A 288,358-nucleotide genomic window follows, 5' to 3' on the forward strand; every position below is an offset into this window, starting at 1 on the left:
AATTGGTGGCATTAGCTTGGTTCTACTCAAGTGGAAGGGATAGGGCATCAATATTAAAGACGAATACCAATTTAACAAGTTGTTTTAGTTCCACTGTCTATTATGTGCACATTTTCTGGAAATTCAGAACACATTGAAAATGTTTTTTTTCATTTTTAATTTTTTTTTAAAGGAACATTACATTGTTAATCTAATTTTGTCTTCTTGCAACCGATGGACAGTCTGCCATTGATTATTGGGTAAAAAGGAATAGAAAACCTTGGACAGTGGCATTAGAGTGACACTATAGAATGGCATTACTGTTATTAGAGAGTGGCCTATTTTTCCCTTTTACTGCATAATTAATCTTTTGAATTACATTTAAATATATTTTGTTGAGTTATTAAACTAAATCATGATTACTTATGGATCAGTGATCACCAGTAGTCACATAGAGATAAATCATATTTACACAGCATTCAAATGAGATAATTAAAAAAATATGAAAAAAAAATCAGACACTTTTCCAGCAACCAATATCCAGATAAGCAGGGATTATCATCAAACAAATAATCAAACAGAAAACAATATCCTAATCAGAAACTACCAAGGAGAACATCCCCCACCCATTAACACTGGCAGAGTAAGCTCTGTATATAAACAAGGAACAAATCCCATATTCACTCACATTAATGATGTCACCTAGTTTGGTAATGAAATGTTTGCAAGCAAACAAGCAATCTTATAAACCAAGCTCATACTCTAAGCTGCATATAATCTCTTGTATTTGGAAGACTGCCAGGATATAAAGAATAATATAAGGTTGGATCTATATTTAGCCATGCTTAAGGAGATTCATTGAAATCATGAACTGATATGTCATATTGATTTCACTGGATCATCTATCAGCCTGACTAGGTATAAATCTTCTCCACTATTTTTTCGTAGAAACTCAGAATTTATACCTCCAAATATGGATTTTGATAACACATAAAAGCAGCATACTCTTCTTTTCAGAGAAAAATACTTTTCCAGCTTGTTCAAAGCAAAATATATATGCATCTCTTCAAGAAGAGCATAAGCAGAATAGTTCAGTAAGCATTAATAATACGAAGCTAATTTTTCATTGTCTGAGCGAAAGAACATTGATGAAAAATCTATCTCAAAAACAACCTGTAGTAAATTACAATAGAAACTTCTCCCACTCACTTGCCTCATAAGGGAATATCCAAATGCTAAGAGATAAAATAGTGGAATATGTTAATTAGGAGTGAATAACCTGCAGCCCTTTTACCTATTGTGCAAATATTAGTTCCCCAACACAAACTCAGTTGCTATGACTGGAGAAGATTCCACAACGTTATAGAGCAATGTTTCTTAAGCTGAGCAACTTTAAAGTGTGTGGTGGACTTCAATTGCCCATGTTGCTGGGAATTCTGGGAGCTGAAGTCCACACATCTTAACAGAACAGAAGAACAGAATTGGAAAGGACCTTGGAAGTCTTCTAGTCCAACCTTGTGCTCGGGCAGGAAACCCTATACCATTTCAGACAAATGGTTGTCCAATCTCTTCTTTAAAATTTCCAGTGTTGGAGCATTCACAACTTCTGCAGGCAAGTCATTTAATTGTTCTAACTGTCCAGAAATTTCTCCTTAGTTCTATGCTGTTCTCTCCTTGATTAGTTTCCATCCATTGGTTCTTGTCCTGCTTTCAGGTGCTTTGGGAAATACTGTAGGTTGACTCCCTCTTCTTTGTGGCAACTGCTGTGTCAAATCACCAATATCAAACCTTACATCTAATATCCAGATCCATTTTCCTTTCCCCGTTATAACTACCCACTTTGCAGAATATTATGATCTGAACATTTCCAAGTCATTTCATCTTTTGATTTTTCTTCTTCTTCTGTTTCTCCTTATGCAATTCCTCATTCTATTTAGTGCAACTTTCCTTAATCTGGGGCTATGATTCCCATCCAGCATGAATTATGTTGATGAAGTTGTTGACAATGACAACCATGATTAACTTGCTGATAGTAATTGTTCGGTGACCTGTTAACCCCCTTTGCTGACGAAATGGACATTTCTCTTTCCTTCCTCTTTATTCTGATTTAAATCTTAACATAGGTTAATAATTCTTTGAAGTCAGTTTTCATCTGGTCCCAGAATAGCTACCATTAGTGAGATTAAATATTTATGAATGTAGGAAATACTTATCCCAATAAATACTTTTGATCATCTGGGTGGCTAAAATATATCATTCAGTCTCTATACCCAATGTACCCTAGGTACTTAGACAGAAGTGATGAATCAAGGACCTTAATTCTGACATTAATCCTCACTTGAAATAGGTAATACAAGATGTCTGCAATGCCTAATGCAGGAAGACTTTTTCCCCTGCTTTGTCAATTTCCTTTTAAAAGTCCTTATTTACTTTATTTTAAGGAGTAAATTCATTTTCGATCAAATCATACAATAAGATTGAGGAAGAAAGGGTTTTCAAAACATAGCTTTAATTTCTCTAGGAATATCTGATTAATTTGTTTGGAAAGAGGCATTAGACAACGTGGACCATTGATACAATCAGGCAGTTTTACAACCTACTTTTATAAATGTATACATGCAGTTGAGAGCAAATCACAACCAGCTCCTTTGAATTAACATTCAAAGCTTCCTTTTGAAGAATAGCATTTGAATACTCTTGGTGAGGGCATGTCATTATTTTGGGTTATCTTTAGAGGATCTAGGACAAGGGAAGATGGAAGTTCACATCTGAAGGATGCTAATTTGAGGAATCTTACAACATTATTCCCTTCTGACATTAAAGCTAATGCCATGTGTAGTCATCTAAAGAGCAAAAGTCTATGAGTCCGATTCCTAGTAGAGACTTTGAAATCCCAGAGTGACATTTAGCTACCTTCATTTGAAGAGTCCCAATAAAGACTAAACTAATCACAGGATGCTGCCTGGTATACCATCTACCTGACTGTATGAAATATTAGGTGCCAATGTCAGAATTTACATAACATTCCTCCTCCACTATTCTCTTCTGGATATGAGGTAGATTTGAGGAAGGGCTGCTCAAATTGTCAATGTGGCAGTTGCATGACTCTAATACCTACTTCACACATTCTTTCACTTGTGGATACTTAGAACTCCAGTATGCAGCCTATAGTCAAGGTCACTGCAGGGAGTTAATGTTGAATAGTCATAAAAGAAGAACGTAGTGTGTGTGTGTGTGTGTGTGTGTGTGTGTGTGTGTGTGTATGTGCATAGCTATAGTACAGTATATATTAGATTTAGTGGAATCATTCAGATGTCAGATTAGCATCCCTTATAATTGTTGATTCAAGCTCTAAAAACAAAGAAAAAGCTCCTGCAGATATAACCAAATATATTTCCTTGTTTTATTGATTTTACTGAACTACAGGTAGAAAAGAGAGAGGAGCATTAATTAATATATATTTATGTGTAACTAATAATTAAATTCCTATTATAGCATGGAAACAACGATAGATGGATAAATTGGCCTTCATTAAAAAGAGTGAAGACCCATTTTGTCCTTTGGTGGAAGTAATCAGTGAGAGACAAAACATCTGATGAATACAGTGGGATAAAGCAAGGGTTCACAATTTTAATGGGGAACTTTTGCAACAGCAGTTGAAAAATTCTGCAGTTCTGATTCAAGTGATTTGGCATTTGAGTCTTTCTTTCCACAGCAGGACACTCATACAATGTCAGTGCACTTTATGCAGTTTTTCCAAGGGAGTGGGGCCTGCCTCTTACAAATGAGACCTAAATTAGTTGTGATTTGAAGATGATTTTTAAAATTAAAATGTAAATCTAATGAACAGAAAATGAGCACACTTGATTCATGGATTAAACCTGTCTCCCTTGGGGCACATTAAAAATTATTTACTCAGAGTAGTATAGCTTATCAATAGCATGAGTAACCATTGCTTTATTAATTAGACCGCACCTTAAGTACTGCAACCAAATCTGCCTACTGCACCTTAGGAAGGGCAAAGCAGAACAAATTCAAAGAAGGACAATAAAGGTAATAATAGCTCTACAATCTTATTCCTGTGAGGTAAAAGAACTTGGAACAGGTAGCCTTGAGAAGAGAAGCTTAAAGAGAGATAGGATAGCATTCTTCAGTCACTGAGGCTATCACATAAGGCAGAGGTCTCCAAACTTGGCAATTTTAAGACTTGTGGACTTCAACTCCCAGAACTCTGGCAGTTGAAGTCCACAAGCCTTAAAGTTGCCAAATTTGAGGACCCTGACTTAAGGCCAAGAACTGTTCCCTGTCACCCTAGAGCAGGCGTCTCTAACCTTGGCAACTTTAAGACCTATGAACTTCAACTCCTAAAGCTGGTTGAGGAACTCTGGGAGTTGAAGTCCATAAGTCTTAAAGTTGCCAAGGTTGGAGACCCCCATCCTAAAGTACATAACACAGAATTTAAAATTAAGGGGCAAAGATGCTCACAGTCGAACAAGCTACCCAGAGAAGTGGTGGGATTCTCTTCACTTTTATTTTTAGTCCTGCACTGATCAGAAGGATTGAGTTTGATGGCCTTCCAACTTCGTTATTCCATGGTTCAGAATGAATATATTTCTGTCTTGGTCTTTGTGTTTCTGTTTTTATATTTATTTCAATCCAGTGTGATTTTAACTAGTTCAAAGCATCGTCTCCCTTAGTGGATTGTAAACAGACAAAAAAAAAAAAAAAGCTTTCTGGTTGGGAAGCTTTAGACTGAATGTTCCTGAAGGTGACCTGTTCTTCACAGGGTGTTTAATTTCAAAGAGGGCATCTGGAGACACAAGCACAGCCATCTAAAAAGTGTGCTTTGTGTAATCGTAATAGCTCAAATGATAAAACTTTCTTAGATGTTTCTTTCTTTACAGTGAAGCAAAAGTTAATAGTGTATTATACAATCTGTGTGGTATAATTCTTCAGTAGCCTCTATGTTTACACTGTTTTGAACTGTATCTGTTTACTTAATCACAAGGTTCTTTTAAGAAAAATGCTGTATACAGTGTAAAATGTATTAATGACATATTTGTTGAAACTTTGGTGATTCCCTTCTCCATAATTCTGAAACTGTGCCAGTGTTCCTGTAAGTTTCCCTGTGTATGTTTGTGTGTATGTGTGCAGGTGTGTGGGTTGTGCACATTATACAATTTATGAGAATTAGCAACTTAATTCTGAATGAAAAAGCTGGTTGTGTTTCTTAAAAGCTGCATCTGTTTAAGATTTTGTGAAATCTTGAAGCTTCATGTATGGTTGAGGATTAATGTATATGGACCAAGATATAGTAAGCTTCTATAAAAGTAAGGAGTGTTGTCTTTAATATGCATTTTTTTTAAAAAAAATCATAAAGATTAAAATGACTGTGCTTTGAAAGAAAATAAATGCTGAACAATATCCATGAATCTCACATCTGAAAATGTGGGGAAAGAATTGATTTATAAGTTTCTTGGGAAATTAAATTACATGGTTGTCATGCAGTTTGAAATTCATCTGTCTGGGTTCCGGCATGAAGACTGAGTTCAGGCCCCAGAAGGAAGATGGATAAATTCTGTAATATTTAAAACTCAAATCTATTAATATAACCACCAGTAAATCTTAGCCTTATTATTCTCCAAATCTGAATTTTATATTTATAAGGAAAAATGGGATATCAAATGGAATTTTTTTTAAAAAAAACCCGAAACCAAAACATTCTTTATTTTGTGGTTTGAGAGACTTTCTTGAATATTCAGAACTGATTGCACTAAACCAATGAAAATTAACCTATTCATTAATTGATACAGCTTTAATATATTGGTTTCACAATAATACTGATCAGCCACTCTTCACAAATAGGAATAGAAATTTGTCCACACCTTCTGTCTTGGGTGACTGAAAGCAGTCCCCCTTCAAAATGGGGTAAGCAGATTTAGGAACATTTTTATTTTATTTATTGATTAAATTAATATGCCACCCCTCTCATTTTCCTTACCTTTAACAATAATCAACTGAAATGCTACATAAAACTGATTTCCCCTGCATTCAGTATTTACTGATGCCTTTCAACAAATTTTACTGACAGAATAAGGTTGCAGTCCTACGTTTGTTACCTGGAACTGTCACAGATTGTATCCTGTGGGGCTAAAATAAGCTTCCATTGGATCATGCCCATAAACTATATTCACATACAAAGAATTCTCCAGCCCTTTGAAAACACACATACACACACAATTAGATATGTAAATATGAGCCCAGATGTATTGTCAAGCAAAAGCCTAAAACTGACACCTATAAATGTAATTTTTTCTTGAATTAATCATTTATTTTATGCTTTTTTTTTAAAAAAAATCCAATCTTTCTGTTCCCAAAGCACTCAAAGAAATAATTATTTAGAGGCAAGTTCCAGGGAAAAATTATTACTTACATTGTAAAGACAAAGGCAGAAAGAGTCTGTGTGCTGAGTCTAACTTCAACAAATTCTGTTCCAGAGTTTTGAAGAAGCATATGGATGTGTTATGCAGCATGCACTGAGGTATCCTGTGCATTGCATAAGCTAGAAAATCTGGGCTGCAATATTCTAGCCAGAAAGATTCATAAAAGGTTTCTTCTTTGCTGCTGTTCACTGGTCATCTAGTGGTGCAGAGGTAGTCCTTGACTTACAAGAATTCCTTTAGTGACCAAAGTTACACAACACTGAAAACAGTGACTTATGACATATTATCACTGCAGCATCCCCATGGTCATGTGATCAAAATTCAGACCCTTGGCAGTTGGTTCATGTTTATGATGGTTGCCAAGTGACGGGGGATTATGTCATTTTCCCCAAAGTCAATGGGAGGCCCGATTCACTAAACAACCACGTTGATTAATGTAACCACTGCAAGGATTGGTTTAAACAACAGTGGCAAGAAAGATGGTAAATGGGGCAAAAATTCCTTAGCAACTATCTTGCTTAGCAACGGACATGTTGGGCTCAATTATGGTCCTCAGTTGAGGACTACCTGCAGTCCAAATAAGGTAGCACGTGAGATAAGTACTCACCTTCTTCCCAATTGTGACAAGTACTGTATGTCTTGTATTGGCCTGACAAAATATACCATGACAAGGACTTACCCCATTTGAGTTAGATTTGCTAGGATGAACAAGCTCCAGGAAAATATAAGAAAATATACTAAGCCTTCTGTATCCTAGGTCTGCCCACTGCAATAATTATCCACCCAAGAAATGTCAAGCACAGCCTTGGGCTTCTCAAAGGTTGCCAGTCACTTCTCTGAGAGGAGCTGCGGTACTATATTTGTGGTGTGGCTTAATGTACCTTTCTCTCAATCTGCCATCACTTTCCCCATTGCTTAAACCAGAATATTTCCCATTCTGGGTACAAGCACTTTGTAAGTACAATAAGTTCCATCAAGACTTGGTCTCTGTAATGAACACATGTTATCAGGTTTAATGTGTTCCATTAAAATTAATGGAACATAGAAGTTGAATGTCTTGTGATGCTTTCAGTGGGACTTAATCCCAGTTAATTGGAGCTGGAGTAGAGTTGGATTTCTTTTCTAACAATAGAAAATCACAAACGTGATGGATTGTTTTGCAGGCCAAGATTCATTCTTACATTTCTCTAGCTACTAGTTGTGAGTTTTGATGTTCTCCTTGCTTCTTCAGAAAAATGGAAAACTTTCTCTAACAACTCCCTCTTTTCGCTAATGTATTCCAGTGACTTAATTTTATTTGGATGGAAATTGTGAATATGTTAACTTGGCTAAAATTGCAATGTGTACCAAAGGTTTACTAGGCTGCATTTTTTTTTTCAAATGTAGGTATTTTAATAAATATTGCATAAAGAAAATAAACAAACTGCCTACACTTCTGTATAGCAAATGTGAATTTTTATTACAAAAATATGTATGTAATGTAAAAAAAAAAAGACCAAATGTTTCTTTGTATTCAGTGAAACGTCAAATAAAGCCCTGGTAACCATGTTTTTGGTTTGATTATTTGGTAAATGTGTGGATACAACATGATTCTAAAATAAAATGTTTGTTGATACCTTTTTATGGCTTTTGCTTTAGTGAAATAGCTAGTTGGAAGACCATAAGAAAACAAATGAAAGACAGATAAGGCTTCTGGCTGAAATAGAGTACATTAGGTTATCAGTTTCACTCCAATGGCATCGGCTCTTTTAAGAGATGCAAATGTAAAAGGAATTACTCTAACTCAAATAAAAATGTATTCTGCTGCTTCACCAGGCAAGGGATGGCTGTGATCAGAGGATGGGTGATATGCTTGCAAGGTAATTGGAACTATGCAAAGCTTCCTGGAGGTGCTTTGCTGTGATGAATATTTCAGCACACACAGTACCGCTCAGAGCAAGGAAGCTATAAGAGCCAAGTGGTTATATTGGTTTGGTTTGGTTTGTTCTGCTCTGCTCTGCTCTGCTCTACTCTCTCAGCATTGTTTCCAGTTCTTCAAGCAGAAACCAATTAAGGTTTCTGAGCCAGAGGTGAAATGCTACTGATTTGGGTGAAACAGTAGTAAAAAAAAATGCTAATGTTTGGCCAAACCGGTATTTCCAATGATCAGCTGTGCCGTGCGATTTAGATTAGCTGAAAAGCAGGAAACTGTCAGATTTCTTGCTTTCTAGCTAATCTAAATCATGCAGCACAGCTGATCACCTCTCCTCGTTGTTGTATTTACCTCAGAAGGCTTCAAAATGCTTCTTTTTTTCAATGCCCAGGAGGCTTTCCTGAGGCCTAGTAGGCTAAAAATGGGGCACAGGGGTGCTGCGAAAGAAAAAAAGACTTTTGACACTCACCCAGTCACATGCCCACATAGCGATGTCCACCCAGTCACATGACCAGTTGGCCATGTCTGCCCAGTCACATGACCACTTGGCCATGCCCACCTAGTCACACCCACCTAGTCATGCCCACAGAACTGGTAGTAAAAAAATTTGAATCCCATCACTGTTCTGAGCTACATTTATGATAGCCTCTTCCCTTGAAGAGATGTTGCTAAGATCTCTTCAAAGGGCTTCTTATCTGATCTAGGTAGCCCCTCAAACAGAGGATTATCCAACTGAGCCCCATTCAATTTTACATCAATTTAATATAAAAGTGTAGCAATATTTTCAGCTTCTGGTTCCACATCAAGAAAATAATATCTGTTCTATTCTTATATTCTGTGACACAAAAATTGTGACGTTTTTGCACAATCTCATATGGCTCCACATTGATATGCAGGCAGCCACAGTTACCTTGCTTTTTCAGATCAAGTTTCATATGAGGAAGGATAGACATTCAACAGATGCATCTCCTAAATGATCTGACAGATCTCCATGGTGAATGCATATTGGACGAATATCTAGTGCTTTCCTCTATTGTTGCAATTGTGCAGGCAAAAGTTGTTGTACAGGTAGTCCTCAACCAGCAACCATAATTGGGATCAGAATCTCAGCAAAGTGGCCATGAAGAGAGTCACTCAACAGCTACAATTCCTAGGATCTCTAGGAATTGGTTTCTTCCAATTGTACAATTTGGAGAATGAGGCTTCCAAAAGTCCACAAGAGAGGGCTTCTTTTTCACAGACATTTTGCAAAAGAGGCTTCTGAACAATTTTGGGAATGGCACTCAGTTGGAGAATGGCACAAATTGGCCCTGTGTCACACCAACTGTGGCCATCTGTCAGCAACTGCAGAAAAACTGTAAGTGGGGAGCTTTGTGAGTACTGGTGGACCCTTTAACCAGCAGGAGGACTCCCAAGGTGTAAGATACAGATGAGCTGGAGGGAGAGCAGGGGTGGGATTCTACCAGTTCGCACCTGTTTTCTAGAACTGGTTGTTAACATTTTAAGCAGTTTGGAGAACCGGTTTTTAGAAGAAATTACTGGCCTAATCCTGTAAGGAAGGCAGGAAGGAAATATTCTGGTGTTGCTTACAGAATAACCTCTTGGTTAACTCTTATTACATTCCTGGCAGGCCTAGACTTCCTGTCTCAGGAACTTATCTGGAGTTTTTTTCCCTTCCTTTGCTGGTACTTTGCTTGTATGGAGTGACCATTCAAAGTTACAGTGGCACTGAAAAAAGTGACTTTCACACTTATGACTGTTGCAGCATCCCCACAGTCATGAGAGGCCAGGGGAGGAGATGCGTGCTTCGATGTGAGTGATGTTGAGTTGGCCACGCCCAGCCAATAACATGACCACCAAGCCATGTCCACCCAGTCACATGACCACCAAACCAGGCCTACCACCTAAGCCACACCCACAGAACTGGTTGTTAAAAAAATTTGAATCCCACCCCTGGGGGAGAGATAGCTAGGTGGTGGAAGTTCAGCACCCCAGCAGTTGTAACTGTGAGAAGTCTGCCAATCACTTGAATTTTTAATAAATGACCATGGAAAACTGCAAAGGTCATCATTTCAGGCAGAGGGTCATAAGTCCCATTGTTCAGCTCTGCTGTGATTCTGAATGGTCGTTCAGCAAGGACTACCCATATCTCTGTTAATGTTGGCCTGTCTCTGTAATTGTGGCTCCTTTGAACCAAGAAACAATGGCCAATGGAGATAACTATGAAGGAGTAGCCTTGATATTATTGGCACACTTTGCTTGCCATCAATCTCAGACACCTTTTTCATTCTTTATTTCAATTTTTAATTATTATTTAATACACTGCATTCAGAGGTGGTATTCAGCAAGTTCTGACCAGTTCTGGAGAACGAGTAGCGGAAATTTTTAGTAGTTCAGAGAACTGGCAAATACCACCTCTGACTGGAGATTTTACAGTAGCCTTCCCCTGCCACACCCACTAAACCACGCCCACAGTAAAAAAAATTGAATTCCACCACTGACTGCATTGAAAAAAAATGCAGATTTGTGACAAAGATAGTTGTAATGGTTTATGAAATAGCCTTCCTTGTAAATAACAATGACCTGCCTCTCTGGATTTGGGTTATTATAATGAAGAAGACAAGTTGCATTATCAGTTGCTACATGAAGAGTACATGACTCCATAGTAATCCATAAAAGAGGGCTCTCTTGCTGCAATAGATTGAAGATGTTAGAAAATATAAAATATTAGAAAAGCTCATTCTCTGATAGTATCAGTTTTCCAAGCGATGAAATCCATTTAAAAAAGAAAAGAGCAAAGTCCATCTTCCAAAACAATTTCTTTTATTTAGGAACGCATCAATTTGGCAAAGTCCATGGTAATTCTGGATCTGACACAACCTGGAATTACCCCAAATATCAGAAGTTAGAAACAGCCCCCAAAAGTCACATTCTCCAATAGAAATAATTCAACGTTGCTTGATGACATAAATCTCCACCTTAAGGGGCCTGAACACAGTTAGCTCATTATCCCACGGGAAGAAGAACCTAGCCTAAACAACTCTCCTTATCTCCACTTCTTCCTGCTTAGGAATGTGGGAAACTCAAAACCCTGCCCCCCATGACTGCCAAAGAGAAAGTAAGAAAAAGAATATATCCTAAGCCTAACTAAAATGGCTACACATACAACAATTTTGGGCTTTACAGTTAGCAAGAAAGATTGCTTTAAATAAATATTAAATATTTAAAATAGTAATTTGGAGCATATATGAAACCACTCCTCTACTTGTTGCAGAATACCTTATGCCACCAGACTGGAAATTCTAGACCTAGAAAACCTAGAACTATGCCGCCTTCGGTCCGATCTAAGAATAGTATATAAAATCATACATTGCAATGTCCTACCTGTCAATGAATACTTCAGCTTCAACCATAACAACACAAGAGCAAACAATAGATACAAACTCAAGGTTAATCGCACCAAACTTGATTGCAGGAAATACGACTTCAGCAACAGAGTGGTCAATGTTTGGAATACTCTACCTGACTGTGGTTTTTTTCCCCAAATCCCAAAAACTTTAACCTTAGACTGTCTACTATTGACCTCACCCCTTCCCTAAGAGGTCTGTAGGGGGCATGCATAAGAGCACCAATGTGCCTACTGTCCCTGTCCTATTGTTTCTTTTATATATATATATATTATTTTTCTTATATGTATCTATGTATTCATAACTATGTTTTTACTTATACCTATTATCTTGTAAGCAGCTGACAAATAAAAAAATAAAAATAAAATAAATAAAACTTTCTCCCTGCAAAGATTAAGGACCGACCTATGAAACACGATTGTCAAAAATAAAGTTTGTGTTCTGCTAATGCTATTTCTAATTAGCCCTTATTATAAAATCTCTTATAGTCAATAAGACAATTTTTCTCAACCTGGCACCCATTAGATATATTGATATTGCAAAGGATGGAAATTCTGAGAGTCAACATATTTAAAAGGTGCTGGGCGAGGAAAACTGGCTAGAAGGATTTTTAAAAATTATTATTTCATTATTTATGTATTGACTGCATTACTCTACTGCTTTTTGTCAAGGCTTCCTCACCAAAAATACTAAAGCTACAAAGGGCATTTAAAAAATAAGTGGTTCAAGACCATGCATGGAGTTGATGACATTTCATCCTGAATTTCTTCCTTATTCTCAGAGTACACTTCTTCCTTAAACTCAGAGTTTTATGTTCATTTATAGGCACACATCGTGACATTCATGTTTCATTGTCAATCTTGCTGTTTCTCCTCCTTAAAAAACGTAATAATTATAGAACTATTTCATAATCCATATTCTTTTTGTTCATAGATGTCATTGGGCAGTACAGTACAAATGTCATGGATGAATCATCTCTACATATACACATACCCTTTTACGCCTATAGACGTGCCCAAATTAATGGCAGGCACCATAGAATTCACCTAACCTTTCTGGTGGAAATGAAAGACTGAAAATCAACCATGTGGAAAACTCTGCAATCATTAAACAAAAATGTTTAGAAGCAAGAGAAGAAGAAAAAAACCTCCCTCCAACCAATTTGAGAATGATGTTTTACACATACATTTCCCACCTTCGGAAACACATATAGAAGCCTGCTGAACTTTATAGGTCATTGTGGAAAATGTAATTGAATTGTTTTCATTATTTGCTTTTGTCAAAGGCATGGGTCTTACTCTCCTGGTTGACTTCCGGAATTTATCATTTCAGACTATGCTTCCCCAAAAATAAAAAAGGCTCTTCTATAAGTTACAAAATGTGACAATTTCATTATGGCATTGATTCAAGCAATCTGAATGCAAATTAGCTGGGGTGACAAGAGGTGATGGCAACGGAATAAAATGGCACAGCTACCTCCTCTTCCCTTATCACAGGAAAGTTGATGGTGCTGCATATCAATGTGCCCTCTGAAACAATATTCAGCTGTGACTAAATTAATTAAAATCTGGTTTTCTAGCTCTGGGGATTAGGGCAGAAATTGATCATTGTCACACTTCATCCATGCCCAGCTCAGTGGAGGCTTGAAGTAATATTTAAGCTCTTAATTCTCAGCACCGGTGTTTTGCTATTTATATTTGGAGTAAATAGAAAAGGCAAATTTAGATGTCAGTCAGGAAGCTGCCTTATCTGAAGCCAAAACACCATTCTGAGTACACTATATTATAGTCTCCCAGAACAGATAACAATTTTTTTCCTGTCATTCTATCTACTGCTGTGAATTAATCCAGGAAAGAATATGGAGCAGGCCACTGCCACTGAACTATGGTTGTTTGATAAAGAAGTCGAGAAGGCTTCCAAGACTGATTAAGATGGGCATATAACCTATTTTGTAGGTTGGAGTCCTTGGTGCTCTCTGAGCTTAGTTAGTTGCTTGCTTGCAGATGTTTCATTGCACAACTAGGTAACAGTGCTAAGGAGTGTGAAATTTATTCCCTGTTTATATACCTTGCCCTGCCAGTGTTGGTAGGGGTGTGGTTTTGTCCTTTGTAGTTCCTTGATTAGGATATTGTTTTTTGTTTGATTTGCTTTCTTTGTTTATTTGCTATTAATTTTATTAAAGTTTACAAATACAAAGATAAAAGATCAATAAAAATAAGAAAAAAAGTGCAAAGAAATAGAAAAAAGAAGAAAAAGCAATGTCAGTACCTTAATAATTTCTCTAGTATTTCACTTTTTAAAAAGTCCCAATATCTCATCTCTTATCAGTAATCAAACTGTAAGAATTCATTATTCACTTTTAATCAACAAAAATCTATTAAGAGCTACCAGAAATAGTAACAAATGTATTTAATTAAAAAAAAATCCATTTTTAATCCAATTTATCACTTTCTCTAAGAAATGAAGCAAACGCTTATGAACAAGTCCTTGAAGCTTCGTCATTAAGTCAAAAAGAAACCATACCATAGATATTTTAACCCTGACTGGACTTTATAAATCTTCTGTTTACTTTTACAAACTTTGAGCTTTAATCCCATTAATCTCAGCTTCTATTTTGCAATAGAAAAGGAGCAAAAGGGATAGAAGTATGTATCTCCTGTGTAAGAGCTCCATTCTTTGTAGGCCTTGGCAAAGATCGGAAAAGTTGCGTAGCATTTTACAGGATGAAAAATAGGTACACAAAGAATGGGACCAAAATCCACTTTGGAATTTACTTTCTTATGCTTTGCGGGTAACACCCTTCATGCAGAAGAAACCACACACAGATGTAAGAGAGGATGATCTACAGGCTTTAGGACAACTCAAATTATGTCAACTGAATGAACAATTTAAACAATCATACAGATAGGAGGAATGCTTTAGGGCAGGGCTGTCAAACTCTATACCAGTGGGTCAGAGGCATCATGCGCTGGCCACACCCACGGCTGGTTTAGCGTAGGGGGAAAAAGTCCCAATACGTCAAGTGATCCTGCTGTGACAACGTGAGTTTGACACCCCTGCTTTAGGATATGATGGCTTCTCTAGTTTTACATATAGGAGCAACCTATAGTGCAGTGTTTTTGTATTGCAGCTGTTGATATTCTTTTTATTCTTTTATTTTTTTATTCAATAATTTTTATTGTTCTTTTCCAACTTTAAAGCATGTTAATCTTAATTTTAACAGTACTGTTAAAATTATTATACAAATTGTTATACAAACTAATCTCATTATTATACAAATTGCTATACAAACAAATCTCATGTAAATATCAACTTTTGTATATCTTTATATACATTTTTATATTTTTATCTGTAACTTTCTTATTTCCCTTTTTCTTTATTTCTCGTATTCAACCAATTATACTAATTATCCCAAATTTCATAATAGTCCAACTCTTCTTACTCTTTGTACTATTTCAATTTGAAGAGGTCAAAATCTATTTTCCCCTAAGGCAGCTCACTGTACAAAGTGAATTTTAGGCCACGTACTGACCAACAAAGGAATGAACTAAATGTCAGTTTACATTCAGCAGAACCAGTGATGATTCACCCATAGGAAAGCAATTGTTGAGATTTTTTGCAAGAATCAGCTTATTGCTTAAAACAGCTTCAAGTATTGCTGGCAACTTGTGAGTGTATAACAGCCCAGAAAATTAAAAGCATCCAATGAAGTGGGTTCATCTTTTGTCTTGGGTTAGGAACACAAATACAATGCTGAAATTAGAATACTGCCAGCCATAATAGCCTGAGAGTTTTTCTGTGTGGGTAATTTAATAAGGAACCAGAACCCTCAGCAACGAGAGAGGAAGAAAATTAAAGGTTTAAGGCCTTTTAATGGAGCATATAGACAGCATATAGACAGGACTTCAAATTCATTCTGTTTGGAGATAGGAATCTCTTCCACCTTCTTCTGCTAATGTTCCAATGTGGTCTGAATTGTAATTTGTTCCTCCAGTTCAGCAATTGAACCTTTCCTACTATAAGTGTCTGAAATGGAATTTTTAAAACCATGGTCAAAAGTGGTGGCAGGAGAGATTGTGACATATCATGGCTAGATCTTAATTTAACAGTCTATAATTTCTAAATCTCAGTTTACCCATTCTGGGTCTGTGACATAGAACAACAAGCACCAAGCCAGATTTATAAAGCCAAGGCTTTATATGGAATCATAATATTGTTCCATGTAGTATTACCTACACCAGAGTATTTTATTCTGGTGTCCTCTGAATGCAGTAGGATCCTACTCTCAAGAGTCCTAAACAATAATTTAGCAGTATTTAATGATTCAGGGTATTGGAATCCCCTGAACCCCAAGCTGGGTCTAGATACTGGCAATTTCCTTCCAGAATTATGGTCATCTGATATTCAGAAACTGGGCATTGCTTGAGACTAAAATTATGAGAAAAGTTGGCATACTATACTGCATTCTATTTTTTTTCCAAAACGTCTTTGATTTTTTTTGCACATACATATTGCAAAAATATGCCATGAAAACAGATGCTTACGGCACACTGTATACTCTGTATTTCACAGTTTTGGAAAACTAAAGCAAGGCTGGGGCTTGAGCAAAGATGCCAAAAATTGCTTACTTGGGCAACCCTAAAGTTATAATAAACCATAAATACATTTTGCTTTTAAATTATGAAAATGTTGTTATTTTGTTGGATCAAATTTTACATGGGGCAATTATGAACAATTAAATTCAAAATAAAGACCAACAAATTATTTGTTGGAATAATATTGTACCAATGACATAAATTGCCAATTGCATCAGTAGCATGACATGACTGATATAAATGAAATAATTAATGTTATTTGGCTCTACCATCATAATGGGATGCAAAAATACCTGGGATTATAGGGTTTGAGAGTTGCATCTTTTCAAACTCCATCTACTTAGATTTCTTGCATTCATAATGTCTGCTGTGGGGACTGAGCTATGCCCTATTCCACTATGAACTGACAGGTAGTTGGCTAGGCAGCTTAATTTTATATCAACCATGGCCTAATTAGAGTTTTCATGATTTTACCATTCTGTACCTTAAAGCTAAGCATAAACGGTGTTAGCCCTCAAGATCTATGCCTTACTTCCAGAATCAGCCCTTAATTGGAATTTAAAAGGATTCTTTAGTATAAAAGTAGGATGGCATCTTTTTAGAGAGGAATGTATTAATGAAAAAAATGTCTAAGAAATATTTGGTGTCCCAAAGAACTTCAGTTGGGAATGTGGTGTTACCAAGGAAACGCTGATGTTATGGAAATGGATTAAATTACTCTACAGGAGCATTTCCTATAGCCAACCCTTCCAAATTCCTATACTTATCAAAACTATATCCTTTTTTCAAGTATTACAGCCAATTACCAATGTGCAAAATAGCTTACATGTTTTATTTACTTTAGTGTGAATGTACATAGGACACAATCCAGATTGGCTTCCCTACACAAAATATAGGGAAAAACTGATTCCCCCCGCCCCCCCAGCCTCTTTGAAAAACTAATCTTCCACACAGGATTTGTGTTTTTATTTAAAGAACTGCACTGGCATCAGCAGATGTTTTAGAAAAAGCCTCTGGTTACATGTTAGTGCGTGTGTAGAAAGAGAATGAGGATTTTAATAAACAAAGACTGGGAGAGGAATTAACCTCCTTTCTCTTCAAAGTACAGAGGTCTTCATTCATTCCTCTTGAAGTAAACAAAAACAAGACATGGAGCTACGTATTAGAGATACCTTATAATTTGGCCCTTAAAATATGTGTTTGCCCTTTCTGATCATACAAAATGTGTGCTACACTGAGAGCGGTATGATTATAGCCCCATCCTCATTTCAGAAGGCAGAAAAAAATGCGGATTTGCAGAACCTGTTGGGCTCTAAAATTGCGTGAGAATGGGAATGTATTTTTAAGAATAGTTTTTGTTCGGTGTTGGTGAATGCTGACATGTCATCCAAAACATCCAAAACATACCAACTTTGACATGCATGTCATAGGTTTGCTATTACTGCTCTATATCATTACCCCAAAATGATTATCTTTACATATGTAGTACATATAAGAGTCAGTCTGGTGCAGTGGTTAAGGCACCAGGCAAAGAACTGGGAAACTGGAACTTCTAGTCCTACCTTAAACTATGGATTGCGTCTTACTGAAACTCGAAACTCCTTTAACGGGATGAACACCCTTTGAATGGCGTGGGAGTAGGAATGGATGTCCAGAGAAAAAATTGCAGACTACAGGAACCAGGACCTACTGAAGTGACCCTGAAGACACAGATAAACCTCCAAGTGCTTCAAGAACCCTCTAAAAGGATGCAGGTGTTCAGCTGTATGCAAGGAATTTAAATTCTTCCATTCCTCACTATCCTGTCAGAGCTGAAGAAGCTTTTTAGATGAGAAGCGAAACATCTTCAAAAAAGAAAAGCAAGAAAGTCCAGCTGTCTCCCGAAAAAGCGCCTTTGGGACATCCAAACTCCTTCATAGCCCCAATCAAGTTTTAGTCCCTCCAATTTTATTTTGTAAGATTTATTAAGCTTCTCTATGGATGAAATTAAAAAAAAAAAAACCCTCTTGATGGTTAGAAAATGTAGCATCAACAATTCCTAATATTTCCTGGGCCCATTAAAGTAAGGCTATCATTATAATGAGGTTTATGTGCTTGATGAAGTTACTTCCTAACCCGCCTTTGATAATGCCTACCTTCAAAGCAGCATGTGTGGGTCTCTGAAAGCAATTATATGCAATTAACGTAATTACATGAGACTATGTTGCCTCCAGTGCTCCAGATGCTGTCGTGGCTTGATGCTTCCTGATCCTGTTAATGGCACACACTGTTTCTTTCATGCCACTCTGAAAGGCCTGTTCAGATTATCAAAGAGAGGGACCCCCCCCAATTGTTTACACCCCCCCCCAATTGTTGCTTGAATCACCTCAGACACAGTAATCCTTTCTCTTTCTTAAAGGAAAAGGTCAGAAGGCTGTTGAATATCTGAACATCAAAAGTATGGATAAAACTGACTGGGCAGTCAATATGTTAGCATAAGAAAAAGAGCCTTTGAGGGTTTGTTCTATAAACAACAATTGGCTGGCTTCATATATAGAACATTAAAAAACAAACTGCAACTTATAAATGACGAAGCAGGCATGCTAAATTAAGCCAAATAAAACAAAATAGAACAAAGCGAAAGCATTCCATTCAGAGAACCATTGCTTTTTCCAGTGAGATGTGGCTGTTTCTTAGTCAATTGGGATTTTCTGTTTAATATATCTATAATCTGAACAGGTTGGGGTGTGGGGATTTTTTTAAATTTAAATTTTGTTCAATTTATGTAGTGGAAATTTTGAGTAGTTCGCAGAATTGGCAAATACTACCTCTGACTGGCCCCGCCCCCATCTATTCTCTGCCTCCCAAGTCCCAGATGATCAGCTGGGGCTTCTTTTGTTGCCCTGCACAGGAGAATGGAGCTGGAAAGCAGGTTAGTGGGGAAGGAATGGGATTTTACCATAACCTTCCCCTGGAGTGGGGTGGGAATGGAGATTTTACAATATCCTTCCCCTGCCATGCCCACCAACCCATGCCCACAGAACCGGTAGTAAAAAATTTTGAATCCACCACTGGTCAAAAAGCCACATTGTGGGGCACAACTGCATGATTAAAGCCCAACTCTTTGTATGTTTCAACCCTACATGTACATACAATGAGAAAAGCTTCTATCATGAGGTCATGTCTGCCATCTTGGCATTTTCCCCCCACCCACCTCACTTGCAGACATTCCTGGCCATTCACACCCGAATGGGAATTTAGTTATGTTCTCCCTCTGAGTTCTTTCAAGAAGAGAAATAACATATACAATAAGTACAGTTGTTACAGACTCAAAAATTGTCCCTGCACATTTGAAATAACCTTTGCTCTGGGAACAGCATTTTCCCCCTGACATTTCCCAAGTTTTGGAATGATACTGCTCTAAAATGTCTTTCATCTTGTTGCTAACCACTATTGTTATTTCTCCTTAGAGTATTTTCAGGCTTACAAAGGTGGTTGTGATTTGTCCTCATGCCGTGACATTTTCACACGCTGAATCCTGTATTTCAAGTTCTAGCTAGGCCATCTCCAACCTTTACAGAGAGCTCCCATTCGCAATGTGAGCTAAATTCTTTATTCATCTACTTCAAGGGTGTCAAACACATTGTCGTGGTGGCAAGTGACGTATTGGGACTTTCCCTCCTTCGCTAAACCAGGAATGGGCATGGCCAGTGTGTGACACATCTGGCCCATGGGCTGGGAGTTTGACAGCCCTGATCTAGCTCATTCTTTCCTCATCCAGATCATACAAATATGATGGACTTCAAATATAGAATTCCAAGACCCTATTTACAGTGTTTTAAAAAAAATCTTTACTAATGTTTTCTCAGACAAGCACTTTTGGTGTTGTTTTGTTCTCTGGTTCAGTTCTTGTGTCTTTAAGGGCAGCCAGGCACAGAAATGTAGTCATTGGTGACTTTATCTCCAGCTTAGCTCCATGCCAGGGGCAGATAACACCTGCTTTGTTTCCAGTTGCCCATTTCCAGACGAAGATACCACAAGAACTGATCCCCCCGCCTTCCTTCCTTTCTGTCCAGCAAATATTCAAATAAACAGGCCTATTTCACGTATTGCAATCATAAAAGGATGCATCAAGTCATTCCCATCATTTGTTTCAGCTGTTGCTTCTTGGCTCTTTCAGACCTGAGCTCCAGAAATCCAAAGAGATGACAGCAAGTCATTCACAATGTCCTTTGTGTCTTTGCTGCCACGCAGGGCTGTCCAGGCCTTTCTTGTCCAGACAAATTTTACAGTTAACTTTACTCCATTTTTTATGTGCCATAAAGGTGATGAGTCAAAAGAGATTTTGTAAATGGCAAATGGGAAGCCTTTCCGTTTTCAGAGAGAGAAGGCTTGAAAGGAGCTCAAATTGCCTGTAATTTTCCAAGATCTTTTCTCCCACTTCTACAGTGGGTACCAAATGTTCTACAGTCCAGGAATGGAAAAGAGAGCCAGGTGCCATAATGGGTTTCTAATTTTCTCCCACTGGAGTAATTATCCTTTAAAATGTTGGTTCTGCAGAAATGAGGATTTCTTAGAGTGTCTATCAGAAATCTTTGGGATACATTTATACCAGGGATGTCCAAACTTAACAACTCTAAGACCTGTGGACTTCAGCTCCCAGAATTCCCCAGGCACAGCTGGCTAGGAATTCTGGGAATTGAAGTCCACAGATCTTAAAGTTGCCAAGGTTGGACATTCCTGGTTTTTACATTCTTCTCAAGAGGCAAAACTAAAGGCCTGTTTTTCTGGTCTGCTGTGCTGGCACATGATGGATTTCCATGTCTAGCACCTGCCCTTGTTTAATGTCAAAAAACTGTTCTAGTAAGTCCTCACAGTGGATTAGTAAAGCAACTGGCCTAGGACTAGAACCCTTTTCAGCATGAGGACTCTTAAGCTTGTGATTCTCTGTCAGACCAATCTACCTCACATCATTAATAATCTTTTGGGGAGAGAATGAAAGCATCATGTATGAAAGCAGTCCCCCAAGTAAGACAAATATTAAATTGTTTTATCATAATAAATCAGTAATACTTCTACAAAAGTCCCAACAATTCGTCTTCAGACAGCGTTGGCTCTTTGGCTTTGTAACAGAGATGAGCACCACCCTCTAGAGCCAGAAATGAGTAGTACGTATGTGCAAGGGGAACCTTGACCTAGAGTGAAAACTCGGCTGCACCAGGAATGTGGTACTTGGGAGAGAAACTGTATTGGGTTTATCAAGAATACAGGTAATCCTAGACTTATGACCACAATTGAGCCCAACGTTTATGTCGCTCCTGTCAACTTTGGAAGTCATATTGACTTGGAAGTCAGCTACTCAATGCAAGAAGCCTCGTGAATAAAATACCTGAATTTTTCGTCTTACTAAATATGGCTAAATTCAACATTATATTTGTCTGTGAAACATTGAACATCTCAGGGAGAGATGCTCAACGCATCTCTCCTTGACTCCATTACCACAGTAAGAGACTATCATGTTTACCCATCAGATCGTGAAATTCGTAGAGGAGGTGGTGTTGCTATCTTCTATAAAAAGTCCTTACATCTAAAAAATATCCAAGTTACCCAGGAGCTTGCTCTTCCTGAGACCATCATCTGTGAACTATCCTTAAATATCACAGTTCGATTCTTACTATGTTACAGAGCACCTGATTATGATATCGAACATGTAAACAAGCTAAATACACTACTAACATGGGCAGCATCCTGCCCACACACTTTTATCTTTCTTGGTGATTTCAATCTACCTCATATTGACTGGACCCTAAATGAATGTACAACTGAACCCATACACGCAACCTTCTACAATGCTGTTACAAATCTGGGACTGGAACAACTAGTAACCAACAACACTAGACTAAACAACTGCCTCGATCTCATCTCCTGCAATAGTTTGAATTTAATTTACGGAATACAAACTAAAGAACCCTTTTCCAGCAGTGACCACAATATGATTGACTTTTGTCTCAACATATGCCCACACAAAAACCACCACAATGATGTAATCCCCAATTATAACTTCAAAAAAGGCAACTATGATCTTATAGACAACGATCTCTCATCCCTTGATTGGCAATCTCTATTCACTGGATGCAATATTGTTGAAGACCATTGCAACATATTTTTACTTGAAGTCAAAAGAGTCATCAAACTATATGTACCAACGACAACTCCCAAAACAACAACAACAAAAAAAAACAGATTACCCATAACAATAAGGAAACTTCAATCCAAAAAGAGATCACTCTGGCAGAAAAACAAATCTGGTCACGTTGCCAATTTCAAAAGCCGATACAAAAATTTATGCCACCAGATAAAGACTGAATGCACCAATTATCACATTAAACAAGAGGAAAACCTTCTAAGCACCAATTCCACCCATGCTTTTTACAATTTTGTAAACAACAAACTAAAAGACTCAAGGTCCATCCCACCCCTGATAGGACCTAATGGTAAAGACTGCAATGACGACACCATTAAAGTCAACATCTTTAACACATTCTTCGGCTCAGTATTTGTAAACAGCAATGGATCATGCCCAGTATTTCCTAGCTGAACCACAGATAACTACAATGATCTAATACATATCGATTTTACAGAAGACAATGTTGAAAAAGCACTTCGCAATCTAAAACCATCTCTATCTATTGGACCGGATGGAATATGTGCCTATGTCTTTAAAGAGCTACCCACTGCCATAGCCAAACCTCTAAGCATAATCTTTGAAAAATCTTTCAGAACCAGCTCCTTGCCTAACCTATGGTCACAAGCCACGGTCATCCCCATCTTCAAAAGGGAGACCCCAGCCTAGTTGAAAATTACAGATCAATCTCCTTCTGCTGCGTCACCTGTAAAGTCATGGCATCAATTATTAACCAATCCATTATCCTCCACTTAGAGACAAACAACCTACTCTCCAATAAACAATTTGGTTCCAGAAAAAAACTATCCTGTAATCTGCAACTCTTACACTGCAAAAACATATGGACTACACAACTCGATCAGGGCAAAGCAATGGACGCAATCTATATAGACTTCTGTAAAGCATTTGATTCAGTGGTACACGACAAACTACTCCTAAGAATAAAATCCTATGGTATCTCTGGACAACTGCATAACTGGATAGAAGCATTCCTGTCAAATAGACAAGAAATGGTCAAAATTGGGAGTGTCCTATCAAATTCTGTACCTGTCAATAGTGGTGTATTCCCAAGGCAGTGTTCTAGGACCAACTCTCTTCATACTCTACATAAATGACCTCTGTGATCATATTAAGAGCAACTGCATTCTTTTCGCTGATGAAGTAAAGCTGTTCAATACCACAGACAATACTGCTACCCTTCAAAAAGATCTTGACTATGTATCAGAATGGTCAAGCAAATGGCAACTTCAAATCTCAACAAATAAATGCTCTGTCTTGCATATTGGCAAAAAAAATCAGAAAATAAAATACAAGCTGAATAGTCAAGACCTTGTTGATGATCCAAGCTCTGTAAAGGACCTTGGAATATTCACCTCTAATGATCTAAGTGCTAGAGCCCACTGCAACTACATAGCCAAAAAGGCATTAAGAGTTGTTAACCTAATCCTACATAGCCTTTTCTCTGGTAATATCACACTACTAACTAGAGCATACAAAATATTTCCTAGACCAATACTCGAATACAGCTCATCAGTCTGGAACCCACATTACGTATCTGATATTAGCACAGTTGAGAAAGTCCAGAAATATTTCACAAGAAGAGTTCTCCACTCCTCTACTCATTGTAGAATACCTTATGCCACCAGACTTGAAATTCTAGAACTAGAAAACCTTGCATTATGACATCTTTGGTCTGATTTAAGCATGGTATATAAAATCATACATTGCAATGTCCTACCTGTCAATAAATACTTCAGCTTCAACCATAACAACACTAGAGCACACAATAGATACAAACTCAAGGTTAACCGCACCAAACTTAATTGCAGGAAATATGACTTCAATAACAGAGTGGTCAATGTCTGGAATACTCTACCCGACTCTGTAGTTTCTTCCCCAAACCTCAAAAACTTTAACCTTAGACTGTCTACTATTGACCTCACCCCTTTCCTAAAAGGTCTGTAGGGGGTGTGCATAAGCGCACCAACGTGCCTACCGTCCCTGTCCTATTGTTTCTTTTATTTTTCTTATATGTACCCATTTCATGTATTTATAACTATGTATACACTTATACTTATTATCTTGTAAGTTGTCAGTTGTAAACAATTGACAAATCAAATAAATAAATAAATAAATTTTACTGGACGTTTAGTGCCTAGGAATTTGGGAGGGGTGATTTCATAGAGAGGCAGAAGTTTAGACTCAACAACAGTCTTTCACAGGAAGTCAAGGCCAAGTTACCTTGTACCTGGAGAGGAGTATTTGGAGGAAGGTCTCCAGTTAGGATGACATTTCATTGGATCATGTGATGGACTGGTGGGTGCAGGGGAGGGATTTTTGATTTCTCTTTTGGGAAGGGAAAACCTGCAACTCTCAGATTTGGATTTTCCCAGATGTGCCAATTTGACAACTCTAATAAAATGGATCTTTGAGAAAATGCCTGTCTCTGAGTTTGTTAGTTGGAATGCTGACTGTAAAGTGATTTTTGTCCGATTTTATGACCTTTCTTGCCACAGTTGTTAAGTGAATCACAGCAGTTGTTAAGTTAGTAATATGGTTGTTAAGTGGATCTGGCTTCCCCATTGACTTTTCTGGTCAGAAGGTCACAAAAAGTGACTTTCACATGAATCCAGGACATTGCAACTGTCATGAGTCAGTTGACAAGCCTCTGAATTTTGATCACATTATCACGGGGATGCTACAACAGTCATAAGTGTGAAAAACAGCCGTAAGTTAATTTTTTTCAGTGCCATTGTATCTTCAAACAGCTGTTTGAGCTGTTGTAAGTCAAGGACTACCTGTAAATGAGTGAGCCCGAGTCAATATTGGAGAAATAGAGAACAGGGAAAATGCTTTGCTTTGCACGCTGCTTTCAGCCACTGATTTCCAAAGCAGCTGAGCCTCAGGATACAGAAATATATATCATACTGGTTTGCATTAGCGCTAAATGTAATGCAAAAGTTAATTAAACACAATGAAAATACAATCATTCAATCAATACAATTAAAATAAACGCAAAACTCCATTCTGTAATTATTTATTATTGAATCAAATATTTCAATTATTTCATTAGTTAAAGTCAATAATATGGTAAGACAATTGAAAGATAATTTGAGATGCTTGCTTGTGCTGTCCTGAATCTAAAGGTACATTAGAAACCGCTCAACTTTTCCCCCTTTTCCTTTGGCAGGAAAAATGGCTTTCCAAATAATTAGTATGCTGGCGCTCCCTAGTGGCAAAGCTTTCTTTAAATAACAAATATGAATTTTGTACACAAACAATATCATTCCAGGTATATTAATAGTTTTCTGTGTGATTGATCATTTTTATACATTTGAAAATTGCTGAATTTTAAATATAGAAAAGCCACCAGGCACTGACTGCCAGGTTATTTACAGTCCTTGATCTTTTAACTTCTGTTACAAACCATAGGCTTTTTTGGAGATAAGCAACGTGAAAGATTTATTTATAGACATACAGATAGTTCTTGACTTACAACTGTTTGTTTAACAATGGTTAGAGAAGTTAGAATGGCCTCAGAAAAAGTGACTTAACAAGCTAGTCCTCTCAGTTACGACTGTCTCACCATCCCCATGATCATGTAATCACAATTCAAACACTTGGCACCTGGGTCTTAGGGTTGCAGATCTTGTGGTCATGCATCACCCTTTTCAATCTTTCCAACAGTGTCCAACAAACAAAGTCAATTGAGGAAGTCTGAATTGCTTAACCACTCTGTGATTCAAGTTATGACCAGGTGATTTGTTAGCAACCACAACAATAAAATGGCTGTAAAATTGGGTAAGTTGCATGATGGATTGATTAACAACCACATTGCTTAGCAACCAAAATTCCAGTACCAGTTTATGGTCATAAATTAATGACCACCTATATCAGATTAGTGCTGCAAAAATCTGGATAACCTCTGCATAGACATAGACAGTAATATGTTATATACGTCTATGCTGCTACTCATATATTTTTGCAAGGCAGATCTGGTGGTCCTAATCTTCTTTACAATGCTACATATTTAGAGCTAATAAAAATAAATTTGGTAAATTGTGACAACTTGGGATGAAGTTTAGGAACCCTTTCTTGGTGTTCTGACCCAAACCCTTTTCCAATAAAACAAACATGAACCAAAGGGAACAGAAACCTTTTAATGATTCTTACTAATCCCTGGTTAAAAGGCTGCTGCAAACTAATTAACTTTGATAAGCACAAGCCTGGCCAAAACTGTGCAAGGCTGCCAAGAATAACAGATAAGAAATATTTTACAACACAAGAGTCTTCAAATACCAACTTAAGATACTGCAATGTCCATGAGGCTGGAGTTTCAAAATATTTTTTGCTTCCTACAAAGAATGTCCGATTCACAATTGGCTTTTATCTTCTTGAAGGAGGGGCCATTACCTTGCAGCCTTAGACCCGAGTTGCCCGTGTTGCTGCAGCTGCTCTTTCCTGTGAGCAATCCTGCGCGCAGGTGCACTTGGCATAGGCTCCTCGGGAACCTCCTCATCACTTCTGCCAACTCCCCACATTCTCTGAAGGCAGCAGTTCACTCCCTAATGATCCTGCCCCCTCACCTGAGTCCTCGCTCTCCTCAGCTGTCCGCACCTGCTGCCGCCTAACCACAGGACCTGGGGACATTTTTCTTGTTGTTTCCAGATTAGTAGGGATAAATATGTGACCCTCATTACTTAAAGTGTCTTTCTTTGAAAGAACATTTCATTCAACAAGTCACAGTTTATAACAATATGGAAAAAAAATTGTATTTTATCTTTTATCAATTTTTTAAAAATTAGTTTTAAGGCAGTAAAATAGAAAAGAACGCTCTTCAAAATTGAAGAAATTTTGTCTTTTATCATTTAAAAAATAATAATTTTAAGATAATGAAATAGAAAAAAACTTCCTTCAAAATTGAAGCAAATCCCATCTACTCAAAGATGTCTTTAAAGGATCTATTGTTTTGCCCCCTTCCTGATGTGATTCTTTTTTTCTATTCCATTTTTAAAGTAATACAAACCTGTGGAACATGGGGAAGCAGAATCACATCTGAAATGCTTAAATGAGGACTACTTGTTTTCCTTGGCACTAAATATATATTACCAAACCGTTTTCTTACAGGTGGACTCTAAATTTTCCTTTGACCCTTCCTTCTACATACTGTAATTCAGAAACTTCCCTGATAGTATGGTTTTCTGTGGATTGAGATTTTGTCTTTAAAAACAAATAAGTTCCACTCAATGTTAATAATCCTACTATAATATATTTTATTTTAGCCAAATTATGCTGAGAAATTCCATGCAACATATATGATCTTCCTTAGTCCAGAAAAATCTTTACAGATCATAGGTTGTCAAGATGATATTCCCTTCTCCTCCAGCCTCCTCCTCCTCCTCCTCCTCCTCCTCCTCCTCCTCCTCCTCCTCCTCCTCCTCCTCCTCCTCCTCCTCCTCCTCCTCCTTATCCTTCATTGCATTAAACTGATGTCAAAGAAAAGCATAGGAAAATACTAAACTACTCAAGTAGTCCTGAAATCACATAAGGAAAGATGGTTTTTTCCCTCTGAATATAAAATCTTGGCTTTTGCTTAGTTGCTATAGCAGGTTGCCACAGTAACAGCCATTATTAAACCCTATTAAACTATTTATTAGGAATAGGGCAGAGGGGGTGAAGGTTGGGAAGAGGTGGAAAGCAGTCTTTAAAAAGTAAAGATTATACAATTAAGGATAAGGTAACAAAATTCTGAGGATACTATCCCCAATGTTTCAAAGGCCGAGTTAAACATTCTTCAATAACACAGTTTTTTCTTTCAATGAAGTCATAGCATCGACTTCAATGGCACCCAAACCCTAGCTGCTATAGAAAACCCCAGCTACAGAATTAGCAGAGAAGCCACAGAGATTGAAAAAAGACCTGAAAGCATGAATAGAAGAGATGACTTCACCGGACTGTCAATTATCTGGAAGCCTGCACTCACAAACAAAAAAATCTCCACACCACAAGCCAAGCAAACACCTGGGCACAAACAGATCCCACCTGATACCTCCAGCTCAAACACACCCCAACTAGGCACCCAGATGAAACCCAGCTTCCTAATAAATGATAGCTGTCCTTTTACCCAAAGCCAAGCCACACTAAAAGCCTCCAATACAGGAAGCACAATGTTGCCAGCCAATCAAAAAATGCTACAAAACAGACAGAAGATATTAGAAACACCAATCAAGCTGAACACAGCAAGCTCCAAGACCAATAAACACAGACCAAGACTCCCAACCAATCAGGATGAAGAAAAAACTATTCTAACACAGCAGTAGGCTAGCACCAAATTTAAAACAGAAATAGCTGTCAAAGCCTGACTCACAGATGAACACAATACACAAGCCTGATGATGGCCGATGAGATTCTGCTGAATCTATTTTACATTATGAACCCACCATGATTGCTATTTCCAGTTTTGGAGACTGGCAGTGTTCCTACAGCATGCTAACCATAGTTTACTGAACTATGGGTTCCAGAATAAAACCATCTGCCAGGATTTGCGTAATAACACGCTGAGCCAGAAACATGCCAATCTCATATTTATCTAGGATGTTGTGAAAATTCAGTTTTTATGAAGCATGTAAACAAAGTGGAAGAGGGCAGAGGGGGTGGAAAGGATGTGGAAAGTAAATCTTGTGTGAAGAGATGGAGGAATTGTAATCGTAAATTACAATTTAATTTAATTGTAAATTTTAAAAAATGTAAATTCTTTTTTTCTTATATGTATCAATTTCATGTATTCATAACCATGCTTATACTTATACCTGTTATCTTATAATCGCTTGACAAAATAAATAAAAAATAATAAAAAATATATGTTCAATCTTGAAAGGAAACAATGACAAACCAGGAAATGATAGCATTTTTCAAACACCAGAAAGAATGTAGCAATCAAAAAGCCCATTGTCCCAGAATGCAGGGCACATAATAAAAGCCATGAGTTGTAAAAAGGAAGATTTTTCCCCCTACCCCAAACATTAGAAAAACTTGCTCCACCAGGAAAAAGTTTGACAGGAGAGCCATAAGCAATTACATAAGCAAATGATGATCTTACTTTTATTGGATGTTTTCAGCAGTGGATGGACAGCCATTGATTAATTTAGATTCCAGTAAAGGAGAATATTTGTGGCTCAGGATTGAAAGTGTTAGTGTCAGTGTTAGACTAGACTAGCACTGGTTATGTTATCTAGTTTGGGTAATGAAACATCTGCACTGAAACATCCAAGCTCAGAAAGGCATAAAAAGTGTGTTCAAATACCATGATTGTGTGATTCTATGAAACTACCCATAATCTATAGGAATAATTAATTTAGAATTATTCCCACTTCCTCTTCAATTAGATCCTAAGTGAGGATATTGAATTTTTAGAAAAGCATTTGGAATTTTCCTCCTCCTTAAATATACTGTACTGGGAATTCCAATGACTAAAGCTAACAACTCTCTAAATGTCTGTAGTATTTAAAAATCATTAAAAATTTCTAAGTTGCTGTCTGGAATGAATTTGTTCCTACTATTGAAATGCAGTTAAAGTCATATTGAGAACATTTGTTAACTGTAGAGGAGTGAATATTTAGATATCAGTAGTAACAAGATTGTTTTTCCAATGGAGACTCTAATTTTCTTATTTTTCTTAATGCTTTATTGAGACATTTCATTTTACAAATCAGTTTATAAGAATAGAATATCTTTTAAATATTTACATTAAAGCAATGAAAGTAAATCAGAATTTCCACCTAACTACTGTGTTTCTCACAAAATAAGGCCGGGCCTTATTTTTTTTTTGACTGCCGAAAAAAACAGCTAGGCCATCTTTTCAGGGGTGATTTAATTTCCTCCCCCACCTAGAGTGGCCCATATGCACATACCTCACCATGAGGCTGCTTCTATCGGCCGAAGCAAGCTCCCCGAAGGCAGAGTCCCCAGCCACTTCAGGGTTGCCTGTGTCCCCTTGCCATTAGGCAGTCTCTTTCGGGAGATGGAAGCTCCCCAAGGGCAATCACTAGCCACTTCGATTGGCTGGTAGAAGCGGCCTCAGGCGAGCGCACACACACACTCCTCTCGCCGCGAGGCCGCTTCCACCAGCCAATTGAAGTGGCTGGTGACTGCCCTTGGGGAGCTTCCATCGCCCGAAAGAGACTGCCTAAAGGCGAGGGGACATGGGCAGCCATGCCACACCCTGAAAGGGCTGGGGACTCTGTCTTCAGGGAGCTTCTATCAGCTATCGGGCTATTCTAGCCTAGGCTACCTGCAGGGCACTCCTAAAGGCAAGTTTTCTCCCCACCTGCCCTTCCCCCCCATTTCTCTTCACCTCGTGTAGTTCTAACGAACAGTGAGAAATGGCAGGGAAATGCATAGTTTAAATAGGCCTAAATTTTGGGGGAGGGGCTTAATTTCACCTCATGCCTAGAAATCATTCTGGGCCATCCTAATGGTGGAGGCTGTATTGTTGGAGAAACACAGTAGTTTTGAATATGCCCATGAGTTTAGAACAGGGGTGTCAAACTCAAGGCCTGGGGGTTGGATCTGGCCTGTGGGGTGCTTAGATATGGCCTGTGGGGCCACCCTAGAAACAGTAAAGGAGTGGCCCACAGTGGCAGTGCCTCTGCCAGTGAAAACAGAGCTCAGGAAGGTTCTGTGGGGCCCTCCTAAGCTCCGTTTTTGCTGGCAGAGGGTTGCAGGAGGCCATTGCAACTGAAAACGGAGCTCAGGAGCCCATTTTTGCTGGCACAGAGCTGGCACCACAGGCGCTCCCGATACAAGTGGTGTTGAGCTGGCCACACCCACCCTTCCCACTTAAAGCAAAAAATAGTTTTTTCAGTGATCAGAAATCTTTATTGTCCCCTTGGCTTTGATTTTCCAGTTTAATTACCTGCTAATGCCAAAGTGGGTTTTTCTGATTTCTCATTCATCTGCTGTCACCCTAAGGAAGGAGAGTGAGAAAAAAATAAACTTTCCCTTTTCACTTTCATTCGCTGCTTCCAGATCTTCTTTGGGAGCAATGTATCTTTTTTAAAAATTTAAATTCCAGGATATCTTGAATGTTGCTTCTTATCCCGGTCAGTTCTTTCACTTCTTAAAACTTTCACTTCTTAGCTTCCTCCTGCACACTCTTTTCCGGATGAGTGCTTCTTTGTGGCAGCCATTTCTGACCGCTGCTCTACTGCCTTCGGAAAAGGGAAGCCAGCTGAGGAGGGGAGGTGTGGCTCCCCTCAAGCCCTGCCGGGTCTCCCCTATCTTCAACCACCTCTACGGGGTGGCTTAGCCCCAAAGCCAGCTGGCTCGGGGCACTCCAGCAGCGAGTGCAAGCAGAAACCACGCACGATCGCAGATTCCTGCCACCGCCGAAGCCCTGCAAACCGGAACTCCCCATGGTTCTTATTCCTATGGCCAATTTGCTTTGACGGTTAGGAGATCAGCTTCTTGTAGACAATCTAAGCTTGCAATAAACCTTTATGTCCACTTGAACCAGTGGTGGGATTGAAATATTTTTACTACCAGATTTGTGGGCATGGCCTGATGGCTATGACCTGGCTTAGTGGGCATGTCTTGGTGGGCATTGCTTGGTGGGTGTAGCAGGGGAAGGATACTGTAAAATCTCCATTCCCTCCCCACTCCAGGGGAAGGATACTGTAAAATCTCCATTCCCACACCACTAACCTGATTTCCAGCTCCGTTCTCCTGTACAGGGCAACAAAAGAAGACCCAGCCGATCAGCTGGGACTCAGGAGGCAGAAAATAGATGGGGATGGAGCCAGTCAGAGATGGTATTTGCCGATTCTCTGAACTACTCAAAATTTCCACTACCGGAAACTGGTCAGAACTGGTCAGAACCTACTGAATACCACCTCTGATTTGAACTGCTTGGATCTCCTGATTTCTCTTGCTTCCTTTCATTGCATATTTTTTGTCTACAGTAATCTGTGTCAGGAGCTAGCAAAAAGAGGTGTTATTTTAAAAAAAATTACTCTTGGTGCCATTATCACAGATTCATAGGGAATCTTCTAGCACAGTTCCCTGCCCAGTGCAGAAATCTTTATACCATTCCAAATAAATGGAATGAAAAGCTCCAATGATCAAGCACTCAAGACTCCAGAAGGCAGGCTGTCCTACTGTTTTGCTGCTTGAATCCCAGCTTCAATGATTTCCTTTGCATCATGACCTCACTGAATAAATGAAATCATGATGTCAATCTTAGTATAGTATATAAAATCATACATTACAATGTTCGACCTGTCAGCTTCGATCATAACAACACAAGAGCACACAATAGATACAAACTCAAGGTTAACCGCACCAAACTTGATTGCAGGAAATACGACTTCAGCAATAGAGTGGTCAATGTCTGGAATACTCTACCTGACTCTGTGGTTTCTTCCCCAAACCCCAAAAACTTCAACCTTAGACCATCTACTATTGACCTCACCCCTTTCCTAAGAAGTCTGTAGGGGGCGTGCATAAGTGCACCAACATGCCTACCGTCCCTGTCCTATTGTTTCTTTTATTTTTATTATATGTATCCATGTATCATAACTATGTTTTTACTTATACTTATTATCTTGTAAGCAATTGACAAACCAAAAAAAAAAAAAATCTCTTGTTTCTCATAATTCTAAGCATACCAATAAAAATATAAGTGCCTGGGAAAAAGTTGTACCGAGAAACTTAGGATAAAATAATTTTATCTGATAACTAACATTGTAACTAATGGGGCGCAGTTGACATTTTCCTGTTTAGGGAACTTATAACATTAAAATTATTTTATCCTAAGGGTCTCTATGCTTAAATGGTTGGTAGTTAAAATAGGAGGCAACATGATGATTCTATGGTTCCACTGTAACAGCCATAAGAAGCTTTGTAGGTAACTATTATTTTTTTTAAAAAAATGGGCGATGAGACTGCTTCAAAATGAAGCACTTCCTTCCAAAGTCCTGAAGATCGATTTCAGTTGGACATGCTTCTACTGCCAGATTACATGCTTAGTTACAGTTTAATTGATTGTAAACAAAACCTTTGCGTTCACTCTCATAGTTTGAAGTCAACACTGCTCTTAGCTGGTACTGAATCTTTTTCAAGTAGCTGCCTGTGGTGAATGATTGTATTCAGACTGTGCTTCTATCCAAATAGAAAAGGTAAGTTTTAATACATTCATCTATACAGTTATAATGATTAAAGATACCTGTGGCATTTATTAAGTTTCTTCTAAAAGAGCTATCACCAAGAATGTGGTTGCTAAGAAAGATTAGACTTTGTCAGATGTGACATACTAATTTGAAAGCTGAGAAAGAATTGAGAAAAGTTGTAATTCTCATGTAACTAGTACTATAACTCGCCCTCCCTTTCCCTCTGCATCCCTGTCCCCCTATCTCTCTCTCTCTCTCTCTCTCCCTCCCTCCCTCCCTCCCTCCCTCTCTCTCTCTCTCTCTCTCTCTCTCTCTCATGTACATCCCGCAAAAGAGACATGCACATACTTAGAAGTATGGCACATTTGACCTCTGGAAATTATTTAGCTATTATGATTTCAAACCTGATTTTTCTCCGCATTGAAGATACTGGAAAGCAATACATAATAATAATGCTTTCTTCTTTATAATGGATGTATTCCTTTCTTAAAAAGGAATGAAGTCTTACCAGTTTTAGGGGATTTTTTTCCCTGTTGGTATCAAACCAAAAGTATTTATGCAAGCAATCTATCCATAAAGAGACACCATCTATTGTGTAATCCAATGAACAATAAATGAAACAATAACCTGTTGAATTTCCAGCAGCCAATAACAACAACAGCCTGTCTATCATGTACTTTCAAGTCTTATAAAATCTTAATCTTGATTCTTGGCTTTCTCTTAAAGGTCATCTAAAGTTGGTTATTTGTGTCTGCTACTCATTTAGTATCTTCTGTTCAATAATTATTGGAATAATTTGAAATAAGAAATTAAGCTTTGAAAAATGTGAATTATTACTTTTACAGTTCTTCCTAGCCCAGACAATTTAATTTTTTTCCATTTTAGGATATCTACCATTATATTTTTCCAAGTCTGCACATAATTATTCTTAAATTAATCTTTGTTTCATTTTGTTAAATAAATTATCTGACATTTAATCTCTGTTTCATGTTTAGAATAAATAAATATAAATTAGGTGGATTTGTCACAAACAAAAGGGTTGTAACTTTTCGATAGGAGGTTCATATTCCCTAATATTTTAGGGAAGAGAATTAAAAATAAAAACATATTTTACAGAAGCTGACCTATATCTGAAACATTTTAAAGAAAATTCACATGCTGGGCCTGTCTGAAAATTCTGAAATGATAGAAGCACATTGCTTTCTTACACTTGTTTTTCTTTTCTTTCTGCATTTTATATGAAAATGGTATAAGTTGCAGATATATCCCCAGTCAAGAATCCTGTCCTATGAATTTATGTCAAGGGAAAAATTGTTTGCACTTTGTGTTATTTTTGTTATTATTGTTGTCTTCACAATCGGTACAAGTCACAAAAACCACACTAAACAGTGGTTTCCTGGTGGAAGCAAAACACACGTTAGCAGAAGCAGAAAACCTTGATCCGCTGAACTTTCTACTGAAACAAATACTTCATTCTTCACCTTGTCCTCAGCTTCCACAAGCTTCATCAATGTTCTTTTTGCTCCTAACAAAGCAAATGGAAGCTGGAAAATTCCAGCAATATATCTCTTCCACATCACACAGTCGAAAATTATTTGATTAATGCATTCCAGTAAAGTTCATCCATGAGATTGTAACTGAGACCTGTCAGTCACAAATCTCTTCCTTCATGCCCCCACTTCCTTCTTCCACCCCTTCTAGTCTTCTCTGATATATAAATAGATAATGGGAGAAGGTTCCTGTCTGTCCAGGTATCCTAATTACTAAAAAGGAAAAACAAACTAGGTGGTATCAATTTGTTTATATAATAAATTATTATATTAAAGCTATGGATCTGAACTATAGGCCTGTCAATCATTCTGCCTTGTGGCTTAGGACCCATTGTCCCTCCTGCCATCTGCATTTACTTTTCCATCTATCCCAGTCGATGAAAGTGTTTCCAATATTCACCCTCTCAATGGCTAAGAAGATGTGGAACAGGAAGAGCCTTAAGTGTCTATCGAGCAGCTACTTGTTCAGCTCTTCAGATCCAATTTGTGCAAAAGAAACATCATTTTTTAAAGATTGCACTCCTTCAACTGTGGTAATGGCATTTTCCTGTAAAAAAAGAAGCAGGAGATTGCACTTAGTAAAATAAAATGCACACAAGCATGGTTATATTAATAAATATAACTTGCAAACATGCTTTATACTGGACAAATTTGCTTGCAAATTTGGGTATGTCAAAAAAAGAAGGCAATGTTAGTGTGTCAAAAGGACAAATGAGTCATGGTGGCACAGTGGTTATAGAGTGCAGTACTGCAGGCTACTTCTGCTGCCTGCTGCCTGCCTGCAATTTGGCAGTTCAAATCTCACTAGGCTCAAGGTTGATTCAGCCTTCCATCCTTCTGAGGTGGGTAAAGTGAGGACTCAAATTGTTGGGGGCAGGAGACTGACTCTGTAAACCGCTTAGAGAGGGCATTAAAGCACTGTAAAGCAGTATATAAGTCTAAATGCTATTGCTAAATATATATTCTACTAAAACTCTCATTGTCATGTCATTTAACTGCATAAAATATGGTGTATCGTATGGAAAGAATTTTTAACCAAGGTATTTCAAATAGGTTACTTTACAGCATGTGTCCAAAATCAAGGACCCATGGTCCCGAGGGAATAAAATTTGGGAACATTGTGGCTGCTTCAGTGCTACTGGCTGCTGCTGTATTGCTATGTACTGTTGTATTCGTGTGATCTTCATCTTTAATATTCTGTGAAGTTTCCCAGCCAGCCTCACAATCCCTCACTTCTTCCCCCATTCACTTAGCAGCACTCATTTACCTGCCTACTGGAAAGTGAAGGTAAGAGAGAAAGAAGGAATAAAGAAATAAAGGAAGAATGGGAGGGAAAAATAGAGAGGAAGGAACTCCTGTGTATCCTTCTGGCCTCTGCTACATTCCTGCATGCCTTCCCTGACCAGTGTGACATCTCTTGTGTGCCCCCATTCACACACAGGCACTCTTCTCAATCCAACCTGCTCTTCTGCATCTCCCATACTCCCATGCAACCCTCATGCATTCTTCTTAACCCATGCTGTTACCTCACCTCCTTCCCATGGGTTTATCATGCTCTCAGGGTCTGACTCTGTTCTGGGTACTCACTTGCCCCCCTCCCCAGCAATTCCTCCTGGGATCTCTGCACCTTGCTGAAGTGTGTGACTCATGATCAAGCAGCAAGATGCTGAACTCACTAGCAAGGTTTGACCACAGCTGTGAACCCTCAGCAGAGAGTGTGTTTAAGTTCCCATAGGAACAATTGGCCTCTTGCTAGAAGCAACTGTGGAATCTGGCTTCTCCCCTGTGATGCTTGGAATCTGATTATTTACAACCCCGGCTTGTTGACTAACAACAACTTCATCTCTCCCTTAACCTGGCATCTTAAATCTTTGGCTTGACTTTGGACTGCTCAATTTGGAAACTTGCCTTGCTCAGCTAAGTCTCATCTATGATTAATTGCTTTTTCCTGCCACTTGTTGTTGGGATTTGCAGAAGCAAGTCTAACACTCTGAATGCCTAGGAACTGTCTGTGTCTGGCTTCTGAAGGACTGCTAAAAGAAGCCAGGATAAGAAAGCAGCCTGTTTAACCAATGAAGCATCTGTTATACACACATGTTCCCCCTGCATATTCTATCCTAACCATACAACACTCTTTGTGCACCTTCCTGAGCTTTGCCACCACCTGCATGGTCTCCCCAACACATATGGCATTCCTAACATACACCCATACACCCTCCCCAATCCACATAGCAACCTCATGCACCCCATATAACAGGGCTCTTCAAACTTGACAGCTTTAAGACTTGTGGACTTCAACTCCTAGAATTCCTCCTCCAGTCATGTTAGCTCAGGGATTCTGGGAGTTGAAGTCCATAAGTCTTAAACTTGCCAAGTTTGAAGACCAGAGGTGGGATTCTACCAGTTTGCACCTATTCGCTAGAACTGGTTGTTTACATTCTAAGCAATTTGGAGAACGGTTGTTAGAAGAAATTACTGGCCTAATCCTGTAAGGAAGGCAGGAAGGAAATATTCTGGTGTTGCTTACAGAAACTGCCTCTCTGTTAACCCTTACTACATTCTTGGCAGGACTAGACTTCCTGTCTCAGGAACTTCTCTGGAGTTTTTTCCCCCTCCTTTGCTGGTACTTTGCTTGTGTGGAGTGACCATCAATGGCACTGAAAAAAGTGCCTTATGACCGTTTTTCACACTTACGACTGTTGCAGCATCCCCATAGTCTTGAGAGGCCAGGCGAGGAGATGCTTGCCTTGATGTGAGTGATATTGAGTTGCCACATCTAGCCAGTCACATGACCACCAAGCCACATCCACCCAGTCACATGACCACCAAGCCATACCCACCACCTAAGCCATGCCCATAGAACCGGTTGTTAAAAAAATGAATCCCACCCCTGTTGAAGACCCTGGCCATATAACATTCCTGACATGCATCCCCTGGCTCCACCCACCCACCCAGTAGCAACCACTTACCTGCCTGATCGCCTTGTACTTGCAGTCTCCTGCTGGCTCCCCCATTGACTTGCTCCCTGGAAACCTCCAACAAGCAAAATAAATGGGGAAGCATGCAGGAATTGGGAGGGAGGGAGGAAAATTTCTAATGCCTCCATTTAGCTTCCCACAAGGAAACTCAATGGGAAAGCTAGCAGGAATTTGGAAGTCATTCCCATTCCCACTTTGTTTTTGCCCATCTGTGATCATTGTGTTTCTCTGTTTATGTAATATTTCTGAAATGGGGTACAGGTTGACTGGTTGAATTTAAACCAAGAACCTGGAATACTAAAGTCCCCCTCTGATGGTTCCCTTTCAGAAATTAGAGTGCTTTGATAACTCCTTTGAGGCTAAAAAATGCTTTTAGTGCCCTGGGATTGTCCTGATGCTTGTGCTCAATGAGTCAGCAGTTTTACTATGATTTCTCTCCACAGTTATCACAGCTGGATGCAGTTTTAGACTGCTCCTTGGAATGCATGTTGCAGCACATTAGTTCTTCAGCTGCCACAGTGTTAAAACAGATATCAAACTGTTCTAACTCCACTTTGTTTGCCTGCACTTACAGGCTTCATTGACTTCTTTAGGATGGTAGCCATGAACAAAGCATATAATTGGCTGCTCCTCATCTCGCTGCTGGCTGCAATTGAGAATAGCGAGGGGTGCTACTGCGACCATTATCCCTGGACTGCCTGGTCTAGTTGTTCAAGGACCTGCAATTATGGGACTCAAAATAGATATAGGTAAGTGGGAAATATCATGGTGATGACAGCACTGATACATTATTATCATTCAATCATCTTAAAAGGATGTAAAAGGCCTCTGACTCTTCCCTACTTGGTTGCCTTCAAAAGTTGGATCAAAGGTACTTATCTCAGTTGGGAGTGATGGGTATTTCAATACAACACATGCAAGGAGAAGCCTGTTGTCAGGTTCCCAAACCCAAAACATAGGTGGCGATTCTTCACAGCTCGGTTATTTATTATTCCACATCTATAGCCAGAATCTTATCTAACTGAAGCACTTTACTATGTGCACATAGTAAATATTAAAGATGACATGCTTTCCAGTGCCTTGAAGTTCTGGATCATCTAATTGTACCCTAAACGGTAGCTGTACTTTGTCCTTTTCAGCATGTAGTTTCCATGGATCTTACTTTCCTTGGCTTAACAGATCCTTCTGCTCACAATAAAGCTTTTTTTAAAAAAAAATTCTAGGCAAATCCAAGTGGATGATTACTACCAAAAAAACTTCTGTGCACAAATTTGCACCACCCAGGAATCCAGAGCCTGTAACCAGCAGACGTGTCCAATCAACTGCCGGCTTGGAGACTTTGGTCCTTGGTCAGAATGTGATCCATGTGTTAAAAAACAAGTAAGTAAGGTCTAAGTTGGAAACCTGCCCCACTTTACATCGAGGGGGGCTGTGTGGAGAGAGTTTCATCCTTTAAATTCCTGGGAGTCTACCTCAGCGAAGATCTTACCTGGAAAATCATCACAACCCAGGTGGCCAGAAAGACCCAACAGAGACTCAATTTCCTTAGGATCTTGCAAAAGAATAAAGTGGAACAATGACTGATGACCTCCTTTTACCAGTCCACAATAGAAAGCATCCTCGTATATTGCATTACGGTGACAGCTGCAGATAGAAAGACATTACAGAAGATGGTGAGCACAGCACAAAACATCATGAGCTGTTCCTTGATACCCCTAGATGACATTGCTAGGGCTCACTGCCTTAGAAGAGTGAGGAAAATTCCCAGGGATAACTCATACCCCGGTCAGCACTTCTTCACTCTCCTACCATTGGGTAGGAGATATAGAAGCATAGCCAGCTGCACTAACAGGCTGAAGAACAGTTTCTACCCATGGGCTGTCAGACTCGGAAAATAACTTCATGTCAACATAGCATGATAGACTTGCGGGGCCTTCACGTTGTGCAACCAGGTCACATAGTGTAATAAGATTGGGACTGGGTTAGGGACTTCTGTTCTCACTGTGAGTTGTGTTGGGTGGAAGATGCACAAAGGGAGGCTCAGCCAATCTCACAATTGTACACAGTTGTACTCTGCCAATAAAGGTAATAATAATAATAATAATAAAAAATATAGATGGATATATAGAAAGGAAATTGATCTTGAGTGAGATATTCAGGAATCATTGCTCAGGGAACAGGAGCTTAGTATTTTTTTTTTAAGTTCAGAAGAGTGAGGTAACATTTGAAAGCACTCAGGAAGAGGCCTCCCTAATTCAATGGAATATAAAAAGGAGGAGAAGAAGGAAATAGAGCGCAATCGGATTTGCAAGATTCTGTCATTATATTCAACTTCAATAAAGATAGTTTCAGCCTTTGTTGACCAGGAGTTGGTCTTTGAATCTATAGGCCAGGGATGTCAAATTCAAGGCCCGCATGCTGGATCTGGCCTGTGGAGGTACTTAAATCCAGCCCATGGGGCCGGCCTGAAAATATCAAAAGACTGGCCCTCGGTGCCTCTGCTGGCCAAAACAGGCTACATGTGGCCAGCTTACGGCCTCCGTAGCCTCCTGCAGCACTCTGCTGGCCAAAATGGGAGGCCTCCAAAGGGGGCATTTTTGGCCAGCAGAGTGCTGCTGGAGGCCAGAGAATCTGAAAACAGGGTGCACGGGGACCTCAGAAGACTTACACGTGGCCTGTTTTTGGCAGGAGAAGTCTGATGAACACCATGGAGGGTGAAAATTAGGCACAGGAAGGCTGTGTGTGCCCCCATCCCCGTTTTGGCTGGTAAAGTATTGCAGGAGACTATTCAGGCTGAAAATGGGGCAAAGGGGGCCCCATGCAGCCCCCACACCCTGTTTGGGCTGGCAGGGTGCTGCAGGAGGTGTCCATCCCATCTCCCTGACACCTGACACCCTCTGCTGGCCCACAGAGGAAACTACAATGCTGATCTGGCCCTTGAAGAAATCCAGTTTGACACCCCTCCTATAGGCCATTTGGCAAGCAAATGACCAACTCATTTCAAGACCACAATGTCAGGAATGTTTTTCAGGTCCATCTCCCAAGAGCTCCCAAAACTCTGAAGGGAAGGAGCTCAGACAGGGAGCAGTATTGAAAGAAGTCTCAAAAGAGACTTTAAAGAAATCTCAATGGAGTATTGCCCCCATTACTCTTTATTTACATTCAGGTAACAATATACACTTGAAGGTGACTGCTAATTTCATAGATAAGATAAGAACATAGTACACCAGACTCTCCAAAGCTAACAGTGGTAGATCCAATAGATGAACAGATGTTGCTAGTAGGGCCATTGTTGCATTTTCTTGAACCAGTCCAGTCTTTCAAGTACCCATTGTCTTTGGAATTAAGTGGTTGCAGTTACAAATCCAGATGTGGACTGGGCACAAGGAACTATTTTAATCTCATCCCCAAAATAACATTGGTTGTCCCCATAACCCAATCCAGAACAGCAAGTAATCTATTTTCCCATGAAATACTCAGATTTTGCAGATGGGTTTGGAAAGGAAGAGGGAAATAGACCCAATGTCTGTTTCAGAAGTAGCCATCTCAGAAGTTTATTTGCCTTTCCAAATCACCATTGTCTGGACTAACATTTTGGTCTCCAGAAGAGATGGGATGGTCAGGGCAGCTGTATAAGCTCCTTAACCAGGTAAAATTAGGTGCACCATGATCTTTTATCCAAGTACTAAACAAGTCTAATCCTGTTAAAGGCTGGCTCTTGCATATACATGCTAGTCGTTTCCGACTCTAGAGGGTGGTGCTCATCTCTGTTACAAAGCTGAAGAGCCAGCGCTATCCAAAGATGTCTCCGTGGTCATGTGGCCGGCATGACTAAATGCCAAAGGTACACGGAACACCTTCCCACCAAAGTGGTCCCTATTCTTCTACTTGCATTTTTACATACTTTAGAACTGCTAGGTTTTGAACTGCTAGGTTGGCAGAAGCTGGGGCAAGCAACAGGAGCTCACTCCATTACGCAGCACTAGGGATTCGAACCGCCAAACTGCTGACCTTTCTGATCAATTTATTTATTTATTTTGAGGCCGGCCAAGATGGGTATGGTGCTTCCTTCCCTTCTGTAAAACTACTTGGAGAAAATACTCTCTGCCTCACTTATTTATTATCCTTCTGTTTTTCAGTTTCGTACCAGATCCTTTACCCAACTAGCTCAGTTTAAAGGTCAACCATGCAATGAACCTTTGGTGGAGTCACGACCGTGTTTTCCCACAAAACTTTGCAACATGGAGGAAACAAACTGTGGCAACAAATTCCATTGTGAAAACGGTAACTTAGTAGTCTCTTCCTTTTATGATTTTAATGCATTGAAAATACAAATAATATTACAAATAATATGCTTTTAAAAAAGATAATAGAAGTGTCTTTTTTATAAAAAGACACATTCAAGAAAATGAAAGATCTTATTTTAGCAGTTCAACAATTGTGAAGAACAAATGTAATGAAAATTAAAACAGAAAACCCAGCAAGGAATAAATGTTGGTTGTGCAAAGAACTGGAGAAGACTGTTGAACATTTGGCAAGTGGCTATTCAGACTATTTGGAAATAGTGACCATATTGATTCATTGGATGCTACTAAGAATTATAACCTACAAATAGCAGTTGCTGTAGACAGAAGGTTCAATGGAAAGAAGTAGAAAAAATAGATAAATATAAAGATCTTCTAATATAGCTGGAGCGAATGGTGAAAATGAAAGAAATAATGTGCCTATTGATATGGTTGGGGATATATCAAAAAATCTGGAAAAGTATTTAAGACACAATTCCGTGGAAATGGAGAGAAGCTCAACTCATCAGTTACAAAAAGTCTCGTTATTGGGTTCAGCACATATATTGTAGTATTTTAAAAGTATCAGATCCAGTCAGAAGTATCTTATAGACTAAGTGTAAATAGGAACAAATAATAATAATAATAACAATAATAGTAATTAAACTGGGGAAGATAACAAAATACAAAGACATAGAAATAGAACTGTGCCAAAGGCAGGCAAGGGTAATAATAATAATTGTGCCTTGGGTGCAGTCCCAAAACAACTGGTGCACCACTTGAACATCATAGGCATTGACAAATTGCAGAAGGCAGCTTTACTTGGAACAGCTTCCATCCTGTGGCGATATCTGTAACACCATCAAATATCCAGATCTGCCTATCCCAGGTCCTTGGTAAGGACTCAATAGGTAGACAAAAATGCCAAATCCAGTCTGAACATCTGCTTGACTGTGAGATTAATAATAATAATGATAATGATTGATAATGATAGTGATTGATTGTTGTAATGACAAGGCAGTCGAGGTGTTTGATCATGATCAACTGATTCATGATGAACTTTATTGGAATCTAGTCTTGCATTTATACACATTTTTAGTAATCCTCCAACATTGGTTAACTTTGGTTTCTGCTTGACTTTCGTTATTGTTCAGTATAGTAACTAACACAATTAGTGATCTCTAGTCAAAGTGCAACATATGTTTACTTCCTCTCTCTAATCCTCCTTTAGATGAGTAACTTTGTTTGCCTGAGTTGTATTTGCTTGGAAACATTCTTTTCTCTGAGGTTTGTCATCCAAGATAAAGACATTCAATTACAACTCTACAATTGATAATGATAATAATGATATAAAATAATAATATCAGAAACAGTCTTTGCAATTTAAAAATGTTGCTTAGTACATTAACATCATGTGTTGACTTTGGTGGCATGGAAGGCACTGTATCTCTACATATGCTGCTAAGCCAGAGTCCTTGGGCACAGCTACCTCAGGCTGGAGTCTGGAACTGGCAGGAAGTCCTCTATATATGGAGAAGCTTTCAATAGAGGAGGAACTTCTATCGGCCATAGCTGAGGGCCAATAGAAGCTCTTATTCTTTGACACTCTTGTCAAATTTTTGATCCCCTCCTTTGAAGTATGATATGCTTTTATGGTTCCCCTCACCACACACATTCTATATATTTTCAGTGATAGTTGTGGAGTTATCCCAAATTTTGCTGGCTCTCCAGATTTAACCAATAATAACAAAAAGGCTACATATGCAGAATATTTCTTTCCTGTATAATAATGTGGCCTTCATAGAAGCATTCATTCCTTATAGAGTTGTTTGTCTGCTTTTCTTTAAAAAAATGGCTTCTAATGCTTTTTCTTCTTCTTTTGTTGGCAAAAGGTCGCTGCATTAGCCAGAAGTTAAAGTGCAATGAAGAAAATGATTGTGAGGATAATTCAGACGAAAGAAACTGCCCACGTGTGCGACCCGTGTGTGCTAGAAAACATGAGAGCATTCCTGGTGTTAGCCTAATGGGCCTTGGGTAAGCCATGTTTAAAGTGCTCAAGGGAAAGAGGAATAAGAAGCAATAATTCAAAGGAATTAAAGGCATAAACTATGAAAAAGAAAAGGAAACACAACTAACACAAGTTTAAATAAAGACCATTCATTATACTGCTCCATGCTTTCCTGACTTTGCAAACCATCTGGGCTTTCTTAATATCCGTACATGGCTGCAGACATTACCATTTGTTCTATAGTTATACATTGAGATGCTCAATTTCATTTAGAACCAGTTATCCGAGAAGGAAAGAAGAAGGATTCTAGACAGACATTTAGAAAAGAACTTAAGATAGATAAGAACATGGAAAAAAGGAGGATCTAGTCTAGTTTTATCAAACTTGATGCCTTTCCAATATTTTGGACTACAGCTCCCATCAGCCTTGGACAGTGGGGCAAGTATAGTTAGGTATGTTAGGAGTTGTAAGCCAAATATTTGGAGGTCACCAGGATTCCTGTAAGTTATTAATGAATTTAATGAATCAGCTTTCGGTCTGTTTGCTATGTTACCACATAAGGGTGTGGCTTTATTTATTCTTCAGTGAAATACCATCTTGAACAGAAGTCCCTCCCCTGCTATGAATAATTAAGGAACTGATCCAGGATGCTTTCCATGACAGAATGCAAAACTTCTATTGTTTTCCCTTAGATATCATATTCTGGCAGGAACGCATCGAGGTGAAGTTCTCCATAATTCTTTCAATGGAGGCACTTGCAGACTTGTGAAGACTAGTGATTTGAGGAAAACATATCGTCTTCCTGCAAACTTAGAGTCTGTTTTCTTCCAGGTACCTACCCAAAGATATTTAGCATGTTGGCTGTAAGCATGGGCTTTACGTTTTGGCAGAATTTCATCTGCCATCATCAGGCTTGTGTATTGGGTTCGTCTTCGAACAAAGTACAAAAACAAAATACCCGAACAAAGCTGAATACCATGCATATCACACACACACACACACACACACACACACACACACACACACACACAGACACAGACACAGACACACACACAAATGCTTTACAATATGAATGCTAGGAGCATCTGCAGGACCTGGTCAAAAGAGTTAAAACAATGGCTATGACATTGCAATAGAAACTCTGCTTGTTTTTAATTTGCACTGAGCACATACACCAAGCAAATTCAAATGGCATTTTCAGATATCTTTTATCTGTTACAAGAACAGCAAATTCTTGCCCAAGGAGTCAAAATATTCTCTCTCTTGCTCTTCTGTGGGGTCTTCTTCAGAGAATAATTAGGACTGCAGAAAAAACAATTACTACCAACCTGCCTTCCATTGAGGACCTATATACTGCACGAGTCAAAAAGAGGTCTGTGAAAATAATTACAGGCCCTCTCACATCCTGGACATAAACTGTTTCAACTCCTACCCCCAAAATGACGCTATAGAACACTGCACACCAGAACAACCAGACACAAGGACAATTTTTTCCTGAATGCCATCACTCTGTTAAATAAATAATTCCCTCAACACTGTCCAACTATTTATGAAGTCTGCACTATTATTACTATTAACCTTCTCATCACTCCTTATCACCCCTCCCCTCCCACTTGTGACTGTATGACTGTAACTTTGTCATCTGTATCCTTACAATTTATATTGACTGTTTCCTAGTATGATTTGATTGCTTAGTGTACCCCATGACTATCATTAAGTGTTGTACCTTATGATTCTTGACTCTTGACGAATGTATCTTTTCTTTTATGTACACGGAGAGCATATGCACCAAGACAAATCCCTTGTGTGTCCAATCACACTTGGCCAATAAAGAATTCTATTCTATTCTATTCTATTCTATTCTATTCTATTCTATTCTATTCTATTCTATTCTATTCTATTCTATTCTATTCTATTCTATTCTATTCTATCAAAACAGCTACAGGCAACTTGCAAACCTTAGGATGGAAGCTCTCCATCTTATTTTGTGTGGCTCAGCCTACTTTCAAAAATCCTGGGTGAGGGACATTCAGCAAGAGAGTTTTGCCCTTGTACTGACAGCCTCTGGGAAACAGAATGAAAAGTAAAAAATGGAATGGGTTGTCCACAAGGAGGGAGAAAAAATGGAACTAGAGAAAGGAGATTATAATCATGCCAGGTTCGGCCTCAGTTTGAGTGGTGTGCAGGCAAGCAGGTAATGAAAAGGGCCAGCTCTTTGAAGTAGGCCAGATCAAGAAACTGACATTTATATTTACTGCTGATTTATTGTTATGGTCTGTCAAAAACCATCACTTCTCTTCTCAAGGACAACAAGGTCAAGGTGGAACTGTTCTGTGTCTCCTCACACTTCATACTTTTTCAGAGTTGAGCAACTTTCCACATCTGAATGGCTTGCCTTCAGATGCTGTGGGTGCCCCATCAATGGAGGCTTTCAAGAAGAAAATGAACATCCATTTGTCTAAAATGGTTTAGGGTTTCCTGCTTGAACAGAGGGTTGGACTAAGTGACCTCCAAGGTCCCTTCCAACTCTGTAATTCTGTGTTGTAACATTCCACATTTTTCACCTCTTCCTTAAGACCAAAGCTACATTTCTCCACAAAAGACACTTAAAAAAACCCACACAGTTGTGTGAATTAGAAACCCCAGCTATGGGGACTAGTATTGCCCTTTAAAGAAGTAAGATTCAGTCCTTTGTCAAACCAGCTTTCTGTAACTATATCTCTCTGTAGGTAGTGAATGAAGAAGATGATGTGGTTTCGGAATATTACAATGACTTAATCCCCTTGGAAAGCCATACTTCTCACAGTAGTTCTTTCTCTGGCTCTGGCAAAAAACGATCTGGGATCCCATTCCTGTTCTCCAAGAAGACCAAAGTTCATGTCACATCCTCTTCCTCCTTCAAGGAAGCAATACAAGCTTCAAAGAAAAAGGTATGGCTGTTTGCATTCTAGCTTTCGACTCCATTTGCAGAAGCTGATAAGTGAGAGACCAGGAAAAGTCAGTTGTTCATTAGCCTGTTCACACAGAAAACATTTCTGTATTGAATTTCCTGCTGCGTTGGGCGTGAGTGGCAAATGTTATTGCATGCCCGAAATGTCAAAGCCGATTGTTTTTAAATTGCATGAAAAGGCAGTTTGCTTGGCAAGGTGAGGGAAGAGAACCATTATTTTTCTTATCCAGGCTATTCATTTCTGTTTTAAAAATGAATTTAAAATATTTCAAAATGAGAATATTTTCTGTGGGTGACATCTGGCTTCTCAAATGCAGGACATCTTTAGAATTGTAGCCAAATAAGGCAGATCTCCTTTTGTATATAGTGATTACCAATGCCCACTAGATCATCTGATCATCTTATAGCACGGGTGTCAAATTTGCTGAGTCGTGTTGATGTCACGTGACATATCACGACGTTTTTGCCTTCATGGAGCTGAGGTGGGCATGGCCTGTGCGTGACACATCCATCTCACGGGGCGCCAGTGTGATGCCCCTGACAGACATTTTAGTGGGAAAATATAGCACTCGTAAAATTTAAAGTTGCGTGCTTTCTGAAAGCACCACTGCAGAGGTGGTATTAAGCAGGTTCTGACTAGTTCTGGTAGTGGAGATTTTGAGTACTTTGGAGAATCAGCAAATACCACCTCTGCCTGGAGATTTTACAGGATCCTTCCCCTGCCACGCCACCAAGTCACGCCCACAGAACCTGTTAGATCTGGGAGGACGGTTCAAGAACGGAGGCAAGACTCCAGATAGCAACAACAGCTCTTTATTTGTGACTTCAGATCTGAGCAACTAACCCCAGCGCTGCAGCAGCCTCTATATAGGGTTGGCTGAGGCTAGGCAGCCAATGAAGGCGATTTGAGCTTGCCGCTCTGGCAGGGCCAATCGCTGCAGCCCGCTTACTGGCCAATCGCATCAGTCTATGGCAACCAATCACGATCGGTTATCAGCGGGCTGATCAGATTTGCAGGCTACAAGCCTGCTAGTCTGGAACAGAACCGACAGTAAATTTTTTGAATCCCACCACTGCTCCAGGTGTAGATTACACACATTGTGGGCCATTCTATTTCCTGACTTGAGAGTGGGGTCAGAGGTAGGTAGACATCAGAAGTGGTATTCAGCAGGTTTTGACCAGTTCTGGAGAACTAGTAGCAGAAATTTTGAGTAGTTCAGAGAACTGGCAAATACCACCTCTGACTGGAGATTTTACAGTATCCTTCCCCTGCCATGCCCACCAAGCCACACCCACAGAACCGATAGTAAAATAATTTGAATCCCACCACTGTACCACTGCCCTGCAATCGGGATATGAGAAGGTAGATGTGTGGCCAGAAATGACTGCCCCATGTATTTGTTTGAAAAGTGCAGTAAAAAGCTTATCCAGGAAGAACTTATCCAAATGAAGAGTAGTGCCTTTGGTGAAGCAAGATACAGATAGTCCCTGACCTACAACTTTCAAATGAGGCACCAGTACACAGGTAGTCCTCAACTCACAACCACAACTGAGCCCAAAATTTCTTTTGCTAAGCAAGACAATTATTAAAGGAATTTTGCTCCATTTTATGACCTACCACAGTTGTTATGAAGTTAGTAACATGGTTGTTAAGTGAATCTGGCTTCACAGTTATGGCAGTTGCAGCATCCCCCATGGTCATATGATTAAAATACGGATGCTTGGCAACTGATTCATATTTATGATGCTTGCAGTGTCCTGGAGTTATATGATCACCTTGTGTGACCTTTTGACAAGCAAAGTCAAGAGGGAAGCCAGATTCACTTAGCAACCGTGTCACTAACTTAACAACTGCAGTGATTCACTTAACAACAGTGGCTAGAAAGGTCATAAAATGGAGCAAAACTCACATAACAACTGTCTTGCTTAACAACAGAAATATTTGGTCTCAATTGTAGTTGTAAGCTGAGGTCTACCTCAGTGGTGCTATTCGACTGGTTCTGCCAGGGTCTGGCGAGCCGGTAGGAGCAATGAGCAGCTGAGACCAAACTGGTTCTCTCCATTGCTCTGCTGTTGAGCCCGTCCTCCCACCAGGGCTCCCATACTCACTTTTATCTGCTGAATTTGAAGCGCAGCTGCTTTGCACGGCACAGAATAGTGCCATGTGGCAGCTGCTGAAGCGACCAGGAGAGTGCAGGCTTGCAGGAGGCAAGTTAGAACGCCTCTGCCCCTGAGCAAAGTGCATGTTTGGCACACACATACATGCAAAGTGTGTGCACGCGCGCACGCAAAGTGCACCCACCAAGCCACGCCCACCGAACCAGTGGCAACAATATTTGAATCCCACCACTGGTCTACCTGTACTATTATCTCAGGGGGCTTCACTTAACAACTATGGCAAGAAAGATCGTAAAATGGGGCAAAATCTACTTAATAAATGTCTTGCTTAATTGCGCATGTAAGTTGAGGACTACCTGTATTCAGATGCCTCATTTGAAAGCAAGGGACTTGATAGAATCTTTTGGTTATCATTTTCACCTTCCTTCCAATAAAGTTTATTGATGCTACACATGCTTCAGCATTTCTGCCTTTGTCTTAGTATTTATGTATGTGCAGAATACAATATGAATCCTCAGTGGCTAAAACTAAAAGCATATGCATATTACTTTCCAGAATGTTTATTTTGAACAAATCTGCTTAATGGCATTTCCAAGGAAGGCAAATAGGAGCATGATTTTTAATACCGTTTTCAGTTATAAGAACTGCTTTTATTACTGCAGAGATTATTAACAACAATAATAACATCCATATTTCATGGAGAAGTGTGGCCAAGAATTGTAAATTGAATTAAGTGTTAATAAAACCCTACACGAGTTATACGGGAGGACTGAATGTCCATGTACCAATATTATTTAAAACTTTAGGATTAAAAAATATTAAACTCTATCATTAAATGAAGCAGAGAATTTAAAAGGCAATTTTTCTCTAGCTTGGAGTGCCAATTTTATGTATTTATTTTAAATTTTATGTATTTATTTTACTTCATACGGAAAGGCTTCTAGTCATATAGCAATGATGTCACAGGCAGAAGCACAGCTAATATGTACACATATTTTTGTTTTGTTTTGTTTTCTGGGGAGTTTCAGGATAACTTAAAACATGATAGCCCACAGTGACATCCTAATGTATCTGTTTTAAAACTTAATTGGTCAAATAAAAGAAATATATTGTATTTCCTCAGACATAGAGTGTGCATATGTTTGTGTGTATGTGTGCATGTATTTAGAGGGGCACAAAAATGGATCCAGGGGGACTATGTGCTACCTAGATACAAATTGCTGACTTAAAGTTTCTCATTAATAAACTCATTTTTAAAAATATGGATGGAGCTGCTCATTTGGTTGGTTGTAACAGGTGATAAAGAGGTTCTAATTTTGGTTCGATAAAACCATAATCATTACCAATCATTGCATATTATGGATCTAGGAAAAAACATTTTAATCAGAGTCGCATCCATGTTTTCTCTTCTTCATTTTTAGGAGTCCAAATTTATTAGGATCCATAAAGTCATAGCGGTATCCAACTTCACCATGAAGGAATCAGACCTGCAGCCATCTAAGGTGTTCTTAGAGGCGCTTAATAGCTTGCCCCTGGAGTATAACTATCCCCTTTACAGCCGGATATTTGACGATTTTGGCACACATTACTACTCCTCTGGGTCACTGGGAGGCAGATATGACCTCCTTTATCAGTACAGCGCTGAGGAGCTGAGAAATTCAGGTATATGGGCTTCAGTACAAGGAGATGGAGCCCATTACTGGGCCAGTAACTATATTGGGAATAGAAAAGTTGCCTTATCCTTTCATCATGCAGCTGTAATTCATCCTTTTCTTTCCATGGGTCTTTTTTTTTTTTTTTTAGTAAGCAGGGGGTTGTACTAGAAGACCTCTAAGGTCCCTTCCAATTCTGTTATTCTGAGAGGATTAAAAGAGAAGGGAGTCAAAGATGCGTTTCCACCAAAAGTCTGAAAAACACTTCCAGTCTGGGAGAATGGAGGAAAAATGGAAGGCATGTAAAATGATAATATCTGTGAGGGGTCCTTGGTGGTCTCTGAGTTTGCTTGTTACCCGAACCAGGTAATATCATCAGTGCTAGTTGGGTAATAAAACATCTACAAGAAAACAACCAAGTTCAGAAAGCACCAAGGACCCCTCATTTCAACCCTGAGCTACAAAATTCTCCTTTATTGATAACATCTGTGTTGTTGGAAGCTTTCTCTGTGAGAAAGACCATTTGAAAAGGCAGATTTACATGACTGCCTCACAGACGGGTGGGCTGCTGGGGGTTTGCAGAGGTTCAGGAGAGCGCCTAGCTAAGATTCTGTGCAGTTCAGAGAACCCTCAAATCCCACTCCTGGCCGGCCCCGCCCCACCCCACCCCTGCCCCACCTCTCACAGGAGTTTTGGATGCAGGTAAGTGCAGGGTGCATGTGGAGGTTCGGGGAGGGCGAAAAATGGGCCTCCTGGAATTTCGGGAAGGCCGGAAATGGGCTTGTTTCCGGCTTCCAGAGAGCCTCTGGAGCCTGAGGAGGCCGTTTTCGCCCTCCTGGAAGCTTGAGGAAAGCCTCCAGAGCTCAGGGAGGGCAAAAACACCCCGCTGGCCACGGTGCAGGAGGCTGACTAGGCCACACCCACCATAGCCACACCCACCCAGCAACTGGGCAGAAAACCCTTTGCTAAAATTTTTGAAGCCCACCCCTGCTCACAGAGTGATCCTACTGGGATAGAGAAATGGTCCAGTCTTAGAGACCATGAGGACCCCAAACCCAACTGACGAGCAGAAATAAACAGAAAGAAATGTCTCCATTGCTTGGTTATTTTATTGTCTTTTACTACATTAAAATAATCACTGCATCCAGATGAACCGCAAATGGTACAAGTGCTTCTTATTAATATACCACATTTAAGAATAAAACAATGCATCCTACTTTTTCATCATTAAAAATATACACCGTGTAAGAGTAAAATTCATTAAAACAAATGTGCGGCATCTTTTACAGCAATTTACAAGTAACCAATTGAACCCAAAGTAATAATTCTATTAAAAGTTGCTTAGAAGACTTATACAAGAAATGGGAAACTGGAACAATAATATCCAACCAAGCCAGAAAAGTAAAACAGCCACAAATTTAAAAAAAGCTGCATGTGCAGATATAATTAAGAAGAATATGTCCTTTGGGTCTACAGCTCTTCCTATTCTAAATTGAACGGCCATTTTAATTTTTCAGTCTCGCTTCCTTATATGTCAAATGCATATAATTTAGATGAAGCGGTGGGAGGAGGAGGAGGAAGAAAGCAGGAATATTCATTTTTTTATATGCTAAAATATTCCAGAAATAATTTTCATTTCTTAAGGTTTAACACAGGCAGCATCACAAGAGTGTATCCGAACAGAAACAACCAGGCGTATCTTCGGTTTTAAAAAGAGGAAAGTGAGAACAAGCTGCACAAGCAACAGTATGGTTGCTCGCCATGAAGGTGATTATCAAGGAAAACATGACCCTTTGGGAACATAGGGTTACAATTTCAGTCCAACAGCTTCCAATGACAAATTATAAGAATGTTAACACCACTAGGATTTACTCAAACATTCGTGTGTCTCCTTTAATTTCTTGTTATCCTTCAGGGGGAAAGATCTAAAACTAGCACGAGCAATAGCATTCATATATCACTTCACAGTGCTTTACAGCCCTCTCTAAGCTGTTTACAGAATCATCCTATTGCCCCCAACAATTTGAGTCTTTATTTTACTGACCTTGGAAGGATGGAAGGCTGAGTCAACCTGAGGTGGTAAGGATTAAACTCCCGGCAGTGAGCTGATTTAGACTACAATACTGTATTTCAGGGGTGTCAAACTCTTTTTCATTGAGTAGCGCATCAGAGTTGTGTTTGACCTTGGGGGAGGGGGCATGGCCAGGGGGCGTGGCCAGCTTGACATCACTCATGTTAATCATGCCACTCATGCCTGTGGTGACCTGAGCACTCTGCCAGCAAAAACAGGTTTCCAAGCTCCATTTCCGGCTGCAACAGCCTCCTGCAACCCTCTGCCAGTGAAAACGGAGCTTGGGAGGCCACACAAGCTCCGTTTTTGCTGGCAGAAGCGCCTCAGGCTGGTCCTTTATTGTTTCCAGGGTGGCCCCGTGGACCAGATCTAGGCACCCTATGGGCTGGATCTGGCCCGTGGGCCTTGAGTTTGACACCCCTGCTGTATTCTAACTACTGCTGCACCATGGCTCCTAAATACAGATAATCTTTGACTTACAATCACAATTGAGACCAGAATTTCCATTGCTAGGTGGTTTTTTAAAGTCATACCTGATTTTATTCCCTTTTTGCTATGATTGTTAAGTGAATCACTGCATTTGTTAACTGAATCACAAAGCCATTAAGTAAATCCAGCTTCCCACATTAACTTTACTTGTTGGATGCCAACTGGGAAAGTCACAAATGACAATCAGGTGATCTCGGGATGCTGCAACCATTGTAAATATATGCCAATTGCCAAGTTTAGTTTAGTTTATTGTCATTGCACCTCATACAACGAAATCAAACATCATCTTCAGTGCACATCATGACCATGAAAATAAACACAAACACATATCCTTCACCCTTCACACATTGAACCAGAAACCCCTGACACCACACCAACACTGCACTATACAGCAAATCTTTTTTTTAAAAAGCACCTGAATCTTGATCACATGACCATGGAGATGCTGCAAAAGTCATAAGTGCAAGGACCAGTCATAATTTTTCAGTACTGGTGTAACTTTTAATCACTAAACTAATGATTATAATTCAAAGACTACTTGCAGAGCACAGAGGACTTGCTTCCTATAAGCCAGTCAAATCTATAGATAGTCAAAAGAAACATGCATATTTTGTTTGTCATGAAGAGAATAATTTCAAAAAGGGAAACTAACTGGAAGGGATGTTCAAAAGTTAGTTTTAAAAAAATGTTGATAGTGGCCACAATGGTGATCCAGGATATGCTTGTTTTATATGTGCATTGCACATCTTGACTTTTTCTTTAAAATCTATATTTGTTTCTGAAACATCTAACAAAGGAAGCACAGAAGCAAAATGCAAGTAATGTAAAATGAAAAGGCTCTATTCCAGGATCTGCAAATATTATGTACATTTTAATGAATTCCTGTGGGAGTCCAAAATATGAGATTTCCTAAAAATAGAAATTGGTTCCTCAGCTTCTAATACTCTGTTTCTGTTTTCAGAAAATCTTCCAGATGCTTTCAAAATGCTTGAGGGCTAGAAACTTGTGGTGAAAAGGGAGGGAAAGATGTTTATTTGCGGGCCATGTGTTAAACTCTGCAAACGACTGTGTTGAATGCATATAGCTTTGTTAACAGTTCTTAGTGATGCCAAAGCTGTTGTTTTACAAAGTCGGAATGGCTGTCGAAGAAGCTTGATAGCATAATACATCCTGCCTTTTTTGGTGCACCAATGGATAAATCCAGTCAAAAAATGCACAAAAAGGACATTGTTAGGTGAAGATGTTTTACTTTAACTCTTCCTGATTTCCAAGAGTGTCTTTGACAAAGTATTTTCTGTTTCTACTTCTGATGGTTGCTATGAACCTACCTGCTTATGTTGCTGCTCCAATCACATGCTTTGTTAAATTTGTCTTCCAGGTTCATTTCTGCAATCCTCAGAGAAGTCCATATCCTTCATCAAAGGTGGAAGATCCCAGTTTGCTGCAGCTCTTGCCTGGGAAAGACAAGGAGCTTTTCCTGAGCACACTATCTTTACCGATTGGCTGGAATCGATGAAGGACAATCCAAGTGTGATTGACTTTGAGGTAGCAATAAAGGAGAATATTTGTAGCTCAGGGTTGAAATGAGGGGGTCCTTGCTTGGTTTGTTTTCTTGCAGATGTTTCATTACCCAAACTAGATAGCAATAGCATGTAGAATTATATACTGCTTTGCAGGGCTTTACAGCCCTCTCTGAGCAGTTTACAGAGTCAGCATTTTGCCCCCAACAACCTGGGTCCTCATTTTACTGATCTTGGAAGGATGGAAGTCAACTTTGATCCGGTCAGAATCGAACTCCTGGAGTGAGCAGTGAGTTAGCCTGCAGTACTGCATTATAACCACTGCTGTCTCTCAGGGTGGCCTTCCATTTGTTTCTGAATGGAAGCTTTGAATCTTCTAAGAAAAATGGCAACATGAAAAGCATTTGTCATCCGCCTGTGAATATCAGGAATACAAAGTGAGATATTACTAATCAGATTGCCATAAAAATATAGGCATGGGTGAGATTCAAATTTTTTAACAACTGGTTCTGTAGGTGTGGCTATGTGGGCATGGCCACATGATGGGTGGGCGTGGCTTTTTTCCAGCAACCGCCCCTGGTTTTTTTTTGCCACATGGGCCTCAGGGAAGCCTCCTGGGGGGCATTTTTGCTCTCAGAAGGCTTCCCTTGGGCCCAAGAAGGAGTGCGGGGAGAGGGGTATGTGCTGCAGCACACACACCCCTGCGCACCCCCGTTTGCCTCCCAGGCCTTAGGGAAGCCTCCAGGGCGAAGTGGTAAGACAGCAAGGGGAATCCCAGCACAGCTGATCTTCGGAACAGCTGATCATCGGAAAGGGGAAAAAAAAACCTTAAGGAGTGACTGGGTAGGAGAGAACGCAGTCAGTGATGTTGGGCATATTTGCAATGTTGAACATATGTGATAAGGACTGATTGGTTGGGGAGGGGAGGGTAGGTGGAGAGGGGTGGGGCCAGCCTGGGGAATGATTTGCCGGTTCTCCAAACTGTGCAGAATGATAACAACTGGTTCTATAGAACCAGTCTGAACCAGTAGAATCCCACCCCTGAGTATAGGTAGTCCTTGTAGGAGGCATGGTGGCTCAGTGGTTAGAGTGCAGTACTGCAGGCTACTTCTGCTGACTGCCAGCTGCCTGCAATATGGCAGATCAAAACTCGCTAGGCTCAAAGTTAACTCAGCTTTCTATCCTTCCGAGGTGGGTAAAGTGAGGATCCAGATTATTGGGGGCAATATGCTGACTCTGTAGACTGCTTAGAGAGGGCTGTAAAGCCTTGTAAAGTGGTATATAATGTGTTTTTCACAAAATAAGGCCGGGCTCAGCAGGGCTCAGCTCAGAGAAGGATGCGGCACAGGCCGTTGCCTTGCCCTCCTGTCCATGGATGGGTGGGCGCTATCACTGCCTCGGGCGGCCTCTCCAGGTGGCCCCTTCAGGTTTGTGTTGGAGGGACTTGGGAAGGAAGCCAAGCTCAGGTAGGCCCGTCTCTTTCGGCGCACATCTGCAGCTTGCTTTCCCGGCTCTGCCCAGCCCACATGGCTCTGGTGTGGCCCTGACTGGATGAGCATAGGGTCCAGCAGGGAGGTGCTTGCTGCCTTGGCGAGAGCTCTGCTGCCGGGCAGGAGGGGCTGCCTGTCAGCTGCACTGGGCACCCCAGGCAAAGCTCTTCCTGCTCTGCCCGGCGCCAGGCAGGGATGGCAGCTGGGTGCTTCTCCCGGGGTGGGCCGATCCTGCTCTGCGGCCCTGGGAGATTCGCCTCCCCACATGGGGTTGGGCTGCCCTCTCGGGCAGGGGAGGCTTTGTCAAACCAGTAGTAGGGTGTCATTTTTAAAAGAATTGGCTTTGCCTTTGAAGGCGAAGGGAAGGTGGGGACAGGAGCGCCTGCAGCTGAGTGTCTCCGCTGGGCTCCGATTGCAGGGAGGAGCCCTGGCTGGCTGCGGGTGGCTGCACCAAACGCCGCAGCATTGCTCTAAATGCCACGGCAGCAAGGGAGAAGGGAAAGCAATGGTGGAGGAAGGTCTCCTGATACAAAGTGCCCCACCAATGCCAAAGTCAACACAGGCAGCACCATATCCGAGTATGCAACAAAACTACTTCCTAACAGCAAGCCCCACCACCACCACCATTCCCCCCCATTTTGCATGTTTAATATAGGCCTTAATTTGGGGGGAGGGGCTTAATTTGATTTGAACATGCTGGGCCTTCCTATTGGTGGAGGCCATATTGTTGGAGAAACACAGTAATTCTAAGTGCAATTATTATTACTATTGACATATGACCAGAATGGAGTCTGCCCATTATGACTATATGTCTTGATAGTAATAAAAGGATCAGCTACAAAAGAGCTTTGTATCATCAGCCTTTTTGCAGGAAATGGGATTGCCAGTGTCTGAAAATAAACCTCCTTTTTTGCAGCAGTCATTAAATGAACACCACTGTCATTAAACTAACCAATGGTTCACAATGGGCACAATTTTGCCAAAAACTGGAAGTACTAATTTTTGGCAAATTTGTTATAAAACACAGTCATGTCACTCTGGGACATTGCAAATGGCCATAAATTCTACAGTGTTTCCGAGCGCTCAAAGTTCAGTCATGTGATTGTGGAAAGGCACGACTGTTGGAACCTCAGAAATGGATCATAACTCCCATTTTTGGGGTTGATTGTAATTTCAAATGGGTGCTAAGAGACCAATTGTAATTCAGGACTACCTGCAATGAATAGCCTGGTAAGTTTTGCTGTTGAAGATTTCCCATTACGTTTCCCCGTCCAATCATTTCCCCCCCCCTACCAAAACAGCCAAGGAGCATTATATAGTTCTTGAGCACGTTCAACATTAATTGGGGTGTTTTGGAGACCTCACATTTTTTCTCCTACACATTTCTGCATTTCCAGCAGCTGTGGCTTTTCCTCATATTCCTTGACACTTTTGTTTGAGATCATAGTGGTTTGCTACTACCTCTGAAGATAAAAAGTTTGTGGGTGAATGACTATGATTTCCAGTTACTTTAAAAAGTCTGGGGGGGAGGGGAATTCACTTCCCTGGCCTGCTCTTTAATAGACATAATAGAAAAGAGGAAATTGATAGAAAGTAAATAGGAGAACAAGGAATTTCAAGCATTAATTTTCCATACAATTTTACAAAACAGAACCGATGAGACATTTAAAGCTTTTAGCCTTTCCCACTGTCAGTATATATAGAATTAAATTACTTTGACTGCAATTGTTTTGGGGAAACATTCATTGTATTACAACCTTTGATTGCTATGTGTTTTTCTGATATGATGTGGATCAACAGCTAGGGAATTTATTCTTCCCCTCCCCATTAAGTTCATTCACCATTTAAAAAAAGACACCAATACCATGCTTTACAAATCAAGGCAACCCTGATCTCATGAGGTTAAATAATTAGCCAACATTGCGGTTGATTGCAAGGTGGGGAATGCCCAGAACTTAAACAGCTTGCCAAATTCTGTGATACGATATAACCTCAGAAAGCAGGACATGCAAATCTATTGGTAGGAAATGTTAGCATTAGACATTGAACCAGGAAGTTATTTCTGACAAATCTTTTAATTTGAACATCTAATAGAGCCATAATATGTTTGGAAGTAATGTATCTTATAATCTATGTGCCTGCTGGACATAATACTATTGGAGGGTATGCCAAGTACTACATCTTATGCATTTCTGATTATCTGTAGGATGGTAGGGTTTTTTAAAATAAAAAATAAAAATGGAATTTGTGGCTTAAACAAATAGTTCATCTCTAATTTTTCTTTCAATTCAAGTAGTAGCAGACTTGTTTTCAGACACTGGCACTTCTATTTCATGCACAAAGGCCAATTGTGCAAAGCTGATTTGTGGCTTATCCCAGCTGGCAACAATCTGACACCTGTTATAGACATGTTGAACTGAAACTCTCAGAATGTCCATGTTAGGTTTGGGAAAAGAGAGGCTGAACCAGAGCATGAGTGCAACAATACTTTATTATACAATAAAGGGCTGATCGTGCTTGCCACGCCTGGGAGCTGGCTCGCAGCAATCAGCAACTGGTTGGACCCCGCAGCCTGCTTTTATAGCTGGCTGCTGGGGAGAACCAACCAATGAGGGAGGGGAAGAACGCCCACGCAAGGTGCATGGACCTGAGTGAGAACTCCTAGAGTTCTCAGGACATAACACCCCTTCCCCCAGATGCGAACACGCATAGTCTTTGAGGTAGGCCGGTGGTTTATGTTGGCGCCCGAACGGCGCAGCTCAGGAACGTTGTCTGTCCGTTCGGGGTCTGCCCGGGAAGACAGAGCCGGCAAAGTGTCACCAGTGTGCCCCTCGGTTCGGGCAAGCCCGGGGCTCATAGGGTTGGTCACTGGGGATGTGCTCCGTGAGACTGGATCGGGCTGGTCAACCGTCTGGGCGCCGCTGTCCGTGTTCGGGCTTTCGGGACCGGTTGTCGGTGTGAACTGGTCACCGGGCATGATGTGGATGTGGGGCTGAGGATGAGGCCTCCCTTCGTCTAGTGGCTCTGGATCCCTGCTGGTGAGGGTGCTGAGGCGCCTACGCAGTTGGTCTATGTGCCTTCTCCAGACACGGCCATCCTCCAGTCTGACCCGATACGACCGCGGCCCGGTGATAGCTACGATCTCACCCGGGATCCACAGGGGTCTCCAGCGAAGTTCCTCGCAAAAACTGGCTCCTGTAAGATAAAATGTCTAACCCCGATGTGGAAGTGAGGGGAGAGTCAGGGCAGTATTGTGGGTGAAGTCTGTCCAATACAGTCCTCAGACGCCTGCCCATCAGGAGCTCAGCTGGGGACTTATTGGTGACTGAACAAGGAGTTGAGTGCTGGCTCATCAGGAACTGCGAGAGTTTGTGGTGCCAGTCATCCTTACTGAATCTAGCCAGGGCTTCTTTGGTGGTCCTGACAGCCCTTTCCGCCAATCCGTTACTGGCAGGATGAAATGGGGCTGTGAAAATGTGGCGGATACCTAGGTTGGCAGCGAACGGCTGAACTCGGTCGATGCGACTGTGGGCCATTGTCGGAGACAATGGAGTCGGGTAGCCTGTGCGTTACGAACAGGCGTGTTAACACGTTGGTGATTGCTAGTGTGGTGGTCGTGGATAGCTGTGCTACGTCAATCCATTTGGAATAGGCGTCCACGACCACTAGGAACATCTTCCCATGCAAAGGGCCGGCCAGGTCGATGTGAATTCTGGACCAAGGAGCGCTGGCGCTTTCCCATCTAGTAGGGGTGGCAATGGGGGGAGCAGGACGGGATTCCTGGCAAATGCTGCAGGAACTTACCCAATTGACAACGTCCTCGTCGAAACCCGGCCACCACACGTAGCTGCGTGCTAATGCCTTCATTCTCACGATGCCAGGGTGTCCCTCGTGCAACGCTTCCAGAACTCGGGTACGCAGTGAGGCCGGGATGACCACTCGAGTGCCCCATAGTAGACAGCCCTGCAAACTGGACAACTCCTGCATGCGGGTCTTGAAAGGTGTGAATTTGTTATCAACATTGCCACCCGGCCACCCCTCCTCACCCAGTCGAGCACCTGGGCGAGCGTTTGGTCTGCCTTGGTTTTAGCAGCAATGTCCAGGGCAGTGATGGGTAGGTCCAACTGGGTGATCTCGAAAATGGCGTGGACAGGAGCAGGGTCTTCAGCTGGAGCCGGCAAGGGGCAGCGACTGAGAGCGCCAGCGTGGGACAGTGTTTTACCGGGCGGTGTATAAGTCTGTAGGAGTAGGCTGCTAGGAAGAGGGTCCACCTTGTCATCCTAGGGGAGAGGACTTGAGGGGTCTGTTTGTCCCGGCAGTAGGCCCAGGAGGGGCTTGTGGTCCGTGACCAGCTCGAAAAATGGCCAAAGAGAAATTCGTGAAATTTTTCACGGCTGCAACAGCTGCTAGGGCTTCCTTATCGATCTGGTTGTAATTGCGCTCCGTTGCAGAGAGCTTCCTTGAGAAAAAGGCGATGGGAGCCTCGGTGCCATTGGGAAGCCTGTGACTTAGTACCGCCCCAATTCCAAAAGGGGATGCGTCTGCTGCCAGCACTAAAGGGAGGTTAGGGTCGAATTGAATAAGTACCGCCTGACGTGAGTAGTGATTTGACGGCGTGAAAAGCATGGTCTTCTTTGTGCCCCCAGTGCCACGGTGACTTTTTATCCAGTAATCTGTGTAGGGGTTCAGCTACTGATGCTTTATGGGGCAAAAAGGATGCGTAAAAGTTCAATAGCCCCAAGAACGCCTGTAGTTCAGTTTTGGAGGTTGGAGTGGGTGCCTCGTGGATTGCCTTAACCTTGGACTCCAGGGGGTGAATGCCAGAGGCGTCAATTTTATAACCCAGAAAGTCCACCTGTCTAGTGGCAATGGCACATTTTTCTTTTTTCAACTTGAGGCCATGCTGTCTGAACCTCTCTAACACTGCTCGAACTCTCTGGAAGAGTTGGGGTCTGTCCCTGGCCGAGACTAAGATGTCGTCAAGTAGGGTACTACACCAGGAGGCCCTGCAAAATCCGGCTCCATGAGGATTGAAAAATACCTGGGGCAACACTTACGCCAAATTGAGACGCTTGCATGGAAGGCACCCCTGTGAGTGACAATTGTCTGGAGTTCCGCTGTTTGGTTATCAACAGGGAACTGCTGATATGCTTGAGACATGTCCAATTTAGCAAAAATGCTGCCTGGTTCAATGTGTGTAATAAATGCTGAATGACAGGCACAGGATAAGTGCTAACTTGTAGAAATTTATTGATTGTCGCCTTGTAGTCCGAGCAAATTCTCAGGCTACCATCTTTTTTGAGGGTGTGACAATGGGCGTCTCCCATTTGGCGAAATCTGTTGGCTCAATGACCCCTTGTTTTAACAGTTTATCCAATTCCGCATCTAGTTTTGGCGAATGGCGAATGGGACCCCTACGCGGTTTTAGCCTGATTGGGACTGCCTGGGGGTTGACTGAGAATGAGATGGGGTACCGTTATAACACCCCAGCTCATCGCTGAATACATCTGAGTAATCAGCGAATAAGGAGTCAGTGTCTGAGGTTGAGACAGCATGGACTCCTGTTAGCTCTAGGCCGAGATGGGGAAACCAATCGAGCCCCAATAAGGTGGGGAGATTGCCGTTAACTACCACTAGAGGTAGGTGACCTTAAAAGCTTTAAAACTGACAAGGAACTTGCCTCTGCCGATTACAGGAATGGTCCTCCCCTGGTAGTCCTTCAGGCTGAACTGGCACTTCTGGAGCCGGCTGGTTGATAGGCTGGGCTGGAGCCTCTTGAGGGTGTTCCACGAGATAATTGAGAGCGCTGACCCTGTGTCAACCTCCATGCGGCACGGTTTACCTTCTAAGTAAACGGAGAGAGAGATTTTACTAACAGTGTGGCAAGTGCGTTTGGCATGGTGGTGAGTGTGACAGTTCAATACTTGCCTCTGCGGTCCCGAGTGTGAGAAGGGGGGTGCCTTTGTGCTGAGCTTTGAGGGGCTTGGCAGACTCTCGCGATGTGTCCCCTTTTATGACAGTTATTGCAGGTGGCTCCTTTAAACTTGCAGGTGGCCCTCTGATGAGATCCCCACAGGCTAGGCACAGGGTGATGTGCTTGGGTGGACCGATGTTTTCTTGTTTGGCTCCTACCTGCGGCCGTCTGTCGTTGGAGAGGTGGTGGACGTCGTTATCATCACTGACGGTTTCCTCTACTACCACCTCTTCGGAGTGGACTGGAAGTGATGTCAGCTTGGCACTTGGGCCATGGATTTCGTGGCTGAGTGCGCTGCCAGCTCAGCTGCCAAGGCCTCCTCGACTGCTTGTGCGAGGTTGAGGTCTCTTTTTGCGAGAAGGCGCTTTGTAGGTGGAGGTCCTTGACCCGCAGACTAATTGATTGAGGAGCATGTCCTCCAGGTAGGTTCCAAACCCACAATGCAGTGCTGCTGTTCTGAGGGCGGCCATATACTGATTGATGGTCTCCTTTTCCGATTGCTTCCTCATACGGAAGGTGAATCTCCTGGCAATCTGTGAGGGCCTGGGAGAATAGTGGTTAGTGAGAATTTCAAGTAACTCAGACCACGGAACGTTTTCAACTCACGAGGGGCCACGAGGGCCGTGGCAGTATCGTAAAACGGTGGCTCCACAGTAGATCAGGAAATACGATTTTTCCGATGCTCTCCCGCATCCGCCAGGCCGATTGCATCGATATAATGATTAAAGCGGTTCTTATATGATTCCCACTTCTCCTCATCCGGTTTGAACGCTGGGAAGACTGGACTGGAATTCATGGTGCTGGGACGGTAGAACTACCTGTGGAAAAAATCTCTCTGGGGCAGCAGACAATGTTTTAGTGCCTGTGGCAGGCAAGTGATTTCAGCTCTGGAGAGGCTTTTCGCAGTCCTCTCTTTCTCTCTGGGTTAACCACGTTTGGCTGTTAGCCGTTGGCGGCGTTTGGGTTCGCGCCTGTGTGGGTGTCAGTGACTTGACTACAGCGCTGTGCTGTACCTTTAGGTTTGAAATTCAAATGGCAGCCGTTTGAATTTCGCGCCTAATACTGAGTGCTGCGGCTCGCAGCGCTTCACTTTCCCTGTAGCTGGGCTAACAAGCGGCTACAGACGCTTCTAACTATCGATTCTGACCGCTCTCTCTGGCTGCGGATCAGTGTTCGCTACTAATCGCTTGCTGGCGCTTTTCTGTCAGCGGATCAGCGTTTGCTCTTTTTGTTTGCTCTTTTTGTTTGCTGACCGCTCTCTCTGGCATGCGGATCAGCGTTGCTCTATCGCCGCCGATCGCCTCTCTGGCTGCGGATGGCGGCTAGTGACTCAGCGGTTGCATGGTGCTTCTGGTAGCCATCCCATCCTCGTCGCCAGTGTTAGGTTTGGGAAAAGAGAGGCTGAACCAGAGCATGAGTGCAACAATACTTTATTATACAATAAAGGGCTGATCGTGCTTGCCACGCCTGGGAACTGGCTTGCAGCAATCAGCAACTGGTTGGACCCGCAGCCTGCTTTTATAGCTGGCTGCTGGGGAGAACCAACCAATGAGGAGGGGAAGAATGCCCACGCAAGGTGCATGGACCTGAGTGAGAACTCCTAGAGTTCTCAGGACATAACAGTCCACCCATCATACTCAGCTGTGGCATATGTCAATTATAGTCAAATATGGTTGTTTCCTTTTACCAAATGGTCAACAAAATATTTGGCCTTGGCAAAAGGAATGCCAGTTATCTGTCTTCACCATCAATTGGCTTATGTTTCAAAGTCCAGGCTAGAAGAAGACTGGGCAATTCTAGGAGTTGAAGTCCATACACATCTTCAAGTTGCCATGGTTGAGAAATACTGGTCTAGAAAGCATTAGACTCTGAGACTCATTTTGATATTAAGTATAAAAGAAGTTAAACAATCTCTTATGGCTAGAATTGCAAACCCAGAGTAAGAAAAGGGCAACAACAGCATAGGATTGATTAAAATGAAAGGGAAGAAATGCAGAAATTAGACTAAAGAATCTCTGAGATTTGCTAACATTGAACTTTGTAATAAAGCACATAGAAAATACAGTTTTGTTTTGTTACGGCTCCCTGACCAAATACCATAATAATATTAATTGGCTGGATGAAGGAAACATTCAAGCAGTTAAGACCATAGGGGAGTCTTCTTCAACCTGATGCTTTTAAAAAGTTTCCGAACACAGTTTCTATTATCAATAATTATTTGTTCTGCTATCCAAGGTAGTCCTCGAGTTACAACTATAACATCTACCTGACCCATTAGAGTGAAGAGGCAGGGAATGTTGCGGGTCCCAATCCTGAGGGAGATACACCTGGTGGGACCCAGAAGAAGGGCCTTCTCCATGGTGGCTCCCTCTCTCTAGAATATCATTCCTCCAGAGATTAGAATGGCCCCCACTCTAGCACTTTTCCGAAAGGCACTGAAGACCTGATTTTGCCAGTGGGCCTGGGGAACACAGAGTGGGACAGAGCCCATCAAATGGCTAGTGTGATCTGCTGTTGTCGGGGTGGGGGATGGGAGTTGCTTTTGTTTTGTTTTGTTCTGTTTTCCCAAATTTTGTTCTATTGTACTTTACAAATTTATTGCCATGGGCGAATAGGCGGCAATATAAATTAAATGAATAAATAACTGAGATTGGCATTTTTAGTTGTAAGTCATGATGATTGTAAAATTGATAACCATGTGATCATCCCGATTTTATGACCCCTTCTTTGTGGGCAGTCAATACTGTGGTTATTAAGCAAACACCATGGTTGTTAAGTGAATAGTACAGTTGTTAAGGAAAGCCATTGTTTGCTATGGGCTGTTTTTTCCTGGAAATCCAAAGTAAATAATGGTTTTTGACAAAACTGATTTTAAATTGTGGTCATGTGACTACAGAGCATTGCAAATGGCAGGCTAGTTGCTAAGGGCTCAAAATATAGTCACATGACCATTGGTGGGGGGTGATATCAGAACATCAAAACCAGGCTAGAAGTCTGTTTTGAAGACTCGGTTATAATCAGATGATTCCAAGGTGAAGAATGCCCAGAATTTAAGCTTGCTAACTTCTATGACATTATATAATCTCAATGAAACAGAAAGCTGGACATTCAAAATTTGGGTAGGAAATGTTAGTATTAGATATTGAACTAGAAAGTTATTTCTGACATTTTTAAAATTTGAATATCTAATAAGTGGATCTTTAAAACTAGGTTGTAAGTTCCTTCAGAGGAATCTATTGTAACATTGAACAATTGCTAAGCAATCTATAAAATATCTGAAGTGCACCAGCTTCAAAAATTGTTGGTGAGAAAAAACAATGGTGGACCATTATTTTGAACCACAAGCCAAATCAACAGCACTGACTTTTCACAATCATTAGAACTAAGTTCTTGTAAAAATAAGGAAGAAGTGTAGTGATTTCTATAGCAGAAATCTGCAGAAATGACTCTTGGGTGATGACATCATGGCCTCATTTAGGTATTTCCACGATGAGGTCTGACCCAAGTATATGTTGCAGAATTGGAGTATGATACCATCGGGCAAGAGTCCCGTCCCTTCCCTTCTTGCAAATCCCTTTAAATTGTTCAGATTTTGCCTGTTAACAGATGCTTGCAGTGTAAAATTGTGTTAGAGTGGAATATTCATGGCTCTGTTGATGTCCACCTCTTCTGTTTATTAGCTGACTTCCATTCTGGAGCTGGTGAAGAACATTCCCTGTGCAGCAACTAAGCGTAGCAATCTCAGAAGAGCTCTTTCTGAGTATGCAGTGCAGTTTGACCCATGCCAATGTGCTCCATGCCCCAACAATGCCAAGGTAGTGCTGTCTGGAACAGAGTGCTTGTGTGTGTGCCGGGCTGGGACTTATGGTGATAATTGTGAAATACGGGCACCAGATTATCATTCAGGTACGTGAATTAATAGAGTAAGAATGCAAGTATTTCATTACATAGAGCTTTCCTAATCGTCTAGATTTCAGCATGAAATGTGTCTCCAGGCTGTTTCAACTTTTTTGCAAATCTGTTCTCCCTCTCCCTTTCCTTATAATTCTTCCTGCTCATATATTAGCCCCAGGTAAAGTTAGCAAGGATGAAACCGAGTGGAGATAATTAGGAATAAATAGACTGGAACTATTTTCTTTCAAGCATGCTAAAGAGAACAAGCCCTCCTTTTCTTCAACAGGGAATGAACAGTTTGACAAAGCATTAGCTGTTTCAGTGTATGCATTTCCATTCTTTGCATTAAGTAATTAAATCCTCCTTTCTTCAACTATTTATCATATTTCCTTTCCTTTCCTTCCTTTCCCTTCCCTCCCTCCCTTCTTTCCTCTTTTAAATGTGTGTTAGCAGAAATGCCTTAAAATGGAATCTCCTCATCTACAGAAACTATAGTAATAGCAATATATCAAGATGGGTAAAAACCAATCCCTTGACCATAATTTAATATGACTGAGAAGGGGTTCATCTCATGTTGAAACTTGGGCTGCACCTTATATGGAGTAGAAAGCATATTATTGAGCAATATCTAATTGCAGCAATTAGTTGGATGGTGCCATATGGAGATTTCTTACTCCATGGGTAGGCAATACCATTGGACATATAGGCTGAAATTGACAGAAGTTGTATCTGACAACATCTGGAAGGCATCAGTTGCTTACACCTCTGAAATATTCACCTATTTCTGGTTGGAAATGAACAGGCCAGGGAAAATCAGAATCAGTGGGTAAATAAAGCTTGAGAGCAACCATCATTTATAAGAAAGGAGTTAAAGATGAGGAGGAGGAATAGCTGGCAATGAGAATGAAAGAAATAAAAAACAAGTATTACAGATTTCCCCTTGATCTGGGGATGGTGTAATAATCTACTTTTCCATTTTGATCATAAAAAGGCCAGAAAAGCATCAAAGAAAAATTATATAAATTCCTGAAGCCAAAAGAACAATTTTGGGACAGAAGGATCTCCTTCTGCATCTGCCTCTTCTCACCAATGTATTGTATTAGTATCTTCGGGGAAAGTTTCAAAAGAAAAGTTGGAGGTTGCAGCAGTGCCACTGAAACCTTACCCCATTGTACATGTACAGTGTCAACAATAGCACTAGGAGTAGCACTTAGACATATATACCGCTTCACAGTGCTTTACAGCCCTCTCTAAATTGTTTGCAGAGTTAGCATCTTGACCAACAATCTGGGTCCTCATTTTACTGACCTCAGAAAGATGGAAGGCTGAGTCAACCTTGAGCCTGGTGAGATTTGAACTGCCAAATTGCAGGCAGCCGGCAGTCAGCAGAAATAGCCTGTAGTACTGCACTCTGACCATTGTGCCACTGTGGCTCATTTTCTAACAAGTTAGAAAAAGAACAGGATTCCAATGGTGCAACTGTGAACACTATCAAGCCTTTTTGTGATTCCCTCCCCACGGATGTGGGCAGCTGTGTATCATGAAAAGAAGATAGAAAAACCTAGAGGATGGGTTCCCAACCAGTGTCCAGGGACGACTGGTGCTCCACAAGCATTTTGGAGGGAATCAAAATGAAAATAAATATAAAGAATAAATTAATAATGTTAAATAAGTTTTTTTAAGAAGGCCCAATCCTCAGGGGATAAACATATTTTGTATTATTTTAGCTTTACCACTCATTTGGATGATCTCAGAGAATTTAGGTTTTTAAAAATAATATTTTTATTTAATTTGGAAATCTTGGTAGTATGATGTCTAAGTATAGGTGTCTTCTTGCTACTTCCCAAGTTGTCATATTAAGCTACTGATCATGAATCTTTGAGCTTGGTGTGTCAAAAATTCAGAAAATGTCTCACTTGACTCTGTTGGCATGTCATTCCCCTTACCTCCAAAATAAAAGAGAAACAATTCTTTATATATTTGTTTATTTTAAAAAATACAGTCCAATCATGTGTTTAATCCCCATAAAAAGATGTATTGATAAAATTTTCATGATGGGGTAGGATGTTTATTCTTTTCTTAATTAACAAAAGGATTACAAAAGCCATACAGTAAAAATATTCTATTTTCACTATATAATCTTTCCTTCATAATCTATTATTTCTCTGGTTTCCCATATCAGCTAAATATTCAAAAAAGATCTCATGAGAAAACCTTTTAAATAAAGGGTCTTGTTTTCCAAATCAGGAAGTATGGGGGGAAATGTTGTAAGAACATTGCTAAAAGAATCAAAATGGCAGCTTAGGCTTTGGTCTCATAATTAAAATAAGTCCCAGCATGTTTTATGTGCACACCTAATATAAGCCCTACCCCCAAAATAAGCTCTACTTATCGGCTATTAGCCCATTCCATCTGGTTGCTTATGGTACCATGGCCATGAGGTTAGGTGGGGGGTGGGGTGGAGCTGCCCCATGCACCCTGCACCGGCTTACCTCAGGGCCCTCACCTCCATGCCTCGACCCCTGCCTCATGGCAGCAGCACCAACAGCCATGTGCAGCAGGAGCTCATGTGGTCTGCCTGTTCATGGCCACAACAGAGCAGGAGGCTAAACAGTGTGCTGGTGCTGCAGCCATGAGGTGAGGCGGGTGTCAGGGCGTGGATGGTCTGGCTGCGGGGACCCTGAGGTAATCCGGTCCAGGACGCATGGGGTGCTCCACCTTCCTGCCTCACTTTGTGGCACCAGCATGTCGTTCAACTTCCTGCTCCATTCTATCCATGAGCAAACAGAAGAAGTGGGCCTCCCGTACATGGGAAATAAAAGACATCCCACCGAAAATAAGTCCTAGTGCTTAATTTGGGGCCCAAAGAAAATAAGACCCGGTCTTATTTTCAGGAAAACATGGAGGAAAGATGGCATCCTCCTTTACCTCAAACAAAATAGGACACAGAGAAGAATTCCAAGCCTGTGTAAAAATGAGATAGAAAAAGAGAAACCTCTTTTGTGGGGAAGAAAACTTTCAGGAATCTAGAGAGCAGATTTTAGCAACATATTTATATTTTGCCTTATCTGAGGTAGCCCAGTTGGTCGCTTCAGTGCAGTGATGATATGATTTGCTTTATCAAAGTGCTTTGCGTCTTTCTCAGGGGTGTCTTCTGCTCCTTGTAGGGGAGATGCTTTACTTTCTTCTTTAGAAGCTGGGAGCAACATTGCTCTTAAATCCCCTTCAAAGTGCTTTGCCTGAAACATCACAGCCTTGCTCATTTTAGCCCCTGGGCAAATGCAAGACAAGGGCTGTGGCTAATGTCTCGAGACAAGCAGGAATATTGGAAAACAGAGCACAGATAAAAAGGCATTCAACGTACTGGGAAATGCAAAGGAAGTTAAGCCAATGTGACTGAACAAAGCAGCAGGTAGAAGTGGGCTATGGGTGAATGATCTAAGAATGAAGATTTGTGACTTTCTGATTCCATCCATCCACATGACAGGATTTATGTTTGTCTTGGACCAACAGAGTTTTCAGATTGGCACACCTTCCCACAGTCTAACAAACTCCTTTTTGCCAAGGAGTAGATTGTACCAATTGAGTTTTCAAGGGGGCTGATCTGCCCACTGGCTAATCCGTGTTAGCCAAGATAGGGCTGAGAAGATTTGCAGAGAAACAGGCCCATCTGAGCTAGAGTTCCATGTTAGCTAGCAAATACATTGATCTGATAAGTCATTTTCTAAAGCTGTATTTTTAATAATGTAATTTTTATTAAAGCTTTTAAAAAGGTAAAAGCTAATACAAAATAATGTAAATTATTGTTTTTGCATTATAAAGTGAAAAAGAAAAAAAAGAAAGCAAAGAGACAACCAAAAAGTGCAAGAAAAAAAGAAAAAACTCTAGAAAAATACAAAAAGAAGAAAAAAAAATACAAAGCAGGGGTTTCTGATTCTTCACAATAATTATAAGCACAATTATACTTCAATCAGTGACTTCAAAGTTACATCACTGAAAGTCAGAATGAACTATAGGACGAATAGGGCTGTTTCCAGGTTATTTTGTCAGGTTAATGGACTACATCCTCTAGGGCAGGGGTCTTCAAACTTGACAGCTTTAAGACTTGTGGACTTCATTAATCTTCTCATTGGTTTATAACTATTATTCAATTAATAATATATTCGGATTAATAGAGTATTGTGAGTTATTTAGTGATTAAGGTGTGATAGCAAATGAAAATGTGATAAGTATCAGTTAGTCAGTTAGTACTGACTATTAGGACTTATCAAATTCGATCACAATGTAAAGAAGAATGTGTTATTTACATACTATTGTTTTGGTATTTTTAAATTTGTATGTTTTTAATTCTTGTAAATAAAGTTTATTGGAAAAAAAAAAGACTTGTGGGTTTCAACTCCCAGAATTCCTCCTCCAGTCATGTTAGCTCAGGAATTCTGGGAATTGAAGTCCACAAGTCTTAAACTTGCCAAGTTTGAAGACCCTCGCTCTAGGACAGAAGTGTCAAACTGAATTTCTTCAAGGGTGGATCCGTACTGTAGTGCTCCATAGGCTGGGGAAGCGGACATGGGATGTATGCCTCCTGCAGCACTTTGCTGGCCAAAATGGGGCATGGCTCTCTTGTGCCCCAATTTGGCCAGCAGAATGCTGCAGGAAGCCATCCAGGCTGAAAACAGAGCACCCCCCCACACACACACAGTCCCCCACTTGCCCCATTTTGGCTACCTTCGCTATTTCCAGGCCGGTCCCACAGGCCAGATTTAAGCACTCCGCCGGCCAGATCTGGCCCATCACTCTTTAATTTGATACCCCTGCTCTAGGACTATGACTAATGGAAGATCTCCAAACCTAAACTTGCTTCGGGACCATCAGTTCCTTATGTATTGTGAGAAGCCTCTTAATCCAGATGTTTTTTGAATCCTTTTCATGTATTCCAGTTGCGGTGGATGGTAATTGGAATTGCTGGGGTTCATGGAGTCCCTGTGATGGTTCCCATAAGAGGCGGAGAAGCCGCACCTGTAACAACCCCTCCCTTCAGAATGGAGGGAAGCCATGTGAAGGAGAACCAGAGGAACAAGAAGCATGCTATTTTTCCATATTTGTGGACAGGTAACACTATAATAGCCACAGGGTTTTAGAAAAAGTCTGTAGCTCTTTCTTTGCACATGCAATATCTTGGATTTAATCCTTCGCAATTTCAGATAAATCTGAGAAAAGATCTGTACTTAGTCATTGCCAGCCAGTTCTTTTGCTTCACTGGGGAAAACAACTAAAGGAAGCTAAAAGGAAAAGCCATAGAAAGCTACATCTATGAATTTAATTCCCATTCTCATTACAAGCTCAAAGCAAAAAGCTTTGTAGCAAGTCCAGAAATCTTTGATGAGCTTCCAAGCCAGACTAGTCAGCCTGTTACCCTCCACTGATCACAAGAATCTACAATTTTTCATTATAGACATACTGGTTAGGACTTATGGGAGTGCAGTTCCTATGGAAAGTATGTATTGCTTCTTCCTACTTTAAGCACTTTTGAAGAAGATTCCTTGGCATATATCAATTGTATGGCACGACTGAGACTTTTGACCACTTTTTGTTCCTTTTATTGATTTATTTGTTCTTTCATCTCCATCTTCTGAGACAGAACAGCCAGGATAATGATGTAAAAAGACTACTTTCGGTTCACTGTGAAGATCCTGTGATATGCAGAATTTCTTGATAACCATCTTAGATCCCGAATTGTCTCCCAGCAGAATTCATTGCTACTTTGTCCAAAGTGTCATGCAGTTCAAAATGAACTCAAATTGTTCAGGAGATCCTGTGGCTGATTTTGAAAGACCCCACATAAGTACAGAGAGTACTAATTTAAGAGCAATTATTCACAGCAATCTACTATGGTTGCCTTTTTTTTTTCTGGTCAGGAGTTCTGGGACAAGTATGTGGGGGCTGTATTGTGGAAGCATAAAAGGCTGAGTGTGCTACTTTCTGAGCTTTTTGTCCTCTTCTTTCTCTAATTTCCCCACTCTTTTCCCATTGTCATTTCGCACTATACTTTGGACCGAATCAGCAGTTCATGCTGAAGTGATGCCGGCATGGTAGGTCCAAATATTTCCTCCACCCTCTGTTTTAGGTTGGCCTTTAATTCCACTTCTCACAACATCAAGATAAGCTATAGCTTTGGTTTTAATTGGCACAGAACTATTCAGCATTCCAGGAAGAATTAGGGGATTCTTCCTACATTGGAGAGCCAGCTACGTATGCCATCCTGAAAGCCAAATCTGGCTCTAGGTTCTGCCTCAATGCACCTTCCCAATAAGCAACTGAGTCAGAAGAGCATTTAAAAGCAGTTTATTAGGGTACCCTGATAAAGTGGGGTCTCTGTGTAAAAGGGAGAGAGAACTTGGAGCTCCCTGTTTCCCTCCTTTTTATAGTTAATATAAAAAGTTTAAGAAAATGCAAGAGGAAAGTTGATTGGACAGAATAAAAGTAACCTCCCCTTTGCATAGGAAATCAGTTACATACAGTCAAATGGGTTACATATTTGTAACCCGTGTTCATTAAAATGAGGTCTGATGTCAGAAGGGGTGTAATTGTAAGGGAAAGGGTTGTTTAGAGTTCACACACAAAAGATAAACCAAACCTCAGGTTATACTAATAAACTTTTCTTATCTGGAGCTAGTCTCCAGCTTCTTTATCAGTTTAGGAATGTTAAAACCTAATAAACCTGAACATCATTTTAAAAGAGAGAAAATAAATCAAATTAAAATACAAGGTAACAAATTAGTTAGTTAAACAAATTTGTTAGTTAATATTTGTTAGTTAACAAATAACAAAACCCATGCCATTTGCCCCTCCATACAGACAACTCAGTACTCCTTAAACACCCCTCTGCCTTAAAATGTGGCACAATTCTGTGTCCAACAGCAGTGCTGAAGCCAAACTGGGTGTAGAATGGAAGCCACCCTGTCTTTGGCTTCAGGCAACGCCTGGTATGGTTACCTATGGTAAACTGGTCTCAATACCTTAGTAGAAAACTAATAACTAAACATGGGTCTTCACATGTTCCTACCATAAACTATGGTTTCTCCCTATCCACCAGAATCTGAAAAGATGGCTGTTTAACGATGCCTCATTCCACTGGGGTTTTTCCCCCCTTTTAGGGGAGCTGTATGTGTAAATGATGACGAAGCAACAAGGGAGGGGGACATTGCAGTTGAAGGACCTGAATCCGGATGCCTTAAACCAGATCCACCAGAACATGGATTTATCAGGGTAGGTGTTTTAGAACTTCTCAGCCAGCAACATCTGTGAAAGGCAAATGTGTTAAAAGCAGCAAACTGTGATGCAAACTCATCCCTTTTGAGCATTCATGCAATGTCAATACATCTACAGAAAGGGTATCTTGTGCAACATGATTTTCCATCCACCATCTTGCTGATTTTAATATTCTCAGTTTTTGTTTTCTTATGTTTCTTGGACATAGATACAAAGGATTAAGCAAATGTTCTAGCAAGGGATTAAGTCTTAAACACATCCCCTAGATGAACTGGTGTGCAATCAAGAGACCTTTCTGGATTCATGAAAAGAATTATGTCAATGTCATGACAAAGTATTTTATTGTTATATCAAGGAGCACCTTTACACAAATACATCCTGCACTGTTCCTAGATTAGAAGGCCCTGTTCATAGTCATGTATGCATTAGTAGTTTCCCTATAGAACTATTGCAATACACTATATATAGGCTGCCTTTGAAGACCATTTGGAAGCTTCAACTGGTCCACAACGCAGTGGCACATGCAGTATTGGATGCACCACAGGACAGCTATGTAACAACCTTGCTACATGAGCTGTACTGACTCCCAGTGGGCTTCATGGTGCAATTCAAGATGCAATCTTTAAATGGCATAGGATCAGTGGTGGGGTTGCCTATTTACAGTGGATTCTGTCCATCCCACCTGAACTGACAGGGTGAACATTCTCCAAGTCTTCTAGTGTCAACTGGTAGGTCCTAGAAATCATATATTATGGAACATTTATATGGCTTGACTGTTGGCTTTCCAGAAGGCTATGAAGATCCAAGCATTAGGACCAGTATAGAGTATATTAATGGAACCCGGTTGTGTTCCATTTTGTTATTGTTATTGGCAACAAAATATTTATGACCTTGACATGATTTTTCTTCATTGATTTCATTGTGTATTAAGTTTGATATTATGTTTACCACCCAAGTTCCATTGGCTAGATAGAAATCCATATAAATTTGTTAAATGAATGAAATTAATTCCTAAATAGAATTAATTCCTAACTCATGTTTAAGCCGGTATATCTTTCAGAGCCAGGCATTTGATATAAAATGGCCTTGCTGGAGTCCCTAGTAGCTATGATGCTATAATTGGGTTTACTTCACTGCCATTTTTGCTGTTTTAAGGAAAAGTACAAAATAATATTAAGATTCATTGTAACTAAAGTAATTATTTATTAAGCAACTAAGGTCAGAGAGACCCTGTTTCAAATCCAGATTCAGCCACAAAGCTCAGTGGGCTAGCCTTAGTCCAGCTATTCATTCTTGCAGTCTTACTGAATTTGAGAGTTGTTGTGGAGATAAAACAATGCAAACAAAAAACAAAAAAAACAACCCCTACAGATTTTTATAATTCTGTGAGAACTTCTGCTAATAGGTAGAATAAAGTGTTGTGACTCCGGAGTTGGAATCTGTTCCGTTGGCAGATGTGAGCTCAAGCGAAGAGGATATGGCAGTGAATTATGAGCCGGCACTGCTGAGCGATTTGGATTGTAGTCAGGATGAGGAAATGGATTTAACTAGGAGAGACGAACCTGATTTAATAGAGATGTCAGGACCTTCAACCTCTTCTGATTCTTCTCCTCTGGCTGAGCAACAGCCGGGAATAGCTAACCATGAACACATGCGAGAGTTTTCCAGTGAGGAGGAGAATTTGGAAAGATCCTGGTTAGATGTGAGAAATAGACGGAGGATGAGGCATCAATCTCAATTAGGGAGGAGGCGTCGAGCCAATGACTAATTAAGGAGATTAACACGCCCCCATAGAGGATAAAAGGAAACAGCGTGGCTGGCGAGCTTTGCCAGAAGCAAAGTGATTTATGGGAGTGAACACACGAAGAGAACTCTTTGAGGCTTTGGGATTTATAGCCACGTCAGGTTTGCCGGACAGAGTTTGGATTTATTGCTGAGGACTGAAAATACTTCAGCAGTCCTCTTGTGAGAGTTTGCTTTTTGGTTTGTGATATTTCTGGAACTGCTTGTTTCGTTTTGCCCACTTGCATTTAAAGGGGAGACATAACATAAAGTTTGCCTAAATAGTTCTGAATGGATGAACTGCTCAAACAAAGTTTCATGAAACACTTGGATGTTTCTGTTAAGGTCTTGGGTTTTAAGAGCCGACCAGCAGTGAAGCTGATGTAATATAGGCTGATGCAATAAGAATGAATCAGCATAGCATGGGTATTTCCCTTTAAGACTGGGGCTTAAAGATCCCTTTAAGAGGTGTTTATATATTGCAGCCATTAGTGGCTGTGTTTTCTCTGCTGTCCAGTATTCATTGCAGAGTTCTCCTTGTTAGAGTTAAGAAGTTTGCTTGCTTGTAAAGGTATTTTGCTTACCACATTTATTTGTGTATATAACTATTGTACTGTAGATAAACCACTGTTAAATGTCTAAGCCTCTGTGTGCTGTGTTTTGCTCCTGGGTTCTCTCACTATAGCAGTCATGCTGCAAACACTCTGACAGTTTCTACCTGAATATCAGGTGTTGTTTTTCATTTCATAACAAGTATTTTTGGTCAGCATATGAAGAGTTTCCTCTGGTTAATTTCAGAATGAGAAGAACCATTACGACGTTGGGGAAAATGCTGAAATTGTCTGCTTCAGTGGATACACTCTTTCTGGATATCCATTCTTTCGCTGCCAGCCTGATCAAACTTGGTTGCAACGTCCTGTCGAATGCCAATGTAAGAACCATTAAGAGATTTAAGCTACTAATAAGAGAAAAGTAAATAAGAAGACAATATACCAGCCCCATTCACCTGATGTGCATTCAGTTATTGTGATCACAAATCATAGCAGTGAATCCCAAGAAGGTTGGCTGAGGGGACAGCCTTTGGTATAGAAACATCCAATAGAAGTTCTCTGTGTATGAAGTCTTGCTTAGTGCAAGATCTAATTTCATGTGAAGGTATTCTGCATGAGGTTATGGACATGTATCCAGAGCATTTGCATCATGGCTAAGATAGCAACCAGTGTGGGCAAATCAACATGCCCACTTTATGTTTTACGACTGAGGAGAAGCACATAATGTTATGTGCAAAATGCTGAAGCTGAGTTGAGTACAGAAAGTCCAGATTTTAGAGAAGTTGGCCACTCTTGAAGTAGAACTTTGGAAAGGGATGGGGAAAGTTGCCTTGAAATCTTAGCACATCATTGGTACTAATTTTCAACCGTGTTATCATAGACAGATCAGTGATTTGACTTAGTATGTCCATTAGTAGGGGCCATAGTTCAAAGATCTGCTTTGTGTGCAGGAAGTCCAAATTTAGTCCTGGCATCTCCAGGTAAAGCTGAGAAGGATTATAGTTTTATTCCATGAGAGTTGTCACCAGTCAATGTCAATAGGTGCACTAACATATTGACTTTGGTACACAGCTTCTTATGTTCCTAATTTTATGAACAGAACTTCTATTACTAAGAGAGCCAAATATACAAAGGATGTTGTGTTAAATGTGTTGTTGCAAACAGTACATCTCTCCTTGAAATATTTAAGCCTTGTTACATCTGCTTCGGTGGCTTTCCTTGGTAATTTCTGCATATAAGCAATAGGTCACTTTGTTTCCCCTGGAATCCTAGCAGAAATGTTATCTGTGTAGGTACATGGATATAATGATGAACTGAGAGCTGCATTGAGCAGCCTTTGAGAGAACATGGTTGCCTCTACATTTCTGCTTTAAGGAAAGGCCTGGTTGCCTTCTTGTATTACCTTAATTCCTGATAGGGAAGGCAAGGGTATGCTCTTTCAATAGCTCTATCCAGGGTTTCTCAACTTTGGCAACTTTAAGATATGTAAACTTCAACTCCCAGAATTTCCCAGTTTGCCATGCTGACTGGGGAATTCTGGGAGTTGCAATGCACATTTCTTCAGGTTGTCAGGGTTGTAAAATACTAGCTTAATCCAAAACTAGCCAACCACTTCATAATCCAGTCCTTGTGATTAGTTCATGGTTCTGTTCAAACCGAGAAAATTGGTTTAACTGGATAATCTCAGTTAAACTAACAATGAGTAAATGTACTGTGTGAATATAACCAGTGAATTAGTGTTTCAGTTTTCAGATTGGATTTTTAAATTGTTACTTGTTTACATTTTTTGGTATAAAGCCATGAAAAGTATATGAACTCTGTATTTAATTTGCAACTCTTCTGTCATAGCATGATAATCTCTCCTTTCCTTTTTTTCCCCTCAGTATCTGCATGTCGCAGACCAGCAGCCTCAGATGTTGTCTCCATTTTCCCCTTTAAAAATGAATATAACGTTGGGGAAACAATCCGCCTGAGTTGTGCACCAACCTTTAGGTTAACTGGCCGTTCAGAGTACACCTGTGTAAGTGGCCCATCCTGGTATCCTGCTGTAATGAGACTGCTTACCTGTGAGAAAGGTAAGTGAATCGTTCATGTAGCAGAGAGATTCACCTGCTCACTGTGTGGTTTGGAGCAATGGGCTCAAATTCTCACTCGGCCATGTTGTTTAGTGTGGTCTTCCTTTCAGAACTGTTGAATGAGGATATCATGAAAGGGGTATGTGTGATGTTACATATGAATGCCTTGAAGGGAAAATGGGATTAAAACACAAGAAGAAAGGAAAAATGATGAAACTGAATGCTCTCAAATTAAATAAAATGAAGAAGCACCAAAGTCTAGGAGGGCTTGACTGTTAATAGTTATATCATAAAAAGTAAAGATGCTCCACATCTGATAGATCAACATGAAGATACATCCAAGGTGCTTTCTTGTCAACAGTACAAAACATTGTCTTATTCCAGGCTTTTTAAAAAATTTTTTTCCAAATCTAGTCTATATCCTTGGCATATCTGGGTGATCTAGCAAAAAAATATGAGTTAGCTCCAACCATACTTGAGTTTCAAGATATCCAAAATCACTTCAGTGATATCACCTGTTGTGATTTATTTTTACTGTTAGATACATACATACCTGCATAGTCAGGAAAGCAACAAATCTGAACTGTCAGAACTGTGTGTAGAATCCATTCTCTCAAAAAATGATAGCTGTACCTCTCAGAACTACTTTCAAAATTGCTAATAGTACCGTGTTTCTCATATAATAAGGCCAGGTCTTTTTTTTTTTTTTGAGCCTCGAAAAAATGGCTAGGCTGTCTTTTGGGGGGTGACTTAATTCCCCCCCTTGCATCTTCGGGCAGGCGGGCAGCAATGGCTTGGATGTTGACCTCAGCATTGCTGGGGCACTTCATATTGGGGTCAACGCAGGCAGCACCATATCCGCGTGTGCAACAAAAGTACTTCCTAACGGCGATACTGATAAATAAAGCAAAGTGAGTATCCAAAAGAGATTTGAGTGGAATAAACTTTTCTTACAAACTCCTGTGAAACCTGAAAAGATATAGTATAATAGCTGACATGGCTATTATATACCAAAACATAAAGACCTTTAAGAGATTAAAAAAGTAACCAGCATACTTAATAACCCTGAGACATTTCTGACTATCTATACTCAGGAAGATTCAGATGCTCAGATTATTTTCATTTTACCTCCCGCCATGCAAAACCTAGCTACTTTGTGGATTATTTCAGGGCTGAAAGGAGAAATTGCTTATATTGATTGATAAATCCTGCTTTGCTGGTCTGAAAATGGGGTGATTAGAGCATTTTGGGGTTCTGCATAAAGGAGAACAGAAGAACTTTCAATTTTAGAGCAATTGTATTTAGCAAATTTAATCTGAAATTAAATTCTATTTTAAAATTCTATTTTTAAAAATTAAATTCTATTTTAAAATTCTATTTTTTAATTCTATTAATTCTATTTTAAATCATGCTTCATTTTTGCTCTGGTCATCCCTACTTTGGGAAATGTCACCCATGGATGCTACCCAAAACTAAATATGTGCTTTGACTCCAAACAACTGAATATTGTAGTTTAACATCTTTATACAGTATATCTAATAGTATTCCTATGCGTTTATGCTTCATTTTTTGGCATTCCTTATCATCTTGCAGATGATTATCTACATTCTCAAAGCAACTGTAAACCAGGAGAAAAGCAAGTTGACTCCCAATGTGTATGTATGAACCCCAGAGAAGACTGCAGGTAAATTACACAGAGAAAAGGGTTTCCTCATACCATATCTTGAGATTTGTATCATCTTAAGAAAAATGAAGTGCCTACTCCAACCTGTATCCAACTCCAAGATACTTCCCTCAAGTTTTTCTTCTTAATGGATCTTAGCAAAGAGGAAGCTCTTTCTTAGGAGAGAACTTTAACATTAGTATAAAATTATCCATTTACATCCTGGTGTAGTCTTTCACAGACAGCATCTGTTGAGCTGTGTTGCGCTTCAAGGGCTTTGTGACCATGATCTAAAAAACATACTTTCTGACATTTCACGAGCAACTGTAATTGACATCTTCAGAAACTCACTGGGCTCCTGTCTTTATAGCCAGGTGTTCTGATTTCTGATTGGTCAATAATATATTGCTCAGTATCAGACCATTTTGCATCTGAGGATGCCAGCCACAGTTGCCATGGAAACCCCAGGAAATCCGTTCTCTAGACCAAGGTCACTAAATTCTGATGCCCAACCCTGCCCATTATCTACTTGTATCTGTCCCTTTGCTTGGGAAGATTCCACACTCCACACTGGATTTACATGGGCAGAATCCAGATGTTTCATGTATTCCCTTTGATAGGGGTTGATACATTTTCCCCATATGATATGTTCTCAGGCTTCCTCTGTCTGCTCCAAGCTCTCTCATGCCATAATCGCATCCCCTCCTCCCTCCTGAGAGCTTGCATATTGTTACACAACATCTTGCAAAATGTCAACACGCCCTGATATTTGGTGATACAGCTAGGATTGGAATGTGTATGTGTATAAATAAAATGGAAAAAGAGACTGGAGTTCACTTGTTCACATGTTATTGGTAGCCTATTTTATACCTTTTGTTTCACCGCCTTTTTAAAATTTCTTTTCTAAACAGAATTTGGAAGATTCTGTTAATGTCCATCTGATATGAATAATGATAACCACTCCAGATTTATTTATTTATTTTAAATAATAACTTGGCTAACCAGCTCCAGCTAACTTCCTAAACAGATGTTCTGAATGTTATAAACAATAATGAAAACTGTTACTTTATTCATCGTTTGCTTCATCCCTCTCTTAATGTTATGTTTACTTTGGCTTTGTGTTTTGGTCATTTGGCAGACACTATTCTGAAGATGTCTGTGTCCTAGATGCCACTTCTGAACAAGCACTTACAAAGGCCAGCTGTCCATATTTGGCTGAAAAATGCCTGGATCAGCACTCCTTCCATTTCTTGCATTCTGGCCCCTGCCGGAGTGGGACCGATGTGAGTTGGGCTAATGAAAGGCTCAGAATATCCACGGACAGCATAAAGAGAGAATCTTGTGGCTATGATACATGTTATGACTGGGAGCGGTGCTCAGGTACGCATGGATGCACTAACTTGTTAATTGTTCTTGGACCACATTGATGAAGTCAGATTAATGGCACTTGATATGGCTAGGCACCTATTTAGGCCTCAAAACAATTTCAGGAAGTGGTCTGGTTTGATCTGGCAATGATTTAGAGATGACCAAATTCAATCTGGGGTCAGATACAGATAGAAATCCAAAGCTTTGACTTCCCATTGACTATGGTCTTTTAATGACTCCATAATCCCTTGCATCAGGGTGGAGTTGGGGCAACTGAATGGAGCTGAGTTTTTACTGGCCAGATGCCCTTCCTGTCATCAATGTGGAGTTTACAGCAGATATATTTTCATGGTGCCCAGAAAGAGAAATATCTGCCTCTACCTAGGATCAAAATCACAGCCCCCTGATTGTGAGTCAAGACCTCCACCTCTAGGCCATCACACCACTCTCCCATTGATTGTGGTGAAATCAAAATATTCCTTCTCTTTCTCTTCTAGCATATCCCAGTTACAAGCAAGGTTGGAGCTGCAATTTAGCAAGATAAATGAACGAACGCAATAAATAGAATACAATATCCTACCAGGATACTGAACACAGTTTAAGAGAAGAGAAGGCAAATTTTTACCAAAAGGGGTGGCAAGTTAGGGCAAAGGCTGGTTTGAAAGCATAAGAAATTTGGAAGAGCCCCAAAGGAGAAATGAATTCCTCTCTTTCATTCTCTGTCTCCATCATGATACTTTTAGATTTGGGAGCTGAACCAACTCATTTCTGGCTTAGCCACAAAGGAGAGCAAACTGGAAACATTCCAGTTTACCTTTTGAGACCGAAGTGCTTGGAAGCAAGTGGAAGGGAAATATTTGCAAAAAACAACGTATATAGCACTCTAGATTCCTTTCTCCCCCCAAAGAATTTTGCCCCAGCTCTAAAAGGGAAATGGAATAAAACTGCAAATTGAGATGGGGAAAAATCCTAATTAATAAGCATTTGTGCAAGAAACCTCAACTGGTGATTTTGGATATGCTGAAAAGTACATTTCCCTTTCAGGATAGAAGAAAAGCTAATGACCCAGCAGGCAGGGTTATAGGCTATGAACAATTTTCATTTCAAACATTCCCAAGCAGCAGGCACAATGTTCTGCAGATCAAACCCTAAGGTTTTCAGGCTGGTCTGCAGCCAAAAAGGGATTATTTTTCCAATTCTTATAGGCATCCTTGGAAATCCCCTTTCTTTCCCACAAAACAAGCATCTTGTACAAACTGCTACAACTGCCTCCAAGCACTTCCATCTACAGTAGCTGTTTGTACAAATAGTCCTCAATTTACAACTGGAACCAGAATCTCTGTGGCTAAACAAGGCAATTGTTAAGTGAATCACACCTGATTTCATGACCTTTTTTTTTTGCCATGGTTGCTTAGTGGATCACTGCGGTTATTAAGTGAATAGTGCAGTCAGTAAGTGAACTGGTTTCTTCTGTTGACTTTGCTTGTCATCTGGGAAGGCTGCAAATGGCAGTCATCTGATTCCCTGCGCAGCCCCCCAATTAAACGGACCAATATTATTTTTATAATAATGTAAATATTTAGAATAGAACAGAACAGAGCTGGATGGGACCTTGGAGGTCTTCTAGTCCAGCCCTCTGCTCAAGCAGGAGAACCTATAACATTTCAGATAAGAGACTGTCCAGTCTCTTCTTAAAAACCTCCAGTGATGAAGTGCCCATAACTTCTGGTGGCAAGTTGCTCCACTGATTAATTGTCCTCACTGTTAGGAAGTTTCTCCTTAACTCTAGGTTGCTTCTAGAACCAGCAGGCCCCCCATGGCTGATGAAAAAAACATCTGGGCATTAGGGTTTGATACATCTCTGAATATGATGTGACTAGAACTAAAATCCTTTTTTCCCCTCTTATTATAGAGTCACATGGTAAATGCGTCTGCTTGCTGCCTAACCAGTGCCCCCGTGGTGGGCAGCCCATTTCCTGCATCCAAATAAGGACAAGAAAGATAACAGCAAACCTTTGCATGCTGGGAGCATTGAAGTGCTCCAAAACGGACATTGTAATTTTACATGAAGGGAGCTGTCCAGACTAAAAGATGTCAGTTTGCCATTCATGGACATCAGTGACTGTTGGTTTTTTTTTTTCCCTCTGCCCTTTCCAAATTGCTTTAATTCCAGCATCCGACCATCTCGTTCCAGCCTTTCTTATCCATGTCATCGCCACACATCTGGAGTTCATGGCAATTCCCCTTCTCTCCAACTGAATAACTGAGCATGGATCAAATGCACTGCATTCAAAAAGTTAGTGGAGCTTTGCAGTGGTGGGATGCAAATGTTTTTATTACCGGTTCTGTGGGCGTGGCTTGATGGGTGTGGCAGGGGAAGGATACTGTAAAATCTCCAGTCAGAGGGGGTATTTGCCGGTTCTCCGAATTACTTAAAATTCCCGCTACCGGTTCTCCAGAACTGATCAGAACCTGCTGAATACCACTTCTGGAGCTTTGATTCCACTGTCACAGCTGCCTTCTTGGCCCCTTTCACGTGATGGAATTCAATTTCCAATCTCAAATGTCAGGAGTAACTGTCCAGTGTCCATTCCAATATTATATGAGTTCTCTAAGCTGGACCCTAAATAGTAGCTGACTCTTCAACATGGCTGCTGCCTCTTCTCTCCATTCTGACAAGCATTTTTGCCCTGCTTTAAAACTCCTCCTTACCTCTTGAGCCAGCCAGCAATTTCAGTGCATTAAAAAAAAAAAGCAACAGGAATTTAGAATAACGACAGTTGGGAGGGACCTTTGGAAGTCATCTAGTCCAACCCCCTCCTTGAGCAGGAGTCTATTCCAAATATTAGCCTCTACCTAGGATCAAACTCACAGCCTCCTGATTGTGAGGCAAGAGCTCCACCTCTAGGCCAAATTCTCCAGGCTATTTCTTTGCTTCCTTCCTGGTTTTGCCCTCACCCCACTCGTTCTATGGCCAGGAAGTCAAACATCAAAAAACAGTTTTCTTGGACCAGCTACAGTGTGATACTGGCATCTGGATGTCATCTGCATTCCAAAAAAGATCAATCCGTTCAATCTACCATTTTCATTAAAAGAAAATAATCCAAAAGCAGAGGTGATCTAACAACCACTGATCTAAAATAGATTTCCCCCCAATTACATGTCCTCCAGATGTATAGAAAAAGCAAGTCCCAGAATTCCTTAGCAACTCCAACATCAATACAGATAATATTAGGTTAGGTTGTCCCAAAGGTGCTTTTTCAAGAGGCAACTGGACTTTCTGTTTTTTTCTTTGAAGACATTTCATTTCTCATCCAAGAAGCTTCTTCAGCTCTGATTGGATGGTGGGGAATGGAAGGATTTATACCCCTTGCAGACAGCGGGTCATTTGCACTATTTTATTATTAGTATGTTATTACCTGGTGACTCTGATGACACAGATAAACCACCAGGTGATCTTAGCAACTTGCTAAAAGAATGCAAATGACCAGCTGTCATGGCCCCCATAGACAATGCCATGATCACTAATTTCTGTTCCTTACCAAAATACTTCTCAATTGAATACTATTAAGCTGTTAAGTAGAATTATTGGTAGTTATAGTACTGATGTACCTGCAAACTGCAAGCTTTCTCTGGCTTGAATTATCCTAATGTCTAATTTGAGGGAAATCCTTAAATATCATGTTGGGAAATAATATTTTAATAAGACACAAATCTACTCAGAAATCGCTGAGCTCAGTGAATCTTATTCTCTGCTAAGCAGATACACAATTGCAACCTAACTCTGTTTTCAAAAAAAGATTATAACTGTGTTGTTATTTAATTCCTATACAATCAGATTGCACAGATTGCACAGGGCAATCTGTAGACTATTCTGAATAAAAAAATTATCAGATCTATAATAACTGCTCAGCATTAATCTACTGTAACCTTGGAACTGGCTTGGCTTAAATTTCCCAACTCTCTGTTCTGTTAACACTTAACCAATACAAATAAATAGCTGCTGCAAACAACCAACCACTTTTCTTGTTTTTATGACTCATCCCTTTCAAATAAACATTGATTTTTATTAACAGTGGCATGTTTTATTGGAAGTGAAAGTGATCTATGCCCGCAGTACTATTTACATTGTTATATTATTCCTAGGCTTCCCATGAATGTTTTTAATCCAATAGGGTAAGTCTCATTTCTTTTATAATGATTTATTATTATATGGGATTATTTTGTGCACTACTATATTTTAAAATCATTTTTAAAAGAATTGCTTTTCTGGATCAGCCCATCTTTTTGTCTCTAGGTATGTAGCAATTTGACAGTGACCTATGAAATATTTCTAGGGTGCTTCCAAGTGTGGTGTAACACTAATCTTTCCCTTTTTTTAAATCCCAGAATTTCTGCCCCTTGAAGGAAGAGATTCTATTTAACTATCATTTGCTGTACAGGTAATTCTTGCTTAACAACCCTAACTGAGACCAGCAAACCCATCACTAAGCAAGGTGGTTGTTAAATGAAATATCACCTGATTTGCCATGCTTGCAGATATCACCTTCAGTTGTTTAGCAAATCATCATGTTTTGTGATTTGCAATCTGCTGGCTTCTCCATTGATTTTGCTAGTCAGAAGCCAGCTGGAAAGGTTGCAGATGGAGAACAGATAATTGAGGGAATCCTAAATGCAAGATAGTTCCTAAGTGCCTGAATCATGATCATGTAATTGCAGGGATGTTGCACTGGTACTAACTGCAAGGATTGGTTTTAAGTCACTTTTTTTCAGCACCATTGTAACCCTGAATAGCCACTAAATGAATGGTTGTTAAGGAAGGACTACCTGTACTAGTAAACTCTGGTAGTGAGTGCCACACAAGTACAGTTTTCCTCTGAATGTCATCACTCTGTTAAACAAATAATTCCCTCAACACTGTCAAACTATTTACTAAGTCTGCATTATTATTACTATTAATCCTCCCATCCTTCCTTTCACCTATCTCCTCCCCACTTATGACTGTATGACTGTAACTTTGTTTCTTGTATCCTTAAGATTTTTATTGACTGTTTCTAGTACGATTTGATTGCTTATTGTACCCTATGACTATTATTAAGTTTTGTACCTTATGATTCTTGTTGAATGTATCTTTTCTTCTATGTACACTGAGAGCATTTGCACCAAGATGAATTCCTTGTGTTTCCAATCACACTTGGCCAATAAAGAATTCTATTCTATTCTATTCTATTCTATTCTATTCTATTCTATTCTATTCTATTCCTCACATCGAAAGAAGTGACACTTGGTGGTGAATGAAATGGTTGGAAGAAGTACTTTTGTTTCAAAAATCAGGATGCAACATTTCATTGCAGATTTTATTAGCAATGCCTATAATTCAGTGTAATATTGTACTTTGGCCTTTTAAAATTATGAATGGCTAAGAGTTATCCATTTTGGCTCTGACTGGAGTTCCCATGAACGCAGCTATACTTTTAATTTAAGCTGCCTCCAGCATATAATTTGTGTATTTTCATTGCTGTTGTTGTCCTTTAATCCATCTTGAGCTTCATTTGATGGTCATGCATACATTTTTCATTGCTTAGAACATTGGCTTTGGTAGCATTTTGATCCTACTGAGTACGCATACTCTCTGAGAAGCCAAATTCCATTTTGTAATATTTGGAGGTAATGGAAACATTTAGAAGAAGCCAGCTTATTCTGTAACACATGGTCTTGTGAAGACAAAATCTATATCCCATACACAGCATTGCTGTTTTATCTCATTCTGTTCTGTAATAAAGTATCCAGATGTATGTTTATGGTCTGACTTATTGAAGGATAGGTGGGTTTAGCTGCATGTTGAGTTACACACAGGGTAATGTGTAGTGAGGACAGAACATCAGCTATAAATGTATTGTTCTATAAAAGGTGTACAATCTACTACAATTAACTTATCTAGTTATTCATGGAATGGTAAAACTGAATGCTTCCTGAAGTATTTATATAGCTGGATAAACACAAGCTTTTTATTTTTTTAAAAAAATTATATAAACATAGATATTTCTCAATAAGAGCACATATTTCACCTCCATTTACCACCCAGGCATATCATTTAAGGCAAACATTGACATACTGGAACATGTCCAAAGGAGCGCTAGCAGAATAATGGAAAGCTGGAATCAAGCCCTACAAGAAATGATTGAATGTTTTGGTTATACAGCATTTAACCTAAGCATGAAATCATGAAAAGATAAGATGATTGTTCCAGTATTTGAAAAGCTGTCATATACTAGGTGAGACAGGGTTGTTTTTTTTAACTCTGCCAGGAAACAAAATTAAAGCATAAAATATGTAGAGATGCAGATTTCAATAAAACATTAGGATAAATATGGAAACAACTTGGAAGTCTCACACAGTGGTGGGTTCTTCTTTATCAGAGATTTTTAAGAACAACCAGTCATTTGCTGAATGGTCATCTGCAGAAATCTGGTCCTTTGCTGCACTCAAGAAGGTTCTGGAGATCCCAAATTCCTTCCAAACACATCAAAACTACCATTTTACAATTCTGTGATTGATCTCCAAATAATGTGTTTTTACCTCTGTATTTAAATATTATCATATATTTTTCGGTATCTTTTGCAACATTACTCTGTCCCATCATATGTTATTTGGGGCATTTCGCCATATTTGGGGTGTCCAGCTATAGACTGGATATTGGGAAACAAGGGTGTCAAGAGTTACCCAGTTGCAAAAAAGACTTCAGAAAGCATTTGCTTTTTACCATTCTATAGGTAATTCAATGATCTAATTGTTCTACCTAAACAGCTCAGATTATTTTTGGGAGAACAGTCAATGCAATTTTATAATGAAATGAGCTTGGGAATATTGTGGAATCTTTTTTCTAGTTTTTTGCCAGAGGAGGCTGGGCTAGTTTCTGTTTGGGATGCTTCAGAGCTAGTTCTCCCACCCAAGCTGTGTCCTAATGGTAGCAGCATAAAAGATGGCTGGTATGTATGTACAGTCTGCCACAGATATAGGCTTGTCTGTTGATCCATTGGTGGGAGACTGGAAGGAGGTTGGGATGCAACTGAACACAGAGATAATATATGTAGCTCTTGCTAATGTGATCATGTCAGTGTCAACTCATAAAACATTTCTATGGCTGTTTTATAGTTGCCAACAGAAAGGGAGGTGGGAAAGGGGTTTGAAAGAGCAGTGTAGCAGCTTGGAACTGAAAGTGCATTCCATTCATAGTTTTTCAGAGATTGTAACTAGGTGACTGAAAATCTAATTGGAGAACATGATTGATGACTCTTGGATATGGACATGTTTTGTTGGAGAATATGAATTATGATACACCCAGAGGGGTGGAGGAAAACCAGGGTCAAGGGTGACAGTGAATTATGTAACTCAGAGTCAGCTACACCCAGTCATGCCAATATGTTAACTCCCAATAAATCCTGTTTAGTTTTGGAAGTTTGGCTCGAGACTCATGATTTAATTGGGGTAACTGCCGGAATCCTGACAGTCAGGTTGAGAGAGGCTTAAGGTAATCAAAGCTAGGATCTTGGACCACATCTCCTACTTATGAATTTAATTTTAATTCCAGTATAAATTGTATCCAGCAATTCAGGGATGTTTGCAGGGAGAAAAAGTCAAGATGACAATTACAATAAGCACACACACACAAAGATGGGTATAGCTTTGACTGCACCTTTGCAGATGTCATTTTGACCTTATCATTACACAGACACTTCTGTGGGATCTACAATTAAATATTGCCCTGCGAAATCTTTGCTTTCAGGTTTAAACAATGAACAGTCTTGACAATGTGACATTCTGAACTTTTTTTTGCTATTTACATCTCTTTCTACAGTGCCCTTTCCTCTGCTATTTTGCTTTCATTTCTCATTTAGGCATCCATCCTGTTGGTAAGACCTGTCAATGAATGTATTTATTTATCAGACTTTTATCTCACTTTTGTTGCTTTTATAAGTCACTCAAAGCAGAGAACATACTTAAAATTCCTCCCTCCTCCTGTTTTTCCACAACAAAACCCTATAAATTGGATTGAGCTGAGAGAAAATATCTGGCCCCAAAGTCATTCAACCACTTTCTTGGTTAAGGCATGAGTAGAACTCCAGTCTCCTGGTTTCTAGGCCAGCAATATCCAAAATAACACAAATCAGAAAGATAAGATTATTCATTTGTGCAGTTTAAGATGTATGAACATCAACTTCTAGAATTCTCCCATCAGCGATGCTTCTTGCAGAATTCTGAGAGTTGAAGTCCACATATCTTAAAACTGCCAAGGTGTGGAAATTAGACATTCTGTAAGTGATCGTCCAATCATGTAATAAAAATATCACTTTAATAAACTGTTCCCTTACTGCAGTTAACATCACCCTCTCTCCCATTTCATGTGCTCTTTAATAGTTTTTACAGTTTTAATGATTGTTTTTATATGTGCTTATCGGTTTTCTTTTTAATTAAGTGCTGACTACTGCCCAGAGTCACTCTTTTTTAGATGGTGGCCATACAAATATGATAATTAATAATAAAAATATTATTATTATAGAAATGAAGCCCATATCGTTTATGACATACAAATATTTCCAAATCCATAACATGAATTGGGATCTTTATATATTGTTGTATATTATTATAATGTAATATATATTTCTAAGGAGCCATTCTTTGTAGCTTGATATTTTTTAGCCATGAAAAGAAACATCTTCATATATATTAACCTTCTGAGCTTTGTAGTTGGAAAAGGGCTTGGGTGTTTCTGTGATCATTATCCATGGAGTGCTTGGTCCAGCTGTTCAAAAACGTGCAATTATGGAACACAAAGCCGAATCAGGTTGGTACAACTACAAGAAGATTTCTTTTCCCTGTAAAAACAGGAGCCATAATTTCCACTTGATTAAGACATTTTAAACATGTATTTTAAGGATATTATAGACAAGCATATACATGTTCTTATTTTCCCATGATAACCAAGGGAAGAGGAAGTAGGAGGAAATGTTGGAAGATATTGAAAAGTGTTACAACATCTAAAGGGCATGGGGGGTGGGTTTCCAACCTTTTCTCTAAAGCACTTAAAGTAGGACAAGATGTAATGGAGGGAAACTAATCAAGAAGAGAACCAACCTAGAAAAGGGGAAGGGGGATCCTGACAGAACAGGAAATTAATCAGTGGAACAGATTGCCTCTAGAAATTGCAGGTACTCCATCAGTGGAGGTTTTTAAAAAGAGATTAGACAACCATTTGTCTGAGATGGTATAGGGCAAGGGTCTTCAAACTTGGCAAGTTTAAGACTTGTGGGCTTCAACTCCCAGAATTCCTGAGCTAACATGACTGGAGGAGGAATTCTGGGAGTTGAAGTCCACAAGTCTTAAAGCTATGAAGTTTGAAGACCCCTGGTATAGGAACTTTTGTTTGAGCAGATGTTGGATGAAAGACTTCCAAGGTCCCTTCCAACTGGCATTCTATACTGCTCAAAAAATAAATAACTAAAGGGAACACTTAAACAATGCAATGTAACTCCAAGTCAATCACACTTCTGTGAAATCAAACTGTCCACTTAGGTAGCAACACTGATTGACAATCAATTTCACATGCTCTTGTGTAAATGGAATAGACAACAGGTAGAAAGCATAGGCAATTAGCAAGACATCCCCAATAAAGGAGTGGTTCTGCAGGTGGTGACCATAGACCACTTCTCAGTTCCTATGCTTTCTGGCTGATGGTTGGGTCACTTTTGAATGCTGGCAGTGCTTTCACTCTAGTGGGAGCATGAGATGGAGTCTACAACCCACACAAGTGGCTCAGGTAGTGCAGCTCATCCAGGATGGCACATCAAGGCGAGCTGTGGCAAGAAGGTTTGCTGTGTCCATCAGCGTAGTGTCCAGAGCATGGAGGCGCTACCAGGAGACAGGCCAGTACATCAGGAGATGTGGAGGAGGCCGTAGGAGGGCAACAACCCAGCATTAGGACCGCTACCTCCACCTTTGTGCAAGGAGGGACAGGAGGAGCACTGCCAGAGCCCTGCAAAATGACCTCCAGTGGGCCACAAATGTGCATGTGGCTGCTCAAATGGTCAGAAACAGGCTCCATAAGGGTGGTATGAGGGCCCGACATCCACAGGTGGCGGTGGTGTTGACAGCCCAACACTATGCAGGACGTTTGGCATTTGCCAGAGAACACCAAGATTGGCAAATTCGCCACTGGAGCCCTGTGCTCTTCACAGATGAAAGCAGGTTCACACTGAGCACATGTGACAGACATGACAGAGTCTGGAGACACCGTGGAGAATGTTCTACTGCCTGCAACATCCTCCAGCATGACTGGTTTGGCAGTGGGTCAGTAATAGTGTGGGTTGGCATTTCTTTAGGGGGCCACACAGCCCTCCATGTGCTCACCAGAGGTAGCCTGATTGCCATTAGGTACCGAGATGAGATCCTCAGACCCCTTGTGAGACCACATGCTGGTGAAGTTGGCCCTGGATTCTGCCTAATGCAAGACAATGCTAGACCTCATGTGGCTGGAGTGTGTCAGCAGTTCCTGCAAGACGAAGGCATTGATGCTATGGACAGGCCCACCCATTCCCCAGACCTAAATCCAATTGAGCACACCTGGGACATCATGTCCATCCATCAACACTACATTGCACTACAGACTGTCCAGGTGTTGGGAGATGCTTAAGTCCAGGTGTGGGAGGAGATCCCTCAGGAGACCATCTGCCACCTCATCAGGAGCATGCCCAGGCGTTGTAGGGAGGTCATACAGGCATGTGGAGGCCACACACACTACTGAGCCTCATTTTGACTTGTTTTAAGGACATTACATCAAAGTTGGATCAGCCCGTATTGTTTTTTTCCACTTTAATTTTGAGTGTAACTCCAAATCCAGACCTCCATGGGTTTCTAAATTTGATTTCCATTGATAATTTTTGTGTGATTTTGTTGTCAGCACATTCAACTATGTAATGAACAAAGTATTTAATAAGAACATGTCATTCATTCAGATCTAGGATGTCTTATATTTGTGTTCCCTTTATTTTTTTTGAGCAGTGTATTTTGTTAAACTTAAGGAAAGGCTTATATTAATCAAAACTGAAGCCAATGCTTGGTTTGTGATCTTACAAACTCACTTTTCTGCCTCTCTTCTTTTTGAGAGAGCAGTAGGAATAGGTTGGATGAAGCTCTTTGTGTGATAAGATTCCTCTCTGGTTTGGGATCCGTCCTAGCAACAAAGAGCTTTAGAAATATATGTGGCTATTTGCCATGCCTGCCAAATCCATAGCTAACCTTTGTGATGCTTGCTAAATGCATAAATAACAAGATGACTAGATGGAGTACATCTGCAGCATGGACAAAAGTAGCCCGTAGGAATACAGGTCTTTCATCTTCATCTTCTTGTCATAAGATTCGGGATTAATGTACAATATCTTCATCTTGCAGGGCAATAGTGCGAGATGATTATTATAATAAGAATTTTTGTGACCGACTGTGCCAATGGGCTGAATCTCGGGCTTGTAGCCAACAAGCATGTCCAATCAACTGCCAACTCGGTGACTGGGAAGAGTGGTCAGAATGTGACCCATGTGTTAAAAAACAGGTAATTTGGCCACGAGATGTAGGAGAAACAATGCAGTTGCCTCTGTTTTCAGCATGCATGATGCAGAAAATGTTTCAAGCCTTCTGAAATATGGATGCAGAGGAATAATAGTTTTTTTTTAAAAGAAAAGGTACATGGAAAGATATACCTTTGTATGACCCGCTAGCAAAAATAAAGTCTCCTGCAGCTGAAATTTTAGATGAGGTATTAAGAAAATTTGTTTTCTTGTTTCCTCCCCATCCACGGATTTCGCTTTTTAGTTCCGTGTCAGGCCTCTGCTACAACCATCTCAGTTTGGAGGTCAGACTTCTTGTGGGCAGATGGTGGATGACCGGCCCTGTTTTCCAGAAAAATTATGCAACATAGAGGAAGTGAACTGTGCAAATAAGTTTCATTGTGATAACGGTAATCCCTGTTTTATTATCTTTATGGTCAACTACAATAAACATTCAATTTAACAAGGGAGCCTGAGGGGAAGAAGTAGAAAGTTAAAAAAGTTAAAAAACAAACAAACAAGATGGTGGTCTCAACCATGCAGTTGAAACTCCACCCCCTTTTACCTGTGGAAGGGATTGTGTTGTTATGGCCACCACTATCTTGGCTCTTCTGGATTTAACAAATTTGGGTTATCTGATTAAGACATGTTAGACAAATATGAAAATATGTATCTTGCATAAAATATACATTCATAAAATTTGCAAAATCCCATTCCCATTTCACAAAACCTAAAATATGTAAAATGAATAAAGTAAATATGCATAACATCCCATTCATTTTTAAGGGAAATTATTCTTTAACGGGGATCACTTTCCCTGTATTGGTCCATTAAAATAAAGGTTTCCTGTTTATCATTCTTTAAATTCTGAACTTGAAACTAATAAAAGTATGACTCCAACCTCGTGACTTGTCAATATAAAATTCCACTTAGGTGTTATTAAAAAAACATGTTTTCCCTAAGCAACCCGAATGACTCATTTGCCATCTTGTCCTTTCTGTGCTCATTTAGATTTAGATTTTATTTTTTTATCACCTTTATTATTTCTTAAGGCAATAAACAAATCTAATATTCCTTCCTCCTGCTATTTTCCTCACAATAACAACCCCATGTAATTGAGCTGGGAGAGACCAACTGGCTCAAAGTTACCCAGCCAACTTTCATGCATAATCTTCTAGCCTGGTGCTGTAACCACTAAAGCAAACTGGCTTTTTTCCCATTTAACCAGGGCAGTGGTGTTACCTAATAATGTTTTCATGCTCCCCTTTACCTGTTTTCCAAAGCCAGCCGTTTTTGAATTCCAGTTTTGGGGAGATTATGAGATTGTGAGTTATGACTACCATATCTGAGTTCCAAACCCCTGTCATCCACTAGACAGCACCAAAGAGCCAATGTTTTCTGCCTCTTTGCTGCCATCTAGTGGTCTCCTGACCCAGCTAAGGCAATGCTACCTTAAGATTAATGTGGGGAACTCACCATACCTGTCTGCTCTAAGCAATGCCATAAAGTCAGTGTTAAATTCTGTGTCTGAAACTGACAAAGCCGCCTTGATTTTTCCAAAACAGGACGCTGTGTTGCCAGAAAGCTAAAATGTAATGGAGAAAATGACTGTGGAGACAATTCAGATGAACAAAATTGTCGGAAAATAAAGCCTGTCTGCCAGTCAAGATTGGAAAGCATACCCAGTGTGCAACTCATGGGCCTTGGGTAATGTACACAAAGAGCTCTTCTTCATTATTGAGACAATGACATCTAGTAGTCCTTGAACTAGCAGAAAACGGTCCCACCCATACATGCTTCTTCCATCGTTCATCCTTATATAACGATATTGTTAGAGGTGATGCTTTTATTTAAAGGGTTAATGGCATATTATGGAGTGATGGATTCCCTGTGTTTGGTTCACTGGCAGCCTGTGCAGACGGCAGCAGAATTGGACAGTGGGGAAAAACGGGGATCAGTCAGGCAGTTTGGAGAGGACACGGACAAGGGTCCTGCATCCAATGCAAAGATGAGGCCAGGACTATCTGGGAGTGGGGTGCTGCCTCTGGAGCTCCCAGAGTCTGGCAGCATGAGGCAGAGGACCCAGGGGTGTCTGTTCCCAGTGCACACATGTGCAGAGCTGCTAGAAGGCAAGAGCAGCTGAAACAAAAGGGGTGACTTGGGGGTAAGACTGGGAGGTGATTGCCCCTCCCATAAGAGCTAAAGGATAGACAAAGATGATGAAACCTTTGCAGGAAGCAAAGTCGTTCATTCAGTTCAGATTCATTCTTCAGGCTCTTTGTACTTAGGTTGGTTTTTGCTCTAGTTCATTTGACACTTCTGTTATTGGCAGCACTTCACAGGAAAGAAAGGTGCGTGCTTATCTCAAGGGACTGTTTGAGATTCATTACCGGCTGGGAATGAAAATAATTCCCAGCATTGCAATAAAACAAGACTTGTTTTTAAAATAAGTGTGTGCATAATTACGGTCTCAGAAGCCTTCAGGGTCAGAACACCCTGAATAAACGGATTCTTGCCTGTATCATCAATGAAGTGGTAAGAACAAGGGAACGCATCAAAAATTTTGGTATCACTAGTCAAGATGGTGGCTGTGATTATGACTGATGCACATCAAAAGAGGCACTGGTTGCTTGGTTGCGGCCATCATCTTGACTCTCTCAGTCCCTCCAGAATGTTCTCTTGCATGCCAGTCTGAACTTTGTAGCTCCAAATAAACGTAAATACTACCGGCAGGAGAGTTTCAGAATACCTGCTTTCTATTCATTTTAATAAATTACAATGTATTTTGTAAAATTTGATAGGATAGGTAGCCTGATGCCCACTATGGGAGCTGTCTGGGGGCATGTGTGGGCTTATTTATTTGTTTGTTTATCCATCCAATTGATATGGCTGCCTGTCTCAACTATTGACCCTGGGTGGTGAACTGAATTAAAATAGCAATAGCACTTAGACTTATATTCCACTTTACAGTGCTTTATAGCCCTCTCTAAACAGTTTACAGAGTCAGCATATTGCCCCCAACAATCTGGGTCCTCATTTTACCCACCTCAGAAGGACGGAAAGCTGAGTCAACCTTGAGCCTGGTGGGATTCGATCTGCCAAATTGCAGGCAGCTGGCTGTCAGCAGAAGTAGTTTGCAGTACTGCACTCTAACCACTCCGCCACTGATGTTCTTTATAAAATAAAAAATAATTATAAACATTACAAAAATTAAAGTGCAAAGCAGCTGAACAAAATAAAACCCAAATCAGTAACACAGCCAAGAAGCAGTGGCCCTACACACACTCAGAGGTCATGGGCCAGGCACTGAACTACATTTTTAGGGCTTTACAAAAGGCCATCAAATCAGGATCATTGTGATCTCTGGTGGAAGAACATTCTTCAAGGTGGATGCTACAACAGAAAAGGCATATCTTCTAGGACCTGCCAATGACTATTGTTTGTCTGATGGGACTCAGAACATGCCCAGGCTGTCTGACTGGATCAGATGGGTAGAAACAACTGAGGAAAGAAGGTTCCACAGATAACTAGTCTAAAGGCATGAAGAGCTTTAAAGATGAAAACCAGCACCTTCAATTGCACCAAAAAGAACGTGTCAGAATGTGTTTGCAGCATGGCTACCCTTATGAGACAACCCAACAGCAAAACACAGCACACAGAGACTTAGACAGTTAACAATGGTTTATATACAACAGTTACTGTATATACAGAAATATAAGTGGTAGGCAAATATCTTACAAGCAAACCAACTTCTTCTTAACTCTACACACTGAGAACTCCGCAATGAATACCAGACACAAACAGACACCATACCTTCTAAAATAGCTGCCTTATATAAATACCTCTTAAAGGAGTAAAACTTCTGTGGACCTACTCTTAGTCTTAAAAGAGCAATTCCCACGCTATGCTGATTCATCCTTATTTTATCAGCCAGACTTACAGCAGCTGGAAGCAATTATTGATAGTCAGTTCTTAAATCTTAATACCTTAACAGAATGCTGACAATCAATGCAGTTCGTGGAGTTTTGATGTTATATGCACCTTGTATTATTATCCATGCCCCCACATTCTGCCCAACTGAAATTTTGGAAAGCATTTCAAGGGCAGTCTCACATAGGGCACATTGCAGTAAGACAGATGAGAAGTCAGAATTGTTTATCATTGATCTGACCATCTTTCTTTTATTACCGTGATGATTCTAGGTATCATATCCTGGCTGGAGAAACCCGTGGAGAAATCCTTGATTATTCATTCAATAATGGTAGCTGTGTGGTGCTGAAAAGTGAAAACCAAAGAACTAGATATCGTCTACCTGCTAATCTCTACAATATCAGTTTTGAGGTGATTTTAAAAGTTTCAATAAGACTGGGCACTGTATTAGTCATGGAACAATTTCAGTCTATACTCATCAACTTTTCTCCTATGGAGGTTTATCTTTCCATTTAGCTACCCACCTAAGAAATGGAAGACGTATTAAGAGCCTTCCAAAAGACCAGGGTGTGGGCCAGTCTAACCATGGGAGGAATGATGTCACACAAAGGCTCTCCTCCTTTGTTCTTGGAACAGAAGAGTCCTATCGAATAACAGTCCTTGGTAGACTGTAACTTTCCTCTCCTGATGGAAACGTTCATTTTTTATTGTATTAAAGCAGTAAAGAAGAACCTATTTAACATTGAGCAGATCAGCCAGGTGCTTAGTGGGACTATCACTAGTATCTCAGTATGCAGATGAAGAGACTGGGGCATGGAGAAAAATAGCCAGCCCAACACAATTTTGTCCCAATGGCACAAACACCATTCCTCACCTAGTTCATGACTCAACCTTCACTCTTACATGCTTACTTGCAATGTTGCGACACATGTTAAAATGAGTCAGAGGTTGCAACCATAACAGCTGGTTTGTTGTTTGCAGTTGTCCCCACTTTGAATACCCAAGCCAGGCTTTCAAATGTGTTTGTTGCTGAAGCAAACGGGATCCCAATGGGATTTCTTAATGCATGGTCTTATAAACTCTTGGCTCAATCTCGAAGTCTCTCCCAGCATTCATATATGAAACTGCAGACATTTTTGCATATATACATTTTTTCCAAGCAATTTTTTTTTAAAAAACTAAAATTTTCATTTTTGATGGATTTTCATTCTGCTGCCTCCCTTCCCAAAGCACCTCTGTAATTATACAAATCTCTATTTAGGTGAAAACTCAAGAAGATGACGTGATAACAAGGTCCTACACCAGCTTAACATCCTTGGTCCGTTCTCATGATAAAACCTCCTCTTCTAGGCATGTTTCGAGGGGTACTAGTGGAATCCCTTATTTCTGGGGGTCAATATCAACCACAACATCAACCTCATCTTATCAATTCAAGCAAGCCATTAAAGCATCCCAAAAAATGGTAAGAATCTGTATCCTAGGAAGTCAGCTCCTTCTATATTACAGGTAGTCCTCACTCAGTGACCACAATTGGGATTGGCAGCTCAGTCATTAAGCACAGCTAAGTGAAACCACAACAATGTTTACGGTATGATTTCAGCTTTCCTTTCCTTTCAAAACCTGCTGTAAATGTGAGGACTAGACATTTTTCACCTCTGTTGTAACTATGAATGAAGGTAAATGAGGCAGTTGCTAATCAAAGACAACTAGCATTGCAGGGGTCCCCCAACTCCTGGGCTGCAACCCACTACCAGGCCATGGTCCATTCGGAACCAGGCTGCGTGAGTGGCTGGCTGGTTCCTCTCTCTCACCCACCCACCGGACTGCCAAACTGTAAAGGCTGGGGACCACTGTTGTATAATTTTTTATTGCTACGATGATGTTCTGCTATAAACACTTGGAAGCAGTGATATTTGGGCAGGTGATTGGGGTCAAAATTGGCAAGATGGCAGACAGAGCATTGCAATATACAAAGGAATGCAATGCTTGGTCTACCATCTTGAAACCTCAGCTCTCTCAGCAGGTGCCATTGCCTGGAAGAGAATTAAAATGAATATTTAGCACAAACCTTTTGACCATTTCATCCTCAAAATTGCAGTAAAGACCTCTGAATGTTGACTTAGTTCCCTGTTGCAGTTTCAGCTGATTCAACTGCTTTTCTTTTCTTTTTTAAAATGTAGCCAGCACCAGTTTAAGTTTCCTCCAAGACAAACTTAGCTTTGTATGCACACATCCTTATTTTGCTTAAAATTTAAGGCCCCATTTAATGACGGTGCACACAACTTGGTCCTTTCTATTGTGAAATTATTTACAATATTTAATTAATTGTATGCTATTAAGTCACTTTTGACTCCTAGTGTCCTAGTGTTCAAGATTTTTTCCATGATAATGTGGCCCTAACCTGGTATTTCAGGTCTTCCACTGGTGCATTCATCACCAATTATTTGGGCTTCTCAATGTATTTATTCTCAACTCTCAGCAACAGCCATGTTTAGCTGGTTTCTTTGCAGTGGTGGTTCAGCAACACTTGGTGAGCCATAGGTTTTTCATTCACTTTTCCCTTATATTGTGGATGTCAACATTCCAAGTAATGCACCCATAGAAACCAGAACTCTGAGGCAGGCAGATTCCTCAAAGAACAGGTTTATTGGTTACATCATATTGGCACAAATGGTGAAAGCCGACTCTAAAGTTCCCGCAGCTTTCCCCAAGTCACTGGTCATGCTGTCCAATCCAGGTGCTGGCTGGTTGCTTGGTTACTTCACTCCTCCTCTGGCCAGCCACCAGTGAGAATGTCCTTGGTTCCCACAGGAAAACATTGTTTTGGCTACAAAACTGTGTCTAACTATTTTCCCCCTCCCTCTGTTTGTGTGGCAACCCTGAAGCCTCCAAGATGGCCTCAGCCAGGTTCACTCCAGGGTTGACAGTGGACACAGAGCCTGAATTCTGCTGGCTATCAGAAATCTGCAAATGTCACCCCTTGGTCTCCATTCTCAGTTTACCTCAGATTACCCACTGCGACCAATTCCATTGTTTACAATACATATTCTCAAAACAGAGGTTAGGGGAGAAAGAGGAGAGTGCAGGTTTGACTCTAGGTTTTTGGAATCTCCTTGCCTGGAGCACTACTGTTCATTTGCTTTCTCCTGCATCATTGCTTAAAATGGAACCAGAGGAGGGAAGAGAAATGAACAGAAACAGATCAACAATGGGCCTCTCCGTAGATGAGACTCTTGACAGGTGTCCAGACCATAGAGGAATTAATTTCTTTAGCAGATGCTAAAATGGATTGCACAGGTAGTCATGAACTTACGACCACAATTGAACCCAACATTTCTGTGGTTAAGTGAGACATTTGTTAAGTCAGTTTTGTCCCATTTTACAACCTTTTTACCCTAGTTGTTAAGTGAATTGCTGCAGTTGATAAGTTAGTAACCCGGCTGTTAAGTGAAGCTGGCTTTCCCATTGATTTTGCTTGTGAAGAGTTTGCAAAAAGGTGACCTTGGAACACAGCAATGGTCATAAGTATGATCAATTGCCAAACATCTAAATTTTCATGACATGGTTATGGGGATTCCACAAATAGTCACAAATCAATTTCTTCAGTACTGTTGTAACTTTGAATGGTCACTAAATAAATTGTTGTTAGTTGAGGACTACCTGCATTTATTTATGTAATTTAGTTATATAACATATATGGCCACCTATCTCATACAAATTGCTCTGAATTACATAAGGTAAAGGTAACGGTTCCCCTTGCACATACATGCTAGTCATTTCTGGCTCTAGGGGGCAGTGCTCATCTCCGTTACAAAGCCAAAGAGCCATCACTGTCCGAAGACGTCTCCATGGTCATGTGGCTGGCATGACTAAACACCGAAGGCGCACAGAACGCTGTTACCTTCGCACCAAAGGGATCCCTATTTTTCTACTTGCACTTTTTTTTACATGCTTTCAAATTACATAACAAGCAGAGGTGGTAGCCAGCAGGTTCTGACCAATTCTAGAGAACCGGTAGTGGAAATTTTGAGCAGTTCAGAGAACCAGCAAATACCACCTCTGACTGGAGATTTTACAGTATCCTTCCCCCACCACGCCCACCAAGCCACGCACACAGAATCAATAGTAAAAATAATTGAATCCCACCACTGCATACAAGGCTTAAAAACCTAAAGAGATCACTGACCAAAAATGCACGAGAGACAACAACAATCTGTCTCTATTTTGTTATGTTTCCTAAGTCTTCCAATTATATTAGGATCCATAAGGTGTTTGCAGTTTCAAATTTCACAGTGAAGGAGCAAGATCTGCAGCTCTCTGCGGTGTTCTTAAGGTCTCTCAACAATCTGCCTCTGGAGTACAACTATGCCTTATACAGCCGGATTTTTGATGACTTTGGGACACATTATTACACTTCTGGTTTATTGGGAGCCAAATATGACCTTCTGTACCAGTTTAGTGAGGAAGAAATAAAAAATTCAGGTATGTGGTCCATATGATATATATTGACTGTTTCCTAGTATGATTTGATTGCTTATTGTACCCTATGACTATTATTAAGTGTTGTACCTTATGATTCTTGACTCTTGATGAATGTATCTTTTCTTTTATGTACTGAGAGCATTTACGCCAAGACAAATTCTTTGTGTGCGCAATCACACTTGGCCAATGAAGAATTCTATTCTATTCTATGATGTGGGTGCTAAAGATACAGTATAAAATATTTATCTCTGTTTCTAGCGAACTAACTAAGCTAAACTAAAGTAACAAACTAAAAGACTCAAGGTCTATCCCAGCCCTGAAAGAACCTAATGGTAAAGACTGCAATGATGACACCATTAAAGCCAACCTCTTTTTTTTTTTTTTGTAAATTTTATTTGAGTTTTCACAAAGAGAAAAAAAATGCAAATAAAACTTCTTTTTTTTTTGAAAGCAGCATAATCCTGGCTTACATTTCTTCGTACAGACACAAATTCAGGTTCATGCTCATTTTTATATTCTATTCCATATCTTATTACTATTTTACATTTTCTGCATAGCTTCTCTCCTCTTAACTTTCTTAATTTTATTTTATTTATTTCATCTCAATTCAAATCATTGTACTTATATTCTTTGTCTGTACTGTTTCCACTATCTACTATCTTTTCTCATTAAACAAAATTTCTCCTGTAATCACTGATTGGAGTATGACGCCTTTATATCTTTCTCCTAAAATTACACTTAATATAATACATAGCTTCCGTTCGGATTCTGCTTGGTGCATTCTAAAACTACACATTGTATTTTAAAAGAAGAAAAAATTATAAATATATAATATACAATTTTATTTTAATTATCTCATCTCAATTCAAATCATTGTATTTATATTTTTTGTCTGTCCTGTTTCAATTATCTATTATCTTTTCTCATTAAACAAAATTTCTCCTGTAGTTACTGATTGGAGTATGACACCTTTATATCTTTTCCCTAAAGTTGTAACATTCAATATAATACATAACTTCCATTCGGATTCTGCTTGGTAAATTCTTAAAATACACACTGTATTCTTAAAAAAAGAAAAAAATTATAAATGTATATAATTAAAACAACATTCCATTCCAAGTCAATTCTATCATTAATATTAATATTCCCTTCCTAATTCAATTTTCTCATTTATTTTATTTCACTTATTTTATTCACAAACATTTCACTAAATTGCACTAACTATTTTATCCTTCATTTTAATCATACGTTGTTTCCCATTTTCAAAAGTTATTTCTATTACTAATATAACAATATAATCTTATGTACCTTTACAGAATCCCTTTTTCAGTTAGATTTTCAGCCATTATCTCTAAATAGATCCTGTTTCTCTATATCTTGCTCCGGTCCTTTGTAACTTCTTTTCCTTTCCTTCTTCCCTCTCTTCTTCTCTCTACCCTTTTTACCCCCTTGTCTCTCTACCTCTATTTCTCTCTTCTGTATTCCCCTTTTCTGTTGCTTTCCAGTATTATACTTATTTTTCAAATTATTTTTCTTTTCTTTGGTTGTTTTTTAAGTCTTAAATTCTCCATTCTCTTTCCCCCCTTTCCTTTTTCTTCCCCACATAAAATTGTTTGTTCATTAAATATGGCTTCTTCTTTGTCCCAGTCTTCTTGTTTTGCAGTCGTTTCTTGTTGTTTCTCATAATTCCAAATCTCCATTTCTAAGAATTGAAAAACCAAGCCAAAAGAACTCTTCCCTTCTTGTGCATCTTTTTTGTACTTTTTAAGTTCCATTTTCAATTTATCCAGAAGTGGTGCCATTATATAAATTTTTAAACAACCACCTGATTGATTTTAGTCATTCAAATATAATAACCAAAAATCCAAAGATCACCAAATAATCCAAGCTGTTTCTTTTTTGCTCTTTTTTTTCACTTTCTCTTCCTGGGGTTACTATTTAGTTGCAAAGTTTCAGTTAAAATGTATCTTTTAGAAGTCTTGTTGAAGTTTTACTTTAGATTCTTTTTAATTCCAGGCAGTCTCCTCCCTCTTCCAGATCCTGCCCTTATTCTTTTTCTCTCCCTTCCTGCTTATGAAAAAGAAAGTTTTTAATGTCCAGAAATCTTTATTATCCCTTTGGCATTTTGTTTTATTTTCAGCTTAATTGCCTATTGATGTCAAAGCGGATTTTTCTGATTTCTGATTTATTTTTTATTTAAGTCTCTTAGTTGTCAGTATAGGGAAGGAGGGAGAAGGAAAAAAAAACAACCAAACCTTTCCCTTTTCACTTTCCTTCACTGCTTCCGACTCTTCTTTGGGAGCGATGTTATTTTTTCATTAAAGCCAACCTCTTTAACACATTCTTTGGCTCAGTATTTGTAAATAGCAATGGATCATGCCGAGTATTTCCTAGTCGAATCACAGACAACTACAATGATCTGATACAATGATCATATCGATTTTACAGAAGGCAATGTTGAAAAAGCACTAGATTTGAAATTTTAGACTTAGACAACTTAGAACTAAGCCGCATTCAGTTCGATCTAAGTATAGTACATAAAATTATACATTGCAATGTCCTACCTGTCAATGAATACTTCAGCTTCAACCACAACAATACAAGAGCACACAATAGATACAAACTCAAGGTAAACTGCACCAAACTTAATTGCAGGAAATATGACTTCAGCAATAGAGTGGTCGATGTCTGGAATACTCTACCTGACTCTGTGGTTTCTTCCCCAAATCCTAAAAACTTTAACCTTAGACTGTCTACTATTGACCTCACCCCTTTCCTAAGAGGTCTGTAGGAGGTATGCATAAGCACACCAACATGCTTACCGTCTCTATCCTATTGTTTCTTTTTTTTTCTTATTCGTATCCATTTCATGTATTCATAACCATGTTTATAGCTATACCTGTTATCTAATAATCGCTTGACAAAATAAAATAAATACAATAAAGATTTCCTTAGAAACCAAGAGTTTAAGCAGGGAGGAAGAATCTCTTGACTGTAATTACTCCAACAAGCAAAGCAATTAATGCTATTGTAAAATCCCAAGAATAAATCACATAAATAATGAATAATTGAATGCAATTCTTATTGCATTCTGTTTTAGTTCAGGATATTTTGTGATGCTTGTATTCTTCCCTTTTTTTAATGAAAATCGGAGCGCCTAATGAGAAAGCTTCCCAGGTGCTGCCTTTCCCAAGCCTGTTTAAGAAAACTAAATCAAACATTTCAACTTAACGTGTCCATGTGGCAATTGGAGGATGAGAAAAGTGGCAGGAACCACATAGATATAAAATCACCAAGATTTTTAGTGTACAAATAAAAAGTCTTTAAAAATCATTCACACCAAAAAAATAAAATAAAAAATATATATCTAGGGGTTTATACATCACTAAAAAATCAAGATGGCAGCCACAATGATGCAGCTAAAACCTTCTCTCTAATGGGCATTAAAAATAAAGCAGGACTTCAATTTGCAACTTGAAGATAGAAAAAAATTGTAGGTTGGCCAGGCAATGTCATTTTTTTAAAGATTGGGTACTTTTTGATAATTTTTATTTTCTGTTTTTACTATTGAATTATACCTAGGTTTAACCACAGAACAAATGGAAAGCTGTGTACAAACAGAGACACAGAAATATGTTTTCTTCTTTAAGTCAACTGAACATCATGGGTACTGCAGCCGAAATAAGCTTTCAGAACGCCATGAAGGTAAACAATATTTTCAATCCATCAACTGATCAATCAATCAATTCACTATGGGTTCTAGAAGTTTAAGGCACTTCTTTTATCCCTTAGAACATACAATGTACCTACAGACAAATACACATACACACACAAAACATTATATTGTCTATATCAGGGGTGTCAAACTCAATTTCACTGAGAGCCACATCAGGGCAGTGGTTGACCTTGGGGGGCCAGGTGGACATGGCCAACTGGGTGCAGATGGCTAACCGGGTAGATGTGGCCAGCTTGATGCCACTCCCTGAACTGCTGGCATGTTTCCTCTCAGCATTGGGTAGACTGGGCTGAAACCATGTGGACCATCACCTTACATTTTCCAAGACAGCCCTGCGGGCCAGATCTGCCCACATTGTGGGCCGGATTTGGCCCGCAGGCCTTGTGTTTGAAACCCCTCATCTATATCTTCTCATTCCCAGACTTTAGTGGCTTCTAATAAAGATCCATTATCCAATGTAAGCAATCAGAACCACTCCGTCAATAGTCTCAAATAGATCCTTTATTGCTGACCACCTATATTATAAGAAACTTGCAAGGTTGCCTCTCCTTGGGAAATGGTAGATACAGACCTCAGGTGTTTGTCCTCACCCCACCCCCTGGACCAACTGCAACCTGGAATGTCTCCCTCTCCCTCCCTCTCCTTCAGCCAGTGAATCCCCCACCTCCATGCAGTTAAATATATAACTCAACTGTGTAACTCATCTGTTTTAGGTTCCATGTTGAAGTCATCTGAACGGTCCATTTCCCTGGTTAAGGGTGGGCAGGCACGGTATGCTGCAGCTTTAGCCTGGGAGAGAAAAGGCTCTTTGCCAGGACACGAGATCTTTAATGACTGGCTGGAATCAGCCAAGAACAATCCAAGTGTGATTGATTTTGAGGTAAATGACAAAATACAAGAGGAAAACAGAATGTCTTACTACAAGAACCAAAGCTCCCATGTACGGAAGAAGAAGAAAAAAGAGAATATTGCATATTTTGAATGGATGCTACACTACTTAAAACGGTCAGATTAATGGTGGTATGCTACTGGTTCAGCCTGGTTCAACTGAACTGGTAGTAAAAATCACTACCAGTTCTACCAAAATGGTAGTAAAAAAAAAAAAGGCAACAATCAGCTGAGAGGAGGGGGGGAAAAGCCTCCAACAATCAGCTGTGAGGATAAAAGTGCATGGGAGGGTGGGAGGGTTGCTCCTAGCTTTTTGTTTCTTCATCCTCTCAGCTGATTGGCTTGTTAGGGATGCGCATGTTAGGGGTGTGGCACAGGCAGGCACGCGCGATCACTCACAGAACCGGTAGTGATTAAGGAAGGATGCCACTATTGGGTCAGATCTTGTGATAATCTCCTTTATTTTATTTGTGGAGGTGGTAATGACAAAATGGTATGCTTCTCCTGATGGTATGCTTTTGAGTCTGTAGAAGGCAACATCAAAGAGCCATGGTGGCACAGTGGTTAAACTGCAGTACTGCAGGCTACTTCTGCTGACTGCTGGCTGACTGCAATTTGGCAGTTCGAATCTCACCAGGTTCAAGGTTGACTCAGCCTTCCATCTTTCCGAGCTCGGTAAAATGAGGACCCAGATTGTTGGGGGCAACATGCTGACTCTGTAAACTGCTTAGAGAGGGCTATAAAGCACTGTGAAGCGGTATATAAGTCTAAGTGCTATTGCTATTGCTATTATTCTCAGATAGAAGGCCGAAACTGATGGTTTTTTTGGATTTAAGAAATCTTCTGGGACAACTTTTGAAAAATTGTATATAATTCTTTCTTAGGTTTCCCCAGTTGTGGATTTGGTGAAGAATTTCCCATGCTCTGCCACAAAGCGTTTTAATCTCAGGAAAGCCTTTTCTGAATATATGAGCAAATATGACCCCTGTCACTGTGCCCCATGCCCCAATAATGCTCAACCAGTTTTATCAGAAACTGGATGCCTCTGTGTATGTAAGGCTGGAACATATGGAAGCAACTGTGAGCTGAGAGCACCTGACTACAAATCAGGTATTTTTTTTTTACGACAACTCCATCTTATAATTGCCCATGAAGATAGCAAGGTTTGCACAAAAATAATGATGTCTTCAATTTTTGTTTCAGTTTTTGCTAACTATAAGAGCTGGAAAGTCAAATTTAATTTTGGGCAAAAACTGAAGTTAGCAAAACCATTCTCTACCCTACTCTTGTCCTACAAGTAAAAATATGGGCAAAATATCATGGTATATGTTATTATGCATCATAAAATATTATTTTACCTTACATAGCAGTTTTACATTTTTGGGAAAAGGCATATGAATTCATTTTCATGCTCAAAAGACATGACATATAACGGGTGGACAATCTTTAAAGGATTAGGTTCAACTTTACAATGAATTTCTAGTGGCTTGATAACATAACCTTAGAGACTTTTGTTCTCTCTTTCTCTCTTTCTGTCTCTTCTGTCTCATCACTGAAGATAACATAGCTGTTTTTTTATATTATGAAGTCAAAAAAACATTCCAGAAAAAGGCAATTGGAAACAATTTATTTACTGTTGTAAAGAAAACAACAAGAGGACATACATGAGTATTTGAAAGTCAATTGTGGGATCGGGGCGTCTTTACTTTAGTAACTTGCCCAACCTGTTTGCATAGAAAATGTTTTAAGACAACTAAGCACTGCCATGAGTTATAGAACATACACTTTCTCCATCTTTTTCTTTCTCAAATTGGGGAAAATCTTTAAAAATATCATAGGAAATAAATTCAAATTTAAATAAACAAATTCATTTCATAGAAAACTAAAAGAAAATCAGAACAGAATGCTGCACAAAATTTAAAAGTCAATATAAAAATTACATTTTTAAAAACTAATCAGCAACTCAGACACACAGTATAGTAGTAAAGTTAAAAGTAGATGGAATGCATTTGAAAATTTTTTAAAAAAACATATTCTTTTCAATGATGCACATTAACTCGACTCTGACTACTGTGTTGGAATTCCATCACATTGTACACTGTAAGTATTGCAGTCCAAATGACTGATGCAGGTTATGTGGTAGTAGCAGTTGAGATTCAAGAAACTGGGGGCATCAAAATGGGGAAAACTGAAATATGGGTAGACTCTTTTGCTCATATCAAGACTCTATGGCTAAGGCTACAAAAGGATTGTGTTGTTTTGCACTCCAGTTGCAGTAGACGGCTACTGGAGTTGCTGGTCAGCATGGAGTGCTTGTGATGCATCTTTTAAGAGGCAAAGAACTCGGCTGTGCAACAATCCTGAACCCATGAATGGAGGAAAACCTTGTAATGGTGACGCTGAAGATGAGGAATGGTGTTTTATCTCAATATTTAAAAGCCAGTAAGACATGTACCATTATAAAATACCAGGGGTATTCTCAGCAAGATTTTGTTAATTTTGTATCTTGATACCACATGCAAGTTTCCCCCATTCTGATGCATGTTTTAACCTTTGTCCACTATTGCTCTCCCTTTTGGATGTTCATAGCCAAGGATCTCAGGGCCGAACTGTGTACCCTATTTCCCCATGTATAAGCCACCCCTTTTTTCCAAAATTTTCAAGCCCAAAAAGTAGGGGGGTGGCATATACAAAGCAGGTACACTTTTTATACGTGAAAAATGCATAAAATAATAAAGTAGGAATAAACTGGTTTTCCAGCAGTATGCTATACTTTTTGTAAAAATTGTACATGATGATACGATTACGAGTGCGAGTACGCGATAGAAATGCATACGCTAGGCATCGGCCTGAATGCTTCGTTCCTACTCTCGTTCCGATGCGTAGATTGCTAGCGTCGCCCGCACCGCTTTCGGCGTCATGACCGAAGTTGTAGATCTAGACGTCAAATTTTGTTTCTTTGTAAATTTTCTTTCTTCATAACTTGTTTCTCTAATAAAATATTTTTTTCAAAACTTCACAGTCCAAAAATTGGGGGGGTGGCTTATACAAAGGGGGTGCTTATACATGGGGAAATACGGTATTAAGAAAGGATTGGAAGAAATATGTGGCCCTCCATATGTCTTTGTGAGATAAGGAGGTCCAAGAGCTTATAACATAGAAAGTGAATCTTTAAAAGAGCATAAAGGATATAAAGCAGGGGTGGGATTCTACCAGTTTGCACCTATTCTCTAGAACCGGTTGTTAACATTCTAAGCAGTTTGGAGAACTGGTTGTTAGAATAAATGACTGGCCTAATCCTGTAAGGAAGGCAGGAAGGAAACATTCTGGTGTTGCTTACAGAAACTGCCTCTCTGTTAACCCTTATTACATTCTTGGCAGGACTAGACTTCCTGTCTCAGGAATGTCTCTGGAGGTTTTTTTCCCTCCTTTGCTGGTACTTTGCTTGTGTGGAGTGACCATTCAAAGTTACAGTGGCACTGAAAAAAGTGACATGACCATTTTTCACACTTGCGACTATTGCAGCATCCCCACAGCCACGAGAGGCCAGGTGAGGAGATGCGTGCCTCGATGTGAATGATGTTGAGTCTGCCAAGCCCAGCCAGTCACATGACCACCAAGCCATGCCCACCAACTAAGCCACGGCCACAGAACCGGTTGTTAAAAAAATTGAATCCCACCCCTGATATAAAGTATGATAGTACCCATTAACATCTGAAAAACTGATTGCTAAAGAAAGATAAATGTCCCCTTTCAGATCCTTCATGTAGATGCAGCCCAAGGAATTTTGATCCCAGTATTTTAAAATTGAGGAAGACATTTTCCAAGAACCCTCTAAATTTGAAAGAAATAAACAGAGCAAATCAGAAAGTTATCAACATCCCTCCTAGATGTTGGGACACTGCCACATGTAAAATGAATGTAACAGAATTGGATATTTGTCTTTGGCTTATCAGATTGTTTGCAATCCACTGATTATCTATGACTTTTTGCTTTATGTATATCTTTTTAATGAAGTCCTAACTGGACAATGTTTCAATTACAGGGGTGCTACTTGTGTAAACGATGATGACTATACTGAAGAAGGCCGGATAAAACCTAAATGTGACACAGGATGTTTCACTCCAGAAGCACCAGAAAATGGATTGATCAGGGTTAGCAGCATTTAATGGACTAGAAAAGACTTTGACACACTTATCTAAGTGGATCCCAATCTTTCACCAATAGCACCAATGCTAAAGTGGCTTTTTAGGCTCTTGAGATGAGGTACTCCTGGCAATGGGTTTTTGTGAGATGCTATCACAATTCTATCCTTTCCATGTCAGAATTCTCAGAGAGGAATTTGAGGAGTCGAATTTCTGGAGTGTGCTAAAATTTATGGAGAGTGGAAAAGAAGGATATACTAGTCATACTTCTGTTCCAGAGATAAATCTCTAACGTTTACCTTAAGGAATTGATCGACAGGTCTGAGAAATGAATTCCAGTAAATAGATGGATTTACATCTTGATTAATGCCATATACTTACAAGACCACTTGAAAAAGTTTCACATGATTAATATGAAGGGGAGCAACTAGTGTTGCCATTCAAAATTGAATTTAAAATGAGATTATTTCAAAATATCTCAAAGTCTGTAGCGATTCTCAGTCATCCAGGTCATGGTTATCCCAAAGGTGCTTTTTCAGGAGGCAACTGGACTTTCTTGTTTTTTTCTTTGATGATATTTCACTTCTCATCCAAGAAGCTTCTTCAGCTCTGACTGGATGGTGGGGAATGGAAGGATTTAAATTCATGCAGACAGCTGGTAATTTGTATCCTTTTTGAGGGTCTTTGAAGCACTTGGAGGTTTTAGCTGTGTCCTCATGGTCACCTGAGTAGTGCTCCTGGTTCCTGTAGTCTGCAGTTTTTTCCCTCTGGAAATCCATTCCTACTCCCACACCATTCAAAGGGTATTCATCTCAAATTGCATAGCTAAAAGTCTGTAGTGATTCTCAGTCATCCAGGTCATGGCTGTCCCAAAGGTGCTTTTTCAGGAAGCAATGGACTTGGTTTTTTTTTTTTCTTTGAAGACATTTCAACTCAAAATATCTCCTGTTAAAGATACAAAAGAATTTTGCCTCAAACTCCACTGGGAACGAATGTGAGTGCACCATTCCCATTGGATTTTTCAACAAGGCAAAGTCTGATCTTCCATTGGTTTTAAAGAAAATTTGTCTTAAAAATAGAACCTAATATAAATCTGGGAAGGAGTTTTAGTAATTCATACTTACATTTTGAATATTTTTAATCAATCTTAAGCTGCCCATTACATCCCTCACCTCTTGGCACACTCATAAAGTTATCAGTTTTGATATGCTGCATATTAGCTTTTCCCTTAACACCAGGAGTATTTTTAAAAACCTACTGCCATTATTCTAAACTGCTTTTCTTTTTTTCTTTTTTGAAGACCATTCTCTTTAGCCATACCCTCTTTTGTTGTTTATTTTATAACTATTTTAATTCCTGATACTTTTGTTGCTACCATGAGAACTTAAATTACTGTATATCTCAGTACTGCTTTCAAAGTCTAAAATTTATAAGTCATGAAATAAATATTCCACTTATTGCACTAAACTTTTACTTCATAGAATGAAAAACCGTGCTATGACGTTGGAGAACAAGCAGAAGTGCTTTGCTTCAGTGGCTATTTTCGCTCAGGATATCCATTTCTTCATTGCCTTGCAGACAAAACGTGGGCACAACAGAACGTTGAGTGCCAATGTAAGAAACAGAATACATTGGATAAAAAGGAAATAAATCAAATGCCTTATGATTAATAATATATTCCTTCAAGGGAGAAAGGAGAAAACATGTTTGGATCTTTAAATTCAGTAAGGTTGGATGGATTTCTGAGTAAAGGGCCACTTTTTTCCACAACTTTACTCTAACCATAGCTAAATATTGATACAGTTCTCAGTTTCAATTGCCCAATCCAAATGGCTTGATAGTGTTGTCTTTATCAGTATGCAGTGCAAACTAAAATGCTTTGTCCAGTTAAGCATTAACCATTTTAATGTGCAAATATTTTCATTTTCTTTGAGAGGAACATTAACACTTGGTATGGCCCAATAGAAAGATAGAAAAAAGTTGTATTTTACTCCAAAGAGAAGATGACGTGTATCAGTCCAGTTTTACTCGTGGTAATCAGTGATGGTATTCAGCAGGTTCTGACCAGTTCTGGAGAACCGGTAGCGGAAAATTTGAGTAGTTCGGAGCACCAGTAAATACCACCTTCAACTGGAGATTTTATAGTATCCTTCCCCTGCCACACCCACCAAGCCACACTCACAGAACCGGTAGTAAAAATATTTGAATCACACCACTGCTGGTAATCCTATTGTTGCTTAGGAAACAACTACATGTTACCCCTTAGAATAAAGTAACTTGCAGTGGCCAAGATATCTTTCAGAAAGACTTTGGTTCAAATTCCTACTCATGAATTGAAATTACTTAATTCTAATCACTCATATAACATTGTATGAAAAAATATGCAGGTTTGAGCTGCTTAGGGAAAATTTAACAATATGTAATTCTTATAAGAAAGATGGGATTAAATATAATTAAAATTTTATTACCATAATTATTTGTAATCTCATGTTTCCTGTAAGATGAAGAAAAATAGAAAGAATTCATATGCTGGTAACTATTCATATTCCATCAGGGAAGGGGAGTCATATAGATTTAAATAAATCTCTGTTTTCTCTCAGCATCCAGAAAAAGCAAAATCAAGCTTCTGGCTATTTTGTAGTTAGGGAAAGATGGTGCTAAAGCAGCGTTTCTCAACCTTGGCAGTTTTAAAATGTGTGGACTTCAACTCCCAGAATTCCTCAGGAAGAATTTCCCAGTGGGATTCAGAGGACATGTTCAGGGTGTCAGGATTCCAGCAATCGCCCTAAGTAAATCATGATTCTGGAGTCAAACTTCAAAAAACTTCAAAGGATTTATTACAGGCGATGTGACCCATATTTTTAGAAGAAAAAAAAGTAATATGTGACTATTAAGGACAGTTGCTGTTTAAAATCTCTTTAATTTCTCTAAATATTTTTGTTTTGTTTTAGACCATATTTGAGTGCTATTTAGATCTTTACCTTAATATAAAGAGATTTTTAAAATTCTGGTTTTATTCTGATGCTTGATTTATATCCTTATATATTAAATATATAGAAACTTACAAACTTGAGTATATGTATATTGCCTGATCATGTTTTGTTACTTATAAAAATATGTACATGGTAACATTTTTTTCTTAAACTCCAGGGTTGGCTTGTGACAAACCACCAGTTTCAGATGCTGTCCATTTGACCCCATTTAAAATTCAGTACGATGTTGGGGACAAGGTCCACCTGAGCTGTCCTAGAGGGTACAGTCTTACAGGCCCAGGGACTTTCATATGTGGGGACCAAATGTCCTGGATCCCTGCTGTTCTGAACTCACTTGATTGCAGGAAAAGTATGTTTCATGTTTGCTGAAAATTATTCATTAGTGTTATTTTTCTTTTTTGCTTGCTATTCTGTGCTGAAATTTTAGTGACGGGAATATTTGTACATCAAGAAAGATAGAATATACTTTGGGAATTACTAATAAACCTACAATGTGGTGTAAATCTGAAATGATACCTTACTTAGTCCATCTAAATAGAACAGTGATAAGTGTGGAAAATTGTGCAAAAGGAGTGTGAATTCAGCCTTGCTATTGAAAGCCTGATTTGAAGCATGTTCTCAGAAGTGCTTTGTCCTTTAATAGCACTTAGACTTATATACCACTTTATAGTGCTTTACAGCCCTCTCTAAGCAGCTTACAGAGTCAGCATATTGCTTCCAACAATCTGGGTCCTCATTTTACCCACCTCAGAAGGATGGAAGGCTGAGTCATCCTTGAGCCTGGTGGGATCTGAACAGCCGATAGTCAGCAAAAGGGGCCTGCAATACAACACTCTAACCACTGAGCCACAGAGGCTCTTTTTAATGCTGCTAAATGCATTCCCAATTCTTTATTTTGCAGCTGATTCCAGAGACTGGATCTTATCTTCTAATAAAAAAAAAATTAAATTGACCTTGGAAATCTGAAATATGCCTATTGTTGGTCCAAATTAAGAATACAAACATTGGGAAACAGTAACCTGAATGCAGAATGCCATCCGACAGCCTATTCTACTATCTGTAGGGAATTAAGGATTTTTATTGGGGATATGATCTTTTTTTACATAAATTTGAGCAGGTGGCTGCAGAAGGATTCTTGGTGAGATGAACATTAACCATCAGCAATGTGAACATTGGTATTTATTTTTTTTCAAAATGAACAAAATGATTTCAAGAATTCTTCCAAACTTTCAAAAGATCTGACATGGCTACAGCAGCACTGCATTCTTTGTAGATAAGTTTTTTTCTGACACTTTTTGGAATGAATGACATTCAGTCTAAAATAGTGGAAGGGGAGATATCTCTCTGCAAAAGAGAACCCAGGCTTATTGTAAGCATGGCAAGATTTTAGAAGGTTAAACAAGATTTGAAGAGATTCCTTGGCTGCCTCATAGTAAGTCCTATGCCAATTTATTCCAAGTGATCCAGAACATGTTACCTTAAGCAAAATATCCCCAAAAAGTGACAAAGCTGTGTTGATAAGAAAATGAAGCAAAGTTGTGACCCCTACACAATCTGATGAACAGTTCTTAGAAAATAAATAGTGGTAGTCTAACAAACTTCTAGGTCTAGATGAAGAGTAGAGTGAAGCCGATTTCTGAAGAGTGTACAGTTCTAGCCATCCATGTCCAGTTAAGGTGTGTCTTGGGTTGTGTCTTGAATATGAATGTTCAAAGCATCATAGTTGTTTCTTGACTGAACATGATCCCACTTGAAATATCTAAATCTTACTTCTTTTTCAGATTATCCTAGGAAATTAAAACTCACAACCTGCTTGTCAGCTCATTTGAAATCTGACTCTTTCCCTCTTTCTTTTAATTCCTTCTTTAGGTGAGCCACTTCAGGTCAAAGATAATTGCAGTCTTGGGAAAAAAGAGATGGATTCTCATTGTGTCTGCATATCCCCGGAAGAGGACTGCAAGTAAGTATAGGTGTCAACTCATAAAACATTCCTATGCCTGTTTTAGTAGTTGCCATTAAAAATAAGGGGGGCGGGAGGAAGGAAATCCTGGAAGAGCAGTGCAGCAGTTTGAAAGCAAAAGTACGTTCCAACTCTTATCTTTAAAAGATTGTAACTAAAATACCAGAGCTTTTGCCCCTGAATAGATTTAATTGGAGAACGTGAATGATGACACCCAGTCTGTGAATGTGCTCAATTGGAGAATCATGATTTAATTAGAGTGATTGCTGGAATCCTGACAGCAAGCCAACTCTGACATACATAATTTACAGTCACCTGTGACCCTGTTTCCCCCCTCCTCCCTGGGTGTCTCATTAACCAGATTCTCCAATTTCAGGACTGTGGTTAGGTTGATCAGGCACCTAGTGCCACCTGAATCTATTAGGGCTTGACAATACTTGTGAAATATTGTATATCAATCAGATTTCAGATTTTATGATCTGCATATATTTTTGTATATTTTTATAATCTGCCTATATTTTTGCTTTCTTAGTTTTGCTGGCAGATGATTTTTCTTCCACAGGGAAAGCATCCTTTTTTTTGTAGATACAAGTGGAGAGCAAGTTTAGAAAATTTATTAGGTCTCTGGGGACCATATATCTATAGCTAGTGGCCCATACTCATTAAGCTACCATTTGTGCTGAACTTCATCAGTTACAGTTGAGCTAAATAATTTGGCTCAGTGATTTCTGAAAGGTTAGCAAAGGTAAGGTGAAATTCAATACCTCCTGAATACCAATAATAAAATGGAGGAGCTACATCAGGATGTCACCTTGTTCCAAGAATCATTATGTCCCAGTGAATGTATCTGGGTTGTTGAAAAGAGATAAGCTATCATATTTAAACATTTGCAAGGCTTTCAAAGTCAGGACTGAAAGCTATTTTGCAAATTTTCAACTCACCTGCACTCTGCAAATCTCTGAGCTACTAAATGTTTTGCAGAATTTCAGAACAAAATCTCAGAAGGAAAAACTTAAAATAGATATATTTTAACCTAGAAAGTATTACACAGTATACACAAACAAAACAAAAACTTCATCTGAGTGCATTTCCAAAACTGAGATTACTAGTACTCTTTTTGATAAAATTCAAAATACTGTTCTGTGGCCTGATTTTCTCCTGGTAGTAATTGTAGTCCCTGGCCTTTGTACAGATGGCTTTTAAAATTGCTCATAAATTAAGGCCTTGTTAATATCTGGCTGATATTCAGGAGAGAAGAATTATGAAAACTACTTAAGCACATTCTAAAGAAATGAAATCAGCTGGTTCACAGGAACATTATTACTGTTATAAATCAAGCAAGCTAAAACATTAATTTGATTATAATACTCTCAGGTTCAAAAACATATTGTAGTTCAGACAATTTATGTTTTTTGCCTCCTTAAAACACAGTGGTTCCTCTTGATGAAAGATGAATGGTCCTATAAAAGTTAACTATTGTCCCAATGTTCCAAGGGGCTACCTACTTTGATATAGAGTTTAATAGCCTTGCCAATTGGGATAATAGACTGGGTAAAATGCTAATTTCTTTTTAATGAGCCAGTTAATGGTGTCAAAATCAACATCAGAGACATTGTAGAGGAGAGACAAATTAAAGCTTGGTGATTGTACAGGATTCATTCTGCAATATGCTAAACTCTTGAATATTGTAGATCATTGATACATTGGCCAATAAAATATTTGAACATTGACTACTCAGGCAGTGAATTATATTATAGAAGTACGGAATCTTATTGTCTCCAAATATATTATTTATATTTCCTGGCTTTCCAGCACTGGCTCAGAAGGTATCTGTGTATTGGACGTACAATCTGAACAAGCTGTTACAAATCCTAGCTGTCATTTTCTGGCTGAAAAGTGCAGGAATGATGAACAAGTCCATTTTATCCATAATGGACCTTGCAGTGATGACACCAGGTTGACCTGGGCTATTGAGAGAGCAAATCTTTCAGCAAATGCAAGAAAGAAAGATCTGTGTGGATATGATGTATGCTATGACTGGGAAAGATGCTCAGGTATGTCCCTTGAACATTTCAATCTTTGATTTGTAAGGTTGATTTTATTTATTTTAAAAAAGTTAATGTATAAACATTTGTACATAATTCTGGTTATGGACATATATAAATATTGCATGTTACTATTTTTTAAAATATGTGGAATTAAGTTTCAGTTAATCAAATACTCATTGTTCACATAAGTCAACTTCTATGATTAGAATTAGAATTAGAATTCTTTATTGGCCAAGTGTGATTGGACACACAAGGAATTTGTCTTGGTGCAAATGCTCTCAGTATACATAAAAGAAAAGATACATTCGTCAAGAGTCAAGAATCGGAAGGTACAACACTTAATTATAGTCATAGGGTACAATAAGCAATCAAATCATACTAGGAAACAGTCAATATAGATCGTAAGGATACAAGCGACAAAGTTACAGTCAAAGTTAAAGTCACAAGTGGGAGGGTGTGGTGATAAGGAATGATGAGAAGATTAATAGTAATAGTAGTGCAGACTTTTTAAATAGTTGGACAGTGTTGAGGGAATTATTTGTTCAGCAGAGTGAGGGTGTTCGGGAAAAAACTGTCCTTGTATCTAGTTGTTCTGGTGTGCAGTGCTCTATAACATCGTTTTGAAGGAAGGAGTTGAAACAGTTTATGTCCAGGATGTGAGGGGTCTGTAAATATTTTCACAGACCTCTTTTTGACTCATGCAGTATACAGGTCCTCAGTTGAAGGCAGGTTGGTATTATTATTTTTTCTGTAGTCCCAATTATCCTCTGAAGTCTGTGTCTGTCCTGTTGGGTTGCAGAACCAAAACAGACAGTAATAGAGGTGCAGATGATAGATTCAATAATTCCTCTGTAGAACTGTATCAGCAGCTCCTTGGGGAGGTTGAGCTTTCTGAGTTGGCGCAGAAAGAACATTCTTTGTTGTGCTTTTTTGATGATGTTTTTGATGTTAGGTGTCCAATTTAGGTCATGTAATATAATAGAACCTAGAAATTTGAAGGTCTCTACTATCGATACAACAGGATGTCCCCTGCTTCTTCTTCCTCCTATCTACTTTGCTCCTCCTCTTCTCTCCATGTCTACTCTGGGAAGAGACATCCTATAGTATGACTGCAAGCTCTGGAACAGATAAAGGGCCACTTAAAAGCTTCAGAGAAAGGGAGAATTTTACAAGTACCAGCCTTCCTATGGAGAAAAAGTCTAGAACAGATATAGAATAAGTGTACAGTATGTACTGCACAATCTTTACAATGCATAATTTTTCCTCATGTGGTAGCCTCTGGGAAGCATGCAATGTCCACTTGCAGATCGCAGAAGCTGCAATCTACAGCTTCTGAAATTTTTTTGAGGTATGGCGGGGTGTGCCTTGGTCTTGTACCTTGTTTCTTCCTTACTCCTAGTGAATTGACAAAATATTACAACAATGTTCTGAATAAGGTATCACTTTTAGGTTGTCTTTGTTGGGACTTGTATTAATGCAACATAGTAGGGTCAAAAAAATTTTAAAATTTCACGTAGTCCTGAAATTGATGAGTTGATGAATGAGAGAAAGCTTGATTTTTCTATGTAATGATGCAGTTGACACGCCTGTTTTTGAAAAATACACTCCTGAGTATTGCTGTAAGACAATACAGGTCTGGAATAAGGAGTACTTTGATGACTTATTTAGGATTTTGGTGGTCACATGACATTTGCTGAAGACCATTGACTGCAGTCCTCTATATATTTATGGCAGAATCAACACACATTAACTCCAAAAAGCTTTAGTGACAAGAAGGAAAAATGGGTGGAATTATGTTGCTATCCTCCAAGACTTCTTAAATGTATAGTAACTAACAATCCCTTTAAATGCATCCTTTATTTATTTAGCTATGTTTAGAGAAGATTTTTAAAAATGTGCGGTTGTGAAATATTCCTGAAAATGATGCCCAGATCACTGTTTGTTATGCAACTTGTTTTTCACTGTGTGGTATGATGATAGTAATTGTGAGCTTTCCTGTAAATTGCCTTGGCAGAGATTCACAAAAAGAAAAAAAGCTTTGGCTTGTCTGGTTAAAAAAAATGCCTTGTCTGGTTAAAGTTAAATTTTCCATCTCCTTTGCTCTTGCTTAAAACCTCACTATTTAGAAGCAGAATCGATTTTATATCTGCTCCCAAAGAACAGTTGGAAGGGTTGTTTCTCATTATATTGAGACAGGGAAACAAAGAAATTGCAACTTTAAGCCTTAAAACATCTAGTAAGAAGGTGTAGAGGAAGTTGTTGTTGATGAAATAAAATTGAAACTCCCCAGTTCTATCACATCTTCATCACTCTGAACAGAAACATATACACACTGAAAATTCAAATGTTATCTAAGTTATACGATATAGCCTTGCCTACTCATTATCCATCCTCTGAGGACTCTTTTTGCCACCCCTGAAAAATTGAATATAGATCTTAGCTACAAAACCTTATTGCAGTTAGGCAAGAAAAACCCCAAACCCTGAGCAACTTTTATTACAAGAGTAGTTTTATAAAACTTAGGAAGTTGTTGTTATGGATCAAGAATCAATTCTTGTTAAGATTTATTTCAGCTTTATGATGCTTACTAAAAAATAGGTCTTGTGCAGCATTTAGATATAGGTGCATACCAAATGAAAATACACACACATATACATATGCACACACACAACACTAAAGTACAGGTAGTCCTCAATGTATGACCATAATTTAACCCAACTTTTCTGTTGCTAAATGAGACAGAGGTTAAGTGAATTTTGCCCCATTTTACGACATTTCTTGCCACAGTTGTTTAGTAAATCGCTGTAGTTGTTAAGTGAGTAACATGGTTGTTAAAGGAATCTGGTGTCAGGACTCCAACAAATCCACCCCCATTCAAATCATAAATCTCTAGCCACATCTCAGAGAAAAGAAAATTGATTTATTAGAAGTGGCCATGTTGGTGTTAGCTGGATGCAGCCGATACTAAAATACATCATTCATTTCCCCCTTGACCCTGGTCTTCCCCCCAGCCCCTGGATGTGACTTCTCCAATGGAACACATCCATTCCCAAGAGTCATCAACCATGCTCTCCAGTAACATTCTTGCGCTCCGACAACTTTGGGCTGCCAGGGTGATGATCTAGGCACTTAAGGAATGCATTGTTTTCCCCCACTCCCTTTTTCTGGCAGCTAAAAAGACCAAGGAAGTATCTTTTTAATTGACATTTGGCTTCAAATTGACTTTGCTGGTCAGAAGGTCACAAAAGGGGATCGCGTGATCCTGGGATACTGCAATCGTCACAAATATGAATCCGTTGCCAAGCATCCCAATTTTGATTGCATGTTCAAGCAGATGCTGTAACAGTTGTAAATGTGAAAAATGGTCATAAATCCCTTTTTTCAGTGTTATTGCAATTTTGAATGGTCAATAGAAGAACTGTTGTAAGTTGAGGATTACCTGTAAAACTAAATGATGAGCTGTTTGCACATTTGTATCTATTTACAGAAGAAAGATCGCATTGTACCTGCCTTCTTCCAAATCAGTGTCCAAAGGGTGAAGAACAGGTCTATTGCATTCAGTACGGGTCTAGAAACCAAAGGAGGACATCAACCCTCTGTGTACTGGGAGCCATGAAATGTGCCAATGTGAAGACAATGCTGTTGCATCCTGGGAAATGTGTGCCATAAAATGAGTAGCAAACAGATATCTGATGTACTCAATCCTATTTCAATCACAGTTCAAAATAAATTCATTGAATTAAAATGTTGATATAAGAACTGGATTTTTGTTTATATCATCCTAATTGTTTCAATTGAAACTGTATGAATGAATGAATCTCAGCATTTTGAGAGTTTTGAGAACAAGTGGTTGGTACATTCGTAATATAGCTATCCTAAGAGGTTACTTAGGCACAGATAGTGTATAACGATGAGCATGGACCTCCCAAAAGATAGGCTCCAGAAGAAGATAGCCTTAAGATACAGAAGGATCTTGACAGACTTGAACATTGGGCACTATCTAATAAAATGAAACTCAATGGTGAAAAAGTAAGGTTTACATTTAGGTAAGAAAAACAAATTGTACACGTAAAGTATATGTGGTACTTTGTTCAATAGTAATAACTGAGAGGGATCTTGGAGTCCTAGTGGACAATCATTTAAATACGAGCAGCAGTGTTGCAGCTGCCAAAAAAGCCAACACAGTTTTAGGGTGCATAAATAGAGTGATAGAATCAAGATCACATGAAGTGTTCATACCACTTTATAATGCCTTGATAAGGCCACACTTGAAATACAGCATCCAGTTTGGGTTGTCACGATGTAAACCGATGTTGGGACTCTAGAAAGAATGCAGAGAAGAGCAACAAAGATGATTAGGGCACTAGAGGCTAAAAACATATAGAGAACGCTGGGATTAGGTATATCTAGTTTGATGAAAAGAAGGACTGGGTTGACATGATAGCAGTGGTCTGATATCTCAGGGGATGTCATAAAGAAGAAGGAGTCAGGCTATTCTCCAAAGCACCTGAGGGCAGGACAAGAAGCAGTGGGTGGAAACTAATCAAGGAGAGAAGCAACTTAGAACTAAGGAGAAATTTCCTGACAATTAGAACAATTAATCAGTGGAACAATTTGCCTCAGGAAGTTATAAAGTCAAATGTTTTCCCTGTGGACATACGGTATTTATTATCATTCCTTTGCTTCTGCACATTTTATGTCCCTTTTGGAGAGAACTAACTTTTCTCCTGAATCTTTTCCTCCCCTCTGTATTTCTGGAGTAATTCTGTTTCTAGTGAATTTCACAAACCAATTTCCAGTGAACCAGATCTTATTCTCGATTAGTCACTTTCAATCTGTTTCTTAACAACTTCACACACACACACACACACACCCAAACCCTTCCTCGGCTTGATTTCTCTTCCTTGTAAGAGGAGTGTGGCAGCATTTCAGAAAAAAAAATGATAGTACTTCACCCTTGGTTTATATTGGACCCTATTGTAAGAGAAGCTGTATTTGTCTTTTAAAAAATCTAATTAAAAACAGCTGAAAGAAAAATTATTTGGGAGGAAAATTGTATAAGGATTGGTGAAAATGAACATCATCTGCTTTTGAGAGTGAATTAGTTAGTTCCCTAATGGAATATAACAACCATATAGAATAGTAAATTCAGTAGAAAATAAAAACAAAGAATCTGCATTACTCAAGTTGAAGCGGTACAGGCAGCTCTGTATTTTTGTTACTGTATAGGAAATGCAACAGTAATGGTATGAATCATTTTGAGCAAGGAATAGCCAGCCCAAGTGTTTCATGTACAAAGCAAATGTATGAAATGCCTTCAAGAAAACAACCACAAAATCCTAATTCTCATCCTCTGAGCATTCTAACAGAGGGAATGTGATTGACTAGGGCAGGGGTCGGCAATGTGCCTCTTTAGAGCCACATGTGACTCTTTGGGCCTCTTTAGAGCCACATGTGACTCTTTGGGCCCTCTCCTGTGGCTCCCTATCAGATGATCCCACCGCTGGCTGGCCCCTCCCCTCCCCCTCCCCCCAGCCATTCATACCCAAGGTTTGTGGCTCCCGGTATTTTCTTTTCTCTCTCTCTCTCTTTCTCTCCTCTTTCTCTCTCTCACATCTCTTTCTCTCACTTTCCGTCTCTGTCTCTCTTATCTCTCTCTTTTTCGCCCTCTCCCCCCTCTCTCTTTCTCCTTTTCTCCCTCTCTTTCTCCCTTCTCTCACCTCTCTCTCATCCTCTCTCTCTGTCTGTCTCTTTTTCTTTTTCTCCCTCTTTCATCTCTCTCTTTTTCTCCCTCTCCCTTTCATCTTTTTGTCTCTCATCTTTTTCTCCCTACACCTGTCTCTCGCTTTCTCCCCCCTCTTTTCTCTCTCTCTCCCCCACTCTCCTTTTTCTCACTCTCTCATCTCTCTTTCTCTCTCCTTTCCCTCTCTCTCTCTTTCCCCCACTCTCTCATCTCTTTTCTCTCACATCTCTCTCTTTCTCCCTCTTGCTGTCTCTCTCTCTCTCTCTCCCTCTCTTGTCTCTCTCTTTCTCCCTTTCTCTCTCATCTCTCACTCTCTGTCTCTCTCTCTTTCTCCCTCGTTCTATCTCAATTCTCTTTCTCTCTCTGTCTCTCTCTGTCTCTCTGTCTCTGTCTCTTTCTGTCTCCCTCTGTCTTTCTCTCGTGTGTGTGTGTGTGTGTTCCCTCTTGAACCATTTCCAAAAACAGGTGACTGTTGGTTGTGGTTTTGGGTTTTTTTGCTGATGTTGTTCTTTTTTCTTCTTTGGGTGCTTTTCACCATATGATTTAAAAGAAGAGTCATTTCAGGTTCCCAGAAAAATGAAGCTCTTTCGTCCCTCTGCTGTGGCTCACTGTCGGCTGAATCCACCACTGGATGGCCCAGCCCCTTATCGTCCCCTCCCACTCACTCTTCACCTGCCCTGAGAAGGGAAGGGCAATGGCGGCAGATGGAGACTTGCTCCGTATTCCAGGAGTAGGGAGTGAGTGATGGCTGTTGGCCATGCCGACCCAGGTTTTGTGGCTCCCAGTGTTTTTTTTTTCTGTGGGAAAGGAGTCCAAATAGCTCTTTGAGTGTTTAAGGTTGAAGACCCCTGCCTTAGCCCTAAGCCCAACCCTAACATTACTTTAATTTTGTGAATGGGATTTTCCCATGTAATATACTGTGCTCCCAAAAGAAGTCCGGACAAAAAGCTGTCACTCTTTATGTGTTGTTCTCTTTGCTTATAAGACCACTAAGAATCTGTTCATATGGTTAGTTTTCTGGCTAGACCCCAAGAAGACCTAACCCTAAACCCAACCCTAACCCTAGTTTTCATATGAGAATGGGATTTTTCCCATGTAATTTACTGTGCACCCAATATAAATCCAAGCGAAAAGCCGTAACTTTCATTATAATAGCCTAATGAATCTGTCCATAAGGTTAGTTTTCTGGCTAGATCCCAAGAAGACCTAACCCTAACCCTAGTTTAATTTTGTGAATGTGATTTTCTCATGTAATTTACTGTTCCCTCAAAATAAGTCTGACAAAAATGCTCTTTCCTTATAATACTTCCCATTCTCTTTGCTTATAACATCTCTAAGAATGTGTCTTAAATTAGGGTTAAAGTGGGGTTAGGGCAGGGGTGGGATTCAAATTTCTTTGGGTTCTGTGGGCGTGGCTGAATTTGTGGGTGTGCCTTGATGGTCATGTGACTGGGTGGGTGTGGCTTGCTTGTTGGGTGTGGCTTGGTGGTCACATGACTGGGTGAATGTGACCAACTCAATGTCACTCACGTCAAGGGGTGCCTCAACTAGTCCTTCCCCTCCCAGCCATTCCTTGTCATACCCAGTCTCAACTTATCTATAGTTGTGTAAAAATGTTGTTCACCTTTTTTTGACTTTATTATCTACATACTATAGATGTACTTTCACGGACCACTGAAAGGAGAAAATGGCTCACATGCTTTGCTCAGGAGTGTGACAGGCAACAGTCTTTTAAGGGGCTGCCAGAAAGAGGAGGGAGGGCAATATATTTTCCAAAGCACCAGAAGGCAAACAAGAAGTAATGGATGGAAACGGAACAAAGAGAGAAGCAAACTAAGACTAAGGAGAAACTTCCTGACAGTGAGAACAATTAACCAGTGGAATTGCTTGCCACCAGAAGTTCTGGATGCTCCAACACTGGAGGTTTTTAAGAAAAGACTGGACAGCCATTTCTCTGAAATGGTAGGATTCCCCACAAGGTCCCTTCTAAGTGTTATTCTGTTATTCTGACATCTTTCCCGGGACCTCTGCTCAGGGTTTGGCATCCTCAGTTTTCCTGCCTAAGCAGGGGGTTGGACTAGAAGACCTCCAAGGTCCCTTTCAACTCTGTTAAACACACATCTATTTATGCTCTGGACTATAGACATGTAAACCCTGAAAAATACCTGGGCAAAAGAAAAGCAGTAAAATCACTCTAGGTGTAAAATATTAATATATAATAAATAATGGAAGAATTAAAATAATAGCACAGAGTTTTCTCTTTCTTCCCCCTTCCTTCCTATTTCTATTTTTCTTTGTTCCTATTTCTTTTTTCTTTCTTTTTTCTCTCACTTCCTTCCTTTTTTTCTCTTTCTTTCTCTTTCTTTCTCTCCCTTCCTCTTTCTTTCTTTCTTTCTTTCTTTCCCTCTCTTCTTCTTCTTTCTTTCTTTCTTTCTTTCTTTCTTTCTTTCTTTCTTTCTTTCTTTCTTTCTTTCTTTCTTTCTTTCTTTCTTTCTTTTTTTCTGGCTAGACTCCAAGGAGACCTAATCCTAACCCTAACCCCAACCCCAACCCTAACCCTAGTTTAATTTTGGGAATGGGATTTTCCCATGTAATTTACTGTTCCCCCAAAATAAGTCTGAACAAAAAGCTGTCATGTTCTCTTTCCTTATAATAGCTCTAACAAACTGTCCATTAGGTTATTTTTCTGGACAGACCCCTGGGAGACCTAACCCTAACCCCAATCCTAACCCTAATCCCAACCCTAACCCTAGTTTTCAAATGCGAGAGCAGCAGCGTTAGCCACAGCCAGCTCAGCCGGTGTCTTGGGGCATAGAGAAAGTCACATGTCTCCCCATATTCCTCTCGCCGCCTCCATGGCTGCTCAAAAAATGGTCATAAATCACTTTTTTCAGTGCCGTTGTAACTTTGAATGGTCACTAAGCAAATGTTGTAAGCCGAGGACTACCTATAGCTTTCTATATTTATAAACTCACTGATCAGTTGGAACAATTGTCATAGAGGTGGTTATGGGGGAGACTTGGCAATTATCTGTAGATAAGGTGCCTCCTTTTGGTTAGACCGGGGTTTCCTACTCTTAGCAGCTTTAAGAATTTAAATATTAGAGGAGGTGATAAGTTGCTAAAATTGTTTGGACTTGTCATGACGAAGGGAGAAGTAATTTTTCTTCTTTTTTCTCTGTGTTTTCCCCTCCCTCCTCCCTTTTTGTTTCTGCATTTTTATTTTTAAAATGTTTCTTAATTTGCATTCATTTCTTATCTTAATATTTTTAAACTTGAACAAAAAATATTATTTAATAAGAAAGTTTGAGAAACACTAGGTAGGTTTGACTGATATTTGTAGAGCTTTTATCCCTTCTGCCTCAGTTGAATTTCCTTTCTTTTTTGACCTTGATCTGTACTATCCGATTTTTTCCTGACTCAGTCTGTCTCTATAATGGAGTGCGCAAGCTATATTCCTTTACCTGTAGAGAGAGTTAATTAATTCAGCCTTTTCTACCATTGTGTTATTTCCTAAAGAAAGGCTCTTGATTTTCTTTTGCACAAGTACCAGCCTTAAAAATGCATCCTTTAAAAAAAAAAAAAAAAGGTTATATGCCTAACTTTAATGTTCCTTTCCCTCTTCATTCTTTCAGGTTTACAAAGTTATCTGCTGACCTGGGTGGTTTGGATTTATGCACCCTTTGAGAAGCTTCACCTGACTTTTCACGCTTTTTGGAACTAACAGCAGGATTTAGCAGTTATGAGGGGGGAAGAATAGCACTTTATGATCAAGCAAGCTGTGGGCTGTGGCCTCAATCCAAGAGGTCCCTTTTTCCCAGCAGCAAAAATAACTGCAAGCAGAAGCAAGGAGAATCTTTTAAGGAGAAAGAAAAGTAAGAAGGAACCAGTAGCAGCCTCTGGGGGAACCTTTATCAGGAGGGAAACTGACTTCTCTTGATCAGCTGCACACAAGTTCCATTGGAGTTTCAATCACGCCATGTATTACAGGAATGAGCATTAGAATTGGTGGTGACTGTAGTCTTTGGCAATGAGAGATATCTGGTACTCATCTTGGTTCGTTGTCTCCTTTGAAATTTCCTGGAGATTATTGTAGTACTGGCTCACAGTTTCCTAAAAGGCCTTCATCGTTTGTCCAACAAGTCATTGCCTCTATGCTAGACATAATCTGATATTGGATTGACAAAATCTCAGTTCCTTTCTATCTTAGTACTTACTTACAACTATCGAAGATTTTCCCAAGACTGTACTTGTACTTATGGTGGGGAAAGATGAAGAGAAGCCTCTGAAGAAAAAAGATGGAAAGAACATAAACTCAGGCTAGGAAAGAGTATTTTCTTGGTGACTGCCAGTAGTTATTAACTGCAAAACTCCAAATGCCCAATAGATGACAATAGTGAATTATTTTTCCCTTATCTCTTTGCTGCTTCTTACTGGTTTCTTCAACTTTTGCAGTTCACAAAATTTGTTTTTGTAGAGACTAGAGAAGACAACTCTGACATAAATATACATCAACCATATAACAATCGCCACTATTGCAAACAATAACAATTACCTAGGAGAAAGGGACTGAAGCATTTCTTAAATCTAGAGAGACAAGATAAGTGACTCAGGCAGATGTTGCCTTGATTCACTGGGGTATAGGAACAAGGAGAAAGTACAAAATAATCAGACTTGCAAGATTCTGTTATAGCAATCTCGATAGAAACAATTTTAGCCTTTCTGTGTGGTTGATTTTCTTCTGTGGTCTACATAGTGAGGCTGATAATTTTTAAAGTTCTCCACGGATTCACTTGGCCCAAACAATTTAAATTTGTTTTGAATTCTATTCAGATAATTGAAAAAAACATGGAACACTCAGGTTGGATTTTGTTTCATCAATTCAATTCAAAACAAGTTATGGAATTTTTGAGGATACAGTTTGCATTTTGTGCACTTCCTTAATTCCCATGGATAGATGCACAGTCTAAAAGATTCTAAAAAATCCTAAAAGATTCATATAAGTATAGGCTAGACTGAAATACTTTCATTTCTAGGCAAGACAAGAGGCGGTGGCCGTGTAGCTGCAAATCATCCAGATGACATTATAACCCATTTTGGTTGGAACACAGATGAGATTGCTTAGGTCATGTTGGTGAACAACATGCACTAGAAAATGGAGGTGGTACAAACCTTGATCACTACATTCCTTAGATGAAAGAATGTAGACCTGGCCTTGGACAAGGAATAAGTGAACATTTAAGACTTTTAGCTAAGATTACTCAGTCCTGAGAAAGAGGAAAGCATGAGAAATAAACTCAAAATAACCTTGCCTTGAAGCTATTGAATATAAGAAACTCTGACAGGCTTTTAAGATTCTGCTATTCTACCCAATCAAAATAAAGAGCATTATGGGATGTGGTGTCCGCTTATCAGTTTAGCTGGCTTGCAACAGGATTGGGCCAATTAATGGAAGTCTTGGGATCAATAGCTATTAGCCTTGATGTCATTGCGACTGTCTCCGAAGACCATTTGCTGGAAGAATGTTTGTCTTCTTTGTACAGTTGGTTGGCCTGTGAGAACAGACTGCTGTTTAGATGAGCCAAGGATGCTATCCAGTAGAGCATTGTTACATTCTTTTCTTCTGATTGGAATCTCTGCTGTGTTTATTTCCTGGCTTTGCTTCCCTCAAAGGGATCACACTTCGGATACCACTGACCATGACATTATTTAGCATTTTCTTGTACAACTTTTCAGGGATTACACCTTTTACATCCAGAAGGAGATGACTACTATTCCTATTTTCCTATAGGGTTTCATCTTCTCTCTCAAGCTATTCAATCAGTAGATGAAACTTGTCATGGCCCCGTTGGAGCTTGGGTCTGAGGAGGAGGAGCAGGAGGAGGAGCTGGGGCCAGTGCAGGGGGATGGTGCAGTCTCTATGGCTCAGGAGGAACAACCTGAGAATGAAGATGAGGCAGTCCCAGGTCCATCGGGCCTCGTTGAGTTGCGAGGGAGGAAGAGTGGGCTCAGACTGACCAAGGAAGGTGGGAGGAGATGGAAAGGGCACAGTGGTGGGATTCAAATATTTTTGCCACTGGTTCGGTGGGCGTGGCTTGGTGGGCACACTTTGCGTGTGTGCACACACTTTGCATATGAGGGTGCAATTGTCAGCCCTTTGAGGTAGTCCAGACCAAAAACATAAACCATAAGTAATAACATTGTCTTTATTGCAAGGTTACATTAACAGAGTCCTGCAAATCTGAATGTATTTCTGTTGTCCTTTTTTGGACTTTCCACAAAACTAGGGAGAGCCTCTTCTGAGATGCTTCCCATCCTCCTGGGATACCTTTTGCATGATGGTTATCTAGGCCATGGCCCTTCCTCCTGTCTCCCAAGGTCATTCCCACATACCATTACACTTATAAACACTGGTTTGAGCATCTAAAACACAGGTGTCAAACTTGCCATGTCACATTGCCACATCGTGATGGATTGCCACATCGTGATGGATTGCAACATTTTTTCTCTTTACAGAGTTGGGTGGGTGTGGCCTGCATGTGATGCATCTGGCCAGCGGGCCTCCAGTTTGACACCTCTGAAATATTTCTAATAAATAAATAATTGAATAAGTGGATGCATTATTCATCCTGGAATCTTTAGACAAATCTTAAATATTCTGGATCCCATTATGTTTTCTTTGCCATTTGTTGGCGTTATCTGAATTTTGTTCCCTTGGTAAAAAAGCAAGTTGAGCTCCCTAGATTTATCATTGTGCCTATTGCACAAGCCCAGTAGCCTTTCCCAGAGGCTGAGCTGACAAACAATCCAAGTGAAGGAAATGTGCCAAACTTCTTGGTTAATGACCAAGCTCTGAGTTATGAATTAACCTGAAAGCCCAATAATACAGATTTACTTTTTACTGACAAATTATCTCAGCAATAGCAATGGGATTGATTTTCATATGAATATGCTTAGAATTGTAGCCATGAAGCTAGGTGTTCTGTCTCTTGCTGAGATATCAATAAAAATAACTTATGATGGAAAGTTACAAAAGGTTGTTATAGATCAAACTAGGTTCAGAGAGGAAAGTCTACCAAGTACGCCTTATATAATTCAAAGACAATACAGACATATATAACAGGAACAAAACACATTGGTCTGAAAGCAACACTGTAATAGATTATCTTTGTATGATCACTCTACAGTACTCAGGCATTTTGAGCCCTGAGCCATTGAAGAAGTGGGTGTATTATACATACAGTACTTCCAAAGTTTAAGCTAGACTTGCCTTTGTTCAATTATTTGTCTGAATTCCTAAGAGCTTTGAAAGTTCATAAAGGGCAGAACTATGCATACTTAACTAATTTGTGCTGGTGTGTTCTACCCACTTCTTTTTCAGAAAAATCAAGGCAATCATGGAATAAATGGGGGAAGAAGAAGAAGAAACATCACAGACACTCCTACCCTTTATGTAGTGTCAAAACTTTCATGTTTCAGGAGATGTTTCAGTTGTTTGAGAATAGTTTTTATATCAAAAAGAGAACTTCCAGAATATTCTCTATTTCAAAGATGTGTAGAAACCACATTCATTTTGTTTTTTTTCCACCAAAATTTAGCAAGATGATTTAAAGCTTTTTTTTCTGCTATGGGGGAGGGGGTGCATTAAGAGCAGAAATGGGAGTAATCTGCCTCTCAGAAAGAAGCCTCCCATTCTCAACTCTAACCCTACCGTTCAGAGCAAAACAAATAGAGTGGCCATACCTCACCTGCTACATCATTGGCTCACTGGAAATCTCTCATGGCCCCCCAGGTTCAGGAGGATAAGGTTCAGCTCTGAACACTTAAAATTTCATCTCTCTTGCATTCAAGTCATGTCTTTTTAGCTTGATTTTGGGAGGGGGAGAGAGAGCGTATAGCACATAGGTGGAAGGTTGCCTGCCATTACAATCCTCTATTGCAGGGGTGTCAAACTCACATTGTCACAGTGGTGTTGCGTGAGGTATTAGGACTTTTCCCCCCTTCACTAAACCAGGTGTGGGCATGGTTAGCATGTGACATGTCCAGCCCGCATGCTGAGAGTTTGACAGCCCTGCTCTATTGGCTTCCATCATTAGATTCATTTAGCTCTAAGTGTTGCAGGATGGAGGCTTCTTTTCAGGGGTGGAATTCTACTGGTTCGGACTGGTTCTATAGAACCGGTTGTTATGATGCTGTGCAGTTCAGAGAACCGGCAAATCGTGCCCCTTGCTGGCCTTACCCCTCTATGTCTGCCCCTCCCCTCCCCATCCAGTCAGCCCTTATTGTGCATGCGCGACATCGCTGACTGCGTTCTCCCCCACCCAGTCATTCCTTAAGGTATTTCTTTTCTTTCTATGATCAGCTGTGTTGGGATTCCCATCACCGTCTTACTGCTTCACACAGGAGGCTTCTCTGAGGGCCAGGAAGCAAAAGGGGGCACCAGGGGGCAGGGGAACACCCACTGCACTCCGTTTTTTGCCTTTCTGGGCCCCAGGAAAACCCCCTGGGAGCAAAAATGCCCCCCCCCCCCCCAGGAAGCTTCCCTGAAGCCCAGGAGGCAAAATAACTGGGGGTGGGGGGGAGATGCTGCAAAAAAAAAAAGCAGCAGCCATGCCCACTCAGTCACATGGACACACCCACCCAGCCACGCCCACCTAGCCACACCCAAAAAACCGGTTGTTAAAAATTTTTGAATCCCATCGCTGCTTCTTTTAAAGGCTGATTGGTCCTTTCAGCACATGGACTGATGATTTCATACTTCTAAGATGTACACTAATTGTTGTTTATCTATCACTGTTGAGTTTCATGCTTGCTGAACTTCAAACGTGCTGAAATTCTTTTGAGCTTGTTCAAAGATCAATAATGGTAAGGTCTGTGAATCACACTGAAGAAATCACACTGCCACAATTTTTAAAACAAGATTTATTGGTATGAAAAGTCAACTTCTTTGAATATTTCAGGACTGCTTGCTTGTTCAAAGACTTTTAATTAAAGTTTATTCTAAGATAAAGCCACAAAAAGAAACAAAAGCTAGAAAGTTAAGAGAAAGAAAAGTGCAAAGAGAAAGTAAGAAAAAAATAGTAGCAACCTCTAACTTTGTTCAGTGCAGTAAAGTACAAAAAATAATGACAACTCCACCTTTTGCCTCATATTATTCAACATTTCAAGCCATTTCTATAACAAAAAATCATTTTAATCATTAAAACCTAAAATCAGTTTCAATGATTTCAGTTTCAAGCAAAAAGTCCAGAAGCAGAATATTTCAGGATTGTTAAAAAGATCTTTCATCCCAACATCTCTCTCTCTCTCTTTTTCAAAGCAAGGTGAAAGAGAGGTGGGTTATGGCAGGTGTCCAGAATTAACCATCTGCCAGGCAGAATGCAGATCACTAAACACAACTGTTAGCCTGCCAAATGCTAACAACATTACAGTTGTTGTTAGCTAGTCAAAAATTCATTTTTCCCTTAGTGCAGAAGTGCTAGACTTAAATCCCCAGGCCTGCACTGCATGTGGCCTGCAAAAGTGGAAAGTATCAAATATACTGTATAACTATAAGTAATTACATCAACAGCATTTAATTTGCAAATAATGTAGAAATTAATTAGCTTTGAGGTCTTTTTGTGAGCTATTATTTTTTTAAAGTGTGGCCTGTAGCTATCACAAATAGGCCCAAACTGATTCTTGATCAGAAAACGTTGCGTATACTTTTCCTACTGGGTTGCTCTAAACAATAAAATGTTTGCAAACCCTTCTTTCCATGTGTTATTTAACAGAAAGAGATATTCTGAAATGCACTCTTGTTTCTATTTTTCTGCCTCTTCACTGTTAATCACATTGTCCGCTCAATTCTATTACCAATGGCATTAATTATTGGGAAATTTGGGAAATTTGTTGTGTAAGACAAGGTGTTATGCTAACTACACGGACATTCTCTCCATTGCATCTGAGGATGCCAGCCTCGCATTCCGTCATAGTCTGTGGTGCAGGACTTCCATTCACAATGACACAAATGCTTGTTCCAGTTTCTCTGCATTGCCCAGTTTCTCTGCATATGCACGTGTTGGTGGGCTCTAAGTAATGGACAATTGTAAAGTAGGAGGTTAACGCAATGAAAACAGAAAATCAGACCTGTAATACATAAACCAACCTAACCAATTGATTAAGTGAGAGTGATAGGTTTATGGTTTGAAAAAAGTATTGGAAGTTTTCACCATTGGTCTAAGACATTCTCTCAGGCAAGGGTGACGACAGAGTATAGTCAGAAAAAGTTGAGCTGGTGGCCAGGATGATGTGATCACAACTCCAGCTAGAGTGTGTGTGTGTGTGTGTGTGTGTGTGTGTGTGTGTGTGTGTGTGTATGAGAGAGGGGGGGTATTTATATATCTGCAACAGACTTAAAAACAGATATTTGATCATACTGTCGTAGCTACCAGCTTGATTTTTCTGATGACACCCTGCAAATACATAATTTCCAGGATAGACGCAACAGCAGCAATAGATGTAACAGTAAACTTTGTGTGCATGTGTCCACGGCTGAATCTTGGTGACTGACTGCCTGGCAGTTTTCTTGGTGAAATTTTAGCAATGGTTTGCCATTGTCTGTTTCTTAGGACTAAGAGAGAGTATGACCAGCTTAGCATCGCCAACTGGCTTAGTGCCTAAGGCAGGACTAGAACTCACGGTCTCCTGGTTTCTAGCCCAGAATTTTAATCATAAGATCAAACTGGGTTTTGTAAGCTATTGCTTCACTCTAATTCCTTCCTCTGCTCATTACATTGATAATAACCCTTAATTTTTCTTCTGCGTACTTTGAAGGGTATTATGGGAAATGTGAGAACTTTTTTGAGAAAAATCCAAAGAAACAAAAAATCCCTCAAGGATCTCTCTCTCTCTCTCTCTCTTTTATAGTCTCTTAACTTTTGGAAGTAAGGAAAAATCTCTTACCATTACAAATCTCCCACAACTGACACGATTCACAACTTCTCTCCGATAGGGTACGGGCTCTGCAGTTTTCTTCACTCACTAAAAGGTATTGCCTGCCCCTACATTCGAGGGCATGTAACTTGCAAATAGTTAGCCACATGCTCCTCTGAGTTTTGGGGTCAGTAGCACACACATCCAGGGAAGAGCTGGAAAGGGGGAAAAAAAATAATCATTCCAGCAAATCGCCCACAATGCTCTTCTGACTTTTAAGAGCAGGAACACACTGTCTGAATCCTCCAGGCTGCACGAAGTCCTTGAAAGCTCAGGATGCAACCTCCAAGCTCTGCTGCCAAATTGCAATTCTTAATATGTCGGAAGAGGAGTGTATTACACTAATGGATTTTAATAATGTGAATTGTCTTTAATATATATAAGCTGCATACATTCATTAACTAGTATGATGTCCTCAATCTCCATATAGAATAGAATAACAAAGTTGGAAGGGACCTTGGAGGTCTTCTAGTCCAACTCCATGCTTAGGCAAGAAACCCTACATCACTTCAGACAATCCAATCTCTTCTTAAAAACTTCCAGTGTTGGACATTCCCAACTTCTGGAGGCAAGTTGTTCCACTGATTAATCTAAGTGTCAGCAGATTTACCCTTAGTTCTAGGTTGCTTCTCTCCTTTATTAGTTTCCACCCATTGCTTCTTGTCCTATATTTTCCAACTTTGTGGTGGAATTCAAGGGCAAGTCCTATTGCAGCCTGAGACTGGAATCTGTCAATAGTCAAAGGATGGGATTGTCTTCCAGGATATATCCTGGATCCAGATGATGACAGTAGGTGAAGCTCAACTCCTTCTAAAACCCTATTCCCCCACATAAACTCTTTCCATTCACTGTTTGGTAGGAGAGGAAGAGTAAATAGCAATAATTTCCTCAAATCAAATTTCTCCCAACTTGTGTCAAAATGCAGGGACTAGAAGCGGAAATGTATTCATTTAAAAGTATTAAGAACTTTTGCAAAACATAACTTTATATAGTTCAAGCACAATGCCAGGCCATGTTAATGGCAAGGATATGCCAGTAAGTCATTGTGTGTACATGTTGGTGCCAGTGGGCACTGTAAAAGATGGATAGTTGTTTGAAGAGTACCACATTCACTGTAAATATCCTTGTTCTCAGGGAAAAATCATGGAGTCTTTAATACTAGCCAAACCAGCGCATATTCTATTTAAACATCTCCAAACCATCCAGTCCTCCTCCAAACTTCCAGGTAAGTGTTCTATCCAACTATGAAGATAGCTTCATCATTTGCAAATGAAAGTCAAGGATTGTTTTCTTTTTAATTCATCCAGGACTCACACATTTAAGGCTTTAATTTAACAGAAATGGCAGATTTATTAAATCCACTCACCTGCATTCGTTTGGCAACTTACACACACACCGAGTCTCAAAAACTCTCTCCCAGGGTTGGCACTGAATCACTGTTGGATGTGTTACTGGAGGGGCAACTGAAATGAGAGAAGAAACATACCAACACTAGAAGAAAATGGGAAACCAAAAAAAAAAAAAAAAAACCCTCCCCAGCACAGCCTCAGGAGTTTCTCTGAACTCTCATTCATGGACCAATTTTGACTAAGGGATATGATACGTTAATGACAAAATTAGGGTTTACTTTTTAGAACTGGTGCACTTTTATTGCTACTGAGAGTCCAACTAAATAACCACTGTGCTCAAAATTCATTAAATCTTCTCTAGATGCAATTGTTTAATAGCTACTTCAGCAATAGGAAGGTTTAAACCACGGCTGTCCAATATGGGCAACTTTACAACGTGTGAACTTTAACTGCCAGAATCCCCAGACTGGCTGGGGAATTTGGGGAGTTGATGTCTAGAAATAGCAATAGCGATAACACTTTGACTTAAATACCACTTCACAGTGCTTTATAGGCCACTCTAAGTGGTTTACAGAGTCAGCATATTGCCCCCAGCAAGCTGGATCCTCATTTTACCAACCTTGGAAGGATGTAAGCGTGAGTCAACCTTGAGACTGATGAGATTTGAACTGCTGACCTGCTGGCAATTGTCAGTCAGCAGAAGTCGCCTGCAGTACTGCATTCTAACCCCTGCACCACCACGGCTCTTAAAATTGTCAAGGTTTGACGCCCCTGTTTTAAACTATTCCACTTTGATCATCATTAAAACACAAATTATGCTCCTCCATCCATTGCAATCTGACTATCCCATTTTAATATTTGCATTTTAGACTGTGCTGTCATTTTATACATATAATAACATGTACAATAACTGTTATATTTTTTGGCCCCCTTTCAGTCTTCTGAAACCCAGCTTTCTATCACTGGATGAGAATGGGGATTAAACAAACTTTAGGCTACAAATTGGCTCATTAGAAGCAATCCTTTAATGGAGTACAATTATTGCACTCATGGAGGGTGCACGTGACCTTAAAGAAAAATTCATTGATTTAAACTTCACTGATCTCAAAGCAAAATTATCTGGAATATAAAGTGCAAATACTAAAACTGAATTTATCTTAAGACAGGCAGTGCTTGGATCAGGGCTGACTGAAGACATTTTGCTACCAGAGACAAAAAGAGGAAGCTCCTTTCATTTCATGTATAACATTTTGCTGGACCAGCAACTGGATTAAGAACAACTTTTGCGTCTCTACCACCTCTTCCACCTCCTAAGCAAACTAGCTTAGGAGGAAGAGATGATGATGGTAATGATAGCATCTACCAAACTATTTTTTGAACTATTTAGAACTGAAACATACCTTGTTTTCTGCAGTGGATTTCAGCAAAGTCAGGAGACCATTTCAGACTAGGTTCACATAGAAGAAGAGATGATCCTACTAGCTGCATGTCATTTGGGCATGACAGATGAATTTTCTCTCCAATCTGATAGGAAGGCTTCATTGGATTTCCTCTCAATCTCCCCTCAAACCTTGGTAAAAGACAAGCCGTTTCTAAGGAAAAAGGAAAGAGGCAAAGACACAAATATTTTCAATTGCTGTTTTCTATTTTCCTGTTGAAGACAGTAGCCCTCACCTTTTTCAGCTGCATCTTGAAACTGAATCAGAAAATAACAGAAGTGATATGTATGCTTTGTATAAATTGTAAACATTGTATGTCTCTTTTTCCTACTTTTCTTCTTTTCTCTAACCCCCGCCCCCCTATTTTCTATCTGTTCCACGTGACTTTTATTCTTTAATAATTTGGGTGATGAAAAATGTCAGGACCCAAATTAGATCCTGACTTATAAACTGAGGACTACAGAACTAAAAAATGGCTATATCCTATCCAAACATAGGCAGATACGTGCAGAGGTGGTATTCAGCAGGTTCTGACCAGTTCTGGAGAACCGGTAGTGGAAATTTTGAGTAGTTTGGAGAAGCAGCAAAACCCACCTCTGACTGGAGATTTTACAGTATCCTTTCCCTGCCACGCCCACCAAGACAAGCCCACAAAACCAGTAGTAAAAGAATTTAAATCCCACCACTGGTTCTGACCAGTTCTGGAGAACCATTAGCGAACATTTTTAGTAGTTTGGAGAACCGGCAACTCTGACTACCCATCTAAATACCACCTTTACCCCCCTTCTATTCTCTGCCTCCCGACTCCCAGCTGATTGGCTGGGTCTTCTTTTGTTGCCCTACACAGGAGAACAGAGCTGGAAAGCAGGTTAGTGGGGTGAAGAGGGAATGGGATTTTGCAGTAACCTTCCCACAGGAGTGGGGTGGGAATGGGGATTTTGCAGGATCCTTCCCCTGCCACGCCCACCAAGCCACGCCCACAGAAACAGTAGTAAAAATTTTTGAATCCTGCCACTGGATACATGTGAAGAGATTCAAATGATCTAAAATTTTCCATTATTCTCTGAATAGACTTAATAAAAGTTTTCCAATAGATTTAGAGCAGGGGTGGGGGATCATGGTTTCTTTATGGCCCATGGCTGCGTCAGGAATTCTGGGAGTTGAAGTGCACATATCATAAAAGAGCCATGGTTCCTCACCCCTGATTTAGATGCCTTGCCTAAAGATGGTTAGGTACCTCTTCTTCAGTTTAGCATGATCCAGATATGTTGACTTCAGCTTCCAAAATTCAGCACATTGATTGCTAAGAATTCTGGAGGATAAAGTCATATCTGAAAGGTGCCCACAAACATAGGGATAGAATTAAGATCACGTGAGGTGTTAATACCACTTTATAATGCTTTGGTAAGGCCACATGTGGAATACTGCATCCAGTTTTGGTCACCATGATGTAAAAAAGATGTTGAGAGTCTAGAAAGAGTGCAGAGAATAGCAACAAAGGTGATTAGGGGACTGGAGGCTACAACATATAAAGAACAGATACTGGGATGAGGATGTCTAGTTTAATGAAAAGAAGGACTAGGGGTGACATGATAGCAGTGTTTCAATATCTCAGGGGCTGCCACAAAGAAGAGGGAGTCAAGGTATTCTCCAAAACACCTGAGGGTTGGACAAGAAGCAATGGGTGGAAACTAATCAAGGAGAGAAGCAACCTAGAACTAAGGAGAAATTTCCTTACAGTTAGAACAATTAATCATTGGAACAACTTGCCTCCAGAAATTGCAAATGCTCCAATGCTGGAAGTTTTTAAGAAGAGATTGGACAACTATTTGTCACATTGGGGAAAGCTGGATAAGCACAGAATATTCTTCTTTTGTTTTAATTATATAATATTTGAGTAACCAGATTTTTAAAAAAGAGACAAAAAAAGATTTATTGGGAGTTAAAAAAAAACCCTAGTGCATGATCATGGTGCATGGCAGACTTGGTGCTTTCTGAGCCTGGCTATTTTCCTTGCAGACTTTCATTACCCAGCTTAGGTAACATCGGTAGTATCTCTGCAAGAAAACAAACAAGCCCAGAGACCACAAAGGACCCTTCATTTCAAACCTGAGCTACAAATATTCCCCTTTATTGGTATTTTACATTTTATTTTATTAGTTTTATTTATTAAGTTAGTACTGCTCGTCTCACTCTCAGATTGACTCTATTCTACAGTGACTATGTCCTCTATCATGATGTGGAAAAAGTGAGTAGGAGTGTATTTTATTTTCTTCCTTTTTCAAAATACTACTGGTGTGTGTGTGTGTGTGTGTGTGTGTGTGTGTGTGTGTGTGTGTGTTTGGATCTGAATCAGTCTTGACTTCTAGTTTTCCATTGCTTCCTTCCTAGGGCTGAGAGAGAGATGAACTGGGCCAAAACAATCCAATTGACTTTGGGCCCAGGGCAGGCTTTCTAATCTGGAACATTTCATTACTACATCAATTGGCTCTAAAGTTAATGCTAACGATGGGAAATTGGAGAAAGACAAAAAGAAATACTTCCTTACCTAGTACGGTGATGGCGAACCTATGGCATATGTGCCGGAAGTGGCGCGCAGAGCATTTCTCCAGGCACGCCAGCCCTCACCCGTTGCTCTTCCAGGTTCCAGTGTGCACATGTGTGCTTCCAGCTGGCCTTTGCACATGAGGGAGTGCCGTAAACTGGAAAAGCAGCTCCCTGGTGTGTATGTGTGAACCAGGGAGCTGAGCCGATAATTTCTGGTGCATGCATGTGTGTTGATCAGCTGGTCTTCATGCATGCATGCATGCGCACAGAAACCAGAACACCAGGTGCCAAGCGTGCATGCACATGCCAGAAACTGGAAGGTCAGCTTCCCGGCGTGCGCACGCGCACCCAGGGAACTGCTCTTCTGGTTTCCAGTGCTCTCATGCATGCACAAATGAATTCCCATTTCAGCACTCAGCGGTGAAAAGGTTCACCAACACTGACCTAGTACATACTTAAAACTGTATATCTAGGCAATTTCCTTTCCTATCAACAACTGACAAGTTGGTGAGAAAATCCAGTGAAGTCAATACCCTCATGCAGTGTTACTCAATTGCAATAGTTTGTAAGTTGTGTGAATTTCAACTCTGTCTGGGAAATTCTGGGAATTGAAGCTGTGGATGTTGAGAAACACTGTTCAGATGGATGTCAACAAATATTGTTTCTTCCAGCTGAAAGAGCTTATCTGTCCCAATACCAATCTTTAGGGAATACCACCAAAGTAGTGATATTATATTTTTATCCTACTTACAGTCATTCTAAAGTGGTCTCTTTGGCCTTTATGGAAAAAGATATAGGACTAAACAGACTTTTGGTCTGTTTCAGCAGTAATTATCTGCTATTCTTATACATACTCTGGCAGTTGATTGCTCCAATAGTCCATTTCAAGCCTTCAGCACAGGTAGCAACTGGGTTTCCTACAATTACGTATCCAGTGTTGCAAGCATAATGGATGCTTTTCCCCACAGGATAGAATGAATCAGCATCCTAGGAAAAACCAACAGCCTTGAGAATTACTGAACTGAACAAACAAATTTTATATGCAGAATATTCTTAGGAAATATATCAAACAATACAACAGTGGTTTTTCTTTGGCTTGTGCATTTTTGAAATATCAGTAACAGTTGGAATTGAGTATTTTTTTCTGTAGAACAATAATAGGACCACAAAAAACCTTCTAGCAGTAAAATAGTCTCTGGATCTTTGGTGAAAATAGTTAAGAAGTCAAAAACATCTTGCCTATCTTCCAAAAAGAGGAGAGAAGGTAGAAAAGAGAGAAAATACTTCAGTGGGTGTAATGAAGTATGTCAAATGATTGTGGTCCTTCTGTTCTAGCTGTCTTATCCAAGTGTCTTTCCAAAGGGATTGAATTACTATAGTCATGCTACCAGGAACATCAGACTGTTTCAATGCCAATGCATAAAAATACACCACATATGGGGCTTTTTTCTGAATAAGTCAATCTAAGCTACATTTCTGTATCTGCACACAAATTTGGAATCCAAGGAGTATTCTTCTATGACTTACTTACTTCAACATATCCATTTTCCAAGGGAGGTGGTGATGGGCAGGATTCTCTGACAGTTCCAGAAGTATCAAAGCAGTGTGGCTCAATTGTTCTACAAAGCAAAACATGATAGACTGCATTTTATCAAATACCCTTCAAGATATTTGTCACCTTTTGTTTCAAAATGCTTCATCCATCCCCCCATTCCCCCCCCTCTGAAATATGTGAAATATCTACAGACCCCTCACATTCTGAACATAAATTGTTTCAACTTCTACCCTCAGAATGATGCTATAGAGCAGAACAATTATAGACACAAGGACTGTTTTTCCCCGAATGCCATTACTCTGCTAAACAACTAATTCCCACAACACTGTCAAACTATTTACTAAGACTGTATTAGTATTATTCTTCTCATCCTTCCTATTACCTATCTCTTCCCCCTTATGACTATAACCTTGTTGCTTGTATCTTTACAATTTATATTATATTATTTAGTTTTCTAGTATGATTTGATTGCTTATTTAGTATCCTATGACAATCACTAAGTGTTGTATCTTATGATTCTTGATGAATGTATTTTTTTTCATGTACACTGAGAGCATATGCATCAAAGACAAATTCCTCGTGTGTCCAATCACACTTGGCCAATAAAGAATGCTATTCTATCTATCTATCCTCTATCACATTTCTAGACTGTCCAGCTCATTTAAGTGAATCCGAATTGGTTTACAATAAAAAACATACTATACTATAAAAGAATAAACAAAAAGAGTTCAAACAAACTTAAAAACAATATTAAAAATTTAGCTATTACAAAATTGCTAAGGCAGAGGAAGCATCTTTATGTCACACCAACCACTGCCAGGTTGGCATATCCCTCTTAGATCCCCCACGTCAATTTACAGAACCAGGTCTTAACTCTCTTTCCTATGGCCAGAAAAGTGGGGGCCCACCTCACCTCTGAAGGTAAAATGTTCCAGCTATGGGAGAAATGGAAGAGAAGACCAGTTGAAGACACTATTTTACAAGATTATTCAACATTGAGCATATTCACATTATTATCTTCTGCAGAGTATAAATTGTATGGCATTATAAATATTGTGTGTATGTGTGTGTATATATGCATATGTGTTTACACACACACACACACACGCACATCCTCTGCAATTGATAATAAATTTGAATATGTCTAATGCTGAATAGCCTTGTGTATGTGAGTGTGGACCATTGTCAAAAATATTTTTATATGTTGATCTTAAATTGACTATATAGGGACACAGTGGCTCAGTGGCTAAGATGCTGAGCTTGTCGATCAGAAAGGTCAGCAGTTTGGCGGTTCGAATCCCTGGCACCACGTAACAGAGTGAGCTCCTGTTACTTGTCCCAACTTCTGCCAACCTAGCAGTTTGAAAGCATGTAAAAATGCAAGTAGAAAAACAGGGACCACTTTGGTGGGAAGGTAACAGCGTTCTGTGTGCCTTCAGCGTTTAGTCATGCCGGCCACATGATCACAGAGACATCTTCGGACAGCACTGGCTCTTCAGCTTTTTAACGGAGATGAGCACCACCCACTAGAGCCGTAAACGACTAGCACGTATGTGCGAGGGGAACCTTTATCTTTTAAATTGACTATCAATAGTAATCCTACCGAAAATGTTGCAACTCTTCATCCTCACACTGTGGGTTTTGAAAGCTTTCCCCAATGCAAGATCTTCCACCACCCTGTGGGAAAGGATTATTACAACTCCGACTTCTGGACTTCCTTCCACTAGTACATGGGCTCCAAGAAGACCAGCAGCTCCAACCTCCATTAATGACTCCTATAACATAAAAGAAAAAGCTTGCCTATTGTAAAATTGTAATTTAACCCCATGATCAGAGCTGGAACCACAATATCAGATATAAGATAGAGCTTCCCTGATGCAAGTCCATTAGTTTTCCATTTATATACCTCCAGAACCCAAGTCTTCATTATAGCGATGTTTTTTTTACAATGAATGCTCCTATTTTCCCTTCTTTTTCTTTTTCTTTTTCCCTTGTTTTGTCTTCATCAATTATTGAACTTGACATGGACTTTTCTTGACCTGGAACATCTGTCAGTAGTTTCTAGCATCTCCAACTAATGACGAGGAAGCACAATTATCCTGTAAAGGCCCTCCTGTTTTCCTGTGAAAATGTACTGGTGACTCACTCCTTTTTTTTTTTTTTTTGGCTAAGCTTCCTCCTTTTGCAATTGGGATTCAATTACCTCTAAATATTTGAGAAATTATCTTTCACTGTCAAACAATTCTTACTGGGACTGGTACATAGTCAAAATCAACCTCAATGAAATGTCCATTAACTGATATTAAATCTACCCTCTGTAGCAATCAGGAAACACTTTTGTTTCAACTTATACTGGGTAAATACACATTTGTTTCAACATTTCCTTGTAGAATGTGGTTTCAAGATGGCTCATTTGCTTTTCACAAATACAATAGCAGAACATGGAACCATACAATACAGAACAGAGTGATGCTATTACTTCCCATATATTGGGCATTATGATTCTACAAATGCAGACCAAAGGTTGTGTTACACTTTTTAACAGCTGTGCTTGTGATGCTACAGCTGTCCCGTGTTCAGGTGGTGATCGGTGGATTGGATGTTGCACACTCTACACTAGTGTGTTTCTCAACCTTAGCCACTTTAAGACAAGTGGACTTCAACTCCCAGAATTCCCTAGCTATGCTGGCTGAGAATTCTGGGAGTTGAAGTCCATTCATCTTAAAGTGGCTAAAGTTGAGAAAAACTGCTCTACACCAAACCCTTTCTTAGCTCTTTCCTACTGAAGGGAAGAGCCTGGAAGCTAAATAACCATAGAACATTTATTGCTCAGCTATAGGTATCTTGGAAACAACATTGCAAGTGTTCCAGTATTTATTTGCTTCTTTGTGTTTTAGATTTCTTCCCACCATAATCAAAAGGCTTTCGTTGGGTTATACTTAACAACAGAGTTCACACCATTATGCTTAACCAGATCAATTAAATGTTTTGGATGTTCATTTAATAAGCATGTTGTATAACAGAGCAGCCAGTATGTACCACAAAGCTAGGAGACAGGAGATACTCATAGCTCTCTTTGTGGTTTACGCTACATTGTGCAAGGATTTCTGGTGCGCAGAAGGAACTGAGGGGAAAAAAGAGATGATCTTCCATGACTGGAGTGAAAGGTTTCACTCTCAATTTATTTCTCCTTAAATGCTCCTAAATATGTATCGGTTCCTTTCTGTCTAATATTAAGAAGCCTGATCTTTAACTATCAGACCCAGCATCCTCATTTAGCAACCAAACTTGGGACTGGCAATTCAGTCATTTAAGCAATGTGGCTGCTAAGTAAAGCTGCAACTGGGTTTATGATTTACTTCAGCTTTCCTTTGCTTCACAGGTAGTCCTCAGATTACAGCAGCAGCAGCAATGGGAACTGGAGTTGCTGTCACTAAGTGATGCAATTGTAAAGTGCAATGTCACATGACTACATCAGTCCCGGTTGTCGTTGTAACCCTATGATGTGTAAATGGTTAAGCAGGAAATGGTGGGAGTCCCAAGTAAGCGGCGTGGGAAGGGATGTTACTTTTTCATCACCATCATTGCAAATAATCATTGTAAGAGATAGTTACTACATGAGGACAGCCTGTATATAGTTTCATTCTTATAAATGCAGTTTATCTAAAAACTCATGAGTTACTGTTAAGTATGTTCCCATAAACACTGCTTTGCTTAGCCTGATATTAGTTACAGTCAGAGAATAGCTTTTTTTTTTTTAACCTACAGGGGAATTACTGAGTCTATCATCTGCACCTCTATAACTTTCTGGTTTGGTTCTGCAACCCAACAGGACAGACACAGACTTCAGAGGAGAATTAGGACTGCAGAAAAAACAATTACTACCAACCTGCCTTCCATCAAGGACCTGTATACTGCACGAGTCAAAGAAGGGGCTGTGAAAATATTTACAGACCCCTCACATCCTGAACATAAACTGTTTCAACTCCTACACTAAAAACGACGCTATAAAGCACTGCACACCAGAACAACTAGACACAAGAACAGTTTTTTCTCGAACGCCATCACTCTGCTAAACAAATAATTCCCTCAACACTGTCCAACTATTGACTAAGTCTGCACTACTATTATTATTAATCTTCTCGTCACTCCTTATCACCCATTCCCTCCCACTTGTGATTGTATGACTGTAACTTTGTCGCTTGTATCCTTACAATTTATATTGACTGTTTCCTAGTATGATTTGATTGCTTAGTGTACCCCATGACTATTATTAAGTGTTGTACTTTCTGATTCTTGACTCTTGACGAATGTGTCTTTTCTTTTCTGTATAGAGAGCATTTTTCTCACAAGACAAATTTCTTGTGTGTCTAATCACACAAGAAAGAATTCTAATTCTAATTATACGGTATGTTTAATGCAATCATACAATTTCTATTTATGTGGTTGTCAAACAGAAATTATAAATTTGAAAGAACGAAATGAAAAAAAAACCTAAAATGTGACAGGACAATAGGGTCCTTATGCATGCCCCCTTACGAACCTCTTAAATATGGGACGAGGTCCACAGAAGCTAAGTTGGAATTAAAACTGTGAAAATTAGAGCTGAAACAACTGAATTGGGCAAGATATTCCAGACTTTGACAACCCCATTGCAAAAATTGAATTTTTTTTTACAATCACCTTTTATATATTTTTTTAAAAAGCTTACAATCAACATTAAAGCACTTTACACTAATTTCTGTAGCAGCTCTGTAGAAATATTACAAAAGGGATGCACAGAGAAGATTGAATGTTATACATTGTCCAGACTATATTAAATCCCTGACTTCTGTGGAGGAAGAACTACTTACCTGGCTGATCTTGTACAAGAGTTCCCAGTTCACAAGCTGCTCCAAAGGTATATGGTTTGCAAAAACACATGCACTGAGTTCCTTCCACAGCCGGCTGACCACCGTTCTGACATGGCTTGCACTTGCAGGGGTCATTCTCAGTCAAATATTCTTCAATTGCCTTTTTCAGGTGCAGTTTCTTGACCGAAGCACATGGTACTTCCTTTACCAACTCATAGAGTGGTGCCAGCTAAATAGAAGGTAAACCGTTAAGAATTCCACTATTCTGCCTGGATACCTCTGGTATACATTAACTTGAATTTTAAACTAAGTCTACACAGAATAATGAGCACTGTCTGTAACACTTCATAACATCCAAAGGACTTAAAAGTTATTTATTTAGTTAGTTAGTTAGCTAGCTTTTTGTTTGTTTATTTATTTATTGTTTGTTTGTTTATTTATTTATTTTTCATACTTTTTAACTGCCATCTTCCTTAGAGAAGGGCTCTGGGCAGTGTAGGGGTTCTGAGTGCTATATTATATTAATATTTTGTTGTCCAATACTACACAACTCCATGGAACACAGTATGCCAAGCCCCCCGGTCATCAATTGTCTCCTGGAGTTTGCCCAAATTCATACCCACTACGTCAATGACCCTATCTCTAACATCTCATCCTCTGCCAACCCCTTCCTTTTTTTGCCAAGACTGACTTGATCTTGGGATTTGGGGATGATGGAAACATGACGAAGATGGGGAACAGATTAACATGACAATTTCTTGATAGAAAGAAAAATGAAAGGCATAACTTTGTATTTCCTCTCTTTTTAAAATGTAATAATAATATTTAACAACTGTCAGTAAGAAAGACAAAAAAGTTTGGATAGTGGAAGTGCCTGGAGAAAGCAGAAGAGAAGAGAAAGAACTGGAAAGGATAACAAAATGCAAAGACCTACAAATAGAAAGAACAACTGTGGCAAAGGCAAGCAAGGGTAGTACCAATAGTAATAGTGCCTTGTGTGCAGTCCCAAAACAACTGGAGCACCACTTGAACATCACAGGCATTGACAAATTCACCATCAGTCAATTGCGGAAGGTGGCTTTACTGGGAATAACTTCCATCCTGCAACAATATCTGTAACACCATCAAACATTCAAATCTGCTTATCCCGGGGTCCTTGGTAAGGACTCAATAGGTAGACAAAAATGCTAAACCCAGTCTGAACATCTGGCTGACTGTGTGAATATCAATAATAATTATTTTACTATTAAATTGATTAAATTAATATACTGCCAGACTCCCATCAATTCCCTTTTTCTTTTTTCTTTTTGTTTCTAAATCTTCAAACAGTAACTGTGATTTTAACAGCAGCCCAAGTCCCTTCTATGGTTCCATAGTACTTTAAAAGCAGATTTCTATTATGTAAATATACCCATTTTTTTCAGTGAAGGGCTGAAGGGTACATTTCTAAGATAAGTTTCAAAAACAAAAACTCACACAAATACCATCAAAAGTGAAAAAGAGAAAGTAGAAAAATACAAGCCAGAGTTAAAGTAATTCTGATGCAAATCAAACCTTTTAAGAATTGAAATTACATTTGCCTTCCAAGATACCATCTGTTTAACATTTCTGAATAATGAAAAACAGAACAACTGCTTTGCATGATATGACATAAAATAAAGTAAAACAATATTCAGACAAATGCTTCAGGGGGGAAAAACGGCAGCATTTTGACACCCAAAATATAATCTGTAAAAGGGGCTGGAGGGAAGTGGAGGGAAAGGTTACAGTTATTTTGAGACTTATAAACAATCAGTAATCCATGAAACTGCTTACTGTAACTGACCTGCATTTAAAACAGGTCTCCTAGCTATGTTCCATACAAATCTATGTATGTTTTTGCATAGTTTATATCTGACGTTGCATAATTTCTGCTGGCCCAGGAGCTAAAAACAACATTTAGACTAATTAAAATATTTTAAATAATTTGCTGATGAATGCAAAATGGTAACAAGTGTATTGTTTTCATTTCATCTTGTTTAGTAAAGTTAATGGCAAGCTTCTTTTATTATCAACAGCAATTTTAAGGAACCAAAACAAATATAGGAAAGCAAAGCAAACATTTTATTTTTGTTTGAAATAGGAAAAGATGAAAATCAACTTAGAGCAGTGGGTGCTCCAAAACAGAATCCTGGGATGATTTATAAGAGGTGGCCATAGCTACCGTAGGTAGAGATATTATGTGGGTCAGAAATTCACAACCTGAGGCTTCAGAGTAGTGTGTCTCATCCTTGGCAACTTTAAGATATATAGATTTCAACTCCCAGAGGTCCCCACAGCTTAAAGTTGCCAAGGTTGACAAACACTGCTTTAGAACATCAGTAATTCCCATAGAAAGCAATCACATACCCCCATATGATTATTTCTTTTTTTTAAAATGCTAAAATCTTGTATGAGATGGTATGCAACTGAGGCCTGAGATCCTGAAATCTAACAATATCTTATAATCTTGCAAGATTCAAATAATCTTTTATAAGATTATTTTATAAAACTATTGAGAGAATGTCTGCCCCTTTATACAAGATGGCACTTCATACCAACTCCCAATACATCTGGTATAGATTTATGAGCGTTACTCAACCTCAGGAGTTAATGTCCATACATTTTAAAGTTGTTGAGGTTGAGAAACATTGTGAAATATAGGGCTAACATATTTTTGGCTGCAAAATCTTAATACTACATTGTAGCAAGCAGATACAAAATCTTCTAGCTTTCTGCTACACTCTAGCAGTGATCATACAGCCAATATGGTAGACCTAATGGAAGAAATGAAAATATTAACCAAGTTCCATGGTCCCTTATATATTTAGCAATCATGTGAACAAAAATATGCATATAGATATAGATAGTGGGATCACACACTGAGATAAGCCTTAATACAGCTTATTTAGAATTGGCCTAAAATCAGGGTGGGCTGCTCCTGGTTTGCACCGGTTTGAATGAATCGGATATTAATTTTACATCTGGTTTATTGGACCAGTAGTTGCAATGAAGGGCTGGTCCCAGCTACCCCACCCCGTCCCTCCCAGGAGTCTCCACATGGCCTGTTTTGGATCCCAGGTAAGTGTAGGGCCCATGCAGAGGCTCAGGGAGTGTGAAAAATGGGTCCTCTGGAGGCTCCGGAAGGCTGGAAAGGCTCATTTCTGGCCTCCAGTGGGCCTCTGGAGCCCAAGGAGGCTATTTTTGCCCTCCTGGAGGCTCAAGGAAAGCCTCCGAAGTCCAGGGAGGGCAAAAAAGGAGCCCCCTGGAAGTTCTGGAAATGAGCTTGTTTCCAGCCTCCACAGAGCCTCCGGAGCCCAGGGAGGCCATATTTGCCCTCCCAGAGGCTTGAGGAAAGCCTCCGGAGCCCTGGGAGGGCGAAAATGCCCACTCACCCCACCATAGTGAAGGAGGCCAACTAGGCCACACCCACTATGGCCATGCCCACCTGGCAACCAGGCAGAGAACTGGTGGCTAAATTTTTTGAAACCTACCCCTGCCTACAATATACATCAATATGGAATAACCAGAAGCAAGACCCCATTCATCATCTTGGCATATGAAAATGCTTGGCTTTGGATTATTGCAAAAGATGGTGCCTAATTTAAAGCAATCAAAGCCTTACCTTTCTTTTAATAACTGTGGGATGAAGGGACACTGTATGAGCCCAGCGGGAATATCGTTCGGTATTTGCAACTGGATTGTTAACGTCTATGAAAGCTAAACCAGCCACAGCTCCAGAATCCCCTCCCTCTACATATGGGTCAGCTTTAATCTGATCGTTGCGGACTCCTGGAAGGACAGACAGAGCATCTTAAAATTGAACAACTCAATCCAATCAAAAGGATTATGAGCCAGGTCAATAAACATGGTAAATCATAAGTGCTCTTAAGAACTTCATATTTAATTAAAATGCAGAGCCTAAAAGAACTACACCTTTATTTTAAACACAGAATTCCAACTTTTTAGAGTAACCCAGCCTCTCTTAAGGTACAATGGTCTGGAAGAGCAGCAGACCTTCTAGATGGGTATTTTGTAGATAAAATGATTCTTATTTTCTCACAGCATTTCTACCTCGAAAGAAATGCACAGTGTTCAAGTAAGCCAAAATGTCCTTTTCCAATAACATATGAGTTTGATATTTCTAGAATCATCCTATTATTCAAAGTCCTTTAACATGGAATGCGGACAGTGAACATTCTCATTTCTTCCTGGGGATATACCTGCAGTGCCTTACCTGAAGATTGCTTCACTAGTTCATTGAGAGTTTCACATTCCACTTTCTTCTTCTTTACAATGATATAATTGTACCCAGAAGTAGTGCATTTATGCATATCCGTTAGGCTGTACCCTAATGAAACAGACAAGCATCAAAGAAGTTTCATTGCATGAAAATGGATTAGTGCATTCGTCTTTCAGGTTGATCCGTAGATTTTGCTGTTATAGGCCCCAAGATGAGCCTGCTATTTAAACAGAGCAAATGTATTTATTGATTCTACTTTTATGTAGAAACCAATCACAACCACCCATTTTAAATATTTATCTTGATAACAAATAGAATTTATGTAATTCAGCAATTCATAAAAGCAATCCATGGATGGAAAAGGAAATCTAATAAACCAAATAGTGCCATGAATCTTAGTAAGGACTAAATTGATTGTAAGAAATGCCTTAATATCCATAATGCTAAAAGAAATTAGCAAGACTAATTTCATACTGGAGACCACTCCAGAAATAGCCCTGCCTTCCTAACCATATAACATACTGGAGATTCACATTATATTATTTATAGCTGGAACAGATGATCATCTTTATGAAGACAAGGTTTAACAAACTGGAATTTCAATTTTAAACAAGTTTAGTCACATGATTCAGGGCCAAGCTGGATAATACTGTAAATTATTAATTTATGTAATCCATTCACAGAGATATACTTTAAAAATGATTATTTCCTCTCGTTGCAAATAGCAGAAACAATGGATCTAATATGTGCCATGATTTAGGCAGAGGGTTAAAACACAATTGTGCAATTTTTTGGATTTGGCACAGAGCTGTGCAGTGGAACATAAAGAGAGTTTTAAAATTATACTAATATGTGTAACCACCTATGAAGGCTCTTCCTGCCTTACCTCACCCCAATAAACCAGTGAAATCCAGGACCTAAAATGATAATGTTTTTCATCTGATTGACTTGTAAAAGAAGCCTGAACCAAACAAATAAGAATTCATGCAAAAATAGAGGACATTTCACTCATAAATCCTTGGTGTTCGCAAATGACTACCTTAAACATTACCTCTTGAGTTAGCTTTATTTTTAGAGATATGAAAAATGGCTTTGTAATATCCTCCCAAAGATCCAGAATGCAGGAAATGTGTTCCATAAAGTTCAATAAGTCGGTGATATGCATTATATTCATAGAAGGAGGGAAGTCTAGAAAGCTCTCGCCAGAAGGGCTCCGCAAGGTTTAAAAATGTAGGTTGATTATTGAGGAACTGTGCAACTTCCACCGAATTTTCAATCACCATAAGATAGTTACTCTGGAAAGATAAGACATAAATCAGGCAGCTCTTTTCACAAGCATAAAAAGAGGCTGGATATGTGAGCTGGTATCCATTACATGTATCATATTCGGGTCATTATTTCAACCTTCACTCTTCAAACTTCAATTATCAGAACTTCCTACCCAACAAGTGGTACTCAGAAATATACAAACAGGGTCTTGTACATAGAACTTTGAAGTTTACAGGCAAATATCTGCATTTGTCCAGGGGTGGGATTCTACTGGTTTGGACCGGTTTGTAGTTCTGGTGATCATTTGGCCCCACCCACCCACCCCTGCCCTTTTCCTGTGCTTCATTTCCTTGTTTTTGAGCACAGCTGATTCGTGCAGCAGAGTGGTTTGCTGGGCATCCACTGTTTACTCACTGAGGCTGCAGCAGAAGGTAAGTATTATAGCTAAAAATTGTCTTTTCTAAATACTGTGTGCGCACATGTGAAGCACGTGGTCATCAAACCATTTGTTACATTGGTTGAATCGCACCACTGCATTTGTCTCAGTTGAATCATATAATAGTCACCACAGCCTATTAGTAGGTTAAAATGGACCTCTTCTCTCCTCTCCTTTCCCCTCCCCTGCCTTGCCCTGCCCTCCCCTTCTTATTCCTGGCATCTGATTTCCTTTCTCTCTATCTGATCTTTCAGTGATTAATACCAAAAGCTCACACTCTTGGTTTGATGTCAGTAGTTGATATATTGTATTTTATTGTTAAAGTGATAAGAGTACAGCTTGGAAAATTCTGTTCAGCTTTTATTAAACATACTTGATACGTTTCTACAGCAGGAAGTTCAAACATGGAATGATGGCCTCAACCATTTCAGACTCTGCCTCAACATCAAAAAAACTGAGTACTTTGAGATTGTTACCATCCCTCCTTAGAACACTTCAAATCAATGGAGAAAACCTAAAGAAGGTGGACATTTTTCAGTACCAGGGATCCCAACTCCAAGGCAACATCAACGTTGCCATCATTGATGACATCAATGGTGAGGTGAGAGCAAGGGTGAATCCAGCCTGGACGCATTGGTGAGAAATCATTGGTGTGTTATATGACAGATGAATGCCAACCCATCTTAAATCTAAAATTTACAAGACAACCTTCCGCCCTGTTGCACTGTATGGCACTGAATGCTGGGCAGCAACAACAGGGACCGAAAGCTATCTCCATTGCCATGGAAATGCAAATGCTTCATTGGATATTGGGCATCTCCCTTCTTGATCACATCACAAATGACATCATTCGACAACATTTTGGTGTGGCACCAATTATAGAGAAGATGAGAAAAGGCTGACTCTGCTGGTATGGAAACCTTCCACCATGGCCAAGACTGCCTATCAACTAGAAGTCAATGGCCGGCGACCTCGTAGGAGTTCAAAACAGAGATGGCAACGAAGATATGCAAGCCGTCTGCCTAATACCAACTTCAGGCTATGCCATTTCTTTTTTGACCATTCTCTTGGCAGCATATTTTCACCCCATCTTCCACATACTGTTACAGAATGACTGATTTTACTAGAAACAACTGTTACTAGGAGAGGATATGCTCTTTTCCGCAGCTCTCCATCATCACTCCAGCAGCCTCAAAATCTGCTGCAGCTCATTCCATTTCCAGAATATATTTTTGGAATTTGTTAGAAGATGAAGAAAATAGAAGAACGCCCCACTGCATTCACTGGCACTTTAGTCCATTTCACACTAAGTACTATACTTGATTGGCAGGGAAGCTGTTTGTGTTTTATTTATTTGTCAGTTGCTTACAAGATAATAGGTATAAGTAAAAACATAGTTATGAATACATAGATACATATAAGAAAAATAAAAAAATATAAAAGAAACAATAGGACAGGGATGGTAGGCACATTGGTGCACTTATGCACGCCCCCTACAGACCTCTTAAAAAAGGGGTGAGGTCAATAGTAGACGGTCTAAGGTTAAAGTTTTTGGGGTTTGGGGAAAAAACCATAGAGTCAGGTAGAGTATTCCAGACATTGACCACTCTGTTGCTGAAGTGATATTTCCTGCAATCAAGTTTGGTGCGATTAACCTTGAGTTTGTATCTATTGTTTGCTCTAGTGTTGTTATGGTTGAAGCTGAAGTATTCATTGACAGGTAGATCAGACTTAGATAAGACTGAAGGCGGCGTAGTTCTAGGTTTTCTAGGTCTAGAATTTCAAGTCTGGTGGCATAAGGTATTCTGCAATGAGTAGAGGAGTGGAGAACTCTTCTTGTGAAATATTTCTGGACTTTCTCAACTGTGTTAATATCAGATACGTAATGTGGGTTCCAGACTGATGAACTGTATTTGAATATTGGTCTAGCAAATGTTTTGTCTGCTCTAGTTATTAGTGTAATATTACCAGAGAAAAAGCTACATAAGATTAGGTTAACAACTCTTAACGCCTTTTTGGCTATGTAGTTACAGTGGGCTCTAGCACTTAGGTCATTTGAGATGAGTACTCCAAGATCCTTGACAGAGTTTGGATCATCAACAAGGTCTTGACTATTCAGCCTGTATTTTATTTTCTGATTTTTCTAAAGCCTCTCTTGAATGCACAATGGGTCATGCTTCTAGCAAAATGGAAATAGTTCTTGGCCTAAAGATATTACCCAAACTTGTATGTTGTTAGAAAAGCCAACATATATTACATTCAGCTTGTTATGGGTAAATTTTGAAGATACCGTAAAGCTCTAAAACAGGGGTGTCAAACTCAATTTCATTGAGGGCCGCACCAGGGTTGTGTTTAACCTCAAGGAGCCGGGGTGGGTGTGACCAGGGCATGGCCAGCTCAACACGACTCATTTAGGGGACCCCTGTTGTGGCCCGAACATTCTGCCAGTGAAAATGGGCTCCCAAGCTCCATTTTTGGCTGTGATGGCATCCGACTACCCTCTGCCCACAAAAATGGAACTCAGGAGCCTGCAGCCCTCCCTAGCTCTGTTTTTGCTGGCAGAGGCACTATAGGCCAGTTTTTTGCTGTTTCCAGGGCAGCCCCATGGGCCAGATCTAAGCACTCCATGGGCCGAATCCAGCCCCTGGGCTTTGAGTTTGATACCCCTACTCTAAAAGATATGTCTGCTTCACCTTTCAGTCACTTGGAGAAGGAAGAAAGGAAAGCAATACATACCTCTGAATGGTCTTTTGCATATTTTTCTGGAGTGTATCGATGGTAATTATTTCCAGTGTCACGACCCTCTGTCTCTTTCATATAGGACCAGGTACTGTTGTAAAATTCAGTATTGAATTCATTCTCAATTTTCACCTGTGCAAAGAAAAAACATGATATTTGATGACTCATTAAAAACAGTACAGTTACATTCTGGCTATATCTATGAATATAGATTGTCTCCTTAATGCAGCTTTTGTCAACATGAAATACTGTGGATATAAATGCTACATGTGCTCCTAGAATTCCCAGCAAGCTTACCAAATAATGAAGAAGAATCCTGTCTGGAAATATTGGGAACTATTAATTCAATACATCTGGAAATTACTGAATTGGAGTAACACCAAATTAACTCTAGTCAATAAATGCACATTTCCTCCTATATTTTTTTATGATAGCTGCCAGATGGGCAACCCAGATGGTGTCTAAAGGTAATAATACAAATAGTGAGATGTTGGGTTAAAGAAAGCAACCAATGAAAACAAGAAACAGCTATGGGGGAAAAATCCTATTCTTACTAATGGTTTTAGTAACTGTTGGTAGGAAGAGATTGGATTAGCTGTTTATCATCAGGTAGCAGCACTATGTAGTTCTAATTCAACATCTCTGATGTCAGCTCTGATATCTTTTAATGTCTGGTCATGGATAGATTAGAAATATGCTGTGGGAAGACAAACCTGCCCCCCAGAAGAATGAAATATTTTGCGGAATATTAAAAAAAGGCAGGATAAAATATTTCCCCTAAAAGAGAAACAAAAAATATCTTAAGGGAGACAGAAACTCAGATCCCCAGCTCTCTGACCTCAAGCAAATACTGAGCTGGGGCAGCTTTTAGAAATGCAAGTTTTATTACTCCCTGCAGCAAAGTCTGAACAAAGGCAGAGTAACGGGATTAGCCCACACTCAAGATCCAAACCAGGACTAAGCCAGTAAGCCATAATAGGAGTTGCCCAACACCCTTCATTGCACCATCTCAGCAAACTTCAAACAAACCTGGAAGCTCAGACAATCTATAGAGCCAGCTATGACCCCTACATTACCCCTACATGGCCCCATCAGAGTCTGTCAATAGAATACATGTTCTTGCACAGAAACAGGAAGCTCAAGTGTAAAGCCCAAGAGAAGGTAACCCCATACATACTCTCAACTCTATGTGGTCAGCTGCCCAGAATCATCCATGTGATTCTGCTTCATTGATAAATGGACCCTCTTTCCAATCAGCCTCCATTTTGTCTCAAGTGCCTTTCTCCTGGATTGGAACTGAACCAGATGGATATTTCTTCCAACAATGCCAATAAGGAAAATAAACTAATCACACCTCAAATGTATAAGCAAGGACATTTTCGCTCAGTCGATAATATTCTCTCCGGTCACCACTGAAGACCTTCCGACATTGGCCACCATAGCTCTTAGTGTCAATGACCTCTCTTTTCATTTCACCAGTAAGGGCATCAAAGCTGTAAGCAAATAAAATGATAATATAACTATAAGATCTAGAATGTGAGCTCTGGAACCAATCGTTGGTACATCTACAGTTAAAGTATGGACAGAACAAGAAAACCATGATGAAATTCTGTAAGCCCACAAAACTGATAGCAAATAACAGCATGCTACATAAAGAAGAACGGAATTGCTCTCTGTATCTTATAATACTAAAATATTGTAATCTCTATGGCAACTGTCTCTGATAAGCTACATTTTGATCCAAAAATTAACATAACAATAATCCATCTCCTCTCATCTTTTTATTCAAGTGAAGCCATCCACAAGGCCACAGCAATGCATAAAGCATATAATTTATAGACTTTGAAATAATGTCCTAGTCTTTGTGCCAAAGTACCAATCACTCCATCAAGATCAATGAGCCAAGAGACTGGAGAAAAGCAGTAGGTATTTATGAATATCTCTACTATTGCAAAAACATGCTTAATCATGGTTTGTCGAATAATCCCCAGTTAACTGAATTCATACATGCTGTATATCATGTCTTACAAATCATGGTAACTGAGTGCACACACATGCCAAACAACCAAAGCCAAGTGACCCCATTATTACTCTATATGATGTGTCAATCAAAAGGAGCTGGAATAATGATCTGTATGATAAGTCAATCCAGCAAAGAATAAAAGGCTCAAGCATTTCAGATGGTATTTGTACTGGTTCTCTTCCTTCTTATAGGACCTATAATAGCCTTCCCCCATCTAGATGTCTTCCAAATATCTCAACTAATTCCCTGAAATCTATTAGACAGAATTCTTTTTTTTTCATATAAATTTTATTGAATTTACAATTAAAAAAATAACATAACAACATTACTTAAGAAACAGGAGAGAAAAAGAAGAAAGGGAAAGAGAGAAAAAAAAAAAAACGCTAGGTCTTGCGACCAAAAAGGAGAAGAAGAAGTATAAAAGAGAGAAAAACAAAACAAAACAAAGAGACGGAAGAAAAAGAAAATACGTTAAAACCAGACAAATATTCTTTTGACAGTCTACAAGATCCAATTCTACCTTACTTTAAATATACACATCTTATCGCTATTTATGGATATTTATGCTTATTTATGCTCATTGAACAGTTTATCTCTGATATAACCAATTATACCATGCATTCCAATTATTATCAAATGCTGAAGACTCTTTATTTTTAAGAGCTATGGTTAAATTGTCCATTTCTGCGCAGTCACATATTTTCTGAATGACCAATTGATCTGTAGGTAAACGGGATGATTTCAGCACTGGGCAAATGCTAATCTGGCCGCAATTAGAATATGAATTATTATGTATTTCGTCTTTTTAGGAAAATGTTTATCAGAGATCCCTAGTAGGAAGAACTCTGGTTTGTATTCAATTTGATCTTTGGTTATCTCCTCCAGCCATTTTCTAATTTTTTTGCCAGTATTTCTGGGCTTCTTTACAGGTCCACCATATATGAAAGTAGGTTCCCTCTATGTTTTACATTTCCAACATTTGGACTAGAGTTTGGGTTCATTTTCGCTAACCTCGAAGGGGGTAAGTGCCATCTATATAACATTTTATACATATTTTCTTTGTACGCCGCAGATTTCGTAATCTTAATGATTCTATTCCAGATCTTTTCCCATTCTGTTAATGTAATGCTTCTTCCAATATTCCTACTCCACATTATCATGTTCCTTTCACTATCTCTTGCTCTAATTCTACCTCCAATAAATATTTATAAAATTTAGAAATATTCTTTTTATTTGATCCTAATAAGATTTTATCTAGGTGTTGTAATTTGCTATAAATTCCAAACTCTTTGATATCTTGTTTGTATCTACTATGGATTTGTATATATAACCACTGATCAATTTTAAATCCCTGTTCCTGTAAGTCCTGTCGAGTTCTTAGTTTCCCTAAAGGATCTAATAAATCTTTATATTTAGTCATTTTTGTTATATCCAAATTGTTGGGATGAACCATTGCCTCCATTGTTGAAAGCCAAATCGAATTTTTAAATAATGTTTTTTACATATTTTTTTCCAATTAGTTAATAGTGAATCTCTAATAAGATGTCTATGAAATACGCCTGTTTAGTTTCCCACATCCCATAGAAACGCGTGCCATCCTCTCTGAAGGTCGTGCCCTTCCAAGGCTAGAGTTCTTTATTCCGTAAATTGACCCAGTCTTTTAACCATAGTAAGTTGGCTGCCCAATAATATAATTCCCAGTTTGGAAGCGCTAGCCCACCTCTACTTTTGCATCTTGTAAGGCCTTAATACTGATTCTAGCTTTTTTCCTTGCCAAATAAATTTAAGAGTTACCTTATTTATATCATCAAAAAATTTTTTTTGGTAATTTTATTGGGATTGTCTGGAATAAGTAAAGGAGTTTTGTAAAATGTTCATTTTGATTGTAGCAATCCTGCCCAGTAAAGAAAGCTGCAACTTATTCCAGGATTCTAGATCTTTCTTAATTTGTTGTAACAGTTTATCATAATTATTCTCTTTGAGTGAGTGATTTACTATGTGGTGTTAACCATATGCCTAAATATTTGACCTTTTTTGTTGCCTGTATCCCCATGGTTTTTTCTAATTCTTTCCTCTGGTTCTCTGTTAGATTTTTAGTCAGTAATTTCGTCTTATTTCTGTTGATCTTTAGTCCTGCTACTGAACCATATTGTTCTAGTTCTTTTATTAGATTATGTCCTTTCTCCATGGGATCCTCTAGGAAGAAAACCATATCGTCTGCAAACGCCTGTAATTTATATTCCTCTGCCTTGACCCTAACCCCTTGAATTTCAGGATTTTGTCTTATCCGTTAACAATGATTCTAAAGCAAATATAAATAAGAGGGGTGAGAGAGGGCAACCCTGTCTAACGCCCTTTTCAATGCTTAGTGGGCCTGTTTGTTCACCATTAATTAGTATATTGGCTTGTTGGGTATTGTAAATTGTTGTGATAATATTCTAATTTAGTGCCCAGATTCATGTTATAGATTTTTGTATTAAGAAGTGCCAATGTAAGTTATCGAATGCTTTCTCCGCATCTAGAAACAAGAGTGTAAATTGTTTCTCTGGATGAGCTTCATAATATTCTAAGACGTCAATAACGGTTCTTAAATTGTTTTTAATTTGGCGGAATGGAAGGAAACCATTTGGTCTTCATGAATGTATAAATTTAAAACTTGTTTTACTCTATTCGCAATAATTGAGGTAAATAATTTATAATCGGCATTTAAAAGTGAGATTGGTCTATAATTGTTGATATATCTGGCATCCACATCCTCCTTCGGAATTAACGCAATCAACGCCTCCCTCCATGAGTCTGGCATTTTGGCAGCCGAAAGTACTTCGTTAAACACTTCCAGCATCAGAGGCCCTACTAAATCTAATGTGGCTTTATATAATTCTACTGGAATCCCATCTGGACCAGGGGATTTATTATTACATTGATTTTCCATTGCAGATTTTAACTCAGACCATGTAATATCCTTATTTAGTAATTCTTTGTCTCCTTCCCCTATTGTTTTATCATTCAGTATTCTCCAGATAAGTTCTTATTTTATCCTCATTGATTTCTTCTTTTTATATAATCTTTGGAAATAGTTTAATATAATATCCTTTTTCTTCTCAATCTCATGTTGTGGGATGCCTTTCTCATCTATTAATTGGTGTATCAATCTCTTTTCTTTTTCTTTTTTAAGTTTATAAGATAGCCATCTTCCTGGTTTATTGGCGTGTTCAAAATAATTTTGTTTGGACCTTCTCAAGCTAACTTCTATTTTATCTTGTTCAATTAAATTCAGCTTATGTTTGGCTAGTATTAACTGATTTTGTAGTCCTTGGGTCTTAGGGTTTTTGTAATTGTGTTTCTAAGTCTTGGATTTGTTGTTGTAACTGCTTTGTTGGGCATAAATTCTCTTGTTTCTCATAGCATTATAGGAAATTGTTGTGCCTCTTATAATTGCTTTCATAGTATCCCAAATGTTCTGTTTTGAAGTTGTTTCATTATTATTATCTTTTAGAAAATAATTTAGCTCCTCTTTCAGTTTATTAATATACTCTTCTTCGTTTACAATTTGGTTATTTAGTGTCCATCTTTTTTTTATTCGTCTCCTATCCCTCCAAATTAGCTGTATTGGGTTATGATCAGCCCATTCATTCGGTAGATTTTTGATTTCTTTTATTTCATTAGCCAAGTCCAAATCCATCCAAGCCATATCTATTCTGGTCCAAGTCTTATGTGGGTTAGAATAATATGTAAATTGTTTTCCTTCAAGATTCCGTTCCCTCCATAGATCTTTTAAATTTAACTCTCTCAACATTTCCTTACATGCTGCAGAGAGTTCCCTTTTTCCCTTCTTGTTTTTCCCCATATTACTATGATCTTTCTGGTAGTCTGCAATGGAGTTAAAATCGTCAATCAAGCAAATGTTTCTTTTTTCAAAGCCTACTATTTTTTGGTGAAGGTGTTTAAAAAATTTCCCTGGTCATCATTTGGGGCATAGATTGCTACAAGTAAAAATGTGGTGTGGTTTATCCAAACTTGTATAACCAGAGTTCTTCCTTCGGGATCCGACCAGATTAGTTCTGCCTTTACATCTTGTTTTACATAAATTGCAATTCCTTTTTCTTGTGTTGGTCGGCGGTGCTGTAAAAAGTTTACCTAATTTTGGACAAATTAGATGTCTTTCGTCATTCTTCGAAATATGTGTCTCTTGAAGACATATTATATCTGCGTTATGTTGAATAAGTTTTGAGAATATCCTTTTTCTTTTTAATAATGAATTTAATCCGTTTATATTGATGGAGAGCAACTTCTTCCCTCCACCATTTATCTACTTCTGCTTAGATTTTTGCCTAGTAATGATTCGGTTCTCTTGTTGTTGTTGTTGTGGGATTTGCTCTTCTCTCCCATGTTGTGGATTATCACTTCTTGAAATTGGAGAAAGTCGTTCCTTTTGGGTTCTGTGATAATATCGGACCTCCTGTGGTCTTGTTTTAGGTTCTTCTTTGGTGGGTTGACTATTCTTATCTGTGAGCTGTTGATGAAAAACTTGGGCCTGTTCTATCGATTCTATTTTGATTTTCCTCTCTTTCCATGTAATTAACATCCCTTCCGGAATTAACCATTTAAAATGGATTCCTTCTTTATTTAAATCATTAGCTAAAAATTTATAATCTTGTCTTATCATCCTCACTCTCTTTGGAATTTGTTTTAAAATCCTAATTTCTCTGCCCTTATATGATATTGTTTCCTCCCTAGACATTTTCAAAATTAAATCCTCAGACATCTCCTAGAGAAGCGGATATGAATTTCTCTTGGACAGTTGTTACGCCTGGCGTAGCTTGTGCTAACCCTATATACCTCATCAAACTCTTTAATTAGATCATCTTTTTCCTTTCCTAGCCATTCAGCCAATATTTCTGCCATCAGATGTTCCAATTCTTCATTTTTGGCTTCCGCCACATTCTGGAATCTTAAATACGCCATTGCTTTGTCCATCTCGAGGTGGATCAGAGAGTCTTCCGTTTCTCTAAGTACATTTTTAAATTCCTCATCCATCCTTTCAAAGTTAGACTCCATGCGTGTTGTTCTACTCTCTATATCTTTATTTTCACTTCGTTTCTCTCCATGGCCTGCTGTAGAGACCCTATCTTACCCTCCACCTTCGCTATATCCGCTTTCATTTCAGCCTTCATTTTCCCCATCTCATCTTTCAATTCGCTTATATCTGCTCTAGTTTCCTTGTGATTATTAATCATCATTTCTTGCATTTTAGATATAGCTTCCTGCAAGGCTAATATGGAAGTTTGTATATTAATATTGGGGACATTGGGCTGCTTTTCCCTATTAAAGACTCCTCGATAGTTTTTTGAGATGTTGGTGGGGTGGCTGTCAACGTAGTCGATAGGGTCGGGATAGCCTTCTTTCCTGTTTTTAAGGCCATAGTTGTTGTGGATGTCATCTCTCTAAGTATTTGTTTTTGTTGATGCACAATATTAAATATATTATCCCAAATCACCATTCAGTATTTGGGTTCTGTACTTGAAAGACTATTCACGTATTTCAATTTTATATCTCACTCCACAGTCTTTTCCCCTTTATCATAAATAGAGATCTGCAACAATATTCTAGTCAATGTAATAAGAAAATTGGTCAACAATAGTACATCAATTAACACTTTAAGGAATTAATCTTAAATGTCGTAAGTAGTCTAAATAATTTATAAATATAATTTATAAATAGATTATATCAACAAAGTTTATCCCTTTTTACTATTAATACTTACAACAGTAAACTCTTAACTCTTTGATAATAGTGTATCCTCCTCTTTCCCCCAGTAAGTAAAATTATGTAAAGTGTTTAGGAGATACAATAGGGAGGCAAGGGGCAAGATAATAAGAGAAGGGGTAGAAGAGAGATTACCACAGCTTCAGAAAATCAACAAACAAACAACCACAAGGAAGTCATCTTAAAGAGAAAATAGTGCCAACTTAGTAAACTTAAGTAGTACCAGGTAATAAAGAGAGCAAATTGGGTGAGCTAAAGTTCCATCTTCCAGCTAGAGGTTTCTTTTCAGCCTTCCAATCAGCAAATGGTGAAAAGTGCTGACTAATCTGCAGTCCCAAAACCGTCTTTCCCAGCGTTCTGTTCGCCTCTGGCTTCTTCCTCTTGCTGCTGCTTCTTTCTTTGCTTTCCAACTTTTAAATCCACATACAAATCTTCCAAAGTCTAATATGATGCTCAATTTATCTTCTCCCCAATATTAAGTAGATGTAATAGTCATGTTGTGCTCAGACCAGTTCCGGATCTCCAATCTCCAGGTTTTAGCAATCTCTCTCTTTCCCCAAAGCTTCCCCAATTGCTTTTCTGGCCGCTCTCCGCCCGACTTCCAAGAGGTGCTTATCACAACCAAAATGGTAGGCATCCAGATTGAATAAGATTGGCCTAAAATTCTAAAAATATGAGTGGGTCTGACTGTTCAGTTAATGCAATTTGCTAACTGAATGGAACAATTGTTGAGTTGTTTCCCTACTGTTCTTACATATCTGAGCATTCACTTTCCTGCCTAGATTTTTCTTGTCTTCAGGTCAGCAACTGCGGCTCAGTTCAGACAAAAATGTTCTCCTTTCCTTCTATAAATAAAATATCAGAATAACCAGCTAAAATGCTTTATTAAAACGCAATGATATGTTAAATGATCTTTAACATGATAGCCTGACATCACATGAAAACCTGATTTCAGTCCCTCAACTAAGAGATTGAGGAGCTTTTATGATCTAATTGTCCAGAAATTCTGATTTGGGGAAAAAAGTAATTGTGCTTAAAAAAATACCAAATGGAATTTCTCTTTAGCCACATGGTAAAAAAGAAGCTTAATGTGGATTATTACAAAAAATCCTAAATAGTAATTATTGGTTGGAGGTGCACAGATGTAGAACTGATGCTCTAAGTATGGAAATTGGCTTGAATTACATCTCGGAAAGATTCTTCAGGCTTGGCCAAAATGATATGCTTTGACTTCAGCCTTTAGCATGCTACTCATTCTCAACATAGGAAAATATATATTATATATTTTATTCAATTTACGCAACTCTAATTGCTTACAACATTTAAAAAAAACATAGTATTTTACCATCCCAAAAGAATATAATAGGGACAAAAGTCAAATTTGTTCAATAACACACATCAAAAACCAAAAGGACTCCAACCATTCCAATCAAATTTGATCTGAATCTTCCTTCAATGGTACTCCGAATGTCTCTTCTAGTACTTCATCTCCAAGAATCTTTGCTAAACCAAGGAACATGCACAGGGAGAGGCCAAATAAGTATTGATTGAAAGAATTAAGGTGGTGATGATTAATTGTAATAATTAATTCAGTAATCATTAAACATACAGCTCAGATTTCCTCAACAAGGGATTGATAAGTAAAAATTATAACATTTTTAATTCATAAGAATTATAAAAGCAAATTACCCTGTTCCAGTAAGCTCTACCCTAGGAGGTGCTCTAAGTGGGGGCTTCTCATTGCATATTTTCTTGATTTCTTCACATCTATCTTCATCGGCACCATCTTCCAGGCAATCTTGATCTCCATTGCACACCAATGACTTGCGAATGCATTGTCCTGTTACCATAAAGATAGACAATATTGATAGGGAAGATACTTTGATAGGGAAATTGATAGGGAAAACCAAAAAGGATGAACACATTGACCTCTTTGTCAATGTGTAAATAATCTGGTAGCCTTTAATTCTGTTTGGACTACAGTTTCTCAAATCTACAGCCAGCACTGAGAAAGAAAGCCCAACAATAAATGATTACATTTCACTATGGTATAGCTGTAGTTAACTGACTCATAAAAACCCAGTGTTGTTTGATATCTTGGTCTGGTATTTTGGCACTGGGTCTTATCCAATGGTCCCTTCACCATAATCTGACAAACAAGTAATTATGTTAGGTAATTCTTTCTACTGTCTCCTACTTATTTACTGTCACTACAGAGCGATCAGTAAGAGATGAATAGGCTGAGCCCAAGGTCAAATGTGTCATAAGTCATGAATCCCTGAGCACCCACAAGAGAACTAAGTCCAGCCCACCTTGTATTCCCATGACTTTTATCCCGGTAGCCAATTTGCTTCGGCAGTTAGTAGCTCAGATTTTTGTAGAGAGCTTCAGCATGCAATAAGTCTTTATACTCATTTGAATTAACTGAATCTCCTGATTTCCCCAGTGCTTGACACAATCAGCCAGTCACTTAGACTTTTGAAGCTGTATACCTGAAGAACATCTGAAACGGTCACCACATCCTTCTTCTGTTGGGCAACCTCTTGTGGGAACACATGTACGAGTTTCAAATGAATTTCCTGAGCATGGATTTCCCTCAAACTGTGCATAAACTGCTACAGTCCGCCTGCGAATCTAAACCAAAAGACATTAATTTAGGATTGAAAAGGAGTATTTTCAGTGAGAACATTCCCTTGGGCATAATTCATCAGGAGGCATGCTGATGGTTGGTGAGTTCTGAGCATAAGTCCCAAAAGTGCTTTTTCAAGAGGCAATTGGACTTTCTGGTTTTTCTTTGAAGATGTTTCACTTCTCACCCAAGAAGCTCCTTTAGTTTTGACTGGATGGTGAGGAATGGAAGGATTTATATCTGAGGAAACAGATAAACCTCCAGGTGGCCTCAACAACTCACTAAAAGAATGCAAATGACTAGCTGTCTGCAAGGAATATAAATCCTTCCATCCACACCATCCAGTCAAAGCTGAAGAAGCTTCTTGGATGAGAAGCGAAATGTCTTCAAAGAAAAACTAGAAAGTCCAGTTGCCTCTTGAAAAAACACTTTTGGGACAACCATAACCTGGATGACTGAGAATCTCCACAGACATTCTGGGCATAAGCAGTTTGCTTATCCCTTACTTCTTTCTTCAACCCCCCTTTTTTACAATTTTAGATTCTTTTCCTTCCTTCCTTCCTTCCTTCCTTCCTTCCTTCCTTCCTTCCTTCCTTCCTTCCTTCCTTCCTTCCTTCCTTCCCTCCCTCCCTCCCTCCCTCCCTGTTTTTGTATAAGTCCTGTTGCTGAGAAAAAAAGAAAAATGTAGAAAAAAATCTTGCTTGCCTCTGTTTTGCATGTAGTATATGACTGTAAAATTACGTAACCATCAAAATCAGGGACCTATCTCTTATTGAGAATTCATGTCAGAATAATGACAACTAAACCAGCCTTCCTCTACTTGACATTCTGATGGATTGGATTTGAAATTATGGAATTCCCAATCAACATGCTTCCTGGTTGAAAAAAAAAAATTGCCCTAGACAAGGAATCTGATTTTGCACAAAAGCTCTGTCTGTAAATTAATGCCCAGAGCAGCAAGCAGAGGGATATATTAATTTCTGCACTGCCAGCTTGTTCCTGTAAGTACATATCCAGAGAGCCTTAGTTAAAAGCCTGGCACTGGGGAGAAGAGAAAAAAGAGGACAATGAAATAAGTAGATAGAACATAACATACTAGAAAATTTAGGAAAAGTCTACTGTATATGCAGTGCTTCAATAATCAGTTGAAAAGATTAATCCATTGGAAGGGAGATGGAAGGAACCTTGGAGGTCGTCTAGTCCAATCCCCTAATCAAGCAGGAAACTCTATACCAGGGGTCTTCAAATTTGACAGCTTTAAGATTTGTGGACTTCAACTCCCAGAATTCCTCCTCCAGTCATGTTAGCTCAGGAATTCTGGGAGTTGAAGTCCACAAGTCTGAAACTTGCCAAGTTTGAAAACCCTTGCTCTATTCCATTTCAGGCAAGTGACTGTTCAAACTCTTCTTAAAAACCCCAAGAGATGGAGCACCCACAACTTCTGAAGGCAAGTTGTTCCACTGGTTAATTGTTCTCACAGTTAGGAAGTTTCTCCTTAATTCCAGACTGTTTCCCTGGGTTGATTAGTTTCCATCCATTTTTCTTGTCTTGCCTTCTGGTGCTTTGGAAAATAAGTTGACCCCCTCTTCTTTGTGGCAGCCCCACAAAAGAGCATCACAAAGATGCTCCTTGGACAACTCTCTAAAGTATGGTTTCTGGTTATACTTAGGAGAAGAACTAGATTTATATTGTTGCAATTAACAAAGACAACTTATTACCAGCACTTATTGTTTGTGAAAAGGGAATACTAAAAAAGAAATGTAAGCTCATGGAAGGCAGAGCTGCAATCAGATAAAGTTTTAAACATTGCATATTATCATATAGCATAGCATAGCATTTCAATCTTAGTTTCTGTCACGCCCCTGGTGGAGACTGACTCTGAGGGAGAGGAGGAACAGCCGACAGGGAATGGAAGTGTGGCTCCAGAGGTTGTGGAGGAGGCTGGGGAAGGGCAGAGGCTGGCTGAACAGTCAGAGGAGGACTCAGGCCCATCCTCTATCCATCCTAGGACACACAGGGAGGAGAGAATAAGGGAGATATGTGGTCTCCTCGGGAGGAGAGGTCCTTGATCCTCCTCATGTGACAACTGAATAAGAGTTTGGATCTACAAACTGGCAAACACTGGAAACAAAGCGTGTTTTATTTTGGTCTGAAGTTATCTTGGTTGGCGTCCTTCCAACAGACTGTGCCTTGTTATTTCCTTGAATTTGGTAAATACTTCTCTTGTTCCATTGTGGAAATTTTGTCATTGTAGTTTTTTTTTTTTTTATTTCACCTCTATCTGCTCATTAAATTCAGACTGTATTGCTTTCTTTTGAAGACTATTTTTGAGTACGTTTTATCTCCAACTGAGTATTATTGAACAGTGGGGCCAAATTGGAGGCATTAAAGGACATTTATTTACGTTTTGGATTTTGTTACGTTTGTGTTACACTCTGGGTCATCACAGTTTCCTTTTTTTTAAACTTTTTGGATAGTACACTGATATGATAACTTTAACACTAGCTTTAACTGGCAAGTGCTAAATAATCTTTCGTACCCTACTATTAAGGCCTATTAAGGCCTGATTTAGCATCACTTGTGCAGGTAGTCCTTGACTTACAATAGTTTGTTTAGTGGCGATTCAAAAAAGTGATTTATGACCATTTTTCACCCTTATGGCCATTGTAGCATCCCCATGATCACATGATCAAAATTCAGATGCTTGGCAATTGATTCATATTTATATGATGGTTGCTGTGCCCAGGGGTCACATAATCCCCTTAATGCTACCTTCCAACAAGCAAAGTCAATGAGGAAGCCAGATTCCCTTAACAACAATGTGACTAACTGAATAACTGCAGTGATTCACTTAACAACTGCAGCAGGAAAGGTTGTAAAAGGGAGCAAATGTAACAAATGTCTCACTTAGCAACAGAAATTTTGGGCTCAATTGTGTTCGTAAGTAGAAAACTACCTGTATGAAATCTTTTAAAAGTCCAGAAAGATCAATCAGCTCATGATTTTGGAGAAAGGCCCAAGCAATTAGATACACAGAAAATATTTATAATACTATACTTGTGTTTTAGTACAGCCATCACACTCTGACCAAGGACCATATGGATTCCATCTGCAGTGGATTGGATCAATTCTATTGGATGTTATGTATGGAAAAATAAAATAAAATATTGTCAATTATTACAGCATTGAGAAAAGAGATCTACCACAATAGATGCTTTAAAAGAAAAAGACAGTAAAACACTAAAAAAATGTCATATTTTAAAATGTACATTATGTTAGTATTGCTGGTGACTCACTTTTTAGATCCAGGGGATTATTTTAAAAATTACTTGTAATAAACAAAATTGGATCAATATATGCAGACCTTTACTCATGCACGTATGTTTATTTTCTTTTTTGTTTCCTTTTTATAGTTTTTCCACATATTATTTTGTATTTTGTGAAGTAATCTGTCGAGTTATTTGGTTATCAAAAGACTACTGAAACCAAAAATAATTCAATTCCAAAGGAATAGCTTGAAGCAGGTACCCCTTTCTGCAGCTCTTTAAAGCATACACATTTTCCCTCAGGAAGAATGTAGCTGCTTTAAAGAGTTGCAGCCAGAAGTTAATCTTGCATTCCTGAAAACCTAGGAAACTTACAAACAGAATATGACAATGATTGCACCTCCATAAATTTTTGTGAATAAGAGTGAATAACTAGTGTTGTGTGGAAACATTCAGTTTGCCAAATATAGCTCGCTCATGTTTATCTAATTTGGTCCTTGGTTCATGATGCTGTCATCCCCATCTTAGTGTCCTTCTGATGTTAGAACTACCACTCAAAATTCTCGTCATCATGCCTAAAAGGACTGTATTATAACAGGAAATACTGAGATTGCAAACTAAATACATCTGAATGCCTTTTTAAAAAAAAATTCTGGAGAGACTTCTCAAAAGTGCTAAAAATTGAAACTGATTGTTTTGCACCAGAAATCACATGGGAAACAGCAATCTTAATAATTTCATAACATTGAGCAAATAACTGATGAAAGACTGTTAAAGCATTTTGGATGCTTTAGATCACACACACACACACACCCCACCCCCAGGATTCAATATCTTAACAGAGGAATTAGAGACAAAGCAACTACTCTGGGAAAACTCCCACACTTATAACATAAAAGTTGTTTCCTCCACTATCCAGCTAAAATAAAATATACTGGCAATCAAGAAAAAATGGTTTTCATAAATCCTCAAACTAGCTTCTCTTGTTCTTGGGGGAACAAGAGGGAAAATCTCTCTTTTCTAGCTGAGAATTAAGGCAATAAGTGGTGCTGATGGAAAAAGAGACAACAATCAGGACTTAGCAGTTCCCATAGTGATGTAAGACTGATTTCCCAGGTCCAAATTCCTTATGAAGTTTACTAGAAAACCTTGGGCATCTTTCATCTGAATCCAGCTCACACTTTTGTTCTGAAGATAAAATGAGAAAAACTAGGTATATTTCCTTATATACACACTGGGGCAGGGCAAGGGAGGTGGAGAAAGAAATAAAAAACCCAGGGGAAATGAAATGAAGTGTTTTAGAAAAGTCAGCTTCAACCTGAGTACAGGACCGCACCTCTCATTTTTGAGAATATGATGAAGAACTTCATTGCACATCTCATTTTTGCTTATTAAGACACATTCAGATTTATTTTTAAGACATGTTCTACTTACCTTGAAAAAACAGGAAAGCACCCTGTAATTTCTAACAGAATCAAAATAGTTAGCACCTAAAGAGAGAAGAGGAAGAAGACATTAATAAAGACATGTAGTTTTGAATTACTTTTAAACCTAATTTCTCAATACATTAATGAAGAAAAGCTCTGCTGAAAGATGCTTTGCTAACAATACTGTTTAACAAGCAAGCAAGCAAGCAAGCAAGCAAGCAAGCAAGCAAACAAACAAACAAACAATATATTCCAGTTACTGCTATCCATTCTCTCCCTCCCCAACTCACCCTATGTTTCTGGAGTTGTGAGCCCACGTTATCCTTTTCTGCTTACAAAACAAAGTCTGCTTTTTATAGATTTATAGAGCTTGACTCAATGACTTTCTTACCTTCATGATTAGAGGAAGCCTGCCTTTCCCACACAGCAACTAGGAGAGGAAAAACCTTCCTCCGAGAGAAGACTGCACTTCAGAACTAGGCGGGCCACTTGTCAGTCCAGCTATCTGGAAACTGATTCTTTGCCCAGCTGCTTTGCTTTTTCTTTCATAAGATAAATTCTAAGCAACACTATGGAATGCTAGCACTAACTCATAATCTTCGGGGACAAATTGTTCTCAAATTTCTGAAAGTCTTCAAATCTAGTTTATAAATTTGTTCCATATCCTGCAAAGGCCTGGAATGCAATTCTGGAGAAATATTTAGAATCTTTAGACAAAAAACACAACTTAGGAAGCTGTTGTCAAATCTGTCAAAGCCAGGCAAACAGATTTCCATCTAGTGGTGGTCCAGAGTTTTGAAGTCCAAGTCAACTAGCTCTAATCAAACTTTATGCCATTTATTTTGAATGGTCACGAGCCACTAAAAGCTTTGGCTAGCAATATTTCTGCCTCCACTTCCTTTTAACCAGAAGTGCCAAAGCTACTCGAAGTGACAAAATTTCAATTCAGGAACCACTGCATGAAAACTGAGCTCCCTAAAAAAAAGCAATTATTTTTATTCAGTTTTAATTTTATTTCAGTTTTCAGGAGTATAGGGAAATGTAATAAGAAAGTGAAAAAGAAACAAGAGTCACTTTTATGTGAGAAGGGCACCTACAGTATACAAATATGTTAAATAAAATAAAGAAAAAAGTAATAAGGAAGTTATATTTATATTTTGCCCTCTTTAAGGTTACTTAGTAATTTCCTTCTTTTCATAATCTATCTTTTCTAATCATCAAATCTATAAATCATCCACTGATTTTTTTTCCATAGAAAGTCCATAAGGGTTTTCCAGTAACTAATAAATCTTGTTAATTTGTCTCTAAACAAACAAGTTAATTTGCCACTAGTTCCTGTCATTTTCACCAACCATTCTCCTCTTGTGAGCTTGTCCATGTCCTTTCCATTTTTTGCACATGTAGTAATCTCTCAACAGTGATTTTATATATAAAAAACTAATCTTCCATGGCTCTTTTTAAATTGTCTGTCTTTTATCTCAGCAAAGAAGAATTCTGGTTTTAGCTGAATGTTCCTCTTTAAAAGTATGGAGATATATTTTCTGACATTGTTCAAATGGTGCATCAGTTGTTCAAATAGTTATTCTGATTGAAACAAAATATCATTTTAGGCAATGCTTTCATTGTTATCATATTCCCAACAATGACAATTGTAGTTTCTTCCATCTTAACATATCCTGAATCTGGCTGATGGGTTGACTCTGGACTTGAAACATCATATTTGAATTCTTCTCCTATGGTTGATTAATAACAGAAGATTGTGCCTGGGAATGCCCCTTCAGTTCCATGATGTGGACTCCTACAATGTTCAATTTTATCCTGAATGTTAATAATACATCTGCCAGATGATTTTTAGGTAATTTAAAGTTTAGAATGAGCTATGTGCTGATTTCACTTCAGTTTGTTTCTCATGTTAATCATACTGTCATGAAAAGAAAAAAAAAGACTGGATAAGGACTGAAATAGTCTTAAAATTAGTGTTTGTACAGTATGCAACTATGCAACTATGTGGTATAGGTTATTTTGGAATTACTTTACAAACTAACTGCAGGCTACTTTGATCCCATTTAAAATCTTGAGAAAGGGAGAACATCCCCAAAAAACAGAAGTTGGTCTTGAAGAAAAAATAGTGAACCATAAATATTACTTCATTTGTATTCCACAAGAATTGTTATTTTCTATTTGCCAAGGAAAAGCATAATGTTTATAACTCTTTCTTATTTCTTATTGGTTTAATCTCAGCTTACCTAAAGGACATTTCCCTACGTGCCTCTTTTCAAATGCAAAGATTACCAAAAAATAGCTTATTAAAATGAGTTGAAATAGTTGGTGCTCCAATTTAAGGCAGTTCTCTTCCTTGGCGCTATCTTTATTATAACTAAGTCCTAGTGTGTTCCAAATTTATTTATTTGTATCCTGCTTTTATTATTTTTTTACAAATAACTCAAGATACGTAATCAGCACACCTTCCTCCTTTTATTTTTCTCAAAATGACAACCATGTGAGGTGAGTTGGCTGAGAGAAAGTACCTGGCCCAAGGTCAACCAGCTGGCTTTCATGCTAAGGCAGAACTAGAACTCACGGTCTCCCTCTTTCTCACCTGATGCCTTTACCACTAGTGATGCCTTTACTACACCAGTGGTATCAAGCTCAATTTCATTGAGGGCTGCATCAGGATTATGTTTGACCTGGCGGGGGAGGAACTGGAGGGTATGGCTGGGCCAGAATGGGCATTGCTATCTGCCAGCAAAAATGAAGCTCAGTGTGTGTGTGTGTGTGCGAGAGAGTGCGGCCCCCTTGGATCCTGATTTCAGTCAAGAATGCCTCCTGCAGCCTTCTGCCAGAGAAAGCAGAGCTGGAGCAGGGTGGGCTGGTAGAGGGCTGCAGGAGATTCATCCTGGCTGAAAACAGAGCCTGGGAGGGATACACCCGGCCCTCCCAAGCTCTGTTTTCATTGGTAGAGTCACCCCGGGCCAGTCCTTTGCTGTTTCCAGGGAACTCCCATGAGCTATAACTAATTACCCTGCTGTGATGACCCAGGGCATGGCACAAAGGCAACACAGTCAGATAAGCAATAAGAGTCCCTTTATTATCTCCAACTTTGCCCCCAATGTCCAGATTGTCTGGAGACAAACTCTCCCAGGAACAGCCTTTGACTGCAGAAAATTAAGTCCAAAATATGAGCAATACAAACTGTAACTTAAAGCCAAACTGTAGTAATTAGTTTGGGAGGGCAGGAGCAAGAATTTCAGACTTGAAGGCACGGCAAAACTCACTTGGTTGGGAAGATGCCGGGAACACAGATAAGCCACGACAATATAGGATAAAGTCATATTTGCTTCCAGCAGCCTGCCACATGCAACCTGCCTTTCTTATCAACTGTCTTCCCAGCTGTAGCCAATGAAGGGAATCAGGGCCCTTTCCTCCCCTGTAAGCCACACAATGCACATTGCTCTCTTCTCCATTCCTCCCTTCATGCCCTAGGATGAAGAGGGGGTGGGCCTGGTTCTTTCTCTGAACTCCCTCTCCCTTGTTCTATCTCTCCCCTGCTCTGCCCAGCTGGACTTTGCCCTTCTCCTGCCTCCTCTACAGCCCCCAGAGCCACATTTCCATTCTCTGTCAACTGTCCAGCTTCCTCCTCCGATTCAGATGCTGACAGGGGCATGACACCTGTGGGCCAGATCCTGCCCATGGGCCTTGAGTTTGACACCCCTGCACTACACTAAACAAAAATACTAGGACCATGCTTTGTCCACTCCTGTTTTGTCTGAGATAGCTCTTATCTGACCATTGCCCTGACTGCAGCTCTTCTTCCTATCTCCCAAGGTTATTCTCATAGCCAGTGAGCACTGAAATGTTATATGATACTGAGAACATACTAAGATGAAGAGGTTACCAGATATTGCTAAAAAATATAAACTGCAACAAATGATGCTTGCTGCAAAATCAGAGGCCATCGAGGGGCATCCTTTGGCCCACAAGTGTCTACAACCCTGAAAAGCTTCTTCCACAGTCAGCTAATCAGTTCCACAGCAGGGAAGGAGTTGTTGGTCCTTTGCCAGCAATAAACCAAACTGTGGGGCAACAGATAACTAGAGCTCACAATATATCCGTGTCAGCCCACTGTGTTTGGCCAGGTCAACAGTCATGGCAGATTTCTTTATTATTATAGCATACAATAGCAGAAACTTGAAATCCTGCCAGAAATTTTGCTTCCCCATTTCATACCAAGCAATATTTAGGTGGGGTTTTTCATGCTTCCTTCCTTTTCAAAAGCAGGCAATATTGTCTCCATCATGGTTTGCTCGATCCTTCCTACTTCCTAAGGCCAAGTCTTTCTTTCACATCATCATCATCAACAACAACAATAATACATTCATACTGGCTGGGATATTCTGGGAATTGAAGTCCGCACAGCTTAAAGTTGTTGAGGCTGACAAACACTCAAATTAGGTGTTAACATGTTGCCTGCTCACTTCGTATGAAATTGACAGGAAGAAAACAATTTATATAACCTGAAAACAAGGCAAGTTTATTTTTCATTTGAAAGAATGACCTTGACTCTAACTTTCCATTGTCATAAAAAAGGTCTTTGTCAGTTTTCCTTTACAGTCACAGCAGTTTTAAAATAATGACAAAAACTTCGAAGGCCACATTGCCTGTAGGAAAGAGTCAGCAATATTTATGGGGTGTGTGTGTGGTGTGTGTGTGTGTGTGTGTGTGTGTGTGCTAGGAGTGAGTGGATTTTTGTAATGTAGGTATTTTCATCTTTGTTTTCAGTCTAAGATGCAAAAGGAAGGAAGGGAGGGAGGCAGGGAAAGCCAAAGTACATCTGAAAATCATTATTTTACTACCCAATTTTGAGATCTAACGATTTGGGAAGCTGCAACAGAGATAAACACTGTCCTCTAGAATTGGATAGGACTGAACAAAGGAAAACTTTTCCTTTCTTTAAAACATAACAGGAAGCTATACATAGTTAAGAGGTTCCAGCTAATCCCTCCCTAGTGGTCCTTTCTCCTGAGGTGTCTACTGCACCTGCCTGAAAAAAAACATTAGGAGGAGCCTCAATGAGGTTGAGGAGGCTGGACAAAATTTATTTATCAAATTTATGTGCTGCCCTTCTTGCTGGAGTGTGCAGTGGCCTAGAGGTGGAGCTCTCACCTCACAATCAGGAAGCTGTGAGTTTGATTCTAGGTAGTGGCAGGTATTTCTCTCTCTGTGCACAGTGAGTTCAGCTGCGAACTCTGCATTGGTGGCAGGAAGGGCATCTGGCCAGTAAACATTCAGATCCATTCAGCTGCCCTGACTCCATCCCGATGCAAGGGATTACAAGGTCATTTAAAGACCAAAATTAAAATTAAAAAAAAAATGCTACCCAATCTCACTCTGAAAAGTGACTCTGGGAGGCTTACAATTAAAATCATAAATGTAGAAAATATTACAAACATTAACTACAGAGGCAAGCAGAAAGGTAAGACTAGTTTAGATTTTAGATTTTATTAATGTCAGGTAAGCTCAAAATTGCCTTTGGAACTGCTATGGAGCTATGCAAAATGGTCCTTCCACTTGATGAACTTGGACTAGTAAATGCCTCTTTTCTCCACTGTATCAATTACAAGGGAAACATACACAATTCTATTCTGCTGAGGAAATGTGCAACTCATATTTTGCTCTGTGGACAAAATGATACATCAGTCTCATCTTCTCACATGACTTCACCAGGGATTGCTCTGGCCAGTTATCTGACAGAAAACCCCTCCATGAGATTTGTTCCCAAATACACATAGCTAGAATTGCCCTGTAAATACACAGTAAGTATCAATGTGAAATAAATAGAAAGTTAAGGTAGTCCCTTGGTATTTAAACATATTCCTTATTACTACGTAGCTGTGTGATTATTTTGGATCTATTTCTCGATGATTTACTTCCAACTCACATTATTTAAAGCAGTCAACTGTTTGATAAACTAAGTATCTCCTTTTGTATTATTTATGGTTTAAGTAAAAGTATTTCAGCAAAAGAGACACATGCCAAGATTGGTTTGGAATATCCCTTGGGACTGAGATTCACATATTTCTCAGAGTTCAAAAAAGTTTTATATATGGATTCATTTAAATATGTAAGATATTTGTATTGTTAGCTTTTGCTTTCTGGTTTTCATCTGTTCCTGTCTTTGCACTGTAGTGTAATAAATACATTAACCAATATGTTAACCAACCTCAATTAGCCAAGTTAAATTTGGGGGCATCTTCTATTTTTCAGACCTTTGACATTTTAATTACATTGCATGCATTGGAGTGACACATTTAATGTATATCCTGTTTCTTGAGAAATAAAAAAAACTGGCTTATAAGAACAGGGGATACAGTGCTGTGCAAATTTTACATCTGAAAAAAAAACACATACATGCTCTTCATTCCCAACCCCCATAGCATAATTATACTATAATCAGCCACATTTAAAGCCATTGAGAAAATAAGGCTGTATCACTCCATCCTAGTTCTACCAAAGATAATCAACAGGTACAACCAGTAATGTCTTCGTACTGTATTCTGGCTTGAAACTGGAATGAAATGGATCTAAATAATCACTGTCCTCTAGGAACCTCTGTTAGGAATGAAAGTCACCTAACAGCTATTTGGGTTAGAAATATATAAACCAGGACAGACATTTTAATACGGTATCTTTAAGAAAATGCAAAACTGTAATTTGGTATGGTTTCTCAAACAGCCATAAGATGGAGTCAGAAACCTGGGTTGTCTTAGTCTCAGAAGAGAGTGTGTCTTAGTGAGTCTCTCTGTTTCCTTCTGTTGGCGAGTATTGCCGTTCCTCCATTTTTCCTAATTGACTGATATTCATGGATTTGATACTGAACTGTTTTTGACACTGGACTTTGTTATTGGATTATCTCTGGACTGAAAACTGACTGATTTTACCTGTGAATGACTTTGGACTGTGTTTGAACTTTGCTTAAACCTTTATTGAAAGTAGAAAACCTACATTTACTGTACAGTGTATCTGTGTGCTGTGTGTGTATTATTCAAACACTACTCTCAAATACGTCTCCCTGTATGTGCTCATTCTCCTAACAGGGAATTACCTCAACAACCTCTGGCGTTGATGCCCAACTATCTTCTTAATCTTCCACAAAACGAAAGCTTGGAGACTGGACAGATATTATTGCTGAGGCCAATGATGACTTCTTGAAAAGTCATTCTTCACAGCCAAAGAAATCACCCCCTTTCTCAAAGAAGTATTTTTGCACAGTTTTCCATGGCTACAAATCAAACATAAAGCAAAAAAAATCTAGAAGAGATAAACACTTGGAGTGTGATACATACTTTAAAATAAGTCACAGTTCCTTGAATTTTGTACAGAGGCGAAGTAACTCCCATCAGGAGGAAAGTATTAGGGGAAAGGTAATGCTCTTATTTCTAAATCCGTAAGAAGTATGCCAGAGGCAATGATATGGAGAATGAATTATCTATCAGGGCCACAGGTTAATTTGTGCAATGATGTTTTCAGATCTCTTCCCTGTAGATTTTGTTTTTTATTTTTGCACTTGTGTTAGAAGCACTGAGGCACTTGCAGGGTTGAAAGGATAACTGGTGACATCACTGTTGCCCTAGGAACACCTTCTGGTAGTTGGGGGCTAGATGTCTCCAGGGAGGAGCTGGTTTGAAGGATTAGGGCTCAACCCCTCCCCACAGCAGCTCTGGGCTCACAAATGCGGGCTTGGTAACCTCCTGCCCAAGGTTCCAATCACTCGAGCCATCCTGCTCCTGAGCCACCATGATCCATGTAGAATTGAGCAAAGTAAAATTGAGTGACCAAAGGAAGACAAAAGGATGGCTTGACCACTTCATTCTTCATGTATTTGCCCAGTGAAATAATGTGGTTCAGACATGGTTCACTAATATACAATATCATTACAAAAAAAATTTTTCCTGGGCTCTAAAAACATCAACCCAACAAAATAAATTTTAACTTATGGATTTTACAATGTTTCCTATTTATGATCTGAAGATTGTTGCTGATAAACTAACCGATCCCATGATGCCCTTTGACTGTAAACATACTCTAATCTCCCAGTCATTTCATTATCTTTTTGTTCCCAAATGCCAACTCTTTTTTCTTTATTACTTCTGCAGATGGCAAGGATCAAATAATGTCTGGAAAGAGATAAAATGCTGACTTGTTACATTTTAAGCTTGTGAAATTGGTTTTCAGCAGGAGCTTCTGGGCTCGCTTCTCCTAGCAAATGTCATCTGCCCTTTTCTAATTAGCTGTAATTAGTTTCAAGGCTCTTAAAGTATTTATCACATTTGGGAGACTAATAGAACACGCCTAGGGGAATGTGCCTTGTACAAATGACATTGTTTTTTGGGGTCTTTTTTTTTCTATTTCTGTAACCCAGATTTCTCTTTCTCTTCCCCTAAGGGAATCAACTTTTTTATCAAGAAAAAGACTTTTTCCTTGTGGCACCCAAGGAAAACAAGGACCTTAGTGTAGGATGTTAAATGTTTTTTTAACATGGTGTTTTTCCAAATGCATAAAATGAAAGTATCTTAAAATGAATTTGAATCTGGAAAGAGGATAAGAGAGGTGAATAAAACCAAGATGTTGGGATCATGGAAAGTGTGCAGAGAAGAACAACAAAGATGATAAAGCATCTGGTCACTAAATCATATAAGGGACAATTGAGGGAACTAGGGATTTCTAGCCTATTGAAGAGGAGGATTGGGGAGAAATATGATAATTGTGTTCCAGTACTTGAGGGCTGGAACTTCAGAGAGAAAGGGTTGCTTTATTCTCCAAAGCATCAGAAAGGGCAGAACAAGAATGGGTGTGAGAGAGATTGAACTTAGAAGTAAGAAGTAATTTTCTGACAGTGAGAACAATTAATGGAATACTGTAGCTTGTTGCCTAGAGTTGTGGGTGTTTGATCACTGGAGGTTTTTAAAAAAAGACAGGACAACCATTGGATTGGAATAGTATAAGCCTCCTCTTTTGAGTAGGGCCTTGGACTAGAAGATCTCTGAGGTATCTTCCATCCCTATGATTCTATGTTCTAAATAAAGCTCGAACTTGAGTTTGCTTCCTGAAATATGAAGTAGGAGGTTTCTGAAAGTGGGTGAAATGAATTGTTGGAAGAAAAATCCAGTCTGGTTCCAAGTTGGAAGAAAGCAACTGGAAATAAAATGGAGGCAGGCTGAAGGAAAGGAAGTCTCTGTTTATTTGGTAGCCAGAAACTACTGACAGCAGCATGTTTCTGAGGTGGCTGACAAAATGGAGTTAAGAGTAGGTGGGCTTTTATACATTCTTTTGGGATTTTGTGATTGAAATGCCTGTTCCTGTGTAAGAATATATTCTTTAATATTTTAATGGTTATTGCCAGATTCCTATGGGGTCATATAGGGGTCATGTCTGGTTCTACAGGCAAGAGGGGAAATACAAATCCTAGATATTTTGTTTAAGGTAATCTTGCCAACTTTGACTCCTTGCCTATCTGGAGTCTCTTTGCTTATGAATAGAATGGCCCATTCTTTCTGAATGGATACAAAATCTCCATTCCTAAAGACAAGCCACTTCAGGCTTCTGCTTGAGGCTGTTTTCCTACAGCAGAAAGACTGGGGATGCTTTCTGCTTTTACTAAGATGCCTCTCCTCTTCTCCCTCAGGTAAAATATTCTGTTCTGCCTGTTTTTAATATAAAGAATAAATGATATTTTATTCTTCCTACAAAATGAATACTAGTTAGAAAATATACATCTAAATCTTCATCGAGTGGATGTGTTCCAAATTGGTATATATTAGTGTCTATTAAACAAACATGTACATTTTATAGAACATTTTAACTACAATAAAGCGCAGAGATAATAAACTTCTTCCCCTTACTAAAGAAAATTCTGTGGGCAAAATGCCTGTACAGAATGCCTTTTCTTTGTGACAAAAGAGTTGTTTCTCCACTATAAAAAGAATTGGGGAACAATCTAGGAGTAGATAGGGGGCCTCCTATTTTCCTAACCTATTTCTTTTTTTAAGAAAAGGTTTACAAATAGGAATTATTATATTAAGAAATAAAAGGAAATGTATTTTGCTAGAATCTTCAAATGCAACCTTTCCCAGTTTGGTATCTTCCAGTTCTATTGGCTAACATTTCCATCATACTGTGTGGATGTCCCTCTACCAATTTAGTAAAAAGTTTAATACTGTAATACATTGTTTAAATAATCAACAAATAAAGCAGATTATTTTAAGATTTAAAATCCACAGAAACGTAACCTTTTCCTTGGAAACCTTGATTTCCTAACTAAACAACATCTTTGGATTTGGTACTTTGGTTGTTTTTAAAAAAAATTTTTTGGAAGGAAGACCACCAGGAAAATCCCAGGCTCTGAACAACAGAAGTTTGGGGAAAAAATCCATGAAAGCATCAATGATGACCCATTGCTAGGAATCAAAGTCAATTCAAAGGAGACTGTATATATATCAATTTATGAAAGAAAGATTCCATATTTTCCCCATTTTCATTACCCCTTTATTTATATCACAATAATTAAAATAATTGATTTCAGCTATCAAAGAAATGCTGGTGTAGAGTTTAAGAGCCAGTGAATTTACAAGAATGTAAATATACTGACCTCTGGTGGACATTGTAAAGAACCTTGTTAGTCTTCTCAGAACTGGTTTGATAAGATACCTGTAATGCAATCTATGTCTTCCACTCCCTTCCCTCCCCAATTCAGATTAAAATTTGCATAAATCAAGGCACTTTGTATGACTGATAACAGTGGGCTGCAGTTCTCAAAAATCTATGCCTTTAAATACTTTTATTCATTGGAAAAATTCTATCAGATTCCTTGAGATTTTTTTGACTTCTAGCGGCAATCTGTGTGTTTGTTAAGTTATCCATAAAACTATAAGTAGTTGTTAAACATTAACAATACTTCCTGATTCATAAAACAGCTATACAACTCCTCAATAATTCATAAAACAAAATATACATCCTCACTTATTTCAGTCTGTTTTCATTGTTCCAAACTTATATCAAACCTGAAAATTTCATACTGTGTTAACTACGTAAAGGCAGATAAATTGTTTTAATTGGCAGTGAGAAATGATTGTGGTAAATAATTAAGCCTAGTGACTAAAATATGAAACAGGAGCAATGTACCATGTTGTCAAAATTGAATACAGTTCTGTAATTCCTTGGATTATTTCACCTTCTCATAACCATTTAAAGATTTTCTGAATTATTTTTATATGATCTTTGATACAACCTACGTTAGAAAGTTATTTGGACACCCACCCCTCAGCCTTTTCAATACCAGGAAGCTAATTTAGGAGAATAAACTAGTTATTATTTTAAAATTTCCAACTGTAAATATACAGTCCCTTTTTCTTTCTTTGCTCCTGAGTTTATGTTATTGTTTCCCCCCACAAATATTAACAGTTTGTAAACTGTCCATTAGGAGTCAGGCAACATAATCAATTTAATAAATTTAAATCAATTTAATAAATAAAAAAATAAGTTAATTAAATTAAATTAGAATTATGGTTGGGGGAGACATCATCTCGGATTACATTAATTCTTGGAATTGCATCAGATCACAAGAGGCTGCGTGGCTGTTTGTACGATGCTCTGAAATACAGTTGCACAAACGGTACTTATAATTCATTTGCCTGCGCGAAACTAGGTAAATGGGTGGAGCTAGCTACGTTTAAACGAACCACGTGTCACTTCTCAGTCCTGCCCTGCGCAGAAGGGGCTGCCGACGCCATTTCCCAGCCAGCCCCAAAGCCTGGTATCTTGTGTTCCTCGCTTTTCCTTCCGTCTTGGCCTCGGCGGACTTATTCAGTTGTGGCTCTCTCTCTTTACCGGAAGCGTGTGGAAGACATTGCGGAAGTGGGGGCGGAGTTAGTTCTTTCTCGTTCTGGCGGCTGAAAGAAGATGGTGAGTTGCTGCTGTGCTGATGGAAGATCGGTTTCCATCCCGCGCTTTTGGAGACCTTTGGTCCCGGGATACGGGAGGGGAAAATTGCCTAGGGTTTATCAGACGTGGAAAAAGGAGTATTTTCCCAACAGGCTCCCGTGGTTTCATACCATGGTTGACAATGGAAGATTCCTGACCCTAGTCCAGGCCTAACTATTATTTTTCAGCCAGGAGAACGGCGCCTTTTCAGAGGCTTGTTGGGCATCTCTGGGATGGAGGGCCAGGTTGTCCTCACTTTTAAGAGGAGGGAACAATATACGAGGTTTTCTACGCGGTTGGTTCAAGTTTTTCCTCTCTATTTGGTTAAATAGGAACTTCCTTTAGATGCCCCAGAATGAAGCGTGGTTCTGCAATCCATTAAAGCAGGGCAGAGTTTAAAAGGCTGGGTAGGGTGCGTGGGTTGAGGCTTTAATCCAGGGGACTTGAAACTTGACAGCTTTTAGACTTGTGGACTTCATCTTCCAGAATTCCTCCTCGAGTCATGCTAGCTTAGGAATTCTGGGAGTTGAAGTCCACAAGTCTTAACACTTGCCAAGTTTAGGAGACCCTTGCTTTAATATCTTATCCAGAGGCGTTTGCTTGAGCTCTGGGGTCTAGAATAAGTTGCAGTTAGATAATTCAGGAATCCTTTAGTTCTAGAACAAGGGTCTTCATTCAAACTTGGCAAGTTTAGACTTGGACTTCAACTCCCTGAATTCCTTAGCTTACATGTCTGGAGGAGGAATTCTGGGAGTTGAAGTCCACAAGTCTTAAAGCTGTCAAGTTTGAAGACCCCTGTTCTAAAGGAAAGGAGTAAAATAAGGGAAGGGCAGGTAAAGATTTGCAGCTTTTCCTGATGTGTTATTTGTTTCTACTGCTGCTTTGCTGTTCAGATGTGCAAGTTTCTCCCATGCATAGTTTGTGCCTGATTTATTTAGATGCTAGTTCTCGCAGTGCAATCTGAATGTTTTGGGATACATTACCCATCAACTCTGATCAACATGGGATATTGCAAAGAGCTCTGAACAGCCTGCTACTGGGTCCTATGTATATAATAATTGACTAGGACTTAGGCAGTGAGTTAAATAATAGTTAAATGCATAAATATAGTATCTTAGTGAACTGATAGCAGTTGGGCCAACTCAGTTAAAGAATGGATCCCACTTGATAAGAAAGTGTCCACAAAAGAGACCTATAACAAGATGGATTGACTACATCAGCAAGTAGGGCCCAATTGGCAAAAGGAAGCCAAGGACCATATTGGTTGGAAATATGCTAAAGCAGCCTTCATCTTGCAGTGGGTAGACAATGGCTAAAAGGATGGTGATGAATGAATGTTTGAATTTAAAAGTGCTTTATAGGTGATCCCAGAATAACTTCAATGCCAATGTTTTGCTTCACTTTTGTGATTAAGTCAAATGTAATTTGTTTATAATTTTATAATGTGGCTGAAATAATGCATTGCTGTTAATAAACCATGTTTTTATATGTCAGGTAAGGTTGCAATAAGGCCATACTTTGACTTTAGAAATCAGCATACATAGGATTATCTCTCTCCTGTTAAATTCAGTTAATTGAACAATGAGCTACTTTTGATCAACACAGCCATAACAGTTAAAATATGACTTAACAAAAGTACAAAACCTGTTAGGGTTGAAGAGGATCTTCATTTTACTTTTACGGTTGTATTTTAGGAAATAATGGTTATTGCTTTAACCAAGAAGAGAGATTCCAAAACATTCTACTCATGTAGAAGGCAGTAAATAGCCATAATTAGTGGTGGCAATTGATAACCAATTCTCCATTAATTTGTTTACAGACTTTTGAAGACCACATATTTTATAAAATTTATAACTGCCCATTTTAAAATGCATAGTTGTGTGGCTAGCAGCCAGTTTATGAGAAAAACGTTCTTTTAAAAAAATGTTAAAAATAATCCAGTACAAAAGAATGGTAATTTATCATTTGTGTAAAGTAACTTCCATGTCTGTTTCAGACAAAAGGAACATCTTCTTTTGGCAAGCGCCGCAACAAGACACATACTTTGTGTCGGCGATGTGGATCCAAGGCCTACCATCTACAGAAGTCCACCTGTGGAAAATGTGGATATCCTGCTAAACGCAAGAGAAAGTGTAAGATTGTCATTTTTCAAAGTACAGGAGTAACTTTAGTATTTAGAGCATTTGCATTTGTATTGACAAGGATGGAGAAGTGGGCTGCTGTTGATTTTTTCCAGAAAGCTAGTTTATGTTCCTATAATTTCCTGATGCCTGCCCATCATAGTACTAGTCAGATTCATGATTTGTGGATCATGACCAGTTACATATTTGTGTACCAGCCAGGGTTGGTTACGTATTTTCATCTGCTCTAAAGCCCCTTCCTCACTAAACAATATTGCAATAGCAACTAGATTCTTAGCAAGATGTTAAGTAATTCTGTAGGATGTTTTTGTGTCAGGCTTTTATTTATTGAAGTTAATCCAAATATGGTGTATCGACAAAATGCTTCCTACCTTAAGTTTCTCCTGTTTCATTGCCTTCAAGTCACACTTACTAAATGGACAGGTGTGTGTAGTTTACTAGGCAGCATTTGCAGAAGTGGTTTGCATTTTCTTGTTCTAGAATTGAGCAGAAATGGCTGATGCAAGGTCACTCTGCTGACGTTTATGCTTAAAGAATGAGTGGAACTCGAGACTTCCCTGCTCCTAATCTAAAACTTAACCACTAGACCAAATTGGTTTTTATCATCATTTTACTGTGTTTAATTTTTCTCTATTTTGGGATTGTTTTCAAGAACAGTTATTACTGGTCTAATATCAATACAAATGTTGTTATTTTTTTCCTTAGACTTCCCAAAAAGTGTTAATATGAATGTGGGAAATAGAAGCTTGTACAAGGATGGAAACACCTAGGCTTGGATTTCTGAGGGAATAAAATGGGGCAGTGTAACTGGAACTATCTGGAGTAAAATGTTGTGTACCACAATTGTTTTATAGATAACTGGAGTGCTAAGGCCAAAAGGCGCAATACTACTGGGACTGGCCGTATGAGGCATCTAAAAAAAGTCTACCGAAGATTCAGGTAAGATCCCTCTAAAGTTATCTTAGCTGAAATTCAGAAGTATTAAGCCAGAACAGTACAGCCATAAAATAATTGCTTCATGCATATTCCTATAACTCTTACATGCCACCCAGGTTCATTTGTCTGTGAATTGGGTGTCCATATAAATATGAATAAATAAATGATGCGGAGACCTTTTTAATAGCAAACAGGCAATTACCAAGTACCGCTTAGATCAGGGTTGCCAAACTCTTGGCCCGTGGGCCAGATGCATCACAGGCTGACCACGCCTGGTTTAGCGAAGGGAAAAGAAGTCACGATACGTCACGTGACAATGCCTTGACAATACTGACCTAGATTTTGTTATTATTTCTTGCAAAAGCTTAATAAAATCAAGTCTCTGTTGAGAGGAACTTAATTTCTGATGGTTTCACAGATATATCTGTAATTTTGAGGGTAGCAGTACTGAGGTAATTTTGTATTGCCTTCTTTTAGGCTGCTGTTTTATTTTTCCTGATAGTCTCCTATTAGGAAAGTACTAATAAGGCTCCATTTTGATTGGATTGCCATTCCACACAAAGTTAAAGCAAATTCCTTTGGAATAAATTTAAAATGTTTTCCTAAGTCATGGTTAGCAAATTGATTTCTTTAAAACATTTTAAAGCATGCTAACCTTGTGCTTAAATGTAATATAATTTATTTAAATGATTTGGGAGTCACAACTTCAGCTTAGTTTGATATGAGAATGAGGTTGCCATATGGATTTTAGCGGCTTATCTGTGATGTTCTTAAAACCAAAGTCTGAACATCTGATTTCCTAAGTGATTTCACTTTGTAACTGAGATAAGCTGTTTTTTTTTTTTTAAAAAAAGAAAAAAACCCAGATAAATAGAAATGCTTAAATGCAAAAAGTCCTGTTTCTTCTTTGCCTTATACAGGAATGGATTCCGTGAAGGAACAACGCCAAAGCCCAAGAGAGCTGCTGTTGTGGCTTCCAGCTCATCTTAAGGACTCAGATGTTGATTTGAAATAAATGGCTACTCTACAAAAACAATGTCATCTTTATGCAGTGTTCAGTTTATTCAAATTTGGTGATTCATTTTGTTCCTTATTAATCTGAAATTTGACTGTAAAATATGGAGGTGTTTTTTCCCCTCACATACACAAAGCACATTTCTTAAATGTAATAGAAAATTCAGATTTGTTTTAGCATTCAGTGGAATGTTCATAATTAGGCCTCTGTATTAATATACGTACATAGTAAGGCCATTTGAGCTACAACTGGAATCTTGAATTGGTCAAACCTGCTCCCAATGGGAGACTCAGGTCTGTTGGTCATTGTGCAGTGATGTCTGTGTTTCAGTATCTGCAATCAGACTACAATTTCTATAGTATAATCTTAAGACAGAGCAGTGTTTCTCAATTGTGGCAACTTGAAGATGTCTGGACTTTAGCTCCCAGAATTCTCCAGCCAGCATGTCCACACACCTTCAAGTTGCCGAGGTTAAGAAACACTTAATTCTTCAAATCCTGTTCTCATGTGGTATGCAAAGCGGGAAGCAAGCATGAAAGTAAGGCAAGCATGCAATTAAGCTTAATTAGTTCCTTTATATATTACTTGGCTTATTTAAAAGTTAGCTTAGTACAATTGGCTATGCCAACTAGGCTATCAAGAAACTATGCCCAACAAGGCTATTCAGGTTGCTGTTAAGTATTGTTGCCCAACTAGGCTACACATTGTCACAATACTCAGACTCTCAACACAGGTGATCAGGCTGTATTAGAGTGGGCTAGAAAGCAAACTCAGAGCCTCTCCTGCTCCAATAAGAGTCATCTTAAACTTCGAGGTCTGGGATCATTCCAGTTTTCTCTTTATACCCAGCTTGTTTATTATGAATTCATATATATGGTACCGGTACCTCTTGCTCCAATCACATCAAGAATTTCATATTCTTATTCTCTGTTCCATGATTCCATGAAAAAAAAAATTCATTGCATTCCCTTGCACCCGCTAATGTTCCACCTGGTATTAGCAATAATTCACTCACTCATCCAAGATCTTGCCCTATCAGTAATACGCACATTCCAGTAACATGAGTTTCCCAAGTGTGTTCATGAAAGGCTAGATGTGGTTGTACTATGGACCCACTATACTTGTGGCTTATATGTCATACATTGTGTGTCATATTTGCAATATATTTGTAGCATATAACATAAGTAACTTGAATCGAAAAAATTGCTTTGGAGAACTGAAAGATTCTAATGAGCTGATAACTTGATGTATATACTTGACTATGGTTGGATCCAGACTTCAATTGGGCTTTTAAGTCCTTAAACATAACTAATAATTTTATTTAGCTAATCCCAACACTTACAAAACAAAATGTAATGCAACGCCCTATTGGTAGTAAAAACATTACAGTATAATAAACATAGACATGTCTTAATCCCAGCACAAGTATAATATACATTTATAATGATTATTAACTAAATTCTTCCCCTGGTCTCTCCTTGCCAAAACTAATCTAGTCTCGGAGCAGGACAGCTGGCCGTAGAACTAAATCCTTTTTGCCATTCTCATCACAACATAATTTTTAATAAAGGTTCATATATTTACCTATTCAGATTCTAACTGGGACATAACATGTTCAGCAGTATCAGAGCTTAATAGTATACTCATAGGGAATGCATATGGTTCAGTAGTTCTGGATGGTCTTTTGACATTAAAGCAAAAAATTGTGCATGGGTTTTCAAATAGGAACTGAAGTGAGAAAAATCCCTACAGGAACTCTGCAGAAGTCATCTTTATCTGAATAGTGTTCAACATCAGTTAACTCGCTTCTAGATAAAGCTGCGTTTTAGATGCCATGAGAATAATAAAGACATCATTGGGATGATAGAGACTATATTATTACCTCCTTTAGTTCAATAGTTGGACAGTTCTGTGCAGCGCACTGCCTGCTCTACCAGCCAAACATACAATAAAATACCACTTTGCAGTAAAGTAGAAAAGTCCCAGATTGATTTCTTTTCAATACTATTAAAATGGCAATTGGGTGATGGGAAAGACTTTGTCACTAAGTGGAGAGCTTCCCCCAAAAATAATGTGGACAATATATCTGTCCAAGCTAGCTCTGATTCAATTCATATGGGGAGTTTGAGATTCAAAGTGGGCTTGATTTGAATACGTATAAGATATAAAAGATTTGCCCATTGGCAATAATTGGGAGACTTCCAGGCACCTGAAGCTGCTTTGTTTTTTGGAGAACAAGATGAAAAGAGCTGAGATGGTACTGTAGACACTTTAGAGCAGGGCTATCAAACTCCTGGGCTGCAAGCCAGATGTGTCACATGCTGGCCTCACCCATGCCCGGTTTAGCGAGGTGTCATTAGTTTGACACCCCTGCTTTAAAGAGTAGTTAAACCCTCTGAAGTTCAGCTAGATGGGCTCAAGGGTTTATTGCAATTCAAAATGTATAATGTCTTTTATAATGTCTCTCCATAATGTCTTTTAAGGGCAGACAGGGTAGGACTGGAGAAAGTCTAGCTTGGCATCTAATGTGTAATACGGTTTATAAATATTCAAATCTCTTAATAGTAAGCATCTACTTCTCTTGCTTTTTTGGAGTGCTGTGAGCTAGTGCAACCCCATCACTGATCTTTAGGTTTTGGAAAGAAGGAAGAAGCCTAGCACAGGTGTCTGGAAAGCTCTTCTCTTCTCAGTAAGAACCTCTTCCACATTGCCATGGTCTGATGATATCAGAACTGTAGTCTGCAGGCAATATAATGCAGAGACCATGGAAACAGGCTGACAGAGTGAGGTACAGTGCTACAGAGACAGGCTGGCACTGAGTAAAAGAATTCATTGCCTTGCTTTCATCTAGTTCTTAAAAGCAGATGCTCCAGTCCAGCATCTTCACAGATGAACTCATTATTATATGGAAAGACTCAAAGTAGCCTTAATCATGCAGCATCTAAAAATAATGTTGGACCCAGAGTGTGCATGGTCAGCCTTGAGTTGATATTCACAGCGCTCAGAGATGCGCTAAACTTTCATTTATGCTGATAAATGAAGTTTATGCTGATCAAGAAAGATGTGTAATTAGGATGGGTTGGGGAGATAGCAGCAGCAGCATTTAAGATTTCTTTCTGGCTGGCTGGTCAGCTACAGAAAAGCTGAGAGCTGAGAAAGTTGAATGATGGCCAAAAGAACATTAGTCTTACTAGCAGCAATACATGTTTGGAAAGAGAACAAAGAGTCTGGGCACTTAAATGGTCAATTAGCAAATATCCCGTATAAGCAGCAGCCAATTGCTATTATCGATTCTCACATGAGATCTCAATTCATCAATTCGCATCTCTAATCCCAATATATTTTTTAGGAAAAAAGAATTGATTTATTAGGTTTGTATGTTTTTCTCATTTATTTTGAGATTTACAGTTTCCTTAGAGGAATTCTGGATGTACTGGATTCTCTTAAGATCAGTGACATTTGGATATTTGGTGCCATAATGAATATTGCAATAAAATAAGATTAATGAACTACATAGATAGGCAAACATTCAGCCAGCTTTTGCACGGCACTTTAGGAAGATGCAACTTCTAAAATATCTAACTTTCCTTTCCCTTTTCCCAATTTCCCCAACTTTCCCTCATTTCTCCACCCTTCCTTTCCACTCCCTTCCCTTCCCCTCCCCTCTCCCTTTCTCTTTCTTTTCCTTTCCCCTTCCCTTTCCCACATGCATACATTTGTATTCATACTACTACTCATATGACACTAAATTGTTTATAATTTATAAAGCTAAAACACACCCATACAATAAAACAATTCACAAGACCACTATTCTACCTCCTGCCATGCAATTACTTTCTTGCCTGCCATACTGGTCATGCTTTCTTTCAACTTGGCAACTACGGTTCTTATCAGAAGGACCTTAAAAAAGGTTAATACTACAAGGTTATGGCTTAGTGATATTATTCTAAATTCTTAATAATTTAAAGGATTTCTCTTATGGAAGATTTTACAGTAGATTCTGAGTAATGTAATCACCGAATTCTTAGGAGGAGTAGAGCAAACTTTTCATTTTATTCTTTCAGTCCAGGGTAGTATATCAGGGGTCTTCAAACTTAACAACTTTAAGACTTGTGGACCCAGAATTCCTCCTCCAGTCATGTTAGCTCAGGAATTCTGGGAGTTGAAGTCCACAAGTCTTAAACTTGCCAAGTTTGAAGACCCTTGCAGTATATTTACACATTTTGAAAGCAAAACTCATCTGCTCTAACATTAGCAGACCTGAAGACAAGAGCCAGCATGCTTGTCACTGCTTAAAAGGAAACAAACCATTTGGGATCAATTTGCAACACAGGTTTCAGTGTTGAAAATGCCCAACTTATCCCAGGCAAACCAAAGGAGGATCTTTTTTCTTCTTCTATTTTTAACTTTTCCAAAGTCTATTGAGCCTCTGTTTACAATCTCCACCGAGGAAAATGTTAAATGGCTAGACTGCAAGTTAATCTCCCTCATGTGGCCTAAAATTAATAACTCTGATTGTTAGAATCTCAAAGTACTAAAAAAAAAAAAGAATCTCCCTATAGAGTCTTAGAAACTTAGAGCTAGATTTCAGCCCTCTGGTTCGCTGTGTTCAGTTCAGATCCTCATTTTAATTTGATGTTATTTAAGCAAATCTTCATTTAATCTTACATGGGCAAGCTGCCTACCCATGTACAAAATAAAGGTTTTGGAGAATGCTCCAAATCCTATCACAGGTTTATTGTAAGAGATAGGACCTAACACCTTTTTCAGAGAGTGGATGCATTTGAAAATAATAAACAGCAAAGGAAGGTAGCAAACCTGGCCAGGAGTTCTGTGCAGACCTGTGCATTTGAGATTTTAACCCTTCCTATTTAAATTTTACATCTTCCCACTTTTCTTTGCATTCCCTTGTAAAACTGGCAGGAAAATCATGCCCTACAGTTTCTAGTTTACTCCTGAAATAGTACAGAATAATTTTCAGGGCTTCTGAAAGCTGAATCTTGGGTTGGGGCTACAGATAATCTATCCCTGAACTATATGAGAGTTGTTTGCTAGGTTGAGAAGCTCCTCTAAGCTATATAAGGTAATGGTTTAACATGAGATGTGGCAGCTTCCTGTTTTAGTGTTCTCATGCTTCCAATCTGATAATGTCTCTTTCCCACTTTAATAAGGGAAGCAAATATTTCAGTTATGATGGAAATGAGTACCAACACGTACAGGGATCATGGATATGTCGGCTCTGTGGTGGGGCTGGCATCAAATGGCTGTTCTGCAATTAAGAGACACAACTGCCTTTACTCAGTTCCCTGCAGAGTACTACATTCCTGACTGTATTTTGGTGCTGGAGGATGCATTTTATCTTATTCCAAGACTTAAATGACATACTGTGCACACAGAGAACTGCCATTCTGTGTTGAAACAGACGCATTTGGTTCTGACTAAGTTCAAAAGGAAGCGAAAGTGGAGATGAATTTGGTGAACGCTTGAAGAGGGAAAACTGTCAGGAAATGCCAGGACTATAGCATAAAGTGGAAAATAAAAAATGGACTTGTTGGCCAAGGATCTGGGGAAAAGGTTAGGGAGCAAATAAAAGACTTGATTTTTTTTCCAAGGGAAGAACCGTTAAAGAGCCTTTTATTTGCTCCCTAAACCTGTTGCAATCTTTTCCCCAGATCCTTGGCCAAGAAGTCCATTTTTGATTTTCCACTCTATCCTATAGTCCTGGCATTTCCTGACAGCTTCTCCAATTCAAGCGTTCCCCAAATTCATCTCCGCTTTCGCTTCTTTCTGCACCTGGGCGACGCCAACCAAATGCGGCCGGCTCAGCAAGAACCTCTGCGCGCCGTCCTTGCCCCAAAACGATCCCATAATTAGGACTAAGCGTGGGCTTCTGCGATTCCGAGGCGGGCGCTTAAGGGACCGCGTCTCTCCACGTCTCCGCGGGCTCTCTTTCCCGCCCCTTTCACGGTACACGAGCGGGAGGGAGGGAAAGCGGCGGGGGGGGGGGTTGACACAGACCAGACCCTGCTCTGGTGCGCAGGCTCGGTTTTCGGCGCAAGATGGCGGCGGCGGCGGATAAACAGAAACATGAGCACGGGCGGGTGAAGATCGGGCACTACATCCTGGGGGACACGCTGGGCGTGGGCACCTTCGGCAAAGTCAAAGGTGAGCGCTGGAAAGGGAGAGCCGAGAAGCGGGGAGGGTGGCGGCGGCGGCAGCGGGAGCGGCGAGGGGACCGGACTGCCGGCCGGCTTCCCCCCCCCGCCCCCTGTTCAAAGGGCGACGGTGGTGAAGGTGAAAAAACCGGGCTGCTGGGTCCTTTCTCACCCGCGGGGGGGTCCCGAGGAGGGAAGCGCCCCCACCCCCTCATTTTTTTTCTCCTGGGGGGAAGGGTCGTTCAGCATTAAGGAAGGTTATCCATGGGATTGCATCCCCTTCCCCCAGCTTTGCAAAAACCTTTCTATTTTAGGGCGGAAAGAAAAGGGGTGATCTTGATGGCTCCAGCGCACTGGAGCATTCTTCAATCCAGATTAGTTCATCTGTCTAATCTTATCTATTTAATCTATGTCTGTCTGTCTATCATATTGGTGGGGTTTCACATCCACCAACCCTGGAACACCCTCTGCCCCCCCCACACTTTTGGCAGGACTACTTTTAACTCTGCTCCGTTATGAAGCCCCCGATGGGTCCTCATTGGCTTCACCACCACCACCCGGTTATTTTTTTTTCATTGCTTCCCCGCCGCCCCAAGCCCAGCCCCGAGGCTGGTTCGGGTTCCTGCAATCTGACCGGAAACCGCGACCTTTCAAAGGGCTTCTTCGGTGCCTTGGGGCTGCAAACGGGTTTTCTATGTTCTATGAACGCCCTCCTTGCCTTTTTTTTATTCTACTTTATTATTATCATTTTTTTTTGCAAGGGAGCCGCACAGAGTTTGCTCCCTTATATACTGAGTTGTCGTGCAGGCATTTGCAGCCTTGAGGGATGGCCGTCTTGGGACGGTACTAGAGGAGGGAAGAAGGGAGCAAACGTAGCGTCGGGATCCAAGTCCGCTTTTAGATTCTCCCAGTTGCTGTAACACCCCCCCTCCTAATTTTGTTCTTCCTGCTGGGCTGAGTTCCGTATTATTGCCCCATCTAGTTTCAGCCAGTTCAGTGCTGCATCTTCTTGCTGTTCTCTCTTCTACCCCATAACTGGCTCTACTGAGATCTCTGTTGTAAACAATGAGTTAAAAATGAGGAGGTAGATACGACAATAAAGATGTTTGAGATAGAAATCAATTGCGTTTCCTTGGAATAGTTTCAAGGAGTTGTTCAAATTCTCTTAAAAAATGGTTTGCCTGGAAATATTGCATTTAAGATGCGTGTTTGTGTGTATGTGCGTGCCATTTCTTCTTCATTCTCTGCAAGGTTTTTATTTTTAAATGGCATTGATTAAATGCTGAAGGAAGAGATGGTGTTTCTTCCAAAATAATAAATCTGAAATCACTGTTGAAAGCATGCTAAAAGGACAGATTGCTTGATACAGAAACTTAAATCGACTTTGCTCAAGTGTTAGTCCTAGGTCTTCACTGAAAGATGCAAAGATTTGAAATCTTGTAATCAAATCCAAAGGCATTTCTGTGGATCAGCAAGGAATGTTGGTTTTGTATGCTTGATGAGGCATGTTTTATTTCCAAAAGATACCTTGCCTTGATTATATGTATTGATAATACAGTAAATAATCCAGCTTCACAATATAGTTAGGACTCGTTGAAAGAATAGCAGGGTGTTTAATGTTATCCTTGAAATGTGATGAACTAAATAAGAATTTACTTGTCTTCTAAATTCTGAAATTGATAGTCATGTCTTCTTTGGAAACATACTCCTCACTTGTTGCATCAAGATAATCCAAGAAGTCATCAATGATTTAGATCTTACTGAGTTAGCATATGCATACAAAGGTGCCTCTTGCTAATATATATGGAATTGCAATGTTTCCACCTGTGAATCAAAGAAGAGGAACATTTTGAAGGAGAATACTGTAATAATTTCATTCTCTTTTCATTCTGTAAGTATTTGTATTCTTTCATATTTTGGAAACTTGGCTTTTGATTTTCAAATGGTTGTATTCTTCTGTGGCTTGTGTGTTGTAAGTGTGATGTGTGGTATAGTGCTTATCCAAAACATGGAGAATATGTTGCTTTAAAAGTATCAGTTACTTCTTACTGAGTTAGCATATGCATACAGAGGTGCCTTTGCTAATATCTGGAATTGCTCAGCCACAGTATAGGTGAACCATAACAAACATAATGCACGTTTTGTGCCTGACCCCAGGGAGTCCGGCTGTATTGTAAAGCTAAGTACCCAACCATTTAGATCCTCAAGGCTGTTTACATTATAGGAGCAATCTTGGAATTACTGGAACATCAATAATTCTGGAAAATTCCTCTCCTCAGGGATGGTATGAGAAAGCTTTATTAAATGCAACTGGTTAAATTGTATACTCTTTTAAGTTTTGTCTGCAAAATTGCCATAATTATTTGGTAGCTAATATTTAAAAATATTTGCGCTTTCACAGCAGATTATCTAGGCACTATCAGAGGTTAGTCTAATGAGAAAAAATCCTTTTCAAAAGAGTCTGATTTTGCAGAAATGGTATAACAGCCTATTAAAATGCTGTCATTCTTTTAAAAAAAAGATAAAGTGCTAGATCTTTTGAAATGACTTGGGCTTTCAGTTCAGCATCAATTTTCACCCAATCCTACAGAAATTCCTTGCTATTGCTAAATTGCATTGAATCTCTCAAAAAATTATATATTTACTCTTTAACCAGCATAATTTATGCATATGGCCTTATTCTTTAATTGGGTTTTGACTAAGGATTGGCTGGTTTTCTAATCCATCAGATACTCACCTGCTCATTAGTCACACCAGACAAAAGAATTGGCCAGTTCTTGTATTTGCTTAATTTGGGCTCAAATGCTAAGACTAAAGGGTTGTCTAATAAATTGTAATGCTAATAGACTAGAGCATTTATGATAGCCAGAAGTAAAAAGTAAGGAATGTATTCTCTTGCACTTTCTAAAATAATTTTTAAGCTTACCAAACTAAAGATGGGCACAACATCTACATTCATCTTCATTTTCTCCTTTCTTATTCAATACTTCGAAGTGATTTATATGCATGTCAGGTTGCTAGTTGCTATAGTACACTTTAGTTAGCTTAGCCAACAAGGTCAAACCTTACTGTTTGAGTCTTCTGTGCTCCTTTACTAGAAAAAGCTAAAACAGAAGTGTCCATTTGTATTCCCAGTATGTGCATAAGAGATTTGCTTGGTCGGATTGCTTTGTGGTACTATTAATAAGACAGTTAATTGGCAGACCTGCTCAAAAGCAAGATAAGAACAGCATCTGCAACATAGCTATCTAATATATTTTTTAAAGTACAATATGCTCCCGGATTAACCAAAATCTCAGTTGAGAAATTGACTCTGTTCCAGCAGTTGCTGTCTGGGCAGTGTTCAGAAATATTGTAGGCATATGTTGTTATTCTTAACTGCTGTTGTAGACAGGATTTTTGAATTGGATGAATCACTAGATGCAAGATCAAAGTGCCAGCTTCTAATGTTTTTCCAGTATCTATGACTAATGCTAACAAAGGCGAATTGGCATAAAGGGGAAAAATGATAACTAAGTCAGGACAAGTTCTCCATAGCTTCGTATGTAGGAGTCACTGTGTGCAACGTCTTTAAATTGGTATAAAACATTTATACTTTGTCTCTTTCAACAGCATGCTGGAACACTTTGATTTTAGGATTTAGCAGCTTTGAAGTTTGAATGATAGTATAGGAATTTGGTGAAAAGACATTTGATTATATCCCCCCCCTCTCTATGTATACACATACATACATACATATACATACACATACATACATATACATATATATATATATATATATATATATATATATATATATATATATATATATACACACACACACACACATACATACATATACATATACATATATACATGTACATATTTTTCAAGGTATTACAACTAAATTGCCATTGAATGAAGTATATTTTGTAATACAAGCTCCTTCCCACAGTGCTTGTCATGAAAATAGTTTGAGTTACCTTTATATTTCACGTTGAGTCCTGATTTCGTTAAAGATAGTTTCGTAAATATTTAAGTGCTTTGGAAATAGTCCTAAATCTTAAGAAACATAGGGCTAGCATGTACGTGACAGATTTTGGTGTATAACACCATGCCTCAATATTGTGTTGAATTGACTTATTTCTGTTTATAAGCAAGTGGAATCTTGCTCTCATCTCAGCTTGTGGTTCAGCATTTCTAAAAACATAAAAGACCCTCCCTCCTTATTTCCAGGTGAACTACCTCAATCAGAAATTGTTAACTTGAAGCCTCTGGATAATCCAGGACTTGAAGGGAATTCACTTGTCCCATCTTAATCCTGGTATAATCCAGCTATGGTGAACATCTCCTCCCCTCCCCCAATTTCACCTGTAATAAAAAAGAATCAATATACAAGGGAATTCACAGCTATTATGCCTATTGAAATAAATCTTTTCTTCCATGAACTTATTGACAAATTCATACGGGAGTGTATGTGCTATAATCTTGAAAAAATTCCAAGATTCTTCATACCTGTAAATTGGATTGCTTGACTCCTCGATGGAAGGCTATTTACTTTGTCTTCTATCTGGTGTGGCAATAATTTTCTGGGGAGTAGATTATGTGACCAATGTATTCTGAGATGTCCACATGTAGCATAGTACAGTACAGTGTTTTTCAAGCTTGGCAAATTTAGGATGTGCGGACTTTAATTCCTAGAATTTCCCAACCACGCTGAGAAAGTTAAAGTCTACACATCATAAAGCCAAATTTGAAATACACTGATTGTATAATGTATATTTCCATGCGAGTAAGTCCCATTATAGTTATGCATGGAAACAGGAGCCTACTATTCTTAGAGATGTGTTTTGTTTTTTTTCTGTCCTAAAAGATTTGAAATTATGAAATAAGCTTAGAAATTACTGGAATGGAAAATTTAATTATTTGTATTGCCTTTATTTGTTGCTAAAATTTTTATTTTGTGTTCCAACTGGCAGGGAAATGTACATAAGGAAAAAGCAAGGCATGTTTGTTTCATGCAGTTGCTTTGGAAAATGTTGTGTTGCACTATCTATAGTAAGTTTGAGAAAAATGATAATTACTTTTTATACTGTCCAAGTCTATGGCAATTATGCTGTGTCTTTGCTGCTGCTAGATTTATAGTGTCACAGGTCCTTTTTTACATTGATCGAGACTCAATAGAGAAACAAAAACACTGGACCTCGGGCAGATTTTTTTTTTTTATATCTCCTTATAAGGGTTGGGGAGATGCTTTATTTTGTAAAAAGAAACATAAAAATTATATGTGAATGTTTCCTATATTGTTTTCAATTACTATATCTATATTGTATTATTGCTATGCTTATTATAGTAATCTAGGGGTTTTCCTGGACACACGACTCCTGCTCAAAGAGCAGGTGGTGATCATGGCCAGGAGGGCCTTTGCGCAACTGCAGATTGTGTGCCAGTTGTGCCGTTTCCTGGACCAACAATCCCTACTCACAGTCACTCATGCCCTAGTAGTCACTTCCTGTCTTGACTATTGCAACAGGCTCTACATGGGGCTGCTCTTGAAGAGCATCGGGAAGCTCCAGTTGGTGCAAAATGCAGCGGCCCACATGGTTTTGTGTAGGCCCCGGTGTGCACGTGTATCATTTCTCCTGCGGGAGCTGCATTGGTTGCTGATTTGCTTCCGGATGCAATTCCCAAGGTGCTGGTTGTCATCTTTAAAGCTCTTCATGGCTTGGGACTAGGTTATCTGAGGGACTGTCTCTTGCCGGTCACATCTACCCGATCCATCAGAGCTGGGAGGCAGGGAATGCTGTGGGTCCCATCCCCTAGGGATATACACCTGGTGGGACCCAGAAGAAGGGCCTCCTCCGTGGTGGCCCCCTCTCTAACCCTCTTTTGGAAGTCTCTAAAGACCTGGTTCTGCCAGCGGGCATGGGGAACCCGGAGCGGGATGAAGCCCATTAAATAGCTCATGTGATCTGCTGTCACCGGGGCAGGGTGTGTGTGTTATTATATTAATTTATTTGACTCTTTTTAATTTTAATTTGTTTTATTGTTTTAAATAAGGTTTTATGTTTTGTAAGCCTCCTTGAGTTGCCATGTGTGAATAGGCGGCAATATAACTTCAGTAAATAAATAAACAAACAAACAAATAAGTAAACACTATTACTATTCAATTACTATTATTTTATTACTCTATTATAATTACCTATATGTTATCCTCTATACTATTACTAGCGTGCATCATTTCTTAAGCCTGCTGTGCCTTAAATCCCCTGCTTCTGAGAGTTTTTTCTTTTTCTGTTGATGAAAGCATAGAGCTCTTTAACCTTTTGTTTTCATTATTTTTCCTCTCTTTTGGACCAATTATTCCCGAAGGAAAAGCAACTCTTTTCACTTGGCTGCTCTACTCTGTTTGCTACTGCAGAGCTCCAAAATGCATGTCTCCTCCCATCTTCCCATACACCTATGTCAAGGTTGCAGCTTTATTGGCACCTCTGCCATGCTGGCCCTGGAGAGAAGGCTCAAATGGGAAGTCAAAAAGGCAGCACAGGGGCCTGTAATTTTGCTAAGCAGCCTCTCTTCCACATACAAGGAGCTCTTACGGCGCATTCTGCAGATTTCTGCTTAAGGAATTACATTAAGTGGACTAAACATCTTTTGAAAGACAATAATAATTTTAATTGAAATTAAGGAATGTGGCTTGATGTTCTCTACGTTTTGTTGGGCAGCAGTTTCTGGGGAATTCTAACCAACATGGCCAAAGATACAAGATGTGGAAAGTTCAGCAAAATGTGGAAAGTCCACATATTCTTCATAAAACTTCTAATTAAGTAATCTGATAGATTGATTGCCAGAGCTCCTTTGGTGTCTTTTTTATAGGTTGGACTGTATATTTTCTGTTCATAAGAGTGCAAGATCTATTTTTAGCAAGACCCTTGACTGGAATTTGTGTTTTGTGCATCTTAACTTGGATTCCACCTAGACTTCGTTGTAAAAAACAATATTTGTGCTCTAACATTGCTGTTTTCTCTTTTGTCTCTTCTGCAGAGCTTTTAAACGTTCGTTGAAACGTTCCTTTGTAACTCAGGACATATGCCAGGCTAAACATATTCTCAGCTTTGTTGTTGTGTTTTATGGGGCGTGACAAGTTAAAAATAATGGGAACCCAGTGGAATAATATTGTATAACATTCCTTCCTTATTTAAAATTAATTACTATGTGCCAGAGACAGGCAGTGGTCATTCTGTCTGCAAAATCTAAAATCTTTTTGGGCTCAGCACATCTTAATGGAGATTGATCTTGTTCAGAACCACTTCATTTGTACTTTTAATGTTTGGCCATTTGTAAACATGGGACTAATTCATGCTTATAAACAAATGGTCAGCTGTGATAAGAAATATACCTTGCAGAGAGGAAACTTGAGGAATGTAAAGGTAGCTCCTTTTTTAAATTTATCATTTCATTCCTAATGATCATTGGATGAACCTGAGATCAAGGCAAGCTACCTAAACTAAAAAAAGGATTTGGATTATTTATTATTATTTAAAGTGTACACATGCTACTCAGGTGGCTCTAGAGGGAGAATTATCGCTAAATATTGATGAACATTGTTAGTGAAATAGAATAATCTATTAACTATGGAGAAGTAGCATTTTCTAATCTCATTCATTGGGTCAAGATGATCCTTCAAAAGCAGCATAGGGAGTCCTTGATGTTCAACCACTCCTCGGATTAGAATTTCCAATGTTCAGCATTGCAGTCATTAAGTGCATGATTTTATGACCTTTTTTGCCATGGCGGTTAAAGCAAATCACTGCTGTTTGAATAGAGTAGAGTAGAGTAGAGTAGAGTGGAAGGTTTGAGGAAGGTTTCTGCAGGCTTTGCTAGCCCTGTTTCGTCACTTCTGATATTTTCGGAAAAACAGGAAGTGATGAAACGGGGCTAGTTTTTGGCCTGCAAAACCCGCAGAAGCCTTCCTCAAGCTTCTGGAAGGCCGAAAAAGGCCTCAAACCTGCCCAAAATCAGCTGTGAGGCGCGTGCATGCACACTGAGGTAAATTTGCCTGCAGCTCATGTGTTGGCACAAATGGCTCTGCGCACCACCTGTGGCCATAGGTTCGCCATCACGGCCCTATACCATTTCAGACAGATGGTTGTCCAATCTCTTCTTAAAAACTTAAAGTGTTGGAGCATTTACAACTTCTGGAGGCAAGTCGTTCCACTGATTAATGGTTCTGTCGGAAAATTTCTCCTTAGTTCTAGGTTGGTTCTCTCCTTCATTAGTTTCCACCCATTGGTTCTTGTCCTGTCCTCAGGTGCTTTGGAGAATAGCTTGACTCTCTCTTCTTTGTGGCAACCCCTGTGATATTTGAACACTGCTACCATATGTCTCCCCTAGTCCTTATTTTCATTAAGCTAGACGTACCCAATTCCAGCAACCATTCTTGATATGTTTTAGCCTCCAGTTCCCTAATCATCTTTGCTGCTCTTCTCTGCATGCATCATGCACTCATTAAGCAAATCCAGCTTCTCCCATTGACTTTTCATGTTGGGAGTTGACTGGGAAAGTTGCAAATGGTGATCAAATGATGCGGGACGCTGCAACCATTATATACATACTGGTATGTGCATTAACTTAAATGGGACTCCAGAAGATGGGAGAGGACAGGAAGGCCTGGAAAAATGTTGTCCAGGGGTCGTGATAGATCGGACACGACTTTGCAACTAACAACAATGTGCATTATATAACATGCTGGTGTCCAGGCACCTGAAGTTTGATTATCAGTCATGCAAATACAAGTCATAAGTCATTTTTTTTCCATACAAATGGAACTTAATTCACTGAATGAATGGTTGCAAATCAAGGACTACCTATTAGAGAACCTTTATGCTGATTCCGAAAGTCACTCTTTTGCAGTCCCTAAAACATTCTTGGAATGTTGTACAATAATATGGTGGTTGAATATCGAGGACATAGTTTTCTGCCATCTAAAGGCAGGCATAATGCCTGTTTACTATAGCAACGAAGAGTTTTTAAAATGCAAAAATGTGTCATGCCCCTGACAGAATTTGAATCCGAGGAGGAAGCCAAACAGCTGACAGGGAGTGTGGCTCCGTTGGCTGTGGGGGAGGCTGGGGAAGGGCAAAGTCCAGCTGGGCAGAGATAGAACAAGGGAGAAGGAGTTCAAAGGAAAAACCAGGCACACCCCCTCTTCATCCTAGGGCACACAGGGAGGAATGGAGAGGAGAACAATGTGCGTTGAGTGGCTTACGGGGGAGGAGAGGGTCCTGATTCCCTTCATTAGCCACAACTGGGAAGACAGTTGATAAGAAAGGCAGGTTGCATGTGGCAGGCTGCTGGGAGCAAATATGACTTTATCCTATATTGTTGTGGCTTATCTGTGTTCCCGGCATCTTCCCAACCATGTGAGTTTTGCCATGCCTTCAAGTCTGAAATTCTTGCTCCTGCAATCCCAAACTAATTACTTCCATTTGGCTTTAAGTTAGAGTTTGTGTTGCTCATATTTTGGACTTAATTTTCTGCAGTCAAAGGCTGTTCCTGGGAGAGTTTGTCTCCAGCCAGAAGGTAACCTGGACATTGGGGGCAAAGTTGGAGATAATAAAGGAACTCTTATTGATTATCTGACTGTTGCCTTTGTGCTCTGCCCCAGGTCATTACAAGACATCTTGTTCTCCCCACCCCCTCCCAAATTGGCAAAAATAAACAATTCAGGCTCTGCCCAATTCATTGTCAGATACATTTCTATCATTCCTTTGTCCATTGTGGGTTTACACTTTCCAAAATGTTAACGTGTACAAAGGTTAGAGTGAATAAGAGTTTGTTTCTTGCCTTGTTTTGTTCTGAAAGTCTTGATGAGTCAAGGACTTTTGCCTATATTCTGACTTTCCCACACAACTGTTGTAGGATACTTGAACTGTGTTTTTAGAGCTTCTTGATTCAGATGCTGAGATGGAGAAATTGAACAAAATGTCAGTGTGTTTTGAGTCACCCCTTTTGGAAGTGCCCGATTACCAGCCAGTTTTTTAAAAATTATTGTTATTAAAGTCTGCTGATAGACTTGAATGGTTCTTGTTGTTGTTTTTGCAATCTTTGAAAAATGGTGCAATAAAGCTTAATGACTTTGTCTTTGAAAAACTGAGACAATTGCCAATGGCAAAAAGAGGAGGATTTCATTGCAAGTGACCCAAAGCAACCTGAATAGAGAAAGGTATTTTATTTTCTTTCTTTATTAGGAAAGAAAAATACTTACTTGAAATTCATTACTGTATGTCCATTGTAAAGTTCCTTGTACTTTAAGTTGCAGCTTTAATCATAGGTCGCCAAGACCTATCTATTCATTATTGCTGTGTATCATGCCCCATTCTGCTATTTGCTGCTTTGGTATTATTTTAAAATGGAAATAATTTGCACTGCTGGTTACAGAACATGCAGTTCTCAACTCTGTCTTTGCAGGCCCTAGAATCCTACCTGATCATGCTGCTTGAAAAATGTGGAAATTGGGCAATCTGTTATTTTTCTCAAAATAAAATAAAAAAATGCACCACCCACAAAGAAAATAGGCATAAGAGGGGAAGAAAAACAGATGGAAATTTCAGCTCTATCTTGTCTGGTGATATGGTCTTGTCCCTGATCATATGCCCTACAAGCCTTGGAGGCTGAAAATAATATTATACTTGTTTTAATTAAGGCAGAAGAACTTATTGTATTTTCTGGAATTTTAGGGAGACTGTTCCCTTTTAACAGGGAATCATTTGGGAAAGGAGCTTTCTCCTTTGAAGGAGAACTTAAAATGGTCTTTAGGTATAACCTCTATCTAATGTCATTCCCATCTCTGATATCAGATATAAAAACAACTTGGTCTGGTCAATAATAAGAATAAGGTAAGACTGTAAAAAATGAGCTTTTGGGTTTTTTTTGCAGGAATATGGCAAGGAGGCTTCATTTCTCTTTGAGGTGTCTTTGTCTTAACACAGGGGTCTTCAATCAACTCCCAGAATTCCCCATGTTGACTGGAGAATTCTGGGAGTTGAAGTCCACAAGTCTTAAAGTTGCCAAGTTTGAAGATCCCTATCCTAACAGGTATATCTGTCTCCAAGTTGAAATATATAGCCTTAGACTAAATTTGCCGGCTTGCAATTTTCTTTGTTTCGGCAAGTTTTCCATTGTTTTGGCAGTTCTCCCATTTTCATAGACAACCCCATTTTTATTCTTTAGGAGTTCCTGAAACATACTGCTCAAGGGAAGTGACATCTATTTGTGCATTACTGTACTTGTAGGAGACTGGACTCTTTTTTTGTTTTTAAAAGTCAATGAGCTGCAGTTTTGAGTTCTGGAGAACTGAGCAGTTCAAAGATATATTCAGTGAAGGTTTTATTTCTCTTTCCATGCCATGTCACACCCGTTTATAAAAATTGTAATTCTGAATATCTGTATGCAGTCTGAGGAATATCGTAAGTCATGTGGGCACGTGAGATTCTTTACTTCCATATTGCTTATTTTAGCTTCCCCATTGACTTTGCTTGCTGGAAGATGATCAGATGACCCCCGGATACCCCAACCATCATAAAGATATGCCAGTTGCCACACATCCAAGCTTTGATCATGTGACCATGGGGATGCTACAATGGCCATCAGTGTGAAAAATGCTCATAAGTCACTTTTTTCTTGATACGTCAACGTAACGCGATCAAGTTTGACACCCGTGAAATAGACCGGTGGGTGCCAACCGGTGGGCGCCACTGGTTGTCCGTGAGAAAATTTTGGTGGGCCGCAGAGAATTGTCTGCCCCAAAGCAATTAATCCAGGCTGTGCGGGAACATAAGGCTGCCCGCCCACATAGTCCGCCCACCTGCTGGCTCCCTTCGGCCGAGCGTAAACCTGCAAAAAACAGCACAGCCCTCGCCAACCTGGATGAGGAGATGGGGCTGTTGCAGCGAGAGGGGGCTGGCGGCACATTTACGATTTTGTTATAATTAAATAAGCATGCATCTATGCATGCATGTATGTATGTATATGTAATATATTTAATTTATATTTAATATAAAAATATTTTTTTATATTAAATATATTACCTTTTTTTAAAAAAAAACATTGTATTAGTGGTTCTTGGGATTTAAAAGTATGAGTTTGGTGGTCCCTGAGGTCCAAAAGGTTGGAGACCCCTAGAATAGACTATCAAGAGTAAAGGGCAGAGAGAAATAGAAAAAAATTAACTCATCTTTTCCATAAAAGAAAATAGAGTCCTTAAGCTAATCGGATAGGTGAGGGGCTTCCCATCCCCCCCAAAACAAAACAAAACTCAGACCTCCTAAGGTTATTGGTTGGACACAGTGAGGTGAATAATGATTAAAGGAAGGTTTATCTGTTACATTTCCCCCCCCCCCCACATTCTGCCTCCTAACACAATTGATGGAACAAATGATGATAATCTGATACTTTGGATTTTGAGGACAGAACTCTCAATTAATGAATCCAGTGCTGCTGTCTCTCCTCTTCTAGTAAAGTATTTCAGCGGACTAACATTGCCAGAAGGTAGGGTTTTTTTCCTAGAAATACTTTAATTACTTGCAAAACAGTCTCAGAACACAAAACAGGCTAGCTAACAGAATTGGGATCATCAGAATCTTGGGAATGCCAGGTGGGCAGTGTTCCATAGGGAACATGCAGCGACAGAGAAGAGATATTTTGCTGATAATACAAAGGTTGGCAGTTCGGTGGTTCGAATCCCTAGCACCACGAAACCCAGTGAGCTCCCGCTACTTCTGCTAACCTAGCCGTTTGAAAGCAATGGAAAAATGAAAGTAGAAAAATAGGGACCACTTTGGTGGGAAATTTCCCAGAGCCGGAAACGACTAGCATGTATGTGCAAGGGGAACCTTTACCTTTACCTTACTGCTAATGCTGTTTCACAGAAGGGACTTGGAACATACTTGCATGTAACGCCACAAGTAACCAAGATGTGCGTCACCAGCTTCACAGGTAACAAAGCTTTAAAGTTGGTGGCACACACGTTGGTTAAATTCTGGGTTCTGAATTGAACCCAGAAACCTGCTGGGAGCCAATGAAACTATGTATGAGTGGCATTACATGGAAGTACCAAGGTGTACAATCTGTGTATTCTTGAGCGTCTACATCTTCCAGTGATTTTTAAGGGCTGTCCTGTGCAGAGCAGGACACAGGAATCCAATGGAGAAGTGTCCGAGGCATGATTTACCGCAAGTAGAGCCTGGTAATCCAGGATTAAGCACATAAGATGGATTTGTGCAAAAGCCTTTTTGTCTGTGGCTCCTGTCTATTTCTCAAGGAGCTGTGCGTTTAGAAAGATTTCCAAATTATGTACCAACTCTGTCTGGGTGAGTGTTAACTTCATCCATGTTTAGTGAAAAGAGTTATAGATCTGGGGAACCTTAAATCACAGTCCATCAGTCCTGTTAGGGCTGAGTCAGAGCCTGCTATTCCCATTCAGACACTCACAACCACAATACACAATCTTTGGCCCATCACTTGGATAGTTCAGAACAGAGACACATATTTGATTGTTATCAGCATAGTGAAGATACTTAGCCCTTTGCAATAAATTGCCTCACCCAGCAGTTTCATATAGATGTTAAATTGTTATTTGGAGACTTGTGGGAACCCTGAGGCTCCTGCAAAATAAAGGCCCTGGGAAAGTCCCCACCCCACCCCAGAATCAGTCTTATAGAGGAAAGAGAACCATTGTAAAAATGTGGCCCTTATTCCACCCCTCCAGATGGATTCCATGAACCCTGAAAATCTACTTTTCCGTTCAGATGAATGCTGTGCCCGAGGAGGGGCTGGTACACTAACACCATTCCAGATCCACTGTAGGTTATCTACAGGCACAAGAAAAGTGGTGGGTTTTAAAGTGGTGTACCACTGATTCGGTGGGCATGGCTTGGTGGATGCACTTTGCATGCGTGCACACACTTTGCACACATGCGCCAAACACTTGTTTTGCGCATGCTCAGAGGCTTTCCTATTCAGCGCCTGCAATCCTGCACTCTCCCTGTGTCTTCCACAGCTGACACGCGGCAATCTGCTGTGCCGCGCAAAGCAGTTGCACTTCAAAAGCAGGAAATAAAAGTCAGTTTGGGGAGCCCAGGCGGGTGGGAGGGCAGTCCCAACAGCAGATCAAAAGGCAATGAATGAATAAAACATACCATACTTGCAAGTTCCTGTTACTGTAATCAACGTTAATAAAAGTCATTTGAGACCTTCGGTGGGATTGATTGGAAATCATTCTTGCAAGTCTGATTCTGCTCCATTCTTTTCCTTGTGCCCCTCCACTCCCCCAAATGAAATGTGAATTAGGGAGATGCCTGCCCTATTCACTTGCACCTACTTTCTTCTTGTTCTGCACTTAAGCCATTCAGTATTTCTTTCCCTTGTCGCTTTGGTAACGGACATGGTATATCTCTATCAAGGTCATCTTTTAAAACTCATTTACACATTCAGCCTAGCAAGAACTAATGTCTCTCTCCTAGCAGCCATTTTTAAAGACTGCTTACAAGTTCAGATGTGCAACATACACAGTTCTGGGGACAGAAGTTTTCATTTTTTTTCCCCTCCAGACTATGGTCATTAAAAGAATGGTCCTGCAGATTTCCAGAACGGGATTTGGTTTGTGGATGTAAAATATTCTACCCCTAAAATGGTATATTTTGTACAACCTTGCTCACAATATTCTCTCAGAATCCTACATCTGGTCACTTACTCTGCTAAATAACAATCTCTGGATAAAGATGAATTCTCTCTTGATGACTATACAAGTGTGCCCATGTTGTTTTCTTGACAAAATAGTATCTGGGAAAGACTTCGAGCCGTGTGTCATAAAATGTTACAAAATCATAACGTAGATTCTTTGAGCTTATTGTCCCAATCCAACCATGGAGATTTATAAATTATAGTTTCTGCCCTTGTGTGTTGTGTGAATTCAGCCAATTTTTTTTTCTTATTCACTGATCCCTGACTCAGCAAACAATGACTTTATGCAGTGTGCATTTGTTAATATTTGTTTATCTTTCTTGCAGTTGGCAAGCATGAACTAACAGGGCACAAAGTTGCAGTGAAGATCTTGAATAGACAGAAAATTCGGAGTCTTGACGTTGTGGGGAAAATCCGTAGAGAGATTCAGAATCTGAAACTTTTTCGGCATCCACACATAATTAAACTGTAAGTTTCTTTCAGAATAAGCTCTTTTATTTGAGGTGTTTCTTGAGAAACTGAGTGTTCTTGTTCAATAGATAAAACAAATATAGCCTGTTTTTCAGGTACAGTCCTGTTTGCTTACTGTGGGCACACTAATGGTAGACCACCATTTATAATTTGGATAGAGTTGGAAAACTTACGACTTCAGTGTCAAATAAAGGATTATTGGTAGCCAGCCCAGTAATGAAAATGAACAGTGATTCCTCAGTGCCTGAGAAGCGATGTATTTGGTGGCAACAAGGAAGGCATGAAATATTTTTACCTAATAAGAGGTAGGGTTCCTTTTGCTAAAAAGTGGGATGACAAACTGCCCCTCCTTTCAGTAGAGACTTAATGGTATGTAATAATTGCCTCAGGAGCCTCAAGCCAGTGTTGCTGTCTGTGTTGCCTGATGAGAAAATGCAGTGATTATTATCTGAGTAAAGGAAAGGTTATCTTTCATGGTTACAGATCAAAGGTCTTTAGCAGTGCAGCGGTTGAGTTATTGCAGAAGCTTCTCCTAATCATTCTGTTTTTCTCACCCATTATGGTTTGCTGGGATGTGCTCCTTAGAATAGCAGTTGAACAATTGAAAGGTAGCTAGTAGTGGACAGCAGACATGTATCTACTATCCATGGAGAAGGTAAGGGAGAAGAGAATCAGATTTTGGGATGGATCACCTAATAGCTATCTGTATTTTTTATTTCTTTGTATCCCAATTTTATTATTTTTACGAATAACTCAAGGCGATGAACTACACCAATCTCCTCCAATTTGCTCCACAACAACAACCCTGTGAGGTGGGTTGCACTGAAAGAGAGTGACTAGTCCAAAGTTACCCAGCTGGCTTTCGTGGCTAAGGCGGGACTTGAATTCATGGTCTTCCATATGTTATAGCTTGCTGGTTATCCTAATAGTATAGCTGTAGAATGACCTTAAGTAGGCTTGACTCTCCTTTTCTTGTGAAATTGGGTTTTTAAATATGGTCAACTGATCAAATTCCATGTCAAGCATGAATCTTCTTGTTATCAGCTTTATGTTAAAATTTAATAATAGGGAGAGGAATGTTTGAGTCAAATGGGAATCCTTTTCTAAGATGTTTTTACTGAATTGCTTTAAGTCCTGTTAAAGGTTAGGCTGCTGTGGCAATTGCTGTGAAATATTACCATATGTGATATGTCCATTAATTAATAGGAGCCACGAATTAAAAAAAACCCACTTTTTCTTTTGCACGATGCTTTTGGTAGTGCTGATACAAAGGGAATAATCCTGTTTTAACTCAAGTCTTGCTTCCAGCTGAGCATGTGTGTGATTGGGCTACTCATCTATGTGTAGTTTTTCATGACCTGTTTAATTTGATATCCTGAATATATATTAGCAAATTAATTAAATACTTCTCTCAGATACCAGGTTATCAGCACACCGTCTGACATTTTTATGGTGATGGAATACGTTTCAGGAGGAGAACTGTTTGATTATATCTGCAAAAATGGAAAGGTGAGAAAGTCCAATTTCTCCAAAAGTGTCAGCTTTTCATTTTAAAGCCTTGCATTGTTCTCTTACACAGAGTTAGTTCAATTAAGCCCCAGGGTCTTTGTAAAAAATTGTGCTCAGGATACATCTACCTGTTCATGTGGGTGTTGGTTTTTTCTGTCTATAATACGAATAAAATCCCAATTGCACAGTTTGTAAGAGTGAACAAATAAATGCTTCCTTGCTTGCAGAACACTTAGGCAATAAACTGCCACACTCTTCTGAATTTGCCATAAATTAGCAAGTACTGTTTCTTATTATTTTGAATCTGGACACACACAAAAGCTGAGCTGAAACTTTAGAATGTCTCTAGATGGTCATTTCTTAAAATTATCCCTCTGAAACCAGCTCCGACTTGGCATGCATGGCACAGCCACACCAGCTTCGCGTACTTGGTTTTACTTTCTCCAAATTTGTATCAAAAGTTGGCACTGCTAATTTAAAGGAAAACACACATGCACACATACATGTACATATAGGTAACCCCTGAGATACAGTCAGTCATTTAGTGACTCTTCAGAGTTCACAGTGGCACTGAACAGGGGGAGGGGGGACTTACAACTGGTCCTTGATGTTGTGGCCATTACCGCATCCCTACAGTCATTTGATTATGATTTGGGTACTTGGCAATTGGCTTGCAATTAATATGATTGCAGTATCCTGTAATCATGCAAGTTTGTGACCTTTCCTCTCAGCTTTGGGAAGCCAGCAGAAGGTAATAGGTAACAGGTTTCTGTTACTTTTTCTTCAGAGAAGCCATTGGGTTAACATTGGAATCCTGTACTCCATAGTGTAGGGGTGTCACGCCCTGACCATGCACACCCCCAGTTTAGTAAAGGGGGAAAAAGTTGTGATATGTCACGTGACAACAAGTTTGACACCCCTGCCATGATGCCTGCCCACTTCCATTCTATAGCACCTGTCTGCACTCCATAGTGCTTGTCCATAGCACCTACTCACCCATGCTACATAGCACCTGACCGCACCCTGTAGCGCCCTGCCAACAGCATCTGCCTGCCAATGCATACTCCCTAGCACCTACCCATAGCTCTTCTTTGCTAGCCTGCTTGTCTGAGATGCAGTTTCAGCGCCTCTTCCCACATAGCTGTTAGGTGACGGCTTTGCTTAATGATCTGCCTGGTCCTCGCTTAACGACAGTAACAGGGACTGCTAGGATTGCTATTGCTAAGTGATGTGGTCCCTAGCAGCAAGTTGGGTGGCAAACAAATTTAATAAATAAAATGAATAATAATAATAAATAAAATGAAGTTAAATAAAATGGGATGATGTATATCAGGGGTGTCAATCACAAGGACCACAGGCTGGATCCGGCCTGCAATGTGGTTGGATCTGGCCACTGGGGCTATCCTGGAAAATGTAAGGGCATGTCCTGTGTCGTTTCGGCCCGATCTACCCAATGCAAAGATGAAACATCGGTCCAGCCTAGCTTCAGCCCAATCTACCCAATGCAAAGAGGAAACATGCCAGCAGTTTGGGGAGTAGCATCAAGCTGGCACACCCACCCAGTTGGCCATGCCCGGTGAATGGAGTCAAGATGGCCACACCCACCCAATCGGCCATGCCCACCCCACCTTCTGAGGTTAACTACAGCGCTGATGTAGCCCTCAATGAAATTGTGTTTGATACTCTTGATATATGTGATTAGACTACACATGCAGATAGAAACACACACACACATCAGTGGATCTTCCAGGTCTAGATCTTAATGTCTCTGGAACTTGTTTCGATCAGTAGTTCTGATCATTAACTATTTACATCTCAGCAATAACCAGGGTTGGGATGCAAATATTATTACTACCGGTTCTGTGGGTGTGTCCATGTGACTGGGTGGGCATGGCTTTTTTTATAGGAAACACCCCCCCCCACTCCTTTATTTGGCCTCCTGGGCCTCAGGAAAGCCTCTTGGTGGGGTTTTTTTGCTCCCAGGAGGCTTCCCTGAGGCCCAAGAGGCTAAAAACGGAGCATGGGCCTCCGGGAAGCCTCCTGGGCGAAGCAGTAAGACAGTGAGGGGGATCCCGGAACAGCTGATCATTGGAACAGCTGATCGTCGAGAGGAAAAAAAGAAAGAGCTTAAGGAGTGAGCTTAAGGGGGAGAATACAGTCAGCAATGTCAGGAATGCGTGCGATATCATACATGCGCAATAAGGACTGACTGGATGGGGAGGGATGGGCGGAGAGGGGAAGGGCCAGCCAGAGGCACGATTTGCAGGTCCTCCGAACTGCACAGAATTCTAACAACCGGTTCTATAGAACTGTTCCAAACCGGTAGAATACCACCCCTGGCAGTAACGCATGTAACATATTTCTTGACATTCATTGTTCAATTTCCTTAAATTCTCTTAGAAGCAGGTATAAAAGTGGATGTTTTATTCCTAGTGCTGATTAGTCATTTAGTTAGGCTGCATCTTTTTGCTTTTCTTCAAATTAAGAGTAATGTAGAAATGGGTGGATAGTGATATCCTAGTAAGAAACTGAATTGTGAAACATTAAGTTTAGATTGCAGTCCAGCTTGTACTCTCAAGATTTTAGAAAGATCTCTCAGCTTTCCAGTAAAATACAGGTAGTCCTTGATTTGCAATTGCAATTGAATCCCAAATGTATGTTGCTAAGTAAGACATGTAAGTGAATTGTGCCCCGTTTTACAACATTTCTTTCCGCAGTTGTTAAGTGAACCACTGCAGTCGTTAAATTAGTAGCACAGTTGTTAAGGGATGATTAGCTATGTTTAGAAAAATTAGGAAAAAAACTTTATGGGATTTGGGGGTGGAGGTGGGGCAAATTCTCACATGGTGACATTCCAGAATGGAAAAAGAATGGCTGAATGTCTTCACTGTTATTAAGAGAATGATTAATGTTGAACACTCTGGTTTCTCTTCAGATCGTATAAATCTTTCGCCTTTTTTAATGTTGATTTTTAAACCAGTTTACATACCCCTTTTTCAGTGAAGTGAGTGTCACCATGTTTTCTTGATTGTGATTTATTAATCCTACCACCCTCCAGTTCTGCATACTTTGTTGATGGAGTATCCGTTTTTAATTCAGATGATCATACATAGAGTAAAAGTAAAACAAAAGAAAATATCAAAACTCTGGCCACAACTATATATCCAATTTTTACACAGGTGATATGAGCAGGGCTTAAGAGGGGCGGCGGCAATGCTTTCATGATGGCTGTGGGTGTCATCTTGACTGTTTTTATTCACTGGAGGAAAACCTGCTTTCCTTCTTCTTTTCCCTAATTTTACTTATTCTTTTTTTCTTATCCCTTTCTTCCACGTGCGCTTTCTTTTAAAAGTCCCATTGGGCATTCTGGTTATGCCATGAAACATTCTCCTTTGCCACTAATGCTGAGATGGTTTGTGGTGTATGTGGTATTTTTTTTTAAAATGTACTCTTTCTTTTTTGTCTCATGTTCCTCCCCCGCCCCCAAAAAAATAAAAAAATAAAAAATAGCTTGATGAAAAGGAGAGTCGACGTCTGTTCCAGCAGATTCTTTCTGGTGTGGATTATTGTCATAGGCACATGGTGGTCCATAGAGATTTGAAGCCTGAAAATGTACTACTTGATGCGCACATGAATGCCAAGATTGCTGATTTTGGTAGGTTCTGTTTAAAGCCTATCTTTATAATTTGCTTGTTTGTTGACTGTTAAGATTCAAATACCTGTGTTGAAGTCCATAACGTCACAGAAAGGTCTTTTATTTCTAGTATTGAATGTTTTTGCTGTTACTCATGCTTTTAGGTTCAGGGTATTTTTTACCTTGTATATATGCTCACTCGACAAACTGCTCTTGTACAGGGTGGGATTCTACCAGTTCACACCTATTTGCTAGAACCAGTTGTTAACATTCTAAGCAGTTCGGAGAACCAGTTGTTAGAAGAAATTACTGGCCTAATCCTGTAAGGAAGGCAGGAAGGAAACATTCTGGTGTTGCTTACAGAAACTGCCTCTCTGTTAACCCTTATTACATTCTTGGCAGGACTTTTTTTAATGATGATGATGAACATAGCACTATTTCTTATCCCCTCATTTTTTTAACTACTAAGCTACTGATTCAGGGGGCCAAAAAGAGACTTAGTGATAGAATAGTACCTGGGGCATGTCTTCAGATCAGAAAGGAGCACGCACATCCTCATGCCACAAACAAGCAGAGAAAGCAGATGGATTTAGAATTATTTTATGAGCTGGTGAATTGTCTCTTCTTAACTCTATCAACTCATACATACAGAGATTTTTTCCCTCTGTTGATAGAGGTGATATTCACTGTTACTTAATGGAGGAGCATTCTTTTCCTATGCCATCAGCACCCAAATCTTAATTAGATTTTGGAAGGCCAGGAGAACAGTGTTAAGAATTACTCAGTCACACCTGCTTCTGATCAAAACCAAACAAAAACAAAAACCTAACACCTTTTTTTACAGCATTTAGGTCATACTATAATAAAAAAAAACAATTAACCTATAATTATTAATAAAACTAAAAAGATATAAAACAGAATCAAACTACATACCATGTATTAAAAGTAATATTGATAAAAGCAACATTTGTACTAATCTTCAGTTGTAGATAGGACAGGTGGCATAATGATGGAACAACATTGAGCAACCTGGAAAGCCATGTTAGAGTTCAACCTAGCCAAGATGAAGAAGCAATGAAATTTCAGAATTTGAATTTGAGAGTGATAAGAAGATGGCCAGAGCACATTTTTGGAAAATCTGTAAATCATGGGGCTAGATAGTAGGTTTAGACTGGTTTGAAAATCAATATTCCAACTATGTTGCTTAAGATGTTTCCTGACATTTTCAAATTTTAATGGACAGAGGTTTTCCAAGCAGAGACTTAAAGACCATACTTTGTTAGGATCTGATTAGCCAGATTTATTTAAAGTGACCTCAAAAACAGTGGAGCTACAACAGGGGAAAAAAATAATGTTTAACCAGAAATAAAGAAAATAGAACCAGAAATCAGACCAAAATATCTGGGTAAGAAACTATCTTTAAAATAGAGAAACTTGCTATCATCGTTTAGCAGGGAGAGATCTTAGAGAACTTTTTATATCCTTCTGTGTTGTATGATTTTAATTGAACACATTTAATCAGTTTTATTCTTCCTCAGCCTCTGTCAATGTCTCTCACTCATACTGTTCAGATTAAAAAGCAAGGATTTGCAGAAAAATTACGTGTTTTTTTCCCTTCTGTCACACTAGATAAGCTTACTTGCAAAGTTTATTGTTCACAGTGGTTCACATAGTGTTTCTTTCATTTAACAAAACCCAAATCAATACATTTCACAAAGTATTCATTATTTTCTTTTTACTTCCTACAATAAATATGAGTTATTCCTCAAGCACTTAGCCTGGATCAAACCACAGCTGCCTCCTCAAAACAGCCACCAGGATTGTAACTTGTTGGCCTGGAGCCGAGGATATTGCTATGTTTTTGAATCCTTGATTGGTCACTATAGCTGCTAATATTCTATTGCCCTGGCTCCATTGCTTTGCTATGTCTTCCCGAGCAGAGATAGTTTTTATCTCACTTCCATGCGCTTTATGGGAAAGGTTTTCTCCATGCCTCATGTGGAAAATAAACAAAAAAATCTTGGGTGCCCATGAACCTTCGTAGAAAGAAACCTACAAGCTGAATTCCACAAGGGGAAGAATGAAGGACTAAGGGATGCTGATAGATGATAAAGTGGATTGATTGTGGATGAAGAGAGCCAGCTGTAGGAAGCTAATGCTTTTCTTACTGTAATGCAGGGGTGTCAAATTTGCATCGTCATGGCGTCATTACGTGACCTATCACGACTTTTCCCCTCTTTGCTAAACTGGGCATGGATGTGGCCAGAGCATGACGCATCCAGCCCGTGGGCCATGAGCTTCACAGCCCTGCGGTAATGGGCCAGCTTTATGGGATCCGGGTTTATTTAAAATTAAATGCAAAGTGATTTTTTTGGATTAAAAAAACACACATTCAACAATGCAACTCTATAAATGTTCTAATTAAAAATAAATATTAGGGTAGATGTGAAAAGCAGAACTCTTACTAAATTCTATATTCTTTGGATTCTTGATTTTTAATTGGATTAAAATGTATGTCACAACTTTTTCTGTTTCGGAGTTGATATTACTGTGTATTCAATAGAAAATCCCCTGGAAACCATTCAGTAAACCCTAACCCTAATTTTTTTTTGCATTGGGATTATAAAATTTGAAGCTCAACGCATTTGAAAAGCATCTGATTGAGCAAGGATTCCTCCTCCTCCTCCTCCTCCTCCTCCTCCTCCCCCCCCCCCCCCCACACACCTGCATGACTAGGTGGCTATACTTAACTCTTGAACTAAGAAAGTTCTATAAGCATAATTTCCTATTGTAAGGTTTAAACCCTTCATTAGTTTATCTTATTTAAGTGCTGTTAAATAGCGACGTCTGGCAAATCTTTATTGATCTTCAGAATCTTAAGAAGAGGTTTGTGCTTAGATGATACACTTCCAGGAAATTACAGGTCTGTAAGCTGAACAAACATTCTAGAAGGATATAATTGAATCATTTCCTTCTTGTTGCAAAAAAAAAAATTACATCAGTGTAATCACAAATTCCCCAGGAGTCATACTTGATTTGAAAGAAATGTTTGAGTTGTCAGTAAAGTTGATAAAACAAATATGATTAAAAAAAATAATGCAATTTTCTTTCTGCATTTTTTCTTCACCTGGTATCTGCATACTAGCTACTTAGAATAAAACTTGATCCTTTTTGAGGGCATTTTGTCTCCTTCATAACTCTTTTTCTTGTCACATTTTTATAGAGGTTTTGCAGTATTCATTTCTATTTGGAGAAACCTTTTTTAAAAAGCAAGTATGACACACATGATTCTGATTTTACTCCTGCCTGTGATGCTCTCATTGAATAGGATATGATGTATTCTCCCCGAGAGAAGGTTAAACATTTGTTTATCTCTTTTTTTTGTGGGTCTTCATTTGAACTCTTGTGTATTTTCAGGTCTCTCAAATATGATGTCAGATGGAGAATTTTTAAGAACAAGCTGTGGTTCTCCTAACTACGCTGCTCCAGAAGTAATTTCAGGAAGGTAGTTTCTCTTCTTGGATAAATGTATATATGTATTCTCAAAATCAAAGCCCTGCTCTTCAGTGTTAAAGCTGCAAGGTAGATTGAGAAACTTCCAGGTTTGGAAATTTGAAATTCCTGGCTTTGATGGCTTCTTTTGATTTTATCTTAATTGTTTCTGTGCACAAGACAATGATTGTGATCGCACATGTCACATCAAACCATGACGTAACAAAACATGCAACAAATTCACATGTACCTCATTTTTATTGTCCCCCTCCTGCATACCAGAAGGACTTCTGGAGTTTTAATTTTAGCTTGACATCGTGTTTCAAACAAGCCAGATTATAGCATTTGAATTTGGGTTCTGTAGACATTAACTATAATTCTTAAGTATGATTTTTATTGTGGACAATATGGCAATCTGTATTACAAAATGCAAATTAAAAGCTTCCAAACTCATCATTCAAGCAGTGAGGAGGAGATGAGGGGAAGGGGCCTAGAAGTCAAATGTTGCTGTGACATGTGCGCATTATGTTGAGTCACTGATACCCAGGATTTGAAGGGCTGAGGGCAACTTTTGAATGGTGGGCCAGAATCTTCTTTAGACTCTCTTTTCATTTAATTATACTACAATTTTAATAATAAAGTTGGAATACAGTTAATAAGTTTTAAAATGATTAATATATTTAATATAATTGTATATATTGTCTTTCTGTCATGGAAAACCACAGTGCGCCACTATCTTTAAAAGGGCCTTAGGAGGCAGAAGAGAGCACTTCAGTGTTGGACCATGATATGCAAACAAATTTCTAAGTTGTCTTAAGTTCAAAGATACATTCTTGCCAATATTAATTTTAAATGTTTTACATGCATATACCTGACCCTAGAAGACAAAAAACTTCTGCCTTTTGATCGAATTTGCCAAAATACCTGTGGTCTGACAGGGTCCCAAGATTGGTTTTCCTTTTTGGCTCAGAATAATTATAGCATGATGTATATTGTCAGAAACACGCTTTCCAGATTGGAAGGTTTTCTTTCTGGCGTTTTAATTTTTAGGTGCAATTTGATAAAAGATACTATTGATACTTTGAAAATGCTTTCAGGGCTCCCAGATTACGCTATACACAATGCAGTTCTGTGATGGTGTGTTATATTGCTGAATATAAATTGCATTTGAACTACACTCTTCATTCAAAGGAGCTCACGAGCATATTTTGTTTTTAACCTCACAACAGTTCCTTAGTGTATGTAGTCTATGCTTTAACTGCAGCTAATATAGTCAGGAGTGGACAAGGAGTTTTGTATGGTATCATCTCCATGTGAGGGAGATGATTTCATGGTATCTTTACCTTAAATTTCCTATGCCTCTTAAATTAGGCACTACATAATGCTAATGAGGTCTAAAGTAATCAAAGCTTGCATTTAACTACTTTTGGAAACTTGAGGGCTTGGTCCTGTTGCTTTAGACACTCTGACTAATCCTACATTAAGCATAATTAGATAGAAAGGAGGCTGCTCAGAGAAGGGGAGGGGCTGTATCCTGCCACAAGTGTGTAAACAGGAGACAGTATTGGACTACAGCCCATTAAATTTGCCCAAACCAGATCAAGGCCCTGGTCTTTCTGACTATAGAAATTAGCTCACTTTACCAGTTTTGTTCTATTTTATATTACAGACATTGCTTAAAAGACTAATAATCCAGTGTAACACAAGTTGTATTTTTTACTTGGAAAAAATATTATGATCTCCACTTTACAGGTTATACGCAGGGCCAGAAGTAGATATCTGGAGCAGTGGTGTTATTCTCTATGCTTTATTATGTGGAACTCTTCCCTTTGATGATGATCATGTGCCAACACTTTTTAAGAAGATATGTGATGGTATCTTTTATACGCCTCAGTACTTAAATTCAGCAGTTATTAGTCTCTTGAAACACATGCTACAGGTGGATCCTATGAAGAGAGCAACTGTGAAAGATATAAGGTATCTTACAGCATCTGGTTCCATCATGGAAGCAATTATCATTCTAAAACTATGCAAGTTTTATTCAATTGTTGGCTTCACACTGTCTTGGTTATTGTATCATATTAAGCCATTTTGTGATTAGGTTGAGTTGAATCAAAAGAGAGTTGGATCAAAACTTGAGCCCAATACACTCTGACGCCATGTTTATTTTTGGTTACCTGAAGATTAGCCCTGCATGTGAATAGAGAACATCTATTTCTTTATTTGAATTAAGTGCATGATGTCTTTGCATATGAATTGAACCAAATTGGTCTTCATTTAAATTGTTATATAATTTAAATTAATTATATAATTATATAAAATTTATGTAATTATATAAAATTGAGATCTGAACTAGCTGCCCAAAGTGTTATAGGGAATATGGGTAAAAATTAATTAAATAATAAATAAATTGTGTGTTATGGAATTCCCCATATTCAGGGGTAGTCATTGCTCAAATCACATGTCACACTTGTAGAACAAGGGTCTTCAAACTTGGCAAGTTTAAGACTTGTGGACTTCAACACCCAGAATTCCTGAGCTAACATGACTGGAGGAGGAATTCTGGGAGTTGAAGTCCACAAGTCTAAAAGCTGTCAAGTTTGAAGACCTTTTGCTCTAGAAGATGGGCCACATGGCCAAAATATTATGGTAAAAATATTTGAAACATATAGAAGAGAGTGTTCGTAGCTCAGGGTTGAATTGTAATGTCTTTGGTGCACTAATGCCCTTACTTACTTTGGTAATGAAACTTCTTTGTTTCATTTGTTTCAAGGCCCCCACAAATATTTGAAAATTTGGCAACCTAATTTTCACTCTGTTTGGGGGTTTCTGGAGGAGCAGTTTAAGTGAGAATAGGCACTTGAGATTTCTGTAAGACAAAGTTGTCCTGTTCCATATTTGAACTCCCCTCCCATTTCAAAAAATTGAAGATTTTTCATCCTATTTTTTTACAGTGATGACACCACACTACTAGAAGGCCTTTTTCCAGCCAACTAGCAAGTCAGGGAACTCAGTTCCAGACCCCAACCCGAAATAATTTATTTGCCCCTGAACAAACTGTTTTTCTCTCCCCTGATCAGTTCCTCTACAATTCTCATTATTCCTAATCAGTACATAGATCTTTTTGGTTTATAATCTCTGTTTTGGAGACAGCCCAACTCAGTGTAAACAAACACATTCCGAAAGGTACTTTATGTACCAATATAAAAAGCATATTGTAATGTAAACTACTCAGAGAGAGCTATAAAGCACTGTGAAGCGGTGTATAAGTCTTAAGTACTTTTGCTATTTTATATTGCATTCCCAATTTTATTTAATTTGTTGATTATACTTTAATTATACTTTAAAAGTAGTATTTGCAGGAAATCTCTTAAAAAAGGTTCTACAGTATTAATATTTGAAACTCCTTTACTGATTTTTAAAACTTAACTTTTATATTGTGTTTAATTATGATTTGAATATTTTTACAAATAACACTCATGGAATAGCCACACTGTAAAGATTAAAGAAAAACTTAAAATTTATTTGTAAGTGCAGTACTGTAACTTATTCCAACTGCCTATTTTAATTATAAAGGTGACTTATTTTTTTATCAAGAGAAAACTGAAGTTAAGATCTTCAGATTTAAAAAAAGGGAAGAGAAGATTATGCTTAAAAGATTATGTTTGAATCTGATGATTATTACTACAGTGACAGCATCTAACCAGACTTTAATTTCAAGTTCAGCAAAATCCATATGTGGGTTGAAAGTGGAAATGTTTTTTCCCGCTATTTTAGCACATATTTTTCCGTGTACTTTGCATGTTCTGTCAGTAAAACATGGCAAAATGGTGGAACCGGCTAGCTTTTAAAATGGTTCTTGCTTTGCATCTAGGGAACATGAATGGTTTAAACAAGACCTCCCCAAGTACCTCTTTCCTGAAGATCCTTCTTACAGCTCAACTATGATTGATGATGAAGCCTTAAAAGAAGTCTGTGATAAGTTTGAATGTACAGAGGAGGAAGTGTTAAGCTGCTTATATAATCGCAATCACCAGGATCCGTTAGCCGTTGCCTATCACCTCATTATAGATAATAGAAGAATAATGAATGAAGCGAAAGACTTCTACTTAGCTACAAGCCCACCAGATTCCTTTCTTGACGAACATTTTTCCCGACCCCACCCTGAAAGAGTGCCGTTTTTAGTTGCTGAAGTACCAAGGTCACGCCATACACTCGATGAGCTAAATCCCCAAAAGTCCAAACATCAGGGGGTCAGGAGAGCTAAATGGCATTTAGGAATTCGGAGTCAGAGTCGGCCAAATGATATAATGGCGGAAGTTTGCCGGGCAATCAAGCAGTTGGATTATGAATGGAAGGTGAGATTGCTTAAATTGCCTCCCTGCAAGTGATGATTTTCAAATAGAGATAATGACAACCAATGCAATAATTCTTTTGATGTTCTCTGTTAAGTTTCTACTTTGTTTTCCTAGGTTGTCAATCCATACTACTTGCGTGTTCGGAGAAAGAATCCAATAACAGGCACATATTCCAAAATGAGTCTGCAGTTATACCAGGTGGATAGCAGGACTTATCTACTGGACTTCCGTAGCATTGATGGTATGTAAAACTGGTTATTTGCAGGCAGCCTCTTAGGTAGCGTATATCAGCATTTATAAATGGGGAAAGAAAGATCAACTGTCTGCTTTCTGTGGTGCTTATGGTGGTGCTAGTCTGGATCATGCCACTGCAGATTTAAAATTAATTGCAAAAGTTAAAATCCATAAAAATAGAAAGTAGCTGGTGTTATGACTCCCCTTCAAAATTCAAACGAACAAAACAGAAAGCAGCCGTTTCACAATTAAATCAAACGGAAAGAAGTCTTACAAGATAACGGTTGGCAGAAATCTCAATCTACAGCATAAATCTTTACTCTGTCCGGCAAACCAGTCCTGGCAATAAATCTCCAGTCTCAGAGCTTCTTGCTGTAACGTCCTCACTCAATAAGTCACTTTGTTCCTGGCAAATTGTACCAGCCCAGCTGTGTCCTTTTATACTCATTGAGGCAACGTGCTAATTTACTGACTCACTCTCCTCCTTTGCTCCAGCTGATTTTGCCTTCTCAACCGTCTTCTGTTCCTTACATTTAACCACAAATTTTCCAAGTTCTCATCTCCACTAGAAGATTCTCTCAAAACTTCCCTGTCAGCCATTCCCGGCTGTTGATCAGATAAGGAATCAGAGGAGGTCAAAGGTCCTGACAATTCTAATACATCAGGTCTGTCGTCCTTTGTCACGTCCATCTCCTCATCCTGGTTACCAGTCCAATCACTGAGCCATGCCGGCTCATATTTTTCTGCCATGACCTCCTCACTTGAACTCATATCAGTCACAGGAGCTGAATCCAAGCCCGGAGCCACAACAAGCTGGGATCTCATGCTGCTTCTCCCACTCATCCAGTATCTGCAACCCAATAGCAATATGTGCTTTAGAAGTCAGCGCAGATAAGATCACCAGAAATTGCTGTAAGGCACCACATGGGAAGCTATTCCATCAATCCACTATATATTGTGAAATATAAAAATAATAAGCTTTTTTGTTGAGTCTCAAAGGCTTTTGATCATAGCTCAACAAAGCTTCAGTTTTAATTATCATATATACACTGCTCAAAAAAATAAAGGGAACACAAAAATAAAACCACCTAGATCTGAATGAATGAAATATTCTTATTAAATACTTCGTTCATTACATAGTTGAATGTGCTGACAATAAAATCACACAAAAATTATCAATGGAAATCAAATTTAGCAACCCATGGAGGTCTGGATTTGGAGTTACACACAAAATTAAAGTGGAAAAAACCACTACAGGCTGATCCAACTTTGATATAATGTCCTTAAAACAAGTCAAAATGAGGCTCAGTACTGTGTGTGGCCTCCATGTGCCTGTATGACCTCCCTACAACACCTGGGCATGCTCCTGATGAGGTGGCAGAGGGTCTGAGGGATCTCCTCCCACACCTGGACTAAAGAATCCCCCAACTCCTGGACAGTCTGTGGTGCAATGTAGCATTGGTGGATGGAGCGAGACATGATGTCCCAGATGTGCTCAGTTGGATTCAGGTTTGGGGAACGGGTGGGCCAGTCCATAGCATCAGTGCCTTCGTCTTGCAGGAACTGCTGACATACTCCATCCACATGAGTCCAGCATTGTCTTGCATTAGGAGGAACCCAGGGCCAACCGCACCAGTATATGGTCTCATAAGGGGCCTGAGGATTTCATCTCGGTACCTAATGGCAGTCAGGTTACCTCTGGCAAGCACATGGAGGACTGTGTGGCCCCCTAAAGAAATGCCACCCTACACCATTACTGACCCACTGCCAAACTGGTCATGCTGGAGGATGTTGCAGGCAGTAGAACATTCTCCACGGCGTCACCAGACTCTGTCATGTCTGTCACATGTGCTCAGTGTGAACCTGCTTTCATCTGTGAAGAGCACAGGGTGCGAGTGGTGAATTTGCCAATCTTGGTGTTCTCTGGCAAATGCCAAACGTCCTGCACGGTGTTAGGCTGTAAACACAACCCCCACCTGTGGATGTCGGGCCCTCGTACCACTTTCGTGGAGTCCGTTTCTGACCTTTTGAGCAACCACATGCACATTTGTGGCCCACTGGAGGTCATTTTGCAGGGCTCTGGCAGTGCTCCTCCTGTCTCTTCTTGCACAAAGGCGGACGTAGCGGTCCTGATGCTAGGTTGTTGCCCTCCTACGGCCTCCTCCATGTCTCCTGATGTACTGGCCTGTCTCCTGGTAGCACCTCCATGCTCTGGACACTACGCTAAGAGACACAGCAAACCTTCTCGCATTGATGTGCCATCCTGGATGAGCTGCACTACCTGAGCCACTTGTGTGGGTTGTAGACCATCTCATGCTACCACTAGAGTGAAAGCACCACCAGCATTCAGAAGTGACCCAACCATCAGCCAGAAAGCATAGGAACTGAGAAGTGGTCTGTGGTCACCACCTGCAGAACCACTCCTTTATTGGGGATGTCTTGCTAACTGCCTATGCTTTCCACCTGTTGTCTTTTCCATTTGCACAACAGTATGAAATTGATTGTCAATCAGTGTTGCTATCTAAGTGGACAGTTTGATTTCACAGAAGTGCGATTGACTTGGAGTTACATTGTGTTGTTTAAGTGTTCCCTTTATTTTTTTGAGCAGTGTATTTCTTGGTGATAGATATTCAGAATCAATGGAATGGCAAACACCTGGTTCCTAATTGATTGGCCACATGGAAAAAGTCAAGTTTTTATTGAGTTGAGCAAAACCTTTCTAATACATTTTAATAATGATTAATAATAACAGGCACAATCCCAAAAGATCTGGAGCACCACTTCAACACCATTGGCATTGACAAAATCCCTGTAAGTCAATTGCAAACGGCACCTTTACTTGGAATTGAACCAATCTTGGGATGAATACATTTAACACCATCAGACAACAACATCTGTCTATCCCAGAACCTGGACAGGGGTATCTCTAGACAGGGGTGTCAAACTCAAGGCCTCTGTGGGGTGTTTAGATATGGCCCATGGTGCCACCCTGGAAATAGCAAAGGATCAGCCTGCAGTGCCTCTGTTACCGAAAATGGGGTGCAGGGGGCAGCGTATGCCCCTACTGGCATCCCATTCTAGGCCTAGACAGTATGCAGCATGCTGGCAGCCAAAACAAGGCACGGAGGGCACATGTGCTCCCCCCGGTGCCCCATTTTGGCTGCCAGATTGTTGTAGGCCATCCTTGATTCAGAAGGTAAAAGGGAGGAAAGGTAAAATATTTTACCTATCAGGCTTGCAGGATTCTGCTACTATAGCCTGTTGTGACTGGAAGGATTGACCCTGCTGGGAGTTTTGGCTCTGATGCCTCTGAAGATGGAAGGTTTGAGCCTGCTGTGAATGTGGAGTCTGAATTATTAGAGGACACAGATGTGAGCCAGGAGGATGAGAGATTGTCGGAGAGACAATCCACTCCAGAACCTTCAACTTTGTACATGACAGCAGCTGATCCACAAAATGAGTCAGAGGTTTCTAACGAGGAGGAAACTGACAGATGTTGGCTTGACGCTAGAACTAGAAGAAGATTGAAACGACAGTCACAATCTGATGGGAGGCGTCAAGCCAGACATTGATTAGAGAGACTGACACGCCCATACTGGGGATTTAAGGAGGTGTGCTGACTCTCAATTTTTGCTTGGAGCAAAGTGAAACGTGAGTAGTGCTTTGTGGATTCAAAAGAATATGTTTGAAGCAGCGGTTGTGAATTATGAGCAATTCTGAGTTGCCAGACAGATTTCGGGAAGACTGCCAAGGACTGAAAACAGTACTGTTAACTCTTCAAAGTCTGGTTTTGTTCTTGTTTGAATATTTTGAACTCTGGAACTTTGTATGCTCACCTGTGGATGCAGGTGAGACATAACAATAGCCTATGTCAATAATTTATTATTCTAGTCTTCCTATGGAGTCAGTTTCTTGATCTGGTCTCTCTGTCTCTCTCTCATAGTAGATCAGGGGTGTCAAACTCACGCCATCATGGTGGCATCTCGTGACATATCGGGACTTTTTCCCCTTTGTTAAACCAGGCATGGGCGCAGTCAGCACCTAACGCATCCAGCCCGCAGGCAGGGAATTTGACAGCCCTGTATGTATTAAAAGAACAAAATCACAGGAATGTATGCCTCTCTATTATAAGTGTATAAAACTATGTGTACGGAGGTGCGGTCCTGTGTCATGCCCAACATGGCCGTCCGAGGTCAAACACAACCCTCGTGCAGCCCTCAATGAAATCAAGTTTGACACCCCTGCTCTAGTTGAATAAAAAGGCCAAATCCCGTTTAAACACCTGGCTTACTATGCAATCATCAACAATGATGATAAAATTTTCATTCTGGATACATAGAACCTGGCGACTTTTAACATTTTGCCTTACTAATTTCTCAAATTGCTCTACTCTTTAAATTCTTCTCTTTCCTTGCCCTAGATGAAATGATGGAAGGAAAATCAGGGACTACCACTCCCCAGAGGTCAGGCTCTGTGACTAATTATAGATCTGGTCAGAAGGACTCGGACCCTGATGTTCAAGCAAAACCATCTGATGCATCTCTTACCTCTTCAGTGACCTCTTCACTTGATTCTTCTACAACCGAAATAACCCCAAGATCAGGGAGCCACACGATAGAATTTTTTGAAATGTGTGCAAATCTTATTAAAATACTTGCACAATGATTTATAAGCTTGGCTTTTTTTTTACAGCAATAAGCATGCCGAAAAAGGAAAAAAAAATCATAGTCAAATGCTTCCAATTATAATCAAGTTACAGTTAACTTTGGCACTGAGAAGACTAGCCACATTGCAATTTGCACAGGAATCGAACTTGCATTTAGAAGCAGTCTACACCTCATACTGCATCCTTCCCAAACCAGATGTACTCCAGATGTGTTTGCCATTCTGTCTGCAGACTAGGAAGGGCACATCTGGAGGTTTCCAGGTCGGGGAAGGCTATCTTTAATGTACCGAAGCAAATTATGATTAAATAGTCTACTGGTAAATGATGTGCAGGTACAAGAACAGTATGTTTTACATTGTGTATCACTAGGGCTTCATGGAGTTTGACCTTTGTATGCTGATAATTTATTCCTTTTACAGTACATGTGCTCATTTATGAGATCAAAAGACAACTTTTGGAAACTCTTTCCTTGTATTCTGTTGTGTCAACAAAAGTGTTCCCCTGTCAAACAGCACTTCAGGCGTCTGGCACTTACCCTATATTTTCAACAGCTAGTGGTGCACTTGAGTGGAAAAGACAAAAAAAAAAATAATAATAATGGTACTCTGCTTTGACCAATTTGGACTTTGTCTTGAAAATGATAACACCAAATATAACAATGTTCGGTTTAATTCAGTGAAGAGAAAGGCAGGGTCTGAAAATTCATTGCATGGGACAAGTTTCGGAAGCACTTTGTAAAATGGTGAGGTGAGTGGTGTTCTGTTGTTCCTTGGAAGGCAATCAGAATTTACGTATGCACAACTTCCGACCATGGTTGACCTTAGGAAGGATTCATGAGATAGGGGTATTTCCACCACCACCACCACAGCACAACTGATCTGTGAGAATGATACTATGCTTGACCCAGATTGCAAACTCTGCAGGTTTTCTGACCCATGTTGGGTGCGTGGAAGCAGGTTTCTGCAGCCACAACAGGATATGGATTCTGTGCCTGAATCTAAACCCAATGGTTCCATGGCTGATAGGATAGCCTAGACTGGTGTATCCAGTTCTTGGAATCACGTCCTGTTCTGCCCTGGGATTTCAGTGGCTCCTGTTTTCATACAGCTTTCATACAAGATCTCTAGCAGACCGCTCTTCTAGTAAGGGTGATCTGGATTTTGCCTGTGTTGCATAATCACTTTTTTATACTGCTTTTATATATACCGAATTAAGATTTCTAAACGTTTTGAAAGATGAAGTAACTTTGGTTTGGTTTTGATATGTATAGAACTTAATTGGTCAAGTCAGAAATAAGTCAGCTGCCACACACTAAATTTTCTTATTGAAAAACTGCTAGTGAGAATCTCCCTTTCTCTACTGTAAAAAAAATCTTGGGTATTTTTATTGGATAACAATTACGCTAAAGAGTTAAAGGAGGCTTAATTTGAACTGATTAAAATTACAGAATGGTGTTTAAATGGAAATACTGTATCATATTTCAGCAATTCTTGTTTGGTGAAGACATAACACTTAGCCATGATTTGATTATTCTTGGCATTTAAGTTAAGATTCCAAATGTATAAATCCCATTCAAATGAGATGATAAACCAGATTCTTGTGTTTATGAATTTGTTTTGCTTTCTGTTCCTCTTGGCTTCCACAACTGCTATAACAAGATATTATACTTTTTTCCCTTATTTTTATTGTTTACAAGTATTCTGTTTGTTTATCCACTGTAAAGGATCTTTTAGTAATAGCCCTTGAGATCATCAGTTTATGTGACTTACTGTACTATATAAATTGGTCCTAGTTTTGTTATCGGTTGTGCTAACGGTATGGAAGAAATAGGAATCCTGGGATATTATTCCTTGCCAATAAGCCCACAGTTAAGATAAGGCAGCAATCAGAGTTTTCATCTTAAAAACAGAAAAGAGGCTGAAATTGATCTGTGCTTGATACAGATGCAACACTTTAGTCATGAGTAATGCAAATGCACTAAGTGAAAATTTCAGAACACAGGCAAATCCTTAAGTCTGATTTGATATGCATATGATCAAGAAAAACAAATCCATTAATACATCTTTATTAATGAGACAGGTTCATATATCATGCTATGGCATAACAGCTTCTGCCTGGCTTAGCATATTGTGTGATCCCAGCTGTTACACTGTAAAGCTATGTTAATTGTAGCTTATTTAACAGACTGATTCTGCAGACATGGATTATGATATGTATGGCCAGCTAATTGTGGCTTATTCAACAAACCATGGTTAAGCAAATAATGACAAAGCAGTGTGTGAGCCATCTTATAAGAGGCGCAGATGCCAGAGAACAGATTTCTCTTGCTTAATGTAGTGCCTTTGGAATGTTTTGCAGTATGATTTCAATTATCAACAGCCTCCAATCCATGCAAAGCAGGGTAATAAAAACTACACCAGCCATTCTCAAGGAGACACTAGCTTGACTTCATCCTGTAAAGTCTTTTACTTTGATGGGAATGTATAGCAGAGGTACCCAACTGAATTGTGCCAGCAAAGAATTTAAGAACAGCCGATAAAAGAGATGCTTGGGTTTGAATACAATAATGTGTATCTAGTGAGTTTGTACCAGCAACTCAAGATGCACGGAAGAAGCCTAGTTTGGTCTATAAATGCATGAATTCTGGAGCTGCATTGTTTTAATAGTTTAATTAAATAGACATTGGACTTCAAAATTTGTGCTATGGTCAGGAGGCCCTCAAATCTATAGCCATGGGCTTTTGCCATGGGCTGGCCTTTGTAGAGGCGAACACTATATGAATGTGGTTTCATATTTCATTACTTCCCAGAATTTAAACAGCGATTTTATTACAGAACGTGACTTGTACTCCAAAAGAGATAAAGTGTGTGGGAAGAAAAGGGCTGCAGGGTGTGTATATGTGTGTGTGTAAAAGGAGTCAGTAGCTAAATAGTGTTGCTGTGATATATAAAAAGAGATGGTTGTCTTGGGGACCAAGTAGTAATCCTTAATTTACAACAAGCAAATAAAACTACTTGTTACATCTTGCTTTGCTGCATCTTCACAATTACTGTGATTTTTTGTTATTATTATTACTATTTATGCTGTGTTAATTTGGAATTGTTAATATTGAACTTGACAAATGGCGTAAATGACCTTTTTTTCCTTCATAGTTCAAAATGTTTTTGGCAAGCTACAATCTTAAATTTGGGGGGGGGTGTCCTAAAAATAAGTGTGTGTAAACCATAAGTGTCATGTTTCTCTGTTTCAGTGAATCCAAAAGTAAGTCCAACCAGAAGTAAAATTGTGTTGACTTTGGGGTTCCATATTTTTAAATCTGTCTGCATATTTAACTGTAGCTTTGGTATGTTTCCTGCTCAAATCCAACTGAAATGAATGGAAGATATCTGTTAGCCTCATCAGCTTGATTTTATATTCAGTGTCTATGTTAAGAAATGTTATCATGTAAAACTTTTAATTTTTTAAATGTATATAAGTTTTATTGAGTGTTGGGGTGGTGTCACACTATCAGGCCTTAACATCTTTGGAATATGAGGGCCAAAGTTCATAGCAAAAGAGTACAGCTGTCTATTCTTAAATACAGAATTTTGTAATTTTTCTTTAAAAGCTATTTCAATGCTCCCTTTTTAATTTCTTGTTAACTTGGGCAGAAGAATATCTTGGATGTATTCAAGCAAAAATATATGAATCAATGTTTTGTAACGATTTTTAGAGTTAGAGTAAAATATCGATGTTGAAATTACTCCCCCTCCCCCCCCTTTTAATTCAGGCCTTGTGTGGTCCTATAGTGAAGGGTTATTTGCTGGCACTTCTTAGCATTACAGGAAGGTCGGGGCTGTTGATCATAAAATATGAGCTGCTTTGCAGAACTGACCATGATGGGAACTATGAAGAAAAAGAATCTGTTTTCAAAAATGAAAAACAACAGAAGTGTATAGCTTGACTAAGCAGCCTACTCAAATATTGTTCCTTTGGGCTCCTTCCAGTGGAAAAGCCCTTCAGATGATCTTTTTATGGCAAACACTTCATCAATGATTGCTGAAAGGGGGAGGGGCAGTGTAGTAAAGATAGGAAGTGGAAACCTTGTGCAATGTAAATTCTTAACATTGGTAAAAAGTAAAAATCCCATCCATCTTCATAGTGCAATCTTTCCAAAGGCTGACTTTCACATGTTTTGTCATTTTTAACTTTTCAATCAGTATAAACTTTGAGATAATTTTGCCAATTGATTTTTACCATTGTATTGCTTATGAAATGGATGATCACCATTTCTCAAAAACAATATGTGCCTACTTTTATTGCATATTCTCTCTCTCTCTCTCTCTCTCTCTCTCTTTGGGGGGGAGGATCAATATTGAATGAAATTGCTTGTGATAGCTGTATATGACCTGTTACTTTTAACAAACATTAAACTGTATGCAAGTAAATCTTGAAATTTCATGGTACCGTTTCTTAGCTTCCTTAATTCATCTGTCAGTTCTTCTTAATTGTTGGGGACTTTCTCAGCATTGATGGAGGTTTACTACAGTGGGAGAAATACATTTTGACATTGGATTAATAGCAACTTCTGATCCTCCAGTTATTGGTGGGAGTAGTAGTTCAGCAAAAGTTGAAGAAAAGAACCTAATCTCTGACCACCCCCTAGAGAGCCGAGGATAACAATGCTTTCAAGATGTCTTTCTGAAGAATCCCAGGCTTCCTAGAAATTCAGGAATTCATTAATTATATTATTACCACTGCTAATCATTCACCAAGGCTTAGGGGCTTTGGTGAGTAAGTTATAAATAAGTGCACATGAAATACCCTTGTAGTGTAGAATAGTGATAAACCAGGGGTGTAGGTATCATTGTCAGTCCTTGTGGTCCAGGCTCTAGCCTGATATTCTGTTACTCCCCTCAGCCCTAATAGTTTATGGCAGGGGTCTTCAAACTTGACAGCTTTAAGACTTGTGGACTTCAACTCCCAGAATTCCTCTTCCAGTCATGTTAGCTTGGGAATTCTGGGAGCTGAAGTCCACAAGTCTTAAACTTGCCAAGTTTGAAGACCCTTGGTTTATGGGTATAGTAATGTGAGAAGTGGAAGGGACAGACCAGATTCCCTATTCCCGATCAAGCCCAGTATAATTTCCTCTGATTGGCACCTATTGAATACAGCCTGATATTGTTAGGTTAGCAAAATTAATAAACCATAAGTACAATCTTAGTTCCTTTTTATGTGGAATATGCATTCTACTGTATCCTCCCCCCAAATGGGTGTCAGACTACAAAACTATGTTGCCACTACAGTCCTGATCTGGTGAGAAATGAGGGAAAACAACTCAATAGTTTCATCATTCAGGTTTTTTTTTTTTTAAAAAAAAATCTGTATTGGCTGATCCAGGGTAGGATTGAATTAATAATTAATAATTGTATGGGAGATCATCCCCACATCCTACAGCTATGGTTTTAACTGTTGGTATAAAAAAAAGCATAATAGAGGAAGACAAAGACAAACCACCTCCTTATTGCTGTCAAGAAAATTACCCAAATTTGTCTGAAATTACCTGGAATCAAGCTTGCTTTAAAACCGTGTCTAACCTTGGTAACTTTAGGAGCTGTAGACTTTAACTCCCATAATTCCCTAGCCAGCCATACTAAAGCCCACAAGTCTTAAAAGTTGCCATGGTTGGTCATTGCTTTAAAAAGAGAGTTCAAAGTACTATTCTTTAGATCACAGGGCCCCCCAAACTTGGCAACTTTAAGACTTGTGGACTTTGGGAGTTGGAAGTCCACAAGTCTTAAAGTTGCCAAGTTTGGAGACCTCTGCTTTAGGAGTTCAGGTGTTCATAGTTTATCAAGGTATAAACAAGGTATCCATCTTACTGAATTTCAAGGTTCATGTTTGAGGAATTGCTACAACACTTAGACAGATACACTTCCCCCATCAGCAAGTGACATGAAAAGGGAGATCAGCAAAGCCAAAAAAAATCACCATTTGTTTACCTTGCATATAATGAGGACAGCGCCACTGTCTGAGATAATGAAAAATAGAGGAAGAATGGATTGGCAAACGGGTCTTCAAACTTGGCAAGCTTAAGACTTGTGGACTTCAACTCCCAGAATTCCTGAGCTAACATGATTAGAGAAGGAATTCTGGGAGTTGAAATCCACAAGTCTTAAAACTGTCAAGTTTGACGACCCCTGGGCGATACATTTCATATTGTCTCTTCCAGTCTGAGGATTGGGTGGAGAGGATCTTCTTAACCCAGTCAAACAAGGATGGGGAACGATGGCCCTCTTATCATTTGTGGACTTCAACTCCCAGAATTCCTAAGCAAGCATTGCTCAGGGAATTGAATTCTGGGAGTTGAAGTCCATAAAGGGACCATTATTCGCAAGTGGGACGGTTAAAATTCTAATGCTAGCCAATAGTAGCAATCCATGTTGGTCACGTGATCACACAACATACTACAATACCCAGTAGGCTCTGCGGTGCAATCCTAGGACTTGGCTCGCCGCGGAGCTCTGGAATTCCTTCACCATTAATTTTATGAACATAATAAAGAATAGTCTCATGGTCGGTACACAGAACGTATTTTTCCTTTCACGGTGCTCCTCAACCCTCCACTCCTTTTCTCCTGGACGTTAGAGCAGACCTTCGCGGCCCTCTCCCCAAAAGCGGACATTGAAGATAGAGTTTGTGACATTGCGCAGAGCGCCGCTATTTCCGGGTTTGCCACTTCCGGTTGGTGGTTATCCTACGAACGACGGCGCTAGAAAGACACCGCTGGAGAGGGGAGCCTCCAGGTAATCATGCTACCCTTCTTTCCACCGGATTCTGACCTTTTCTCTCCTAAGTTTTTCCAAATAAAAGACATTTATTTCACCTTTTTTTGCATTTTCATTCTGTAAAGGGTGGATTGGGATATTTAAAAAACAACCTTGATGTCTCCTTTGCACCAAGACTTTTTAAGTCCCACCGGAAGACATTCTGGGAGGGGGGCAAAATGCCTATCATGGTTCCAGCCATGGCAAAGCTTCTGCCTATGGTCAGACCAGTCCTGGAAGACATTATTTCAGATTGATAGCACTTCAGGTACTTGGAAATGTAGGAAACCGGAAGGGTGGGAATGCTGAAATTAGCCCTTGTATCTTGATTGTCTGAATCCTCTTGGGTATAAATAAGCAGATGATATATGCCTAAGCTTTGCTTGAAAGGTACTTTAAAAATAATATAAACGTCCATGAACTTAAAGGATAGCATTTTATGATTTAAGCCAACTTCTGGAATTCCCCAGCCAACATCTGTGATTTTGCTTTTAATTCATTTGAACACCTGTAGGTAGCAAAATGATAAATTGTAAGCTGATTTTATCAGCAGAAATTAAGGCGCTTTTTTTGAAGCAAATGGATTTGTTGCTTAGGCTAGATTGCTTACATAACATGGATTATCTATGTAAATTGATGTGATAAATTGAAATAGATGTGTTCACATATAGATGAAAATTATACCAATAATTAAATGTGCATTCTTCTCAGTTTTCTGGAATGGCTTCCTTTGGATGGAAGAGAAAGATTGGTGAGAAGGTATCTAAGGTAACATCCCAGCAATTTGAAGCTCAAGCTGCTGATGAACAGGGCCTGGTTGATAATGGTGAAGTTGATTGGCTTCAGGAGGCCAAAAGGAAAAAGGGGCTTCTTCTGGAAGATTGCGTAGCCCAAAGTAAACACCTGAAGGATGAAGGTGCAATTTTAGCCGAAAATGGAAGGTATGGACTTTTCCCCTCTAGATGTATATGTCCTATTCCATATTAGACAGTTACCCTTTGTCTTGTTTAAAGCAGTGTTGATATTGTTATATTGATGTAAAGATCTAAGTATTGATTAAATAAACCACAGTGGCTGAATTCATACATAATACTTTCAGTATAAAACATGGTTTATGTATCACTGTAATAGAGTTCAGGATTCATACAACTTACTCAAAACGAGAGCAATTCTGTTACTGTTTAGTGCAAGTGTGAAATTAGTCAATGTCTTCCATTGAGTATTTCATATGGGATTTAAAGTGTCAAATTGCTAATCCTAAATGTAGTTTTACTGTTCTAATCACCTAGTCATAGGAAATATTCATCCCTTTTCTTCTTTCTCCATTACTAACACTATGCAGTTTCAAAGTAGTAACTTTAGTGAGTATTATGTCTTCAACAATGTGAATATTAGAATTTTGTTCCAGATTAAGCTACTAAATATAATTGGTGATCAAGTCAGAATAAAAGTAGATTGATTCATAGTTAGCTCTGAAAGTAAAAGAGAATTAAGTTGACTGTAGTCCTGGCCTTTCCAGGCCTAGATTGTCAGCAGTAATTTGACTGTGGCTCTAGTTTGTCAAGCCTAGTTTTGGGGCAAGTCTAGTGCTTTCTGTGAGATTCCAGATAGTGAATTACCTGTGACACATATCTGGCAGCCATTTGGTTTCAGCAATTCTGTTCTTCAACAATGCTTTGTAGGAAGAAATCTTTCCTTCTGTCTGTTTTAAATTTTCCACTTCTTAAATTCCTTGGATGAATCTAGTGTTCTAGCAGAGAGAAAAGAAATTAATATCCTTCTCCTTTGCATTGTACATTATTTTACAGTTTGTCCCTCCCTCTAGCTTTGTTGTTTTACAAAAATAACAGCGTAGCAATACAATCCATCAATAGTCCACTGTAAGTGTGTGACAAAGGAAAATATTCTGGACCACAATCATTTCTGCACCTTTCTAAGGATATAATACCCTTTTTAAGACATGGTGATGAGAGCTATTTTTGTAAAACAAAATTATGGTATTGGTAGATTCTGAGTGGTAGGTTACAGTTCTGAGAACATTTGGAAGTTATCCTCAACTTTCTAGTAAATTCTTTTTTTAAAAAAAAAAATATTGGTTTTTTAAAAATAAACAAACAAACAAAACAAAACATCTTTTTTGAAAGCAGCATGATCCTGGGTTACATCTCTTCGTACAGACTCAAATTCAAATCCATGCTCATTTTTATATTCCATTCCATATCTTATTACTATTCTACATTTTCTATATAGCTTCTCCCCTCTTTTAACTTTCTTAATTTTATTTTATTTATTTCATCTCAATTCAAATCATTGTACTTATATTCTTTGTCTGTACTGTTTCCACTATCTACTATCTTTTCTCATTAAACAAAATTTCTCCTGTAATCACTGATTGGAGTATGACGCCTTTATATCTTTCTCCTAAAATTACACTTAATATAATACATAACTTCTGTTCGGATTCTGCTTGGTACATTCTAAAACTACACATTGTATTTTAAAAGAAGAAAAAATTATAAATATATAATATTATTAAAACAACAATCCATACCAATTCAATTCTATCATTAATATTAATGTTCATTTAAATCTTAACATTTTACACATTACTTTTCAAATAAGTATCATACTTCTACGGGAACACTTATAAACTTTCCATAGTTAATTCCCCACCACTTCACTTATATTTTATAAAGCATTAAGTAATTAAAATGTTCCCGTTCCTTCCTAATTCAATTGTCTCTTTTATTTCATTTATTTTGTTCACAAAAGTTTCACTAAATTACACTGAGTATTTTATCCCACTTTTTAATCATATGTTTTTTCCAATTTTCTAACATTATTTCTATTACAAATATAACAATACAATCTTATGTACCTTTACAGAATCCCTTTTTCAATTAAATTTTCATCCATTATCTCTGAATGAGCCCTGTTTCTTTATATCTTGCTCCAAACCTTTACAACTTCTCTTCCCTTCCTTCTTGCCTTTCTTCTTCTCTCTCCCCTTTTTACCCCCTTGTCTCTCCACCTCCATTTCCCTCTTCTGTATTCCCCTCTTCTGTTGCTTTCCAACATTATATCCACTTTTCACATTATTTTTCCCTTTTTTGGTTGTTTTTTTAAGTCTTAAATTCTCCATTCTCTTTCCCCTCTTTCCCCTTTCTTCCCGAGATAGAGTTACTTGTTCATTAAAGATGGCTTCTTCTTTGTCCCAATCTTCTTGTTGCTCAGTCTTTTCTTGCTGTTTCATGTAGATGCAGATCGCCATTTCTAAGAATTGAAAAACAGAGCCAAAGGAGCCATTCCCTTCTTGTGCCGCTTCTTTATATTTTTTAAATTCCATTTTCAGTTCATCGAAAGGTGATGCCATTTTAGAATTTTTTAAACAACCACCCAATTGTTTTTAGTCATTCAAATATAATTTCCCAAAATCCCAAAGTCACCAAGCAATCCAAATACACACAAGCTGTTTCTTTTTACACTTTCTTCTTTTTTCACTTTCTCTTCATGGGGTTACTATTTAGTTATAAAGTTCCGGTTAAAATGTATCCTTTAGAAGTCTTATTGAAATTTAACTTTAGATTCTTTTAAATTGCAGGCAGTCTCCTCCTTCCAAATCTTGCCCTTATTCTTTTCCTCTCCCTTCCTGCTTCTAACAAAAAAAAAAAAAAAGGATTTTTTAATGTCCAGAAATCTTTATTGTCCCTTTGGCAAATGTTATTTTCAGCTTAATTGCCTATTGTTGCCAAAGCGGATTTTTCCGATTTCGTATTCAGCTCTGTTCGTTGTCAATGCAAGGAAGGAGAGTGAAGAAGAAAAAACTTTCCCTTTTCACTTTCTTTTGCTGCTTCCGACACTTCTTTGAGAGTGATGTTATCTTTTATAAAATTTAAATTCCAGGGTACCTTAGTTGTTGCTTTTTATCCCGGTCAGCCAAAACTTTCACTTCTTATCTTCCTCCCACACTTTCTTTTCCGGTTGAGTGCTTCTTTGAGGCGGCCATTTCTGACCGCCGCTCTTATCGCCTTCGGGAAAGGGAGTTTAGCCAGCTGAGGAGGAAAGATGCGGCTTTCCTCAACCCTGCTGGCAATCTCCCCCCTCTTCACCACCTCTACGGGGTGGCTTAGCCCCGAAGCCAGACGGTTCGGGGCACTCCAGCGGCGAGTCCAGGCAGAAACCGCGCACGATCGGGGATTCCTGCCTGCCGCCGAAGCCCTGCAAACCAGAAGTTCCAACTTTCTAGTAAATTCTTGATTACTAATCAATAATAACTACTATTAAGCTAAAATACCCTGCCCTGATTTTTCTGCCAAATAATTGTGGCACATTGGATTCTTCTGTTATATGGTCTCATGAAGCTTGCAAAAGATTGTGCTGTTTACATGCTGCACATAACATTAGAAATCAGTATTGCCTATACAGGTAGTCCTCGAGTTACGATGACAATGGAGCCCAAAATGTAAGTTGCTAAGTGGCACATTTTTAAGTGAGTTTGCCCCATTTTACAATTTTTCTTGCCACCATTGTTAAGTGAATCATTGACTTAGTTAAGTTAGTAACGTTGTTAAGTGAATCTGGATTCTCCCCTGAGTTTGCTTGTCAGAAGATCGCAAAAAGCTGATCGCATGACCCCAGGATACTGTAAATGTCATAAATATGAACCAGTTTTGCCAAGCATCTTAACTTTGATCATGTGACCCATGGGGATGTTGCAAGTCACTTTTTTCAATGCTGTTGTAACTTTGAATGGTCACTAAATGAACTGTTGTAAGACGCGGACTACCTGTATTGATGTATCCTTTTAATGATGGCCTGTTATAGAAATGGAAAACCTCAGATGTTCCAGATATTGCTTCTTTACTACTGCCCTTGCCACTCACCATTGGCCTTGTTCAAGTGCTGGAACTTGTTTCGCTACCTATTAAGAACTCTAGATCAAGTGTATCCAACCTGCATATGGCTAATTCGCTGCATATGGCTGGACAGCTAGTAATGAGGCCCCACATTTGTAAAATGTTAATGTGATTTGTATAGATTAATTATGTATTTCATATGCAGCTCAAGATAATTTCTGTACACTCAATGCTGCCCAGGCAAGCAAAAAGTTTGAACACCCCTACTATATAGATGTAGACCCCTACTATATACTTTTTTTTAAAACAAATTTTATTAATTTTCAAAGACAATACACAAACAAACAAAACATAAAACGTAAAAACATAAAGCATCTTTTCTGAAAGCTGCTTGATCCTGGGTTATATCTCTTCATACAGACACAAATTTAAATTCATGTTCATTTTATATACCATTCCATATCTTATTACCATTTTACGTTTTCTATGTAGCTTTTCCCCTGTTTTGAACTTTCTTAGTTTTATTTTATTTATCTCATCTCAGTTCAGATCATTATGCTTATTATTCTTTGTCTGTTCTGTTTCTAGCTATCTATCTTTTCTCTTTATACAAAATTTCTCCTGTACACTAATTGGAGTATGACGCCTTTATCTCCTTCCCCTAAATTTATAACACTTAGTATAGTACATAGCTTCCATTGGGATTCTGTTTAGTACATTCTAAAGTTACACATTATATTTTAAAGAAAGAAAAAATTGTATATATGTAATATAATTAAAACAACAATCCATACCAATTCAAATCTATCAATATTAATATTCATTTGAATCTTAAACATTTTACACATTACTTTTCGATTGAATATCATACTTTTATGGGAACACTTAAAGCTTTCCATAGTTATTTCCCCCAACTTCACATCACTTGTATTTTAAATCATTGTATCATTAAAATGTTCCCATTTCTTCCTACTTCAATTCTTTCATTTATTTCATTGCCTTCCTTTTATTCACAAAAATTTCACTAAATTACGCTGAACATTTTATCCCATTTTTGATCACATGTTGTTTCCAATTTTCTAACATCATTTCTAAGTACAAATATAACAATACAATCTTATGTACTTTTGCAGAATCCCTTTTTAAATTAATTTTTTACCCATTATCTCTAAATAAATCTTGTTTCTTTACATCTTGCTCCACACCATTGAAACTTCTCATCCCTTCCTTCCTCCCTTGCTTCTTCTTCTCCCTGCCCTTTTTACCCCCTTGTCTCTCCACCTCCCTTTTCCTCTTCTGTATTCCCCCTTTCTGTTGTTTTCTAACATTATATCCACTTTTCACCTTATTTTTCTTTTTTTTGGTTGTTTTTTTAAGTCTTAAAGTCTCCTTTTTCTTTTCCTCCTTCTCCCTTTCTTCCCCAAATAAAGTTACTTGTTCATCAAAGGTGGCTTCTTCTTTGTCCAAATCGTCTTGTTGCGCAGTCAGTTTCTCATAGGTGCAAATCGCCATTTCTAAGAATTGAAAAAGAGAGCCAAGAGAGTCCTTCCCTTCTTGTTCCTCTTCTTTGTATTTTTTGAATTCAATTTTTAATTCATCCACAAGTGATGCCATTGTAGAGAGAATTTTTTTTTTTCAAAACAACCACCCACATGTTTTTAGTCGTTCAAAGATAATTTCCAAAAGTCCCAATAAGCTGTTTCTTTTAGCACTTTCTTCTTTCTTCACTTTCTCTTTCTGGGGTTACTCTTTAGTTGCAATATTCCAGTTAAAATGTATCTTTTAGAAGTCTTGTTAGTATTTAATAATTCTTTAAAATTCTAGGCAATCTCCTCCTTGCTTCCAAATCCTGCTCCAGTTCTTTTCCTCTCCCTTCCCACTTACAACAAAAGAGAATTTTTTTTTTTCTGTTCACTGTCAACGTTAGGAAGGAGAGTGAAAAAAATAGAACTTTCCCTTTTAACTTCCATTCGCTGCTTGTAAATCTCTGGGAACGATGTATCTTTTGCAAGCTTTAAGTTCCAGGGTACCTTTGTTGTTGCTTTGTCCAGGTCAGCAAAAAAACTTTCACTTCTTAACTCCTCCTGCACTTTCTTTTTCCATCTGAGCGCTTCTTTGTGGTGGCCATTTCTGACTACCGCTCTACCGCCTTCGGAAAAGGGAGTTTAGCCAGCTAGGGAAGAGAGGTGCAATATCTCTCGACCCTTCCAGATCCCCCCTGTCTTCACCACCTTCTATGGAGGTGGCTAGACCTGAAGCCGGATGGCTAAGGGCACTCGAGCGGCGAGCGCAGGCAGAAGCCGCGCATGATCGCGGATTCCTGCCTGCCCCGAAGTGCTACAAACAGGAAGACTATACTTTCTTCTAGAATAATCAGAGGCTTTGCAAATTTAAGTTCTGATTTGCTATGCCAGTTATATTTAAACAAATGGATGAAAATATAATTAACTGAACTGGTTTAGTTACCATTTCAAAAATAAAATTCAATGTTTTATATATTACATGAGACACATGTGACTTTCCTTCTACCTAAAAGGAGCCGCAGCAAGTCATAACTTCTCTAATAATTGTCTCTTCATGATCCACTTAATTCTCCATATTTTAATATTAAATATATACATTGGAAGCATCTCCTAGGATTTAAATTAAGTGGCCTTCTGTCAGAAATGGACTGTTCAAATCTGATTTCTGTGTAAGTGTATTTGGTAGGCTTAATATAAAATAAAAAGATAAATATTCTCTTATATTTACTTGATTTGATAACTATATGTCTGTGTAATCCTTTGTCAACAAAATAGAAATGGTTTGCCATTGGCTTTTTCTGTTTTTATTTTTTTTAGTTTTCCAATCTATCCTTCAGCCCTTGGTTGTCCTGGTGGTCTCCTACCCAAGCTGAATTATAATGTGCAAATACAGAATATCCCCGAATTTGGAACCCTCCAAAGATTGTAATGTAACTAGCCACAAGATGGCAGTAGCACCTAGTTTCATGCAGCATTTTAAAGAAATAGGTTCCTTTTATTTTGTGAAGTTATCAAGCTCTTGAATAATTAAAAAATACTGTAGACACATACATTCCTTAATAGTAAGGAATGAAATAGATGTAATTATTTTCAATTATACACACACACACACAGACACACATACATAATATGTCAAACATATATACATATATATACAAACTGCTGTGAAAGTCTGACTCACATGCGAACACAATACAGAAGCCTGATGATGGCAGATGAGATTCTGCTGAAACGTTTCTACAACTTTAAAAGCACAACTATAATGACGTGGGAAAATACCCGAACAAAGCTGAATACCATACATACTTACGTGTGTGTGTGTATATACATATATACATACACACACACACACACACACACACACACACACACACATACCCATATGTATGTATGTATGTTTATATATATGCTTGATTTGGAGCAAGCATCTTAAGTGTGAAACTTTGTATTCATCATATTACTCCTGCCTTCAGAAGATTGATACAAAAGTTGTATTTTCTACTACAAAATTCTATTTATTCTGTGCTTTGTGACTAAGCACTTCTTGATTCAAACATCACATCATAGTCTGGCTCCATTATTTTTAGCAAAAAAAGGTAAACCATTATTATACTGTGTCAAGGGCAATTGGCTTCTCCTCAGGTCTTAAGAACTGAATTAACCCGTCTTAATTGGTGGCTTTTCAAAGGATGTTCTGGATTAGCCAATGGGAAGGAGCTTCTTAAAAGGGCATCCTCTACCTAAGAGGAAGGGCAGTGTAATGGATTCCAAATGCTTCAATAACCCTTCTTATCCCCAGCATCATGACCAAGGGCACAGATTCTGGGAGTGGTAATTTGAACCAGCTAAGGGCACCATGGGTTTTCACTCCAGTTCTAAACTCTGCTGCATCCAAGCATTGTCCCCATATAGGTAGTCCTTGAGTTACGACCACAAGTGAACCCAAGATTTCTGTTGCTAAGTGAGACATTTATTAAGTGAATTTTGCCCCATTTTACAATCTTTCTTGCCTCAGTTGTTAAGTGAATCACTGTAGTTGATAAGTTAGTAACGCAGTTGTTAAGTGAATCTGGCTTCCCCACTGACTTTGTATGACAGAAGGACGTAAAAGGATCTGGGACACAGCAACAGTCATAAATATGAACCAGTTACCAAGCATCTGAATTTTGATCACATGATCATGAGGATACCGGAAAGGTGGTAACTGGGAAAAACAGTCATAAGTCACATTTTTTCAGTGCCTTTGTAACTTTGATGGACACTAAATGAACTGTTGTAAGTCAGGGCCTACCTGTATTTAGATTAGTCATCACTGAGGTTGTGAAATGCTAAAAAGAAAAAAAACTTGAGTAGACTTTAAAGCTCATTTCATATTTTGCTTGTCCCATGAAACGTTTTCAGTTCTACCTGTATAACTTTGGAAGCATAATTTTCCGATGACATAATCCTCCTTTAGGAAGGCCTCTAAGCCTAATTTGGAGGTTCTTTTTGTTGGATTTTTGTAGTTTTCTATTTGGTTAAATGCTTTTCATATCTGTGTATAAATATGTTCTTATTCTAATAAAGTTAGAGATTTTCGAAGCCCATCTTATCAAACTTTGGAAATGTTCCCTGCAGGAGTTTGATTGTGCAACCTGTGTCATATAGAGCAACTCCCATTTCAGTTTTGTGGTGTTGTGGATGAAAGCTGGACATTCAAGAATAAGACTGTCTTTCCCTGTAGCAAAATGAGGTGAGAATTACGGGATAGAATTTTGGAAGGGTTGAATTCATTGCATCACCTAACATTGTAGCTGGAAGAATGCCATTTTTGAATGTTTTTTCCATATTTAGTAGGAAATAGTACTTTGCATATTAAAAAAAATTGAACAACTGATGAGGCAGGTCATACATAGATGAACACATTGCTTTTTCTATTAGTTCTCTGGTTTCAGGGAGTTGTCAGCATGGGAAATATTCAGAAACAGTTCCATCTATTCCAGGGGTGTCAAATTCAAGGCCCCGGGGGCCACATTCAACCCAAGGGGCCCCACGGGGCCACCCTGGAAACAATGAGGGACTGGCCTGTGGTGCCTCTGCCAGCAAAAATGGAGCTTGGAAGGGCCACACGTGGCCCTCCCAAGCTCCGTTTTCACAAGCAGAGGGATGGCCGGAGACCATCACAGCCGTAAACGGAGCTCTGGAGCCAGTTTTCGCTGGCAGAATGCTCAGGTTACCACAAGCCCCCGACACAAGTGATGTTGAGCTACCATGCCCACGCCCCCCCCCTCCCAGGTCAAACACAATCCTGATGCAGCCTTCAATAAAATTGGGTTTGACCCCTGATCTATTATCTCATTGTTTTAGTCAGTTGCTTGTATACACCAGACCTTGCCCAGTATCCCACTTAAAATTTAATTATAGGTATGTTTTGAAATAATAACCCAACTTTGTAGAGTTTCTGACTTATTGGTGAGAAAACATACTTATGAAATGTATCATTATGCTTGAATTTGAGTTTGAAGCTTTGCTAGTCCTTCACCGCATTGAATTGAATTGAACTGAGTTTGAAGCTGGTTTGGTCCTCCCTGATTTGTTAGAACAACAATAGGCTAGGATCTGGATTCAGACATAGCAGGAGTTTTTTTTTCTTCGTTCCATCCATTAGTTTCTACCTAGTTCTGTTACTTTTCTTGGAAGAAAGAAATGGATGGATGAATCTTATCTTAGCAAGTGCAGATTCAACTGTTGCTGAGCAATGGGCCAACATTCTCAGAAATTGGACTTGTTCAAGTTGAATGAAATATTTGAACTATTTTTAGACCGAGCCCATGAAACGGAACTTATGAATTACCTGCTAATGTTGGGAGTGGAGCAATTGAAGTTCACATTCTGCCATGAAACTCAATAGATGAGCTTGTTCAGCCATTACCTCTCAGTCAGTACCAATAATGGAGAGTATTTGTAGCTCTGGGTTGAAATGAGGGGGTCCTTGGTGCTCTCCGAGCCTGCTTCTTTTTCTTGTAGGCTCGTTTCATTACAACTCAGTCAGTGTTGTACGGTGGGGTAAAAATGAAGTGATCTTACATGCTTCCTTGACTTCCTGGGGGAAACATGCAATGTACATGCAATAAAGCAAATATAAATGATGTATGAAAGTATAAGTGAAGGTAAACTCTGCAGGTTTTTTTTGTTAATACAGGTAGTCCTTGATTTATGACCACAATTGAGCCCAGCATGGATGCTGCTAAGTGAGAAATTTATTAAGTGACTTCTGTCCCATTTTACAATTTTTTCCCGTTAAGTGAATCACTGCAGTTGTTAAGCTAATAACACGGTTATTAAGTGAATCTGGCTTCCCCGTTGACTTTGCTTGTCAGAAGGTTGCAAAAGATGGACATACGACTAGGGACATTGCAACCGTCATAAATATGAACCAGTTGTCAAGCATCTGAAGGTAAATCATGTGACCTTGGGGAGGCTACAATGGTCGTAAGTCTGAAAAATGGTCATAAGTCACTTTTTCAGTGCTGCTGTAACTTCGAACGGTCATTAAATGAACTGTTGTAAATCAAGGATTACCTGGATATACTTTAGATAAATAGCTTTATAAGCTGACTGGACGTTTTCCTATTGCAATAAAAGAGGAAAACTTTTTCTAGGCTTATTGGATATTTTTCTTTCTTTTTTCTCATTCTCTTAATCTCTCCCCTCATTTTGTCACTTGTTGGCACTTAAGCAGAGTTTGAGTTGTAGAATATTGATAGCTTTAAAAGCCATTGATTACTTTGCTTCCTGCTTTTCAGATTTAAGAGGAAGTTATGATGAGGCAGAAAGCTCTCAGGATTGCTTAAATGAGCTGATGTCTAGACAATATGACGAAGATGATCACACTTCTTGCTGTTAGGGCCATAAACTTATGCAAATTCTGGAGTACACTTTCTTCTCAAGCTTTATATCACTAAACAAAATATAATGCATTTTTAATCTTGGCATGAACTTGATAGCGTTGAATAACACGGTACTGTTTCTTTGCTTTGAAATGTGATAAATGTTGACAGAAAGTTGCTAAAGGTTGCTTAATCAGTCAAGGAAGTTGGCACTTGTATCAATACAATGTGAGGAAGTAGTCTTTTTAATGAGCATAATCTCAGGGGACAGAAAATAGCTCTTTTATAGCATGTAATGTTGCTGTGCGCCAACATCAGACATGATGAAGATAGGACATGCATCCTTAAGGAAAAATATTTGCTCATGACGGCATTGCAAGACTAAGATTTCTCTGCATGGAACCAAACTCAGACCAGCTTCTTCATTTGGTGTAGCCACATTTTACTTTACAAGAAACACAGACCGCTGTTAAAAAAAAAAGTGTTAGGCAATGTCTAGCTCTTAGTTAATGGTCTCCTTTCTCTTTTGGAATGACTGAAGAAGATAGATAATGTTTCACAGGATAGATGCTAGAGCAGAAAAGGTATGCTAATGAAACCCAGAGCATGCCCTTCCTGCCAAACCAGATAACCAGGAAAAATCGGTTCTTTGGATAGCTGATGAAGGACTTTAAAGGTGACAACTGGCTTGAATTGCGCCCAGAAGTATAATGCAGCTCATAGAGCAGTATTGTTACATGTGCTGAATAAGTGGTACCTATCTGTGCAGCTGCATTTTGCACCTGTTGAAATGCAGGTAGTGCTCGATTTACGGCCACAATTGAGCCCAAAATTTCTGTCGTTACATCAGGTACTTGTTAAGTAAGTTTTGCCCCATGTTACCATCTTGTTGTTAAGTAAAATAGTGCAGCTGATTAGTAACTCTGGCTTTCCCATTGATTTTGCTGATCCAGAAGGTTGACCCCAGGACACTGACTGTCGTAAATATGAACCGGTTGTCAAGTGTCTGAATTGTGATCACATGATCATGTGGATGCTGCAAAGGTTGTAACTCTGAAAAACGGCCATAAGTCCCTTTTTTTCCAGTGCCGTTTTAACTTTGAATGGTCACTAAATGAACTGTTGTAAGTCAAGGATTACCTGTACTCTTCAGGGGCAGCCCTATGTAGCGTGCATTGCAGCAGTTCAAACAATCTCCCCATTTACACCAGGTTAGACAGAGCTAAAACAGTACCCAAGCATAAGCATCGACCCCACTCCGTCTTGCATCTTGCAACTGGGGTGTGGGGGAAAGAAGAACTGGAAACCCCACTGTCAAAACCATTCTAAAATCAACTCCAGCCCAGACTGGACGAGAAGATTGCAATCCATGGCAAATAGCCTGAAGATCCAGGAAGCCAGATTAAAAACCCCAGTGACAGGGCAAGATGGCAAGCCAAGTGCCTGTTGTGGCTGTTTTGGGATCCACACGTTCCATGGTGACTTAAGGGAGGTAAGATGGATACCACTTTGCCCTGCCAGTGTTATGGTTTGCTGGCAGCAGGTACGGATGGTTGAGGTCTCTGAGAGCAAGGACTCAGATGAGGGGCCTGCGTTGATGTAGGGATGGGGCCAGGACATCAGGAAGTGGAGTGCTGCCTTCGGAGATTGTGGAGGCTGGCAGCAGTGATGCAGAGGACCCCACAGGGGGCCTGTGCCCAGTGTGCACAAGGCTGCTCGTAGGAAAGAGCAGCTGCAGCAGCACGGGTGACTCGGGAGTAAGGCTGCAAGGTAATGGCCCCTCCCTTAAGAGATAAAAGCCAGCCTGAGAGACCGGGGTGCTTTGCAGGAAGCAAAGAAGTTCTTGCACTTCAAGCCTTGTGCAAGTTTGGACTATCTTGGTTTGTGCTTGAAGACTTTTTGTTTGGAATATTTCTTGGCAACTTAATCTAGTGCTTTTGGCAGCCTTGCACAACCTTGGCAAGGGTTGTTCTTATCAGAGACAATTAGTTTTAATAGCCTTTTAACCCTGAATTAACGGAATTCGCAGAGAAGCACGAAAAGGTTTTGCTTTTATCTGTGTTTAGTGTTTGTTTACTTGGAACAAGGTTTGGGTCAGAACAGCCAGACATCAGGACCAAACAAAGACAAGATGGTTAGGCTCCCCTGGGTGTCTTGTCTAGGCTGCAGGTTGATGGTTAGTTCTCCCACAGGACCACCACCAGCCAGCTTAGACTCCCACTGGGGCAAAACTCAAATACACCAGCCCTCTAGACATTAAAGACTGGCGAGAAATAAACCAAACTCCCGAGACTCTGAAGGAGAAGCTTACAAGAAGCTGTTATTGCCATATTGTCACCCCCAGAAAGGAGACCATCTGTGGCTTCGCTAACTTAACAGTTGAGTGGTGGCAATTACAAAGATGTGATCCTGGAGAGCCCTGAGCAGCTAGACTTTCATGTAATTTTAGATAGAAAATTAATTTTACAAAGAAATGTAAAACTCAAAAGACTGAAAATGGCCGTTTTCCTAAGCCATATAATGTTACATAGACATTTTAGTTACGGTAGAAATGGACAATTTCTGTGTAGGATTACATGGCTCAGAAAATGGCCATTTGCAGTCTTTGAAATGGTGAGAGCAGCTGGAGTTTTTATATGGGTGTAGATGTGTGCATGGAAAGGCTGAAATCAAGAACAAAGCACAGGGCACATATATCCAGCATGAATCTTAACAAACAGCAGATACAGGTTGCAAGAAGGCAGATGGATACCTTAACATGAAAGACAACCAGACCAGAACAACAAGAACAAATGAATGAATTGTCAAAAGAGCAGACAATATGGACACAGCAGGCCCTTTCTTTTTGGTGGCAGTAGCATGACTCTCTTCCTAGCAGTTTTGACCTTTGTTCACACCCAGTACTTCTTTATCCATATAGATTTTTAATGAACAAGTTGTTCACATTTAAAGTTTTAAAATTAAACTAGCTATTACAGTCTTTTTTAGACATCTAATTTTCTAAACCAGTTTGCTAGTAAAGGTGGTAATTGTATCTTATTCAGAAGGAAATCTTATTTTCCTGTTCTTTTTAATGTAAGGAAAAAGGGCAGTTCATGTTCTTTCTATACTGTGCTCATGCTGCTCTTTTACAAAATAAATTCAAGGGTTTAAGCCAGGGGTTTCCAACCTTGACAACTTTAAGACTTGTGGACTTCAACTCCCAGAATTCCTCAGCCAGCTTTGCTTGCTGAGGAATTCTGGGAGTTGAAGTCCACAAGTCTTAAAGTTGCCAAGGTTGGACACCCCTGGTTTAAGCTGATGTTACCAGCAAAGTGGCAATGTCAACCCAGTCCATATTAAGCAGTGTATTTCCATCATAGTAATGATTGCATAGCGTCATAGTGTCAAGTCCGAAGCACATAGATAGACTTTCTGTAGGGAGATTTGTTTCAATCTCTTCCTTCAGGTTCCATAAATGGTTGCTTTCGATTTAAAGGACCTGATGTTCAGCTTGATGAGTAATAGAGATGAGGACTATTTGTTTTATATTAATTGTGACTAACACTTGCCTCAAATGACATAAGAGAATCCAAGTGCTCCAAGTGCCTAGCATTTGTTTTTAAACTAAATGCCCTACCTTAAATGTACATCACAGATCCTTCTCCCATCTGGGTGCTTTGTTGGTGTGCATGCAAAATACCCAGGTGAAAAATGTATACAGAAGGGCTGAGAATAAACCATGATTTGCCAACATTTTATGAAGCAACGCAGTAAGAATCAGAACTCCTTCTACATGTTCTGGCAGCATGAACACTATAACTATGTGTCCCCAGTTTAGGCTGTGCTGGCTCAGTGAAGAGAGCAAGAAAGGAAATTGAAGAGGTTGCAAAAAGTGGGAAGTATTTTATTTATTTTACATTAATTAATTAATTCATTCATTCATTTGATTTGATTTTGATTTGATTTGATTTGATTTGATTTATATTGCCGCCTATTCACCCATGGCGACTCAAGGTGGCTTACACAATGTAAAATCATATTTAAAATAAAAAAATAAAAACAAAAACAATAAGAACTAACAACAAGAATCAAAGAAATTAGGAAAGTACAATAGAACAAAATTTGGGAAAACAAAAAACAAAACAAAAACCAACTCCCACCCCAACGACAGTGGGTCACACTAGCCATCTGATGGGTTCCATCCTTCTCTGGGTTCCCCAGGCCCGCTGGCAAAACCAGGTCTTCAGTGCCTTTCAGAATAGTATTAATGAGAGGACCATTCTAATTTCGGGGGGAATGATGTTCCAGAGAGATGGAGCCACCACAGAGAAGGCCCTTCTTCTGGGTCCCACCAGGTGTATCTCCTTCAGGGGTGGGACCTGCAGCATTCCTTCCCTCCCCGCTCTGGAGGGTTGGGTAGATGTCACTGGCAAGAGATGTTTCCTCAGATAACCCGGACCCAAGCCATGAAGGGCTTTAAAGGTGACAACCAGCACCTTGAATTGAACCCGTAAGCGAATTGGCAGCCAATGCAGCTCCTGCAGGAGAGGTGATACATGTGCACACCGGGGTCTGCATGAAACCATGTGGGCCATTGCATTTTCCACCAACTGGAGCTTCCGGACGCTCTTCAAGAGCAGCCCCATGTAGAGCGCGTTGCAATAATCAAGACGGGAAGTGACCGTCTTTTTATGCTTACTGTTTGCACTGATAGAGGTCTTTGCTTCGCTTCTGGATTTTGAGGATCTAGATCAGTTTACCTTTGTTTGCCACCCTCTATATTTATGGGAGATCAGCATCCATGCTGGATAAGAATTCTGGTAATTTCCAATTCCAATTCATTTTTGGATCACAACTGGGAAAGGCTGATGAGCTTCTAGTGCAATGATGGCTAACCTTTTCATCCTCACGTGCACCCATAATGCGCTGAGTGTGCAACCCCTGCCCCCTGCGCATGCACGCACAACACCCCCACATGCACCTCTGCACATGCATGCACGACCCCCACCGTGCACCTCTGCGCATGCACGTGCATCTCACATGCATGCCCCTCATGCATGTACAGCAGATACCTGACAATCGGCTGGCGGGAGGCGCGTGCACAGTGCACCTGATCTGCGGCGATGGCTCACACGCCGCCAGAAATGGCTCTGCGTGCCACTTCTGGCTCGCGTGCCATAGGTTCACCTTCACTGTGCCGTCCTCAGATAACGTGCAAAAGATATTCTTGCACAAATGTTTTTCCACTGCTAATTTTTTTAAAAAATGGCTCATTGAACAGTTCATATTTTGCACATGGCGAAATGTTTTTCTCTCCAGAAAAGACAATCTTCCTGTTTTGCTGACAGTATAAAGTCCAGAAGGCTTAACTGTTACTTTAGTAATGGGTTGGGGGTTTTTTTTGGCCATTGAGCTTAATACTTTTATTACTTCTTTTTTTGTCCCTCAGATACTTTAAATGAAACATTATCTATAATGGTTTATCTTTTTTTAAAAAAAACTTTATGACTGTACAGTATTTCCCCTGGGTCCTATGTATTTGTATTTTTAAAAAAATCACTGAGATCACATTTAGACATTTAACACAGCTCATGTAAGATAAGCAAGGAGTTAAAACTAAAAAAGTTATATTGCTTATTAAAAATAAACTGTTTTTTTAAAGAAACAGAAAATCCATTTCAAAAAACACTGTTATTGAAGTGCGTTATCACTCATGTTAGAGGTTTGTTTTAAAATAAATGATGTTCTTAGAATGTTAAGATTCTATAAATAAATTTGATTTACTACTGCAGCAGAAAGTTGTGAGGAATGCTTTCAAAATTTAAAATATTGCAGTATTACCGAAGCATATATTTATTGCCAAGTTAAGAAGAATGCTAAGTCATCAGTCTTCTGTTTAATCTTATGGCTTGAAGCTAGGGAATTTAGTTGAATTATTATTTTCCCGGACAACATATTTTCCCACGTACAGATCCTACCACTTTTTGTACCTTTTGGGTAGGGAATTCAGAGTTTACAGTAAAGCTATTCATCTCTCAGGACTCCTCTCTTTATGACAGATATCACACAGGTCCACACTTACAGTTCTGAACATGTAATGCTTAGCTTCAGATTTAGCTGCATGTTAAATGAATATTTCTTTGTTAATTATTTTTTTGCAAGTTAGGAAAAACTAAAGCTTTGGGATAAGCAAAAGTACAGCTCATAGAATGACTGTACATATATACATGATGTGGACCGTGTATCTAATATGCATCTAAGGCTTTAGATCCTCAGGGCTTGCTGCAAAAACATCTGATTATATTTCAGCACTAGAAGGAAGTGTTGGTTTAGATTTCTCTGACAAGAATGGGAGTGGAGAAAAAAGCACCTATTAATGAATTTATGCAACAAACATGTACTCTTTAGGACATTGTTCCTCAGCCTTAGTAACTTTAAGATGCCTGGACTTCAATTCCCAGAATTTCCTAGCTGTTTAGGAGTTGAAGTCCAGGCATCTTAAAATTACTAAGGCTGAGGAACATTGCTTTAGGAGTCATTGCTGCAAATGTATCACAGTTAAAAACACATTTGGCACAATGTTCAAGGTGCCAACCTTTAAAATATTCATACATTTATTAAGAATAAATTACTTCTTAACAACTTGCAGGTACCAGGAAGCTCTTCACAAATGGGACGAAGCACTTCAGTTAACCCCTGAAGATGCCACTCTGTATGAGATGAAATCACAGGTAATACTTGGATTGTTTCTTTGTAATACTCTGTTTCCCTGAAAATACGACCTACCCTGAAAATAAGTCCTAGCTTGATTTTTTAAACGTGCACCCAATATAAGCCCTACCCCCCAAAATAAGCCCTAATTAAGATCCCAACCGGTCTGAACCGGTTGGCAGGCATTTGAATTTTGATCACATGATCATGGGGGACACTACAAAGGTTGTAACTGTGAAAAAAATGGCCCGAAGTCTCATTTTTCAGTGCCATTGTAACTTTGAACGATCACTAAACGAACTGTTGTAAGTCAAGGACTACGTGTATTATATATCCATTTATAGCCTTTTGAATGCTATACTAGAAAGAAGGCAATTTGTGTTTGTTCCACGTTGTTGCTTTGGAACATCAAAAGCCAGTTTGCATTTAAATTAGGATGCTTATGGCTGCGGTCCAAAGAAGTGCACAACACACATTCTACGTGACTGTTCTGTCTTTTTCACCACTCCATGCCTGACTCCTAGGTTATTTTTGTAAAAAATTTTTAAAAAAAGTCTCTGGGATTCTCCCTACTTTGATAAATGACTCATAGAAACGTTTAAGTTGGCCATAATGTTAGGGAGGTTTTTTTAAAAAAAAATAATGCACGTATATATTTGCATATCCCTGAGAGGAATTGTGCAATGGCTCTTTTCTTCATACAGGGCGGGCTCTATTGTTAACCCAGTAGTACTTTAAAAGTCAAATAGTGAACTAAGCGAGTTGTTTCTCATTAGTGGGCAAACTTAAATCCACCAGCTGTTGTGTGAAAGATTAAAACGAAACACTCTGTGTCAACAGTAGCGTCTGTGTCATGGAGGGAACAACCTGCAATGAAAGGTGAAGGACCAGAAGAGAGTTTATTATTACAGATGCTATTCGTAATTTCCACCATGGGTACAATGCATAGGTGGGCAATTCGAATTTATTGTTCTAATCCGGATGGTGTACAAACAAAGGACTGGAAGGAGCTTCCCACATCACATTTTTACAACCAGCAGCATCCTGTAATTGTTTCCATTTGTTCCCATTTCCCAACGTCACATGAGAAGAATTAATACACATTAATGACTCAGGAGAGATGAGATTTGCCAAGCCACATGCTTTGCAAGCCTCAAGCATTCCAAGCATATGTCCAGATTTTTCTACTTGATTTTGGGATGAGATGAGAACAAACAGAATTTGCATCTGATTCTTGTTTGTTTGTTTGTTTGGTCCTTTTTAAAGAAAACAGAAATAAAACGTGCTGGCTGCTGATGGGATCAATAAACTTTTGTGCAAGTTGGAAATGGATCCAGCCAGATGCTAACAGTCATCATTTGAAAGCTGAGCAATTCAACAAACGATACACGTTTGAAATCGCTTAAAATCAAAACTAATCTCTTTGTTGGCTATTTCCAGGAAATTAAAAAAATGGTGTTTCTAGAACCAGGCATGAAATGCCTAGAACAACCTTCTGGTACTAGAATTTTTGTATTGTCTGTAATACTGGAACAAGTGACTGCATAATACTGATACATTTCTTGACCAAAACATGTACAAATTCAGTGTTCAGATAGAAAGCAGTTAGTATAGTTTTGCTTCATAAATTTTAAGACAGCGTTAAGTAGACATCAGCCAGTATTGCGGCCCCAATTGGCAAAAAAAAGAAAAAAGAGCTCAGAACCGTAATGGTTAGAAACATGTGGAAGAGGCCTTCATCCTCCAGTGGATAGACAATGGCTAAAATGATGATGATGATGATGATGATGATGATGATGATGATGATATCACTCTTTAATTCAGCTCTCTTTTAAAAAGGTGAAGCATTGGGAGCTGTGGTGGTGTAGTGGTTAGAATGTAGTATTGCAGGCTGACTTTGCCTACAGCCTGGAGTTTGATCCTGACCAGTTCAAGGTTGACTCAGCCTTCCATCCTTCTGAGGTCAGTAAAATGAGGACCCAGATTGTTGGGGGCAATAGGCTGACATTGTAAACCGTTCAGAGAATGCTGTAAAGCACTATGGAGCACTATATATGTCTAAGTGTTACTGCTATTACATATATTTTAAACTTTAGATTTAAATTGACAGTTTTTGATTTTATGAATCTTAAAACACTCTCAGGGTCTCCTGTTATTTTTCTCACTACCTTTTCACCTAGAATTTTAGATCATTCTGCTATTAATCTCCCCGGTGCTATACAAGATATATTCTTCTGGTTGGCCATTTTCTTCTTCATTTTTTTAAAAAATTGTAACTCATCCAAAATTGTTGGGAAGCTTTGAAACTTGAATAAATAAAAGAAGGAAAACAGTGTCTGAACCTGATTTAGGTCTTTCTCTTCCCCTGCCTCCTCTTTCTCTTTAGGTTCTGATGTCTCTACATGAAATGTTTCCTGCCGTGCAGGCAGCAGAAATGGCTGTCCAGAGAGATCCCCGTTCTTGGGAAGCGTGGCAAACACTGGGGCGGGCTCAGCTTGGATTAGGAGAAATCACGTTGGTAAGTATAAACACAGAATTTGGTAGTACCTTTGACAGCCATTTACACACCTGTGCAAAAACCATTGCTACAGGAAGTTACGCAAATTGCTGTAAAGAGGACTGAGTCGGAGGTAATTAAATATTTCATAGGCACAATGACAACCATGGGCTTGTTCCAGGTCATCATGGACTTGTCTTACGTAGGATGCAATAGATCTGGTTTTTATCTTAAAACCGGGTGGATTGTCAGCTGAAAGTGGAGTATATTGCCAGCAGTCTTGTGGTCAGAGCAGTCTGGTATCTGGAGCTTTCTGAGCCACTGTTTTCTACAGAGATGAAATACTTGGTTTTCCCCAGGTCCCTGATGTGACCAGCTAGTTTTCATAGAGCATTTATGAGTTTCTCAATGGAGTAGCAAGTAACGTGATTGAGTACCCGGAATGCAGGACCATAGAGAACACATAATAAGATTTTTCCTGAATAGCATCCTGCTCCATTCTGGTTTAACATTTCTAATCCAGGTTATAGGGAATACGTTTATAATCCTGGAAGAACGTTGGCTGGCCACTGTGCTAAAATTGGAATGGAAAGGAATAGGAATAGAATAGAACTGGAAGGTACCTTGGAGGTCTTCTAGTCCAGCCCCCTGCTGAAGCAGGAGAACTTATACTGTACCATTTCAGACGAATTTGAAAATTTTAATGGCAGAATAAAACCACTGATAATTCAGTCAGAGCTGGAAGCTATTTGGACAGAACTGATAGAGGTGCTGAGGGGAAATTATTTGGGAACTGCGTTAGTTGACCTTGAGGAAGTGGACAGGTTCAATACTGAATTCTAGAGCCTACCTAAGTTCCAAATCAAAGATTTGTTGAGCAAGATCTACCTGTAGTTTCCAACTTCTGGAAAGTTGTTTGACATACAGGTAGTCATCGGCTTACAACAGTTGATTTAGTGAACTGCTAGTTTGAAGTTACAAAGACACTGAAAAAAGTGACATGTCTGTTTTTCACACTTGCGACTGTTTCAGCATCCCCATGGGTCACGTCATCAAAATCCAAACACTTGGCAACCGACTCATCTTTATGACGTTTGCAGTGTTCCGGGGTCATGCGATCCGCTTTTGCGACCTTCTGACAAGCAAAGTCAATGGGGACACCAGATTTACTTAACCACCGTGTTACTAATTTAACAACTGTAGTGATTTACTTAACAACTATGGCAAGAAAAGTCATAAAGTGGGGCAAAACTTACTCAACATCTGTCTCACGTAGCAGTAGAAATTTTGGGCTCAATTGTGGTCGTACTTCGAGGACTGCCTGTATAGTTTCATCAAACACAAAAACCTATGGAAACTACAGTTAGCTGTTCCTTCCTGAATCTATAATATATGTGCAAGGGACTAGAACAGGGATCCCCAAACTTGGCAACTTTAAGACTTGTAGACTTAACTCCCAGAATTCTCTGGGAGTTGGCTGGAGAATTCTGGAAGTCCATAAGTCTTAAAGTTGCCAAGTTTGGGGACCTCTGAACTAGATAAAAGTAGCTAAAATCCTTTTAGTTAGTTTAAGGTATCTCTCTTTAGTTTTCATGTCTTGTAAGATTTCCTAGAACTGTTTCTTAATCTAGCTGGATTGTGAAAGAGACTGTGCAAGCAGAATTCCAGCTGGACTTTGACCCAATTTTATTAGGAATTTGGTTGTAATCCTATAATTTATTAACCTTGATTTCATCCCAAATGGTTGCTAATTTTCTCTTAATTTAATATTACTGTTTTTAAACTTCCTGCCTTCCAGGAATTGCTTCTACATCCACTTAATTTCTGGACCACCCAAAGCTTCCATTCTGGAAGACCTGAATGTTGCAAAGAATTCTGCTTCATAGTTCATCTACACATGGAAACACATAAGACATGATTTTTCACTGACAGTACAAGCATGCATCCTCTCGCTCATGGTTAGTCTGGCAAATATTCCTGTGAGAAATGGAAAGGCAGATTTCTCAAGGTTGCTCATGTTCATTTGTTACATTTTCTTCATTTCTTTCATGAAATGAAATATATCTCCTGATATGGAGAAACAATCAAGTATTTCACCAATGTATCACCAAGTTACCAATGATTTCTGCTTTCATTTAAATATTTAAATGTCAGTTTTGACCAGAATAGGGAGGAAGTTATAAAAAACACACTTTGATTAAGCTTTTTTCAGTACAAATTTTGAACAATCAAAAAAATAATTATAAAAAGAGACTTCTTGCATCTATTCCTAATTACTTATATCCTGAATCACCTCTGAGTCATCCTGACAGTTTAATAACCATATATTGAATTACTTTGGTAGTATTCTTCACATGGTATTTATAATTTCTCTACCCTGTTTTCCTCCAAATATTTTATTCTGGTATCCTCATTTCTCTTGCTCTAGAAAAGTTTCCATTGCAAGTTTTGTAAAAGTTTCCTTGTGACTTTGCGTGGAACACACCATGCCTTTTTCTGCTGCAGCCTTAAAATGGGGAATTTTCTTTGTATGAAATGAAGCAATGGAGTATTTCAGTCATTCCCATGCTTTCAAGTAGGAATACTGGGGTCTTCATTACATAGTCAGACAGACATGTAATCTCTGGGCATGAAAACCAGTGTGAGTTGAATCTGTTAATGTGTTTATAAGAAGTTATTTGAATTTTGGGTAATGTCAATAGTGTGTTTGTATTCCAATATGAAGAGAAAGATTGAGGGTTTTTTCATTTATTCATTCATTTTGCATTTATGAAAATTGCTGCCTTTTTGGCTGTAACTAATAATGCTGCATTACTAAATCTACAGTGTATTTATATTTGGAAAGGATCTTTAGGTATTGACGTGACCTTTGAAGACAGGATTTTGATAATGGTGGTGAATTGAGGAAATGTGTTTTACAACTATAGTAGATTTTGCACTCTAGAGCAGGAGTGTTATCATGTGACATATCGGGACTTTTTCCACTTCGCTAAACCAGGCATGGCCAGTGTGTGATGCACACTCCTGCTCTAGAGTTTAAAAGCTACACCTGGGCAAAAGGTTTCACAATCTACTCAGCCAGGCATCTCTGGCACAAGAGAAATGGGTATAAAATACCACAACTTAGATTGCATTCATTTATCCATTCACTCATTCATTTAATTAGTATGGGCCCCCATCTCAAAGAAGCTTTAAGCTGGGCAGCAAACACACATACACACACATACACGTATGTGTATGTATGTATGTATGTATGTATGTATGTATGTATATCAATAAATATTATAATTCATAGATGTTAATCAGAAACCAGGGTTCATTCACTTGGGACCCCAGACCCTCACATAATCAGGTTTTTCAAGGCCTTAAGGCCTGCAGAGTTTGGCCATCCTAATCTTTAAAAGGAGAATGTTCCAGAGGGCAGGCACTATCGCAGTAAAGGCACAGCTCCTAGTCTCTATCAGCTGACATTCCTTGGCTGATGGGACCTGGAACATGCCCATTCTGCCAGACTGGATTGCAAAGAGTAGAAATGACGAGGAGAAGGTAACTGAACTCAAGCTAGGAAGGATTTTAAAGGTGACCACCAGTACCTTGAATTGCATCTGACCATGAATGCTACTCATGAAGCAGTGGTGTTATATGTGTTGAGTAACCAACACCTTTCACTACCCTTGCAGTTGCACTCTGTACCACCTGAATGCTCTTCAGTAGTAATCCAGACAGGAGGATTTACAATTCCTTCAGCAGAAGGCCTACAAGAGCCATGTTAGGTTCCTTTTATATATACATATATATATATATATGGTATTCAGCTTTGTTCCAGTATTTTCCCACGTCATTATACACTGCTCAAAAAAATAAAGGGAACACAAAAATAAGACATCCTAGATCTGAATGAATGAAATATTCTTATTAAATACTTTGTTCATTACATAGTTGAATGTGCTGACAACAAAATCACACAAAAATTATCAATGGAAATCAAATTTAGCAACCCATGGAGGTCTGGATTTGGAGTTACACTCAAAATTAAAGTGGAAAAAAACACTACAGGCTGATCCAATTTTGACATAATGACCTTAAAACAAGTCAAAATGAGGCTCAGTAGTGTGTGTGGCCTCCATGTGCCTGTATGACCTCCCTACAACGCCTGAGCATGCTCCTGATGAGGTGGCGGATGGTCTCCTGAAGGATCTCCTCCCAAACCTGGACTAAAGCATCCCCCAACTCCTAGACAGTCTGTGGTGCAACGTGGTGTTGCTGGATGGAGCGAGACATGATGTCCCAGATGTGCTCAGTTGGATTCAGGTCTGAGGAATGGGCAGGCCAGTCCATAGCATCAAGGCCTTCGTCTTGCGGGAACTGCTGACACACTCCAGCCTTATGAGGTCTAGCATTGCCTTGCATTAGGAGGAACCCAGGGCCAACCGCACCAGCATATGGTCTCACAAGGGGTCTGAAGATCTCATCTCGGTACCTAATGGCAGTCAGGCTACCTCTGGCGAGCACATGGAGGACTGTACGGCCCCCTAAAGAAATCCCACCCCACACCATTACTGACCCACTGCCAAACCGGTCATGCTGGAGCATGTTACAAGCAGCAGAATGTTCTCCACAGCATCTCCAGACCCTGTCACATCTGTCACGTGCTCAATGTAAACCTGCTTTCATCTGTGAAGAGCATAGGGCTCCAGTGGTGAATTTGCCAATCTTGGTGTTCTCTGGCAAATGCCAAACATCCTGCACAGTGTTGGGCTGTAAGCACAACCCTCACCTCTGGACATTGGGCCCTCATGCCACCCTCATGGAGTCTGTTTCTGACCGTTTGAGCAGCCACATGCACATTTGTGGCCCGCTGGAGGTCATTTTGCAGGGCTCTGGCAGTGTTCCTCCTGTGCCTCCTTGCACAAAGGTGGAGGTAGCAGTCCGGATGCTGGGTTGTTGCCCTCCTATGGCCTCCTCCACGTCTCCTGATGTACTGGCCTGTCTCCTGGTAGTGCCTCCATGCTCTGGACACTACGCTGACAGACACAGCAAACCTTCTTGCCAAAACTCGCATTGATGTGCCATCCTGGATGAGCTGCACTACCTGAGCCACTTGTGTGGGTTGTAGACTCCGTCTCATGCTACCACTAGAGTGACAGCACTGCCAGCATTCAAAAGTGACCAAACCATCAGCCAGAAAGCATAGGAACTGAGAAGTGGTCTGTGGTCACCACCTGCAGAACCACTCCTTTATTGAGGGATGTCTTGCTAACTGCCTCTGCTTTCCACCTGTTGTCTATTCCATTTGCACAACAGCGTATGAAATTGATTGTCAATCAGTGTTGCTACCTAAGTGGACAGTTTGATTTCACAGAAGTGTGATTGACTTGGAGTTACATTGTGTTGTTTAAGTGTTCCCTTTATTTTTTTGAGCAGTGTACTTGTGCTTTTAAAGTTGTAGCCAGGTTTTGGCAGAATCTCATCTGCCATCATCAGGCTTCTGTATTGTGTTCGTCTGTGAGCCTCACATATGAACACAATACACAAGCCTGATGATGGCAGATGAGATTCTGCCTAAACCTCGCTACAACTTTAAAAGCACAACTGTAATGACGTGGGAAAATACCAGCTGTTGCTCCCTTAATCATCTTCACCTCTAAGCTTCTACCTGGGCTTCACCAGCCTAGTCAGGCCTACCTCCAGCCTAGAATGTCCTTTTCTCACTCTCAACCATCCATCTAGGTCAAGTGAGATAGATCACAACAAGGAGTCTGATGTTTTAGTAATATTTGAAGAACTACAGGCTTGCTACGTTGCGCTGTGGTATCATAACACTATTATAGATATAGAAACATCAGCAAAATCAACATTTTAGCTAGCAGTGAGTTCACAAAAAATTGGCAACATGTCCTGAAACCTGAGTACACCGTATTAAGTTCATAAGCACGTAGTTAAGCAACTTCTGTTATGATTTCAGATAGAATGTGTTGTTTAGACTCTCTGTGTTCATGAATCCATTGCTAATATCAGCATCAACTGAGTCACATTTATTGCATCATATTAGGCAGATGTTAATTCCTATGTAAAACCTGATCTATTCAGGAAGAGAGCGGGGGATTTTGTTGGTCAGAAATATTTTTGATAAATAACATATCCCTTGAAGTCAGCCTTTGTTAGCCAGACTTCCTTTTGCAAGGTATTAAACAAGCGTTAACAATTGATGGTATCTGAGCAATGGGGATCTGGGGATCAGATAGCCCTGATATTGGAGAATCATGAGAATTGCCAAATTGCTGAAAGGAAGGGGAAAAAAAATCAATAAAAACACAATGATGAAAATGCAAGCTAGCAGGAATAGGCAAAATTGCAACTCAACTTCCAATGCCTGGATTAAAAGCTACCTTGTGATTGCTGGTCCATTTTCAGTTGAAATGGTTTAAGAAATATCTGTTGATAAATGTTGAGTCATTGTTTAACCAAAAAAAAGTATTCTATAATAATGTGTTTCTTTATGATCCCAAACAAGAAACTCTTGTTGATATTAATGTTTTCATAGTTCCATCAGATTGTGAAAGGCTAAAAGATTTCTCAAACTTTTTGATAAATAATATGAAATCAAGCATACTTGAAATTCCAAAAATGAATAACACTGGTTTCAACAAACAGCTGAGAGGCTATTTTTGATAACTCCTAGATGGTAAAGAGGACCTACTGTTATATATCTGAAATTATTTGTTACATTTTCTTGTGGAAGGAAAAACGTTCAAAATCCTTCCTTTCCAAATTTAAAGAAAATCTTAATAACAATTATATTTATAAAAAAAAAATGTTGTGCCAAGTTCTTACAGTGCACTAAATTAGAAAAAAAAAGGACTTTGGTAATCCATAACTCAATGCCTAAAACAAGCTGGGTGCATGAAAACCATTTTTCCCATTGCACTATGGGATAGCCTCAGTTAATTGAGTATTTTTCATAAGTGTACTTTCTCATAAGCCTTAGCTTTGCTCATGAAAACCCACCAGAAACATGGAGATGAAGCTGATAGCACTTTGGGCTATCACTGTTAGTGAATATGAGAGTCAGAGGGAGACCGTGTATAGTACATTTAGCTTCTCTTTTTTTTCTAGCTGATGACTGCCAGTTTACCTGGAAACCTATTTTCTGTGTGTCCTGTATGGGCTGAAGCTGTTTATTAGGCCTCTCCTTTTTATGGTGATAATGATTCCTGAAACTGAAAATAAAAATATCCAAAGTTCTGTTCAATCATTTCTGAAAAAGCTAGGAATAGTTTACCATTTCTGCAGCTACTCATAATTCTACTACTATCACTATTAATTATTACTGTTGCTGTTAATCTATTCTGTTTGGCAGTTCTAAAGAATGGCTTTCACTAATCTGGTTCACTAAAACTTCCACAATTTTGACCGTGGTCAAAATGACATGCATCAGATTGGAAAAAAAAATCACCTTACAGATGAGCACCTCACCTCGTTTCCAGTAATTCTTGAGGTTCTTCCGATCAGTTTTTGACAATACTGTAGCAACACACATTGTGAAATACTTCCTGAAGTATACCATATTCTCCTGGTCATAAAGAAGAGATTGACTACAAGGCTATCCAAGACTGCATGGAATCCTCCTAATTATTTTTGTGCTCTCAGGAGCTGTTTTTGACTCCAGTTGTCAAAAACTAATGGTAGAGTATCCTGCCCTTGTGAAACAGGAGATATATGGAAACTCTAAGCCCTAAAACAGTTGAGCATATTTTTTCCCAAATCAACAACCACACCAACTCTTCACAAAAAAAGATTAAGAAAAGATAAACCTTGTCTCCGCCCTAAAGTGGTAGCCCTATCCACTTTAATCTTCTACCACCTCATATATATTGTCAAGTCCAGTGATGTGCATTTTTCTCCAGCTCATTGAGGATGTATTCCAAAAAGTGTCAGTTGAGGCAAAACTGTGATTTGAGTTCCTTTCTGTTTGCATTTAAGTTCAGTGTAGTTAATGGATTTCTTTGCCCTGTCATATATATGTAATATTTTTAATGTGACTGTAGCAAAAAATAACTTTCTCAAAATCTCTGGGGATTAGATTTTTTGTGACGATTGTAGTCCTAGAGTTTTGGGTTGTGTGAAAATCAGAATTACTTTTCAGTGCTTCTTAATGGTCAGCATTCTCTCAAAACCCTGAAATGGGAAGAGTTATTTTTTCTGAAATATGAAATCTGGAAGCTTTCCTGACTCTTGTAGGATTTACAATTAAGTGATTTCAGTTACCATGGTTTAATTACATACTTCAGGATTTAATTATATGTTTCATGATTGCTTGAAGTCCATGTTTGACCTAGTGAATTATCTTTTTGTCCAAAGCAACTAATAATCTATATATACCATTAGAATAAAGGGGCTTTGTAATTCAGATTCATAAAAGGAAGTAGTATTAAGTTGTCACAATTATACAGTGATAAATCTATGTCTTGGGGACCTCATTAAAAAAAAATCAAAATAGTCCTTTTGTATTTTATAACACTGAATTATTTTCACATTTATTCACAATCTAAGCAGTCTATTGATGCTAACAGCTGTTGATGGGTGCTGGATCGCAAAGAAATGAGCAGAATTATTTCAAATGCTTGCTAAGGTCTGCCTGTACATTTATGCAGGCAACAAACAAGATAGAGAGTTTAATCCGTAATTCAACGTTTTGGGGAAGATATTGCAATAATCAAGACATCACTAAATGAAATAAATATTTGTCCATGATAATGAGGCTGTAAATGTCTTAGCTTATTTTTTTTTCTTCTGGATCAGAAGGAGCAGAATCTTTTTATAAAGTACTTTTGACGTTTTTGAAGAACCTTGTAAAATGAACTGACTTCATGTTAGACATTTGACATTTGATATATCAGAATGTTTCCAGGTTGCACAAAACTTTTAAAGAAATATCAAAGTCCGAAATAAATCCAAATCTGATTATATACACTGCCATAGAAATAAATAAATAATCCTAGAAAAAATATAGCCCATTTTACGTTATAAGGACACTTTTTAAACTAGTAATTTATCTTCTGAAACTGAAAAAAAATGAGTGTGCGTGGTTGGATTTACATGTTACTATAATCCATATTAGTAAATTGTGTGAATTCAGGGACTGAAGTTTGTATCTCATGGCTGATATCTTAGTATGTTGTGTCAGTACAGCAAATTTATTTTGGCCTGTAAACTATGGTTAAACAAGCCATGGGTTAATGTGATATGTATGTATGTAGGGTGGGGTGGGGTGACAGAACTGGTTTTGTAAAGAAAATTAATCATAATAGTGGCTTTTTTGCTCAGTTTTTACTGAATGCAGCCGGGTATCATTTCTCATCCTCAGTTTTACCAGTAGTTCCTCATAACCGTAGTGTGACCTTAGCACCTCAAACTCACATGACACTTTAGAGGGGGAAATAATAGATTTTAGAATTGCTGCATATATGGCATTTCCATACAGGTAGTCCTTGACTTACAACAGTTTGCTTAGTGACCGTTCGAAGTTACAATGGCACTGAATAAAGTGACTTAAGACCATTTTTTACACTTAGGACCGTTGCAGCATCCCCATGATTGTATGATCAAAACTCAGACACTTGGGAATTGATCCATACTTATGACGGTTGCAGTGTCCCAGTCATTTGATCACCTTTCACGGCCACCTGGCAAACAAAGTCAGTGGGGAAGCCAGGTTCGCTTAACAACCGTGTTACTAACTTGATAAATACAGTGATTCACTTAACAACGGCAGCAAGAAAGATCATGGAATGGGGCAGAATTCACTCAGCAAATGTCTCGTTTAGCAACATAAATTTGAGGCTCAATTGTGGCCGTAAATTAAAGACTGCCTGCATAGAGATGACTTCCTAGTTATTGTGGAGTAGTAATAGCAATAGCACTTAGACTTATATATCACTTTACAGAGCTTTACAGCCCTCTCTAAGAGTCAGCCTCTTGTCCCCAACAATCTGGGTCCTCATTTTATCCACCTTGGAATGATGGAAGGCTGAGTCAACCTTGAGCCTGGTGAGATTTTGAACGGCCAAATTGCAGGCAGTCAGCAGAAGTAGCCTGCAATACTGCACTTTAACCACTGTGCCACTGTGGCTCTTATGACCGAGTACCTGTCATGGTTGCCCCCTTGTGTCACAGGTCACGTTAGCCAACCAAGCAGGTGAGGAACTTCTCAGCATTCCCTCCTGCCACTGCTAGGGCATATTGAGGTGGCCTTGGTTCTCACGAGTCTTGTTGCTGTTATGTCTGGCACTTTGGAGGAAAACATGCATTCCATAAGTCCCCCTCCCCCCCATAAGCATGGCAACAAAGAAACAATGCAGAGAAAAATATGACTTCAGCTAGAATCGTTTCAAGAGTTGACAGTACCAGATTCAGCACATAATTATTTTTATCGGAAGTAATTCAAACAGCAACAAAATGAAGAAAGACTAAACCTCCCGTCCCGGTGACTGACCAGATTGGAGCTTGCAAAATGAACAAATGTAATTTTTTGAAAAAGAATATTTCTTTGTATAGTGTATTTCTTTCTGAGCTCAAGATAGCATTCGCTGCTGGCCTTGGATAAGTTGAATTGAATTTTAATACACCCAGTTCAAATCCAATACTTGAACAGCTAATCCAAGCAACCAATGAATATGTTGTATGTGTTTCAAACTGGATCGAACTAGACTGCACATTTGAAAAAATCTGGTTTTGTATTACTGCATTTCCCTGAAAATACGACCTACCCCGAAAGTAAATTCTAGCTTGATTTTTACACATGTGCCCAATATAAGCCCTAACCCCAAAATAAGCCCTAATTAAGACCATCTCCTCCTCTCCCCCTTCCCCCCCACTCCAGGGTGCATGGGTAAAAATTAAGCTAGGGTGGGGATGCAGGGTGGAGCTGCCCTACTACTTATCTTCGGACAGTTGCAGCTACATACCGCAACACCTGCCTTGCCGGCCCATTTCTTCTGCAGCCAGCAAGGCTTTCCTGAAGGCTCTATAGCCAATAACACCTCTAGATCGATCTGGAGCTCCGTTATCACCTGCAGAGGCCTTCAGGAAAGCTTTCCTGGCTGCAGAAGAATTTCCTGAAGGCCTCTGACAGCAAAAAGGAAGCTAGGGGTGATGCGCACAAGTGAGGTGAGTCAGTGGACGAGACCCTCCCCTCCCCCCCAAAATAAGACCTGGTGGCAAAAATAAAATTTTTGGTGGCAAAAATAAAATAAGACAGGGTCTTATTTTCGGGGAAACACAGGTATAAGTAGAATCCATATAATCTCATTAGATGGTAACACAGTTCCATAATGTCTCTTAACTCTTTTGAGGCCTGAAAGTATTAATGGGTTGGCAGATGCTAATAGCTGTGTTTTCCTGCTTGCTTTTTTCAGGCTATTCGAAGCTTCCAGGTTGCCTTGCACATCTATCCGCTCAACTCCGAATTGTGGAACGAAGATCTTTCCTGGGCAAGAAAATTACAACAACAGAAAAAAGCAACCAAAACTGAGACAGGAACACAGGGGGATGAGACAAAAACTCTGGAGGAACCAATCCCAGATTATGATTTTGAAAGCGATGAGATCTTGGCCGTGTGTGCTGCCATTGCAGAAAAAGAAAAAAGCACTTTGACCTCTAAAAGTGTAGTGATTGTATCCGCTTCGGGAACCATTGAGACTGTCACCGAACAAGAGGAGTGTGCAACGGTCCCTGATGGTGCTGTGTTTATCAAAGCCCGATAATCCACATAGTTCCTTCCTGTAACAGCCGTAAATTTGAGGAGCCGCTGTTGCTGTTGTTGTTTTACTTGCTTTGCCTTTTCTCAGAGCCCTGTCTTGAGTCACTGAGCATTGGAGATCCCCATTCCATCAAATTAAACTTCCGGAGGCTCATGTGTCCTGTAGGACTAGAGGAGGCAGAACTTGGAAAACCGAACATCAGTTCATTGCTCTTGCCTGTCTCCCACATTGAATGCTACTTTGCAAACAACACTTTTGCAAATGTGGTGCCTTCCTAACGCAACAGCCTCCATGTCCCACAATCCACGCATAGCATGGTTCTTGGGGATGATAGCTGAGGTTCGTGGAAGGTGATGTGCAATCCTCCCAAAAGGCATCTCCATTGTGGAAACCTGGTGTTCCGTATAGAAAGAAAACAGAACTGTGTGTGTGTCTGGCAATAGTGGCTTTGAAATAGGAACTGGAAGTGTTGGGTCTGTGTATGTTTATACTGCCAACATCTGTTCCTGCTGTGATAAAGCAAAGCAGGGGGTGCAGCAAAATCTTCACGTGCTTGTACAGTTGTGGTACGGAATGTGCGGAACATGTTTCAGTCTATAGTCTTTTGAGTCAAGGTCATTCTGTTAACTTAATATAGGGGCTCTCAGATGTAGTTCTCAGATGCTGCTTTGCATGCAAGATACTCTCTTTTGGTTTTTTTTTTCCAAATCCAGTTTTAAAATACTATGTATTCATGCGCTCGAACAAAATGCATACGGTGGCCTTAATGCTTCCCACTGTCGACGGACTTTTAAAAAGGGATTGTTTTCGTGAAGTTTAAGGTTCAGGTATTCCTTGTTTGGGGATGATAATTGGGATCAGGAACTCCATCCCTAAGCTACACCATCCATGGAGTATGATATCATGTGACCACCCCGATTTACGATGGCAGTTTCGGCTGTCCAGTTGCTGCTGTCAGGTGCCATTGTAGCATAATAATAATAAGGAGCCTCTGTGCCACAGAGGTTAGAGTGCAGTACTGCAAGCTACTTCTGCCTACAATTTGGCAGTTCAAATCCCACCAGGCTCCAAGTTGCCTCAGCCTTCCATCCTTCCGAAGTGGGTAAAACGAGGACCCAAATTGTTTGGTGGCAATATGCTGACCCTGTAAACCACTTAGAGAGGGCTGTAAAGCACTATAAAGTGGTATATAAATCTAAGTGCTGTTGCTATGTGTCATGTGATCACATTTGCAACTTCTTGCCAGCTTCTTCCTAGCCTTCGTTGGGGGGAACCACCAATTAAGTTCCTAAATGGTGATCATGTGACCTAGGGATGTTCTGATGTCATAATTGCAAACTGGTCACCAAATGCCTGAATTGCAATTACTTGACCGTGGGTGGGGGGGGGGGGCTGCAACAGCCACAACTACTAGGATCTCATGTAAGTCCCCCCCTCATTCAGCAACTGTCATAATCGCAGTCACTGAACAAGTAGATATTAAATGAAGTCTAATTCAGGGCTGGGATGCAAATATTTTTATTACCGGTTCTGTGGGCATGGCCATCTGACTGGGTGGACGTGGCTTTTTTTTGCAGCACTCCCATGCTCCGTTTTTTTGTGGGTTTTTTATTTTTTGTCTCTTGGGCCTCAGGAAAGCCTCCTGGGAGGCTGTTTTTGCTCCAAGGAGCCTTCCCTGAGGCCCAGGAGGCAAAAAAAAAAAATGGAGTGCGGGGGAGGGGTCGCTGCACACACACACCTACGCACCCCTTTTTGCCTCCTGGGCCTCAGGGAAGGTTCCTGGTCGAAGCAGTAAGACAGCGAGGGGGATCCCGGCACAGCTGATCATTGGAGGAAAAAAAAACCCAAATACTAGTTAAGACAGTTATTTTTTTACTACCGATTCGGCCAAACGGTAGCATTTTTTACTACCTGTTCGCCCGAATCGGGCCGAACCAGTAGAATACCACCACTGGTCTAATCTGTATATTGTTGAGAAAATCTGTGGGCAATTGTGTTTGCAGGGCTTAAATCCCACTCTTCAAAACAAATTAAAAAAAAAAGAAGCCTCGACTGATTTTAATCTCAATTGAAAAAAGAAAGATGAACTTCAGTGGAAGCAATTTCTCACAGCAATTTAAAATAGTATAATTGAAACTGTGTGTCTTTAAACGTGTCTATTGCAGGATAGTATTTCAGTCAGACTTTAGAAACTCTTTTTAAAGGATTACTTTCAGTCCTAAAATAAAATAAAACATAACAGCTGTAAAAAGAAACAATCACAGAGCTTTTAGTATTTTGCCCTTGTGAAGGATATTCAACCTAAAGTCCTGTGGATGGGCAGTATGAAAATGCTGTAGTTAATATGTCTAAGCCATCACTCAAGATGTGAGATGCAAAATGATTTTAAAAACCCACAAAAACATTCTTTTTAGGGACAGTTTGTTCTGCTTCTTTAGAGTCTTGTTTAATCCATGTTTGATGCCTTTCTGGAATATTCAGTGGGGAGAAAAGTATGTGTATGATTATGCTTCTTAGGGTAAATCTGGCAATTCCTGTCAAATTCTTACAGATAAGTTGTATACATAGCATTTCCTAGGTTTAATCCAGAAGCTTTGTTGGTGGCCTCAATGAATTTCTTAAAGCAGAGGAAGTATTAGTCCAGCAGGAACAATTGGTACATTATAGAGTTGGTTATAATCATTTGAAGCACTGTTTGAATATAGTTTTTCTATCTTACCCTCATCCATATCCATACGAAAAACTTTGCATAAATGTAATTTTCATAAATGTCCACACAAATCAAAAGTTGGATATAAATCATTTAAATGTTTGTCATGGAAGAAATTTGTCTCCCATTTATTCAAGCTGCCTGCATATATGCGATTTCAGAATTTTCATTTACTTTAAATAACTGTATCCAACCGTACATAGTACAGGTATCCCTTGACTTACAACAGTTCATTTAATGACCATTCAAAGTTACAATGGTACTGATTTATGACCGTTTTTCACACTTATGACAGTTGTAGTATCCCCATAGTCACATGAACAAAATTCAGAGGCTTTGGCAACTGACTCACATTTATGACGGTTGCAGTGTTCTGGGGTTTAAACACCTTTCGCAACCTTCACAAGTCAATGGGGAAGTCGGATTCACTTAACAGTAACCATGTTACTCATTTAACAACTGTAGAGATTCACTTAACAGCTGTGGCAAGAAAGGTTGTAAAATGGGGCAAAATTCACTTAACAACTGTCTCACTTAGCAATGAAATTTTGGAGTCAGTTGTGGTTTGTAAGTTGAAGACTACCTGTACTGCATCCTACAAAAAACTAGAAAATGAAACTGCTGCCAAACGTTTACAGAGAAGACAGCAGTAGGGCTGACTTGATCCAAGAAAGGCAGTTTTTGAGCAGGTGGGTAAGCAGATAGGTATACAGGTGGGGGAGTCTATGACAGTTCACCACAACCAACTCGCTGCAGCCAACTCACCATGGCCAACTCACCACAGGAAAATTTGCTGCAGGACAAGAGTTACACTAGTATTAAATAAAGAGTGCAATGGAATCATTAAAGAAGGGATGCAAAAGGAGGGAGACAGAATGAAATCTTAATGGCAAATATTAAAATATATTGTTTAATTTATTTTAAATAAATGGAATTGTTAAATTATCCTACAGTGAGTTGGTCATATTGAGTTGTCCTGCAGCAAGTTGGCCCATTCCAGCTACAGTTCTAGAACCTTTCTGTAACTCTTTAAAGGGGCTGTAGATCCCCAGGATTGTGTTTCTGCTGACCCATATTTCTGGAAAAGGATACTTCTTTAAATAGCAGGCCAGGCTACCTTTGCATACTGACATGGTTTGAAGCACTTTGTGGAATTGCATCTAGATTGAATTTAAACAAGCATGGAACAAGCTCTTCTGAGCATGTGAACGTTTTTTCTGGACATCTTGAGTGCCATACTATCCAGTAATAAAGATTTAGTAGGAGGAAACATCACGTCAAGGCTTCCCAATATGTAGCTTTACTGAATAATTTAATGAAGAACTCAAAACATACTGGGGTTTTGTTTTGTTTTGTTATGTCTTTTATCAATCTTACTCTTAATTTCCAATGCTGGGTTATGTTCAGCATGCCTGAACTGTTGGTGGCTATTCCTGTGTTTTTCCTGTGTGAACAAAATGTGTGTGTAAATATATGAAGTCTAGAATGGTTGTATTCAATGAGCTTGATTAATATAACTCAAGAAGAACCCTAATCCTCTTGGGTCATCAGCTAAGTACATAATTCTGGACATAAAGATTTATGGGGTGAAACATAGAAGACTTCAAGTAATTGATTGCTACCTCATCTTATATTTTATATTTCATTTTATATTTCTAAATTAATGTTTAGAAATTGTGTCTATTGGGTTTATGAATATGTGAGGGCCTTCCCATGAAGTTATGTTAAGGATGAATAAGCAGGCACAGACTCACACCGATTTCGTTACCCAGTGGATATGTCTGCATTTAATAATGATTTCCAAAAAGAAGTTGTGCCAGGATAGCCAGTTTCATAAGCCGACTCTGAAATTCAGGCTCAAAATTCTGATTCCAATGGAAAGCAATTTACATGAAAACCACAATAAGCAACACAATGTGCTTTTTCCTTGACAAAAACCAGACCTTGAACATCAATACAGGATAATAATACTGGAACACAATCTAATCCTTTGAACATAGCATTCGAAAACAAATTTCCAGTGGCTTTAGATATATTTTTTTTAATGGTGAGAAACTTGTTTTTTCCTAATCTTACCCGTTCATTGTTTTTAATAAATAGACCACACCATAGTAGTTGCTTTATTTTTCAGTTCTAGTGCCCAAATCAATTAAATTTGTTTTTAAAACATAGTCTGTCTTTGTTCCCAAAGCATTAGTGCAAACTACAATATTTGCTGCAATAAATGTCAGAAATAACTGAAAGGCCACAAAAACAATGGGGTGGTAGTTTTTCATGCTCCAAATTCATTACAACTGAAAATGGATAATTGCAACATGCATTCCAAATCACAAAAGAACAACTGTCTCTAGAATACCTTGCACATCAGTGTGCACCAGTGGTAGTCAACCTGGTCCCTACCGCCCACTAGTGGGCGTTCCAGCTTTTATGGTGGGCGGTAGGGGTTTTGTCCCCAACTTTATAAATCACCATTACTGTGGAACCGGTGGGCGATTAGAGAAAATTTTACTACTAACAGAGATACAAAAGTGGGCGGCAGGTATAAAAAGGTTGACTACCCCTGGTGTGCACAATAAACATTTTTAGGGTTTCCTGCATTTCTCCATTTCTTCTATAGCAATCCCACTTCCAGATGCCTCAGATATACGGCCCCCAGAATTCTCAGCCAACAAAGCTGGCTGTTTGCAAATCTTTTTATCAGTTCCATATAGGCTGGGGAAGACTGTAACTGTAACAAGGATAAATGGAAAAATATTGCTCACGTAAGCATTTGGCAACAATGCTTACGTGAGCAATATTGTTATATCAGTAGAGTGGACTTGATAGAAGATAAAAAATGTTCAACAGGATGTTTACAAGAATGATAATGCCATGTATTGTACAGCTGCCAATTCCTATATGGACACTGATAATGCAAAGCGTGATGTGATACTCATTTGAATAAGTGTTAACATTCATAAGAGACTGGGGTTGCTGTAAGTACACAAAGAGCAGCGGCTGTACAGTTGGCTACGTAAGGTAGCCCTTAGATTATGGTCTTTTAAGATGTTTTCTTGCACTAAATTCTGAAATGTCTCAGAGCAACCACGTTTAGAATTAGGCAAAGAGGATGTTGACTATGGATACATGTTTTGGACTTTGATTTTGCACACGTGAAGAAGTGCCTAAATCAGCAAGAATTGTTACCGTAATTGTGGAATGTACTTCTGAGTAAAGCCTCAGTGCAGCATCCATACACACCAGATGTTAACAGAACTGCATTCTTAGCTAGGAACTACTGCATTTTGAAGAGAAATTCTCGGGACATAATTTTTATTTCTTCTTAAGGGTGTGCAGTTCCATAACTCCTTCCGTGAAGTCGCAAAGAGTCAAGCCCTACTCAAAAGGAGACTTAAGAAAATAGGAGAAGCACTTTAAAAACACAAAAAAAGCTTTTTATTATCCCTATAGTGGCGTCAAAATGTGTTCCCATCTAATTCCAGATTTCTCAGCTCTTGTCTCATCCATAAGCTCTAGTCTGGCCTCTTGAATCTGCAAATTTGAAAAATCTAATGCAAAATTTATCTAATCACATACATTAAGAAGAAGAAAGCAGGATCTGACCATATTACTCTTTTTTTTTCTATACTTTGTATTAGTAATTAACCTTCTCGCAGAGAAGAATATACATTCCTTAAATACAGTCAGTCACAACATTTCAGTCAGAAAAATTCACATTTTTTTTTTTCACACAATAGATTTATCGGTTCCACAACAACTGGACCAGTTTGTTCCTCCATTGGCAACTATCTTGTAATTAATCTCTCTGAACTATGAAGCCAAGAGGGAAAGTTGGAGTGGAATAAGTATGCTTCAATCATGTACAGATGGAGACGATTGGTGACTTTTTCCAACACAAACTTTGTGAAAACAGTCCTATCTCCCAGGGCAAGAAAGGCAACAAGCAACAGCCTGTGCTTCAGACACCGCTACATTCCTTTGTTACTTTGGCAGGGTTTGATGGCAGAAGGATGAGTCTCTAGGGGTAATAAAAATCCCTGCAGAAACCTGTGCTTATCACATAACAGGAAAGATCCAGCAGCTGCACCTTGGAACCAATGTTGAGGGAGGTGTAACTACTGCCAATCAAGATGCTTCAACTCTGATGGTGGCTAGTTCAACGTCTCACACGGATTCTTGCTGGATGCACATTTCCAAGTCCATTTTGCCCTAAATGGCTATTTCACCCTCAAGCTAAGGACATGGAAATCCAGATAAGCTTCAGTTGTAGGCCTTAGCTAGGTCAACAGAATGGGTGGCAAAGATGAGCATTTGATATGTCTGTTGTGTCAGTTCCTCCCTGCCTGACTTAAGGACCAAATTGTCCCTTAAACTTTTTTCTGTGGCTTAGATACACTTCTCCGACAAGTCCAGAGCTTCGCTGGGAAAAGTGACCTGAAGGGAGCTGCCTTTAGGAGTGCTACTCCCACTAGGCTTTAGTTCACTCACCAAAAAGTGAGCATTCTCACACTCTTGCCCCTGAGAGGACTCTGAGGTGTGTGAACTCCGTAAGGTCCTTATAGATGTAGTATCTGACTGAGCCAGGCAGCTGCTGGTTCCTGGTAACAGCATTCGATCCCCGACCGTCCTTTCACTTGGCTCCAGCGGGTATAGCAGTGTCTGTGAAGTGCTGCTGACCTCCCTCAACTCTCGGGAGATGAAGGAGGGTGAATGGCTGGCTGTGACGGAGGAGGTCCGGCGACCATCGGCCCAGTTGCAGTTGTTACCTGAGTGCTGCCTCCGAGCCCCACCAATGCGGCAGAAGAGACACTTGACCTTCTCAATGGCTTTGCTCAAGACTGTCTTGCGCAGCAGAATGTAGACCCATGGATCCAAGATGGGGTTCACCGAAGCTATACGGATAGCTTGCAAATCTGGGTTCTGCTGGATGTCTCTTACGATATCTGGACGGTACAGTTGGTTCACAAAGACCCGGACCTAGAGGAGAAATGAACACATGTGTAAATAAACTCTATTCATAATTTGATGATGGAAGGCCAGGCTGACTTTTCAAGGCCTAGTGTTGGCTTAGCATCTGACTGTTGTAACAGGAAGAGAGAAGGGAGAATGGGTGAAGTACATGGCATTCTGCAACGTGAGATGAGAGCTATTTCCAGAATGGGAAAAAATTTCCAGCCACTTGATTTCAAATAGAGATAAAAGACCTTTTCCCCTTTTCCAGTTTATCTAAGTTACTAGAAAACCCAAGGGTCAATTAACCTTTTGTGAATTATTTTCTGAAAAACTTGCTGTCCCTGCTGTATTCTGAATCCTGAATTTAAAGCTCTGAGGTTTTTTGGAGTTCTCATTTTCATTTAATAACAAACTCTTAATTCCTTCTATAACCAAATCTGCTATTAAGTGTGTTGGGTGTGTAAGGAATGCCAAAATGTGCCTGTGAGCCATTCTGGGAGATCCAGCCAACATGAAAAGCTCTAATCCCACACTTGCCACCACCCCCACCTCCATAAATACTTCTTTGGAAACAAAATTAGAGCCATTTTTCTATCTCACAGGCAAATTCTCTTTCAAGCACAGGCCTAGAACTGTGGATTCTTTGAGGTTGGAACACAGCTTTTGCTGGAAGACTTGAACACTCAACAAAAAGTTGTTGCTTTTTTAATACCTTCCAAAAGGTGCCTGTGGTAGCTTGTTAAAAGTTATTTTCTTGACAGACAGCTTCCCTGGAATGAATTTCTTTTTTCCAAATAAAGAAAGAACATGATGATGCACAGTAAGTACTCAATTATGCCCTTGACAGTCTCTGCTGCCACTTTGGCAAGTCTTACTAAAATACATTACAGAAATGCTGGCTGCAATCCCACAAACAGTTTCAACAAACGCATAAGATAGCAGCGCATAGGAAGTGAAGCCCATGTAACAGTTTCCATAGGTGGCTTGTTGATCTGTTTATTTATTTTATTTATATTCTGCCTTTATTATTTTTATAAACAATAGCAGCTTATATCTAACGCTGTGTCCTTCTCCTATTTCCTTCACAACAAACCTATGAGATGAGTTGGACTGAGAGAAAATGACTCGTCCATGCCTAAGGCAGGATTTGAACTAATGGTCTTTCTATTTCTAGCCGATGCCTTAGCTGGTGGACCAAACCGGTTCTTGTTTCAGCAAAAAAAAAAAAAAAATGTTAGATGACTGTGAAGATTTTCAGTCAACCAGGTAATGATTGTTGCAAAGGAGCTTCCTCCTCCAAAAGGCAACTGGACTTTGTTTTTTGGTTGAAGACATTTTGCTTCTCATCCAAGAGGTTTCTTCAGAAGTGAAGAAGCTTTTTGGATGAAAAGCAAAATGCCTTCAAGAAAAGAAGTCCAGTTGCCTTTTTGGGGGAAAAAAGCACTGTTTGAATATTAGATGCTTTTATGTAGAGGTTTGAGCCTGAAAATAGCCCCAAAATTTTTCTTGTGATCCTCAATGCTTTCCACTCAAATTTAAGAGCAATTTGCCAAATATAAGAAACACCATTTCCTGCTGAATTAAGTTACATGAACAAAGAAATCAGATACTACCCACAACTTAAATTAGAAAACGACAAAAACATCCTGAAACATGCCCATTTGTGTGGCATTGATACGTTGCATTTCTCCTGTGTGCTTTTAATAGACAGCCATGTGGAATCGGCTAGAAGCAGACTTAGAAGTTGATACCTGAGCCTTGCAAAAGACAAAGCTGCTTTAATGATTTGAGAAAAGGTGAATTGTATGTGTGCTTGTTTGTTGCAAAGCAGCTCTTTCAAAATCTTTGCCCAGCCTGCTAACAGAAATAAATTTGTGAGCCTGCTAACTGAAATAAATTTTCAGACTTCTATATATTTTTTAAAAATAACATGCACTTGTTACCATACAATTTGTAAATATTGATCACTGTACTGCATATGAAGTGGGGTCTGCACACTTCGAAAAACGTTTGAAATTTTGGATTTCACACAAGCCCCAAACTTAAAAAGTTGGGCAATTTAAATGAATGGCAGAGAGGTTCTGGGCAGAAGATTTAAAGAAATTCTCTATCTTATTCCAAGTGTGCACATTTGGGAAATAAGCTGGACTTTAGCAGTTGTGGGTTCCACTCAAATTTAAGAGCAATTTGCCAAATATAAGTGGAAAGGGCTTGTAAGGACTGTAGGATATGCCAATTTTATCTCCCCAGCTGGAGGAAAATTGCTGACTACAGAGGAGAAGATCTGGTAGGGAATTTCCCCATTTCTTTCCTACTATTTTCAGAGATTGGTTTCTTTGGCAATGGGAAAACCCAAGATCAAAAATACCAGAAGTGGGAGAGCCTACATAATTGCTCTTCCTTTTATTTAATTTTTTTCAAAACAAGAACCCTTACAATTTGTAATTCACAAAATTTAATAATGATGGAGTTCTCAGAATTGTCCAGTGCTTTGCAGCTTGTGGAGATAACTTGTTATCTTGAGTGCTCAGAAGCTGCAGCCTCTGACCCAGTATGACTGTTGGGTAAATTGCAGATTAAGCTGTGTTTCAAATTTAACTCTTGCTAGGTGAACTTACGCAACTACCAATATCAATCACAGCCGCCTATAGAAACAATACGTTAAAAATGATGTTGATCTTTCTACTCCCATTCTCAGCCTTGTGCATTTTACCATGCTGGAAATCAAAGATTAATTTCCAAAGACTTTATATTTACTTTAAAATATCATTAGATGTACTGTATTTAAAACAGCATGCCAAGGGTTTTTCTGCCCCTGCAACCATGCATTCTGCCCCTCAAGATTGAGAGCTGAAGAGTTACTTGAATTGAGTCCTGAAAGTTGAGTTGAGACTTGAAAATAAAAGCCTAATTTCCACTCTCTCGTGACAGAGGAGTTAAATTAACAATCCTGCACAGACAAGGCTTCCAAGCTTTCCTCCTAATCATTGAATAGGTTGCATTCATCCATATGCACCCTCCTTACAGGACAAAACCAAGGCAATATTAGTGAACCTTTTAAGCATTAGAAAATGTGAAGTACTGTACATTATATTTGTTTTAATTAAGTCTGCAAGCTTTCATAGTAAATCATGGATGCCTCTGCTAACCAAAAGAACTGGAAGTTATATTCATATAGGCACATATGGATACTGGTATCTAATCATACCAAGGAATGAGAAAGAAAATTTATAATAATCATAATAAGCTTTGTTTATTAAACTGTAAATCATTGTAATTGCAATTATGAATATATATCTGTATCTATATATCTCTGTCTATCCAAGCCCAACTTTGAAAGAATAAGACTTCCAACATGCTTTTCTCATTCATTTTCATGTTTGCATCTTTCATAAGCAAATATTAGAGTGCTATTTTAGAACTCTGAATGTCAATAATTGAATTATGCCACCGGCTGATACCACCTGAAATGTACATTTGTTAATCTTTATGTGCTAAAAGGTTTCTTGTTCTTTAAATATGACTCTTAGATTTTGTACATGAGTTGATTTAGTCCAATTATATTTTGACTAACCAACTGACCAGAAATTTAATTGGCTGAATATTACTGGTCAGATTTATAACCACTAGATGGCACACTAACTACATTTCTAGTAGTTTCTTCTCTTTCCTGCTATCTAATTTGAGAAAGCATGAAAAAGATAGAAGACAATTGATTACCATTAGATCTTGTTCTGAATCGTTCGGGCAAACCCAACATTTGGTTTTATATAGAATAAAAGTGGTGACAAAATAAAACAAAAATAATTTAATTGAACAATTAGAATATGCAAATTCATGTCAGGTTTTTCATCTAATTCAGAGTACCGACAGGATTTAACTGAAGTAGCAATTAACTTTTATTAATTTGTTTACAAATAGATTACTATATATATTACTATAGCTTAGATTAGACATTTCAAAATAGTGTTTTGGGAATCTCTAAATTCTTTTCAATTTTAACCAGAAAAACCTTAGTGAACCTAGTAATGGTGAGACAAATTTTTAAACATTTTCTAACATTTGTGATATTATCAGTAATATACATATTTTAAAAAGCAGGGGAGAACATACTATTTTATACATTCAATTTTACTTCAAGTTTTTTTTCTTTTTCTTTTCATGAACAGCAAGTGTGATATTGGGAACTAGGATAACCGAATAGAAAAAGGAGAACTGTAAAACAGCCTCTGATGTAAAACCAAATAGAATTTGAGATTCCTTGCTTGCAGTTCAAAAATGTTTTATTGAAGTAGTGTTTTTCAACCTTGGCAACTTTGACAGGTGCACTTCAACTCCCAGAATTCCCCAGCCAGCTAATCTAAGCTGGTTGAGGGATTCTGGAAGTTGAAATATATCTCTTTTAAAGATGCCAAGGTTAAGAAACACTGTATTAAAACAAATTGAACCTTGTTTTTAATGCAGTTGTAGGTATCTAGATTTCTAAGCCAAGTCATATCCACAAAAGGAGAACCTCTGCATTACAACCCTAAAGCAGACCAGAGCTTTTGCTGTGACTATTTGTCAAATACATTTAAATAAATAAAATAAAAGCTGTATATGTACCCTAAAGCCCTTCTCTGTACCTTCTTAGAATATGGCCATTTAACCTCTCACAGAAATTTCACAGCAAAAGATAAGTTCTTCTTCAGTAGACTAGTTGCTACAAGAAATGTTCTGTAGAGGTAGACATTTCAAAAACAATGACCTGGGGAAGTAATAATTCTTCGCCTACGCTTCTTTGCAATTAACATTTTCAGTGGGGAAAATGGAGGAACTATTTAGAGGCTTGCCAAAGACTACAGTACCTGTAATTCCTAACGAAAGATAGAGCCAATTCTGAAAATCAATCCAATCCAATGGAGTATTTGCACTGTCTAGTTACTACATTGATAAATAAAATAAAGTACAATGATGATTAACCAAATCCCTCTTTCTCTTCTGACAAAAGCTACATTTTATCTTACAGTTATATGGTTCCTGGGCTTTTCTTTCTCTGGGGTTTCATCAAAGATGGAGCTTCAATGTTTGGTGAAACCTAACATTACTATATGGAAGTCTAATTTGATCAAGGCTAAAGGTAATATGAGAAGGATCAGTTGAAACTCCCTCTTTTTATCTTATGGCAGATTCTACCCATCTTGAGGGATGTTGTGGAACTGCCATGGTTCAAGCTGGCTGAAAATTATGGCTATACTAGATAGGAAACATGGAAGCTGAAATTAAACCAAGTTTTGGAATTATCAAATGTGCTGCGGTTGTCCTATATAAGCCCACAAGCTGTATTCTTCAGAGTGATGATCAACCAACCTGCCTGGCCTTTAATAGGTAAGTAATTTGATAATTAACAGGGAATGAGTAAAAACATGTGAAAAAGTCATTTCCTCAAGTTAAATGGATAAATAATGCCTTAGTATATAACAGTTCATAATCATATCTAAATGAGTGATAAATACTGTATTGTCTAACAATTAACTGACAAGTCATAAAATAATAGGGGGAAAGCAGGATTGCCAGCACAAATGACCCCAAATAAAGGATTCTGGACTTTTCTTTACATTTATACAGGGCCAAATGTAAGAAAGTGTCCTTGGTTCTTTCAGACCCATGCTTAAGCAACTGTCACTATTTCTGAAGACTATACTGTGGCCGGAAGAGCTGATCTGAATTTCTTACAATTATGGGTAGCTTCCTCTTCTCCTTTCTAAACTACCATAATGAAATTGTCTGATACAGTAATTTCTGCTTCATTTCATAAGGACTCCAGGGAAACTGATTTATGGTTTAAATCCCACTTGTTACACAAACAACGAGTACACTACATTTAAAAGCCTTCTGGTGAACAGGTCTTCTGGCAATGTGGATCCAGCCGTTGACTGAATTCCCATTGCATTGTAATGGTTTCCCTCAATGTTTCTCAACTGTGGCAACATTAAGCTGTGTGGATTTCAATTCCCAGAATTCCCCAGTCAGCAAGATTGGCTAGGAAATTCTGGGAGTTGAGGTCCACACATCTTAAAGTTGCCACGTTTAAAAACCACTGGTTTAATGGATCACAGTAGAAGCCAGCTAGAGAGAAATTCCAACTATTAGGATGCCTAACTCAAAAGTTTCTCTTTTTATGAGAAAGCTGACATATCCTTCCCAACAGAATAAAGCACTCCAGTTTGGGAGATGTTTCAGGGAAACAAATCTCCATATCAGAAAGCAAAGTTCTACTCAAACTTTACTGTCAAATTCGCTTGATCCAATTGCAACTTAATCAGTACAAATGATTAATACATCCATCCACTCACCTAGAAGAACTGCGTAAATAGCAGCCTAAAGCAAGAATATGAACTTGACAGCAGGGCCAGCATCTAACAGAAACTGCAGTATAGCTTCCTCCAAACCAAGCTTAATGGTTTGGTGACTCCATGGGTGCCTCCATTTATTTTTCTTGGCAATAATACAGGAGCAAATCATCACAGACTTTTTCCAGAAAGTTCCCCCAAAAGCTAAGTGAGATCAGATCTGATTAGTAGTTTAATTGGGAGAAACCCAAGAAATTCCAGGACAAGATAAGTCGAACAAACAAAGCAAAGAAAAAGAAATACAACTATTTCTCCATTGCCTGGCAACAATATGATGAGTAGGAGTCAAACTCCATTTGAGACAGACTTTACTTTAATCAGATGTAATACTAGTTGCAGCCATGGGTAGGAAGGGTATACATAATTTCCATGATAAATTTTAAAAACAGGCATGTATTTTCAAATGATCCCACTGTTTAAAAGTATTATTGGAATGCTAGATTCTTAAAATATATTTCTGGGCTTCATCCATGTTGGAACTGCCACGCTTTTACAGCTCAGACCCTAAAAGCAACTATCGTTTATTTCTCCAAAATGTAAAAAAAAGTGTTGCCAAAGAAAGAACATGTTACTTAGTCTTCTCACATTGATTTTTTGATCTTACATTTTGTAGTAAATTATATTAATGCAGATATTTCATGCTGAACTTTTTTTTAAAAAGGGAATCCATAGATAGGCCTCAGCTTATGACCATTCATTTAGTGATTACTTAAAGTTAAAATGGTGCTGAAATAACTTACGACCAGTTTTTACAGTTAGAACTCTCAAAGCATTCCTGCAGTCACATTATCAAAATGTAGGTTCTTGGCAACTGGCATGTATTTAAAACAGTTGTGGGGTCACGTGATCTCCATTTGAGACCTTTCCAGACAGCTTCTGACAAGCAAAGTCAATGGGGAATCTGGATTCATTTAATGACCATGATGAGTCACTTAACCATGGCAAAAAGGTTGTAAAATCAGATGCAACTCGCTTAACCACAGCCTCACTGAGTGACAGAAGTACTAGTTCCAATTATGGTCAAAAGTGAAGGACTACTTGTATAATGTCTCTCTTAGCCAGGTTTCTCGTCTCTGAGGCTTTTCGCAACCCTTCATATTTGATGCAATAATACATTGAAATAATAACAATAACAACAACAACAACAATAATAGTTTGGATAGTAGTGGGTTTAAAAACGTTATTTCTCCTTCGTCCTTTTACAATATGCAGATGCATTTACTGTGGGCCCGGTGAACATTGGCATAGATTCTGCTTTAGCCTGAGGGAGCCTGAGGGCAGGACAAGAAGCAATGGGTGGAAACTAATCAAGGAGAGAAACAACTCAGACCTAAGGAGAAATTTCCTGACAGTTAGAACAACTTGCCTCCAGAAGTTGTAAATGCTCCAATACTGGAAGTTTTTAAGAAGAGATAGGATAACCATTGGTCTGAAGTGGTGTAGGGTTTCCTGCCTAGGCAAGGGGTTGGACTAGAAGACCTCCAAGGTCCCTTCCAACTCTGTTAGTTTATTCTAGCTTTAGGCAGCTGTTTTTGCAAGCTATACCTAATTCAATCCAAAAGCATTGAGCCTTTCAATGCTGTAATCCTGCAAATAGGTAAGATGGAATGAAGACATGGGCAGATCCCAGATAAGTACAATTTATATCTGCTACATATTTAATATTTTTCTTCTTATATTTCATATAACATTGCAATTGACCGGAATCACTGAGAGACCGTAAGGACTTTCCTGCCAAATATGGCATTAAGATCTCAGCCTGCCTATCTCTGCCTTGGCTGATCAGTTTTGCCGGGTTAAAGTTCTCAGATGATTTCAAACAAAGTCCCCCCCCCACCACCACCTCTTTTCTTTAAAAATCTAGTAGTCCAAGGAACACAGAACTATCCTCTATTCTTAAGTTACTTGCTGCCTGCTTTCGACAATCAGGATCTAATCCCCAACATGACCAGCTACTGAATACATGCAAAATCAATTCTACTCAGTTTCAGGAAAGAAGAATGCCAGTGCTGGATGAACTTGATTCCTGGGGAAGTTTGTATTCAGGATTCCATTACTGAGTACTCAGCAAATAAGACAGGAACTATTTTAATTGAAAGGCAGCCTTGGGGAAGGATGACCCTTTTTCTCAAGTATCATTCCCCCACCCTATCTGAATTGCCTGAGCTCCCAGATTGGGTGTGAAACATGCCCTGAGATTCCTTCCAAACACGACAACGGTCTCCCAAATGTCTACACAAGGGCACCGAGAATAAACTCTGTGCTGACTGCAAGACCACGGGTCCTCTATCTAGGTCCAATACATATTTTGAAGTCTTACTAATAGTACTATGAAACAGGCCATATCATGAGTCAACTTCCAACCTCGGATGAGCTGATATCCAGGAAAAAGTATTTTTCCCTTCTAAGTGCACACCTAAAGCATTTCTTACCAAAAAAAGCTTTTTTTAAACAAAAAAAACAAAAAAGCAAAGTTGCCTTCTACAGCAAACAAAGGAGGAGCTATCCACAAAATCTTTACATACCCTCATAAAATTCTCCTCTATCGCATTCCAGTACACAGCTTTATATAGGCAGCTAGTTAATATTAAGCAGGAAGACAATTTATAAAGTAACCTTTGCCCAGAAGATTGTGGTGCCTCTTTAGTCCTCGACTTACGATCCCAGTTGGGGACCAGAATCTCCATGACTGAGCAAGTCGGCTGAGAGAGTCACGCCCAGTTTTATGAATTATTTTGCTGTTGTTTTCTGCTTTTAAGCAAATCACTGCAGTAGCTCAAAGAGTCAGGCTTCCCTTGTTGACATTGCTTGTTGGACACTGGCTGGGACAACTGGCTGCAAATGGCAATCGCAGGGTCCCCGGGAAATTGCAATTGTCGTGAATACGTGCCAGTTGCAAGTCACTTTTTTCAGTGCCACTGTTGCTAAACGAATGGTTATAAATTGAGAACTAAGTTGTAAACAATCACAAACTTGGGCTCCTCCAGATGTGCTGTGATTCAGGAAATGGCTCTTTTCTGATCACGACTCCGGCTGACCACATGAACATCTCTATACAGATTTCTGGGCAATGATAAAAGCAGTTTTTTCCCAGAACTGTTTTTTTTTTAAACTTTTTAATTTGTTTCTAGATCCAATCCCCAAATTTCCCATTTAAACTGTTCAGCTCTGCGTGCTTCTGAAATATGCATTGGCTCTGCATGCAAACCAGCTAAAAGGGGTTTGAAAGATCAACTAGAAACTATTTTATTTCACTATCAAATTTCTTGTCTTTATATACAGAGTGGATATAACAGGCTCTTCCATCACACCTTTGTCCCCAGTTCATTACCACTTCTTAGGGACATTAAAGACTCTAATATGCCTAACATTAACAGAACTTGTACTGTCATGGCTTTGCCATCTTAAACTAAAATGCATACAACTGATTTTTTTTATAGTTAGAAAAGTTTCCATACATTTAAACACATATCTTGAGAAGAAGAAAATAGTTTCTATATTCTGATGACAGAGCAATCTATTTTAATTTTCTATTTTCGACAAAAATCAAGAAGGCACCACAAAGCCTCTGCTATTTTAATGCATCTGAGACATAAAGGGATCTGGGCTTCAATCATGTACATCCAATGTTGTCATTTTGGACACACACCATACCTGCCTTCTGTCAATGTCTTGCCTATTAGAAATGTTAATTGTGCCTCAAATAATAACCATGAGATTCTCCAGGTTAGTGTACCCCAATCCCAGTCATTTCAAATTGGTGATATTCATTGGAGGTAGTTTGTTTGTGGCAGGGTAGAAAAGGTAGGGATTAAATTCATAAATGAAGGGGAAAAATTAAAATGTGTTTTTTAAACAAGTATATATACAAAGCTTTCCTATTTCAAATGGAGAAATTATGAAGGCTCTGTTCACTTCTGTTCCTTGACCAATTTCTATAACCTTCACTATAATGAAATATCAGATCTGTCTTTTATTTGACTTTTATTTGAAAATAAGGGTAAAATGTCTTTCAGAGTGAAGTTCATAATTTCTAACATGTATCGATTCTCAGCATGTCTCAATACAGAAAACACTGTAAGAATCTGTATTTGGGGAATCCATTGGAATTTCAAATACACATATGCAAATAAAATCAAATAATATTTTCGAGTGTTTTATTTGTTCTGGTCTTTGACTATAATTGATTTGATTTGGCTCATATGCATTGGCAGTCAATTCCCAATAGCAAATTCTAAATGTTAACAATGAACAGAACACTAAATTTAGATTAACAAAGTACACAATGTCTAAATAAATAAATTGTAATATTTCTTAAACAGGATGGTCTGGTTCACATAATATTTTAAGGCACTGGTTAGGTGCATGACCTATTGAATCACAAACTCTCCAATTTATTTTATTTTAGCCTAGGTCACTGAGTGATCCCAGTCGATGAGTAGGAAGCAGGTGGATAGGCCTAATATGAAGTTCTGATATTCTTAGAGTCCCATAGAGCACCAGTTGCAGTCCTCCAATGTGTTATTCCAAAATAAAGTGTGTGTACTGATAAAATCTGGGTTCAAATTCCTGTTCAACAAGATAATTCATTGAGTCAACCTCAAAAGTTACTGTGAGCATAAAGCCAAGGGGAAAACAACTTATATATAGCTCTGAAATCCTTCTGTTGGATTCATACAAATGGTCCTGACAATGAATCTTTGACTGTTTTAATTCACAAGTAGAAATAACACGTTTTGTTATGTTTTCTATGTGCTTCCCCCTCCTTTTACTTTCCCCAACATAGTTTGTTTCTATATGATTAATTTCATTGCTGAGATTATTAAGAAATGAAAGGAATGAGTTCGAGAGAGTTTTACAAATTAAATTTACTTACTGTTTTACTATGTTCATAGTCAATTAACCCTCTCTAAAAGGCATTGAGCACGACAACATTCATTGTTTTCCATTCCTCCTGTTCTTTTATTTTTATTTTTTTAAAATATTGTTTACTGAAACTTTTTTGTCAGGTGCTTGAAGACAACATCTTCCCTTCAATACAAAATTCTGCAAAATTTCATTGGAGTATTGCTCTGCAATATCAGGAGCACCCTACACGTATCTTCATATAAAAAAAAATTACTACCCACAGGCACTGCTGAATTTGGACAAGTCATAGTTACACTGCTATACCCATTTATTCATGGAATAAACAGAGTGATTCAAATCATCTTCCTGTTGTCTAAGCTTCTTCATAGGGTCACTGCAAAGATAAAGCATGTAGACCCATATCATTTGATACATAAATACCATGCTGAATACAACACCTTAAATTCAAAATAAATAATCAGCAATAAATTGACTCTCATGTTATTAAGTAAGCACCTCTAAGCATTTATATTTGGGGGGGGGGGGATTTAACTGTATTCAATGGGATGCAAACATGCATGTGGACTATTTGTCCCGACTTGGCATCTAACTACTGTTTCCAATAGACAATTTGGACAGTAATTTCTTATGTTCTATTTCAGTCTGAATCAGATGGATTAAATAAGATCCCTACTGGAACAAATAAAAAATCCATCCAGTCCAGCTTCCTGTTCCCATAGCATTTACCGTATTTAATGTAAAGTATTTTTTAATCTCCTGCATTATGCAACACTATCAACTAACAAGTGTTTTCTTATCCATTATCATCTTCTTTAGATAGAGAGACTTCTACTTTATTTGTATTTGTCAATACAGTTGTCAGACACTTGGCCACAAATTCCTGTCCTCAGGTGTCTTAATCACAGTATCTTGAAAGTTAAGAGAATTCACAAATGTTGGTTTGCCTTTGTGGTCTTAGATTCTTTTTAGCATTCTATGGTATGAAATGCTGAGGAGGTTTGTGAGAAATGACCCTCCTCCTTCTATTAATGTGGAATGTGTAAAAAGCATGAAACGGAAGAAAATATTGTTGTTTTTCACCCGACTGAAAAATTTAGAGGAATGAATCCGGTCTTCTAGAGGTGTCTATTATGGAAAGCATAAGCCACAAGCACTTGCCCCAAGCTAACCAACAAATGGGTTTATGATAATGCTTTAAGGACTACTTAGCCACAATCTGAGAAGATCCCATACCAGGAGTGTGTCACAGCAGAAAGTAGCAGCAACTTCACTGAACTTGTAAAAACCAAGCAGATATAGATCCAATCAATAATTGGATGAGAGACCGCTACAGCGCTGTAGACTAGCTTAGAAAACAACATTCCCAGAAGCAAGAAATCACAAGCCATAATTGCAAGGGTGTGTTAGGCAGCCATATCAATTAGTTGGATCACAATTCAAGGAATATCTTATGTTTACCCTTTCTGAAGAATAAGTAGACTTGACCACTTTGCACTGCAAATAGATGTGACAATATAACTGTTTCTCCATGTTTAAAAGTCCTGAAAATTTAAGTCCTTTCCTAAAGTAAGCAAACAGTTGAAACAGAAACAAGTAGTGTAGCTCAGTCCTAAATTTACTACATTCAGAAAGCTTTTATAAGCAATTTATCCAAAAATAGCTACCATGTCAAAATGTGTGGGAGATTCCATCATTGCCCACTTCACCATCATTTAGCTTTTAGTAGGAACTGATATTTAGAATATATAGTTGGAAGAAACAGGTAATTCAATATTTGTACATATTGCAACAATATCAGAAGGACTGAATTATTATTACATTATTGATACCAAAAAAACCCCACTTGTGTGAAAGGAGGAAGTGAGCCCAATTTTAGCTGCAGTATTTCCCATCCAGAAGCACACACTTCATTAAGCGCAATTTCCTCTTTTCATTATCAGGCTACTACACATGAAATCTCCTTGTTCAAGATGAGTCTGAATAGTAGGGGATTTGTTTTTCATATCTCCCCCCTCTGGGCCATTTCCATGTGAGAAAATAACAAGCACTACAAGAAAACAATTATCCTTAATTTGCTACCAGATCTTTTGTGAGGAAATTACCAACCACCCTTTATGTTTACTTTCACAGCTTAAAAACAGGACTCGTTGTGTTACTAAGTCAAAGATCATAGAGCAAAATGTTGTCGTTTTAGTAAGAAACACCAATGGAAAGGTGTACAGTTACACACTGAAGAACATGACCTGGGCTACTTTTAAAATGCATTGGTATCACAGACCAGGTATTCATAGCTGGATTATTTTAGTTATGTAGCAAAACTGGCCTAACTAGTAAAATTATAGCATCAGTTGAATAACTCAAGCTTGTGGTTTGCCCAGTCTCTCTTGGACATGGGTTTCTCTGCTTTTACTAACTTCTTGTTGGAAAGCAATTTTAGATTGTCTGTTGCCTACAAGAAGTCCCCTCTGCTATATCCAACCATATTCTCCATGCTTCTCTCCAAAGGATCACTTAGCTTATAGAACGAAAGGGAGGGATAATAGCAAACATGCCTTGTCAATTGTTTAATATATCCCTGCCAAGAAAAAGGAGCTTGTTGCATTTTATTGGAAAGTTTACAAGTGGGGGCAAGTCTTAGCTAAGCCCCCAACTGTTGTTACTCTTTCTCCCTTCCTTGGAGTCAACTGCGAAAAAGAGAATGCCTACAGCCAGGCACAAAACAGTTATCAAAGTTGTCCATGCAACAATAAATAACTGCATGCAACTGTCACAGCGCTATCATTGTCACAGGAAAAAAAATCTTGCTTTACTTGACGAAGAACACTGCTAACATTTTTTTCTTTTTAAAGTTTTGGAAAAAAGGAATTGGGAACCAGTCTTTATCAGACTGTTAAATCTTTTAGCCTGATATACATATCTCTAATAATTAAAGATACTTTAACATTTGTTTGCTTAAGTGTATCTGGGGACTTTATACTAATGCTTTGAACACTGAACTGCAAGCAATTCCATAGCGTTTGGCTGAAAGGTTTTGCAATTTCAATATGCTCTACTTTAAGCCACACCTTAATCTGTATTTCTATAACATCCCAGGAAAGCAACTTGATTTTTTTAATCAGTCTATCCAACAATCCATTGAAATGAAGAAATTTGAATATAAAGCTGCAAGGCTATGCATCTGAAAAATAACTCCTAAAAACACCATGATACTTTTGAAGAAAGTGAAGGTATACGATTTTAACGTCAAGTAATGTGCCACAATTATTCTGTGTGTGGATTGCTTGCAAATTGCATAAACCATTTTCCTGCATGAGGCTAAAATTGACCATCATGAATTCCTTTAAGAGATTGGCAATAACGGAGGTGTTTTGGGATCTTCTCAGCTGTTATGAATAGGTAAACAGCTAAAGAGCAGGTCAAAATGTTTCTTAGTGTTTTGTTAGCATCGAGTCAAGAAAAAAGAACTGAAGTGAGAATAGTCTCCTTGCTTTTGCCGGGCTAAAAAAGTTTTAGATCACATGTGTGACAACTACAAAAGGAAGGAACTTCATGTTTGCAGCACAATCTTTCCTTAAAGGACATTAATGATAATATTGGAAAGAAAAGGATAAGCAGATTACTCACCACTAGAGGAATGGAACAAATCACTACGACCAAGGAAGTGGCAATGAGCAAGATGACCATCTGGATTTCTGCACCAGCCATGCGCCGGAAGCTCCTGCGCCGGCGAAAGTCTGACAGGCGGTTAGTGGCGTGGTCTGTCCCCAGGGAAGTGCGACGCATAAATTGCCTGTGCATGCGGATCAGGGCCATGCACACCAAGATGTTGGAGACCACCGTGACCATAATGAGGAAGGAGCTGAAGCCGGCATACATGTACGAGAAAGCAGCATGGCTGGATATGTTTGTCTGCCAGTCTATGAAGCACCAGGTATACGGGTACTGGAGCTTTGTCTTCCCCAAGCCCATGTTTGGCATGGCACAGAAGAGGACATTGGAAACGTAGATTGCGAAAAGAGTGAGGGCCGCTAGTTTCTTATCCACATAATGGCTGTAGAAGTAGGCATGGTTGATGGCCAGGTACCTCTCTATGGACATGGCGCAAATGATGCTGAGTCCAGACAGGCCAAAGAAGAGGAGGATGAAGCTGCTGTATTCACACAGGGGTTGGCCACCAGGCCATTCCTGCTTCAGATATGTAGCAATTGTCACCGGGCTAACCAGGCAAGTCCCCAAGAGGTCGGTGACAGCCAGTCCACAGACCAGCGTGTAGAAGGTGGTCTCTTTCTGCTCCTTCCTGGACTTGCAAAGAACCACGATGGCTACGAGGTTCCCCACCACTCCGAAAATAAACATGACCATGGGGATGGTCAGGGGTTTGCTGCTCTCAGCTCCTGTCCCGTTGGAGGAGCTGTTGGTAACGGGGAGCATGGTGGAGTTCAACGCCATGGCAAAAAAACCCAAAACAACACGGAGAAGACCAAGCAAGAAAGCGTGGATAAACTACAAGGGTTAAGGGTGCTAAAGTTCAGTTTGGAGAGGAAGGGAAACAAGAAGGGGGCAAACATAAGGGAAAGGGGGAAACCTGCATTTCAGAAGGAGAGAAAAGAAGAGTTTGGGAGTTATTCTTATTTCAGAAGCCTGGGGAAACAGTAGCCCCAATGCCTCAAATAATAATAATAATAATAATAATAATTCTGCAGGTCAGGAAGAGGATCGCGGGTGGGTTTCCTGCCTGATTCTTTTGATTCTTACTCCTCAGATTAAAAACCGGACCTCTCTTGTCACGGCAGGGCTTCCCCACCCGTCCTCTGGAAAAACTAGCGGTTGTTTCTTCCTTCTGTCAGATCCCGGAGCGAGGGTGGCATCTGCGAGCAGGTCAACGTCCCATAGGTTTCTTAGCCAGGGCTTCGCGAAGTTGGAGAGGTTCGAAAGTTTCGCGGACCCGCCGGTTTCGAAAGGCGCTGTCCCAGGTTCGCTGAAGGCGGCGGCGGCAGCAGCAGCGGCGACTCCGCCACTCTCTTCTCCCTCCGCTCCGGCGGTCCGATCACGGCGCGGCGGATCTGGCGGCGTTGGCAGCCGGAGCCAGAGCGATACATCTCACTCCGAGTCTCCCCATAGGAGAGGAGCTGGGAAACCGGGAGGGGCGTGGGGCGGGTCCGGGGATGCGGAGGATGGAGGTCCCAAGTCAGCCTCGCTTCTCCCTCACGCGCT

General features: G+C 39.2%; 7 protein-coding genes and 1 non-coding gene across 15 annotated transcripts in view; 6 read left to right on the plus strand and 2 right to left on the minus strand.

Moving 5' to 3' along the window:
• Positions 1-33,540: 33,540 nt before the first annotated feature.
• LOC113446438 (complement component C6-like) lies at positions 33,541-86,578 on the plus strand. 2 transcript variants are annotated; one of them, XM_026716091.2, is made up of 18 exons: positions 33,541-33,673; positions 38,767-38,941; positions 39,416-39,572; positions 42,332-42,476; positions 44,368-44,509; positions 45,176-45,314; positions 47,213-47,413; positions 50,973-51,213; positions 52,848-52,970; positions 55,142-55,308; positions 66,428-66,653; positions 71,579-71,750; positions 73,796-73,907; positions 76,491-76,623; positions 78,127-78,318; positions 79,912-80,002; positions 81,120-81,361; positions 83,262-86,578. In XM_026716091.2, the coding sequence occupies exons 1-18, from the start codon at positions 33,634-33,636 to the stop codon at positions 83,435-83,437; spliced, it is 2,874 nt and encodes a 957-aa protein (XP_026571876.2). In that variant the 5' UTR covers positions 33,541-33,633; the 3' UTR covers positions 83,438-86,578. The 2 variants fall into 2 exon arrangements, with proteins under 2 accessions (XP_026571876.2, XP_087783477.1); XM_087927351.1 differs by having other exon boundaries at positions 33,559-33,673; positions 38,786-38,941.
• Positions 85,409-120,876, plus strand: LOC113446430 (complement component C6-like). 3 transcript variants are annotated; one of them, XM_087927353.1, is made up of 20 exons: positions 85,488-85,525; positions 85,739-85,791; positions 89,208-89,262; positions 90,035-90,194; positions 92,798-92,954; positions 93,215-93,359; positions 94,515-94,656; positions 97,152-97,290; positions 98,141-98,341; positions 101,121-101,361; positions 104,944-105,066; positions 105,811-105,977; positions 106,870-107,095; positions 108,256-108,427; positions 110,031-110,139; positions 111,612-111,744; positions 113,281-113,472; positions 114,993-115,083; positions 116,896-117,137; positions 120,619-120,876. In XM_087927353.1, exons 4-20 carry the CDS (start codon positions 90,052-90,054, stop codon positions 120,798-120,800), a joined length of 2,805 nt encoding a protein of 934 aa, XP_087783479.1. In that variant the 5' UTR covers positions 85,488-85,525; positions 85,739-85,791; positions 89,208-89,262; positions 90,035-90,051; the 3' UTR covers positions 120,801-120,876. The 3 variants fall into 3 exon arrangements, with proteins under 3 accessions (XP_026571863.2, XP_087783478.1, XP_087783479.1); XM_087927352.1 differs by lacking the exon at positions 85,739-85,791 and having other exon boundaries at positions 85,437-85,525; XM_026716078.2 differs by lacking the exons at positions 85,739-85,791; positions 89,208-89,262 and having other exon boundaries at positions 85,409-85,525.
• A 10,902-nt stretch (positions 120,877-131,778) lies between these two features.
• C7 (complement C7) lies at positions 131,779-170,121 on the minus strand. The gene is made up of 18 exons (XM_026716056.2): positions 169,798-170,121; positions 169,414-169,469; positions 167,771-167,843; positions 164,577-164,718; positions 163,774-163,924; positions 155,650-155,788; positions 154,293-154,427; positions 150,903-151,146; positions 149,846-149,959; positions 149,234-149,400; positions 145,591-145,819; positions 142,341-142,512; positions 140,714-140,801; positions 140,037-140,169; positions 136,597-136,788; positions 135,214-135,310; positions 133,818-134,002; positions 131,779-132,943 (listed from the first exon to the last, which is right to left on the minus strand). The coding sequence occupies exons 1-18, from the start codon at positions 169,801-169,803 to the stop codon at positions 132,741-132,743; spliced, it is 2,526 nt and encodes an 841-aa protein (XP_026571841.2). The 5' UTR covers positions 169,804-170,121; the 3' UTR covers positions 131,779-132,740.
• Positions 170,122-181,230: 11,109 nt separating this feature from the next.
• Positions 181,231-185,495, plus strand: RPL37 (ribosomal protein L37). Its single transcript, XM_026716061.2, has 4 exons — positions 181,231-181,364; positions 183,379-183,514; positions 184,378-184,462; positions 185,380-185,495. The coding sequence occupies exons 1-4, from the start codon at positions 181,362-181,364 to the stop codon at positions 185,447-185,449; spliced, it is 294 nt and encodes a 97-aa protein (XP_026571846.1). The 5' UTR covers positions 181,231-181,361; the 3' UTR covers positions 185,450-185,495.
• Positions 185,212-185,291, plus strand: LOC113449536 (small nucleolar RNA SNORD72). Its single transcript, XR_003375841.1, has one exon. It is a non-coding gene; the product is annotated as a small nucleolar RNA SNORD72 (small nucleolar RNA).
• Positions 185,496-190,905: 5,410 nt separating the features above from the next.
• On the plus strand, positions 190,906-229,141 carry PRKAA1 (protein kinase AMP-activated catalytic subunit alpha 1). Of its 5 annotated transcripts, none has more exons than XM_026716027.2 (9): positions 190,906-191,639; positions 206,677-206,818; positions 208,237-208,330; positions 211,841-211,985; positions 215,382-215,469; positions 217,209-217,433; positions 219,331-219,814; positions 219,929-220,055; positions 224,469-229,141. In XM_026716027.2, the coding sequence occupies exons 1-9, from the start codon at positions 191,534-191,536 to the stop codon at positions 224,711-224,713; spliced, it is 1,656 nt and encodes a 551-aa protein (XP_026571812.1). In that variant the 5' UTR covers positions 190,906-191,533; the 3' UTR covers positions 224,714-229,141. The 5 variants fall into 5 exon arrangements, with proteins under 5 accessions (XP_026571812.1, XP_087783476.1, XP_087783472.1 ...); XM_087927350.1 differs by having other exon boundaries at positions 191,520-191,639; positions 215,382-215,546; XM_087927346.1 differs by having other exon boundaries at positions 191,636-191,768.
• Positions 229,142-231,430: 2,289 nt separating this feature from the next.
• On the plus strand, positions 231,431-267,007 carry TTC33 (tetratricopeptide repeat domain 33). Its single transcript, XM_026716001.2, has 5 exons — positions 231,431-231,499; positions 232,232-232,461; positions 249,900-249,981; positions 252,348-252,479; positions 263,876-267,007. The coding sequence occupies exons 2-5, from the start codon at positions 232,241-232,243 to the stop codon at positions 264,221-264,223; spliced, it is 783 nt and encodes a 260-aa protein (XP_026571786.1). The 5' UTR covers positions 231,431-231,499; positions 232,232-232,240; the 3' UTR covers positions 264,224-267,007.
• A 3,335-nt stretch (positions 267,008-270,342) lies between these two features.
• The window catches only part of PTGER4 (prostaglandin E receptor 4), an 18,090-nt gene continuing 74 nt past the window's right edge, over positions 270,343-288,358 (minus strand). The window contains exons 1-2 of the mRNA XM_026715985.2: positions 286,769-288,358; positions 270,343-271,907 (exon numbers count right to left, since the gene is read on the minus strand). The exon at positions 286,769-288,358 is cut by the window's right edge and continues 74 nt beyond it. Coding sequence (XP_026571770.1) covers positions 271,317-271,907; positions 286,769-287,593 — 1,416 coding nt within the window. The 5' untranslated portion in view covers positions 287,594-288,358 and the 3' untranslated portion in view covers positions 270,343-271,316. The remainder of the gene's footprint in view (positions 271,908-286,768) is intronic.

The sequence above is a fragment of the Pseudonaja textilis genome, chromosome 2, assembly GCF_049901715.1.
Source record: "Pseudonaja textilis isolate UNSWEBS1 chromosome 2, rPseTex1.2, whole genome shotgun sequence".
Classification (NCBI taxonomy): domain Eukaryota; kingdom Metazoa; phylum Chordata; class Lepidosauria; order Squamata; family Elapidae; genus Pseudonaja; species Pseudonaja textilis.

Bases quoted from the DNA above. Each gene is read 5' to 3' on its own strand.
- LOC113446438 (XM_026716091.2), top strand. From the start codon at position 33,634: ATGATTGTATTCAGACTGTGCTTCTATCCAAATAGAAAAG. The intron at 45,315-47,212 runs GTACCTACCCAA...ATCTCTCTGTAG, and splicing joins TAGAGTCTGTTTTCTTCCAG to GTAGTGAATGAAGAAGATGA. The intron at 81,362-83,261 runs GTACGCATGGAT...CTCTTATTATAG, and splicing joins TGACTGGGAGCGGTGCTCAG to AGTCACATGGTAAATGCGTC.
- LOC113446430 (XM_026716078.2), top strand. From the start codon at position 90,052: ATGAAAAGAAACATCTTCATATATATTAACCTTCTGAGCTTTGTAGTT. The intron at 92,955-93,214 runs GTAATTTGGCCA...TTCGCTTTTTAG, and splicing joins ACCCATGTGTTAAAAAACAG to TTCCGTGTCAGGCCTCTGCT. The intron at 108,428-110,030 runs GTAAGACATGTA...TTTCAATTACAG, and splicing joins ATCTCAATATTTAAAAGCCA to GGGTGCTACTTGTGTAAACG.
- TTC33 (XM_026716001.2), top strand. From the start codon at position 232,241: ATGGCTTCCTTTGGATGGAAGAGAAAGATTGGTGAGAAGGTATCTAAG. The intron at 232,462-249,899 runs GTATGGACTTTT...AACAACTTGCAG, and splicing joins ATTTTAGCCGAAAATGGAAG to GTACCAGGAAGCTCTTCACA. The intron at 249,982-252,347 runs GTAATACTTGGA...CTTTCTCTTTAG, and splicing joins TGTATGAGATGAAATCACAG to GTTCTGATGTCTCTACATGA.
- PRKAA1 (XM_026716027.2), top strand. From the start codon at position 191,534: ATGGCGGCGGCGGCGGATAAACAGAAACATGAGCACGGGCGGGTGAAG. The intron at 191,640-206,676 runs GTGAGCGCTGGA...TCTTTCTTGCAG, and splicing joins CACCTTCGGCAAAGTCAAAG to TTGGCAAGCATGAACTAACA. The intron at 220,056-224,468 runs GTATGTAAAACT...TCCTTGCCCTAG, and splicing joins GGACTTCCGTAGCATTGATG to ATGAAATGATGGAAGGAAAA.
- RPL37 (XM_026716061.2), top strand. The intron at 183,515-184,377 runs GTAAGATTGTCA...ATTGTTTTATAG, and splicing joins TGCTAAACGCAAGAGAAAGT to ATAACTGGAGTGCTAAGGCC. The intron at 184,463-185,379 runs GTAAGATCCCTC...TGCCTTATACAG, and splicing joins AAAGTCTACCGAAGATTCAG to GAATGGATTCCGTGAAGGAA.
- C7 (XM_026716056.2), bottom strand. The intron at 142,513-145,590 runs GTAAGTAGTTCT...TTTATGTTATAG, and splicing joins TCTTGTACAAGATCAGCCAG to GAGTCATTAATGGAGGTTGG. The intron at 134,003-135,213 runs GTGAGTGGATTT...CCCCCTTTCCAG, and splicing joins AAGTTGCCAAACGAATGCAG to CTCTTCCCTGGATGTGTGTG.